This window comes from Cyprinus carpio, chromosome B12 (genome assembly GCF_018340385.1).
Source record: "Cyprinus carpio isolate SPL01 chromosome B12, ASM1834038v1, whole genome shotgun sequence".
NCBI classification, from domain to species: domain Eukaryota; kingdom Metazoa; phylum Chordata; class Actinopteri; order Cypriniformes; family Cyprinidae; genus Cyprinus; species Cyprinus carpio.
Genome location: NC_056608.1, coordinates 6,481,681 through 6,770,038, shown reverse-complemented (window position 1 = coordinate 6,770,038; position 288,358 = coordinate 6,481,681). Strand labels below are relative to the sequence as shown.

Sequence of the window (288,358 nt, the reverse complement as noted above, 5' to 3'; positions counted from 1 at the left end):
AACTGCAGGGGGTCCAGTAAGGATCCAGTGATGTCCTTCAGGTAAGCCAGAACCAGTTTTTCAAATGACTTCATGACGACAGATGTTAGAGCCACAGGTCTGTAGTCGTTAAGTCCTGTAATCTTGGGTTTCTTTGGAATGGGGATGATGGTGGAGCGTTTGAAGCAGGAAGGCACTTCACACAACTCCAGAGATCTGTTGAAGATCTGTGAAAAGATGGGGGCCAGCTGGTCAGCACAGGTTTTCAAACAGGCTGGTGTAACGCCATCTGGGCCTGGTGCTTTTCTTCTTTTGTTCTTCCTGAAGACCTGGCGCACATCATCTTCACAGATTTGAAGAGCAGGAGGTTCGGAGAGGGGTATTGCAGGAGGTGTTAATGGTTGTGTAGAGAGATGGTCAGAATGGGTGTTGGGGGTTTCAAATCTACAATAAAACTCATTCAGGTCGTTAGCAAGTCGTTGATTAGCCTCAGTGCAGGAGGATGGTGTCTTGTAATTAGTGATGGCTCTCAGTCCACTCCACACTGAAGTTGAGTCGTTGGAAGTAAACTGGTCTTCCAACTTTTTAGCGTAGGTCTTTTTAGCCGCTCTAATCTCTTTGTTCAGTGTGTTCCTGGCCTGATTGTACAAGGCTCTGTCCCCATTTCTGTAGGCATCCTCTTTGGCCTGACGAAGATGTCTGTGTTTTGCTGTAAACCATGGCTTATAATTGTTGAATGTTAAATAAGTCCTGGTAGGAATGCATATATCCTCACAAAAACTAATATATGATGTTACGGTCTCTGTGAGTTCATCCAGATCGGTGGTAGTAGCTTCAAAAACACTCCAATCAGTGAGGTCAAAACAAGCTTGTAAATCCTGCTCTGTTTCGTTGGTCCATCTCTTTACAGTCTTTACTACAGGTTTAGCAGATTTAAGTTTCTGTTTGTAGGATGGTATAAGATGAATCAGACAGTGATCAGAATTTCCCAAAGCTGCTCGTGGAACAGAGTGATATGCATCCTTTATTGTGGTGTAGAAGTGATCCAATATATTACTGTCTCTGGTGGGACATGTAACATGCTGTCTGTATTTTGGCAGTTCACGGGAGAGATTGGCTTTATTAAAGTCCCCAAGAATGATTAAAACGGAGTCCGGGTGTTGTTGTTCTGTCTCTGTGATCTGATCAGCGAGTTTCTGTAAAGCGAGGCTTACGTGCGCTTGCGGAGGGATGTAAACGCTCACCAGAATGAACGAGTGAAACTCCTGCAGCGAATAGAACGGCTTGCAGTTAATGAAGAGTGTTTCTAGATCTGAGCAGCACATCTTCTTTAACAAAGTTACATCTGTACACCACCGTTCATTGATGTAAAAGCATGTCCCGTCCCGCCGCCGCGCGATTTCCCCGTTGATTCTGCGTCGCAATCCGCTCTGAACAGCTGAAAGCCCGACAGATGGAGCGCGCTGTCCGGTATGGCGTCATTGAGCCAGGTTTCCGTGAAACACAGAGCAGCAGAGTGTGAGAAATCCTTATTTGTCCGAGAGAGCAGAATGATTTCGTCCGTTTTGATGGGTAGAGAGCGGAGATTTGCCAGATGGATGCTAGGCAACGGCGGAGTTAGACGGAGTCTAACGAGCGCACCAGCTCGCTTCCCCCGTTTGCGCGTCCTGAAGCGTTTGATCAGCGCCGCTGCTCCGCCGACAACAACGTTCAGTAAAACGTCTGAATAATTGAAATCCGGTAAAAGATCTTGTGGTGTGTTCTGCCGAATGTTCAGCAGTTCATCCCTGGTGAAACTGATCATGTTTGATAAACAAAAAAAAAACAGGAAAAAACGAACAAAAACAGTACAAACACTGGAGAGCCAAGCACTGAAGCAGCCGTCTGCGGCGCCATCGAGAGCTATACGAGAAGGATGAGTAGAAAAAATGGTGATGAGGTAAATTAATCTGATGGGTCGAGGCACCCTCTGATGAGTCAAACTGCCGAGAAAGGGCGTCAGCCTTGAGGTTCTTGGAACCGGGTCTAAATGAAATAGAAAAATCAAAGCAATCAAAAAACAATGCCCAGCGGGCCTGACGAGCGTTAAGACGTTTAGCAGAGCGAATGTACTCCAGGTTGCGGTGATCCGTCCAAACAATGAATGGTACACTGGCTCCCTCAAGCCAGTGTCGCCACTCACCTAGCGCCAGACGGATAGCCAAGAGTTCTCGATTACCCACGTCATAGTTGCGCTCCGCAGGCGAAAGACGGTGGGAGTAAAATGTGCAAGGATGAACCTTGTCATTCTGGGAAGAGCGTTGCGACAAGACAGCTCCTATCCCAATTTCGGAGGCATCGACCTCAACAATAAACTGACGTTCTGGATCAGGAGTGATCAGGATGGGCGCAGAGGTATAAAGCCTCTTAAGACGGTCAAACGCATCCTGAGCAGTCTCAGACCAAGCAAATTTGGACTTGGACGAAGTGAGAGTAAGAGGGGCAGCAACCTGGCTAAAGTTACGAATAAAGCGCCGGTAAAAATTCGCAAACCCCAGAAATCGCTGGAGCGCGACTCAAGAATCGGGAACACCCCAATCAAGAACTGCTCGAACCTTGTCAGGGTCCATACTAATCCTCTCCGCTGAAACGACCGAACCGAGAAAAGTAAACCGATTGGGCATGAAAAACGCATTTTTTCAGCCTTGACGAATAGGCGATTCTCTAATAAGCGCTGCAGGACACGGCGAACGTGTTGAACGTGTACCTGGAGAGGGTGAGAAAATTAAGATGTCATCCAAGTAAACGAACATGAAAACGTTTAGCATGTCTCTTAAGACATCATTTACTAACGCTTGAACTACAGCGGGAGCGTTGACCAAACCAAAAGGTAGAACCCGGTATTCAAAGTGACCGACAGGAGTGTTGAACGCGGTCTTCCACTCGTCTCCCTCCTTAATACGCACTAAATGGTAGGCGTTGCGCAAGTCTAACTTTGTAAAAACCCTTGCGCCCTGTAGGATCTCAAAAGCCGACGACATAAGAGGCAAAGGATAACGGTTCTTGACTGTTATGTCGTCCAGCCCTCGATAATCAATACAAGGACGCAAAGAACCATCCTTCTTCTTTACAAAGAAAAACCCAGCGCAGGCGGGAGACGAAGAAGGAGTAATGATCCCCGTGTCGAGAGACTCTGTGAGATATCTTTCCAGAGCCTCTCGTTCGGGCGCCGAAAGAGAGTACAGTCTACCGCGAGGAGGCGTGGTGCCAGGAAGGAGCTCGATAGAGCAGTCATACGGACGGTGAGGCGGTAAGGATACCGCCCGGGAACGACTGAAAACTGCCCGCAGATCATGGTACTCCTCCGGGACACCAGACAAATCATCAGGCTCCTCCTGGAAAAGAGGAACAGAAGACACGGGAGAAACAGCTCCCAGTACTCCTCCGTCTACTGGCGAGCTTTGGCTTTTAAACTGCAGGATGAAGCGAAATGGCCCGCTGTACCACAGTAAAGGCAGAGACGGTTAATAATTCGCCGCTGTCGTTCCTTCGGGGAGATGCGTACGCCCCCCAGCTGCATTGGTACAGCATCAGGCTGGTTCTGAACAGAAGCAGTAGCAGAAGGAAAGTTATCACATGGTGTGAAAAGTGGAGAACGAACTCGACGCCTCTGCTCGAAACACTTGTCAAGGCGGATGGCCAGGTTGATAAGCTGATCGAGCTGAGTTGGCGACCCCCGCGCGTAGATCTCCTCCTTAAGGTCTACATTCAACCTTTCAAGAAAGCGAGCAGTTAGTGCAGGATCATTCCACTCACTTGTAGTAGCCAGAGTCCGGAACTCTATCGCGAAATCTGCTACAGATCTTCTGCCTTGACGTAGCACAGCAAGTAGACGTGATGCCTCGCTGCCGAAGACGGATCTATCAAAGACCTTGATCATCTCATCCTTGAAAAGAGTGTACTTGCTGCAGCATGCAGATTGCGCTTCCCAAACTGACGTACCCCACTCGCGTGCTCGTCCCGTGAGGAGAGAGAGAACATAAGCAATTCGAGCCCGATCCTCTGCATACGTCTGGGGCTGACGGGACAAGACAACTTCACATTGGATGAGAAAAGCTCTGCACTCCGTAGGCCTCACCCGCATAACAGGAGGGATTGTTGACTCGTGGCTCAGAGGGCAGCTGACGGTTGTGAGACATGGCAGATTCCTGATGCAGGTGAAGTAAACGGGCAGATAGATCAGCAACCTGAGCTGAAAGACTCTTAACAGCCTGATGAGCGGCGGCCAACTCCTGCTCATGTTTGCCAAGCATAGCTCCCTGGATCTCGATCGCCGACCGGACAGGCCTCTCATCTGCTGGATCCATGATGTTTGGATTATTCTGTCACGCTGGTAAATGAAGGATCCAAAAGCAGAGATGACAGGAATAACAGTCTTTAATGAAATAATATATAACAAAGGCAGTCCGTCATTAAGGCACACAGAACTGGTAGATAGTAACTTGAAAAAAGGAAAGACTCCTGTCTCGATGAGTAACAGATCAGCACTGCCTTGTAGCAGACTTGAAGCTCAGGATTAGATAACTCAGGCAGGGTGAGAGAACCACAGTGGTTTACATTCAGCAGCAACAGCAGCAGAATACAGCAAATATTTTGGGGCTAGACTGTTCCAGGCAGACAAGACAAGACAAGAATAGGTGAGTACCTCTCAATACAGACAGGATGTAACTGCTGACGAAACGCATGGCATGTAACAATAATCCAACAAAGAATCTACCAGAGCAAACACCAGATAAAGGGTGAACACTTAGGGTAAAGTAGAACCAGGTGTCAAAGCAAATCAGCGCGAGCGCTGATTGCATTGACAAACAGGTGCATGAAGAGAGAGAGGTCAGCAGGACAGAGAAAGAGAAAGTGTAATATAATAATGAGCTAATAAGGTGTGTGTGTGTGTGTGTGTGTGTGTGTGTGTGTGTGTGTAAGTAAGTAAATGAGTGAGAGCGTGCGAGAGAGAAAACGGAAGAAAAAACCTGACTCATGACAATAATCTATGTAAGATAAGCAAACTGTTACAATAAACATCACATTTTGATCTACAATTTTCCTAAACATATTTATTTTTAGTAAACAAACAAGTAAATACAGGATAAATACACAAAGTATGATTCTGTCTCCAAAGACAATGTCTTCGATATAATTTCATGACCAGAATCTGACAACATCAGTAAAAAAAAAATGTAAAAAAAAATTAAAGTTAAATACTGTTAAATACTGTTCACTTTCTTCATGAAGTTTTCCACTAGATCCGTTTGCTGTTTCATGTCAGCCTCATCTTCACGAATGACTTTCTTCATCTTACCAAACCTTTTGAGCTGCTCATTGCAGTGTTTCTAAAAAAGAAAGAGATGTTTTTGTTTACAGGTAAATTCTACACCAGTATAAAAGGGAAAATGTCAGACAATAAAGAATGGGAGGTTATGTAAAGAATCATTTTTGTTAGTTATTTTGGCTACAAATCACATTCTGTCTGCTTTAAATCAGGAAGTGCAGCAAGATTACATTTATTTAAATAAACGTTATTAATAAAAATCTCAGGCAGTGTTGACAGATCTCTGTGTTCAAAATCTTCCAGCTCATGTAGCACATATAAAGTCAAGAAGTTTCTGGTAATTGCGAGCAAAACCATCACATACTTCAACTGCACACAGGTGGTTTGCTGCGGAATTGAGGACATCAATCAGGTTTTTGGACACCATGCGGTTCTCCTCATTAGTCTCCTCCAGGACCACGTGATACCTGCCGGAGAAGTTGAAGTGGATGCTAAGATGCTCACTGTTGTTGAGCAGCTTTGAGTTCCTTCTCAGCTTCCTCGCATCCCTGCATCACGTTCTTTTCCAAACACTTCTTGTGATATGCACTCCAACTATTTCCAACATGTTACAATGTGAACACCATAAATTAAATACTGTTAGAATTCATAATTCTTTGGCATAAATGAGTGGAATTTATTGCGAACTGCTCTGAAACTGTGGGACTGTAGAACATGAAATTGTGCTGCATTTGACTTGCAGCGCTCAAGCAAGAGTGTGATTCCTGTTCCATCCATAAATTGAAAACCATTAATACTTAAAAGATAATTACAAGAGGTCGAATGAAAGTCTTGCGCCTGTTCAACAGTGTCTTCCAAACTCACCTTCACATTCGTGAGTCTGCTGTATTCATCCTCCACATCTACCATCATGTTCTTCAGAGGGTGCTACCAGAGTTAAGACAAGTCGGAGAAAAGAAGAATTAAAGTCCTTAATCGTTACAAAAATGAAGCCTCTTTGATGGACAGCTGTAGCGACGGTACCTGTATCTGTGTCTTGTACTGTGTGATGGTTGTGGTGCTGTAATCTGTTCTGATCTCAAAGTCATGACCGCATGCGTTCTCTGCTGACTGCGGGATGAGCTTCAGCTTACGACACAGTTTATTATAGTCAGCAACCTTCAACTCTGCCTGCAACAAAATTAGAAAAATTCTAATGTTTACATGTGTTAGCCTGCATGTTAACTGACACAAAACAAGCTCTAATCTGATTGGCTGACTTTATGTAACTCCTTAGAATTATTAATAGAAACCAAGCAACTGTCATCAAATCTTTGAAAGACATTCATTCTATTTGATACTGTAAGATCTAGTTCTACTTTGTTTTCTTGAGCCACTAATTTCTTCTGTTATAGTTTCTGCTGGTTTATTTATCATCTTTTTCAGATTTATGTACACAGCAAGTGGTTGGTCACTTTACATCAGATGCATTGTATCTTCCCCTTTTAACCCTTATGCTGCACTGACGATCCTTTACTTAATTTGTTTGTGATCAAAAAAATGACCAGCCTTTTAAAAAACTGCTTCTAAATTTCTCATTATGCTATATTAACAACAAATCTCAGATTTTCCAAAGAAGCCACAGAGAGGAGTTTGAATGAGAGTAAAGTAATGTAAAGTAAGTCACATGACAATAAGGTACTACGTCCGGTTTTCAATCGTACTACACATATTCATAATTTCATACTATATAGAACCTTTTTTTTAATCACTAAGGTCACTAAGGCAGTACTTACACAAATTATGAAAACTATTCAAACAGTATGCGAATTCAGATGGGCTCAGGAATACTTCCAGAAAACATTGTCGGTGAACACAATCCACCGTGCCATTCCCCGTTGCCGGCTAAATCTCTATAGGTCAAAAAAGAAGCCATATCTAAACATGATCCAGAAGCGCAGGTGTTTTCTCTGGGCCAAGACTCATTTAAAATGGACTGTGGCAAAGTGGAAAACTGTTCTGTTGTCAGACGAATCAAAATTTGAAGTTCTTTTTGGAAAACTGGGATGCCATGTCATCCGGACTAAAGTGGACAAGGACAACCCAAGTTGTTATCAGCGCTCAGTTCAGAAGCCTGCATCTCTGATGGTATGGGGTTGCATGAGTGCGTGTGGCATGGGCAGCTTACAAATCTGGAAAGGCACCATCAATGCTGAAAAGTATATCCAAGTTCTAGAACAACATATGCTCCCATCCAGACGTCGTCTCTTTCAGGGAAGACATTGCATTTTCCAACATGACAATGCCAGACCACATACTGCATCAATTACAACATCATGGCTGCGTAGAAGAAGGATCCGGGTACTGAAATGGCCAGCCTGCAGTCCAGATCTTTCACCCATACAAAACATTTGGCACATCATAAAGAGGAAGATGCGACAAAGAAGACCTAAGACAGCTGAGTAACTAGAAGCCTGTATTAGACAAGAATGGGACAACATTCCTATTCCTAAACTTGAGCAACTTGTCTCCTCAGTCCCCAGATGTTTGCAGACTGTTATAAAAAGAAGAGGGGATGCCACACGGTGGTAAATTTAAAATCAACTTATTTTTCCCTTAAAATGATACATTTTCTCAATTTAAACATTTGATGTCATCTATGTTATTCTGAATGAAATATTGAAATTTGAAACTTCCACATCATTGCATTCTGTTTTTATTCACAATCTGTATAGTGTCCCAACATTATTGGAATCGGGTTTGTACCTTTCCTGGACCTTGACACTGTTATTTACTTGGCAGTCTATGGGACAGTCAAAGGCCTCCCGGTTTTCATCCAAAATATCTTAAATTGTGTTCCAAAGACGAACAAAGCTTTTACAGGTTTGGAACAACATGGGGGTAAGTGATTAATGACAAAATTTTAATTTTGGGGTGGAGTATCCCTTTAAATATATTAAAACAGAAAAAAGTCATTTTAAATTGTAACAGTATAACTTCTACTATATTTCCGATCAAATAAATGCAGAATTGGTGAGCACAAGTGACTTTTGGAAACCAAAAATCTCAACCCCAACCTTTTGAATTAGTGTACATTTCTGAACATTTGCTTTGACATCCAGTGTAGAGAGCCTCACACGGTTCCGCCCCGTGTAGACAGTGTGATAAGGATTTGAACGAACCCTTAACCCCAAGTATGAGCAATAGTGAAACTGACACTCTCTGGCCATAATTAGTTAAAAGGTTTCCCTTATATCATAACAATTTTTTATACAGATTATAGATCACATAACCCTGTTAAAGATCTGGAGAAGAGTCACCTTGTCGATGAGCCAGATAAGAGCTCCAAGAGCCTGAAGCCAGGTGTGAGGAGCACCAATGGAGTACATGGAGGTTTTTGAGAGCACAAATGGGTATCTGAAACATAACCATAACCATATCTTTGTGATTAAGAGGATGGTTAATCAAAGCATGTTTGACATCAGACTACTATATTTTAACTGATTCGTACAGCATGTACTAATGCATTAATATTGTTGTGCTTTCTTCTTTCATACTGTCATTACCCCAGATCTTCGAGCATTCTTGGGATCTCCTCCTCCACTTTGGCAGTGGGCATCTGAAAGGATGATTCCAGTAAAGTGTAGATGAATTCGTATATCTTTAAAAACTCTTTTGTGGATGCAGACTGGAGAGACTTCACTGTGATGCTGCCTGGAAAGCCTCGCTCCACCAGGAACAAGATATAACAAGAAAACATACTCATTGTAACCAGGGTTTTGGATCAATTAATTTGAGATTTTTCTTTCTGCTCATGATTACAGGATAGTTTTTTGACTGCCAAATAAAAGATAATTTTCTAACTGAAATTTATATATTTAGAGCTGAAAATAACCAGAGCAATTTATGCTTACTATGTTTAAAAATCCAATTATGGTGAAAGCCCTTTGAAACTCCCATGAACCTTCTATAGCAGTGTTATTTTAATAGCATTAATACACTATTACAATTTTTGTTAATATTTTGAATTAGATTTTATTTTTATATTTTAGTAAAAATTTTAGTTACTTTTTTTTTTTGTCAATATAGTTTTTTTAATTATTTACAGAATTTATCCACCTTATTCTTGTCATAAGAGTGGGAGCGGCCATTTGTCATTTTTATGGGAATCGCTTCCGGTATAATCTGCTTTCAGCTATTTGTCTGCTTCATATTGCAAATTGGTGCGTCTTACCTTATTATTTTAATGTATTATCTTAATTATGAACATTGGTTTGTAGTATAAACAGTTTTACCGTTTACTGCATGTTGTTATTCTTCTCGTTATTTCCCTATAGAGGCTAATGAACTTGAAGTCTTACTTCCGTGTTGAAGAATAAGGTGGATAAGTGCATCCCTGCAATATTCTTAATGAGTGAAGTGAAAGTGACATACAGCCAAGTATGGTGACCCATACTCAGAATTAGTGCTCTGCATTTAACCCATCCAAAATGCACACATACAGCAATGAAAACACATTCATTGCTGTATGCCGGCCCAAGACTGGAACCCACAACCTTAGGGTTAGGAGTCAAACTCTCTAACCCTTAGGCCACGATTTCCCCATAATGCATACATAATATCATACTTCACAAAGCTCTTTGATACACTGTTGGACAAAAGCTTTTTCATGTAGGGGTCTTTGGTCCTTCATCTTTTCTGGGCCCCCGTAAGCCCTAAACATGCTGTTCCTCTGGCCACCTGGCCTGATGCCTCTGTGGTGAGGTACAGAGAAGTGAAGACATACTACATGATTAACTAATTAAGGTTGAAGAAAACGCTGTATGGCATCTTTAAGGATTACAATGCACAATGACAAATCACAAAATCATGATCATGCAACATTTGTTTAACTTTCACTGTCAGACTCACTTTCCAAAAAAGCTTGTCCGTCTCTCAGATGTGGCGGACTGAGGTTTAGGTATGTTCAGCTTGCCAAAGACATTCTCCTTACTGTAATGAAATCAAAGTCGATATTGTAACATAACTCATGCATCCTGTTGAAAGCATTTAAGGCCAACAAAACCACATCAATCTGTACTCAAAAATACCCTCAAGTCATATAACAGAAAAAACAGATGGGTTGTACTTTTGAGGGGTGGAGTTGACCAGACTCGTCCTGCGGTCTGTCACACGCATGGGCATTTCAGTATATCTGCTGCTGGGTCGCCGACTCATTCTGACCTTTATAAACACCCCCTTCACACACAGGAGAGGAAATTACATTATTACTTTATTATATTGATAACATTCAAGATTCAAGAGCGCTTTAACTATTGTCTATTAACGTATATAGCATGAATGTGTAAAAACAAAAGATTCACTAAATACTTGACATTTTTCAACGCAAACCTATACTGTAAATTGTACTATGTGCCTAATGTAATATGTTAGCAATATAAATGTGTAGCTTGTTCACACGTGTGGAAAAAAAGAAATAAACACACACACACGGAGAGAGAGAAATAATAGCCAACAACCATCTAACGTTAGACATACAAATGTTACAAAATACATTAAATTGTGTTAATTGAATAACGAATGGAGTACTTATGTTAGTAACGAAATAAATTTGAATTTTGCACAGAACAATACCTCCGATATAAACTTCAGTTGGAGGACGATTCTCGGGTTATAAAAATTACACTCCAGAAATGTATATCAGCATACCAATTGTATAAGGTTGTTAAGTATACTACAGTGGGATATATATATGTACTTCACTATACTAGTATATTCTTGCGTCGATACTTCGGTTGGATTTCAAAAATATATATATTTTTTTTTGGTTTTCAAAATATTCCGCGAACGGATATATTTCTGATTACGTCAACTCCTCCGTTTGAGCGGCTGAGCGCCGTACCGCCACCTGCTGGTGAGGCTGAGAGCTCAGTATACAATAAACATACTTTTAGGATCTAGTGTCAATTTTGCACCTAACCCAGTGGTCTCACTTTAACTTTTCGCTTTAAAATTACAAACATTCGTCACTATACATAACTAAACCAATAACTGTGTCCACAATATATGTAAAACATATTATTACTCAACATAACATAAATGCACAGATTACAAAAAATGTCTACTAATTATCCAATGACTATAAAAGATCCTTTAACCTCAAAACTGGTCAGACAAAATAAGTCTAAAAAAATATTCAGATGTCAAGTAAGGATTAATAAGTGTATAGCCAAACAATAAATCTGTTTAAATTACATTCAACAGAATGATCAACAGAAAAATTAAAGTTGGAAAGGGCGTCTTAATTTTTAAACCATAACACCTTTGTAGCACTTTGGAGTGTCATGTAAATACAATGGTTAATTTATAATTGCAACCATTCAGCACCATGGTACTACCACAAGATTTTTCATTGTGTATTAATATGATTAAGAGGACGTACAGATTACTTTTTTTATTATTATCATTATCTTCCATTGACAGCTTTGGGTTTTGTAGATAACTGTTGTAAACCTCATTTGATGTCATAGGTTTACTCTCTTACTATCCACAGCAGCAAGGACCAAAAAAACTGTTTGGGCCATCTTGGAATTGATTTTTTAACCGTCTTGTTCAGACTTGTACATTAACATCATAACACAATATAAAACACGATATCTGAGATCATTTATGCTGTTGTACATTTGGTATTATTATAGTTTTTTTTTTTTTTTACAACCTAACATGGTAATTTAACTGCTGTAAATGCAGTGGATATACAGGTACCCCTGCCCACACACGAAATAGGGTACTATTGACCTACTGGCTGTTTTCTGGCACACCTTCATTGACATTGCATTACAACCTAATCAAAAAATGGTCTCAACATCTTCAAGTGACAGAGCCAGAAAAAAAAAAATTAATAATAATCATTCAAACATGAGGTGACAAAAATCTTTTTAATGAAAACTTTCAAGCATGTCACATGTACACTACCTACTACAGCAGATTACACACTTTTGGACTTAAAAATTGTGACAGATTAAGTCTGGTTTTGCACCCCTCACTTTATTCTTTTAATAAAATAAAAAAAAAATAAAAACACGAAAGAAGGGAATATAAAAGATAAATGTTTTGAGCGAAGTTAACAGTTCAAAAGTAGAAATTCTTTAAACATTTTCTTGAAGTAAAAAAGTCTGCATGTCTCAATGCCCCTTTCCTCTGAGTTTAAGAGAACACATCTGGTAAGTGTACACAAACAGTTTTCCCTAAGATAAAAGCAGCTAAAATTACACTGAGAAAAAAACAATTATAGAAAAAGGCATAATGAAATATTACAAACATATAAAACTAAACCTTTTTTAGAGATTACAGAGAATTGAAAATTAAGACCACTCTGTAAGATCAGTGCTTTACTTCCTCCTGGTGCGTCTGACAGGAGCTGCCTCTGTAGGGACGTCTACTTCCTCTACTTTTTTCACACTCCTTCCTTTTCGAGTGGTGGTACCTGTGTGAACACAAAACATTACACTCTCAACAGGTAAATAATAATAATAATAATAATAATAATAATAATAATAATATAGCATGAACACAAACACAAAAAATAAAATCTAATAATTATCACACATTGATGAACATACAACACAGGTCTAAGCTGTATACAGCCAAGGCACTATCAAGCCCATTAGCTTTTGTGGCACCACATTATTGCTTTAATCATCCCCCAACCATGTGAGATCACAGAAGCAAAATATTTAGTACTTTATTTGAAGGCTATTAACAGCAAGACTGATGTGACAAATTCACTAAACGATATGACTACATCTGAAAAGAACATTATCCACAATCCTAAACAAACTACTTTATAGTCCCATGTTGCACAATCAGGTTCGTTGAACACCCACTTCTTACTAAACCCCAATGTAAAGTTCTTGAACCTTTCAGGAATATACAGAGGACAGCATTTACATTATGCTTACCTAAAACAGACTCTTGAGCCTTGGCAGGTGCTGGATCTGGTTCCTGGGCTGTCCTTTTCTGTCCTCTTGCAGCTCTATTACCAGTTTTCTTGGGAGTTGGCTCAGCCTTTTCTAGTTCAGCTTCAGATGTTTTCTCTTTGCTGGAGACCTCTGCTGCAATTTCAGTGCTTTTGGCTACTCTGCCTCTTCTCTTTGGCAAAGGTTCCTTATTTACGGATTCATCCGTTACCTCGATAACCTCATTCCTTTTCCTTTTGAGGGGAGTTGATGTCTTGCTATCAGTGGGCTCTGATTTGGGCGCAGAGGGAGCCACTGCCTTTCCTCGTCTCAATGGCTTGACATGTACCGGAGCTGCTTCTTGAGAGTCTTCAACGGGAGGTTCTTCTTTTTTCGCTTCCCTTCCTCTGCGGCCTCTGGGTGGCAGAACAGCTGATTGATTTGATTCTGTGGAATTTGTCCCAGATGGTACTTTGCCTAATCTTTTGGATGTCTTCAGCTGTGGTTCTTTTACATCTGTAGAAGTTTCAATATCTTTACAGATGACCAAATCCGGACCCCAGTTAACCGTTTTTGAGGGTTTCATTTCATTAGCTTCCTCAACTGCAGCAGATTCTTTGATTGGGTTTTTAGAGGTGTCCTTAGTTGAATCCTTCTGTTTTTTGCCACGGCTTCCTCTTTCCACTTTCTCCAGTGCAACAACTGTTGTATTCTCAACAGCAACAAATTCAGAATCTGCTTTGGTCATGGGATTTTCTTCTTTCTTTGATTCAGGTGCTTTTGCTGTTCTCCTGGTATGTTTAACAGGCTTAACTGGCTCTTCTGGTGAAGCCACATCCTCAGTAACCTCAGACTCTACCTTGGCAACTGCTTTACGTGCACGGCTAGATACCACAGCAACTGGTGGTGCAGGGTCTGCAACAGCACGTCGACCTCTTTTGACAGAAACATCTGCCACCATTTCAGGTTCCTTTGCAATAACGGCCCTTTTTCGACCAGATTTCACAACAGTGGTTTCTGCTTGTTCAACTGGGCTGACAATGTTCTCCTCAACCTCAACTGAAACGGTCACCTTTGACTGCTTTGTCTTCCTATTCCCCCTTACAGATTTTACCACCGTTTCAGTGTGTTCTTCAGTCACAGGTAAATGTGTGCAGGTATCTATAGCAGGTTGGTCAACAACCTCTTCAGCTATTTGTGGTTTCTGCTGTTTAGCCTTTCTTCCTCTGCCAGACTTGACCACAAGTGTTTGAGGCTCCTCTTTGTGGTCAACATCTGCCTCTGACACAGCTTTGGAAACAACAGTGACATCAACATCATCCAAGGGTTGGTCCTTGACAGTTTCTTTTTTACCTTTCCTTCCACGCCCTGACTTTGCTACAGGTGTCAGTGGCTTCTCAGCCACTACAACAGCAGGAGTGCTTGGAATTTCGCTTTCCAAAGCAGGGGTTGGCTCGGTTTTCAAGTGTTCCTTCTTTGCTGGCCTACCCCTCCTAGCTCTAGTTGTAGAGAGGGTTTCAGTACCTAGTGAAGTCTGCAACTTGACATCCTCTGATGCAACAGCATTTTCCTCACAAACAATTTCAGTTGTTTTCTGTTCAAGTTCTTCTGAAGGTTGGCTTTCTATTTTTTCCATCTTCTTTCTTCTCCCTGGTTTCACAACAGGGGCTTGGACCTGTTCTTCATTGGCATCAGGACACTGTGGATCAACAGCATTTGCATCAACAGTGGGCACAACTAAAGCATCATCTTGTTTAGCTTTCCTTCCTTTCCTGGTTTTGGTAACAACAGGCAGGCTGTCTGGTATCTCAGTATTTATGGACTCTACAAGTACTTGGGAAGACTCAGTATTCTTTGCCTCTTCTTCCACAAAGCTGTGCTTGGGAACTCTACCACGGGCTGATTTTCTGACTGGGCTGGCAGCAATTTCTGGAACTTCAAGAAGTTTCTTGCCTCTCCTTCCCCTGGCAGGGCTAGCAGGAATTGGACAACTCATATTTTCCTCTTCAATTAATGACAACACAGCAGGTGCTTTGGCTATTTCATTTTTGGATTTCTGTGCTGCTCTTCCTCGACTGCCACGCTGAATTTTGTTGGCAGGTGGAGACTTGATTTGTTCCTCTTGCTCAGCAGTGGTTGAAATTGGGGTAGCTTCAACTGTTGCGTTGGTATTATCAGATACGCATACAGTTTCTTCAGACTGCTCCTGGGTTTTCTCATCTGCCCCAGAAGGAAAGACATCAATAGCTTCAACTGTAACTGACTCTTCAATCTGGTCAAGGTGTCTTTCAGTCTCAACCTCTTGATCACTCTGATTAGATTCAACTGCTTTAGCTGTGCACTGAAGATCCACCGATTTTACAACTTCAGTCTCCATGGTTTTAACTGGACAGACATTTTCTTTGTCACGTTCCTCATCCAAACCTACAAGTCAAGACAACTTCATTTAGTAATCCAAGTAGTTAACTGTCAAACACCTAAGTACGGTTTCACAAACAGGGCTTAGACTAAGCCAGGATTAAGTATTAGTTCAATTATGGAATTTAAGTAGCTTTTATAAATGTGATTTCGAAAAAAACATTACTGGTGTGCATCTACAGACAAAACAATAACACTGACAAATTTTAAGATGTGGCTTTCAGTTAGAACAGCTCAAACATGCATTTTAGCCCAGGACTAGCTTAAGCCTTGTCTGTGAAACCGAGGGCTAATTTCCCAAATTTTAGGACTAAGAACAACAAAATAGATGGGAACAAATGTGCATTACCCAGATTTAACTCACCTTCAACTGGCATGGATCCAGAGACACTTTCCACGGGTTCTTGTATCTAAAGATTAAAAATACAAGGTTTAATTAAATTTGAAGGAAATAAAAACAACTCCCAATTACTTTTAAAACAAAGTATGAAGTCAACCATTACTGAATGTTTCGTGTGTTAGTAAAGCATCTATCTAAAGAAGCTTTACATATCTACAATGCAAGTAAGCAGCATGACAAAGCTCACATTGTCAGCTACATTATCTACTGAGAAAACATGGTGTGAGTGTTTAACAGGGTAACCTTGCCACTTACCTCAGTAGGCTCAGTCACTCTACTTTCTGTTGTCAGGGAAGAGCTATTCTCTGGTTCAAGTTCTTTAAGCCCAGTTGAATCCTGTGCCAATGCTTCTTTAAGTCGAGGGGTCTTCTTTAGATCACTGATTCCAAACTGACTGCTGACAGGATTTCCTTTTTGATTGGGAGTCTGCATTAACTGCTTCAAACCAGAGACGTCTTCTACAGGTTCTTCTTTCTCTTTGGGAGTCTGCATCAGTCTTTGTACACCAATTTGATCTTCAACTGGTTCTCCTTTGTGTTTAGGGGTCTTCATCAGTTGTTGAACACCAGTAAGGTCCTCTTCAACTTGATTTCTCTTCTGCTTAGGTGTCTTCACCAATCGTTTTGGCCCTAATTGATTCTCCACCATAGCTCCCTTTATTTTAGGTGTTTTCATCAGTTCTTTCACACCAGTCAGGTCTTCATGTGGCTCGGCCTTTTCTTTAGGTGTTCTCATAAGCCTCTGAAGACCAGCTGCGCAGAGTACAGGTTTGCTTTTCTCTTTTGGGGTTTGCATCACTCTTTTCACTCCAACCATGTCTTCTACTGGAGCTCCTCTGTATTTGGGAGTCTTTAGGAGTTCCTTAATGCCTTCTAGACTTTCATCCTGGGAAGGTTTACATTCCTTGGGAGTCTTGAGCAGCTTTCCTCTTAAGTCCTCAATTGGTTCAGCCTTCTGTTTGGGTGTCTTCATGAGTCGCTTGACTCCAGTGAGGCACAAGGATGGTGCTGCTTTCAGTTTTGGGGTTTTGACTACTGCTTCAGGTGCAGCCTCCTCTTCCTCCATTTGTACATCAGAAGGTGTCTCTACATCTGGAATGATGTCATGGCAACTTGCCTCATTTGAGTTCTCAGGGAGCTGAGAAAGACTATCGTCTTCCAACAAACTACCATCCTGGTTGTCCAGAAGAAGTCGTGTCACTGCGTCATTGTTGTAGCAACCACGTTTGGCAGTGGAGACCACACTTAATGGTGACACCATCATTTCACCTGTGTGGGAAATGAAAAACAAGGGCATGAAGGGCACAGTTATATCAAAACAACACACTGTAGATCACTTGTGACATAAATCTGAAACATTTACCTAATTCATCTGGTGTTTTCATCACTGAAATCTCATCCAGAGGAATCTCTGGACATTCATTATTCACAGGAACTCTATTCTTAGACCTGGTGTTGGCAGGTGTTTTGAAAATTTCGGCAACACCTAACATTACACAAAACATATAGAATTTGAACTAACAATTTCATCAAACATTAACTGCATACATTTCAATTCATAAATTCAATACATCTTCAACATTGAACAAACCTGTCAAGTCCTCATCCATTTTCATGTCCTTCTTGAACAGTGCTATATTTGGCACTATTCTAGGTGCAGCACCAACAGACTGGTTAGTCTTCATATGGGCTTTGCCAACAACAATGGTAACTGGAGATGCTGCATGCCCAGTGCTGACATCATCTTTCAGCCTCCGTGCAGGTGTCTGTATAGGTAACCAACAATTAAATGCAATTTGTAATAAAGTCACAAATTAATGATCCATTCACTGAATAAAAACATTAACAGAAATTTGAACAATTAACCAGAACAAAAACCTTTATTTTGAGACTGATAATCTTTTGTATTTTACCTTGTGTTTTGGCACTGCAGTTTTCTTCACTATACTGCTCTTCGTAGTTTTTTTCCTAGTTGTAACTTCCGTTTGAGGTTTGGTCTGACCAAACTTCACAATATCAGCCCAAGAGGTCAACACTTTAAACAAAGGAACAAAAAAATGTAAATAAATACTTAAACTTTAAAATTTAGTATTCTAAACAGAAAAGCACTGACATAACCAGTTTAAATGTTTCACCTTTTAGATTAGCCCGTGATGCTCCACTGCGTCTCGAACGCATGACATCAAATGCACTTTTAATTGCACTTTTGGGTGTTTTTCGTGCAGAAGACTTCATGCTCTTCCTCCTTAAAGGTATCTTTGGCGTTACACATTTCTGGGGCACGTCTTCTACAATGGTTGACTGTGGTTCAGGCTCGTCCCCTTGGTCCTGGACGGGTGATGGAGTACTGATACGAGAGATTGAAAACCGCCCCTGCACCCTAGGTGTCTCAGTTAAAGACATGTCACCCACAGCCTCAATCGCTGACGTTGAAGCTCTCTTAGCAGATGCAGGTGTCCTGGGTGTAGCAGGAGTAGAGGATGGTGTTGGTGCCTTGGTTGAAGCAGATGGTGACTTCTGAGGTTTAGGTGATGGAGTTTTGGCTTTGGTACTTGATGACTTTTTGGCAGGAGATGGAGTTTTAGCCTTGGTACTCGGTGACCTTTTGGCAGGTGATGGAGTTTTAGCCTTGGTACTTGGTGACTTTTTGCCAGGTGATGGAGTCTTCCCTGGAGATGCTGTCCATTTGGGTGAAGCTCTCTTTGGAGAACGTTTTTGAGCCTCTGGAAAGGTTTCTGCAAGTCGAAGAGCCTAAAAAAATAAGGGGAAAAAACTGGATTAAAATCCTTCAAAGTTTCAAAGATTTAATAGTCCTAAAAAAGCTGTTTTATTCCTTACCATAAGACCAATGGTGGATGCTCGTCGTAGGAGAGATTGGGGCTTCTGGCAAACACCCAAACTGCGTCGTGGGGCTGCCCCACGACGAAGGGGGGAATTTGGAGGCAGGCGTTTATCAAATAGCTCTGGGCTTAACTGACCACCAAAGGACACTCGCTTTTTCTTTGATTTTGGAACGGTTACTTCACTGTAAGATTCATTACCATCACATAGCTCATTAACCGAAGTGTCATCTGTAGGACAAAACAAAAGTATGATGAATATGACTTAAATAGGCACATATATTTGCAACATTTTCCTAAATGAAAAATGGTGGATTCAGAATGCAGACACTTCTAATGTGTTACAAATTCATTAATAAGGAGAAAAACAAGCCATCTCACCTTGCTTCTTAGAAGCTGACATGGTAGCCGTAATTTCAGGCAGAGCATCTTGGACTTGAAACCTTTTGCCAGCATTTGCTCTTGGAGATGTTCTTGGTGACATTTTCACTTCAGTGTTTGTATCCTCAGAGCCTGGAGTCTGAGGCTTGACTGAAGGTATTTCAGGTATTACAAGGCTCTGATTCTGTGATCCACCACTTCTCCTTCCTTTTGGGGATTTAGGAGTTTTCTCTTCAGGCTGTGGCTCCAAGACAATCTGCTGGACTACATCACCAGCACTGGACTTCTGAGGTGTTTTCAAGGGTGTTCTCTTCTTCTGGGAGACAGGAGTTATATTTTTCTCCGTCAATGAGGGGGTACCGGGCCCTACAGATGGCATATCGTCAGTGGGTTTTTCTTCCACATTTGCATTCAGTGAGCTCTGAGAAATAGCTGGTCCAGTTGGATCTTCAGAATTGGATTTCGAAGATCTTCGCTTCTTGGAAGATGGGGTTGGGACTGGTATCGGACTACTTTTAACATCTGCAGCAAGAACTTTCTCGTGACCAACCTGAGGTCTTGCAAGAGGTGTTTTTGGTAGCTCAGACTTCCATGGTGATTTTGCAGCAAGGTCCTGTTTGACCATTTGGTACAGCTCACAAAAAGGTGACATACTGTCCTTTTTAAGTTTGCCTTCTTCTGGTTCAGTCTCAACAGTTTGTTCCACAGATGGTGGCAAATTTGACCCATCTTTTAAACAAGTGTCTGTAAATACAGTACACAGGACCATCATTGATATGAAATCGTTTTAAAAACTATAGTAATTATTATTACTATCATTCTACTACTACTAATACAACAGAAACAGAGAATAAAACCTCAACTCTCATGATCACTAACCAAATGAATGCTCTGACTTCCTCTTGTCCACAGGAACAGGTGTGCTTTTTTCTTGCTGCTCTTGCAAAGCCTACAGGAAAAAAAAGAACCAAAATTCAATAAAGAAATAAATAATGAATGAACAAAAAATACCTACCATCTGTCTCGCATAAAGCACACACCTGAACTGCTTTGTCTTTTCCAGGTGTGGACAGCGTCTTCTTCGGTGTCTTAGGAGGTGGGTATTCAAACCTGACATTTTCACAAAAAAACAAACAAAACAAACATAAAACAAATTCTACTTATCAAGGATTATCCAAGAAAGATTTTTTCCAGCATTAAACTAATAGCAATAAACATCTGACTCACCTGAAAGAACGATCAATGATTGTGATGACATCACCATGCTTCAAACGTTCTGATTGATTAAGAGCTTGTCCGTTAATACGTGTGGGGTTCACAGAGCTCAAATTGGTCAAAATGAGTAAACAAAAGAGACAAGTCAATAAATAAATAGCATGTCATGTGTTCGTTTATGGAAAGAAATAGTTTTCAAAAACAAGACAACTTTAAACTTAGTTTAACAAAAATATAATTACCTCCTTGTTCTCATTCAGCTCAATTTTACAATGCTCTTTAGACACTTGTGGCAGCTGAATCCGAATATCACAGTCCAGCTTCCTAAAACAGTAAAAAAAAAAAAAAGAGTCCATATTAAAACTAAGCCCATTTCCCTTACTGGTGAATATGAAACATGTCATGTGGTGCAAGACATCAAAGACATGAATCTCTCTCACATTTACCGGGTCATTGTTGTTCCACTACGCATTAATCAAATATACACCATTACTCACTCAAGTGTACATTATTAATGTTGTTCAATATTTCCTTTTTAAATTATACACTCTAAAACATGCATATCTAATGTCACCATTCACTCTTGTTAATGCATATCAACAGACAAAATGTTTAAACATTGCTTCAGGTTGGCTGAAAGTTGTGTTGTCAAAATGAATATATGATATTAAAAAAAAACTTTCTTCACGTTTTTTGCTGTGTAGTTCCACTGAAAAATGTCATTACACTTTAATTTCTTCTTTTTTTGTATAATATAATATATTTTTTTTATAGACACGTGTGGGATTTATTCTATGTGTGTGTGTGTGTGTTTTTTTTAGTGTATTTTTTTGTTTTTGTATAGTGTTTTTTTGCGTCAAATTTGACATCAATGAAAAGCCCGCCTTGCATCAAGCGAGTAGAACAGCGCATGCCCCAAACATTTACAGTTCTTTGTATCAATTGCAATTAAGAAGATGACCAAATGTTAAACTTTTTAAGCAAGTGCACTTCAATTTTACTTGCAGTTATTGTGTGTATGTGTTATAGTAGTAGTCTGATACTTTTTATTAACTTTACCATGCACCTCACTGTATCTACTTCGCAGGACTTTAAGTAAAAACCTTAACATGTAAGCCATGATTATAAAGAGTGTTACTGACCTTCCGAACAAACAGGACGCTGTGAGGGGAAATTCAGTGCCATCTCCTCCATTTCTCTTGATCACCACGATCTTTCCAAGCAAAGGCATTTCAAAACAACTTACCTTGTTTAGCAAACACAAAAGATAACGAATAAATTAATTAATTAATTAATAATACCTCGTGGCTGGTGTGAATTTTCATCAACGTAAATGCAATATTTTACTGTAATGTTTCATGGAATTCTATCTCAAATATCATCCTTGATGTTAAATACAATATAAAGTTACTATACAATAGAAAGAACATGTCTTAACATTCTGTATTAATGCATAATTTGCGTTCACATTCACAATTGAAGACACGAGATCAGCACATGGCCAAAGGCATTTAAAACACTAACTTACACAACAGTCAAAAAGGTCAGAAATAAATCCACATTTACAACAACAATATTTGTTGAACACACTCACTGAAAATAATGTTACCGATGTGTTTTGTTAATTGTAACGAACTTAACCGTTACGCATCTGTCGATAGCACAATGTGTCAATAATGTTTGAGCAGTTCCTTTGTATCCTTGAAATGAAAATAATCGAGGATTTAATTTTACCTGAGGTTGCGTATATTAAAACGATAAAATATATTCCATCGATGTCAAACCCCGGCTTTTAAAACTAGTTTAATCCAGCATTTAGATTATTGTCGAGGTCGCTCCTGCCGTTACTAACTCAAACTACTACCAAACATCAGCGCGTGTTTCCGTCTTGACTGACGGCATATATCCCTCCGCAAAAAAAAAATCAAAACAACTACTAGTTATTTACACAAATACAATATAGTATCGCATAATAGATGGAGCCAGCTAATTGGAGCCTTGTTCAAAGGTTCATTAAGCGTTTAATGCGTTATAAAAATGAAGGACTACTTTCTTTGTCAATCTGCGGAGGGATATAAGACGGATAACTACCAATGTTTGAAAACCATTCAAAATTCAGCGCGAAGGCTTCTGGTTGGCCAGTAGTAATACTTGCTACTTTAATAGCCAATAGGATTTTGCGTTGACGCAACCCGACAGAAAGGTGGCCAATCAAATCACGTTATATGTGCACTCACTCTTTTAAACTAGATAGGATCCGCCCGCCCTAGACTGATAAGAAGACGGCGGAAGCAGTGAAGCACTGCTATGAGAAACTAGTAAAGCTGTGTTTTGAGCCAAGTTAGTATTTTGACCATACAAAATCACTTAATTAATTGTCCTATTTAAAATGCATTAGTGTATATTATAACGCAATACTTAGGTTGTTTCCCTTTATTTTTTAATTATTGTATAATTTACAGTAACAAATCCAAAATTGTTGTGTAAAGCGGGAGTAAAAGATGTAATACAAATTTAGATTAAATAAATGACTTACCTGTGTACAGTAAAGAGCATAAACATGGATAAATTAATATATAATACATCACATTAATTCAAAATATTATACAGTAAAGGCAAGCGTCAGTATTGATCCTGTTGTACCCAAACCTAGGCTTTTATGGTACTAACAAGGTTAAAGGCTTTTTTCTTTCAATGTAATTACAGTTAGGTTTAGGCTAATAGTTTGTAATTGACTTTGTACCTTATTTTATTTCACTCCAACATTAATTCTTGGGGCTGAACTTAGCAAGTACGTCCTAAAGTTCTCTGTAATGCATAGTCACATAAGATATTTACATTTAATGATCTAATACGGCATCTTCAGATTTGTAAAAAGAAGAAAAAAATCTAACTTGATGTTTCTAACTCCTTTTGCCCCTGTATCTGAAATAAAAAAGAGGCCATGAATGAATACTGATTAAATCTATTATAAGAGGGAATAAATAAATACTACTACAACCATCTATAAAAAAATACTAATGCTGCACTTATTATGCTGGCATTATTCTAAAATAAACTCCAAACAGGGTGATCAGAATCTTACACAATATCTTACACAAACTAAAGGAGTTTATTTTGTGACAATATCCAACTGTCTGTTATCATAATTTATATTTGATCATACACTTAAATTACTGTAATTATTTTAGTGTTAAATTTTTTGATATAGTCATGGAACAAGCAATGGTCTTTTCAAATTGGTCAATAAAGCTCAAAAGTGCAGATGTCAAAATAACAATGTATTGAACACATCAATAAAGCCGAGATGACAGCCGCCTCCTGGGGTACTTTCTAATAGTGGAATCCTGCTAGTTTGAACCATTTTTCTAATAATTTTTTATCTCTCCCGTCCCACTGGATGCAGATGTCCTTCTTGGAAGACACCCAAAGTTCACTTAAGTTCATTGGCGCTATCCACTGGAAAGCACCAAGGACTCACAGTCTGTATTAAGACATCCAATATTAAAACAATCATCACATTGATCAGTCTATTGATTATTACTGTTCTGTCAACCCGTTTAAGATCGATGGATGCTAGGGCTTTTTCTTTATAGCTCCTAAACTATGGGACTCCTTACTAATTGAAATAAGGCAAGCGAAATCATGTTTTAAAAACATTTTTTAAACTAATTTCTTTAGGGTAGCTTTTACTTGATTTTTATATGAATCTTATTTTATTTTGAAGTGTTTTGAATGCATTTCTCCTCTTTTTGCTTATTTTATAATCTTTATATTGAGTGTTTTGTTTATGTAAAGTGCTTTGAGATGTAACATTTAAAGATGCTGTAGAAAATAATTATTTTTATTATTATTATAGAGCTGCTGAATGTCCTTGCCATGCCTGAAATTCCATCTTATATAATTTATTGTTTCTTAGCATTAATTTATGTGCAGTGGCATCGTGGTATTAACTAAAAAACAACATAATTCTGGCTAAACAATGTGTAATGAGACTGATTTTAATTTTTTTAATTAATTTTATTGTTTGTTTCTTTATAATCTTGTCATCATTTGAAAATAACCTTCAAAAATGATCACACTCACTTTTGTACTCCTTGATTATGATAAATTATGAAAGTTTTTTGACAGTCAAAACAGAACAGGTTAAAACTCACAGCAATAGCTATTGATGCTTAAAATTCTTAGACATCAGATCAAACAATACTAGCTAATTAATTTTAAAGAAGCAAGATCAATCTTCACTTATGCTATTTTTTTTTTTAACAGTCACACCATGTTTATTAAAGATGCATCCTTTTGTTCTTTTAGAAACAAGAGAAATAAGTTATTGACAGGTAATGCATGTATTCCCATGAAGAAACCTGAACAGTCTGCAGACACTGTGCAACTGTTCTTATTGAAAAATTAACCAGGATAGTATGTGTATTTAGCACCTCAGTATATCACTGATCTGGAATCAGCATATGCCCTTGTCACATTCATTAGAAAACTGATCCAATATCAACATTATTTCTCTTAAGTCAAAGGGACCCAAGGAAAACAAGGCATTGAAAACAGCATGTAAACAGGGGCTGGGTGCACAATAGGAACTGTTTTCATGCTTTTTTGCACACCAGCACTTTCATTCTTCCATCATAGACCATGCTTCCTCTGCTTTCATGTAGTACTGATTGGCCAGTCTGCCCTTCATGGCCTCCATAGCTGCATCAGCAGCCTCATTGAAAAGATCACCTACAAAATATAAAGACATCATAACTCACACATGCATACAATTCCAATTTAAAATGTTACAACAAATTCAGGATACATTTAGAAAGCAAAACTGCCAATTTTCATGATATGATATTGTAAAGTATCCCTATAGTAACTTGTGTGTGTCATTTCAAGAAAACGACCATACTGTACATCTGCGCTGTTTTAGTTTTTATTTTAAGTTTTTATTATACTAATTATTTTAAAAGTCACTGGACAATGTTATGAGGCATTCATTTTCCATTGCTTTTGCTTTGGTATAATAACAGTTACTGATTTGTGCTGGATAGATAAAGTACAGGGTAAATTCAAAGCATTAAAACATAAGCAACTAAAATTATTCAATAAACCCCACTTATTTTAAAGCATCACTTCGTCTCCTGCTCCCTGCTATTTCACAGCTTCCTCTGTCAACAGCATTCTATAACTAAACTGTAACCCGTAAATTTTCAGGTCTAACAGCCACATTTTCGGTGGAGCCCTGCAGTGTGAACAGAGCCTGACAGCACAACTAGTTTTGGTAATGTCGTACAGTTTGAGAAAGAGACACTGTTTGCTAAATAAGGGTTTGATAAATTACAAAGGCATGGATAGAAACTGTGTCATCTGAAGGTCCAATACTGTCTTCCATTGGAGAGGTTTCCATGAGTTTTGTGGTTTGCGCGAACCTTAAATACCCTGCTGTCACTCAGGTATTAAAGCTGCTGTCAGTTAATTTGGAGGATGAAATTGAGCATCAAATTTTTTTGTTGTGGATGTATAAGACCGTTTTATTTTGGTCACTGTCACTGTTGTTACAGTTCATATATCCTATTGTACATTCATAGATGCTATTGCAAGTGGTGGGGTGAACCAGATATTTCGACACAAATTCTAAAATGATTCTCAAAACTGGTTAAAAACAAACAAACAAAAACTAAAGTCTAGCCAAAAATTGGATTTTACTGACGTTATCATGGACTTTTCAAATAGAAAAACAATGCCGATAAGTTTCTAAAGTAATGTCACTTGAGTTTATTCACACATATGCATTTATTAAAATCTGTATGTATTGACTAATGGCCTAGTGCAGCGCTTCCCAAACCTGTCCTGGAGGACCCCCTGCCCCGCACATTTTGTACATCTCCCTAATCAGACACACCGAATTTAGTTCTTGCAGTATCTACTAACGACCTGATGAGTGGAATCAGGTGTGTTAGATAAGGGAGACATACAAAAAGTGCAGGGCAGGGGGGCCTCCAGGACAGGTTTGGGAAGCACTGGCCTAGTGAATGATATTTTCGTTCGGGCTACTAGGGGTCTACTGTAGCCTAAAATAAGCCCCAAGTATACTTCGTTTTTGTTTGCATATGCTAAAATATGCATACAGAGGAAAACATAGTATACTTCATTTGATGTTGTGCGTGAATGCGGGAGGTCCACATGTGTGCTTTAGAAAACTTTTTCCAATCTAAGCATCTGTTGTTGTTGCAGTCTCTTTAGTTTCGTTTTCTACTTTGGCACAATGGCCCAGGACAGTGTTGCCACCTTGTGGAACAACTGATTAGTGCAAAACAAATTTAATGCTCATGTGCAACCTGCACATACAAAGTAAACAAGTGACGTATACTTTGGGCTTAATGCTGTAGCCCACGGGTCTCTGGTTATCTAAAGGTGTTCCTGAGCATGAGATGCACTCACCTGCTCTTTGAGGGTCTGCATCCAGGCTGTGCCCTCCCTCCTGGTACATCTCAGCCAATCGTGCCAACAGAAGGTAGCGCGGCTCATCCTTTATCCCATCAAACTCTCCCCCCTCGTCGTAGTCTGTCATCTTAAGGGCAGTGTCGTACCAGTGCACGGCGTGTTTCCAGTCCATAACCCTGCATTTTTAAAGTCCAAAATTAAAGTTTCAGCTCAAAATACATCTTGGTCCAAAAAGACAAAAAACTGACCAATGCGTTTCTCACCTATTAGAAGGGAGGTTCAAACCCGTGTCGAATGCTCGTGCTACTAGAATCATACTCGGCCGGTCTCCTGCCTCAGCAGCCTGCAGCAGAAAGTGGAAACCCTTCTTGCTGTTTTCCTCAGATGCCTGACATGAAACAACAAGGACATGACAAAAGAAGATAAGATGGACCACCAAATATAATTAGAAAACACAACAAGATAATAAGGAAAAGAAAGCACCTCTAATTCAATCTCTAGTAGAATGTGATGTGGCAGCTGAAGGTAACATTGGCCGAGGGCAACTATAGCCTCAAGCTCCCCACACATGGCAGCCCTTTCCAAATGGTACATTGCAGAAATCTGGTCCCATGGTGCATCCTTCTCACAGAAGCGCCCACCCTCATGGTAGCGAACCATGGCTAGATGTACTAAAGGAAAAGTTCACACCAAAATGAAAATTTTATCCTTATCTACTTACCCTCATGTCATTCAAAACCCATTTTGTTCATCTTTAAAACTCAAATGAAGAAGCCTGAGAGGTTTCTGTCCCTCTATTGAAAGTCTGCGCAACCATAATTCTGGAGAGCCAAGAGGTCATAAATGCGTTGTAAAACGAATCCAAAAATGAATTGTGTGGTTTAATCCAAGTCTTGTGAAGAGATACAATCACTTTATATGATTAACAGATTTAATTTAGGTTAACTTTCATTAACCCTGACAATGACGAGACACATACATAGAGCACATCAAATATGGTAAAAATGAAAACTTAAATGTACATTATAGCATGTGACAAGCACATTTGAGCTTCCGTGTTAATATAAATCTGTTTATCATATAAAGCAAACATATCTTTTCAGAAGGCTCTGAATAAACTGCTTGATTCATATGGATTAGGTTTACGCCACCTTTGAGATCTTTTTGGATCTTCAAAATTTTGTTTGATTGGAGGGACAGTAATCTCTCAATTTTAAAATATCCCAATTTGTGTTTCGAATATGTCTTATGGGTTTGAAATGACATGAGGGTCAGTAAACAATGACAGTATTTAAATTTTTGGTTGATTTAACCAAGGAATAATGTATGAGAAGATAACGTTATATTGTCAGTTAATTTCAAGAACAGGTTTATAAAACACATGGCACAGTTTCTTACCTTGCCTAGGATGGATTTACCAATTTTCCTTTCGAGAAGCATAGTGTTAAGTCTCTCTACTTCCATTGCCACACAGGAGGGTCTGTGTACGTGGGAGCGAGATGAATGGTAAAAACTCCATTTTTCATCTGTCAGCTGAGAGATACAACAAAAAAAAAAAAGTATATTATTAAGCACCCAGAGCATTAACTGTGGAAAAAATTTACATCATTATTAGCTGTGTTTCCATCACCCTGCACATTTTGAAGTACTGCATCAGAAACGAGAAAATAAAAATAAAAATGCCTTAATTCGCAAAAAAGTTTTTATGCTCGCTTGAGGTGGTTTTTGAGACTTTTATGTGACTTTGTGCTGTGAGATGGCAAAACCAGACTAACCAGTGGATCGATCTCGTCCCACAGCATCTGAAATGTTACGGTCATTCTGAAATCCCTGTCACATCAAAGTATTTCTGTATAATTGTCTTATACGACTGCGTTCCCAAACTGTGAGCATTCGCCCCTGAAAGCAATGACCACATTTACTGTTTCATCTGCTCGCTCTGAGGCACAAGTAATTTATTATATATGAAATTATTAAATTCAGTGGCTTCTCCTACTCTTGATGTATAGTGACAGTTTATCAGGCAGTGACGATTTTGTTCTCTTTTACTTGCTGGATGGAAACGGTGCTAATTTGCAAATATTTTATGCGATATTCCAATTTTGCGCACAAGTTAAATTCACAACTTTGGATGGAAACCCAGCTATTGACTTGTCCCACATTTAAAAGTCAACTACGCTTGTGTCCATAGTTTTTATATGTCCATCCTTTTTTTTTTTTTTTTTTTTTTTGGCCAAGACCAAGCTTTGCATATAGTGAGTATATAGTTTACAATATTGGTCTGTTGTGATTTTAAATACAGTGGATAGCTGATCTGAGAATTGTCTTTGTATTGTCAATGAAAACAGTTTGTCATTTGAAAAACTGTTTTTATATGTAGCCGATCTCTTGTTTTTTTCCTCTTAAATATAAAACATTTCTATGAGAAGCAGTAGAACTAACATCTGTGAGGAAAACCACAAAAGTAAACACTTTAAATATAGCTACACAGAAAAAGCAATGCATGCAGGAAATCACATGAAGGGTTCGCACACATTGTGACTTATGGACTTCCATGGCTTCTCTAGTCACTCATGATTACTAGGAATTTTGAAAGTAATTTATAAAATTTTGAAAGCAATTGCTAGTCAATTACAATTTTTTTTTCTGAGCTCAACTACAGAAATGTCCATGAGTTTTACATGCCATTGAAAATCCCTGACATTAACATGAGAACCCTACATATGGGTTTATGGGAAAGGAGAGCTTGCCACCGGTTAGAGTATGAAAGTGAGATGAGATAAAGGTTAGACATTAGAAGAAGGTTTAGAGGTTTAGATAACAGGTGGATCACAGGAGGGCACCACTCTAAATCAATGATCTATGAGAAGAAAACAGATTAGGAATCAATGGGTGATGGGTGACTATCATGATTAGATACAGGGAGTTCATCAGTAGTTTCGTAGTTACCCGACGAACACTGTCCTCATCCGATTCTGAGTAATGTCTGTTGTAGAAGGGACGTCCCTAAACAATGATGTAAAAACCTACCATCACATATCTTAGGACGCCAAATATTATGACTGCTGCATTTCATGTTGCATTTAAGCATAGCACACAACAACAAGTTTACAATGCACTCTAACAGAAAGGAAACATTGCCGGGGGAGCAACAAAGAAAACAAGCAAGAACAGCTTCTAATTTCAATTTCTTATTTAAATACAACAGTAGTAAATTCTTAATTTAGTTTAAAATGTTCTGTATTTGTTTGGTTTTAAATCTGACACCCTTCAAAGAAATGGGTCCATCATTAAAAACCTTCACTGTTTTTATGCCAGGTACAAATAAGGTTGTGATATAATATAATATACAACAGATTGAATATTAAGAATACAAAGATTTTTAATTTGCATTGTCTAGCCAGCTGATGATCTGTACCTGACTGTGATATTCGACTAAGTCTCCTTCACTGCGTTTCTCACTGGGGCATCCACTGTCTCCTCCATTCTCTGAGTCCTGTGAATGCAAGTACAGTTCACAGTACAAATCAGCATTGCATTGCTGCTAAAATCAACTTAAAATTCAACAAAATATCATTGAATTTAATGTCACCCCTTAATAGTGGATATATATATTTTTCTTCATAAACTGACCTTGTGATCTGCGTTAGCTCGATGTGCCTCATTCATTTCATTCATGAATGACCAGCCTGTAAACACACATAGATAGAAAGACATAGCAGTGGTGACATGAATAAACAAGCTTTACATTTAAGTCATAGATACCATCAACAGTGCATCGTACTCTAGGCAAGAACATAATTGAGCATTAAGGCAAACAAACACTTCCAACCATATTTACTATTCTTTCTATGGGGAAATTTAAATGCGGCTATATTTAGAAGAGCCACACTGCTGCAGACATTCATGTTTAGAGGAACCCTTATTTTTACTGCAATTTTCAGTTATCCATTAGTATCAAAATACAAAAGAATGGTTCTGGTTCTGGATGGTTTTTGCTTTATAAGTGTCAAACAACACACTAAACTATAAAGCATTTTGAAAATACAGAGAACATTCTGTCTAAAAATAGCCAAATGCACTGAATATTTATTTATGTTTTCCCAATGAAAAGAAGTGGCAATTTTAGTAACATCACAACCAGCCAGTCAAAGGTCCACTTAAGTTCTCAGCCAGCTGACAACAAGTGCAAGGAGTTCTTGTACTTTATTGTACAAATATTTATATTTGAAAAAGTGTTGCCAGATGGTTGCAGCATCCTGACAGCCGACAAAAACCATAAAAAATTTCATTCATTGTTTTGTCTGTTTTCTTAAGTAGAGGGCAACTGTAACACATACATATTACAATATACAGAATGTGGAGGAGATTGATAACTGTATTAATACCATTAACTAAATCTTTAGGATTTGAAACCTAAATGTATGAGACCATTGTTGTCAGACTGTATGGCTCACTATAGATGTTTTTTAAAACCAACTTTTTGGCCTTTCAGTCTTTCTCCATTCAAGTAGGTTGTGACTGCATGCTTGTCACCTACATAGAAAATATCTGCCACCGACTTGATGTGTCTTGGCTTAAAGGGGTCATCGGATGCTCTATGCACTTTTACAAGTTGTTTGAACTGAAATGTGTGTTTGCAGTGTGTGTACACAACCACCCTATAATGATAAAAATCCACCCAGTGTTTTTTTTTTTTTTTTAAATCTTGTTAAATCATTTCCCCTTTCTCAAATTGAGCCAATCTCAGATGCCTGTCTGTGTGATGTCACACAGATAGGCCCCTCCCATGATAGTTTGATTGACAGTGGCTACTCAACACAGACTGGACTGGCGTCTTACCTTAGACTCGCCCTGAGTGACTGTCATCAGCCCATCATTGTTTCACCGCCAGAGCAGATGTAGACAAGAATGTCTCCTAAGCGATTTAGGTGTTTTGTTGTTGGATGTAATAATGAACATAGCAGTCGTCATTTACTCCCGATATCTGAGCCACTGAAGACAGTGGATTACATTTGTTTTTGTAGGGAATGCGCCCCGATCTACCTAAATGCGTCTATGTTCGCACTAATCAGTCGTGATCCAGCTTCAGCTACAGAATAAGTGAGTATAAGGTTTTAATGAATCTTTGCAAATCGCCTTTCCTAATAATGTGCTAATTAGCAAGTTTCACGATGAATGCGACTAAAGTAAACAGTCTCTCTGAGAGCAGCTCGGTAGAGAGGGGCGGGGTCAGCAGAGCTCATTTGCATTTAAAGGAAAATGCTACGAGACTGCTTGCTGTTTTTGACAAGGTAAAAAAGGTGTTTTTTACACTACCACTGAGAAATTTTAACTATGTTACAAACTATGTTACAGACTTTTCATTAAGACCCTAAAGAATCATATCAACTTGTGGAAAATAGGCATCCGATGACCCCTTTAAAGGGGATCTGATATCACTCTGCTGGGTCACTCAGGTGCATTCACACATAGTACTGGGTTAGTATAATATTACCCATGGATGATCGGCCTGCAGAGATGCTCATACTATGTGGAGAACAGGGAACCGAATCTGTCTCACTGCTTTCATCAACCGAGGAAGTCTCAGAGAGCCGGGAGAGGAGCACAGGCATGTGGCAGAGAGAGGTCGTCCGGACCCTGGGCGAACCACAATGCTCTTCACATCCACGGAGGACAGTCTGAGCTGACTGCTGCTTAGAAAAAAGAATTTATTTAGAAAACCTGCAGAAATGTATAAAGAGTTGCAACAGTTTGTGAATGCAGTGCCAAGCAGTAATTTTATTCTGTAGGCCTGATCAGGGGTGCGTTTCCCAAAAGCAACTATGGTCGCAAGTTCCATCGTTACCAATAGAGTTTCTGGTTGGCCAACAAAAAATACGTAATCTCTGCAGCACTATAAATATAGCAATGTCCCTATTGAGCAGCTCTGGCCCAAATCTCTTACACTGGCCCCAGGCCATCCTACCATCAAACACTGACTACACTTACATAAGGATTTTTTTTATTATTATTATCCAATACAAACCAGCAGTTTGTTGGTGCAGTCCAATTGTGCAATTTCAGAAGGGGACAGGTCAAATCGAGTGAGGCTCATACTCCTACAGATCTTATTACACAGGTGAGAGTGGAAGAAAAGAGCCATGCCACGCACACCTGAAACACAAACACACAGACAATCATTACAAATTTTCCCCATGCTTACATTAGTCAACCTTAAGACAAATCAAGTTTCTAAGGAGAAAAAGAATGCAGGATGTTGATAAATACCAAGGTTGCCGTCTCCAAAGTCGGTCCCCTTCTCAGTGTGGATCTGAGGGTCTGTGTAAAGGTCCCCAACACCCTGAATGTCCACCACTATCAGCTGGTGTCCAGACCGCTCAAATGTGAAATGACTGAATGCCTAAAGCCACGAAAGCATAATAGCCAATAAATAATCACACATCATTTGACTGCGACAACAGATTGAGATTTGTTATGTCTGTGACAAAACACCTGGGGTGTAAGCCGTATGTTATCGTCCCTCACAAAACCAGAGTTGGAGTTGTACTTTGTGTACTTCCCCTCAATGTAGTGTTCCAGGTGAAACAAAGGGCTCCCAGGGCGACTAGTCATTTCCACAACACACATCTGCATGATGTCAACCTAATAATGATGGGATACATTAAATAAGTACATAATTCATATCTGGGGTGATCGTTCAAACCTAGTTTACACACAAAAGATTGTCAATGTTTTATGAAAAAACAATATCCAACGAAGTAGTACCTGTTTGGGAGGCCTGTGGCGATTGAACTCCTCGCCCCATAATTTAGCCTCCATTTGTAACTTCACATCCTCAAAGTAAACAGTTCTGTCCACGGTCTCCATGTATCTCTTAGCCACGTAGTTTGAGGCCGATTTCCAGTTGTTGCTGTGGGAAAAGTTGGACAACTTCTTCCTGTGAATGAAAGAGAACAAAGCTACAGGTCAAAAAAACATTTTAACACAAGATGAGAGCTGTAAAATTATCACTTGAAAAAAGGAAGACATACCACTAAAGCATATACAAAACAATTGTAATAAAGCATAATAAATATCTTTAATAAAATGTTGATAGGCTGGTTAATGTGGTGAATATGACTTCAAGAGTAAAAGATGTGTCAAGCAGTGTCAGTATTGTCATGCAGTGTGACAAGTAAAACTATTATAATAATTTTCTAATGCTTTTAATATTACAATGTGCAGTTTTGACAACAATTAAACAATTACATGGAATATTTGTACTGTCATATTTTTAATTAACTACAAAAATGTTGAATAAAAACTGGAAAAACTTGACTACATTAACAATAAATGAATAAAAACTGGAAAAATGTGACTACATTGACAAAAAAAATTAAAATACTTGACTAAATTGAAAAAAAATGGTAAAATTTTACTTTTTTTTTTTTACATAAAACTAATACTCATTAGTAAAAGGTTATATTTATCTAGTCTAGGGTATATACTGTATGTTTAAACTGGCTTGACTTACGCTCTGAAGCATTCCCTCATTGCTCCTCTTCCAAATGGCTGTGAAAGAAACAGAATAAAATAAATACATTTAAATATATATGCATAAATAATAATTATGAACACATTTATGTTGTTGTTACTGACACAGAAAACAAGTGTATTATTATGCCAAAATACCTGAGAGGAAACTTTGATAAATATGTCATCTTTTGCCCATTCACCAGTAACCGCATTGTATCTAAAGAGCAAGAACACACGTTTACACGTCAATCACTTTCAGTCTCAGGAAGTACTTATCAAACCATTTCCACAGCAGAAACTAGAAATTAGCCTCAAACTATTTGGCTACATGGAGATGTAAATGTAACACATGTAAACAAGATTTACCCTAATAAATTATTTTCTGCATTGTGAAGAAAAAAAAAATACACAAAAGTGATTATTTGTCTTCATTGGGACAGTTAATAAAGAGTTAATAGAGCAGATACTGCACAATGGGCACAGTCCTGAAAGCAAATGCCCAATATTTACACAACTAAGTGCTGGTTTTTCCCCCGTTACCCAGAACACTGTGTACCATGCAGACCCAGCCCACCAAACACAGTTGTTTAATGGCACACTCAGCTATTGGCTGGAAGTCAAGGGATATTTTAGAGGTGTGAAGTTACAAATGTTTAAAATTAGAGTCTTGAATCGAGGTGTGGATCTCATTTTTGTATCCATTTGATATGATACTTAAAGTGTGTCTTATTTAACATGCAATGACATGTTCTGAAGTCATTCGAGATTGATTTAGAGTTGTGTTATTTGTTTGTGGTGTGGATTTGTTTTAAAATCTCAGGTTTGGTAACAGGAGAACACTAAAGTTCAGTAATCCCATAGATGCTTTTTGCTGGTAGGTTGTAGTGTAGGAAGAGAGTGTAATGTGCACACATCCAAAAACTTTGGGCAGGTCATCGATCATATGAAACCCTTCACAGTCAATAAACAAAAATGGACACGCTGCCACTACTGCCCTTAAAAAATGTCAATTTTTTTTCCCAAAAGAATAGCTTGACCTAGCTTGTAGCTTGGCTGTCTAAAGACTCAAATTAGCCTCTCTAACACTGCTTATGTGTTGCCTCTTGCTGGATTCAAACCTCCACTCCTTGAACAGTAGGTTAACAATTCAAAAGGCCTCACATTCACTCACCTGTAACGAGTGCAGCGCTCTTTCTCGATTTCTTCCAGATGGAACTCAGCCCAAGGATCTGGCATGGCTTTGGCTTTCTCAATAGCATGTTTCCAAGTTGCCTGAGAGAAATTTAAGTTATTTGAAAAACTTTCACATCTTTTTTTTTTACATCTGTTTGTATGGGTTGAAAAACTGAAGATGGAAGATCCACACTATATTTTAGGGTGGTGTGCAAGCACAAAGCAATGTTTGGGAAAAGAAGGAAGGTAATGGAGGAAAAGCAGTATGCTGCAATAACGGTCATGCAAGAATAAAAGGACAAAGAAAAGCTTGAATCAATGCTGAAATCATTCAGTAGACATTAAGTTAGAAATACCATCAGAAAAGGATTATCGAGACACCCTGCTCTCCCTTTAGGAATCAGAACTGGAACAAGAACTGTTATATTCCTTGACTCCCATTCCTGTTGGACAGGTAGGCCTACTCCAACAAGAAGTTGCTGTTCTGTGATCCTGCTAAGCATTTGTCAGGAGCAAACACCAGGCTTGGTAATTTCCTGAACTTTGCTTTGCAAATTCTGAATACAGCTGTAAGAGCTGCGGCAGGCATGACACAATATCTCAAAATAACAAGTAAACATAGATCCTGTGGCCAGGTACATTCAGACAATTACTTATTTCTTTTTGAAAGGTCAGTGAGACAGTGAGTACAAATATACACCAGATGCCACCAAAGTGCGGGCTCCTCTTTACAGGGAACCCCTAAAGTAGGGAAACATTACCCATGTGTCATAAGACATAGCGTGACATAGGTATTCATAAGCTATAGGCATCTTCTAAAGAGTACTCACTTAAATATTAACGACTTTTAATTAAAAAAATAAAATAAAATAAATAAAATATTAAAAATGAAAATGTCTATATTAATAATAGGCATAAACAGTATTTGCATTGGTAGTTTCCTAACTTGTTTTTTTTATTATTGAAGTAAAGTCTTACTATGCTAGGTTACAAAAACACTAAATAGTAGAATATTCTCTGCTGTACATTTTAAAAATATATCTATATATGCAGTAATTGTTTTTTTTTAAAAAAAATAGATATTTAACATGCATTTAGAAATTATAAAGTTAAAATGTAAAAACATTATTGTCTGTACTGCATCAGACACACATTCTCTGAACCCCTAATAGATATTATTTTGACAGTGAGCAAATGCAGAAGGAATGAAAGGGAAAATAAGGTGATGGGAGAAATATGGAAAGAGTGTGTATTCCAGCCTAGATGCCACAATGACAGGGTAAAATGGATTAACAAATTCTGTGAGAGAAAAAAGTAAAGGGGAAGGGTAGAAACTGAAACGTTTCTAAACATACCCGGCCTTTCTCAGTTAAAGAGCCAAACTTGGCAGAGTGCCCATCCTGCTCGGTTTCATTTTTGTTCTATATTGAAGGAATAGACAGACCCACTTTTTTAAGCACAAAAATACTAGTAGAAATGCAACCTGACTTATTTACAGTAAGATTTACAGTACATGAAATTAAGGAAGTCACATCATGAGAGCTTGAGAGAGCTCCATATATGGAAGTGAGTGTGTCACAGAGATGGAGAAAACAGTTTTTGCATACTGTACATTAGTTCACTGCTTCTTTTGGTGAGAAAGCAAAATAAAAGCATTTGTTCACTAGTTCTCTGTGGTACAGGCAGTCTCTTATACCATTACAGAGAGGTCATTGTCTAAGTGGACATGAACAAGTTAAGGACATTCTTGGATTACCACCAAAATAGGATTATGAAATGGATAGTTTCAGTTCTGGATAATGATACAGCATTACAGTCATGCTAAAATACACAATGTATGCATCTATGATGTAAAATGTAGCTACTGTAATAGTGACATTTGTAATAGTATGAAATAGTCTGTGAAACATTGTGCATTAAGCAATGATGAATGTTTCAAACACTGGTATGCCACGTTGTTGTCACATGACTATTTTAATAACAAATGTAATTCAAAAATAAAAAGCTATTACACATTTCTGTCACTTGTGTCAGAGGCATTTAACACTGTTGCATTGTGGCATGCAACTGCTGTATACTGCACCTTTTTGTAAATTTGTAATTCTTTTGTAAAAAAAATTTAAGCAAGTACCATAAAATTCTAAAACTACACACAATAAACATGCCGTGTACTACGGACATAGTACAAATAGTGGTATGCTGGTCCAAAAATAGCCTTTGTTTACATGCTAGGGACTACATTTATCTAGGAAGACGCTACTCAATGTATTTACTTAATACAATAACATTGTAATGAATGTTTGTGTCCTTAAGATTTTTATTATGTAGTAGCAGTTTTATAAAACAAATATGGCACTCGAAGTCGTGCTGTATTCTACACATATGGCTATATTCGAAATCTAGCACAAACTATTGTACCATATAGTTTTCAGTAAAGTGTTGCAACTGCAGATTAACTGGGAAAGACTCACCCTGTATGTGAAAGAGTTTTTGGGCAACGAATTCGAAAGCTGCTGGTTGCAAAGGGCGTTCTTTGGGTAATTAAAGAAGCCTTTGGTTGGGCTAATGGGGTCGTCAGTGATGGGGCAGATACGGAGGTCATCTTCATCATCGTCATCATCGCTTGCATTGGGTTCTTGGAAAGACAGTCCACTCTCAGCACATCCATTCCTAGGTCCATCCCGAGTACTTCCCACAACCTCCTCCATACTAAACATGAGCTCCTCCTCAGCCATGATGTCCCACTGTGTTGTGCACCAAAACTACAAACAAGCACATTACAATACATGTCAAATACTGATACATCAGCAGATTCATTATATTAATAATAAAAAAAAGTTTTTTGATCAAGAACGTTGATCAAATTGTGAAGGTATTCGCTATTAATCGCTAATCCGAGATAAACCTGTTCCTGTTTATTCATGCCACACTGACCCATCAAGCAGTTGTTGTGCCAAATATACTTAAAACATAAGTTTGCAATAACAAAATCATTTCATTTGAATACATTCAAGTGCAACGTCATTCATTTTAAGCTTACATTTACATTTATTTAATGCGATTTGTGCATAATTACTCGAAACAAAAAAGCATAACGTAACAACTCAAAGCTGGAAGCAATACAGACCACAAGAAAGAATAATCAAAAGTGCATGTAACATACCTTTACGTTCGAATGAATAAAGTTGCTAGAATGAAGACATAACGACAACAGTAGACAGATATTCTTCGAATCGCCTTCAAAGCCTTTCTAAAAAGGAAGCCAATTCAACAATGACCTGCGCGTTTGAACGGAAGTTTCAGCTGCGGCTGTGTCTCAAGCACACTGTACAGTGACAGGTTTACTGTGCCTCTGCACAAATGTGTACTACGTGTCCTGGACAGCAAGCGATGTTCCCTCGTGTTGATTCCTCCAACCTCGCATAACTCCAAGGAACACCCTTCTCCATAGCTCAACGTCAAAGCTGCATATTCAGCCCTCTAGTGGGCTTTATCAAAAATACGTTAATGTATCTGAATATATAAAAGTAAACAAATATACATAATATTTAATATAGGTTTGCATAAAGAATAAAACGTCAAATTATATTTAAAGAGATCTATGTGCCATAGTTAATCACGTGGCCTTTTATGGAGAGCACATGATGTTAATCGATCTCAGCGGAACGTTACGAATTCTACTAAGGCAGGGGCATGGCTCATGAATATTAATTTATTCATGCTTACGTTTCTTGTAAATTAATATTTATAAGCCAATCCTTAAAAAGCGCCACATTCCAAAATCAAATCAAATGATCGCACTGGGTGAACGTCACGTTACGTAATTAATATTCATGAGAGGGCCCTTCGCCATAGTAGAATCGCACGTTCTGGGAACGGGGCGGGGCTCCACACTGGTGAGGACTAGCTGCACGTAGCCACTGTGATAAAAACCAGACCTGGGGTATGCTAAATGTTTACATGATGTTGGATTAAGACAGGATATCTTGGTGATCCTGGCTCAATTGATCCCTAATCCGGTTGCACCAAAGCTGGATAGGGGGCAGGAGGATATGTTATGGTATAAATTACCATGGAGATTTATTCTGTGGAGCTAGCCTGCTCCAGACCAGGCTAAATTCCAGGATGTATTTAATCTCATCCCTAATGTCAGTCAGCAGTCGCCACAAATGGAAACCAATAGTTATTTCACTGCTCACTATACATTGTTATCACATATAACTAGACCCACTGTCATTATTTAAACGTTTGTGATCATTAATTTAAATCATTTTGGATAAATAATGATTTTTAGATGATGTTGCTATCATTAGATAATTTACAGTTTCCCATAGACTATAAGGCTATATATATAAAATGATAGAATATTAGGGCCACAGAGGGAAAAAAAGAAAAGTCATAATATTGTAACCAGTTGTTTTAAAGGAGGACAGTTGTTAAAATGACAGATGTGGGGCATTTCGTGAAATTGTACTTCAGTATGGTTTCATAAACTGAGACATGCTGATGTGCCAGAATATGAAGTATCACATTGTCATAACTATCAAAAACTGTAAAAAGAATGTTGCTTTTTCTGCAGAAAGAACCAGCCTCATAAATTTATGACTTTATCCTTTTTCCTCAGTGGGGCCCTAGTACTCTGTCATATAAACAAATACACATTCCATATGAATATAAAAACACAATGTGTAACATTATGTTCCTTTATTGAATAAGTACAAAAAAAAGCAGGTAAACTATCAGCTCCTTTCGAAACTGAAGTCACAGTGACTCTACAAGATGGAAAGCACAGAATCAAAGCATATTATACAAAATGATACATACACATTCAAAAGGTCTGTATATAACACACCCTGCATGTCTGCACACTAAAATAAATGCAGGACAAATCGATACACATCAACTGAACAGACAAATGAATGGATGCAGTAGCCTCCCTGCAGCCTTGTATTACACACAGTATACCGCACAAACATCATAAGAGGCCAAATTCGTAAAAAAACCAACCCAAAAAAACCCTATTTCCTCTGCCACAGCAGGACATTTTTTACCTAAATTGAAAGCACACATACTAACTAAAATAATTCAACACATATTGGTCCCTCAGCAGCCGACCACTGTCGTCATCAGGGAAGATTGCCGGATTGTCCCAGTCCATGGCTGGTGGCACTCTGGGGGCCCTCTCCTTCCTCAGGCAGGCCACATTGTGGAGGACAGCACAAGCCACAGTAATATCACATGCCCTAACAGGGTTGACCCTTAATTTGTGAAGGCAGTGAAAGCGTGCCTTCAGGAGGCCAAAGGTCATTTCAACTCTGGCCCTGGTCCTGGCATGGGCATGGTTGTAGGCCTGATGTGCTTCCTGGGGGTCTGTGAAAGGTGTCAGGAGAAAAGTCTGGCAGCCATACCCCCTGTCTCCCAGCAACACACCAGAGAATTCACCTGTCAACACAAAATCTCATCATTACTACCTCATAAACACAGTGATATTGACACAGCCATGATGGTTATAAATAGGGGTTGTGTGGCTTACCTTGTGATAGGCACTGATAGATTTCAGAGGCCCGAAAGATTCTGGAGTCATGGACTGAGCCAGGCCATTTTGCCACAACATTGCTGATCACACAGTCAGCATTGCAGACCATCTGAAATCATAAGATGAGGAATATTACACCAATCAATGCACATCATTGGCAATGCAGAGTGTTCGTCAATGGACAATATCAAAAAGTTATGTTCACCTGAACATTAATGCTGTGAAAGGATTTCCTATTCACAAAATCGGCCTCATGGGCACCTGAGGGGGCTTTTATCCTTATGTGTGTGCAGTCCACTGCACCAATGACATTGGGGAAACCTGTCACACAAAGTAATGAGTATCCTACTATGTGTTAACAGTTGTTCTGTAATTTGTAGATCCTCTTACCTGCAATCCTATAGAACTCCTCTTTCATGTCACAGAGTCTTCTGTGGCCAGGGAAGGAGATGAAGACATCTGCTAATGCTTTGATAGCCAGACACACACTCCTTATTGTGCGGCAAATTGTGGCCTTGTTCAGCTGTTCTGCATCCCCCACTGAGTACAGGAAGGCTCCACTAGCAAAAAAGCGCAAGGCCACACAAACCATTTGCTCCACACTCAGTGCATGGCTCCGTGCAGTGCGGTGCTTAATCCTGGGACCCAGTAGTCTGCATAGATACCGGATGCCATCTGCAGAAAACCTGTATCTTTCATATAGATGGTCATCAGGGAAGGCCAGTGGGTCCAACCGGTCCCTGAAGACCCTTTCTCGCCTGAAGGCTCTCCTCAGCACAAGTGCTTCTTCATCCACCACATCTCGCAAGAATGGGCATGCCATTGTCAGAGCAGAAAGGAACACACAATTTTGGGCCTTCATATAGGCTAGTGGCCACACCTGTGCTGGGGGAGTGGGAAAAAGAGGCCGGTGCCTTATAACGATGACTTGGTTGTACTGATTGCTGTGAAATAAAAAAAAAATACCTTAGAAAGATGCCTCCCGTCCTGTGTGCTCACAATAAGAGCTCATATGTCATGGCTCACTTGACTTTACGAGAATATACCTAATTTTTATTTTGAGCTGTGTCATCTTCTTGGAGCTGGGGGAGGAAAGAAAAATAATGATTAATACATTTGTGTTACAGTTAGCATACAGTGTACATTGAAGGCATATCTCACCTCCCTCTCAAGTTTTTTTATTTCAAGGTCCAGTTTCCTAATTGTCCTTTTTTTTATTTCGGACTCCAGTGCAAGATTTTCTATCTTTTTCTTCTTGTACTGAATGTCTATGTCTGCCAGTTCTATTTGGCACCGGAGGTGGTTGCCATACAACTTTCTGATAGCTTGTGAGCTCTGTGAACACGATACAATTAGCGCAGCTGGAATTTGGCAGGATGTGGTGTCCTTTTATTAATACGCACTATGTTGCGAGGCTGGTTTTCCCACTGTATAGCATCTGGGTCCTGTAAAAGAAATTAGATTTTTTGATTTTGATGAGGACTCCTCACCATTGTAGAGTAAATAGTACTTTCACAGTCTTAACATGATACCTCATGCCTTCTGGAATCCACAGAGATGGTCTCCTCCTCATCATCGTCTCCATCATGTGCTGTTGCTGCTGCACTGGGGCTTTCACCCTATCACATTTAATCGGATTCATATTGAAGCTAGTAGACAAGACATGCCAGGCCTACAGTATGCCTTTGATGGAGTACTCACTGGATCAGCATTGTCTGGTGCTTGTGCTGGTGGCTCTAACAGGAACACAGTGCTGCCAGACACTGCAAGGCAATAGGTAAACCAAAGTCAGACAGTCCAAATTGATTCAATATGAATGTGGTTGTATTCCATGTAGAGATGGAAGGACATACCTTGAATGAAGCGGGTGGCATCTTGGGAGGAACCTATGCTCGTCTCTTTCCCCCCAGGGATCCCCTCTAAGACGGGCCTGCCTTTATTTAGTTCCAAGGCCATGTCCTCTGCTGGGGTAAGGTCAGCCTTTGGTGACCCACCACCCGTGCCTTGTCTGTGGGTATTCTTTTTCACTGCTAAAACAGTACAGACAATGTGTGAGCAGGCACCTTCTGGGTACAATATATGCTTGTGCTTTGTTAAATATTAGTCAGGGACCATACCATTCTGCAGAATGTTCTTGTATTTGATTTTGACCTGCTGCCATGTCCGTTTTGGCCCGTTCATGTTTAATCTACATCACACGCACACACACATTCTTTATCACAAGAACATTTAATGGAGTCACACTGACAAAAATGACTTGGTATTTTTGTATTGTTTTCAGTAAAAATATAAAAAAAAAAAAAAAAAAACTAAAGATGTATTTTCTTGATTTTCTAAATGACCTAGCAAAATAAGTATAGGTTTAGACCAAAAATATAAACTTCAAGTAAATGTGTGCTTAAAACAAGCAAAAAATTTAAATATCTGTCAATATAATAAGAAAAATTCTCTTGAAATAAGTTTACTTTTTCCATAAACACTTACTTTTAGAAAAGTTTCTCTTGTTTCACTGGCAGAGTTTTTTGCTTATTTTCCTAGGTTATTTTGCTCTAGAAAATATTTAACTTTTTTTTTTAGATATTTTTTTTTGACTGAAAACAAGACAAAAATACTAAGTAAGAAAGACATTTTTGCAGTGCAGTGAGCAACCGACCTTGGGTCCTTTGAAAGGCGCTATATAAATTAAAGTGATCATTATTATAGCTCATCTATGTATTCAAGAAAATTTTATTTATATAGCACTTTTCACAATTGTTTCATTCTGTCAAAGCTGCTTTACATTAATAAAAGCAGGGGAAACACAAAAAAAAACCGGTGGACAGCATAATAAGCAGAGTACAACGGCTAAGATTAAACCGTACTGAGCGTAGTAACGTAAAATAATAATGTAAGGCTTTAATAATAATAATATATCATAGCTTTATACAGTGTGATGGAGTTACGTTACACAATTTCACTCATATATGCAGTGCATTTCAAGAAAAAAAATTTAACCGTTTCATAATTACAGTACAACTGCGTTTTTTGGAGATGTGAATTAAATATTTGATTTGTAATTGTGATGTTTCAGCGGAGCGGTGAGTGTGTAATTGTGCACTACTTACGCATTCAGGCGGTCTGCAATACTTTGCCACGCTTTTTCTCTTTGCTTTATCACTGTGGCGGTGTTGCCTTTCTTCTTAATTATATCTTTTACCTCCTCGTATGCCTCCATGAGGATTTGTGGTTCCGACGGGGAAAAGTACGCGGCTCTAGTTGCCATGGTAAATCAGTTAATCTGTGATCTGTGGCGGGGTCTATTTGAGTGAGCCGTGAGCGCGCACCTATCCAGGATTGGTTTCACCTGGCTTAATGAATCCGTGTCTGCTCATCCTGGCTTGGTCTTTGTGCAACCAATTAAGCCTGGACGCACATGTTTTGGCTTTATTGAGCTCAGCTGAGTCATTTATCCCGGATGTCTTAATTCTACTTTTGTGCAACAGGCCAGCTGCACGTAGCCACTGTGATAAAGACCAGCGAGCGGATGTTTTCGGTATTCAATTTATTGCCAGTGTCAGCGTCATCAAATGTGACGCTTGCAGTTGTTACGAGACGTTTTGTTTCTAAAGAGTCACTTTTATGAAACGTACGACACTCAGCGATTGAGCTTGAGATTGTTAAACGCGAACTCGTTCTGTTTAATAACATTTGTATCAAACAGTTTTTCTTTACTGTCAGTCACTATTTTTGAGGTATGCTTTCTAAATAACGTCTTAAGAATAGAGCGTTAATATGTTAGCTATGTATGCTAATATGTTAGCGCTGTAGCTTCATGGTAGCGTGGCCGAGTGGTCTAAGGCGCTGGATTTAGGCTCCAGTCATTTCGATGGCGTGGGTTCGAATCCCACCGCTGCCAGTATATTTTTTTCGGCTATCCATTTCCCTGAACGCGGAAATCTCACCCAACTGGAACGATGCCTTACATTTTCGGTCTCTGGTGTTTCCATTCAAATTAACGTATTTTCCTAGCCGATAATATAAAGTTAAACCTAGGAAAATGAACGACTGCCTTTTTGCAGTAACTCACCTGTCATATTTCAATGAGTGGGTAAATGACAAAAAGCGACGCGAGGTTAGCTGCATTAAAAAGAGATGAGCAGACATGCAACTCCGAAGTTCGCGGGATTTTGTCCACAAAATGATAAGAGCGCACATTATTTATTTTTTTATATTATCTACACTGAAAAAAAGGTGAAGTTTAATTATTTCAGTCGATCAACCCCCCACCCCTTTTAACGTATTTCTATGGAGACCGGAACAGGAGAGCAACCAAACGGAAGTTAGAATCCATCATGGCGGCGATAATCAGGAACAGCTAAAACAAGCGCGTCATTTGAATATTGTCCCTTGTCCCTGCACATGCTGGAATCGATGGGAATGAAAAGGCAGATAAAGCAGCAAAATGTGATTTGAAGAGTGGAAGTAAGCAAATACATATAAATATTAGCAAGTCAGAAGCTGAGGTGGTGATAAAGGGACAGATCAATAAGATGGCAAAATCAATGGAAGAAAGTAAAGGGAGCTATCTGTTTAAAAATAATCCATTGGTTGTAAAGATAGGAACTGGACGACGAAATAGAAAAGAGGGGAGGGTTATAACAAGAATAAGGAATGGTCACACTGGTCTAAACAGTTCTCTATACATGATTGGAAAGCATAATAATGGAACGTGTGAATATTTTGGAGAGGAAGAAACAGTAGACCATGTTTTATGAGAGAAATTTTAAAGAATGCACTAAGAGAGAATGGAGAGCAAAATATCAGTAATATTCTTAAAAAAAATCTGCAGATGATTGGAGTCTACTTCTAGAGTATTTAGGATCAACAAGAATTTGAGAAATATAAGTTTTTTTTTTGTTTGTTTGAATGTTTTTCTTTAAAGGTTAAAAGGTGTTTTTTTATGTCTATTGACATTTTCGTCAGTGAATGAAATGTGAAAAAAAAATGTTAGGGAGGGACGATTGGGAAGAGAACGAATCTCCTGCGTGGAAGAGGGTAGATGCACACATTTGAACTGCAACATGCACAGCGAAATCCTTATATCCACGTGTTGTATCTCCATTGTGCAGGTATGTTACAGGAAATGTTGTTAATGTGTTTAATGGATTAATTGTTTCATTTGTGTAAAGTTGCGCATTCGCCACTTGGTGGGGATGTTTCTCCTTAAAGGGGTCATATGAGGCTGCTAAAAAGAACATTATTTTGTGTATTTGGTGTAATGCAATGTGTTTATGCGGTTTATGGTTAAAAAACACATTCTTTTCCATATAATGTTGATTTTTTTTTATCTTTTATGTCATGCCTTTTACATTATTGTTTCTCCTTTATGACCCGCCTGTTTTGAAAACGTGGTGTGTGCTCTGATTGGCCAGCTATCCAGTGCGTTGTAATTGGCCGAATGCCTCAAGAATGTGACAGAATGTGACAGAAATGTAATGCCCCTTAACATGATTGGTCACACTGGTCTAAACAGTTCTCTATACATGGGAATGGTCTCTGCTCGTGCACATCTCATCATTGGTTCTCTTTTAGCAGTTCAGTCAATGTAACTGAATAACTCTGAATATTGGTTTATTTCACGTCAGAGGGAGTGTAAGGCACGTTTATAAACCGAATAACTTAAGTAATTTGTGGATTAGTGCGTACTGGAGAAGCGAATAGTTTCAAACGATTCAGTTTGATTTGGTGAACTGATTCGACCGGTTCACTAAGAAGATCCGATTAAATAGAACGATTCATACGTTCATTCATTCAGAGATCACTAGACGAGACAAAACCAATAAAACCCATTACAAACGAGGCATTTGTTGCATCCAGTGGGGATATAATTACTGATTATAATGACTTATACTGTCTTTTTACGCAATGCGTATCGCGCTGAGTAAACAAAAAACCATGTCTGAATTTGTGATCTGAGAAACAACAAAAACAAGCTTACTCTACTGCTCAAAACTTGCGTTTGAATCATCATTGGCAAATTATTTAAATATAAAAAACGTACTTACAGGCTGTGAGCGCCAGACATTCCCAACTTTATAGAAACAGCCTTTGTGCCACAGACACATTGCAGGCTACTGGTTTAGGAAACAGTCCTCATACTCCATAAAATGTGCAGCACACATCTGAATATTTGGGTTGAACTGTTCTGGAACAGTGTTGAAATACAACTTAACCACTGATTTCTAGTCGTGTCCTCTTTTGGAAGGCCAAACAAAGTAGCTTTGCTTTCACAACGAAACACACAGCGACTCCACAACATGGCAGCAACAACAATACTACAGCAAGAATAAAAGCTACACCTTCTTTCTTGGCATGAAAATTTGGACGCCGTTATGCAAAACCTTCCCCATAGTGACATAGAGATGTGGGGTAGGGCTGGGCGATATATCGAACGATATGATCATGCGCATTTAGTCAGTAATCTTGGGCGTGTTTTTGTAAAAGCTTGTACACAGAGAAATGGGGTTGTGGCGTACGTACGCCAGTTCCCACGCAAAGGTTGTGATCTATAAAAAACAAACTTGACGGGAGAATGTGCGCACCTTTAAGCAAACTTTGAGCCGTGCGTACGCACATTCTGGAGACAAAGGGAATTGGCGACACCGTTGGTGAGGTCGTGAACTGAAGTTAGATTGTAGAAAATAAATGTGAGAAGAACGATTATAAGAATGAATGACATTTAATTTTCACTCCATTTCATACGTTATATCCACATTATCATGAAGATTAAATCCAACAGTGTTATTTGTGCCGATTGTTTTAGGCTATATACATCTAGTAAAATCCAAACGTAATTCAAAATGTATTAAAAGTAAAAATAAAATAATAATCAGCGCTGCCTTACAGTCACATTGTCCACAACGGGAGCACAGGAGGACATGGCGCGATACATGTGATAGCCTACAGAATAGCATGAAATACCCTTTTATTAGAGAACTGCAGAACACAGTGTAAAAAGGAAATATTTTCCTTAATGTACATAGCCTATATCATAAAATGTCAAAGTCTGCAAATACAGTCATGAAGCACAATCGCTACTCATCATCGGTCCTAACTATTACGGTGTTCATTACAAAACCGTCAAGAAGCATGTGTTCACTATAACATTTTCGTCTTAAATTTTCGCCCACAAATTAATTAAGTGATTTTGTCAAGGTGTTAACGATCAGTCTATTTGCTAGAAACATATAAATTCTCCGGTGACCCGGGTATGTAATGCTTCATGATGGCACTCCTGGCACTGTTGGAGGATTACGCTAATGGCAGAATAAGGAGAGAACGAGTTTTCAGGGACCATGATGATTTCCTGGCCCATGATGATGACTGGCTAATAAGCCGATTTAGATTCCCTAGAGCTGTGCTCTTGGATCTATGTGCTGAATTGGGTCCAGTATTAGAGAGGGCAACACGCCGGAACCATGCCATCCCAGTCCAAATACAAGTCCTCACCACTCTGGGGTTCTTGGCAACCGGCTGTTTCCAGCGGGAATTGGCAGACAGGTAAATTAATAATATAAAAAAACTATAAGTAATCCTCAAATTTGTCTCTAAGACCTTTTTGTATATGAAATAATTCTATTGGAATCTATCATCTCACCCTATAGGTCTGGTATATCACAGCCGTCCCTGAGTGCCATAATATCTGTCGTTTTAAATGGTATACTTAATATGGTTAGTCGATACATCAGGTTCCCCTACACTGTGCGAGAACAGGCCGAAATTAAAACGCAATTTGCAGCAATGTCTGGTTTCCCAAATGTAATCGGCGCAATTGACTGCACTCATGTTGCTATAAGGGCACCATCTGAAAATGAATTTGCTTATGTTAATAGAAAGCATGTGCATTCTATTAATGTGCAAATCATATGTGACTCCAACATGACCCTCACAAACATTGTGGCACGCTGGCCTGGTTCAACACATGATTCCTTTATCTTGACACATAGCAGTGTAGGGAACAGACTAAATGCAGGCGCAGTACGTGATGGCTGGCTTCTTGGTGAGTTTAACAATATTAAAAAGTAGAAACCGTAACAATTGTTTTTAATATAATTATAACCTGCAGGCGACAGTGGCTACCCCCTGAGACGCTGGCTCCTCACCCCATTTTTAAACCCGCAGAGCGCAGAGGAAACTCATTATAACGAGGTCCACTCTCGTGCCCGCGCAGTTGTGGAGCGTGCCATCGGCATCCTGAAATGCAGATGGGCGTGCTCTGGATGCCTCGGGTGGCAGACTTTTATACCATCCAGCAAAAGTGTGCAAGATTGTCAGGGCGTGTGGTGTTTTGCACAATATAGCACTGAGAAACGGTATTCCTCTCCCTCCTGATCTCCCTCTACCCCAGCATTACGACCCCGAGCCACAGCCCCCTGGCCGACAAGAGGGATATCAACGAGGTGCAAGAATCCGTGAGGATGTCATGCGGCGTTTGTAAAGAAAGACAAAACTCAAGGTTCATGTTTTAACTGCATCTTTTAATGATTGTGCAATTTCTTGCATCACTTCTCTCATCTGCCGTAGCTCATCTCTGCAACCCCGTTGACAGCGTTTATTGTCTCTCGCTGTAACTGCAGGACTGCGTCAGTGAGTACCCGACCACTTTTGGACGTGCCAGACGCAGAAGGGGCACTGCTTTGAGCCGGACGCTGTGCATCTGCATCTGAGAACCCCTCACCCTGAACCTCCTGTTCATTTACAGCTTCAGACTCCGGAAGGACTGGAGGACAAACAATTGGCAACATTTATCCATTTATCACCCCACACACTCAAATGTACAGCGTTAATGATTAAAAATCGGTTTAACCTTGCTCCTCTGTGGTTTCAGTCACGTCAGTGTCTCCCTCCTTTTCCGACACAATACCACACACGCTGACCTCCCCAATTATAGCCGCGATTTTGCTGTCCACTGATGTGAGATCAGCTGTACATGGGCCCCCACCAGTTGCAGCCACGCTCTGGCGGTGGGAGGACAGTTTTCTCTTTGCCTCCACCTTGAATGAATGAGAATCTTTATTTCACATATTTTGCATACTGTAAGCACATGTAAATAAAACTTTTTGAAAATCAATATTGCTATTTATATAGGTATATAGCCTAATAAAAACACAAATGTAATATGTTGGTAAAAAAAAAAAATTTGTATACCTTCAGGTCGGACCATTTTTTCTTTAATTCTGCAACTGTCCGTTCTGTCCCACTGACACAATTGACGGCAGAAGCAATACTTTGCCACTCGCACTGCTTCTTTTTATTAGTGACCCCACTGCTGTGGCCACCAAATAACACAGTTTTCCGAGCCTCCACCTCCCCTACAAGTGTTTCAATCTCAGTATCTGAGAAATTACGTTTTTTTTTTTTCCTCTTTTCTCACCTGTCGCCATTATTAAAATTAGGCTAACAGAAATGCACGTTTTCACTTTCTTGGATTAATTAATTGGCGGGTCGCATGCCAGTTTTCCAGGTATATATGGGATTCCACTCTCATTTACATGCTGATCAGCAATCATGAGGTGATTTGCATTGACTATTTATGGTTAAAAAAATGGGCGTGTACAGGGCGGGATATGAGGCTGGTTCACGTACGCACATCTGCGGGTGATCTGTGATTTATAAAGGGAACATTGCTTACAGGTGTGCGTACGCACGGTTTTATAAATCGGAATATTTTTTGGCGTACGCCATTTTTGGCTTTTGGGCGCACCGTAAACTTTTAGTAAAGATCCTACGCATAGTTTTATAAATGAGACCCCTGGTTCCGTGATTAGTGCTAATTCGCCATCACCTGCTTTCAAATGGAGCGGCACTCAATAGACAGAGCCGTAGATCACTGACAAGCTACGCAATATCGCGTAGCTTGTCAGTGATCATATCGTTAGATATATCGCCCAGCCCTAATGTGGGGGCGTGGTAAAACGAGCCGTTTTAGGGGTGTGTTTGACTCTTATCTTTTATAAAGAATATCTCTTTGGATTTTAGACTTTAGTCTTTGCAACTTTGCAGATCTTCTTTATGCACCAAGAGCTTGTTACACTCCAAAGAGAAAGGAAAAATTTAAATTGCATCATATGACCCCTTTAAAGTTCTATTTTGACCCCTATAGTAGTTTTTTTTTTTTACTTCCATAATATTTTAGGGAGGGGGGCACAACAATACAATTCTGCTTAGGGCACCCATTTGATCAGCAGTGGGCCTGGTTTTAATGAGCATTTATGTAAACACACCCGGTTAGCCTACATCTTAAGTCAGGGGTGTCCAAATTCTGGTCCTAGAGGGCCGCTGTCCTGCAGAGTTCAGCTCCAACCAGTTCCAAAACATCTGTATGGAAGTTTCTAGTATGCCTAAGCCCCTTACACACTGCGATTCCTGCAAATACACGGGTAATGTGTCCCGGCATTTGTACCCGGGTCGCTAGATTTGCACTTTCACACTGCCGGTGATTACCCGAAATAAGTGTGTGCGTTCACACACAACCCGTAAAGGTCCCGTAATGACACGTGATATCAGGGTGTGACGTGTAATGTACGAGTCGAAAACGCTAGGCACATTAACTTTCACTTAAGCTGGTGAACGATCTCAGCTTCAGCGCGGAAAGTGAGGAGCTAACTGATCTCTGCTTAGTTACAGTTTGCACATATCTTTTCATCGCGAACGTTGATCTGCCTTCAAAACACCCGGTAAAAGAGTCGCGCGATAATGCACGTCATCACTACGACACGGCATTAGTTCTGGCTTTTGTTCACACAGCACTCGTTCCGGGACTGAACCCAGCAATGTTACTAGATCCCCGACCCGGGTTCAGTCCCGGAATCAATCCCGGGACGAGTTTGCTTTCACACAGAAGTCGACCCAGCAATGTTCCGGCAATTTGCCAGGTCCGACGTGCAGTGTGAAAGGGGTGCTAGTTAGACCTTGATAAGCTAGTTCAGGTGTGTTTAATTGGGGTTGGAGCTAAACTCACACAGCAAATTTGAAAGTGTTAAATTCACACTCTCAGTGGAAAAAGTTACAATTTTTTCAGTGTTTATATAGGTCCACACCAGAGTTAGACTAACACTTTAGATAGTGTTACTTTAACACTTGCATAGGGCTAAAACACCACTGTAAGTGTTCACCATTAACACTATTATTTCTTCGACCTCTCATTTACACCAAGTTAGTTTTGAAACTACACTAGAGCCCCTTTCACACTGCAATTCCGGAAAATACATGGTTAATGTGTCCCAGCAATTGTGTCCCAGCAATTGTTCCCGGGTCGCTAGATTTTGCCCCTTTCACACTCCCATTGATTTCCCGGAATATCTGCGTGCGTTCACACACAACCCGTAAAGATCCGGTAATGACACATGACATCAGGATGTGACGTGTAATGTACAAGTCGAAAATGCTATGCACGTTAACTTTCCCTTAAGCTGGTGAACGATCTCAACTTCAGCGCAGATAGTGAGGAACTAACTGATCTCTGCTTCATTACAGTTTGCACAAATTTGTTTGTCGCAAACATTGATCTGCCTTCAAAACACCTGGTAAAAGAGTCGCACGATAACGCGTGTCATCACTACGACAGGGCATTGGTTCTGGCTTTTGATCACACAGAGCTCTTTCCGGGACTGAACCCAGCAATGTTACTAGGTCCCCAGCCCGGGATTGAAAATACATGAAGTGTGCATTCAATAACAGCCAACATGTTCTATCAGTGTGAACCTTTATTTTCAACAATGACATCTCTTAGACATAACACTTAAAAGAAAGACAAAAATTCACCATCATATCACCCATAAAGAACTTCAAAATATTGGCTGTTAGACATACCCTAAACTTAAAATATCTTTGTACTTTAAATACATGATGTTCTGAAAAATGATTGTCAAAAGTTTGTCAATGCTTTGCATGCAATTCCTTTACTCTTGGCAACTCACTGGTATGAGCAACATCGATACTGTAGCGGAAAGAAAAAGACATTGACAAGGACCTACTAAAACAACAGGTTGAGCACATAGTGGACTTAAGAGTTTGATAGCACTCAAGGAGCTGGTTCCTTCAGAAGGGATGAGAAGCATATCCGACCACATAGAATAAGGTGATCCTGCCCTTGCCCTTTAAAAGAGAGGGAGAAAAGATAATTACTATGTGCAATGATGAATGCATAAAACCCGGCACTAGTAACTTTTGATGATGAAATGTGCTTTAAAGGGTTAGTTAACCCAAAATTAAAATTCTGATATCATTTACTGACCCTCATGTTGTTCCACACCCGAAAGTCTTTTGTTCATCTTTGAAACACAAGTGAATATACTTTAATGAAAAATGCCAGAGTTACCACTTTGATGCTTAAAAAGTTCTTAAAGAGATTGTAAAACTAATTTATATGAATTGAGCAGTTTAGTCCAATTTTTTGACGAGACTCAGTCGCTTTATATGATGAACAGATGGAAATTAGGCTTTTGTTCATAAACAGCCATCTGCAAACAAACAGTTCCTGTGAAAGCTCAAATGATACTGCATAACACAAGAATGTTGTTCCGCACCCAAAAGTCTTTTGTTCATCTTTGAAACACAAGTGAATATACTTTAATGAAAACTGCCACACAGTTACCACTTTGATGCTTAAAAAGTTCTTAAAGAGATTGTAAAACTAATTTAAATGAATTGAGCAGTTTAGTCCAATTTTTTGATGAGACTCAGTAGCCTTATGATGTACAGTATGTAGAAAATAATCTGTTTTTTTAAACCTTAAACCGCATAAACACATTTCATTACACCAGATACACAAAATAATGTTCTTTTTAGCGACATCATATGACCCCTTTAAAATTCTCCTCTTTGTATATAAATCCCTACATAACCAAGTTCCTGTCTATCTATCTGAACTTCTTCATCTCTATACTCCGTCTATAAGTTTACGATCCTGTGACCAAGCTTTGTTGGTGGTCCCTCACGTTAGGCTTAAGCGTAGCGGGGAATGTGCATTTGTGGTGGCAGGGCCACAACTCTTGAATACCCTACCTTTAGAGATTAGTTGCTGGTATCTGTGGTTAGAATTCATCGTTTCGGGCAGTGGTTCTGAATTCCACTCCTGGCGAAAGTGAAAGTGAAGTGAAAGTGAAGTGACATTCAGCCAAGTATGGTGGCAGTTAATAAGAATTTGTTGTGAGCACACACCCGGAGCAGTGGGCAGCCATTTATGCTGCGGCGCCCGGGGAGCAGTTGGGGGTTCGATGCCTTGCTCAAGGGCACCTAAGTCGTGGTATTGAAGGTGGAGAGAGAACTGTACATGCACTACCTCCACTCACAATTCCGTCCGGCCCCGAGACTAGAACTCACAACCCTTCGATTGTGAGTCCAACCCTCTAACCATTAGGCCACGACTTCCCCCCACAACTCTTGAATACCCTACCTTTAGAGATTAGAATGGTGTGTCTTTTCATTTTTTTACTCAAATCTATCTACCAATCAAGAAAAACAATTCCACTGCGGTTTATTTTATTGTTAGATGTTTAGTTTCCTCTTCATAAATGAAAAGAAAACTGAGGTAATTGTTTTCGGTCCAAATGAGAACTCTGTGTATAAGCCCTGAGCTAGAAAGTTTATCTGTTTTTAGATCCCCACAGGTGGTGTACAGTTTATATTTCTTCCACTTAACACTCTTTTCTGCATTGCTGCCTAATAGAGCAGGTATGGTCATTTAGCCAGTGCTGGATATGTGTCTTATTTTCTAGATCTCAGTGATTTGAGTGGAGCTACCTGGTCCAGAATATCAGCACAAGTTGTATTAAATACTTCCGTCAGCTGTGATGGATCCATTGTGCTAGTTAACACATCTGTAATTTGAGAGAGATATGTGGAAGTATAAATCTCCTCAAATTGCATAACTGTAGAAGAAGTAATAACATGAGTAAAATGCCGGTTCTCTGGGGGAGGAGAGGTAGGATGTGGCTGCAGAGATTCAAATATAACAAAAGTATGATCAGAACATCCAGATTCTAACACCTCAAAATTGCTCACATAAAAAAAAAAACAGAAGTTAATACCAGACCAAGCATATGACCTTTTATATGAGAAGGACCTGTAACTAGCTGTGTCCAATTAAAGGAATCCACCATACACAAAAATTCCTTGACTAAAGGTTGTGTTTTACAGCAAATATGAATATTGAAGTCTCTCAGGATTAACAATGTGTCACAACGAGGTACCAGTGTTGAAAAAAACTCTTGAGAATTCACCAATGAAGTCCTTATTATATTTAGGTCTATAAATAAGTGCACAAAGTATGGGACAAGTTTGATCAATCTTCATTAGTTGCACTTCAAAGGTTGTAAAGGTGCCAACAGGCAAAAGTTTGCAATGATAATGGTTCCTAAACACAGTAACTAAACCACCACCATGGCCAACAGACCTTGGAGTATTATGAAAGGTACAGTCCGCTGGAATTAGTTCTCCTAGAGGGATGACATCCCCAGCCTTATGCCAGGTCTCTGTCAAAAATAAAAAGTCCCTGGAACTAAAAAAGTCATTCAGAATAAAATTTTATTTGAAAGAGATCTTGCATTGAGTAGTGCAAACTTAGCAGGAGAGGAGGCTTAAGTTATTGATGGAGTTGACAAAAGTTTTTATAGATAATTATTCCAGTGAGCAAATGTGGTCGAGGTTAATACCGTCCCTCGCAACCCCTGGCATATTTGCCTGACGACAAGCAGATAACCATAGTGATGGAATAAAGTTATTAAACACATGACTGGTGTGAGAAATCTCATAAATATGACGAGACCCCCGATGGACATTTCCTAGAGAGGTACAGATTTTATAAGTTTCTGCAGACAGACGAGAGGCTGAATTCAGGCCTAACAGTTTCAAAGGCAGTGGTGCCGATGCACAACCAAGTGAACAAGTCATGTGGGATTTTCCCAATAAAAGGCCAGTTCGTTAAAACAGTAAAAAGGAAAAATAGCCAGCACCAACCCATCTACACAACTTGCCTCACACCGCGGATTCCGAATTGCCGCAGAAAAGCAGAAGACGGTGGACGGGACCAGGCAGCCTTTGATTCAAGACTACCAAGCCCCCTCCACCCACTGATCGCTGAAGGACTTGACCGGAGAGAAAGTGTAAGCTAACTCACTGGTAAATCCAGTGGCTCTGATCGGCAGAAAGTCCGGCGGTAAGGCTCACGGGTTGGAGTTGTAGTGAGGTTTCAGCCATTTTGCTGGCTGATGACTATTGGCTTTGCACTGCCCTGTCTCTTTATGGTCAACTGAAGAGAGTGAAAGAATAAGTACTTGTACTGAGGGTTGAGAATCTTGTGGGTGACTAAAGCCCCTTTCACACTGCGATTCCGGCAAATACACGGGTAATGTGTCCTGGCATTTGTACCCGGGTCACTAGATTTTGCACTTTCACACTGCCAGTGATTACCCAGAATATGTGCGTGCGTTCACACACAACCTGTAAAGGTCCCGTAAAGACACGTGATATCAGGGTGTGATGTGTAATGTACGAGTGTAATGTGTTGGGGAATTTGTTTTTGGGTTAATTTGGTGAACGATCTCAGCTTCAGCGCGGAAAGTAAGGAATTAACTGATCTCTGCTTCGTTACAGTTTGCACATATTTTTTCATCATGAACGTTGATCTGCCTTCAAAACACCTGGTAAAAGAGTCACGTGATAGCACGTGCGTCATCACTACGACGCGGCATTTGTTCTGGCTTTTATTCACACAGCTCTCGTTCTGGGACTGAACCCAGCAATGTTACTAGGTCCCCGACCCGGGTTCAATCCCGAAACGTGTTTGCTTTCACACAAAAGTCAACGCGGCAATGTTCCGGCAATTTGCCGGGTCCGACGTGCAGTGTGAAAGGGGCTTAAGAGAGTGTCAGATTTTGCTGTATTTGGCTGAGCAGTAGTTTGGGTTGCTTGCCAGTGTACTAAATTTCACTAATACTGTACATAAAATAAATAACCTTGACCAAATTTCTTGTGGGGAGAAGAATTTATTGAAGGTAGCAGTGATGTTAGCATGTCATCCTTCAAAAGATCAAACTCAAGGTACTGTCTGTGAGACCAGACCTTTATGCCTGGTTACAAATGTGCTACAAACAATACAATGACATCCCATGGAGAGCCAATGATAGTGTAACCTCATGATGACCTGATAAGACCTCTCCCATGGAGAGGTCACGATACATTGACCTAATGCTGACCTAATGGGCTAATTATATGGGCCATTTAGGTCACACGTTTGTAAACGGAGTTTCAGTTGATTGCATCTGAGGAAAAATGTAAGTGCACCTGACTTGCACCTGACTTGCACCTGAATCCCCCACTTGATTATTTTTGATCACAAAACAGACTTTTCAGTAATCATGTATACAGCATGCTAAATACAGACTCCACTACTTAAGATGACAGAATAAGAGTTCATGGTGAGGTTTGCATTATCTTGAATGCCTAAGTCCTTTTTTTTTTTTTTTGATGCTGCGATCTTGTGGAAGTGGCGGATGTCGTTGTGTTCTGTGGATGTTCAAGTCGAAAACGCTAGGCACGTAACTTTCACTTAAGCTGGCAAACGATCTCAGCTTCAGCGTGGATAGTGAGGAGCTAACTAATCTCTGCTTCATTACAGTTTGCACATAGTTTTTTTCATCGCGAACGTTGATCTGCCTTCAAAACACCTGGTAAAAGAGAACTGGCACAGAAGGTGAACTGGCAATTTTCCGGGACCAACGTGCAGTGTGAAAGGGGCTTTAGACTGACCATTTCAGTTACACATACAAATCAATGCTACATTTAAAACAAAACATTTACATTTAAGCTAATTACTTTGTTTCATTTCTAAAAAATGTCCTGAGTGATAAGACTTGTTAAATTCTTCTGCGTCTTAGCTCAGAAGGCTGAATTACTTTGCTTCAAAATTGTCCCAAAATTTACATTAAATCTTTCAACAGAAGGAAAACTAATTTATTATTTCATGGCTTTATAACCATCTTCTTTTAACCAAGTTAGAATATTATTTAAAACTAAAATGGTGGCTACTGAATTAGCACCCAGTCAAGAATTCCTAATACTTCAGTCGCAATGCTATCTATGGCTCCTACAGTCTCTGGACGAATGGACTAAATCAGTGCTTCACAAACCTGTCCTGGAGGACCCCCTGTCCTGCACATTTTGTAGGTCTCCCTAATTAGACACACCCAATTTAGTTCTTGCATTCTCTACTAATGAGCTGATGAGTGGAATCAGGTGCGTTAGATAAGGGAGACATACAAAAGATGCAGGGCAAAATCGTTTTTTACACAATTCCTACAAACAAAAAGAGAAAATGTTATCTGAATTATTAACACCCTGTTTTGTAGTGCAAACAGTCTTACTGTTTACTGCATGTTGTCTTGAACATTCACAGAAAACGGCTTACTTCCACGTTGAAAAATAAGGTGGATAGTGATAAACTAATATTTTTATATTATTATGTTATAAATATTCTTTTTTTTTTTTATTATGTATATATATATTCTGGTATTTTGTTACAGGCGATTTGGTATCTGAGAGGTGACTGAAGGTCTGACCCATGTCAGGAATGCAGTAGCTAACAGTGTTTACTCATTTAGCCCGGCTCCCATAAAATAAATCTGAATCATTATATAATCAAATGTTATATTTTATATAAAGAGAGTTGTTAATTTGAACTTTGTTCCTCTTTATTTTGTTGAACATTGTTCCTGTTTATTTATTCTGTGGTTCTCATAGCTGTATGAGACATGTAAAGACCAACAGTGCCTAGGGCCATAAAGGTCACTAACGCTCCACATTTATCACTAACCCATATGTACGCTTAGCAATTGTAATTCTTCTTATGGTTTATAGCACCATTAGATTATGTTAAACTATGACGGTAAAACATGTGTTCAAGTTTGTATCAGTGCTCTGTGCTCTATATTGTTCTGTTCCAGTAATGATCTGCAGTTCATCCTTGATGGGACAAGATATTGTTTTATCAAATGGTGTATTTGCAGGGGTTGTTTAAGAATATGATAGGCATGTGACCATGCCAAAGGAGCAGTCTCCATGAGAATCAACAGCTGCTCAGATGAGAAGATTAATGACTCACCTACGACCCTTGAAAAGTTTGTATTTGCTTACAAATGAAACTTAGTGTTGCCAAGATACCGTCTTTAAATAATTTATGTGAAGAAAAAAACACCATGTTTGGATGTTGCTAGAATTATCTGTACTGCTAGCCTATCAGAACCTGTAGAACTGACGTAAACTGATCATCCTGAAGGATCTATGGATTCTTTGTAGCAACCTGTGTGTGTACTTGCTTATGCTACATTGTGGGGACCAAATATCCCCATAAGGATAGTAAAACCTGAAATGTTGACATTTAGGGGACCGGTCTACGGTCCCCGCGAGGGAATTTTATTTTTTTAAATGAGGTTTATCTGAAAATGTAATAATGCAAACAGGTTTTCTGTAAAGTTTAGGGTAAGGGTTGGGTAAGGGGATAAAAAATATAGTTTGGTCAGTATAAAAGTATTAGTAGTCTATGGAAAGTCCCCACAATACACAGAAACAAACTTGTCTGTGTGTGTGTGTGTCACTTCAAGAACAACCATACATTTGTGTTGTTTTACATTATTTTATTTATTCATTCATTCAGGAATGATCTAACAATCCATATGACTAAAAGTACTAGTGTTTCTATTCTAAGTTAGTTTAAGGCTGGATCCTCTTAGTCATTTTCTCTGGCCTTTGGAAATGTGGAAATCTCTGTAAACGCTCTGTCAGTTGAACAAACTGCAAATTTGACTCCTGGCCTTTAATGAGCATATTGGTCTCTCTATGGGTTTTAACTGTATTCCTCTACAGTTAATGGTGGAGAATGCACTCAGACATGGGTGAAAAGATACCAGGACCATCCAGTGGCGTACGGGACACCCCCGCGGTGTGTGGGGGCCCCGTCACAGGAAGGCAATTACAAATGTTTTTGCTGTGAAAATGCAAGACCCAACAGTGGGATTTGAAAAAAAATGCAAGGTCTCTTCTTTTAAACTTGTTTTGAGTGCCCATGCTAGAGTGACCTCATGCTAGAGACACTGCAAAATATGTGCGACCCGAGCACAAAGGTAGTGCATGTTCTGTGGAAAAGCACAAGAAAAAACTATTCTAAAACAACAACCGGGAAAATCAATTTTCTCACATTTCACTTGTAATAAACACTGTAATTCTAAGACAACGGTACTGTAATCGAAGTGGATATTTTTACGATTAAAGGTCACATATTTTACACCTTTCTGGAGTTTTATTTTAGGTTTTGATGTCCTTAAGGTTATATATTTTATTTGTTTTTTGAGTTTTATTTTAGGTTTTGATTTTATTTTTACAGATTCTCTCTCAGGAGCAGTGCTAAGAACAGGTCGATTTTTGATTTTTTAATTTATATTTATGATTCTTTTTTCTGTTTTGCGTTTTGTTTTTTGTTTTTCGCACAGGCAAGGCCAGCCAAAGGTAACTAGGGTCATGTACTGTATGCTGTAGCCTGCGTGCTTACAACAGGATGTTTCAGAATGGTAATTAATGATTTTTGTTTTTCAAACAACGAATGAAGTAAAAGCTACATAACTATTGCTTTCCTGCTGATACAGTAAGTTGGCGTTAGCATCATGTTAGCATTGCATAACCATTTACAAACTAATTTTAGATTATGCTGGCTCCATAATGTATCATAAAATGTGTGAGAAGTTTACTTACGGGTTGTGGATTTGAGGCCGGACCCAACAATGTGGGGACTACAGCAAGTTTAATGAGTAGCTTCTTTGAAAAAACGGCATTCAACTGTGCCTGATTGACGAAGCAGTCACTTGTGAAATGTGCAGAACAGATGGTTTAGTTCGAACTAAATTGCTGTGGTATTTCCAAATAAATTAATATTAGCCACTGGTCTCTTATATTAATGTTGTTTGGAAGCCTGTGCAATGATGTAGTTTCCTGAAATCCATCTGAACAGCGGTTTCTCGAAATGTTTCCCTGTTGTTGTTACTCAGCAATGGCATGGACGTGATGTTGTCTGGTGGGAAGGTGGGCAGTGCTTGGGGTGATGACTTAGTAGTTCTGACGCCACATTTTTACAGAAGTCACAACAGCTCGTAAAAAGGCACAGCTACTTTATGCAGGCTGTGTGCACTTGACTATGGATTGACTGTTTTGAAACTTATATGGTAGTTACTTAGCCCCTAGACCTCATTTATCATGAAAAAAGCCAGGAAATTTCAGTTTTGACAATATGGGACCTTTAACATGGCTTGTGCATTAAGACAGTGATATCAAAAGATCAAACTCTGCAGAAGAGCCCAGAATATGAACACAATGCGCAAAGTTTTACATTAAGCATTTACCTCCCACTGTAGGTGCAATTATAGGGTGATACCCCCTTTTTTTTTTACAATTGTGCCCCTGCCCTGGAGGAATTAGTTAAATTACAAACCCAGACTCTCATTGAAATTTAGGAGATTGAAGAGCAGGAGATGATAAAAATCAAGAAAAAGATGGAGATTAAGTTTTATAGTGAACAAGTACAAGTTGGTGTATGCTTACAGACACTGACTTAGGCTATGTTTACACGACATCCCTTGCCTTATTTTAAAGTTTCACATATACATGACAATGTTTTCAAAACGATTTGTGTTTACACATATCCACGAAAATGGCCAAAAGTGCTGTATTACATATGCCAGGCCAGTAGTTGGCGCTGTCACCTTGTTAGTAAACAGTACCTGTAGGGAAGTGATGATTATATGTTGTATATGATGTGTCTCCGCTGTTGGTTGTAATATTGGTGAAGTAAATCCACACTTTGCTGAAGAAGCGTTAGCAAATTCTTGAGCAGCAACAACAGTACCATGAACTCCACCATTGTTGTGTATGTTTGTTCGCGCTTGCCTTTAAAATCAACACGTACTGTGCATGTCTACATACCTAACACGTACAATGCACGACATCACTGTTTTCAAAGATTCCTGTTTTGGGTGTTTACACGGAAATGGATAACGGTGCCATTTTCAAAACTTGCACTTTGAAACCCTGTTTTCAAAAATATGCATTTTCAGTCCCCAAAACGCCGTTGTCATGTAAACGAACAGGCAAAACGTATAAAAAGTTTCCTGTTTTTGGCTGAAAACGTTGTGTAAACGGCCCCTTAAAAAGAAGAGACTTTAACAAGTGAGTTGAACTACTACAGCATAAAATCAGATATAAACAAAGATTTTTATTTTAAAGTACATGTAATTTATGGCAACAAAATGCTTGGCTAGAATCTAAAGTTGATAAAGTTAAAGGTTTATGAAAATGTGTTGTTAACAGTCCTGAGTGCTTCAGAGCTCTCTCTCTCTCATTCAAAAGTCAGCTAAATGCTTTTACCTGAACCTGTGTCATAAGTGATAACACCATTTATAGTAAAGCACAGCACAGCTGAAAACCATAGACACACTAAAGGTGTTTCAAAAATTCTATGTTAGGATTTTATCCATTCACAGCACAAATGGTAATTAATAGTTTTAATTTCTCAAATGCCTCTAAGAGATGAGAGGTTTAAATAATAGTAAATTAAAACTATGGACTATTGTTGAAGAAAGAGAGGTCTGTTGAATTCATGTTACATTCAGTGGTTCTCTTCCTTGCTCTGTGACCAATAGCTTCTTTGTCTCATCTGATACAGGGCCTGATGGCTCCCTCTACAGAGGTAGCAGAACATTACACGGACTGGACAGGTTGTGATATCTAAACTCACGGAGTATAATATCAGTAATGCTATTTTATTGTTTTAAAAGATGTCTAATGGATTTTAGTGATTAAATATTGCTCTGATTACTGGTCCCACTGGCACTGATGGTTCTTGAGGGTACATCTCCTAAGCAATCTGCCTCAAAAATATAAACTCTTCTATGCCTGATCACCAGCAACGGCGTTATATGGATGACTTGTTTCAACTTGATGCAACTATGCCAAGGGAATATGCCATAATTGTTCCTACTGTGGAGAACATACAAAAATCTTAATTTATGACAGGAACATTATGCTGGTTGCCTTAAGGGCAAGAATTGCACAGAAGTATTGGATTCAGCAACTCTGAATCCCTGAATACAGTATGTAAAGCAGAATTGAATTCGTTCTAATCACACCGGTGTGACCCATCGTAAGGGTTAAAAGACTATAAAATGCTACAGTAAAAAACAGTATGCTACAGTTGGTTAACAGTAGGTTTCTGTACAATTAACATTTAAACACCTTTTAAAATTGGAAATAACTGTTTCTTCTTAATTTTTTTCTATCAGTTGTGTACATTAGGGTTTTATCTTGCATTTTCAAATGACTATTTATTGCATTATTTCAATATCATGTTATCATGATGGTGTTTGTGTGAATGGCACTGTGCACCTTCTATATATTAGTGTTTCTCTTCTCAGTTTGTGAAAAATCTGTTTGTCATATGTATGCTTAGCATTTGTAATTCTTTTTAGAGTTAATAGCACTGTTGGTTGCTATGTTAAACTATGACGGTAAAGCATGTGCAGAAGTTTGTATCAGTGCTCTATATTGTTCTGTTCCAATAATGTGCTGCAGTTCAACCTTGAAAGGAAAAGATATTGTTTTATCTAATTGTGTATTTGCAGGGGTTAAGAATATGTGACCATGCCACGGAGCAGTCTCCAGGAGAATCAACTGCTGCTCAGATGAGAAGATTAATGACTCACCTACGACCTTTACAATCGTTGCTTAAGAATGGAATTTTGTGTCTTCAAGATCTAATTTTCTATGGCCTTTGAACGTGTGGAGAACTATGTCTTCATAAATTCTCTGTCAACTGACTGAACTTCAAATTTGACTCTGGTCTTCACTGAGCACATTGGTCTTGCTGGGGTTGGGGTTTAACTGTAATTCCCCTACAATAGTAAAACTGGAGAAAGGCAATATTATGGACAGAGAACCTGCATTTTAGTCAGAAGCAATGGTTTGAAATGAATGAGAATAATTTGTTTCTATCAAACACTGCTTTTCATTACACAAGATGTTAATTGATGGACTGAAGTTGTGTGGAATACTTGTGGATTATTGTGATGTTTTTATCAGCTGTTTGGACTCTCATTCAGACGGCACCCATTCACTGCAGAGGATTCATTGGTGAGCAACTGTTCCGAGGATGAAACAAACTCATCTACAAATTGGATAAGAGTAAGCACATTTTCAGTAAATGTTCTATTTCTTTAAGGTAATACAGGTCCTTCTCAAAAAATTTGCATATTGTGATAAAAGTTCATTATTTTCCATAATGTAATGATAAAATTAAACTTTCATATATTTTAGATTCATTGCACACCAACTGAAATATTTCAGGTCTTTTATTGTTTTAATACTGATGATTTTGGCATACAGCTCATGAAAACCCTAAATTCCTATCTCAAAAAATTAGCATATCATGAAAAGGTTCTCTAAACGAGCTATTAACCTAATCATCTGAATCAACTAATTAACTCTAAACACCTGCAAAAGATTCCTGAGGCTTTTTAAAAACTCCCAGCCTGGTTCATTACTCAAAACCGCAATCATGGGTAAGACTGCCGACCTGACTGCTGTCCAGAAGGCCATCATTGACACCCTCAAGCGAGAGGGTAAGACACAGAAGGAAATTTCTGAACGAATAGGCTGTTCCCAGAGTGCTGTATCAAGGCACCTCAGTGGGAAGTCTGTGGGAAGGAAAAAGTGTGGCAAAAAACGCTGCACAACGAGAAGAGGTGACCGGACCCTGAGGAAGATTGTGGAGAAGGACCGATTCCAGACCTTGGGGGACCTGCGGAAGCAGTGGACTGAGTCTGGAGTAGAAACATCCAGAGCCACCGTGCACAGGCGTGTGCTTTTGAACCAGAAAACAGCGGCAGAAGCGCCTGACCTGGGCTACAGAGAAGCAGCACTGGACTGTTACTCAGTGGTCCAAAGTACTTTTTTCGGATGAAAGCAAATTTTGTATGTCATTCGGAAATCAAGGTGCCAGAGTCTGGAGGAAGACTGGGGAGAAGGAAATGCCAAAATGCCTGAAGTCCAGTGTCAAGTACCCACAGTCAGTGATGGTCTGGGGTGCCATGTCAGCTGCTGGTGTTGGTCCACTGTGTTTTATCAAGGCCAGGGTCAATGCAGCTAGCTATCAGGAGATTTTGGAGCACTTCATGCTTCCATCTGCTGAAAAGCTTTATGGAGATGAAGATTTCGTTTTTCGGCACGACCTGGCACCTGCTCACAGTGCCAAAACCACTGGTAAATGGTTTACTGACCATGGTATTACTGTGCTCAATTGGCCTGCCAACTCTCCTGACCTGAACCCCATAGAGAATCTGTGGGATATTGTGAAGAGAAAGTTGAGAGACGCAAGACCCAACACTCTGGATGAGCTTAAGGCCGCTATCGAAGCATCCTGGGCCTCCATAACACCTCAGCAGTGCCACAGGCTGATTGCCTCCATGCCCCGCCGCATTGAAGCAGTCATTTCTGCAAAAGGATTCCCGACCAAGTATTGAGTGCATAACTGAACATAATTATTTGAAGGTTGACTTTTTTTGTATTAAAAACACTTTTCTTTTATTGGTCGGATGAAATATGCTAATTTTTTGAGATAGGAATTTTGGGTTTTCATGAGCTGTATGCCAAAATCATCAGTATTAAAACAATAAAAGACCTGAAATATTTCAGTTGGTGTGCAATGAATCTAAAATATATGAAAGTTTAATTTTTATCATTACATTATGGAAAATAATGAACTTTTTCACAATATGCTAATTTTTTGAGAAGGACCTGTATGTGGTACAGGTAAAATGTTATAAAATAATTGAAACAAATAATTTTCATGTCTATATATTTATTTATTTGGTGAGTAGCCATGTCATAAGCGGGATATTGTACAGTCCGTCAGTCATTACCGCTAAATAACCCCCCTCAGGGCAATGCAAGGATGATTTATTTAGTGATAATGACTTTATGACTGTACATTATTGCTTATGTAAATCTTTTATTGACCACGATATCATTATAATAACATTTCCACTGCAAAAGGCCCTTTTGTGTCAATAAGTCATCCCTTTGAAGTGTTTGAGGTTTTTTTTTGGTCATCATTTAAACCGCACTGGCATTGAAAAAGTCAAATGTGCAACATAAAAAAATTGTAAAACCAGAGAATTTGTCAGCCAGGCAGACAGACTTTACCCGCAAAAAGAAGTCCAACTATTGTAAAAAATATTGATAAAACAAACAGTACATATGAGGACCCAACCACAGTATTATTGGGTAATTTGTAAGGTTGTCCTCCAACTTGATTGATGTAAAATCCAACTGGAAATATGAGAGCGGCCATGCAGAAGAGGACCACTACAAAAAACAAACAAAATAACACAAAGTTGTTTAAACCACTTAACAAAATGATTTGTGCATATCAAATTTCCTTTATGTAACATACTTCCCATGAAGGCGATCCAGCGGGCATATTTTGTAGCCTCTCTCCTCCAGTGTGAGATCACAAGCAGCCCACATGTGATAGAGAGGGAGATGATGCCTAATATGATGAAGAACAGGGTAGTGATCCATTCTGGAGGAAGGCTTGGGGAGATACATACCCTGGTTCGACCATGGATGGTCTGGCATTGCTTGACTAGACCCACAGTCAGAGCGCCTATGTGCAAAACACAGGATAATGTGTCATGACTATAAACTGAAAAACATTTAGCACCACATAATACAACTAGGGCTAAGATGATAAAAGAGCATACAAGAATGATATAGGATGAGCAAATAATGACAGAATTTTCATTTTTGAATGCTGTGTTCCTTTAATGGTATAGTTCCCTCAAAGTAAAAATTCAGCCATCATTTACCCAACCTCTCATAATTCCAAATGAGTGTGACCCTCTTTTTTTTCTGTGGAACACAGCATTTGAAAAATGTTGGTAACTAAACCATTTCGGTTTCTATTGACTTGAACAGGAACCAAAACTGTTTGGTCACCAAATTTATTAATTTACTAACATTCTTCAAGTTTTTTTTTTGTGTGTGTGTGTGTGTTCTACAGGAATGAAATGAAGGTGACAAAATGACAGAATTTTAATTTTTGGGTGAACTATCCCTTTAAGTACTTTGCAATATCAGTTCTTGCAGTTGCAATTATTTAATAGCATCAACTATGATGCTACACCACCACAAACAGTAAAATACAAAAAAGTATCATGATCAATGTGAATTCCTTCCTGGAACATGGAACTAAGAACTAAGAGTTTTCAAAAATAAAGAGTCTCCTCCTATAATATTCGGGATTCAGCAGATTTTGATCATGTCGAGTTAGAGGCCTTAAAAATGTATGTATCAAATATGATACAGTCGACTTCATATGGGTTAAGCTTTAATTGAGCTACATAAATGATTAGTTTAAATCTAATGTCAGTATCATTCTGTAATGGAAGTCTGCTGGACACCAACTCTTTGTAAAAATGTGAGTAATTTATTGAAAAGCTGCCAAATCCAGTTTTACCGTGGGAAACGCCTTTTAAAGTCACTCCACAGGATATCCTGTTCTCTCCCTTTACACATCTGTAGAGTGAAGCCATAAAGCATAGCTATGATTTTATCGCGTTTATCCACTTGGATCAGAATCTACCACCAGCCTTGTCAGTGCAGTATAGTGCAGCTTTTTTTTTTTTTTTTTTTTTTTAGCTTAAATAAATTGTTTACAACCACTTACTTTAATAAAAAACATAGAATAGAGAAGACTTAGAGGTCTTTTTCAAATAGAAAACAAGCAGTTAGAAATCAAGTAGAGGTCAAGTCTTAAAGGGTCATGTTTATTTTTTTAAATAAAAAAGAAAACAAATAGATAAAATAGAATTAGAATAGAGAGTGCTAGAGTTAGAAGGTCAAATAAAGATGGAAGAGATGTGTTTTTAGCCATTTCTTGAAGATGGCTAAGCACTCAGCTGCTCGGATTGAGTTGGGCAGGTCGCTCCACCAGGTGGGAACGGTTAATGTAAAAGTCTGTGAAAGTGATTTTGTGACTTTTTGGGATGGATGTTTTTATATTTATTGCACAAGCAATGTACTTTTTTGAATATCAGTAGTCCTACATGCACGAGCAAAAATGTGCTATTAATTTTATACAACAGTGCATTGTAACACGGTGTTTTGTTCATTGAATGAATCAGTTTTTGAATGAATAAAGTGAGCCAGTGATTCAACGTCCCATTCAGATGGACACTTTCCCTGCATCCCAATGTGCATACTATCCAGCCTATCTGCCATCATATTGAAAATTACTAATATCACATAGAATTTAGGATGGAAAGTACACAATGCCTTTGGCATGCAGGCTTGCTTAGTTTCTAATTGAATCAGCCATTCTGAATGAATCGTTTGATTTGAACGATTCAATAAATTATTTATCAAAACGGGCTTGCTGCCACCTACTGGTGGTTTTATTGTCATCATTATTTATCCATGACAGGCCTAAACCAGCCAAGGTTTCAGCACAAAAGCACATTTAGCAAAATATTGTGTAATTATATATTGACCAAAATTCCTCCATTTCAGGCCCAAGAAGGGGAAAAAAAAGAGCTTATAAATAATAGTTCATTTAATAAGGCAAATTTTTCACTATATAAAAACCTTTTTAAAAATTAGACAAATTTTGTAATCATTATGTAAAATTAGCTACAGGACCCACATACGCCCACATACATGTTCCTAATATTGTTTTGGGAATCTCCTACAATAGGATTACATGCATGCAATGACAAAAAATGCTTTTGTTTTCTCAAAATATGCATTTAATATCACCTCATTTTCCAGCGATTCTCAAACGATTCATTCAAAGCAATTCTAAGATTCAGTCTTTCTTAAAACCTCATTTACGTAAGCCTACGCTGCTCTGATTGGTCATATGTCCCAGTCTGTTGTGATTGGTCTACCACATACAGCGCCTGTCAGAAACGATATGCCCATTGCCATAGTTAGATATTTTGAATGCTCGATAGAAAATATAAACATATTATTTATCATACTTTTAATTCAGTAGAGCCAGCTATTCCAAATAAACAGGGTACTCAGCCATCTTTCAAGAGAAAGCGTTTAGTGAATCCCGCGTTGAACTCCCCCATATTATTATTATTTTTTTTAACTCCCCGAGATCAGAGAAGCAGTCCTCAGTAAAATGACTTGTTTGTGGGCAGTGTGTAAATGTGTTACCCTGTGACGTGTAGCCATCACGGAAGTGGTTTTCAAATTACTAACGATTCGTTTAGGCTGTAGAGAGTTGATTCTTTATTTTGGGAGAAAATAACTTTATTTATCGTGCACTTTCGAGCTTTTCAACTTTTCTGATCGTTTACATTCACGTCCAGCTACATTACACACTGCATGCAAGGTAATATTGGAAATGGCATAATAGGGGCACTTTAATGCCCAAATTAAAAAAAAATAAAAAATCCTTTAACGTTTAGTGGTGAATATGAGGATCCATAAAAGATCATTTGCAGCAACAACATTCTATTCATATTATTCACACGTTTACATAGAACAATTTTCCAACTAATTAACTGCTGGTAGATCTCATCTCTGTGGAAGGCAATTCCCAACAGACTTCATTAATACAGCAACAAACACACTAAGTTATCAACAACACATTCGCTTAAAAGGGTTCTTCTGTGCATCTCACTAAAGCAAAACATTTAATCACTGGCTTTTATCAGCTAATGCCAGATGCTTTTACATATTTATATGTTCTACCCATAATTGGTTGTGTAGAGAATGGAAAATAATACTGTCCTATTTTTTTTTTTTTTAGTACAATGTGTCCAGCAGGAAATGCTTGTTTAATGCATAAATAAATACATTGCAATCATATGAATTGTTTTGTAATGGACTTCTTGGATTTTAAGCTTGATAGCTCTAAAACATTGCACGTGCAGATACATGTGTGCTCCACCTAAAGAGTTACCATGGTATTTGACTAAACATGAAGTTTCTTACCCTCTTGACCGCCTGTATTGATCCAGTCTGGATTTGCAATACTTGCAATTGCGAAGATATCTGCTGCGAGAAAGAGACATCCTGAAATAATGGTGAGTTTATCCATTTTCATGCCTCAGTCTGTGAACTACATGAGTTTAGGGCTGCTAGATGTTTGGGATTTTATGAGATGGATGCAACTTTCACTCCCTCTGCACCTCATGGAAATGCTCTTCATGCAGTTTTAGAAGACAACATCTGAATGTCAGCTGAGGGATTATGATGCAAACACTAGCAGTATGACATTCAGCACTGAACATCATCCCATTATGAAACACTACCCCTCACGAGCTCCACTAACAACAGCCTGAAAGGCGAGCTCATACTTGAGCACGGCTGTGAGGAAAATCCCAAGTATTCCGATTACATCCGTGTTGGATCTTCCCTCTTGATTTATGGATATCATTGAAAGAGGAAAACGATTCCACAACGCACGAGTCAGTTCTCGCATCAGTATCGGATATTCTGGCAAATGTCGTGCTGTATCGATAACTACAGTTGTCCTTCTAGTCCTGCGTTCTTCCGCGTTTCAGTTTGAACTAATATACCGTAAAACAGCGTCCGCGAGCCTTTCAAAACACAACCCTGCTCGCGAGATGTTTTCCCTTTGTAACGAATAACGGAGAGGGCAGGAGAACATGACGCAGCACGTGACGTCACCAACCGGCCTTTGACAGTTCTGGAAACGTCACTGAACATAATAGTTTCTTCAAAATAGCAGAGATTCTTAATTTGAACAGACACAAAATGTAATAAAGAGAAAACAAAAACTTACAACTAGGTATAAGTAACTGATACTTAATCGACCAACGAAATTAAGAGATTAAAATATTTTAATTTTATACATATTAACACTGTAGTGAAGCAATAAGGATATTAAAGAGCGCAAAACATTTTTTTTAAAACTTAAAAATTGTACTTAAAAATTAAAAAGGTGTTGGCATTTGATAAATTTAAACCAGTTAAAATTTGTGAAGTGCTGTACGTTGTATGAACAATTCTGTCCGTGATCTTAATAATAAATATTATATTACACAAACTTAAACCAACCTCAGCCTTTTGATCAGATCACAATATTTTTTCCTGACATTTTTTTTCCAGTCATTCACGATCAAGATGATCTTTGACATTCTGATGACTTTTTGCACTTCAATATAATATATTTCCAAGTTTTCATGGATGTTTAAAGCCTGTTTATTTCAAAAATAAAAAAGTAAAACACCACTAGTCTGTTACCATTAGTTTATATTCAGATTTCAAAAAGGTCATATTTTTAATTTAATTTCAGTGCAGCCTGATACACTGATGTTATAAAGAAGCTGTAAGAGGATCACAAATCACAACTTGTTTCATAAATGTTTGCAAGATACTTTATTAATTTATACATTTCAGTCTATACATTTCAAATGGACAAATGCAGAGTTCTTCTTTTCAGATTATATATTACAAATATCAAGACCAACTGTTGATGACAACCTTATTATTATTTATTTATTATTTATTTATTTTTGGACAGGAACAATAAAGATATGGTGAACATGTCCTCATTTCATTAAGATGAAAAGAAGAGTTACACACTGTTGAAAGATACAATGTTTGAGAGTACTGATGTGTGCCCATCAGATTTCATCAACAAAAGGTGTGTTGACCAAGTGTCCACTGGAGGCCATAGTCTTTTTGCCAGACATGAATTTCTTTGCAACCTGAAAAACAAATGAGACCAACTTTGTTATACAAAATTGCAATCGAAAATCCTTAAAATGAGATAAACTAACAGATCCACTATTATAGATACCTACTTATTGCTATTTTCAGAATATATTTTTAAAATAGCCTTATAGTACAGTCCACTATAGTAAATAGCACCAATAGTAATACAGGAATTATGCTGTGTGCAAAAAATATTCTTCAGTACACAGATTGTCAAATACCTAGGGTTGAACGTAAGATATGATGTGTAACATTCCTTGAGCCTTTACACTGTGTTACCATTACTCTAAGAAACAGTAGTTGCTTACGTTGACAACATCAGCTGAAGACACAGCATTGATTTTCTGGGTCACAGCCTCGGGGGAATGGTAGGTTCCCTCTGCCAGCACTTGTGAACCAATTGCTTCCATTAAGCCCTCAGAACTCTCAATAGACATCAGGTACTTGGCCGTCAACTGGTTCCTGCTCAAACAAAAAAACAAATCATTAATAATTACATGAAAACATGTAATGAATAGAATATGGTCTCAAGCAAATACACTCACTTAGCTCTGCTGAGGTCATCTGCTGCAAGGTTTCCTTGTGCAATGTCATTCACTTGAACGATTGCTGCTTTGATTACCTGAACACAAAAATGAACACTTTAAGAACACATTCTTAATTTTTGAGACTTAACGAAATGTTGCATGCATATCAAAATCACTGGCTATTTTACACATTTGGTTATCTGATTCATTCAAAAACATGAATTCATCCAGGTATGAAACAAATAACTGGATATGTGTGAGTCACCGAATCATGCATTTCAAAACACTGATGCATTCATGAATGCTCATAGACACTCAACAGTTATTTCTGTTTTTACTTTATTAGGAACTATCTCTGATTGAGCAAAACAGTACATGGTATTATTGTGGTATATTATAATGTTATATTCTTTCTTTGTTTACTGAACTATTGCTTAATTGTGCCTTATTTGTGATTGTGACTCAAGACTTTTAATTTATGATGACAGGAAATGTTTCCTGGGAACCAACGTACAACTCTGGCCTTGATAACACCATGCACAGAATAAATTCAAATTTAAACTAAAGCGAAATATAAATCACACGTACATCTTTGGCAGCGTTAGCCTGGCAGATGGTGTAAACTCCAAACAGACCTGAATCCGTGTAGTTGGTATTGAAGGCAGACACCTGCAACAAAGCAAGCCAGACAGTTACAAAGAGTCCTTCGTTTTAAAGTCTTTTTAAGCTGAAGGTCATATAAGGCGATACTCACATCAAAGGGCAGAGCGGTGACCTTTGAGATGGCCTGACTCAGTGTGCTTGTAGTGTTGGAGCCTCTCTTGACATGAGGTCCTGCTCCAAGCACATGCTGCAGTATACTGAATGCAGTGGCCTCAGCTGATGTTGCACTTGCACCTTCACTCGCCACGACCGCATGAACCAATCCTCCTCCAGACTGATGCCTCAGCTCACCTGGAGAACACAGCCAGAGACTAACATTACACAGCGTTTCGGAAGCAGAGCACTTATCTAGGAGCTTCTGACACTAGTAATGCACTTAGGATATAGAAAGAAACAGATTTTAAGTTTAGCTTGAAACATTTTTAATTATTGCATTATTGCATTATTATTCATTTATTTAGGATCAGACCCATGGCAGATTTTCCAGCAATCGTCCAATGACAATAATATGTTCCAATGAGGTGCCATATAGGAATCGTCTTTATTTTAGAGATGGATAAGTTTTATTCCAAAACATAATCAGCTGGCTACTTAGACAGCAAATTTCAAACATATATTAGCAGGACAGAAACAGAGATTCTAGAGGAGCATTTTATTGCAAAATATATCTGTAGTTGTGTACATGATAATATTGGTTTGTTTGCCCAGAATAGAAAGTCTATAAAGTGAAAAAGCATATATTGCTAAAAGTTAATTTTGTCAGCTTTTAAGACAAATATGACCTACAAACCACAAAAGTTGATTTTGTTTATCAGAATATTGCATTATTTTTCATCAAGATGCTAACATCAAACTCTATTGAAATTAACAGATCTTTGGTCTGTTTTATGAGGAACACTACTTTTGCAGTGTGTTCCTGTAACTTGGATATTACAGCATGGTGCTAGAGGTGTCAAGATTTTAGGTTTGATTCCCAGGTAATGTACAAACTTATAAAATGTACAACTTCAATGTGCTGCAAACTGCTCTGGATAAAAACAACAGCCAAATGAGCAGATCTAATTGATGTGTGTTTGACACTTAGGTGTTGCGGCCCATTTAGCATGATTAAAAACAGTCACTTATAAAGATCCATTTCAGTTCGGATAATGCCTTAAAAGGTATTCTATGTAGACAGCAGACAGTGAGACAGTTCCCTAGGTTCTGCGGTAGAGCAATAGACAAGTTCCTTACATTACTGACAGTAGCGACCTGACAATGAGACTTTCAATGACTATGTAAGGTCAATGTATTGTGTTTTATTGTTCTAGTATTAATGATTCACTCTACCTCCACGGTACACGGCTTTGGAGCCAACAGTGCCTGTTCCACTGCGGATGTTCAGGAATTGCTCCCCAACCTGCTTAAGTACAGCATGATCCACACCTACACAACAGCATAATTAACAAATGACTTATTTAATATCCTTTTTTGGGCCATATTAAATCTTCTTCTTTAATAAGGCAACAATTTCATAACATACCAAGACCAACAAGGGCCATTCTTGAACTTGTGAAGTTGTTCTGAACAAAGGTGTGCATCTGCGTAAAAGGACATAATACAGAGAGCATTAAAATTTAACTTGTATTTGCAATGTGATATATTTGTGAAGGACTGTAACTTACATGTGTGATTTACATGTTGTTTACCATACTATTCTACAGCTCTTTTATAACAATGTGAAACCTTAAAGATGAGTATCCATGTGTTATATATCCATGTGATATAATTCAGACTTAAGTTATGATTTATCTTTGTTTTGTTTATGTTCATGTAGTTACAAATAAAAAGATCAAATCCGATGAAGTGACTTTTAAAGGGGTCATAGACTGAGAAACCAAAATTCCCTTGATTTGTGACAGAGGTCACTGTACTATTAAAATATCCTGTAAGCTTCAGAACTCAAAACTGTGGAAGCCTGTTTCCGCCACTGAATAAAGAAAAAAAAACTTTTCTCAGAATTGCGTGATAAACTCACAGTTGCGAGTTATAAAGTCAGAATTTGCAAGATATAAAATCAGAATTGCGAGAAAACCGTCAGTTTATTTCCACGAGATATAAACTCGCAATTCTGAGAAAAAAAGTAAGAATTGTGAGTTTATATCACACAATTCTGACTTTATTTCTCAGAATTGCAGGTTTATATCTCACAATTATGACTTTATTACTGGTAATTGTGAGTTTATATCACGCAATTACGAGAAAAAAAGTCAGAATTGTGAGATAAAAAGTCACAATTACCTTTTTTATTTTTTTATTCAGTGGCAGAAACAGGCTTCCATACAAAACTTTGTCATTAGCTTGTATTGAAGGCAGTCTGCCAAAACAACAGCTTTTGGAATGTTCTAGTATATGATGTAATAGTGTGGATAAGCACAGCCTTCGCAAAATAAGATCAACATCCCTGCCTGTTTAGCCCCGCCCACCGATTCGCACATGTAGTGTTTACAAGAGAGGCGAACGTGCAGGTCTATGCAGAAACCAAACGATAAAGATGGGTCTGAAGACAAGACGCTGTGCAGTCAAGTCAAAAACAGTCCTTGCATTGCCTTCCTTCTGATCCCAACATTAGGAAAGAGTGAATGAATTTTATTTTTAATGAAGACCCAAACCAATTCAGTAAGAACTACTTGATAAGTAGTAATAATGTAATAAGTTATTTATTTTTTAAACCTAAATCACAGCGGCGTCTATCTTTGAGGAATGAATGTACGCTGTAGGCCAATTATAGAAGTGTATTATTGTTATTGTTAAGTGTATTATATTGTTACTATGATTAGGAAAGCAATGATACCATTTATTTCAGATCCGATACGATCCAGAAAATTCGTAGTATCGGCCGATTCCGATCCGAGCACAGTTGTTTTTTATTTTAAATCAATGTATAATTTCTATATCTCTGTGTGGTGACTTGATCGTCATTCTTTTGTGTGTTAAACACAATCTACTAAATATAGGCAACTTCATTTTAATGAAAAAAAAAGAAAAAATATATAATCATAATCTATGACAAAACTACTATTATGAACAAGGTTAGTGGATAATTTAGCAGGAAAAGTAATTCTAGAAAAATCATGAGTGCACGTATAAAATCTAATCATTTAGTGAAATAACATTATTTACATAAGTGTAGGACTAAATCTGGTAAAATGTTACACATTGCTCTTTGTATTGTTAAAATACATTAATGAAAACAAGTAAATGTATTTATATATAATTATAAAATTAAAAGACATTTCTTTCATATGTTGCTGCCGCCATTACTGTGCTATACATTAGATTATTAATACCCTTTCTTTTTCTGTCCTATCATATACACAACAAGAAACACTATAAATAATCTTTCATTGCGCAAAAGTATTATACAGTAATAAGAAAAGCTCCAATACAGAGCGGCGCACACAGTGTGTAGAAGTTACCGATACTGAGTATCAGATCGATGCATCCCTAACTATGATATGAAATGATGCATAATTTGGACAAGACTCAAATGCTACATGAAAGAATCAAATGAATTTGTACAACAATACAAAAATATCAATGAGCCATATCCATGTTTTCCCTCCAAAACATTGGCTTACCTGTTCTGCGGTGATCTGGCCGAGCATGTAGTCTGGACAGTATAAGGAATTGGACAGGGCATTCTTATAAGCTGCAGCATGCAAATTCTCAATGACACCTGAGGCACAAACAAACAGATGAAGAATGGAAACAAGAAGCACAGACATTATGACCGCTAACCAACCTCCCTCAATCATATGACAAAATTACTGTATTAACAAATAGTTATTTATCAAAATGAACCCACAATTGTGATACCTGGCAATCAAAACAGACCAAGACAAAAGCCATGTCAGCATCTTAGGCTATTTTCATGGCAAAACAATTTTAAAAATACCAGTATAACAAATACAATAAAAACCAGCAAGCAAACAAACATAACATATATTACACAAGATTTTTTACATTAATATACGATAAACATTTTAAAACCTTTTCTGGCAAAATTATACTAAACTCTTTTAGTGAGTTCATGTCATAAAAGAGTTCTATAATATAATACTCTCATATCTATAATAATATTTTAAATTAATACAGTTTGATTCATATCTAAATATTTATTTATTTTTAGGTTTTACATTTAGATAGACATTAAGACATTTTTGAAGATTATTACATTAAGGCTGACTTGTAGAACGTACCCAAAAATAGTTCTGTATTTTTCTATTCACATCCACAATTTTTTGTATGTTCATACAGCAAGTGACTCAAAAGTCAAGTTTTGTACCATTCTAATGAGGCAAAAAAATTCAAATTCAAAATGCAAAAACTTTCAGTCTAAAATGACTGCCAGAGGGTTAAACACTGCGTACCAATCTGTGGAGTCTGCTTGGCAAGTTCCTTATCCAGTTTCACCCTGCCAGTGAGTTCTGACACTTCCCATGACCGAAACTCTGGCGCAGTGGTCACATTGATCAGATACTCCATCACAGTGTCACTGCGAGAAGACAGACAGACAGACAACATATTTGTTTCCAGTAGAAGAAAAGATCATACAGACAAACTAATGTGTTCTACTCACACATGATCTCTCAGGCAGTCTACAGTGTATGCCATGGATTCCCTGGAGCTCGACACACTGCATGTAAAAATATAATATAAACATTTATTCACATAACATAACAGATTTGTGTATAATAATGCACCATATATATATATATAAGCCAGTGGTTCTTAACAGGTTGGTTGCAAATCAAAAGTGGGTGGCAGACCTATTGTGGTTTTGAGCAGCAAAAAGTCAAAAGATAACAGATAAGCGATAAACTGACCTTAAGCTTCCCCCTACAGCCTCAACACCGCGGCAGATCCTAAAGGCAGACGCTCCCTTGGTGGTCTGGAATCAGAAGTATAGAGAAGTGAATGCTGCACAAAAGCAATACAGCGGTCAAACACAGAGTCATGATGGATAAATACCAGACTGGCAGCTTGACGAAGCAAGTGTGAGACGCCGAGGCTGTCGATCGTCTCATATCGACTTCCAGCCCTGACGAGCACACTAATCCGAGAAGCAGGAGAATAGTTTTCCAAGGAAGCAATCACTAACCCGCTAGGCAATTTTGTCACCTTGAAGACACAAAAAAATAACAAAATTAAAAATGAATGATTGTAATTACACCCTCCAGTTTGTACTGGTTACGTATATCATTGTTTTGTTATTTTCCAGTGACTAATGATATAATGCATCAATGCAAAACATTAAAAAAATGTTTTAAATGATATATATATTTATATATCTACAAAATATACCAAAATGTAGAATATATATACAATACAGGTCAAAAGTTTGGAAACATTACTATTTTTAATGTTTTTGAAAGAAGTCTCTTCTGCTCATCAAGCCTGCATTTATTTGATCAAAAATACAGAAAAAAAAACAGTAATATATTGTGAAATATTATTACAACTTAAAATGATAGTTTTCTATTTGAATATACTTTTAAAAAAATATTTATTCCTGTGATGCAAAGCTGAATTTTCAGCATCATTACTCCAGCCTTCAGTGTCACATGTAACATCCAGTCTATCACATGATCATTAAGAAATCATTCTAATATTCTGATTTATTATGAGTGTTGGAAACAGTTCTGCTGTCTAATATATTTGATGAATAAAAGGTTAAAAAGAAATGCATTTATTCCAAAAAAAAAATAATAAATTCTAATAATATATATTCTAATAATTTATTTTCTTTACTATCACTTTTTATCAATTTAACACATCCTTGCTGAATAAAAGTATTGATTTTATTTAAAAAAAGAAAGAAAAACCCCAAATTACTGACCAGTAGTGTATATTGTTATTACAAAATATTTATATTTTAAAAACATAGCTTCTTTTTTTTTTATTTTTACTTTTTATTCATCAAAGTATCCTAAAAAAGTATCACATGTTCTGAAAAAATATTAAGCAGCAGAACTGTTTCCAACTTTGATAATGAATCATCATATTAGAATGATTTCTAAAGGATCACGTGATAATGATCCTAAAAATTCAGCTTTGCATCACAGAAATAAATGATAATTTAAAGGATAATAAATTTAGCAGAAGAAACTTCTTTCAAAAACATAAAAAATAGTAATGTTTCCAAACTTTTGACCTGTACTATATATATATATATATATATATATATAGTATATATATATATATATATACATATATATAATTTGTTTTTTTGTTCTGTATAAATGTATTCTTTTAACAGCTGGAGTATCTCATTTTGTTGTGGAAGTCCCAACTGGGATAAAATAAAAGATTTGCAATTTTCAAAGTTAATTAAATCAACCAAAATCAATTAAATGATTTTTGTTATATGTTGATTTTTTTATTTATTTGAAATGTAATAAGTTGTGTGATATATATTTGTTTATTAATGTTTTGGAATATTTATACACTGACTGCAGGCCACTGAATTTGATGAAATTCTAATCGTATCAAAGCATTTTAATTCAAAGTTCCTCTATAAACACACGATTAATATTAATTTATCTAAATATCAAGTAAATACCTAAATAAGCAACCATACTATTTGTATATAGATTTTAATAATGCATTTAATTTCTTTTATTAAATCTGTTGATATTTATAATGGTGGTAATACTGCTTAAAGAGATTTAATTCACATATGATTTACAATATTTATTCAGTTAATAATTAATTAATTCAAAATGTCACTTAATCCTCACCATGTTTTCATGAACATCCTAATAAACATTCTGTGGTGATTCAAAACAAAAACAAAAACTGCCTTGACAGTATTTAATATAGTTTAATAAAATATATTTGTTAAGAAAATAAAGAAATGAGTTATGATGAATTGTATGTATCATGGCATAAATAAGCATAATTGGTTCAAATAAACAGCAATAATTTAAACAATCACAAAACTGGAAAACCCTCCTCCTGTCATTGCAGTCACCATCCTGTGGGACGTGGTAAAGTTAAACTGAAATTGTAATACATAAACAGTCCCTAATATGAGAGCAGAAACCCTCCCCAGCACCCGCACATACATGAACATCCTGGTACATGTGAGGGACACCTGCCGAGACCTTGACGCCCGGCAGAGGCACAGTCAAGGGCTGGTCCCTTTGAGTGGTCGCATAGAAGCGTCTCTGTGGAGAGAGAGACAAATCATCATCTACTGACCTGCACTTCCTGCGGCAGAAACTTTACTGGCTCCACGGATGCCGCAACATCCCCCTTATGAGCAGCCTGAGCTGCATAAAGCCTCCTCTGAAAATCAGAAAAGACATCACGCCTCTGAAGAAAAAGTGTCCAAAAAGAGCAGCATAAAGAGAGGAAGAGCGAGGCATGGGACGCTACTAAATTATAATCCTATGTTCGACACAAGCAAAAGAGTAAAAGAGAGCACCACAGGCCCTTCCTTTCGTGTGTATTTAGGTTGAAGCCACCATGACACCAAAAATATGTTATAAAACATTCAAAGCTGTAGAAAATCATGGTTTCATTTAACAAAAAGCTAAAAATTAATTTAGAAAACACAAAAGAAATGGATCACACACACAGATATTCCAACATGAACACTGTTCAGTGGTAAAAAATAATAATAATAATAAAAACCGGGAACTCTGACTTATTAATGATGAAATAATGATTTTGCATTTGCACATATATATATACCTAAATTTCCTTTTTAAAGTGCTGTCAAATCACCACGATGATGGTTAACTAGCAAACAACGGCAAGTTATAAAAATTTTATCAAAGAAGACAAGTCAGAAGTTTTCAAACTGGGGTCCAGCGGAGAGCTAGGGGTCCATGGAAATGTTTTGAGAAAAAACAGCATAAACATATTTTAAATAAATAAAAAATGACATTAAAAAAATAAATAAATGAGTAAATAAACTTCAAAACCTTTCAGCTAAGAGTACTATAATAAGTATGAAAAACTTAATTGAAACTAAATATTTCCCAAACAATATTTCGGGTGTATCTCAAAAAATTCGAATATCGTGGAAAAGTTCCTTTTATTTATTTATTTTTACTTTGTAAAACCAAAATTTAATTTTTGAGATGCACCTGTATTTATGGCCATTATTTCACAGCCTTTATACAACACACACACAAACACACACACACACACACACACACACACACACAATATATATATCTATATAATATTATATATATATACACACCACACACACACACACACACACACACACACACTATAACATGGTAGGTTCGCCCGTGCTGTCCGCGCTAAGTCAACTTACTCGTCAATCCTCCCATAAATTTCCCTTTTAAATGTTAGGATAGGTGCTGTGGCATAAAGCTTAATCTTAACTGCATTCAAAACATGGATAAAACGAGGAATGTAATGACATGACATACACAGAGCTGAACTGTCATCTGTATCTCTTTTCTAGTTTTGTTGTATGAGAACAAGTGCAGCATCTGTGCTATCTACAAAACAACACACAGAACCCTGCAGCAGAACCCTTACTAGTCATCTTTAACCCCGTTAGTCAAGTTCTCACCGATAACTGGCTTATTCCCCGGACCCCCCTCATCTTCTCTCTCTCCTTCAGACGGACCGAAGGATGTCCTACCCAGAATCCTTCACTCTCTGCTTCTCTTCGTCGAAACTAAAATGAAGCACAAGTGCGTGCTGCCACGTGGCGACTCGGAGTTTGCGTAGCGTTTACATCCCACGGGGAAATGATTCAAAATTAGTGGTTTAATTATAATTTACACCATTGCATGTAAACACAAAGTGAGCACAGTCTTAAAAGTGCATGAAGACGCCTTTTAAGAAAGTGTAATCTACTAAATGTAATCTACAAATCGTTAAAAATCATTTGACATGACCTAGTTTTTATTTCGTTAATCTGTAGTGCTTGTTTTATGTTTTAGACAGTATTGGCTTTTAATAGGATAATATCACGTTTATTAAAATTCGTTGAATTAATTAATTATTAATCTAACGTTACAAAAACTGACTCGAGATTGGTTAAAACCATTAACGTTAGACACAAGACAGTCTTGCTACGAAATATCGAGATTTTTTTCCCCGAAACCAGTGCTGAATAATATATATTTTATCAAAACGAAACAAAAAAGCGTAATTTAATTTGTTTCCTAACACACTATATTATCTATAATAGTATGCTTTTCCGAATTTAGAACATCAAAATTCCGATTTTTGCAACAAAAACATTTTATTATTTTTAAATAGCCTTCATAATATTTAACATCACATAAGGAATGTCTTTAAGATCAAAAGTAATTATTTTAATAAAGAAAAATACTACCGGAAGTGGGTTGAATGTGAGTGCGCATGCGCAGTGTACCGACGACAAACACGTGTTGCGAGTGGCGGCAGTAGTGAAGAACCCAAAGCTTCGCTGGCTATTGGAGTGATTTCTTTAGTTTGTTTGCTAAACTCTTTACATTTTCTGTTTAGTTAAATAGTACTGTCCTCCGTGAAGCTCTTGCCGAGAGGACCCGTGTGTTTAGAAGTTAGTAACCGGCCAAATCACGACAAACACAATGGTGAGTAACGTATACGCGTGGGACTTCTTACTAGTTTAGGATGTTGCTTCACTACATTCAGCGTGTAGCTATTGTAATTTTGCCTGCCGGAATTATAACACTATTTATACATTGGGTCTTATTTGAAAATGTTTTCAAAGCATTTCATTTGTAGCTGAGATAACCGTGTTATCAAACATAACGTTAAGCAGATAATCAGTCTCGTTTGGTTAACTTAATCATGTGTTTGAGTGTCTTGCTGATAACGCTTTGCTCTTTTGTCTGTCCTCGTTTTCACACAGACTGAAGCCGAAGTGAACCCGAAAGCCTATCCTCTGGCAGACGCCACGCTCTCCAAAACCATCCTGGACCTGGTGCAGCAGGCCTCGAACTACAAACAGCTAAGAAAAGGGGCTAATGAAGGTAAAGTACGTCCGCTTGATGAACGTATGTCCATCAGGAGCACAACAACAATCCTTACCCATTATATCACTACATTATTATGCTAGTCTTCACACAAACTATCAAAAATCCAAGTTATCAGGCACCCGCTTAATAACAAGTGTTGCCCACTAGCGTCAGAAAGTGGAAGTTAAGACGTAATGTTTTTTTTTTATGTGCTATTGATCAGTCATTTATTGTTTTTAATTTTAAGTATCTGTTCATAATATTTTATGACATTTTCAGCCAGCTGTGTGTTGTTACAGTTTCAAAGTAAATGAAAGTTGTGTGTTCCATGTTACCTGCATCAAGATGTCTTGTTTTTTTGTCAGCAAAAGTCCACTGTGTGACGTTAAACATTTTTGCTTTTATGCTAGGTGCATTGTGGGTGTTGAGGTTTACTTGCTGTTTTCTTCTTTTCTCTAGTCATGTAGCACAGATTAAAAGCAGTAGCATTTCTGCTACATAGATGGCCAAATTTATTAAAAACCCAGTGGTATATTACCACTTTAGAACTTGTTGTTTCAAGCTGTGTGAGAATGGGGAACAAAGACAAAACAAAGCTTTAATCACCAAAATAATAACACCTGATTAATATCTACATATAGTAGGGCTGTGCAAAAAATCAAATGCGATTTTTCATGCGCATCTCATCAGTAAAGACGCTCCTGTAATTAGTCGTATATCTCCAGCACGTGCGTTAAGATCAGGGTTGCCAGGTTTTCACAACAAATCCTGCCCAGTTGCTTCTCAAAACTAGTCCAAAACTAGCCCAATCGTGTTTCCAGGAGGTTCCCCGATAAAAATTGCATCGCGGGGTTAAAATGTGTTTTTTGGCAGGGTTGCCTTGGTAAAATTCGCATTTTAGGGGCTAAATATCACGTTATTGGTATTGGGGACATGAAAAACAACCGCAGACTTGGCAACACTGGTTCAGGTGGAGCGGCATTTACTACACAGAGCCATAGCCCACCGACAAGCTACACAAAATCGCTTGCAAAATCGACAAAGAATCGCCTGCGATTTTAAAATTGATTTTGTGTAGATTGTCAGTGAATTACGGCTCTGTGTAGTAAATGCCAACCAGTGTTGCCAAGTCTGCGGTTGTTTTTCATGTTCGCGGGTTGAAGCGACCCCAATACCAATATCGTGATATTTAGCCCCTAAAATGTGAATATTACCAAGGCAACCCTGCAAAAACGTGTATTTTTATCGCCCGGAACGAAACGCGATTGGACTAGTTTTGAGAAACAATTGGGCAGGTTTTGTTTTGAAAACCTGGCAATCCTGATTTGAACGCATGTGCTGGAGATATACTACTAATCACAGGAGCGCCTTTACTGAGGAGATGCGCGTGAAAATCACATTCGATTTTTTTTGCACAGCCCTAACATACAGTAAATGACACTTTTGCCAGCTCTGATTTTTATTGTCTTCCACAGCCACCAAAACTCTTAACCGTGGGATTTCTGAGTTCATTGTGATGGCGGCTGATGCTGAACCTCTGGAGATCATCCTGCACCTGCCGCTGCTGTGTGAGGATAAGAACGTGCCGTATGTGTTCGTGCGCTCTAAACAAGCTCTCGGACGTGCATGTGGAGTGTCAAGACCTGTCATTGCCACATCAGTCACCATCAAGGAGGGATCGCAGCTGAAACCTCAGATTCAGTCTGTGCAGATGGCTATTGAAAGACTCCTAGTTTGAGCTCATACTTTTGTTTTCAGGTTTTATAAATGATGTTTTTGTACAATCCCTAAGGACCCCCCCCCCCCTTTTTTTTGTTAGAATCAAATAATGTTGAGTGTGTTCCTCAGCAATTGACAGCCGAAATAAAGTTCGGTTCAAATCAAATGATGATTTGTGTGGGTTCTTTGTGCTTGATAGATGTACGTACTGCATGCATGAAATTAATGCATTGCCACTTTTCTGTTGTTACCCAATGCAAAGTGAATATAAAACCTCAATAAATACTGTCAGATGTGAACAAATGAAAGCAGATCATGCATTTTAAGTGTTTAGTAAACCATGCAATTTGCTTTAGTGAAAGTATACTAAACAATTTTTTAGTGAAATTTAGAGATTTAATTAAGGTAAGCTTATTCATTTGGGGAAAAAGGGAGAAGGTTTGAAAGTATTGTGCATGAAAAATTGGGTACATAAATTTAAAACTGATATATGTAGTATTTATTTTTCCACGTTAACATCTGAAATGAAGTCAATAAACATGAGACATTTAATCTTACTGACAGTAAGATAATGAGTTCAACAGACATTTTGCAAATGCTTATAGCAGCATAAAAATATATATTCTACACTACATTTACATTGTTTATATATTTTGTTATATATCTTTTACGATAAATGGCAATTGCCAGCCTGTGAGCAACTAATCAAAAAATAAGAGATATAAATAAAAGGTGACGTCACATTTTCTGTTTATTTGTTAATATGTAGATTTGTGCGCCTTTAATAAGACGATGTGTAATCGTCATGCCTACACCATTTAAACCCACAATTCAAAAATATTTGGCTAAGACTTTAAATTTAGGTTAATTTTTTTTAATTAGTTTTGTTTTTTTGCTTTAGTTGAAATGAGATTGGGATGTGCTTTAATTGAATTTATTTTTCTTAGTTCATATTAATTCAAACATTTACTTATGCATTATTAAAATCAAAGGTGTGCTTGTTAACATTTGTTAATGCACTGTGAATTAACGAACTAACAGTGAACAACTGCATTTTCATTAACTAACATTAACAAAGATTAATAAATACTGTAATAAATGTATTGTTCATGTTAGTTAATACATTAACTAATATCAACTAATAGAACCTTATTGTAAAGTTTTACCAATATTTCTATTATTTGTAGTTTTGTATGAAGAGTTTTTATTTAGATACAAAGAGAAGGAAACTGCTCATTTGACTCCAGTGAACCACGTGACTGAGAAACTAAAGTCCACAACAAACAGAGAAGTCTTTGACAGCAAGACCGAGAGACAGACAGGTGTAAAAACTATGAGCGAGTCTCCCGTTTTATTAAACAAACATGAGGTCGAGCGCTTGCTCACTTATGATGATCTGATTCCCAGACTGGAGTCTGTCATGGGAAAGTTTTCAAAACGGGACAGTTCAGAAATAATCCAGCCTGTGAGATCCGTGGTCCCTATACAACAACACAGCGGGTATGAATAAATCCATATCTCGAAATATCTCGATCGCTTACTGACATAGACCTATAGGAATGAACACTTGCTGCATTTTTCAGGTTTTTGGGCGTTATGCCTGCATATTTGGCTGCTGAGGGTATCTTATGCACTAAGATGGTGACTTTCTACCAGCGTGCAGAGGGCTCCAGTTTACCATCAACTCAAGCAACTGTGTTACTCTTTCACCCCGAGCATGGAAATGTGACAGCGGTGAGCCACACAGTTTACCATCATCTCTGTCTGGGATTCACTAAACTGTTATCTGGGTCAATAACGTATAAGAGACTACAGGGAAAAACATCTCTGTGATGTCATTTCCTGTTTATTTTATATTTTTGTTTGGACCACATGACTTTGGTTTGCAAAAGTTTAAAATGTAATTTATTCCTGTGATATTTTAGCATCATCACTCCAATCACATGACCCTTCAGAAATCATTCTAATATTCTGATTTGCTGCTCAAACACATTTTTTATTATTATTATGTTGAAAACAGCTGTTTAATTTTTTTTTTTCAGGCTTCTTCGATGAATAGAAAGTTCAGAAGAACAGCATTTATCTGAAATAGAAATCTTAACATTCTAAATTTGGTTATTATCACTTTTGATCGATTTAAAGCATCCTTGCTAAATAATAATGACAGTGTATAATCTTACAAAAGCTTTTTATTTTAGATAAATGCTGATCTTTGGATCTTTTTTATTCATCAAAGAATCCTGGAAAAAAAGTACTCAGCTGTTTTAAATATTGATAATAATAATAACAATAATAATAAGTGTTTTTTTTAACAGCAAATCAGAATGATTTCTGAAGGATCATGTGATACTAAAAACGCAGTAATGGTGCTGAAAATTTAGCTTTGATCACAGGAATAAATTTCATTTCAATAAATTACAAATTACAATAAATTACACTGATATATAGTCAAATGGAAAGCTTATATTTGAAATAGTAAAATATTACTTCATTTGATTTATTTTGGATCAAATCAATGCAGGCTTGGTGAGCAGAAATGAATTCTTTAAAAAATAGTGTATGTACATATATATATATATATATATATATATATATATATATATATATATATATATATATATATATATATATATATATATATTATGTACATATATTTGATTTAGTTCATTAACTGTTTTTCTAATGTTAGATCATGGATGGGGAGGCCATCACAGCCAAACGAACTGCAGCAGTATCAGCCATATCAGCTAAAGTAGGTTCCTCTCAAACAGACCCCAAATTTGTAATGATGTAGGCTAATATATAAAATCACTTAATCTGAATATGTTTTTCTCTCTCCAGCTGTTCAAACCAGCTCTTTCAGAAGTGTTGTGCATCCTTGGTTCAGGGCAGCAGGCTAGAAGCCACTATGATGTCTTTACAAAGCTCTTCAAGTTCAAAGAGGTAACCAGTATGAAAACAGGAAATACGTCCAAGTCGTACAAAACGTGTTTTTGCATGTGTGTGATCCAATGTTGTATACACTTCAGGTCCGTGTGTGGAGCAGAAGGAAAGAAACGGCTCAACGGTTTGTTAATGATCTCCAAGATCCTGTAACAGTTTGTTCTTCAGTGGGAGGCCGTGATAGGAGCTGATGTAATAGTGACTGCCACAGGTGCAACTCAGCCGATACTCTTTGGCGAGTGGGTCAAACCTGGTGCACACATCGCAGGTCAGCTGGTCCACAGATTTACAAGATTTTGTGAATTATTTAACCAATAAGGTACAAGAGGCTGTGTTATACTTAGAATATAGTCATGACTAAAATATACTGTTCAGATGCAGATACATGAGCATCATTTCAGAGAAACGGCAAAGGCAAAAATAATCCATAATTAGTGATTAATGAAGCACACCTACAGTCCCTTTCAAACCAAGCTGTTTGCTGTTGAACAGCCTCAAGTTAACGTGATAGTTACTACATTGTGTATATATCTACTGTTTTGTGACAGCGGTTGGTGCTTGTCGGCCAGACTGGAGGGAACTGGATGATGTCTTGATGAGAGAGGCTGTGGTGTATGTGGACAGCAGAGAGGGGGCGACCGCAGAGTCAGGAGACATCATTCTGTCTGGAGTATGCATTACTTTCCATCAATACAATATAGCTGATTTCAGTCACCACAGACATACATATAGTACACCCAAATCATTATTTTCCCAGGCTGAAGTATTCGCAGAGCTCGGAGAAGTTCTAAATGGATCCTTTCCTGCTCGGCGTGAGAAGACTACGGTATTCAAGTCACTGGGTAACTTGTTTTTCCACAGCTGTGATCCAAAAATCAAGAACAAGATGTTCTGAAGATAGCATTCTTACCCCTGCTAGAAAATCATAGTAGAGGACTGGGCCTGAAAAAGCTTGATGTTTGCATTTCAGTCCTCTCGGGATATAAAGGAAATATCTATTTATAACTTTTATTATGCAAGCTTCAAAAACCCCTGCTGATCTTCAGCCAGTCATGTGCAAATTGTTCATTATTGGTATCTCCTGATGTTTCTTAGAAAGCACTAATTAGTCCTGGAATGATACATTTGACACTCTCAGTGGAAGCAAAGCTGTTATGACTAGCTGGATATTTTGAATTTTTAAATGCAGGAATGGGGATACAAGATGCTGTCTCAGCCAAACTTGTGCTGGAGAAGTGGAACAGTGAACACTGAAGATCCGAGCAGCACAGCTCCCTCTGCTGATTTCACAAATGTCTTGTCTGCCATGGTAGTGGCGTCTTTACCCTGACTGAATCAATCATTTCTTTTTGAACCTTGCCTTATACACCGAGGCACTGTCATGTTAGAATAAAAAAAGGTTCCTGTCCAAACTTTTGCTATAAAATTGGAAGCAAACAATTCCCTAGAATATCATTATATGCTTAAACATTATGGAAATTACTCGTGGTCAAACCTGTTTATTAAAAGGGGGTGTCCCAATACTTCTGTCCGTAAAGTGCACATGGAAAACGAAGAACAAAGACACGTTTTTATATTTGGTTTCTATTTTCAGATATAAAGGTTAATGCATTGTAGTTTTTGTGGAGGCAATAAAAGCATGAATAAAGCATTTTAAATGTTTTTAAAAAAAGTTACAGATCTGTCAAAATTAAAAATTCCATGTGGCAAATTCCAACCATTTCGTCTTGAACCATGTCTGAAATCCAATTAGAAGTTTAATACTTAATGTCTGTACCTTTACAACAAACCGTTTATACACATATAGCACAGTCTTCAAGGGGATCTTTCAAGAATATGAACCCCGTGCCATAGTGTTGAGGAGTCTACAGTACAGAAACTTCTGACATGCTCAGCTTTGCAATGAAACCCTGGTCTGATACTAGGCACTGGTAGATCTGTAGTCTCAATACAATACTGGGACTGTAAAATGGTTAAAACACTGTCTGACTCCTCCAAAAGCCTGACTAAAATACAGCGAGAGATTAAACAAGAGATCTGCCCTTCTGAATATTCAGATACAGTAGTGAAAATATGCTATATGCTGACAAAACAAAGCTGTTATATGCATTTTAACTAGGTTTGTTTCTTTAAACAGTTACAGTTAAACAAAATAAACTCTCTAGCATGAAAACCGTAAGACAGGAACCAAAAAAAATAGTGTTTACTTAAGCTGTCCTCTTGTAAAATAGTTCCTTCAACATTACTGCAATCTCGGTCTCTTACAAGTATGCATGATTAACACCCGCCACCCTTTAAGAAAAATTAGACCGTTAGTTTGAGCAAATTGAAATCCACCTGGGTTTAACGTTTGGCAATAATTCGTTTTCTACAAAAATGCAGATTGTAAACAAAACATATGGGCTCACAAAGATGGAGAAATACACTGAAAGGAGTATTTAGTTCATCAAGATGAGGGGAGAATAAAGGAGATGATTAGAAGGCAGCAGGAATGTCTTACTGTACGGGAAGGAAAACAACTATGGATGCCACTCCTCATCACTCGGAAGCAAATAATCTGGCATCTTAATGCTAGTTAGTGGCGCAATTCTAAATGCAATGCAAGAGGGAGAAATATCTGTACGGATACACTGTGCAGACTCTTTCTTCTTCCCCCACACACATTTCCCATCATCCCCGCCTCCACTGTTCTCCTCTCAGGTGAGCTCAGATTGTAGCTGGTGCTGTGAGTACAGTCAGTTCAGAGGATTAAACACCTCCTCTTTCCTTTCTTGACTGGGGGCGGACACAGGACCGCACGGATGGCTTCATCGAACACCGTCTTAAGGCCGCGTTGCGTTAAGGCTGAGCATTCCAGGTACTTCACAGCTCCTGTAGTGAATACAAGAGTACTTAAAGTGCATCCACACTTTAAAAAGGCTGGTACACTTACATTGCGTTTCTTGCACTAAACATTCCTTAGTTACAATAGACTTTTGGATGAATTGATGGATGGATGTTTAAACTGATGCATGGAAATAAGTTTGCATTTGGCTGAAAACCAACTGTTCAGCTTCCCATTAAATGTGAATAAGAAATAAAGTTCATTTAAAAATCAATTAAATGTATTTAATAAATCAACACTCACATAAATTAATAACTTTTTAAGGATGTTTTTACTCCAATTCATCGCTGAAATTAAGATGAAATATGAATCTTTAAATGATGGCTATAATTGTTTCCACGACTTTTTAATGCAAAGAGACATTAAAAGGGTAAAAATATACGGTAGAAAATGATGAATATGTAGTATAAGCCATATATTTAACAAAATGCTTCTCTCTAGAGTTGATTTTCTAGCAAACTATCATTAAATGGCTTTGCTGAGGTATTTTTTTTTTTATCCATTATGAGGTCTTTCCACAGTTAAAAGATTGAGTGAGTACTTGGGACATGCAACATTTCAGTAAGTGTTTATGTTGTGCTATAACTAGTAGTAAATAGGCTTAAACTGAACAGCTACCACAATCTGCCACGTCACATTAAAGAGCACCAAAGCTGTTTTTATTGTTTAAATTTCATACTAAAAGAAGAGAATTTTAAAGCTGAGACTTAATATCAAAAGTAAAACAAAGCTTTTTATGATTATTGAATGGCAGTCACTCTACAAATCATGTGTAGTGATGTTTTAGTCACGTTTCAACAGAAAACAGCAAAGACTAAAAGATCATTTTTGGAATTTAAAGCTGCAGTCCCTAAGTTTTGCCTCTTTACTTTTCCTTTGTGCATCGTCACGGCTCCTCAGCGCGGATGAATCTAATGTTTTGATGATTGTCAGTTACCGCACTGGTGTGGATACTATATTTTGGAATCACATTTTCTAGCCTACGTCTTGGAAGAATGAACCAAATAAGAATTTTCACCGAATATTGTAATCTGAACAAGTAACAAGTCTGCCACGTTTGTTCTGACCAACTGAGGAAAAAAGCATTACAATTAATCATGCTACCAATAGTGATTAAATCTAACGATCGGTTAGCTCATATATCAAACTACGGCTGCTTGATTATGGCAAAAATCATAATCATGATCATTTAACACGATTATGAGTGGGCCATATGGCCAAAACTTTATACAAGTGATTTATTTAAAGACTGAACTATATTAAATATATTTTTTCTGTAAATAAGGTTAATATGAGAAATTTCACAATTCTCAATACCACAGCAGAGTATTAGGGTAACTGATATTAGTAACAAACAAAAAAGTCCTCAAAATTATTGAAAACAATTAAACTGTCGGTCATAAAGCAAAGGACAAATGCAATAGAATAATAATATAGAAAAGAGAAAAAAACTGTGCTTTAAGGTTTTTTTAATGTTCATTTATTACATTACCGATGAAGGTTTATGTGAATAATCACTAAGCGCCACATTTTTACATTTTTGTGTGTATTTGACCGTTCAGGCACGCAGCTTGTCCTAAAGATGACTTTACACGTCCGTATTGTGTTCTGTCTCTGAGCGCAGGCACAGAAATCCTCCTGAGGAAGCGCATGTTCTCTTTAGCGCTTTTAAAAACATGAATAAATCTAATGCACATCCCATCTTGCAAAAGTCACGTAACATGATTTTACTGATTTGCATGTGAAATTGGCTTTTATGGAGGAACAAAAGCGCACCACTGGAAAGAGGGCAGAATGGGGCGCAAAAAATTATTTTCTCTCGATTACTGTATTTTCATAATCAGAGGCCAAAATCTAAATTGTTTTAAGATTAATTGCACAGCCCTACATCAAACCATCCAAATTATTATTATTGTTATACTTTGTTCTCAAATTGTTAATGTTAACAACATCAGCACTGCGTGACTACGTATATGTAGTGTGTATTAATGTGTAGATTCAATTTTTGTACAATCTAATCTCTGATTGTCATACCCTTCAAATTTCATATAAAGAAATACTTTTAACCCAAAAAGCTGATTATTCTTCCTTAGAACTGGTTCTCTTTAAAATACAGAATTGTGTAATCCCACATAGGCTATCTAATCAGACGCATTTAAACCTGAAATAGAATTTAATTTCAGCCATTTACATGTGTTTCATAAACGCATAATCCTTTCTAGATTACAATCCGCCATCAAAATGATAAAATTAATTATACCAGCTGCTGTTAGAAAAGGCTATAAACGATCCGCCACCTGCAGCATCCTCACGTGTGATATAGCCTATACCAGTCGGGACAACTTCTTTATGTTTAGAGACGTGACGTAATGATGCGGCGGCATGCTCGAAATTCCCGCGAAAACCTACCAATACCACTCAAATTAGAAAACATTATTATAAGTTTACTGTTATGAATCAGGCTTAGGTAAGGAGATAGTTTTGAGCACTGGCTGGTTATGTACTTGCTCCAAAATTGATTTTGGATAATTTTTAGCCAAAAGAAAGTTACGGAATGCAGCTTTAAGAAACCATTTTGATCATTAATCATTATTTCGTTCATAAAAACGAAGGTAGATTAAAATTGATACCGTCAGCCCATCCTTAGCATACACACACCTGTGTTAAGGGAATAATAAAATGCATTTAAATGCCAGTGTATTAATACTGAAGTGCTGACCTATTTCTTTGGCCATAGCGAGACCTTGAGGGTAGGTGATGGGTGTGAGTTTCTTCTCTTTCAGCTTTTCTATAGTGTCCTTGTCATCTCTCAGATCAAGCTTAGTCCCAACCAGAATTATAGGAGTGTTTGGACAATGATGTCTGACCTCTGGATACCACTGTTAAAAGAAATCAAAACAGACATGTTGAGCTTCATTCTATGCATAGAGAAAACTGGCACACTGTGCACAGTATACATGGGCTACTCTGTACTCGAATACTAATAGCATGTTACTGTGCCATTTCCCAAGCTAACCTATGTTTTACCTGTAGAAAAACACCACAACCTCCTGCACCCAGCAGTGACTAATAGCAAACGCTACTTAATCTTTTGAAATAGACATCACTGGACATTTTGCAGACACAGAAGATTAAAAAGACCTTGCGTCTGTTTTATCACAGCTACATCAACATGCTATTTTAAGGCTTTGAAACCACATTTGCTCAATCAGTCAAGCCAGACAGACTAGCGAAACAGTCACAGTTTTCATTAACTGTGATCATTTCGGAAGTCGCCTACATTGACTTGTTTGTTTATAATGCCATTGATTCGCAATGCCATTCCAGCTTCTGTGGCTATTTTCATGGTGAGAAATATTTATGACAAATATAACGTACATTGACTTAAACCACTAAATACCTGAGTGCTTGCTTACCTTCGCACGGACGTTCTCAAATGAGGCTGGACTCACAAGAGAGAAACAAATCAAGAACACGTCCTATAAGAAACGAGAAAAATAAATAAATAAAATCAGACAAAATCCTCATTTCATGCTTTATTCTTTCAGAACTATTTTGTTATCTGCAAAGCACAGCATTGACTAGGCTGTTGCATTAATGAACTCTAAATTGACTCCACTTGTTTCCCAAGTGAAACAGAGCAACAAAAACACAGTGAGGTTTGTGCCTGAACGACATCGGCAAACAATTGAGCCATTCACTCTCACAGCCTTTGCAAGAGAGACGATGACAACACAGAGCTGCCATTAATGCTCTGAGCAACATATAAGAAATCACTTTAGCCTACCAGGAATCAGCACATGGGCTATTTTTAATCCTTTTACTGTGTTAAGGCGTAGTGCTTATTCCGTTTCCAGAACATAAGTCATCAAACTAGTTTCGAGATCCTTCCTGGTCTCATGACTCATCAAGGCGAAGAGTCAAAACTCCCTCAAATATTATCCAAATGGCACTGAAACTCGAATACATATGTAATTATATAGAAATTACTATGCATCTGTTTTAGCCCTATTATTATGATTGTACCGTCTGAGGGTAGGAGAGCGGTCGAAGCCTGTCGTAATCCTCCTGCCCTGCTGTATCCCACAGTCCCAGGTTCACCGGCTTTCCATCGACCATCACATTAGCAGAATAATTATCAAATCTAAATGAAAGAGAGTATACAGTTCAGAGATAAGATGTGACAAATTAAAATGAACGTGAAATGCAACTTGCTATCTATTGTACTTGCAATATCAGACAGATTCATAAGTTATGCAATGGGACAAATTCGTTTTAGCCGTTGGAAGTGACTACCAGAATGGAGTCAGATAGATGAAAGGAAGGGGTTTAAAAGAAAGAGGGACACATGAAACAAGTGAAAAAAATAGTTGTTTTAGAGGTGAAGCTATTTATTATATTCTGATTAAAGATTTTACTTGGAATAACATGCACAGATGAAACTGGCACAACAAGACCAGGAATGCCGGTTTTTAAAGTAAATGTTGTCAGTTTTGATGTTGACTTTAAAGGGCCAGTTCACAAAAAAAAAAAACTTGTTCCAAACCGGTATGACTTTTTTCCTTCTGCAAATTTTTTTTAATATTTTAACTGCTTCTGTTAATATAATGAAAGTCATGGGGTCCAAAACAACAAAGTTGTTTATAATGTTTAATTAAATAATTAGGAATAATTATTATATAATAGCTAATTGCCACTGTTTCCATTTCTGATTACAATAATGATACAGCAGCTTTGAGTATCTGTGGATACCGATGCCGATCCGATACCAGTAGTTTTTATTTTGATCCGTTTATAATCTCATTAACTTGGCAACTACAAACTGCTTAAATATCATTAATACTTAGTTAAAATATTTTATGTTTGTGTATATACCTGTTTTATACAGTCTATGGTATATACCCATGCATTCAGTTTTAAAGCCTAATACAAATACGTGCAGCTGTCTTGTGTCATTAATGTTGATAAAACTAAATGGAGAGAAAAATCACACTGCCGTTGACTGAAAAACGTAAGTATCTTTACAAAAATTAAAAACACACACAGTGAAGACTATGCAGTGTTTTAATGGCCATTCAGACAAATGACCGTTTAATGCAATACTGTGTTTTAAACTGAGCAAACTGATAAGTCCATAAGCTTGTTCTAGTATGAATATTCGCAATAGTAAATTGTACGCCCTTTGGCTGAACTGGGTTAGAGTAAGGTCTGCTTACACAGTGGGGATGTATTCCCCGGGAAAAGCATTGGTGGTGTAGCTGATCAGAAGGCATGTTTTTCCCACAGCCCTGAAAAAATAACACATCAAATCATTCATATAATACATCCAGTGACACAACTGACCATGTCTTATATAACACACTTGCTTTTCCAACAAAACAGTGATACGTTTCAGTCACAGAAAAGAAGCAGGGCATATACTTGTCTTAAACAAACATAACATTGTATAATCATCATAACAGCCGGTGTTACTCATCTGAATTATAAAAGTGGGTTTGGCTGACTTCTCCATTAATCGCTGCAACACTCCCCATACATTTAGACTGCATTTGTATGACGTAACATGTAAAAGAAACTCAGTGAAGGGTTCGTTTACACGGAAACCACAGAAAAAGGCACTTTTCGGTTTCAGTAACGTCATACAAATATATGGAGATTTAAAGTCTAAAGTAATTAATAAGCTATTTTCGCTGCTGCAAAATGACTAAAGTAGAAAACGCAGATTTAACGAGTGATATGTGTGAAATAAGCACTTTTAAAACATCTGTGAGCTACATATACCGCATAAAAGTTTCTAAAATAAAGGCTCACGAGTTATTTGAACTCAAAACACCACAGAACAAGCTAAGAAAGGGTTGAGACGTGTAAAACCTTATTCCAAAACAGTTACACTGCTGAATAGAGGGTGAACTCACCCGTCCCCGACGACCACACACTTTATGGCCTGCATCTGTGTCCACTTAGCGCGCTATCCCGTTAGCTTTCTGTGAATGAGTCGATGAAAGCTGCTCTGACCGAGATATCCCGTCCTCAGAATTCAGCACGGACACAAGAAGAGCGGAGTCGATAGAAGTTGAAAGGAAGACCGAGATATCCCGTCCTCAGAATTCAGCACTAAACCATTATAATTATAAAAAGTAGAAAAAATGTTTTAAATGAAGTATTTTTAAGATTTAGATTTTTTTTATTGAGCATTCAGAGAATTATATATATATATATATATATATATATATATATATATATATTTAGTCAGAAGAAAACTATGTTTAAAAAATAGAACAGTTTATTGAGCATTCAGAGAATTTTTTTTATTTTTTATTTTTTTGATATGTGGATAAGATTTGAATATGTCTAATTTTATTCAGAGGCATGAACTGAACAACAAATAGGCAATTTGGTGTAGCCTGGCTGTTGTTATTTATTTATGGCAAAAACTAAAATTAAATTCTGAGCTTGTAATGCTAATCAATGAGATCTTTACAACAGTATAGCAGAATACTTACATAAAATGCATATAAATTAGGGCTGTCATCATTACTGCATTACTGTGTGCGAATAAATCAAAATACTTAATGCACTGTAATAATTTAAGGCAAATAATAACACCCCTATTGATTATTCTTTATTTACACATATGCTATTAATTTTTTTTCTTTTTTTTTTTCCAGAATGTTCCGTTATATATATTTTACCATTATATGTACCATTATATATATTTTATTTGTGTGATCAAAATGTTTGCTTTGTAATTCTTGGATGTTGATAGGGATATGTATACAGGAGGGCATTTTTTTTACTTTTTTAAAATGTGCAATGCTGTGGGCCTGCTGTGCTTTTTAGATACATATTTTTCAAAGTGCATATTTTAATACATATATTTATGTGCATATATCAGGGTTTCTGCAGGATTTTTAAGCTCAAATTTAAGACCTTTTTAAGACCTGCACAAATAAAATTAATACCATATGAGTGGGGTAGGGAAATGTCTATAGTACCATATTAAACTGTAAAATCATTGTAAAAAGCATAATTTACAGTTCAGATACAAGTTTTCACAAAAACAAAAAGCTTTATAAAATGATAAACTGTAAAAATAAACTTCACATTTCAGCCTTTAAACCATTTTTAAGTTTAAACAATTATTATCAATAAATTATTATATCAGTTAAATAACAAATTTGGGTGTGTGCGATATTGACAAAAAAAATGATATCTCGATAATTTTCTTGGATTTTATAAATAACGATAATTAGACAATATTTTGCTATAGAGTGTGTTATTGTGCTGATATCTTTTCTCTAATTGTACAGCTGAATCCTGAACTTTTTGATAATCTTCATACTCTGTGTGGTCAGTTCACAGCAGTGATAGAAATTAATCATTTCCAACAAGTTTAATGGCCATTTTTACCTTTAAGCCATTTTTTTCTAAAAGTGTGCACCATCTTTTGAGTCAAATTCTTGCATTTGGGCTGTTACCAAGCAAATTAAATCAGTATCAACAAAATGTATCTTTCCAGTGCAGAGGAAACACAGAAGCAGCATTTAGATGCATTTACACACTGTTTAATGCAGCTCTGAGGGACATTAAATACTTTAACCTGCAGTTACAAATGCATAAATAATGTTTTGATATTTTAAACACAAAACATTGAAAACTGAAGTTTAAAATTGTTTAAAAAATGAAAAGGTACCTTAAATGTGAAAATAAAACTGCCAGTATGTGTCAGCAAGTCACTGTTAATAAGTGAGTCATTGTGATTGAACCGGATCATTCAGGAACGAAACACTGTCGTGTTGCTCAAGACTCAAAACAGCGCTGTGGCTGTGTTTGGGATGATTTTTGTTGGTGAAAAAAACCGTAGTGTCTAAAACGTAGTCTCTTAATATTAACCTCTAGTTTATTGAACTGTTGTATAAAATCACAGGTGTTATAATAAACCACGTGTTATAATGCTGACTTTTATACATTGTCTGCCTCATATCTTCAACTATGTGATCATTCTAAATGCATTTTAATAGACTGATTCATGAAGTGAAAGAACACACTATAAATGTGCACGCACTCACTAGTCCAACCTGCTAGACTCCACGTAATTTTAAACCAAGTTCATTGTTCGTACAGAGTAAAAAAATAATAAAAAAAAGAACATTCCAAAACTGGGAATGGTTACCCATTTTTTCAGCTCCTCTTCCGAATCACACATATAGCCTAGCTCTCTTGTTGCTGTTGGAGGAGGACCTTCTCTCTCTCAAGGCAAGATCAGGTTTAAGACCTCGCATATTTGGCAACCACCGGTGTGTTAATGGGTTCCTCTGCAGCAGAGAGCATCAGTGTTTGTGCTCTCGACTCCTTTTCCAAGTGTCCTTTTTTCATAAAAAACACCCACATCCAGTGATGGCAAATTATTTTCAGAGGAAGTTGTTCAAGGAAGGTTGAAAGCTGCTAAATAAATTTTAAAAACAGCTAAATTTGTTACTAGGTACTTTTGGAAGGAAAAGTTGTGAGTTCCTAAAAGTTCCTAAATTTAGCAACAAAACTGCTATGTTGGCAACACTGTCCGCATCTTGAAAGCTTACAAAAAAAACCCCCCGGCAATTTTGTGATCATCACCCTTCAATCTAATCGTCTACTTTGCTGGATACAGCAAATATGATACAACGAGTGACAAGATAAATGGAGTATGCTTAATCTCACAATAAATGTAAAAATAATTGACAATACTGCCTAATAATGTCTTCAGCCTAACCGCAACCATAAAGACGTACTAACTTCAGGTGCAGGGACCTTCTAAAAGACATTTCATGGTGTATTATTGCATTTTTACTGTAATGTCATACATCATGTGTAATACACTCCAATTTAAACAATTTATTTTGGGTAAACAGTTTCTGCACTGCAGAATAATATCAACAAGAATAAACACATTCAATCCTTCTTTAAAATAATAATAAAAAATTCAAATTTTATTTGAAAAGCCAACCTATGAAGACATGGCAGTTACAAAATCCTCTGCATAAAGATCATGAAAAGCATTTACAAAAATACACAATCCAATGTCACTTATATTAACTTAAATACACAAAAATAAATAGCGATTCTTAAATAGGGCATATTAGCTAGCAAAAAAAAAAAAAAAAAAAAAAAAAAACAAACACACAAAACTTTTTACAACACAGTCTAAAATACATTCTTCACTGGTTTGTTTGTAGTTCAGCAATCGGTCAATGCATTTTTTGCTGGTGACAATCCTGCCAAATAGGGTATAATATTGATAAAATAAAACTACGAAAATTAAGCATAACCCTGATGACTGACAATAGCGGAAACAGTGTGATGCTTCAGAAGAGTGCAAGTGCTGAATCTGGCCCTCATGCCTAAAAGTACATGTACCAGCATGCAATCCTTTATCAGATGTCCTCAGGTCATCTCAGGCCCAACTGTGTAACTCATGGCACATTATTCTCAAGAGCTCAATTCCTTTTTACAGTGCATGAGTGACAGACTGTCAGGAGTTCATAAAGTCTTAACTGCTTGCAAGTTCTTCATCAACAAGCTTCCCGTGAACCCGGAAACGGTACACACAGGTGTATTCAGGATGACCCCAGTTAGACAGCACTTTCATCTCAATGATCTGAAAACCTCTCGGGACCTCCTCTGAGGAAGACGGAGACAGAATCACAAGACTAGGCAATCAGTCAATTATTAGAAATAAATATTTGCTGGTTAGCATGACCTTGTTAACTACTGCTGGTAGATTACAATTACAACTTCCACAACAACAACAACAACAACAACAACAACAACTCACAAGAAGCCATCAGTCAGTTACATCTAGATTTCCATGCAGCTACAGTGCATTAAACAGAAATCACAATACACAGGAAAACTGTGCTTGTGTGATACTTACAGATACAAAGAAGGTCTGAAGAGCATCTCCATCTTCATCATAAATAAACTGTCCGAGCAACTGCCCCTCTTCCTGCTGCTCATCATCAAGGCCCTTTAATACAACAGAAGGAGAAAAAAAAAAATAATAATTTATATTTTATATATATATATATTATATATATATATATATATATATATATATATATATATATAAAACTTTGACCCCATGTTAAATCTTAAATATTAGACACCTGGAAAACTTCGCAATATTAGGACACCTTTATTCCAGTTATGACAAATCTGAATTTTCAGCATCATTACTGAAGGATCATGTGGAACTGAACACTGACATTTGCTCAACTCTACAATATTTTTTTTTCTAGAAACTGCTCTTTGAGGGTGCAATCTTATATTATATAAAAAAAAATCTTGGTAATATATATTCTTTAGTTAAGAAATGTGAAAACCCCAATATGATTTCAGCTCCATGTGTACTCACATATACATTGAACTCTCGTGGGGCACTGCTGATGTTGCCGGTGGGCGACAGGGATTTGGGCATATGATCTAGAGAAAAGGCTGTAGGCACAATCTTCATGGACAACCCAATCACCAAATAACCTTGTGAACCTTTAAATGCCCAGCAGTTCCCTGGATGCACATCTGGCTGGAGGGACAAATGAAGCGAAAGAAAGGAGAGAGACTACCATTAAATTAATGCTTGACTTTAAAAATTGTGAATTGTGAAAGCTATCAAACCTGTATGACTACACGTGGTGACTGGGAGAAGTACCACAGTGGAAGGCCAAACAGACTCAGCAGTGCAGTTTTGGTGTCAAAGGACTCTGAACAACGTGTGCTTATGATGCTGCCTCCTACAGACACAAAGAAACACATTCAAATTCACCACACTACACCGCCCAGGTATCAAATAGCATGCATGTAAACAGCAGGTCTCCCAGTCAGATGGAAAATCAGTTCAAACAAACAGCTACTGTAGTAAAGCTATTTTCCGAAAAGATGCACAGGGTAAAAATTTCACCATTGAGAGACAAAGAGGAAAACAAGCAAAAAAACAAAACATATGCTCAAGTCACATCAGTGAACAAGTCAAGGCCCCAATTTTGGCCAACAAACTACTTCTTAAAAAAAAAAAAAAAAAAAAAAAAAAAGTAGGTCATATGGGTTTTTGAAAAATATCCCTTTTGCAGTTTATAACGTAGCTATCCTTAAATGAAAACAATGTTAAGTTGTTAATCAAAAAAAAAAAAACAAGTGCATAATAAAAGATATTGTCTCTCAAAAGAGAGAGTCGGTTCTGAATCACCTTAACGAGTCGTTATATTTTCGAATCTTTTGCCTGTTACCGGTGTACGTCACTGGGTAACACATTTGCATAATCCCCACCTGCCCGCGAAATACGAACAGAGTCTGACCTATCCAAAAACACTTCTGCTATTAGTGCGTTTACATCATGTTGAGAAGACGCTGTGTTCAAGGATACCACAGAAATACAATTCGAGCCTTTTGTTGTGTGCAGGTCATTTTACCAAGGACTGCTTCTCTAATCGTTGGCTTTCATTTTCTTAATTTGGACTAACAAGCTCTCCGAACCACAATCTGTGAGAAGTACGATTGATACATTGTGTACATTTTCAATTGAGTGCTCAAAAAAAGGTTTTTGTGCTAATGTGATGTATACCTAGTGCAGCTTTAGGTTTCCAGGTAAAGCACGATATTACGATATTACAATGTTTTCTGACCTTAGATGCATTTAAACCTGTTGTAGGGCACTCCAACACAATATTAGGACACTTTAAAATACCATACGACCAGCTCTTTAAATTAATCCACTCGATGATAGAATACACAGTATTTTTTTTTTTTATGGGGCTCATCTAATATCCACACAGTGATGGGTAATAACTGATTACATGTAATCTGGATTACATAATCATAGGGATGTAACAATTCACTTAACTCACGATTCTATTCACAATTTTTTTTAACAAAATAAGATTTAAGAAATTATTTATTAAATGTGTCTTTTTATTATTGCTTGGACAAAATGCTGCACGTTTCTTTGTGAAATTGAATTATAACACTATAATATACTAATATAGCACTTGCATATTATTGCTCTTTTGTTGGTTTTGATTGCTTCCATTGTCCTCATTTGTAAATCGCTTTGGATTAAAAGCGTCTGCTAAATGACAAAATGTATATATAAAAAAAAAAATATATAAAACAAACCTAAATTGAAAATTTTAAAACAAGCCCCAAATGAAATAACAAATAAAATAAATCTCTTTATATAAACAAAATAAGGCTTTGTCCGTGCTCTTACCACTTAAAATTAGAGGCAACCACTGCATTTTAATCATGATCTAAACAAAGATGCAGCATACATGCAACATGAGCAGATTTAATCTAAATTAGATTGTATAATTTCGAAATTTGAAGCAAAAACAGAATGGTTTGACTTCAGTTTTGTGAAGCTATACATAAAAAAAAATATCTGCATGAAACCGAAACAGCAGACAAACTGAACGAGACAGATTCACTCTATGCCAGCAGGTAGCGCTTAAAGCATTTCTTTGGTTTCCACTGTAAACAAAGCAGCGCTGCACTTATGAACTTTAATATGCATTACACAAGATGAAAGATGAAAAGAAAATATACCATCTAAACTTTTCTAAAGACGACAAGTTCCCCTCAGACATACATTCATATAAACTCCTACCCCTAATTTAATCACGATTTGTTAAGCGTCACATATTTGAATTGGTTTTCAACTGGCTAGCGATTAATCATTACAACCTTCATAATCAGATTCCAAAATTAAGTACTTTGTAGTTAAATTATACGACACTTTCAGATATTTTAAGATTTTCTTTTTTATAATCACATGATGACATGTTATCCACGCAACAGAAATAGTTGATAACTAATTGATTCTCCTTAGCTCTTCTTTCATCTTTTAAAATTTCCTTTCTAAAATAACTTACTGCATATATAAATTCAGAAAGTTTTCCAGTTTTGTGGACATTCACACAATATTCATTTGCCCTGAAAATTAACAGGCCACACAGCATTTGACCACTGGATTTACAAAAATCATTTCAATTCATTCAGTTCTAAAAAGTGCTTTTCAAGCACTGCATCAACTACTAATGCACACATTCATTTTTGTTTAAATTATAATTTAGTGGGTTATTTAACCATGTATTAGTGTCTTTGGAAGGTTTTTGTTTTTCCAAACACATTAAATTGCAGAGTTTCATGTTATTTTTTATTAACATGTAAATCAGGGATTCCCAAATGGTCAATTCCAAATTGAAATGCATACAATATCCATATGTATGCAATACTCACACTTAATTTGCTTCTATTTAGAACACTTGATTATCTAATCAGAACAAGAAAATGTTAGTCACAGACCTGGGAAAAGTGCAGCGCCATGTCTAGGACACACCGGACGCGTCACATTCAATTCAAGTGGCTGTTTAAAACAGTTTAATCACCAAACAGGCTAAAGTTTATTTCAAGAATTGACAAAGTGGCATAGATGAGTTTGAAGTTCGATGCTTAAAAAACAGCACAAATGAAAAGAGCTATATTATAGCTCTCTACATAAAGCATACAGACTTTATTAGAGCCAAACAAAGACAAATGTTCCACTGAAAAATGCGCAATACACAATTTTACAGCCTAGGGTGTAGGGGCAGTCCTGGGGAACTGCTAAATCAGCTGATAAATTCAATTCTGCATTCACTGGCTGGCGCAAAGCCAGTGACATACGTTTTTACAACACCGATCATTATAACCAAATCACACACACACACTCAATGCAATGCAATGAGCCATCAGAGGCGTTCACCGTTTTATTCACTGTGCGCACTCACTGACTGAATTCTCCGGCAAGTTCTCTCATCAGAAACAACAAATTGCAGATGTGCGTATGAATGCCAGCAAGATATTCATTTCACAGTGTAAACAGCTTCCGCGAATATACAGGGAGTTTTTGAGAGTGCATGAACTCGCTGCACTGAAGTGAAAATGTTCTTTGCTCTCTTTCAGTACAATGAAAGTGTTGTAATAAGTAACTTACAATATGTTATGTTAACAAAAGTGCGCCCTACCTCCCTCTTTGTATTTTTTTATTTTTTTTTCTCAACATGGTACAAGATTATCCCATTTAATTCAATGTGATTAAAAAAGATAGGTAAAATGTATCTTAAAAGTAATCAACAACTAGAATATTACATAAAATGTATATTGCAGTGGATCATGCTACTAAATACAAGTTGTCATGTACTTTAGAATCAGTAAAAGACTACAATTTATAAGTAATCTACAGAGCACTGTCAACACATATTGCTAGATGGAATGCACGCAATCCCTAATTCATTCCTACAGCTAAACAAACAACTGTAAAAATAAACTAGAGCCACAGAGATAAGACTATTACTATACCTCCAGATTCCAATGCATAGTCCACCAGACCAGTGCGGTCTTCTGAATAGAGCTTCATCGCATTGTTGACAATCAACTGTACATGCTGTGGAGAAAAAAAAAAGAAGAAAAAAAAACACAAAAGTAGCATTATATATCTAAATATAGAGAGTTATTCATTTCTTAATATACTCAAAGACAAGTTCTCAAAAGCTTACTTCCTCAGAGAGGCCTGCCTCCCCTGTGGCTTGTCGTACAGTTTGGGTGATCGTCTCTTTAGAAGGTGACTGTCCTTTCTCTACCTGAAGGGACAGGTTACCCAGAATGCTGCTCTCCAGAGCGCTGAGTGAAGCCTGCAGTTCAGTGGTGCTCACAAAATGATCAGAAAGCCACTGTAGGAGAGATTCAGGAAGCTCCAGTTCTTCTGCTCTGTCACTGCCGTAAAACAGAGACCTGATTTCCTTCTCCACCTGCTCGGATACCTGCAAGAGCAGATCCAGGAGTTATGAGATTTTGTTCAAACAGATAGCGAAAACAATCTGGCTTTTGGAATATACCATTTAGTAGTCAACTCATTTTAAACATTTATATGTAGATGCAAACATCAGGACTGTTGCCACAGGAGAGTGTTTACACATTCCAGTTTTCACCTGGTGGTACATAAGCTTATAAGACAACATTGTATCTGATTAATAACTTCTCATTAATAAGTGAATGTGCAAACATTTCAATGACTGGAATGTTACCATTTCTTTTTGTTTGCCATATTACTGCATATTTATTATTACTTTTTTTTGTTAATAAAATTACATTTTCAAAGTTTTAGAATTTTTTTCTAATTATATTTAGAAATTGATATCTTCCAGGTTAAAAATGATTTAAATGCTTTATAAGGGCTAGATAAGGACGTTAAAATGGCAGGTATGGAAATTAGACACTGCAAAAACTACAGATGATGAACTGAAATGGCACTTACCGAGACTGAAAAGGAGTCCAGCTGCTCACACTTTTCTCTGCATCCCATCAGCCCCTGTACATCATCTCTGATGTGCTCCAAAGTCTGCTCTAGCCGCCTCACCTCTGCCAGCAAATCCTCACTGGAGCTGCTCTCAGCCTCTTCACTGAAGAGGAACAGACATACATTACTACACCAGTTTACTTGTAGTACCTTGAATATTACTTTAATGATTGAGACACAACACTGCTGAGTGTTTAAATCAGATTTAAGAGGATAATGACCTGTGAGGATCAGGGGCGGGCGCCTCAGTCTCAGGAATCTTTCTAAAAGCAGGCTCTTGTTTTCTCTGCAACTCCTAAATTAAACAAGTCAGTCATGCACCTGAATTTGCCCAGATGACTCACTTGATTACTGAATCAGAAGTTGTATCACATTCAAAAATCATGTGAACTCTGGCCCAAAGATAACTCACATCAGTGGTTTAGGGCATTCAACTACATAAACAAAATCTTGCATGCTGATAAAGCATCTTGTGTGTTCCTTGTATAATTTGAGTGTCGCACCTCAGTTTTGCGTGCCAGCGTCTGAAGAAGAGCCTCAGCTTCAGCGAGTCGAGTGTTCTCTGACTGACGCTCTTCTGCATGCTTTTCCTGACGCTGCAGACAGAGACAGAATTGAAGATTGTTCATCAAGATATTACATATATAACTGAAAATAAACATGTCTGTTAAACTGGGAACAATATAAAACAACCTGAGCCCCCAATATTCCTTGGTCTGTATTTTAAATGTGTCACTCATGTTTGCATGTTAATTTCAACACATACAGAATATCTGCCTTACCTCTAACGCATGTTAAAAGTTATCTACATCATGGTCAAATTTAAATGGTTTTAAATGACGAGCATTTACTGATTACCTGCTGTGTGTACTTGGCCTCTTTCTGCACTTCGCCTTTCAGCAGGCTGAATCGCTCCTCCAGCAGGTCTCCAATCCACTTTCCCAGACTCTCTCTGTCTGTGAGTCTCTCTGTGTGGAGCTCGGAGCGCAGTGTGTTATACAGACTGAGCACTTCAGTGTGCTGCTCCTCCTGCCTGAGCAAACCCCCTGTTACTCGATCCCACAGCTGAGACAAGTTGTCCTCTAAACGCATCAACCTCTCCGCCTCTACTGATGACAACGACAGAACTGAGGGCCTCTGTGAAGAGGGAGACATAATAACAGACAGTCAACTTAATATTTTGGTATTGGTAGAAAGAAAGCTAATTCAGCAGGTTACTATACACTAGTAAAATCCTAAAGGTAAATACAACCTGAGTGTGTGTGTCGGGGGGAGTTTGTCTCTCCTCTGAGTCGGCCATGGAGGTGGATGGAGGGGTGACGTAGGAGGCATCTCTCCACACCGTCACATTAGCAGAAGGCAGCATGGCTAACAGTCCGGATGGCCCCCAGTAGCACAAAGCTTTCAGGAAGGGCACAGAAGAAACACATGAGGATGCAGGACCTTATTTCCATTTAGACCAATAAATCACTCATGAACAGCAAAGCTCACCAAGAAACAGAAGGAAAGGTACAAGAAATAGGACTTTCGAGAGCATAGGGAGACACCTGGAAGAGAGGATGAGGACAGGTTAAAATCTGCACGTGACATTATACTTTAACACACTAGCAGTGTTTTGGCTACTGCTCCAATAAAGAAATTAACCAGTTAAGTTTATGGACTGTCTATTTAATGAATGAAGTCAAATTTATTTGTATAGCATATTTCAAAGTTGTAATGTATATAAATAATGCCTTAGTGTAGGGGTGGCAAACGTCGGTCCTGTAGAGCTGCAGCCCTGCAGAGTTTTGCTTCAACCCTAAACACACCTGAACAAGCTAATCAAGGTCTGAACTATTACTAGGAAGCTACAGGCAGGTGAGTTTTAACTAGGGTTAGAGCTGAACTCTTCAGGGCTGCGGCTCTCCAGGACTGGAGTTTGCCACCCCTGCCTTAGCAAGTTTTTGGGCTGGCCGGTACAAAACAATGACAAGTGATCCTACGGATTTTAGATCTAGCTATATTGTATTTATAGTGATGTGTGACCATTCAGTGCGATTAAGAGACTTAAATATTTGTCAGTACTATTCAAAGCAACAGTAAGTGATTCTCAAAAACCATCAATGTCAGATAGAACTAAAAAAAAAGATTAGTAGTCAAAATGAGATCGGGCACATGCCAGAAGAACATACAGTACATCAGAGTTACATAATGGTCCATTTGCTGCAAGTAAGAGTAAACAATTCACAGAAAATATAAAGATAATACAATTTCGTATAAAATGAAAGCTAGCCAGTTATCAGACCTGTTATCAGAGTTTTCCTAAATTGAATTAGTAGTCATTTAATCAATAAAGTTGAGAAACAGGGTAAGGCTATCATGGTGAAGATTTCAGTTGAAATTACTTCCAAGTTAACAATGAATCAAGTGTTAAATAACACTTATATAGCCACACTGGATGTACATTAGACACAGATAGGTACAGAAAGAACTGATTGGAAAAGAGAGCAAAACTCACTTTGCAAAGAAATCAACAAGCCACAAGAAGGTTCCTGAGGTTGTCTTCCCTGGAAACATACAGAGTAAAGCATGAGAAAAGAAAACAAACTAGAGTGTTAATAAGCACATACTCTTTAGAGCACAGAGCAGGGTAAGGGTGTACAGTGAGAGGTCACACACACACAAGAGATTTGCAAAAAGCTGACAAATTGCACATTTTTCATCTTATAGCATTCATCCTGAAAATAACAACAAATCAGGCCTCCTAAAATTCCTAGAGTAGATGAAATACATACAGTGGGGTCTAGAGGTCATGAGGCTACTAGTGAAAACTCTTCCATTCAACACTTTTTTTTTTTTTACTTAAAAAGATAGTCTGAGTGAAAGGGTAATTAAAAAAATGCATTTAATGAATTATTTCTGTTATTTTGTATGCTTTAAAAGGGCTCATGTTATCAAATTGAGTAAGATGGAGGAATCAAATTTTCCTTGACCTTTTGAGAAGAGTTGCACTATGCAAACAAACTGCTAAAACGCCTGGTTCTGAAATAGAGGCTGAAATAAAGGGATTGAGGAGTTTAAAACTCCTTTGGAGATGAACCCAGCAATGCAGTATTTCTCATTTCACATGCAAAGAAGATGTTTACATAAATGTCTTACAAATAAACAGGCCCTATCTGCTGTCATGCCATCTAAGGATCAGACATAGGGTTGCAAAAAAAGCAGTAAAAAAACAATTTGTGCTTCAATGGAAGAAAATCTGACATCAATCTAGACAAGTAAAAAAAAAAAGAAAAAAAAAAAAAAAAAAAAAAAAGAAAAACACTAGGTCAATGTCACTAATTTGTTTACATTTGATTACTGACTTAACTAGTGCAGTATATTGAATCTCTCTTCATCTTACTTCAATGTTTTAATCGTTTAAAATATTCAATATGTGGTGGGTGCTCTTTTGTAATCTCAGGACCCCATTGTAACTGTAAACAAGAGCTCTAACAGGACTATTGGCTGAATGTATTGAATATGCATGAACAAATAGGATGCATGACAAGAAAAGATGCTTATAAGAGTTTATAATAACTACATGTGAAAAGTAAAGAGATTCCCAAATGGAATCCGAGCATAAGAGTCACAGAAAACTGAACAAAGAGAAAAGCCATGCAAGGTTATCTGAAAGCTCCACACCAAGACAAAGCCACACCTGCTGGGGAGAAAACTGCCCTGACCACAACCTGAAAACCATCAATGGAGGGAAGGAGCTCACAGCAGCATTAACTGGCTTGTCAACTATTCCCAAACTATAAGCTTGGAATGACCAAGATTGAGGGTAAGAAAGATGATTATATAACCTGTGGAAACTATGAGCGACCATAAGGTCACTACAGGCTTCTCTTCCTGGGAAGAATGAGTATCCGTTGCAAAATTATGCTTCCTTTTGCAGTCATCACCTGTCAGAATTGGTGTACGGTTGAAAATGACACATTAAACTGAGTGTTAAAGTTCTACTCCCTCAACATTTGTTGTGCTTTTAATCTCGTCATGATAGACAAGCCACCAACACAGACATTTTTAAACATATGCTGTATGCAAAAGTGTGCAAATACTGAGCCTGTACTCTGCGTCTACCAGAGCAATCGTTTATGAATCATTCTGCTATTATTCATCAGGGTAAGGCAACTGTATGCAACTACAATACCTAGTAACTCTACCTAGGCAGCTTCCTTCTTATGGCCGCACTCAAACTAGTCAGTCAGTTTTTTAGATGGCCATTTAATTTGTATTTAAATCTACACTGATATATATACCCTGGGGTGAAAATCCCTAACACTGGCCAATAAATCAATTAGCAATCGTAACTTAATTGAAACCATGTAAGTGGCCATAAATATAGCACTGCTCATGCATAGGCAATTTGATGTATTGATTACAATTATGATTTGTGTTTACAAATGCATTCTCAATGGAAATATGCAATACTACCTAATAGTTTAACCAAAGGAAAGGTATCTAAAAAGGCAGCATGATTAACTGGCACAAACTATATCTGACCAAAAAATACTGTTATTCTGTCAACATTTACGCACCCACATGTCATTCCAACCCTGTGTGCCTTGTTCCTTACAGTATACAATTTTAAATATGAATACCTAATGATTTGTAGTGGAAGAATATCTGAAAGTGAAGTATGTGTACTTACACAGTACGCTGCTGATCTTCGGTCGTTCCTTTTGCAGCACTACCTCTTTAACACTCATACTGCTGTAGTATTTCTCCTTGCCTATGATGAAAAACAGAACAAACAGACAAACATCAGATAAAGCCAAGAGTCCTTTGCAATTCTGTACCAGTCTTCTTCATTCCTCCAATCCCAGCTCTGCATAGACAGACTCCAACAAGAGAGATTTGCATGTAACCAAGGCAGTGCTCACGGTGGGCAGGTGCATTTGTTTATGCACAGTGTAATCATGTTTCGAAGAAACATCTGGAAGGGGAAAAAAAAAGTTGTAAGTTATAGTGGCTGTAGGAGGTCAAAACACCATGAAAGAGACTTAAGTGGCCTATTAAAAAAGTGAGAGGGTGAGAAGGGTTCATCAGAAATTACTGTTAAGGTGTAATGGGATAGCCAAAGAGGAGTTACATTTGCCACTCCTGAGACAGACTTCCACTAAGGGACTAAATTTACAAAGACAGAAAGAAGAGACAGGTGCTCAAATGCAAAACCTAAAAAAAAAAAAAAAAAAAAAAAAAAAAAAAAAAAAAAAAAAAAAAAAAAAAAAAAAAAAAAAAGAGATTGACACACAGGGTCCTCAACCAGAAACAGATCTGCAGCTAAAGCAAGAGAGTTACATTATTTTTTAACTTAACTATAAAGTCAAAAACTATTTACTTAATAACTAAAGTTACTATAAAATTAACTAAACTATTTACCATTAAATTAAATCATGGAAAGTGCTGTATATATTTTGCTTACCAAGTACAGAGGAAGAATGATGATTTTTACGAATGGTCATTTTAGTATCAGTGTGAACACTTGATTGGCCAGCTATCCAGTGCGTTGTGATTGGCCGAATGCCTCAAGCGTGTGACAGAAATGTTATGCCCCTTAACATACTGTGATGCCATGTGTACCGGCACGACAAGACAAGACAGATTATAATGACTTATACTGTCTTTTGATGTGTTACATTGCGTAATCGTTACATTGTGCTGCGTAAACATAAAACCATGTCTGCATTTGTGATCGGAGACAAGCAACAACCTCTACTCTACACCGCTCAAAACTCACATTTGAATCATCAGTGCCAAATCCTTTACATATGAAAACTGTGAGTCAGAAGCGCCAGACTGTCCTTGCAAAGTTGGAATTGCCACACTTTATAGAAACACACTGGCATTGTAGGCTACTCTCACAGGAAACAGTCCTTGTCCTCTGCAAAATATGCTGCACACATCTGAATATTTGGGTTGAACTGTTCTGGAACAGTGTTGTAAATACAACTTAACCACTGATTTTTAGTCGTGTCCTCTTTTGGAAGGCCAAACAAAGTAGCTTCGCTTTCACAATGAAACACACAGTGTCTCCAAAACATGGCGCCGGCGGCAACAACAATACTACAGCGAGAATAAAAGTTACGCCTTCTTTCTTTGTGTAAACATTTAGGTGGCGTTATGCAAATCTTCCCACATCGTGACGCAGATATGTGGGGGCATAGAATGAGCCGTTTTAGGGGGGTGTGGTTGACTTAACTTTTATAAAGAATATCTCTTTGGATTTGAGACTTTAGTCTTTGCAACCTTACAGATCTTCTTTATGCACCAAGAGCTTGTAACACTCCAAAGAGAAATGAAAAATTTAAATCGCATCATCTGATCCCTTTAATATAAGGCCACTGTGATAAAAACCCACTTACTAACCTGGTTTATGAACAGTTATATCCGTTATTGCAACTTCAATTTCAAGCCGACGAAATGCCGGCAAACCAGATATATTTTGTATGATGCCTGCAAGGGTACCAGAAAGGGGCTGTTTACATCAGGGCTCCTTAAGTACATTTGTTTTGAGGGCCAGATTATTCAGCTGGAAATCTGAAGGACGCTAAATATTTTTTAAATAGTTTTCTAGTTTTAAATGAGCCCCAATCCTACCAATTCGCTATTTCTTTAATAACAATTTGCTGCGAACAAATGTGTCGGTCACAAATCAAGAGCCTAGTTAAGAACTAACATTTCTATAAAAGCTACAAGAAAACAGCCTCAAAATTCCTTAAGTTAATGATTTTCTCTTGAAATTTACTTGGAGTGTGACCTCATGAGTGTAACGAGTTCTTTAAGAATAAGCAAATGCCTGTTTCTCGCTGTTTGTACAGTGTGAACAGTAGTTTGGATAATATGTACCGGTAGACATAATATCCAGGCACCAGAGGGTCTGAAAGAAAGCGATACCTCCGTTAGCACAGCCATTGGTTGCTCTCTTCTGCTGCACAGACTGCAGTGTCTTCCTCAACACAGTGGCTGTAGAGCAAGCGATTCCCTTACACACTCGCACACACCACTGCAGCACTGATGACAGCAGGCCTGGAGAGACATGGACTGATATTAAATCAACACATAAGGTGTTGACGATCAAAGATATCTGAAAGTGATAGTGTGGTCAGGAAAGACTGTGAACAGAGACAGAGTGAGTGATGGTGGTTGTGGAGAACATCTTTACCCAGCAGGCTGCTTTGCATGCATGCAGTGTGCAGATCTGTACATGTCTAAATCCTAAAATCCAAGTTCATTTAAACAATTATCCGGGCTAATATTATTAATGTGTGTGTATATTTTTATATATATATATATATATATATATATATATATATATATATATATATATATATATACACATACATATACATACACACATACATACACACACAAAAACACTTTTAAAGCTGCAGAGATCAGACAAGAGTTTCCCCATCCTTGATTTCTACCAAGGTGTAAAATGCATCTTAAAAAGTGAAGAGACTATGGAAAATGTTTCCAGTATTGACACTTGACACTGTAATCGAGAAGCTAATCTGAACGTGGGCTAGTTTCATGCTCTGACAGTGACATGTTAAAAAGAAAGACACCCAAACAGCCATAAACCTTCTAGTGAGGAACCTCACAGCCTGGTGAGGCGAATGACAGACTAACCAAGGCTGATACCTTTGAGCAGAGCCATCTGCATCAGTAGTGTCCATATGTATACTACAAATGCAGCAATTCTCTTTCTGTTATGCAGGCACGTCTCAGACAACATCCCCAGCACACCTGCAGACACAAAGTCAAGCCTGCACTTTCCCTTCAAGCATCCAAAGAACTGAAGGACTTAGAGCCCATTTCTGAAGACCAGGAGAAACCTGACCACATCATGTAAGGTGTTTGACATTACAGGAAAAGGGGAAACAGCAGATTTATAGTGCGTTATCAAACTGTCTCACCTGGCTTGTATTTGCGATTCTTGTCCCTGCAGTACAGCGTAGTGTTTGGATAGGAGGCTGTGCTGGGTGGTGCCTGATGCCCAGTTGTGTCATGAAGGGAACTGTAGTTCTTGGAGGTTGAGTCATTGGGGCGGTCTTTGCAAATATAGCCATTCTGTGCTGTAGAGGTCTGTGTTTTGGCCTCCACTGTGCTGTGGTGTGCAATGATTGTCTGGTCTAAAATAACAATCCAATAAAAGTAAATACAGCCCCAAAATAAAAAAATAAAAAAAAAACAACAACAACAAAAAAACACTTACCCTTAACGTCACAGTCTTCATCCAAACCTAATATAAAAAAAATAAAAAATAAAATACAAATCAATGCTTCAGTTATCCACCAATCTCAGTTCATTTCAACTCAGAGTATCATATCATGGCGATCATGAAGGTCTGCTGGCACTTACCCCAGAAGCTGTCGATTAGGGTGTGTTCCTGTATGGAAGACTCATCTAAGAAAGAGGACAGCAGAGAGGCATTGCTGGGCGCACAGCTGTTCAGCGTGCTGTTATGGGCCTGCAGGATTGACGTTGAGGCAGACCTAGGAGTTTGAACAATCTGTGGTGTCCCTAAAACAGAGTGATGAGCTCTTCTGCTCTTCAGTGTCCTGCAAGACAAAGAGACAGAATAAGAGAAGAGAGAGGATGGAAAACAGAACCAAAACATTGCTGGCTTTATTTTACGGATTTCTCCTTCCATTTAGCTAATACTGTTAATGCATTGAAGCTGTTTTTTGTTGTTGTTGTTTTTAACAAGTGACCGCTGAAATACACTACACAACACTACACTACAAATTTTAAAGAAATGGGTAACCAAACAGCTGTTGGTCCACACTGACTTCCATAGTATTTTTTTCCATACTATGGAAGTCAATGGGGACCAGAAACTGGTTACCCACATTTTTCAAAATATCTTCGGTGTTCAGCAAAACTCAGTTTTAGGGGTTTTTGAAACAACTTTAGGGTGAGTAAATGACAACATTCATTTTCAAGTGAATTATCCCTTTAAGGTAGGGATGGGCGATATCTTATTTGCGATAAACCGGTAAAAATTCTCCCCACGATAAGAATTAGTCTTCCCGCGATAATAATGATAAAATCTAGTTGTTGACATATTTCTGTGTGCGACTGTGTGGAGTGATGTGAAGGAAGGTGAACATGAAATTGAGAAGCTCATTCTACAATCTGGAACAGGTTTGGATAACACTGTACAGTGCGACAAAAATTGGTCTGAGCCTTGAGTAAATGTACTTCAGTAGCACGTGTGCAATACAGTTTTACATGTGTATGAGTCGGTTACAAACCTGTTGTCCAACAAAGATATTATTCATTGACGTTCTTTTTCTCCATATTAACTTCATAACATAGTTGAGTGTTTGAAATAACTTATTTTTGAGATCAGATGTGCTTTCGTATCAGAATAAAGGCAGAACTCATACTATTTTATAGCATTATATACAGTGATAAAGGCTATGTCGATTACCATTGCATTATAAATACACTTTACAAATACCCAAGATTGCTTGAACACAGACCATGTATTTTGTGCAATCACATGTTTATTGTCTTCAGGTTTCCTCAGTAAAGATTTCTTTATCTGCGTTTTATTCAGCTACAGCGATCACTGGATACCTCTGTCCATATTAGTGATTTCCTGGAGCATTACTTCTACTATGCATATGTGGAGTTTCTGTGCAAGGGCGCCCTCCGGCTTCCAGTATGTATTAAACAGTTGTGTGTACTGCTCACAACACCCTTTTTCGGTAAAAATAGGAAATATAATACTTTTCTCTAAAAAAAAACAAACAAAAAAACAACAGGATTCCCTAAATTATCATCATTGATATCGTTATCGCAATAAATATCAGAAATTATGATTCATTTTAAAGCCCATATCACCCATCCCTACTTTAAGGGGGTCCTATTTTTCTTTTTCAACTGTGTAATGCTGCTTTTTGAGTGTAACAAAGATCTGCAAGGTTACAAAGCTCAAAGTCCACTCCAAAGGGAGATATTCTCTTTAACAGAAAACACTTCAAGATCTACAACAAATGGCAAAATTGACACTATTGTTAATATTTACAGCTGAGCAGATGAAACTTGCGGTTCGCCAATCACAACATACTGGGCCAGCTAACCAATCAGATCAGATTTCATATTTTGGAAAGAGGGCCCTTATTAGAACAGGCGCTAAACAGGTCACCTGAGACAGACTGGGAAGAGAGATGTTGCAATAATGTAAAATATTTTAAAAATAATGCAAATTTGGAACAATCAAGCATGAAAACCTATTTTTGCAAACCCCAAAAAACCAAATCTAGACTTCGTAAAAAGACTTAACATGACCCTTTAATAATGCCGGCAAGAGGCCCTCTAATGGACACAAATTAGCTGCATCTGTGCGTGGCTAATTCAGCAGCTGCATTAGATTTCAGTTACTTGTCCACTGGAATCATAAAAAACAGAAGTAATTTAAATTGTAACTTTTCTTTGAGTGTTCTACACTAAGTTAAATTATTTTTGCCTGTTCCTTTATGCCAACATTGAAAGGTCAAACTAAAATTCCTAAAAAGAATAGAAAATGCATTCTGCTTTATAATATGGCACTAATGGTCTAATTATTATATACTTTTTGGTAAATAATCCCCTGCACTCACTGGTCACGGCTGAAGGAGGCGCTGTGGTTTAGAGACGAGTCAAGCAGACTGTCGTCTCCATAGAGACTTGTGTTGGTGTGCAGACGGAGACTGCGTCTGGACATCCTGGGTGACTCGTACACGGGCCCAATCCTGATCTCCCTCTCAAAGTCTTGTGCTGAAGAGGAGTAGCTGGAACTGATGGACACAGACAAAAAGCACTAATTAAAACTAATTAGGATCAGCTACCATAGAAGAGATTAATGGTGCCTTCACATGCTATTGGAAATTTCCTATTTCCCACTTGTGAAGTTGTGATTATATTCAAGTGCTTTGTTGTCAGAAAGAATAAAATGTAGCATCCCATTTGTTGACAATCATATAAACATTTACCGCACTACACATGAAGTTTGCTGACAATTCTGGAATTGCGGTCAAATACATGCTTATTTCACTGCTTATAAAACATACAATATGCTTTGAATGATCGTTCAATATCTAGCCTATAAATACTCTACTTTAAGGCAGCATAACAATTAAACCAAAGGGCTGTTGAATGCTCGATTCTGATTGGCTGACTATGTAAACACAGCTATGCAGTTGCAGGTTTGTCAACTTCATTTGTTACATATCACTTCAGCAAATTTCAAACATCCATTTACACCCTACAACAGTAAGAGACACCAGAAACCAAAATGACCACCCTAAGCAAACAAAAATGACTCACTATATATTAAAAATGACAAATTACCTTACATCAAATGGAAAGCAAGTTTTCTTTTTTTTTTACCACAACTTCAATAAAATAGTTTTGCAATTGTAAAGCTATATTACAAGCCTCTGGCTTGATTAGTTGGGGACACTTATTTTCCAGCGATATTGTCGACTTGATTGCACAGACACTATTTAAACCAGGGGTGCCCAACCCTGCTCTTGGCGATCGACTGTCCTGCAAAGTTCAGCTCCAACCCTAATCAAACACACCTGAAGCAACTAATTAAGGTCTTCAGGATCACTTAAAAATTAAAGGCAGGTGTGTTTGATTAGGGTTGATGCTAAACTTTGCAGGACAGTCGATCGCCAAGAGCAGGGTTGGGCACCCCTGATTTAAACTGAACTGAGCTGGATGATGACGTCACTGAATTCAATGATGAACTGCTTTTAATTGAAAATCGAGTTTTTACTATTTTCCTGTTTAATACTGTAAAGCTGCTTTGCCACAATCTGTATTGTTAAAAGCGCTATATAAATAAATGTGTCTTGACTTTCTAAGTGGCAAGGCAGTAACATTAGGGCTTTTTTTTTTTTTACTATTATAAACAATGCCGCCAAACATTGCTGAGAGATGCACAGACTTCATAAACTTATTTTCTCTCTGACAAACCTGACAAATGTCTAGACATAATAACTAAATGTCTTAATCTGGTAAATCTCTCACATCATTGGATTATTCCTGAGTTTCAAAAAAAGGGGGTTTGTGGGTTGAACTCAAAATTACGAATGTAAATTAAAATCAAAATAAAATAATTACTTGGGGCTGTGCAATTAATCAAAATGGTTTCAATTTCGGCCTCAAATGATTATGAAAATACAATAATCGAGAAAAAGATTGCACCCTATTCCGCCCTTTTTTCAGCAGTGCACTTTCGTCAATTTCACGTGCAGAACATTAAAATCATAATGTGACTTTTGCAAAAAGGGACGTACTTGATTTATTAAAAGTTTTTAAAGTGTGAAAGAGAACTTGTGCTGTTCCTCAGTTGGCTTTCTGTATATGCACTCAGAAACGGAACAGAACACAGACACGTAAAGTCAACTTTTAGCTTAAGGTATGAGCCAAAAATGGTCAATAATGTGTCAAAATGCATCGCTTGATGATTGTTAGGGATGCTCCGATTGATCGGCTACTGATCAAAGTCAGCCGATAATCAGATTGGGATGATTGATCGGCGGTCTCTTAAAAGTCCGATCTCAAAAAACCGATCTCAAGCTGATGACGCTGCCGTGAGAGGTTTGACATGACATGCAGCGGCACCATCTCAGTCTCTGTCTGGCACAGGTGAAATAATTATAATGCTATATTTCTTCATTAAATAACTTGTAAAGTAATTTGAAAACCTTGTGTGAGAAGTAACTTCACAAACAGCGGGAGTAAATCACTGCGCGCTCTCTTTCTCTCTCAAAACACGCAAATGGCTTCAAATCACCACACATGGCGTCTGTCTTTAAGCGAGCTGCACAGGTGTCACAGGAACTGTCACTTGCACAATTGAGGCTTATAAATTTAATTACTTTTTAATTCTTGCCCGTGTTTAACCATTCAGCGCTCGCGCGCTCTCCTGGAGACAGTCCGCTCATGCTCACTCGCAGCGCAAACGCCAGGTTCACATTACTCCGTTTGCAGTGCGTATGCGGTGCGTATTCCCCCCCCCCCCCAACTCATGTTAGCAGAAAGCGTTCACACTGCACACACGGTTGTGGTCCGGCAGCGCGTCTGCAGTAGTTTAGAGATCGTTTCCGCACCAAGTCTATTGATGCGCTTAATTAAAGTTACAGCGCATTGTTTTCAGTAAATATGAACATGGATTGACACGAAAACGTTGTAATTACACCATACATTCATATTATTAAAGTCTACAGTGTTCCACAGTCAACACATATGGCTTTTTGGCTAGGTTTAAAAGGAAAGATCACTTTTAGATAAGGCAATAAGATGCCACTCGGAGGAAGAAAAACAAAGCTCTTAATGAACGGCAGGATTGTTGTAATAAATATTTTTAAAAAGTAAAGTCAGTAGAGCTGACTATTTCTGTCAATGGTAAGTTTTTGATAACGTAAGAAAAGTAGTTTAAATGTTTTGCCACTTGCTAATATATAAATCTACAAGTAAATGCAAAAGTAAAAGCACTGAATAATGTGTTGCTTATATTTATTGTGTTTAAACATGTCTGTTAAAGATTGTATTACTGTACTGTGTAAAAAAAAAAAAAAAAAAAAAATTGCAATGCTGAGAAAGCATTTCCAGTGACAATGTTTGGATTTGAAATCAAAATAATGGATAAATGTTGTGTTTGTGCCCTTGTGGATCAGTAGCAGACTCTTCTGTGAAAGCAGAGTCTGTGCTGCTTCCCCTCTCACAGGAGTCACCTAAGAGGGGAATTGCCCCCATTTTCAAAAATGAAATTTAGGCCCTGAATAAATTTCTAAAATTGCTGATTGGAGTATCACTATATATAGTTACAAATTATAAAAAGAAGCCTTTGAAAAGATTGGTATCGGTGATTGGATCTGCAGATACTGCTTTCTGTGATCAGCGATCTGTGATCGGCCTCATAAATCCTGATCGGAGCACCCTTAGTGATTGTACACATAAACCCTCAACGGTTATGTGATAAAGGAATGTAAACAGTTGGGAATAAAAAAAAATGCATTTAACAGTAAATTGGATACGTGCAGCTCTTAAAGTGATAGCAGCATTCCTGCTGCCAACTGTGTACTCAATATTAATTAAACAAAATGCAAAATCACTCACTGTTCTTGACTGAAGGACTATTGTAGCGTTAATAAAAACAAAGTTAAATTCTTAAAGTGAAGACTATGCCGTTTTATTTTTATATTAGATTATTCAATTTCTGTAGTAGGCTGTTAACTGAATACTTAAGACTTGCATAAAAAAAAAAAAAAAACCGTTTGTTTCACTTGTATATTTTTTGTTCTACTGTATTTGCAACGAATCGTTCTATTTAATCGGATCTTCTTAGTGAACCAGTTCACCAAATGAACCGAATCGTTTGAAATGGTTTGCGTCTCAAGGATGCACTAATCTGTAAATTACTTAAGTTATTCTGTTTATAAACGTGCCTGACACTCCCTCTGATGTGAAATGAACAAATATTCCGAGTTATTCAGTTACTCCTAACAGTACATTAACTGAACTGCTCAAAGAAAACCAATGATGGGATGTGCACGAGCAGAGTAGCTGGACTGAGTCTCGTCCTGCTGGGAGACGGCATCGCATTTTCCATCACAAGCTTGAGGCATTCGGCCAATCACAAAGCACTGGATAGCTGGACAATCAGAGCACACCTCGCTTTTCAGAACAATGAGCTTTGTAAAAATCGACACGTTTCAGAAAGGCGGGGCATAAAGGAGAAACAATAATGTACATTATATGGAAAATAATGTGGTTTTTTTAACCTTAAACCACATAAACGCATTCCATTACACCAAATACACAAAATAATGTTCTTTTTAACAACGTCATATGACGGCATTAATAACATGAATATAGGGATGTTTGCCTTAGAATGGGCCACCATGGGTCAGACAAAAAAAAAAAACAAACAAACAAAAAAAAAACCTCACTAAGCAAAGATAGAGTGGACAGGTGAAAAATTTGGTACATTAAACCTCCACAACAGAGAAAACAAAATCCAATCCCAAACACTCAACTCACAAAAAAAAAAATAAAAATAAAAAATCAAAGCCATCCAGTAAAAATGAACCAATGGCTCTGGTCATTTTCCACTAACTGTGCCCAGCCACCATTTCTAAACTCAAGCCAATGGTTCAAGGACAGTAACAACTGCCATCTCTCTAGGAACAATCCCAGCATTCACGTCTGTGAACTTTGGATCCGTTCTGCTTGCTTGAGGTCTGACAGTGTGACAAAGGACATTCAGACAGCAGCTGCTGAGCAGAACGCATGCTAAACAGTAACCTGACAATGTATAATTAACATCAGCTTACCGCTGTTAAAGTCCCAGCCTTAAATCGATGCCAAGAACAGCACTAGCATTAAAGCTAAGGCTTCCTGCAATACACTTAAACACAGAAATAAAACCCCCCAATAACAGTTGTAATACACACAGCACCGTCCAGCCCCAGCTCTCCAGATCCCATGTGTCGTCACTGGTCATCCCATGGAACAATCACATTACTGCACACTCACGCTCCCATAAGCACAAGGAGCTCTGGAGGGATCAAGCAAGCTTTCTTAATTCGCTCTACTTCCGGTGTACAGCTCCTGTATACGTGACATGTGAGCCACTAAACGTTCCCTGTCCCTCCCTCATTATCCTCAGGATCTCTGTTGCTATCCATTTTAAAGGCACTTCACTGAACTTTGAACATGGGTTGAATTGCATCTGTAAAAGTGCTAACAAAAAAGTAGAAGAAATTCAGCATGATGTCCAGTATTCACCCTGTATTAATCTCTGGTGATCCAATCACATGTGATCAGCTGAGACACATCATGGCTTACACTTTACAATAACACACAGGGGTGAAAAATAATGTTCAGCTGATCTAGGGTCAGCGTGAATGCGTTTTGGGTTAGTTAATGGATGTGTTTTTATGCCTCATTTATACCAAAAATACTTGAATTTCTGAATGTTTATGCAAACTCTTCTGAATTCAGTTTTTTGGTTTGGAACAAATGGCAAGAATGATTGTGAATCTTGACAAGTTGGCAAGAATGCTTTGAAAATTATCTACATTTCTAGAAAATGATCTATGAATGTGCGACACAGTCAATTAGTCTAATAAGCCTATTTGTCTAGAAGAATATCAAAGTGCAGTAACAGCAAAACTACTTGCACTGCATACCAGTGTGCTAATAAAATTTAATTAATAAATGCTAAACACGTTTACTATATCAAGCAGCATAACACTTTTTTATAATCCCATTTATTCTGACTTAAATTATAGCTGCAATTTCCAGATATTATTTAAAAATAGCTTTTAATTTGCAAAAATAAACAAATAAATGTTATAAATAGAATTTTTTTAATTATACATGAACTAGTCAAATTATCTGTGGTGACATTTGACCACTGCTAGAATCAAGCTGACTAATGGCATTTTCTCTTACGTACCATCTGTCTTTACTGATTGTTCATTCCAAACTAAAGATTCAGGATTATAAGGGTCAGTCCTAAAGTACTGATCATTTTGTCCTACTGGTATATATGGCAAGATCTTTTCATGCAAACATACTGCAAGCAATGGAGTAGAAAAACGGCAGTCAGTAAGTGATCACCAATGCTCATTCTTCTTGACCTGTCTGGAGCCAAATTTACAGTGACAAATGGATTGAAACCAATTCAGTCTTACACAAAGAACCACTCATTCTGTTTGAGGGTTCTGGCCAGATCCCACATGACCATGGGGAATTAAAAAAAAATAATAAAATTCTGGTTTCCTCAATTAGAGTGATTTAGAAGAAGTTGGTGACTTTTTTTAGATATACAATCTGGGGGAAGAAAGGGAATTCATGTGATGTCAGAGTACTCATATCTTAGTTCAGAACTAAATGGAACTAAATTAAATAAAATACATATTGGGTACAACCTATAGAGAAATGAATGCAAGTCTGACTATACACATACACCAAACCAAAGTAGTAGTTGGAAGTCTACTTTAATATTCAAATTTATATTTTCTAAGCATAAAATCTGTAATTTGTGCACAGCAGGCATTGAACACTTCAGTCAATTACTTCACATTCTTTTGTAGTCATAACATGATTTTGGCCTGATATGAAGTCATGCTATTTACCTTTTCACACCATAGACCGCAGCAATCTGGCCAAAATACATGATAAATTCTAATATTTTCTGTTTCAACTTTTTAGAGGTGCATAGAAGAGATGTATATAGAGGTCAACATGACAGTGATTAGCCAATGCAAGATTATTTTTTAAAGAATTGCAATGATGCTCTAAGTCCAAGAGGATTTCAGAGCATCCTTCCAATCCAAGAGGCCATTAATTCACTGCTGGCTTTTTTTTTTTTTTTCTTTTTTTTTGCAGAACACATGACTAGCAAAATAAGAGAAAAGGGGACTTGACATATCAGTTTGCCACAGAGGTGGGGAAATTTCAACAACCATAATTTTACGGGGCTAAACAAAATCCCCGGAGTTGTAAAAGGGTGACATTGTGGGTCATGCAGCAGACTTCTGTTGACAAATAACCGGTAGATCCGGGTGTAGGACAGGAAGCATGGAGATCGAGTTTACACTGTTCATCTACATACTACTGACATTGTAATGACACAAATCTGGTTGAGAAAACAACAAACTTATCCTTTGTGTGATGCAATAGGTTTGACAGGACACTTTCACATGAGTGCACTGATTGGCTCTTCTTGGAACAATAACAATCATCATCATCATCATCATATCACAAGATAACAGTAAATGTTGGACTCTCATGCATCAAACTATAGATGACAAACAATGTACTAAATGTAGTCTCAAAACCCAAACAGTATACAAGATAACATTATAATATAATCCATTATCTTATATTCTAATTATAATACTAAATATAAAACTAGACAATGAAAAACTTAGTCCAAATAACTACTAAGGAAAACAATGCTCTTCAAATGAGTGCTACATTAACAGGCTAGAGATCTAACGTCAAAAGGAGTCTTTTTCTAGTAGACGAGATAAGCAATTGCACTTAAACAACAAAAAATTGCTGCCTAATTTTAATAATACCTGCAAAGGCCATAAAAATACGCCCAATCACTCATGTCCCCTGTGTGTTGTTAGCATGAACAAACAGAGAGGAGGGTGTGTATCTCACACAAACTCACTACCAGTGGCTATGAGACTGCAATAAGCATACGGTTTTCACATAATGCAGCGTGGATACGTTTTACATATAAGAGAAATGATACACAACCACGATAAACAATGTACACTTAAAGCAACAGTGCAGTTAATCGACTATAAGTGTGTTGATTTAACGCCTAGGCAGGTTTCATCATAACGCGCTGAATGCGGCATCTTCACTTTATATAGAAAAACACGAGACTCACTCAGACCCTCAAAACATCAGGCTTCAACAAACGAAACATCACCAGTATCACCGTTAAAGCATTATAATCCATATGTGGCCTTCTCTCGTCATCGCATCATCTCATCATCCAGAGAAACAGAGGAGTGTGAACCAATGAGAAAGAGCGTCGGCCTACCGCCGCGAAATACAAACAACTGATATCTACATCTGACAAGACAATATAAGACACAAGATTTCACAGACTGATATTCTAAAGCCTTGTGTTACTGCAGAAACAACTAAATGAAATGCAATTAAACCCCATGATAAACGCCCCATGAAAAAAAAAAAGATCTACTTCGCCTGAATGTTCAGGTAAATATCGCCTCAACAGCACCTGTCGCAACTGACTAGCAAGTTAGCAGTACAAGCAGAAGTTAAAGTCACTTACCTGAGCTTAAACGTCGCGGTTTTACTCTCAGATCAAATACAAACAAATGAACTGCAGTTTAGTAATGAACGTGTGTGCGTTAGTTTGCGTTCGCTTCACAGTAACGTTACAATATTACTCAGCAGCGCTAACGGTGCAGAGCCGTTTCTCTAATCACGCCTCAGGTGGCTATTTAAATATCACGTCACGCACTTGAGCGTGAGAAACGACGTCATATCCGCAGAGTTCTACCTCATTATAAATTAATAATTTATAATAACTTATAAATACTAAAAACGCAATTATTACCTTGTTTTTCTTTTTGACCGAGCGTCAGTGTTATCTATTAATAATAATTAGTTTATTGTAATATATGTGAATTTTTAAAATAGATTTAATTTTAGACAGTTTTATTTGCAACTTTGAAAAATTATTTTTAAAGTGTATTAAAAACAATTAAAACGTTCTTAAATCAATTAAATTTAAATTTAAAGAAGGAGAGCGAGAATGCTTTGGGCAGAACCTAGTTAGTAACTTGTAAATATTATTCATTTATACAAAAAGACATCAATTTAATACCGGTCATGAATTGATTTACCTACACTTTATCATTTATTATTTATATTTATTTAATCTTATTTTAGCTAAATGTTATAGTCATTGTGAGAAAAAATAAGTTTAAAAAAAATAAAAATGCATATTCACATTAACTTATTAATGCAATTTAACTAATAAACTCCCCCTAATGGTTATAAAAACAACAACATATTGAACAAAATAGTTTTATTTTTATTGTTGGTATGAAAATAAAATAATCAACTTTGTGCTTTTAAGTAGGCTAATTTTTTTATCTTTTTTTTATTGCTTGAAAACATACAAAATACCAAATTTTAAAGAATCTACATTTATGAATGAAGTAATTGGCCAAAATTACATTATTAATCAAAAACTTCCAAAACATCACAATTTCGACAAAAGGACAAATATTTTACAGTTTTAAAATCAAAGTCAGGTGTTACATACTTCAGACTCAACCAAGCATAGAGGTCATCCCAGAATTTTTTTTTTGAGAATTTGCATAAATAAAACAAATGTTCCAGTGACTATGTCTGCTTCACAAAAGGTGCATTCATTACAATCAAAATTAAACCTGTGTCTGAGGAACGTAAATCATTTTGAACTGAACTTCTTTTGCCTTTGGTAGAAGTGGAAAAGAGAGAAATCTTGTTCTAATTCGAACCGCTTTATCTTCAGGAAACAAGGAGTCTCTTCTTCACTTGAGAAGGGAAAATCTGTGTATTTACAAATGTTCTTAAAACCTTATTATTACAGCTCTGCTCTGTAAAATGAATACCAGAGATGATTAGATGACCTAATCTTGGTATCACAGGTGAATAACACAATGCACCTTTAATCAGCCGAATCAAACCAGCAGGAACAGCTTTCAACAAAGACACATATAATTCCAGAGTACAAATAATATTGTACTTTTCACAAAAATCATCATAACCAAGGAAATTTCCATCCCTATCCATGATGTGTACAATGGACCAGACACCTTTGTCCATCCAGTCCTGAAAAAACACAGATTTCCCCTTAATAAGGATACACTTATTATTCCACAAAGAACAACTATGTGGCAAAAAGTTGTGTTTGTATATTAATTTCCAACATAATAATACCTGACTATGAAAATATAATTTACACTTTAATTTTGATGGCTCAAAATCACATCTTAAAAGGAAATCAATGCCCCCGAGAGAATCAAATATTTTAGAAGAAAAGCTAAATCAAACCGAATGTTTATTTCTGAGGAAGGCTTGTTCGTTTTTTTAATGGAATATTGAACAAATTGAGATTCAGCATGATTATGAAATGCCATCAGCTCACACTTTTTTAAATTCAATTGCAGACCAGAAGCTTTTGAAAAATGAGACACCAGATTAATGACAACTGGAATCTGCTCTGCATCAACAAGAAACATACAGTATCGTCTGCTAGTTGACTTATCTGACTCCGTTGTTGTTTTGATTGTATTTATTAGCCATTAAAGGTCCCTTTCTCTCAGAGTGCAGAGAAAAAAGGAAACACTCCCAAACTGCTTTGCTCAGAATTACTTAAAAATAATAATAATAATAAATATATATCAATCATAGAAATGTCGGGGAAAATGGCACTCTTGCTTGTATGATATTTCTTAACTATATAAAGAGATTCATTTCTGACTTTGACACACTGTTATATGTGCACTGTGTGTCCCATGGTTATACAAAATGGTATCATAAAAAAAAAACCTTGATAAACATTTGATAACCATTGATAAACCATGTTTGCACCAATTTATCATGGATAAATGTAAACTGAATATGACCTTTTATGATGTTGAAAATAATGACAAAACATCTAACTGAAGTTCCTACTAACAAATAGACAATTTATACAAACATTAACGTCTTTATTTAACAATTTTTTAATCAGTCAGCTTTAAAATGATCAAGAGGTTATAATACAATAAAAAATAAACTAAATTCCACAATTGAAAACACTTCACATGCACAAATGTTTCTAAACATCATATCAAATATCATCCAAAAAGTGCAAATTCATAATTAAATTTAATATTGGTGCAAAAAGTGATTAAATGTAAATACTTAAACAACCACATGAAAAATCACAACAAAATAAACACTGTATTGATCGTGTGTGAACTGAAAATGAACCATTTCTGAAACATAGATCATGCCAACTACATGGATAAAATGACAAAAAGTTGAACTCCTCCTGAACTTAATTGAAGGGTTTGACGATTTTCATGGAAATATAGTTCTGAGAAAACAAACAAAAAAATAAATTAGCATTGTAGACATTACATCTCAAGTGTAACGTCTCAACAGGACTGATAAAGTGTGTCCTTACCGGTAATGAAAACAACAAGATCCCAATGAATAATAGCACTAAGATTAGCACAACCAGGCCAACGAACAGCCACTTAAATCTTCGCCACACTATGAACCTGAACGTCTTGCATGGATTTGAGAACCAAAAGAATGAGGTTTCAGGTCGCCTGAGAAGTTGAAAAGAGAAACAAATCTTGTGATGATCTTCTACTCACACACAGAACAGGAGAAACACAAAGTAAGAAATCAATTACTTGGGAGGATCCAGTTTTGGATTCATATTTGGTTCATCTCTGCCTTTTCCAGCAGGTCTCTCATCCGCTTCCTTCTCATTCACAATCTCCAAAGTCAACTCAACCTTTCCCTGAAACACACATATAAAGTAAATGTCAAATGACATTAACAATCCATTTTACCAAAATATCACACATTTGCAAGTGACAGGTATTTAATGTAGAGAAGGTTTGATTATATCCATTTGATTGAACAATGAATGGTCATACTGTACCATAAAGAAATACATTGTGTTAGCTGTACTTACACCAAGTTCCCTCTTGCCATCTTTATCCATGTAGCATGGCCACCATCCTCTAACTGACTTCTGGTCAAAGAGAGACTTCAATTGGTCTGACTTTAGAGGTGTGGTTCCATCCGGAACCATGCTAAGGCTACATTTATTTGGTGTTTTAGAAGGGTTGATGAGGTGGTGCAGATCAAGTTCAATAGCACCTGTAACATACGTGAGATTAATACACAAACCCCAAAAATATGACGACGCCAAAATGTTCAAGATCTGCATACACACGTCTCACCTAGGTAATCATCCAGAGAGAATTTGTCATTATCCCATATTTGAACAGTCAGCTTGGGTGGGATTCTAAACTCTGATTTGTCAAGGCTCCAGAAGTGTTCCTTTTTAACAGAAAATAATGAATATTTTAATACTTCCAAGTGCTCTTCATAATACATGAAACACAACCAAACTGCATTACCTTTTTAGATACAAGACACAGCTGCTCTGCAGGCAAGTATTCAAATCCAAAGACAAATCTCCAGTTGAAATTGCCATCGCCATCCAAAGATCGGTAATGGACGTCTGTTTTTTGCTTTTCTTCTTCCATACCTGGCATCCAACTAATCAAAAGGCATAAATGCATGAACTACAACACATATTACTTGTAGAACAAATTAAGGCAAGAATCCACGGGTGAACAGTGTAAAAATTTAAATAAACAATCATGTAAATGTGCTGAAATCTATTTAGAATTACAGGTTTTATGAAATGTTATTTAAATATGCAAATTATCTAAATAAACATGGACCAGAAATCTGAACATTGGATAAAGCCAAAAATCCTTAGATATCACTTTTTAATCACTCTATAAATACTGTCAACAGCTAGAAACATTTTTTAGGAATGTTTTTAGGAATAAAATGTTAGGCTACATAAATGAGGCAGATGATACATAAACTCCTCTGTAAAAAAAAAAAAAAAACATAAAAAAAAATAAACTGATGGAGATTAGATTGAAGTTTGGTTTTTGTATTTGGTGTTTGTGTGTGGATTTGTGGGTGGGTGTTTGAGAAACATTTCGAGAAAGTGGCCTACACAATATGTACTGTTATTCAACTCTACAGATGCAAAGAGATTAGGGTTGCCAGGTTTTCACAATAAAACCCACCCAACTGCTACTCAAAACTAGCCCAATCGTGTTTCGAGAAGGGTCCCCCGATAAAAATTGCATTCCAGGGGATAAAATACACGTTTTTTGGCAAGGTTCCCCTGGTAAAATTAGCATTTTAGGGGCTAAATATCACGTTATTGGAGTTGCTTCAACCCACGGACATGAAAAACAACCTGCGGCAACAATGCTGAAGTAGCCCAATTCTGCAGGAAAACCACAAACTTGGCAACACTGAAAGAGATTTAAAAAAAATTGTGTAAAAATAAACATTTAAATACATATTTTGGTTGCTTTCTTGCCACTAGTCTGAAAAAAGACATGTTATGGAAGCAAAAGAACACAAAATCTCAAAATTGACCTGATGGTTTTGCCTTAGACTACAATCTTTTACATACCCCTTAACATAGATGTCACTCATATTTTCGCCAGTAACACTTGTGTCATCCAAAACTACGTCAGTCGTGTTCCAAACAATGACGCGCAGAAAATACCTGATAGAAAGAATGAACATGATCAACACTGCCGATCAACACAAAAGCATAACCAAAAGCACCAATTTCTTCTCACTTCTTTGCTTTGCGTGGAGATATGTCAAAAGGAGGTCCAGCGGGCCCAAGACTTTTTGGGAAAATGTCTACCCACATCTGGAGTTTTCCCTATCAAACAAAGACTAGTCAATAACACAGATAATAAAGCAGTATATTTGAGTTCTGTATAGTATATCACAGGAAGAACTGGCGTGTGAATAGCATCACACCTGTGGGAGAGTTGGCTGGAAGCTACTGTAAAGAGTTCTGGTTTCAACATGCTCCGGAACCAGGCCTTGAGTTCTCAGGACGTGCAGAGCGATCCGTTCACTTGGAGGACCCAGGTGTTCGTGAATTTCCTTGTTTGCTTCTAAAATACATACATATAGGTGTATACTATACAACTTTGAATTCTCCCTTGACAAAGTTTTTAAACAGCTTTTAAAAGTCAAGAAGTTTGACCATTAGACAACAGATTTTAGTAGTTTTATAGGACATATGTGACCCTGGACCACAAAACCAGTCTCAAGTCGCTGGGGTATATTAGTAGCAATAGCCAAAAAAAATATTGTATGGGTCAAAATTATCGATTTTTCTTTTATGCCAAAAATCATTAGGATATTAAGTAAAGATCATGCTCCATGACAATATTTTGTAAATTTCCTACCATAAATGTCAAAAATAATTTTTTTAATTAATAATATGCTTTGCAGTATTTTGATTTTTTTTGCACCCTCAGATTCCAGATTTTCAAATAGTTGCATCTCGGCCAAATATTGTCCGATCCTAACAAACCATACATCAATGGAAAGCTTATTTATTCAGCTTTTAATATGACTGGTTTTGTGGTCCAGGGTCTCATTTACAGTTGCTATAGGACAACTGTCCATCCAATCAATTCAACAAGACACATGAAGACATGAAGATGCGTGAATCAGGTCTTTACCCAGTTTGGAGTATATAGCACAATACAACATGATGTTCAAAAGAACAAAAAGCTCTGAAAATTACCGAAGTCAGAGAGGGAGTACAATCGGCCACCAAGAGATAACGTGTTTCCATTGTCTTCGCTCCTGGGTGGACTCAATCCTTTCCATCGGGCAAGCTGTTCAAGAATCTTAGATGGTTTGAGTTGATCATGCCACTGGTTTGGTCCAGAACTATTCAATGAATAAAACCATGAATCAACTAATGTCTCTGCTGTTGTCTTCAAAGAAAATAAGTTTGCATTATAGTGAATGGGTCTCACATGCAGTATGTCTGGGGTAAACCACAGTAGGAACCAAAACGAGAAAGAAGACGGTTCTCCAAGTCAATCACCGTCTCCCCAACTTTCTCATCACGGCTGAGCAAATCAAAGTCATAGACGGCAATTTTCAAGTCTTTGTCTTGTGGGAGGAAGCATATCAGTTCAAACATTCTGTTGAGAGACAAAAAACTTAGTTCACAACTGTTCTCAACAACTGTCTGAATACAAGATAAACTCAATAAATCTATGGCATTACCTTCCAAACACTGGGTTAAGTGTGTATGGTATATAGTTGTCCCTGTCATCAATAGACTTTTTCCCCAAAGAGATTTTGATATATGGGTCACACTGAAAAAAGAAAAAGGAGCTTTGCTATTTCATTTTACTAAAAAGGAATTCAATGCACTGAAAAACTGAAACCCAAAATTAGTCATGAGGTTTTCTGAAACAGTGAATGAAAGAAAGTAGTACTTTGCTATTGTTGTCTTTGGGTTGCAGGTCGATGGCTTGAGCCACATAGATTCTGACCACACACTCCTGAGAGACACTGTCGGGCAGCTCTCTGAACTGTTGCGGCGGAGGGGGCACCCCTGGGTCATCTGGCAATGGGTACACCTTAAAGGAGCCCTGAAAGCAATTAATTAAACATAAAATCATTTATTTCACACAGAAAAACGTAAGGTGTGACTTAATCAGCATTACATTTATTCTTAAAGTGAATTAATAAGACATCTTGCCTTGAATTCTCCAACTACAGCGGGGTCATCATCGTCACTTTCATTTTTACCACGTTGCAATTTGAAGGTGCTGCAGAAATCAGTAAGACCCATGAACTCTTTTACACTTTCAAGCTCATGGTCATATACCTATGAAAACCAACAGAAGAGAACCTCACAACAAATACTAAACCATAAAACAAATCTTTGTGGATTCAAATTCATCAATATGTAAAATATGCTATAAGTTAAATAAGTGAACGTTCACCCAACAATAAAATGTCATAATTTACTTAAGTACACATTGTTCCAAACAACTGAATATTGTACTGGTCGTTTTCTCCATGCAATAACAAAACAGGACTGAAGCTTTCAAGCTTAAAAAAAATAAATAAAACACCATAACAGAGGTTCTCTCTCTGTGTGTGTGTGTGTGTGTGTGTGTGTGTGCGCGCATGTATGCATGTATGTATATACATAAGAAACAAAGTCATGTGGGTTTGGTACGACTTTTACTTTTTGGGTGAGCAATTCTTTATGTAGTTCTTTATGTATTAGATTTAAGGTATTTATCAACTGAATAATAATTAAATGTGTATATCTGCAATGTTATCATACAGTTTATACAGAATTCACACCTCCAATGTGTCATAACCTTTGTCAAGGTATGGGCGGCATTTCTCACGCTCTCCAACAGAAGCATAAAACTTACTCCACCAATCAACAGACTCTTTCTCCTGTAAAGCAGTGACAAAATGGATAGTTTCATCCTCATGATAGTGCTAAAATATAGATATGATGATAAATTACTTAAAACCAAAGCTTAAGTGGAAGTGTAGAATAATACCACAGAACTCACCTTCTCACGCTGTTGAAACCAGGAAGGGCACACATTGAACACACACAAAACACAAAGAACATTACATTATTAATTAAGAACTGGTAAAAAGGAATATTGTTAGACTTGAAAAATCTCTTAAATCTCATATTTGACAATTTTCAGATTTATTTTTTCAGTATAACAGACCCCAATCATCAGTAAAAGACTTTAAATGATTGATCTAAATGTAAAAAGGAACCTGAAATTTATATTAGCATTTCAATTTCTGAATGCACATTTAACACACATTTTTAAAAAGCCTTAAAACTGTCTACATGATCCTTTTCTCCATGATTAAATGTACACACAAGGGAGGTTACTTTAAATTAATTAAAAGAAAGTTAGTGTGATTCCTCAGAGCAAGTCAGCTGTACAAATCACCATAATGTGAAATGAGTCTTATAATTTTGATTGGATACTCCTCCAATTTAACTCATTTGTAACTACAGAAGGTGAAGATTTACTTAAAAAACAATGTGGGCTACAGACTAGCATTCATTTAGCACCACTTGGAAGTACATTTAATAACAAAATTTAGGCATTTTGATTAAACTGCCTTATTTATATACATACTTGAGTGTGACTAGCAGTGGCCATATTGCCAACAGCAGCTGAGATGCCACACAAATACTGAAATTCACAAAGTTGAAAATAGCAGCAAATTCATACAGATGTGTGTGCCAGTGTCCATTACATAGAGTTCTCTCACAAGTTGAGACACAAGTTCCTAAATCTTCAAAATCAAGCGACTTGGTAGCAGTACCTGGGCTTCTAGAAGATGCTGTCTGCCGTCATCTATGTTTACATGGAGGTCTCTAGGAGATGCTGCCATCAAAGCCGCTGCAGGAAAAGGGAGAATTTAAGAATGCTTATAATAAATATTCTTTCAAATTTGTATTTTGCAAATTCGCTGTACACAAGAATCAACAGAGTTAAGGTGACTATACATGGTTAAATATTTAGGGTCAGATTTATTAAACCGGGCAAATTCCAAAATAGCACGATGGGCGCAACACAGACGCAACATCTCATTTCCATAATGACCAGCACAATCTACTAATTTCAGCACAAATTAGTGTAAGCGTGTTCTTCTGGCATTACAAATAAATTCATATGTGTGGAAAAAATCCCCTCCCTTCCACCACACACTCTGTTCTCTGCGGTGCCTCCTCCTAGCAACAACAAATGCAGGCATTTCAAGCACAAAATAGCTTAAAGTGTTACTCCACCCCAAAATTAAATTTTGTCATTAATCACTTACCCCCATGTTATTCCAAACCCGTAAAAGCTTTGTTCGTCTTCGGAACACAATTTAAGATATTTTGGATGAAAACTGGGAGGCTTGTGACTGTCCCATAGACTGCCAAATAGGTCCAGAAAAGTATGAAAGACATTGTCAGAATAGTCCATCTGCCATCAGTGGTTCAATCTGAATTTTATGAAGCGACGAGAATAGTTTTTGTAAGCGAAGAAAACAAAAACAACCACTTTATTCAGCAATCCGTCTCCTCTGTGTCTCTGTGCATCACCGTAGCGCAATTTTGGAGAACATCCGCTGAATGCAAACTGCGTACGCTATTCTGTGTCAGCCGCGACACCAAAATGGCACTACGGTGATGTGGAGAGACACAGAGGAGACGAATTGTTAAATAAAGTCGTCGTTTTTGTTTTCTTCGCTTACAAAAAGTATTCTCGTCATGTCATAGAATTCAGATTGAACCACTGCAGTCAATGGGACCGTCACAAGCCTCCTGGTTTTCATCCAAAATATCTTAAAATGTGTTTCCGAAGACAAACAAAACTTTTACGGGTTTGGAATGACATGGGGGTAAGTTATAAATGACAAAATTTTCATTTTGGGGTGGAGTAACCCTTTAAGACATACTTTTTTGTGCGTTAAATAATGGCGCAAATACCAGTAACCTGACGAGTGCAAATGTTAGTAAATTGCGTTGCCTGATTCATTTGAATACTCTCCTCCCATAAATTTTGGGTCAAAGGAAAACTCCTACAAATGCATATTCAGTAAGGTGAGGCGCAAAAATAACCGTGTCCACACCTTTTCAGAGCTGATTCATCACTGTGCTTTTTAGTAAATCCTGACAGTACTATTTTAACACCAAAAGATGGTTTGTGCTGGTGGTGCAAGATGTTAGTAAAACTGACCCTTAGAGGGATGTCAAAATTAATAACAAATAAGTAAATAAAAAATAAAAAAATAACAAAAAAAATCACCCACAATCTAGCAATATGAAGTTAACAACATACAAAATATGTAGCACACCTAAGGCTGAAGTTATCTTCAAAACAAAGTCTGAATAGAATTAATTGCCAAAGTTTAATAGTTAAATGTTTACAACAAACTAAAACCAGAATGTTTAGGGAATACCAATACAATGTTGCCTGATACACAAAGACATTGGTTTGCAAAATCATCAGTCAACAACTTTGTAAAAGGGAATGTACCTTTTGAAGACATGGCCACTTCTGCAACTGTGGCATAAGGGTCACATCGAAACTCTTCCAGGGAATTGATGGTGCATTGACCCACCACAGGTTTTCGTCCAAAGGGTCTGTGGTCGATTACTTTCAGCACTATAGGGGGACTATACATCTCTTCTTTGGGTAGAAGCTAAAGACAGAAAACAAGATGCTGAAGACATATAGTCTATGACCTCAGAAAAACATGGCCATATTTAAATATGAATGTCATTGCATATGACAGCAAAATAGCAATGAAGCAGCATTTATTTTAAAGCATGATTGCACCTTTCCTCTACAGGTAGATATGGATGCTCACCACTTTTAATAAGAGGACATTTCCTGCAAAATTAGGGCACTTCTTCATGTTTTTGATAACAGCTGTCTGAACTCTCTCTCCTCCGCACTCCACCACCAGACTGGGTGACGTCACAGGAGCCAGCTGATACGTTTTCATGTTACGTAATCCCCATGCTAGAACCTGCATCCAAAAAAATAAATAAAATAAAATTTAAAAACACTTGAATACTTTAATATAGAGCTTTCCTGCACTACTTTGTTTCACTACACTACATTTATGACTTCCTATTGTAAATTCCTACAGTGTTGTGTGTATCCCATTTCAATAAATTGTCTTTTTGGACTAGACAAAGTTTTAATAGTACATGGTCTCAAAAGATTAGATTAAATTTGGCATGATTTGACCCCTTTAAAATAAGTCCAAACAGTTGAAACTGACCTCTATGGCAGTGAGTTGCACCACAGGTCGCACCCCTTGAGGAACCATATAGAGTTTCTCTCCTCGTTTGGGGGGAATAAGGGGAAGTTCAGTGTCATTTCCCTAGAGTAGGCAACATAAGATTAAACAAGAATAATCACAAAGCAGCCATAAATGTGGTTAAATAGACCTAAATTCCATTAAGAACCACACCTTGGTCTTCAGAAAGAGCTCTGCAGCCACCAGAATCTCCCCAGCAGGAGCATTTTTGTATGTTACAGGCTCCCAGAGGAGTTTAGGAGATGCATCCATGCCTGAAGTCAACTTCACCATAGGTACACATGTACTTCTGCCAAGCATTTCATCTTTACCCTACCAGGATTGACAAAACAAATTATTCATGCTGTAGGGACACTTGCACTTACATGGTAGCTAGTATTTGTCTGGAGTACCAGTAAACTAAAAAAAACTGTTTATATGCTGTATGTTGTTTTTTGTATCATTTTTAATTAGTTCTTCCAAAATTATCTTTTGTGTTGTAACAATTTTAATTTATGATTGAACTATTTCCTTATGTTTAGTAAGGATATAATTTAGTGTTTTTTGTGTTGATTATTTTTGAGTTTATTTTTGTTTTTTAGTTGTTAATAAACAGCACTTATTCTAGTTATATGCATGCAAAAGAACAACAAGTTAATAGTCTGATTTGTTTTTGGTAACACTTCAGTATAGGGACCAATTTTTACTAACCACTTGATCACTGTCAAAGATTTCCATAACCACAATCGGTGGATTCTGAGCAAGAGACTGGGGATCGCCATAGATTTCCACATTTTTAAAAATAAGAGTCTGATCCCATGTCGGGTTCAAGGTACTTCGGATTGTCTCTGTTGTTTGACTGTGATGCAAGAATGACACATGGACGTATGGATCTGCAAATTAAACCAATATGATTTTAGTTATAATAAACTTTTACAGCTAATTAAAATACGTATAGCAGTTTTGATTTCTGATAATACCGGAGAAGCTGTCTTTGTCCAAAGCAGTAAGGCTTCTGGCCTGGTAAACATAGACTCTCAAGTGGTACATGTTGGATTCTGGAAGAAAAAGCAAGTTCAATGTTAATAAAAATGGACATTCCGGAACGAAAAAAGATGTTTCTGAAATTTCTGTCCTTAATTAACTCACGGTCAAATGTGCACGATACTGTCGGTGTGTTGGCTCCAAACTGCTTAACGGAAGTTTCTGTTTTAGTACCTTTTTCATCACTCTTAGATTCCATGTCGACTCCCTGTCAAGCAAATCAGCCATGAAGAGTCATTATATGGCTAACAAAAAAACAGAATAAGTATATAAATTAAAATAAAAATTCAGCAGCTTTGATGCTAACCAGAGCTCCTTCCAGTTTGAAAATAGCCGAGGCTCCAATCCGATCAGCAGGTGTCATCTTCCTCCTCCAGAGGCGCCGACGGAACGTGTCAGATGATCGCTGCTTCCTGTGGAACTTCCAGCCAATGAGTGAGGAGTATTCCCATCCCTCTGCATCTCCTGCATCCTTCTTCTGCATGTCAAACAGTTAGAAAATATGCATTATAAAAGCACAATCTAACATACATTGCTAATTAACTTTGAAAAATCTTTTAAAATGCAGAATATACACTTGCATCAGCAGTTTTGGCACCAGGAATCCTTTTGCGAGGTCGGATCATTCTCCTGCGACGATGAACATGGTACATCTTCTCAGTTGCCACCCAGGATTTGGGCTTATCATCAGGTGGAATTGTGATGCCATATTCCCAACCTAAACTCACAAATACACATCATTTAAAGCTGCAGTGCGTTACTTTTGGCACTCTAGCGGTTAATAAACAGAAATGCATGCGTCTTGCAGAAGAACATTGTAGCCGGAGCTACTTCTCTCTGTTTATGTCTATGATGAATCACGCAGGTACTGGGCTACTTCGCAGCGGTACCTACCCGAACCAGTCTAAAATAGTCAGAATATATACACTTAATATAGGTGTACCATAGTGATTCAGGACAAGCCAAAAACACTGTTTGGAAAAATGGATTCATGGTGTGAAGAAATTCGGTCATACAAGTTAGGAATGAGTAAATTGTAAATTCTATTTAAATTATATATATTTTTAATATTCTTTTAAAAGCAGCTCAATTGTTAAGAACACATGGCAACATTTCTGGCTCACCCTTTTCATCGACAGCTCGGTTTTCATCAAAAGTCCAGTTATCCTCCCACTTCCAGCCAGGTGGGCATTCAATCTCTGTAGGGCCCTGAATCTTTTCTCCATTCTGAAAATAAAGGATAATAATGGAGAATAACAGGATTTTTGAGAGATACTATAAACCATTCTTTCTTGGTTTCACTAAGATCTAGACGTACTAGTGCCGTAGAGGCTGTTTAAACAGAAATCACAAATAAATGAAAGAATCTCTTGATTAGACATCTGATATGAAGCAAAGGCTGGCAGGTGGCTTTTACCACGTCAGTGTAAGGCTCTGCCGCAAGCTTCCATTCTCCTCCTGGTAATCGAGTCTGGTTCTCATAGACCTCATCCACAAACTCAGTGTGTCCTGCATCAGCCTCGGTCAGCAGACTACCCATCCACCCAAGAAAAACACAATTTATTGACTAGACTGTAACTGTTCCTGAAGAAAATATGAGCGGAGGTTGTCAATGCAAAATTTGCCACAGATGCCACCATTATTGAACATGACCAAAACTGCAAATCTTCCTGGTTGACCAGTTTTAAAAGAAATTAGAACATCTCTCCATAAAATGCAAATGTTTTTGTCGGGCTGAACAAACACATGAACAGCTGTTCAATTGAATTAACCCCTCTATCACATTTGGGTCAGTTTTGACATGTAAGCGGCATTTAAAAATTGTAAAAACATTCATTTTAGTACATAAAAAAATGGATTAAGACTCAAAATACACTTCATTTACTTTTTTCAGATTTTTTAAAAACAAATTTAAACAAAATTGTTACACCTTTCACATTCAGGCCAGTTTTGACCCAGAAATGGAAGGTGGGTTTACATTTGAAAATATTATTTTTGGGTTTTTGTTTTTACATCTATTAGCTAGATTTGTATCAAATTACTTTTTTTTCAAAATTACAGCATCTCACACAACTCTAAGCCTGAATTTTGTTGGTAAACTTGAATATGCGCACACAAAGATAATACAAACAGACAGTGACAAACTATATCTAGTGAACTACAACCTAAAGGGGTGTTAAGCAAAAGTTCAAGGAACAAATAGTCTAATTTTGAATAGGAAGAGAGTTTGAAAGTGGTGAAGTCCACATTTCACTCTGCTGCTACCTATTGATAGAGCATTGCACATTCAGGCCGTAAATCACCTTTTTTATCCAAAAAGTAAATGTTTATGCCAGTAAAATGAATATATTTTGTTTTAAAAATTACAGGAGTAATACGTATGTTTTGTTAGGGGAAAAAAAGTAGGTTTCAAAATATTGCACTGTTTTTGAGCAGCATGGGTTACAAAGTCAAAAGAATTTGATTAACATTCATTCAATCCAATGAAATTAATACTGGTAATTATCAGTTTATAAAATCTTATACATTTCATATAATGATATATTAAAATTAAATCTCATAAATACTGAAAAAAATTTTTTTTGTCTTGCGTCACAGTGGTTTTGCTGTAGATCTTAAATTAAATTCTTTTATTTTTAAAATTTTAAATTTTTTAAATTTGTGTAAATGTGTTAATGATGTATAGTATAGATATGTAGACATTCAAAACGTTAATTTTTGCACAATCACTCACAGATACAATGTTTTAGTAAAAAAAAAAAAAAAAAAAAAATTTAATTATGACTGTTTTATAAGCTCATGTTTCTCTAGGTCAAAACTAACCTTGCAATGTAAAAGATGTAAAAAGCCATAGGAGAGTTAAAATGTTCATTGCACTGAATTTTTGGCCTTTAGTATAACATTTAGTGTTGCTAGTTTGTTCAAATGTCTACACATAATTATGATAAATAGCAATAATGATGCTTGGAAATGTGTCAACTATTTCCAAATGTTTGTGTTGAGGGTAGCGAACAACTCACGTTTTCTCTGGATCAACACCCCAGTCACCTTCCCACTCCCAGCCAACCGGGGGCAAAAAATACTCCTGCTTCAGCTTCACTTTGCCTGTGACATCAGAAAACTTGCTACGATTCAGCAGACTGGTGGTGCCCCATTTCCCTAGAACCTGAGACTGGTTCTCGTACTGTGAGAGACAATGGTTTAAAATTAGCTCCTAACTCTAGACTGCTTCTCTCCAGACTTAAAAAACAATATTTACCAATTCTGCAAATACACTGAAAATTCCCTCTGCATAATGATTGAACTTCTTCTCTTCTGTTGCCAGCCCAAGCCACATGTTCACACGTAACTGGACGGGAATTTTCAAACCTTTTTTGTTGTCCATGGGATACTGTTGGGAAACAGGAATCATGGGTTACTTTCCATGAAGCAAAGTTTAAACATGTTTTATGACATATGTTTAAATACCTTCATAAAGACAGTCTGGGTCTTCCCGCAGTATTGACCACATGCCTGCTCACTGTAGGATGAATAGAGCACTTTATGGGCTGGGATGCGAGTGTATGCTACCCTCTTCTCTCCTCTCAACATCCAGATAATCACATCAGGCATGCTGTTCTGAGGCTTTGAGAAAAGATGCTCCGAGATTAATATTGATACAAATGATTTTTAAGTCAGATTATATTAGTCTAATCCAACAAGAATTAGCTCAAATTCTAATCTAGCCCCAGTCTCTGACCATCAAAAAACATAAGCACTGGTAGAAAACCAGCTCCACATAACTTCCTGAGAAGCCAGTCCATTGCTGTTTACTAGGCACCATAAAGGACCAAATGTGTGCTTTACAGGAAGAAGTACTGAATTGCTTTTAGTTTTTCAGGTTTGTGGCATCATAAAAGTGATATCTAAAATAATCAGTACATTTTACTTTTTAGATGATTTCCACAGATTTCCAATAATTTCTTCTGCTTGTAGCCTTATAGTGCTATGCAGTTACTGGAGTATTTTCTTTGAACTGGTCTAATATCGTCATAAGTCTGATCAAGATGGTAATTGTTTCTCATGTGGACGTCTGTAAAAATAAGTTTACATGGCACATCAGTGATAAAATTCATAGATCTGGATGCCGATTTATTCACAGTGGATCCTACGAACCCGGGAACGTGCTGCTCACATGGCTAGATTGTCTGCTGTAAATAACATTTATTTACCAATTATTCTTATTTTCCTATTATTGTGCAAAATGTATTAAAAAAATTACTTTTATGACAGAAGATCAGTGTCCGAAGATCAGTAAGAAGGTTTAAAAGGATTTTAAGTTAAATGTATTCTTATTCAAAGAGTTATTAAAAAAAAAAAAAAAAAAAAAAAAAAAGTATCCCTACTTGTAGCTCCAATCCTACACAGGATAAAAAAGTAAATACCTCCTCAGCGAGTTCCTTGAGTTTGTCCAGCCAGCCTTCAATGACGCTCAAGCTCTTATTAACATCTGTGGCTTCCTCAAACAAGTGTTTTGCTCCCTTCATGATGTTCTCCAAAGCACTATCCCGTGACATCTTTTGCTGAATATCCAGGGCCGTGAGATTGGGCTTCCCCTCCATGTCAGGAATTCTGAAACTGAGACACAGGAGTTCGTATTAGTTAAAACATGCAAGACAAAAATCCTGATGAATGTTGAGCTAAAATGATATTACCTGCTGATATCTTCCATTAACTGATTGATGAGCTTCAGCCAGATTTCTACTAGCCTTGCATCTGTAGCTTTGGACTGTACTGCAGATTGTAACGCACTCAGGTTTGTTTGCTGCGAAAGGAGGAATCGTATTAACAGGTTTGATGCAGAAAGAATAAATTATATTCACACAAGTTGAGAACCACTGGTGGTTTGTGACGTAAACAGAGAGTGCGTACTGCTAGAAACTTAAAAAATTAACTTACCAAACGGTCAGATATATACAGAAGGATGTTCAGTGAGTCTAACCGGTGACTGATATCCTCCCAAAAGGATGTGACGGAAATCACAGGTTTGGTGTCGGCCCAGGGCAGGTAGTAGTAATTATTACCTGGAAGAACCAAACAAAACTTAACACCACAGATCTCAATAGCTTTATTAGACACCAAATACTTTGAAATGTGCATTACCATCAAATACAGCACAGCTGTATTGTGTGGTCGAAGCCAGAGGTTTGCATGTTAGGTCCATCTTGTTGCCATAGTTGCCAATGCTAACTTCAAACTGAATGGGCTCCCCCGGTTCTTGGATCATAGTTGCACTATGAAACACTGCACACAGACAATACTTCCTTCTGCGCTGGTATTTCTATTCAAAGAAAGGAGCACAAAGCGTAAATAAAGGCATCAAGTGGAAAAACTACTTTGTATGGGAACTCAACAAAGAGCCTCACCTGAACAACTAAGAGATCATCGCTTGGTATTTCTTCCACAAACTTGTCAGGCTTCCCATCAAGTTTAGTGGAGAGTTCAACAAGAATTCTACCTCGGTAAGCCGTCCCTTCACCCTGCAAATATATACAAATCTTTCAGCCTACTTGAAATGCATTTTTGCTGCAAACCAATTCTCAATACTTGGGAATGGAAACTTATCAAATTCATCATCTGCACTTGCCTTGCCTAAATTAAGGTCTTCATATGGGTCAGATAAGACCGAGAACTCTCTCGGGCTGCCGTACAGATTTATATAGCAAGGGCCAAAAGTAGGAAGGAAGCCCATCTCAGAACTCCCAGTCTCTACTGTGAAAAACACAATCAATAAAAATGTTTCTAGTGACATGATAGTAGTTGGATAGATGTTAGAGTGAGTTTTGTTAAAGCATCCCAAATGCAGAGCTCCTTAAATTAGTATTTTGATTAGTATTATAAATTATTTGAAGTGATTTGAAATGTGCATGAAATAAAGTTCATTATTAAACTCCTGCTATGATTTCAAAACAATGAAATTGAATGCCAGCACAATATGATTGTACACAAATGAAATATTTTCACAATAACAAGATATACACTACCGGTCAAGTTTAATGTTTTTAAAATAAGTTTCTTATGGTCACACCAAGACAGCATAAGAGACTGCTTTCAAAAACTATTTTTTTTTTTTTTTAATTATTCCAAACTTTTGACCGGTAATGTATGCGACATGCATAATTATCCCATGCCATTTTATTTAGGTGATCAATGTTATTGTGAATTGCCTTATTTCATTTATTTGTTTGCTTGGTGTGGAATATGATGCATAAAATGGCATAAGTGTTCTGTTCTGTTCTTATGCCATTTTATTTTGGTGATCAATGTTATTGTGGTTAAGTAACTGCAAACCCTTGGGTACCAAATTCTTACAGACCAATAACAATGTGTTTAATGAAACTTCAAAGTACTGCATGTTAACCAGTGTTTTTTTTCTATATCGTGTGTTTGGACACAAGGGATTGCAGATCTAGAATCGGTGCAGATATTCAACCTTTATATGTTGAAAACTCATCTCCTGGATGATCCTCTATCACAAAGAAAACAAACAAAAATGTTCTGAGTTTCACATGACCCTGCATTTAAAAAGTAAAAAGATTGACATGAAAATTATTTGCATATACCTTCAATTTCACCACCAGAGGATGCTATTTTGGTCAGATCCAGATACGTGGTGCCTATGACATCATTCCCACTGAGGCGATCCCTGAAAAAGAGGGGGAGTCAGCTTAAATGTTCCAGTGTGTCACAGAATCAGTCCAGCTAGAGGCCGTCTCAGTCTTTCCACTGTTCCCTGAGCAGCTGTAGTCTGGTTTATGGGGAGGAATGCATTGTGGGAGAGGGTGGAACAGCACTGCTATGACTCATACTGCCTGCCTGTGTCCTCCCAGCTCAAAACACTGACCAAACTTTAACTCCCAGCTCACATTCCAAGACTAATAACACAGGGAATTCTCTCAAAACAGATTTCAAAAGTTTATATCCGCTGTGGCAGATCTTACACAACCATACCACTACGCTTTGATGCTCACCAGTCAAAAACAGTCAGCTTGATTTTTTCACACATGGACGGGAACTGTAAAACAAGAGGCACCAATGAGAAACTTCAAAGGACTAACACATTTATAAAGTGCAGAAACAAATCTTTCCCAATCCAGCCAATTACCTTGACCTGTAGATTGAGCTGTTGGTTCCACTCTGGGTTTGCGTTTTTCTCAATGATTTGTGTACAGAGCTAAAAGACATAATTAGTTAAGACAAGAGTCAGAAGCAGTAAGTGTGTATGTCTTGGTGGGCTGTACCTTTTTGCCAGCAAACCAGGCTTCAACAAATGGATCCACTAGATTTTTCTTGTTTTCTTGACCTCCGAATGCCTCTTTTAAAGTCTGGGTGATGGACTCATCCACTAAAAAAAAAACACTTCTGTCACTTTAAAGTGAAGTTAATTTTTTCACAGACTGGGAAAAGAATCTAGAACAACTTAAATACAACATTTCTAGTAAAAGTTACTTAAATAGTTAACCAAAAAATGTGCTAAAAATGTACTCAGCTAAGCAAGTTTGTTTCTTCATTGGAACAGAATGTATTACATTTATTATTACATCACATGCTCACCAATGGATCCTCTGCAGTGAATGGGTGCCGTCAGAATGAGATTCAAAACAGCTGATAAAAACGTCACAAGTAATCCACATGACTCCAGTCTATCAGTTAGCATCTTGTGAAGCGACAAGCTGTATGTCTATAATATGTTTTTAACGTCAAACCACTGCTTTAAGCTAACATACAAGTCATGTAATCATAATATTGGTTTCTCCAGTGAGAAAGCCATCTCTTCTGAACCAGTGGAGAAATATGTAAAGGTCAAGCACTGTTCACAAGTGAAACAGTTGTAAACAAATGTCAGGGGATTTTGATGCAAGAGGACAACCGGGATAGACTTTTTTTTTTTAACTGGAAGTAGTGTTATTATGGATTATGCTTTGGTAATTTGGCCAGAAGTGATGATTTGAATGTCTCAATTGATGAATTTTTTTCTGTCAAAAACACAGCTTTTCACTTCACAATGTACACTGATGGCCTGGAGTCATGTGGATGACTGTGTTGATTTTATCAGCTGTTTGGACTCTCGTTCTGATGGCACCAGAGGATCCATTGGTGAGCAAGTGATGTAATGCAAACATCATTTTACATCTCTCTAAACTCATATACATCTTGGATTGCCCGAGGGCGAGTAACTTTTCAGTAAATGTTCACTTTGGGAGAACTATTCCTTTAACTTAAATATTTTCAACTACATCTGCTAGTTCAGTTATACTGAACAGTTTCTTGACTTATCCTTTTTAAACAAAAACATACAGTATGATTAAAATGGTCATTAACATAAAATACCAGCTGCCTTCTGATATTTTCAGTCATTAGCATTTTTTTTACATAGAAATTTGAGAATCGGGAAAATGATTTGTGTCTCTCAGCACATGAGCGTTAACAGCCAGAGTGACTCGGCAGGGAATAGTTTTGTGTCAGCTTGTTAATTGCAGGGTTGTGGTGTAGTGAAGTGTTGAGGTGTGAGATTTTGTGGAATTGTGATATACACCAAATCATATGACCCCAAAAAGATTGTCTGCTGTGCTGCTCTGGAAAACATATGGATAAGGAACAACTGTAATACTCTGGGGGATGTCCTCAGCCCGAAACACTTTGAGTTTGAGAGTAACCCATCGAAGAGAGACACCAGCGGGCAGCAGCAAGTTACTCTCCACATCATCTTTGTCATTGTCCTGCTGCTTCCTTTCCACCTGCCAAACAGACATTAACCAGTGGGATCGCTTAATACAGTTTGTATAGCATGTTTTTTTAGTTTCAAAATGAATGACTGGCAGAGAGCAGGGTTTTGTTGTTTAAAAAGTATTTTAAGTGTGTGCTATTGCATACATTTTTTAAAAAAAAAATTAAAATTTGTCAATCTATAGTGTAAAGATGTTATGTTCAGGGGACGCACCGGCGGTTCATCACCCGTTCCCAGCACAAACATGCTAACTTTGAGATAACCCTTCGCTCCTGAGCTCGAGTCATCTGGGTCATTCAGGAGAATCCATTTCTTCATAATACAGTGAGCTAGGATGAAAAAAAAAAAAAAAACCTTTTGTGATCAACTACTGATAAAATGTAATGAATATTTTGTGATTAACAGAAAATTACCTGGTTCATCATAGATGTAACCAATATCAAGCTAGAAAACAAAAGCATTCACAAGTTCATTTTGAATTACAGAGTGGGTCTCATACATAAATAAAAAAAAAAAAAAAAAAAAAGATTTGTGGATTTATCTGAATTACCTTGAATTCACCCATGAGACAGTCTGCTCTGAAAGAATTTGAGTTATACACCTGCAGAAAAGAAGAATAGCATCAGCAGCAGCAACTCATTCATTAATCATTACATTAGATTTCTATTTTTCATTAGATATACGATCATTTAAACATGATTAAAAAAAAGCAACAGCTTCTTTCTTACCCGGAAACTTACAACCTCATCAAACAGTTCAGAGGGCAACATGTTGACATTAAAAAAGAATATCTGTAAAGAGGGATACATATAGTATTCAGTGACAAATAATGAATTTTCAAATAATCAGGCATAGAGTATAACATTTCAACAGCAACAGTTCAAGCTAAAATTTAACTTTTTTGTGTTCCCGCATTCTTCAAAATATCTTCCTCTGGGTTCAGCAGAAGAAACAAACACATAAAGGTTTGGAACAACTTGAGGGTAAGTAAATGATGACAGAATTTTCATTTTTGGGTGAACTAGTTCAGAGAATATAAATCAAAAAAATGTCAATTTATTTTTTCACACAAAGCTTTAGTACTGACTTATTGAAATATAGCTTATCAATAGTGTGGAGGACTTTTTAAAATGTTTTTACAGGCTCACTTTAAATAGTTGTAGCATGGAAAAGTGAGGATGAGTGCATAGTGACAGAATCATTTGATCTACTGAACTATGTGGAACTATTCCATTGAATAGTAAAGATGTTCTACCTCATCAAAGTATGGGTTATTTCCTTTCCGGACCCTAGTCCTGTGTGTCTCTCTACACACATGCACTTTGACCACAGGTTTGATGTTATTTCCAGGCAACTGACGTCCCTCAATCACCCGCACACGGATCTTTGACAGAAATGGCATTTTAAAATGACTCATAAGCATAAAGAGTCAGCATTTCAAATAGAAACCTTTATTTAATGACTACAGGACAATCCCGTACCTGAAAGTCTTGAGGTTTATTAGCCAAACTATAGGGTTTTCTGATCCTAGACCAAATTTTCTTGCCGGGCTCACCAGGAGATGTGACTGCGCCATGTCCCTCACCGTCAGTGACATCGCCCTCTTCACCCCCCGCTGATCAAACAAAAAGTAATACATAATGCAGAACATCACGGGTTAGTCAGACATAACCAATATGGCAAACATGCAATTAAAGCCAAAATCTTTTTACAAAATAAGCTTCACAGACCATGAAGTATGTCATCTGTGTAACACTCCTTTGCGAGATCAAATGGAAAAACATTAAAGCACATTTAGCTAAACTGTGTTCACACCATCTTGTTGATCCTGTGGGTTTGTCACAGCACCGGCAGGTGGCTCGTAGCCAATCGTCATGCTGATGGTTGCCTGCAAAAGGATCCAGCAAATTATTTCATAATAATGTCTACATAAATTATTTATTTTATAATAATTTATTAATGAATTTTTCTAATGTGGAGATATTGACAGTGATGCTATCAATACAAAGCTCATCACCAAATTAGGTGATCAGATTTTTTTTTTTTTTTTTTTTTTGATGACAATGTTTCTCAGGTATATATGTGATGACTAAATTAAAATTAAACAGTCAATTAAGCCTGTAAGGTCTGCTGTGCAATAAACAGTATCAATTGCTTTAAATAAAGCTGACAAAATGACTGATGAGTATTTTTACAAACTGGAAAAAGCATTTAATAAAAGAGCATGCAAATGACTTTAATTTTGTGTAAATGAGTTCTGCAAGCGCAGATTACAAGTGTACCTGATTATAACAAAATGTTTCAAAAATAACAAAATATACATTAAATATATTTTCTTTTGTGCGTCTTAAAAAGATAAAAAGAAAAAACACCCACTCCTATACTCTTGCCATTTTCGTCCATTAGAGCCAAGTTTTTCACCGGGAGAGACTTAACTTGGCTACTGGCAAGGTCTTTTAAAGAGACCTTTGCAGAGCCAATCAACCTAAAAAAATAAAATAAAAAAATGCATATAATTAAAACAAAGTTCTGTGGAAAAATCAAGCAGGCTAACTGTACCACGTTTCAGTAAAATATCACAGATCTGTCTCATATAATGTTTCATATGCTGCTGTGTGAACTTTTCATTTGCATTTAAAAACAGTCAGGGAAAAATGTCTGACCCTATTTATTTTCATAATTCATGTTCCTGGTCTTATTGTTAATCATATTAATCAAACTATTATTTAAAAAAAAAAAAAAGCTGCGTTCATGAAACAAGAAACATATTCATAAAACCATTAACTTTTTTAAAAAAGTCTTAAAATTCTGCTGACAATAAAAAATTTAAGGCAAATGTTTAATTCAATGCAAAAAATTACATAAATAGATTTTTATTTTAATAGTTAGGTTAAGGTTAGGAAGGTACTGTCAAAAGATGGAAATAATAAAGTGTACAGACAAATAATTGTTTTTAGAAAATAGAATATAGATCAAATCAGAAAGTTTGGTCTGTGTAAGTGCTACTGAATTAGAGATTTCTGGCTCTGTGGAAAATGCATTTTGAGAAAACAGGTTTTAAAGATATGTATTGTAATAGAAATCTACTGAGGTAAATAGATAAAGTGCAATAAAGTGGTTTGGATGTTTTCTTCACATTGCGTAAAGCCAAACAGCCCAAAATCTCAAAATGTATCAGTGCATGAAAAGCAAATGTTTTGACCTGTAGTGTTCATTTACGCAAGAATTGTTTAATGAAGAATTTACACCTAAATTCATTTTGCCTTGTACCTTGTAGTAATTTACTGTATTTAATTCCATGCAGCATTCATGTTATTGGTTTTCAAAAAAAAAAAGTTACAAATACATTTGCTCTGTTTGTGTTTCTTGACATTTCATTTTAAGAGCTCTTAAATAAGAACTCTTAAAGGGATAGTTCACAAAAAATAAAATAAAATTCTGTCATTTACTCACCCACAAATTCTTCCAAATCTGTATAAATTTGACTTGAAGCCATTGATTGCATACAGAGGTAGAAAGTAATGAATTACATTTACCCGCGTTACTGTAATTGAGTAGCGTTTTTGTGTACTTCTACTTTTCAAGTAATTTTTAAAATCTGTAATTTTACTTTTACTTAAGTATATTTTGTTTGAAGTATTGTACTTCGCTACATTTTAAAATGCATTAATTACTGGCCATATTTATGCTCTATTATGCAGTGTAGCCTAAGCTGTATTTGCCTAGGGAGACCAAACTAGCAGTTTATAAAATCTCGACATCAACCCTTGGCAAGCATGTAGAGGTAAGGTTAAAGGGATACTCCACCCCAAAATGAAAATTTTGTCATGAATCACTTACCCCCATGTCGTTCCAAACCTGTAAAAGCTTTGTTCATCTTCAGAACACAATTTAAGATATTTTGGATTAAAACCGGGAGGCCTGTGACTGTACCATAGACTGCCAAGTAAATAACAGTGTCAAGGTCCATAAAAGGTATGAAAGTCATCGTCAGAATACTCCATCTGCCATCAGACGTGCAATCTGAAGTGACGGGAACAATTTTTGTAAGCATAGAAAACAAAAATAACGACTTTATTCAACAATTCCTTTGTCAACAGTCTCTTCTGTCTCTCTCCACATCACTGTAGGCCAGTGGTCTCCAACCCTGCTCCTGGAGAGCTACCGTCCTACAGATTTCAGCTCCAACCCCAATCAAACACACCTGAACCAGCTAATCAAGGTGTTCAGGGTAACTTGATAATTACAGACAGGTGTGTTGGAGCAGGGTTGGAACTGAAGTCTGCAGGACCGTAGCTCTCCAGGAGCAGGGTTGGAGATCCCTGCCGTAGGCTGTGTATGCTCTTCTGTATCACCCGCGCCACAAGGATGCATTGTTTTCTTTTAAATCGAAGCTAAATACATGCAGAAACAGCGCATCCTTGTGGCCCAGATGATACAGAAGCGCATACGCAGCATACGGTGATATGGAGAGACACAGAGGAGACCGTTGACAAAGGAATTGTTGAAAATTTTTCATTTTGGGGTGGAGTATCCCTTTAATACTTGCATTGTTGCAATGGTGGTTAAAATGCAGCTTTGACAGTTTAGTCATTGTAATTGTTGTTTTAACGATGTGCGATTTGACATTATCAGTATTTTGCCAAAAACCAAACAAAACACTCCCACAGAGTGCCGTGAAGTCTAGTAGTTTAGACTAGTGCATGCACACGCGCATTTAAACTGCGTTCTTTCTCTGCCTGATTCAGTCTGTTAAAATGCATTTAATATGATCACAAAACTGAAGAGATAGGGGCAGAAAATTTATATATTTATATAATTTCATATAGTAAATCAGTATCACACGAAGAGTGGGTTTTTTCTTCCAAAAATCAGCATGATTACATAGATTTTTTTTTTTACAACAGTTCATTAAACAAGAAGTTAATTAAAAGCCTTGCGGTTTAGACACCAAACACAGCCACCATAGCACAGTTTTGTGTCTCTGAGGAATGACGGTGTTTTGTTCCTGAATGAATCAACCGTTTAAATGATTCAGGTCCTCGCAATGACTCACTTATTAACAGTGACTTGCTGACACCTACTGGCGATTTTAATTTCACATTTAATGTATGATTTTAATATTTTTTATAATTTCAAATGAGTACTCAACATTTTATGTCATATATATCAAAACATTATTTTTGCATGTGTGACTGCAAGTTAAATGCATTCATGTCCTGCATTAAACAGTGTGTAAATACATCTAAATGCCACTTCAGATGCAGCTTCTCTGTATTGAAAAGATGAATTTTGTTGATACTGGATTTAATTTGCCTGGTAACAGCCCAAATGTCTTATTATTATAAATAACTGATTCCTTCAGCTGGTTTGAGATTAAAAGGCCTATCCCAGAGGTGACAAACTCAGTTCCTGGAGAGCCACAGCCCTGCAGAGTTAAGTTCCAACCCTGCTCCAACACACCTACCTTGTACTTTTCAAATAAGCCTACATGATTAGATTAGCTGGATCAGATGTGTTTATTTAGGGTTATATCTAAACTGTGGATTACTATGGCCCTCCAGGAACTGAGTTTGACACCCTTGGTCCTATTTTTGCCTCCCTCCCACTGTTAAAATGTAACTAATTTTTACTCTGAGTAAATTAAATGAGCTACTTTTTACTTTTACTTGAGTAGATTTTTAGACTGGTACTTTTACTTGTACTTAAGTAAAATTTAATTCTTGTAATGGTACTTTTACTTGAGTAGAATATTTTCGTACTCTTTCCAGATATTAGCCTTTGAGTTAATTGTTATTTTTTACTGTTTGGTTTGAATTATTTTTTATTTTTTCTTCTTTTTTTTTAAGTAGAAGACAAGAAATTCATAAAGCAACAAGTGAAGGATGAGTAAATGGTGACAATTTTTATTTTTACATTTAGTTATTTTGCAGATGCTTTTATCCAATGCGACTTACAACTGGGGGATACATAAAGCGATTATTCTTAAAGAGGCAAACAGACACAGGAAGTGCTTGTAATACCAAGTTTTAGGCATTGTTCAAATATGTACAAGCTAGAAGGAGAAGGAATAAATAAAGAAGTCAAGTTGCTTTGAAAGAGATGAGTTTTCAGCTGTCGCTTGAAAATTGTCAGGAAATCAGCATTCCGGATAGGGGTGGGAAAATCATTCCACCAGCCAGGAATGGTGAACGAGAAGGTTCTGGAAAGTGAGTTTGAGCCTCTCTGTGATGGTACCACGAGGTGTCACTCACTAGCGTGGACTATCCCTTTAACTTTCAAAGCAAAGGCTTTTTTCAGGAAACCAACTTAAACCAACATTTCCTCTGAGATATTCAAATTACAATGAAGCCAAAGTAGAATGAACGAGAAATCTGATGAAATATTCCTCACAAAAACCTTATCAAAGCAAAAAATTATCAAAGCATCCCATGACAATAAAAACAACATTTGCATTGCGCAAAAGTTTCAAACAAACATGCCAAGGCAAATATATAAAGCAAAGGTAACCACACCTTCCAACATTTCGCCTCATTCCATTTCCTTTATGGAATGTTACTTTTGAGATCCTTAACCTGAGGTGATTCCAAGTATGATTAATATTTACTAACCTCTCGGTAACAGGTATTCTTTAAACATCTCAGCCTCCATGTACTTTAGCACACACACCAATTTATCTCACAGGGAATTAAACTCTAAATGTGCTGTTCGCTACAATTCTGGCCTTACGGGAAGCAGTTGTTGGATTAGATCAGTGACGTGATGATCTTAATTTGCCAGATTCTCAAACAGAATTGATTTGTAATGCAACAAAGCTACTTTTGTTCCAAAATAAATATGCCCACAACATTTTGCCATGTCCCTTGCTGGATCAACATCCAGGGGCTACATTTTTAGACAGTCATGACCTATGTCATTAACTAACTATTTTATTAAAATAAAGACAAAATCAAATAAAATACAAATATTAGATGACGAACCTTGGCAATTTACTAAAATTACTAAATGGAAATAAATAAAATCTAAACTAAACTTGAACTAAAACTGATATTAAAATAAGTTAAACCTAGATAGTAATATAAAAATAAAAAATTACAAATGCTCATAATACAATTAAAATTAAAAATTGAAAATTCTAAAATATTAATAAAAATTATAATAGCATATAAATAATGCCAAAACAATGGCATCTATCAGGTTTGTAAGAGGATAAGGATTATTAGATATATGCTGCTCAAAATTTTGTGATTTCATCCAGAAAGAAATTTGCTAGACCGCCCTTTCAGAGTCCGTAAACGCTAACACAGGAAGGCACTTTAAATCCCACTCATATAGACGAAAATTTAGCAATCTCTGCATTTTTTTTACTCTAATTACCCCATATTAACTACTTACATGCTTTTGTATAACAACATAACTAGTGCACTTTCAACACAGCAACAGCGGTAAACAGTAACAATCAGTATAATGGTGTTTATTAAAGGGTTAGTTCACCCAAAAATGAAAATGGGCTTGTGCTTTACTCACCCTTGAAGCATCCTAAGTGTATATGATTTTCTTCTTTCAGACGAATCCAGTCGGAGTTATATTAAAAATTGTCCTGGTTATTCCATAGTTGCGTGATAAGTGACGAACGCGGAGAGAGAACAAAAAAATGCCGGTCACGAATTAGAAGTACAAACCGAAGATTTGCAAAGAAAATTGTAGGAGGATTTCGATATAAACCAAGAGGAGACTGGTTTTCCTTTGCTAAAGTAAGGAAAGTTTGCTTCCTTTGCTCCTATAAACAAACTCGCGAGACTAGCATATCTCAGAGGGGCGCTCTGTGCATACGTGCTGTGTCATCCGCGAGAACGCCTTCCGCGTACGACAGATACCGGAAGTGTGAGAAAAGTGTTTACACCGTCTAAAATATGGATATTTTTCTTACAAAAACACATGGATTCGCTACAGGAGGCCTTTATTCACCCACTCGGATCCATTTTATTATAGATGTGCACGCTTTATTTGACGACTTGTGGACTGTTCAACTGCAACACCCGCTGACTGCAATGCTAGAGCCTGGAATAACCAGGACAATTTTTTTATAACACCTGAAAGAAGTTCAAGAATGAAGTGATTCATCTGAAAGAAGAAAGTCATACACACCTAGGATGCTTCGAGGGCAAGTAAAACACAGGCTAATTTTCATTTTTGGGTGAATTAACCCTTTAAGAGATAAGAAACTGTCACAGCACAAACTATTTGCTTTTACATCTCATATGTAATAATGGTTCTTTTACTGTAGTAACCAAGGTATAGTTATCAGAAAAATAAAATGGAGTGAGATCCTTAAAAACAATTTTTTACTTGGGTTAAAAGCATCTCAATATCATGCAATATCGTGCAATTTCACAATATCTCAATATCATAGTGCAATTTTGCAGTCTATCAAAACATCACAACCACTGATAATATACTGAATAATAATTGCCAGCAAATGACAACACATTTGCTGGTAGCCATTGACTTCCATAATATGGGGGAAATACCATTGAAGTCAATGGCTACCAGCAACTGTCTGGTTACCAACATTTTTCAAAATATCTTCTCGTGTTCAGCAGAAGAAACTCGTACAGGTTTGGAACAACTTGAGGGTGAGTAAAACATGACAATTTTCATTTCAACTATCTTTTGGGTGAATTATGAACTACCCTTAAGTATAACATCTGACTATATTCTGTTATGGACGTGTTATCGCACATAATGTAACTATTCATATCAGGAATGACTACATTAACTGAATAAAGTATTTAACATAAGTAGTAAGAAGGAGTGATTTTATATGCTTAGAAAAATATCCTTCAGAAACATTTTTTGCAGACCCTAAAACAGCCATGTGACATCAACAAGACAATATGCATCATGTAATTGCATGAATGTAAATTTCAGCAGGAGTTATGTGCCTCTTTGTGTTTGCCATTGGATTTCATTCAATGCTGTTCTCACAGGAAAAAAAATCTGGAATAACTGACATTGCATGAAATTTATGGCCCAACATGGTAATAAAGCCCTCTAAGACCCCTCTGTTTCATCAAATTGATGTCTTTATGCAAGAACTGCTTTTCAGACTCGTGGCATTGTAGAGCAGGTCTGAACACGACTGTGAGGGTGTGTGAGCTGCAGGGTATTACAGTGTCGAACCAAGATTAACATGGTTTACTATTACCCTTAAAATCCATCAAGACAAATGTGAATCAATTAATCAGTCAACAGTGTTGCCAATTTGGGGATTTTGTCACCAAATTTAGCTACTTTCTCATTGTAGCTGCAACTTTTTTTTTTTTTTTTTTTGCAACAATGAGCTATTTTAGCTATACTTACGATTTTTTTATTTTTTTTTTGGACACGATTTTTTGATTTTTTATTTTTGCTCTCAATGATGAAACATGTTTGCTCTCAATCATGCCAATGAGTCTGCACAGTGAACACACCAGTTTTCATTGATTACATGAGGGCACCAACTACTCAACGCATGAACATCTTGTTTTAACCACGGACACAAAAGTTATACCACAATTCATGCACAGTCATGTCAACAAGATACTGAGAGACACAGTGCATCATCGTACCATGTGTGCTGGGATGCAGTATTTTGCACTTACTTTGTAGTAATAGAGTGTGTTGACTGAAATAAGTTTGTATGAATACAGTTTTTGCTTTTGGAGAATCTTAATATCTCTTATCTGTTGTATTTGAGCAGGACAGGGATGCACTTCGGTGACAAAACAAATTCCCAACAAATTCCATAATTTCCAACATGTTTATATATATATATACACACACATATACACACACAGTATATATACTTTCCTTCCTATATATACACTTTACTTTGTTTTCATATTTAGCGACTTTTTGTGAAAAATGGAGACTTTTGAGGGTGGTTCTAGAGATTTTCAGAGGGAGGGGTTTTGCAACACTGTGAGTCAATCAACTAAGGGTATGAACTGATGCTAAACTGTATTGAATTCTGTCTGCATTTAAATAAACTGCAAAAGTCACTTTTGGTAAGAATGCACCTCTTAAATACAAGAGGTCAAACCTTTTAAATCATGCCCTAAACTTCTCTAGTCACACAGCTTGTATTTGATTAGGGAGGGAGCAAAAGTTCAACATCACACTGTTTGTCTTACACTGGTTGTTAATATTGAGTATGTGACTCAAATGAGCATTTGAAAAACACTTACTTGTCTTTGCCAAGAGTTTCGTAGTCTTTCACAATCACATCAATGTAGGAGGAATAATCAAGAGGAACACCTTTTAAATCAAACTCAAGCGCCTAAAGGGGAAAACAGCATTCAACACTTAAACTCTCACAGACGCTGAAGAAATGCGCTATGGAAAAGATTAATAGACCTATGCAAAAAGTCATATGCTCGGTTAATTATAATCTTATTAAATAAACTGTATGTACATTCGCAGTTGGCATACACAGCGAACCTTTTTCCATTCATCTGTAATTAGCGTTCAAGTGTAAAAACTCAACAGACCTCATTCCACACTGGGTTCAAGTCACTGCTAACGTGCTTGGTTTTCTTCTTTTCGTCTAAAATGATTAGAAACCCACCAGATTAACAAAATTAATAGTCGTTGCCGTTAGTCTGCGGTCTAATGGCTAAATAGGAAACACATGACGAGTTCTTACCTTTAAATACCACAGATGCGAAGGGGTCTGGACTGCCCAATTTCTTTTTGGGCAGACCCGCCGCAAACTCGACTGCCACGCGCAACATGACAAAAAAAAATTAAATTTAGTGCACTTCCATAGTGATGTGTGTCTGTATGTGAAACCGTATGGTCACTGCAGTGCCCTCATCCATTTGGGAGAGTTTGTGAAGGGCGTGTACTTCAGAGACACAATGTGGCAGACTGCCTACCTGTTCACTTGTATTTGCGGATGTGATTCTCACAGTATTTGTTTTAAATGTTACATTTAAACAAAACATTTGATTTATCGTTTATTATATTATTTGAGATTACCGGTATTCCTTGCATGCTGAGCCAAATGCACAAAGTCACTGATCACATTTTAAAGTTTAAGAGCTGAGGCACAAGCGCCACCTAGCGGCGCGTCGCGCGAATCACACAGACACGCAGAGTCGAACAAATAAAGGCATGTTGTAAAGGATTTAAGGGTGTAGTCTGTGATGATGCTTTAACTATTGGACATCATTCTTCAGAGAGTGTGAGTTGAGAATCCGCACTCTTTGGGAGCAATGTTGCCTTTGCCAACTAAGTTTCAGAGAAAATTGCTAAAGGAAGGTCTATTTGTTGCTAAAAGTTGCTAAATGACGTTATGATGTCATTGCGTAATCAGAATCAGAATCAGAAAGAGCTTTATTGCCAAGTATGCTTGCGCATACAAAGAATTTGTTTTAGTGACATAAGCTTCCAGTACACAGAGACAACAACACAGTCAAAAAAAAAAAAAAAAAAAACCCTTGCAAATACATAAGTGTATAAACAATCGTGCTATAAAGGATAATGGAATAGGATTGAGTAAGGTGCAGGGATGTACTAGGATGGAGGGGTAACAAATAAATATAAGGATATTGCACATTTTTATTGCTTAAGTGGGGAACATTTAACTGTTCATGAGGTAGATTGCCTGGGGTAAGAAACTGTTCTTGTGCCTGACTGTCCTGGTATTTGCGGCTCTGAAGCACCAGCCAGATGGCAAAAGTTCAAAAGGGGGGTAACTTGGATGTGGCCAATCCAGAGTGATTTTCTGAGCCCTTTTCCTCACTCTGGATGTATACAGTTCTTGAAGGGTGGGCAGGGGAGCACCAATAATCCTTTCAGCAGTCCGAACCCTTCTCTGTAGTCTTCTGATGTCTGATTTTGCATCACGATGCAAAATTCTCACATCAAATCTCAGCAAAAAAAATATTTTATGTATGTTAATTTAGATATGTTTGTAAAATGATATGCGTAATATAATATAAAAATATAAATAAATGTATTTTTAAATACATTTGAACAAATCATTCTTGCTTGGTTGGAACAGTCAGCAGCTACGCTAATTGTCTCTATCTGTTTGTTTCTCTGTTTCTGGTAACTAGGATTTACACAAGCTTCAGTCTGGATCCAGAACACCTGAGAAGAGATGATGCCAACCCTGAAACAACATAAACTACCAAATGTTGCTACAAGTTTGATTTTCACATCTATAGTCATTGCTGTTAAAAGTGTTCGTCATCTGTTTGATTATGTCATTAACTGAATTTTACCGTACATTTCTGCCATATGTACATCAATTTGACATAGTCACCACTGACAAGCTACTACTAAATATATTGTAGAAACTTTATTTTCTGTAAAGCTGCCTTGCAACGATTTGTATCGTGAAAAGCGCTATACAAATAAACTTGAATTGAACTGAATTAATTGTAATAATCCAGTGAGATTTTTGTCTGACAGCAGCCAGTGTCTGGAATGACATGAAGAAACAGAACAAACCGAGACAGACTAAATCTATAATAAAACTGAGACAGACTAAAATAATGTCATAAATAGAGTTTCTTTATCAATTAATTTCTATTAACTAAATTAAATCAACATTTGGTGTTTAAAGCAGTATTTGGGACTTTCACATAGTTTTTCAGGTAGCTTTGCAGGTAGGTCTCTTGAAGCATCTTGGAAACGTTGCCACAGTTCTTCTGGATTTAGTCTGTCTCAGTTTCTTCATGTCATTCCAGACAGACTGGATGATGATCAGATCAGATTTCGGTAGCACTGGCTGTTGTCAGACTCCTTGTGCCAACAAAAGTCTCACTGGATTATTACAATTAATGGCAAAATCAGTGTTTAGAAATCTAAACTGATATTTCGTACCGACACACTACAGCAATACATAAGAAATGACTGGCTTAAAACCATTTTTTAGCTGGTGGAAAAAACTGATCTTTGGATAAAGCATGTAAATACCACAAGCACATTACTTTCTCTTGTCATTGAAAATAAGTTTGTGAAAGTATTACAGTTGTGTTTAGAATAAGAGGCAGGGAAAGAAGAATAAATAACAGTGAATAAAGCTACATTTTTACTTTATTATATTGGGTTTTCAGTCAGGTTGAATTCATTAAATTTGTACAAGACCATTAAATACATTTCCAACAGAGAGAAGAAAACTTTAAGTGCTTTATGTTACAGCACCATATAATATTACAACTGAATTTTATAATGGATGATGCTATGCAGCAGTTTTCTGGCTTCTCTCAATAGCCATTCTCTCCAATCTCTCTGTGTAGAAGCCATTGAAGTCCAACCTATAAAAAGAAATCTCATTATTCATAGCACCTCTGTTGAGCAGACTGAATTTTAATTAGGGTTGCATAAGCTTTTCAAATGTAAGAGATTTCAAAAGCTTGCGCCACACATTTCTATTGTTAATGCTCAGGCCAGGTTAAATCAGTAAGCACAAATACATGCACACAATTTTACTGAAAGGCTCTTTTCACAACTCGCCTGTAGATGATGTTGATCGTGCTGTGTTCACATTCATTGGTGCTGTAAATGCTGAGCTTATCCAAAAGATCCAGCAATAATGTGCTGAAGTTACTGTCAAACTTGCTGATGGTCGCCTCAAACCCAGAGTCAGACTGTAGGGCATCCACATGCTCAGCTAGGAACTGGAATCAAGACAAAGAGATGAGATCAAATATGATTATTATTTATTTAAAATGTTTAATTATAAAGATATAATAATTTGTTTGTGTGTTTTTTTATTTTTTATTATGGTGACCATGATTACACAGCCTTTTTTAAAGTGTCTCTTTAGTTTTGGTATTGTAAAATAATTGATTCAATGCCAATGACTCACTTTAGAGGTCAGTCTTTTTTTCTCGGCCTCTTCTGTCCGCTCAGCCGAGGCTGAAGTGCCGTGCTCGAGAGTCAAACGTTTCATCTCACTGTCTATTCTCATGCTATGGGTGAACCGCTGCAAAACAATCAAAAATATAGCTGCAAGCAGCGATGGCGGGCTCAAGCCATCAGTGCAAACGCCACCCCGGTGGCATCAGGTAAACTGTGCCCAGCGGGCACATGCATTTACAGTAACCCTCTGGCAGTCAGGTTTTAAGGGATACGGCAATTAAAGGGTTAATCCGAACCATCAAGACTTTGAAATCACATACACAGAACAATATTCATTAAGAAAGTGAAATTATATGATTAATAATCTATTTATTTGAACCCTTGCTATTTTCTATTCTAATAAAAGCCTTGGCTATGGAACATCTGTAATAGAGTTGGCTAGCTGGATACAAATAAAGTCATGCCTTTTATTTTGTCCCCTGTTTGCTTTTTCATATTCCTGTCATTAAACCGTTGAGGCCAAACACACAGAAGGTAACTGAAACAATGTGGTTTAAGTGTGATCATAAGGGGTCAAAGCACATTGGTTTGTGTAGATGATGCAGTTACACAATGGACGTATCTCTTTTCAAGTAAATTATTATATGCACAACATGAAAATAGATAACAAATATAGTGTCCCTTCTTCACTTTTTCAGTAATGCGTGATAACTTGAGAAATATGTTGTCAATACTATTAAAATAAGGTAAAAAAGTAATGGTGTTTAGCAGATGATAGTTTTTGCATAATTACTATATTGGGCTTTATTAAAGTTTATGAAAAAAGAATGAATGTATATGCATTTTTTATTTATTTACATAAATGAAACATTTTCAAGTCTTTGAACAGATCTTGAAGTATATGCTGTCCTGTGGCGCCATCGAGTGGACAACATTAGCATTGTGCCCTTCATTTTTGAACAACATTATGAAAGGGGCCAATTTCCAATTGAATGATTATAAATATTTAATGATTAGTTTACTGATAATATACCCACATTAAATTCGAATTTACTGATTCTGTATCTTATTTCATGCTTAATCATGAGTTTAATTTTCAACTTACATTTTTAAGCAGTGTTGAATGATTACTATGTGAGTTGCTAAATTTCTTTTGTTTTTACAATTATAATACATAAACTATATAATGATGAAAAATACAACAGTTATTGTTTTCATAATATTTACTATTGACAATCGTTATTCTGTATTGTAAAGAAGAAGGTTTTTATGACAACAAAAAATGGTCATTACTAAAAATTAAACACTAATTTAATTCATAGTTTTATTTTTCTATAGGTTAAGCACCTTTTCGTAAATATGGCTGTTTCCCAGTTTTTATTTTTTTTTTGTTTGTTTGTTTGTTTGTTTTTTTTTTTTTTTTTTTTGGATTTACATTTAAAAAAATGAGCCTACTTCAAACATTTTAAGCAGCTTGAACAAAACCTGTTAATATTTATTATAGACCACTGTAACTGTCTATTATCTAAAAAAAAAAAACAAATTTATTATGAAAATAAAAGTGTGTACACCAGTTAAACTGGACGATAAAGAAATTGCTAACAATAGTTTAATAGAGCATGTTTTAGGTTTTATAGGTGTTTAGATGCAGAAATTTAATTTAATTAAATATAGATTAATTCTTGTTAGAGCAAAAAAAATAAAAAAAAAAAATAATAATAATAATAATAATAATAATAATAATAATAAATACATGAATACATACAAAAAAAGCAGCCAAGGCGAATGATTTTCTGTTTTTATAGATTAAAATTAAAGGCAGCTGGTAAATGCAGTCACTTTAATATTCAAATCCAGTATCATGATACACTTCAGATTTTATTTCTCAACTGTTTATGTTCACGTGACTGTTTTCGTTTATATTCGCCAAGCTATGATGTATTTTGAAATAACCTTGTTCTTGATTTGTTCGTTCTTGCCAGAATCAGCGTCCTCTGGAGCTCGAGAGATCGATGTTATTCTGCCCTTAGACAGTCTCGCGCTGTCAAATAGTCTTTCAATTTTCACAATCAAACAGCTCACAAATACCTGAATTTAGCTCTTGTTGTGTTCTAATTGGTGGATTGTGTGCATTCGCGGTAATATTATGTTTTAAAAAGCTCTTAAAACTATAAAAATGCTTTTATTGTGAGCTCGTGGTCAGACTGCAGGCGCTGATGCAGGTGATTTCTCTCTGGTCTTTCTCACTGTTCTGGCCAGACATCAATTATTAATGAGATCTGAGCCGGTAATAATAACATATGTTGGTTCAGCTTGCCAGTGTGAATTAAATGTGTATTTATTTGTCCGTTCTCGCCGAAAAACCATCACCGTGTTCTGGAGCGCAGAGCAATCGATGTGATGTTCAGCCCTTAGACAAAGAAAATCTCACAAGCACTCATAAACACTCATTTTCATCTCTATAATATGTTCTTCTAATTGTTTTTTGTTGATTCGCCGCTGTGTTTTAATGTAAAAGGCTGTAGTTTCTGTATGTAGACTTTTTTCCCTTCAAGTATTCAGAAGTGTCGCGCTGTCAGACAGGCTGCAGCAAATATTTCATTTTAACATGTTAACAGCTCACAAACATCTGAATTTAGCTCTTGGTGTGTTCTAATTGGCGGATTGTGTGCAATCGCCGTAATATTTTATTTTTAAAAGGTCTTAAACAAGAATAAACTCGTTTGTTGTGAGCTCGTTGAGACTGCACGCGCTGTTCGGAGCGGTGACATATCTCTCGTCTATCTCTCTGTTCTCTGTCGCCAGACATCAATTATTAATAAGCCCTGACCCGCTAACAGTAATAAGATATGTTGGTTTAGCTTGTCAGTGTGAATTAAATTGATTTATTTAGTTGTATTTTTAACCGATTTAAAAGTGAAACTAAGCGAGACTCCTCCCTCTCAGTCCCGGGAATTGCTCCTGTAGAGGCGCATTTTCTCTCAGACAATGAAAGTCTCAGCACACATACATTCCTCACACAGAGCCAAAAAATCCATATTCAAATCAAAATAGCCGACTTCCTGTTGGTCGTAGCTAATGACTGTAAATTAGAAAGTTGTCCGTCTTAATAAGAACAATATATGTACCGAGTTTGGTGTCTGTAGCTAAAACTAAGCCCCCCACTTTTGACAAAAGGTGGCGCTATAGAGTGCCTCCTCCACGCCCTTTTATGACCTTTTGCCAGTGTCTAGCTATCATTAATTCTGATATGTGTTCTGAGTTTCATGAAATTCTAAGCATGTTATCTGCCTCAAAATCAGAATATATTATACAGAAAAATATTCAAGTTTGATATGTTGCCATGGCAACACTATATTAGATATCAATATCCCCTCAACAGTTTTACATGGGCCGTGTTTTGTCATTATTCTGATGAAGTTTGAAGCAAATTGAGTAAAAATAAGATGCTGAATTCAAAGCATTTTGAAAATGACACACTTCCTGCTGCCCAGTTGGGGGCGCTATAATTTTGAATCCTAATAGTCACATATATGCGATTGGCATCATACAACGAACAAATTGATGAAGTTTAATTAAAATCAGGAAATGTATGTGGATGTTATTAGACACTTCCTGTTTCTCATTTCTCGCCATAATTTCAACGGCTCGCCACAAGCAAACCATTCGAGATATCAAAAATCCCCTGGCAATTTTGCATCCCCAATGTCTTGAGATCATGTTGACCAAGTTTGGTGGCAATCGGGTAAAAAACCTATGACAAGTATATCAAATTCCAGAGCATGCACTTTTTACATAGCTCTAAATAGCTGACTTCCTGTTGGGCGGAGCCTATGACATGCAATACGAAAGTTGTTCGGCACAATGAGATCTATATGTGTACTGAGTTTCATATGAATACGTGCAAGTATGTTTGAATTATACATCAACATTTCTGACTGTGTTCCAGGGGGCGCCGTAGAGCCCCTGTGCCACGCCCGGGTCTCAGCCTCTGCAGCCTCCTAATGGCCACAGATTCTAAGGTGTGTGCAAATTTTCAAGAGTTTTTGAGCATGTTAAGGGCCCCAAAAGCCCCCACAACTTTGACGAAAAATAAGAATACTAAACCGTAAATAGCCAACTTCCTGTTGGGCGGAGCCTATGAAATGCAGTACGAAAGTTGTTTGGCTTGATGAGATCTATATGTGTACCGAGTTTCATACGTCTACGTGCAAGTATGTATGATATATGGCCCTCCATATTCCAGGGGGGGCTGTAGAGCCCCTGTGCCACGCCCGTGTATCAGTCTCTGCCCGGCCCTAATGGCCGCAGGTTCCAATGTGTGTGCCAATTTTCAAGAGTTTTCGAGTATGTTAAGGGCCCCAAAAGCCCCCGAGACGTTGGAAAAAAATAATAATAATAATAATAATAATAATAAAAAATAATCCTAAGGAAAACAATAGGGCTCTCGCCCTCCAGGCTTGAGCCCTAATAAACACTCCAGTATGAGCATGACAGAACAGGAAAGCTTCATTAGGAAATAATAGCAAATTTGTGCATTTCACAACAAAACATCTTCTGCTCACCAAGCCTGCATTTATTTGAGCCAAAATACAGCAAAAGCAGTAATATTGTGAAATATTTTTAGTATTTAAAATAACCGCTTTCTATTTGAATATATTTAAAAATGTAATTTATTCCTATGATCAAAGCTAAATCAGAATATTAGAATGATTTCTGAAGGATCACGTGACTGGAGTAATGATGCTAAAAAAAAATCAGGTAGGAAATCACAGGAATAAATTACAATACATACATGCATCTTGAGCAGCAAATGAACATATTAGAAAGATTTCTGAAGGATCATGTGACACTGAAGACTGGAGCAATGAATGCTGAAAATGTAGCTTTTCCATCGCAGGAATAAATTACATTTTAAAACACATTAAAATAGAACACGGTTTACAATAGTACTGTATTTTTGAGCAAATAAATGCATCCTAAGTGATCATGAGAGAATCGTACCAACCCTATAAAAAGCAGGTTTTTCTCAATAATGTGTGTATTTTTACCTGCATGCAGTTGGTGAACATAATACAGACAGACATGAGCTTGGAGAAGATGCGGAGCAGCTCAGGGTTGGTGAGCATACAGTCCTTCAGACAGTTATCCAGGAAGCTGGTGTGATGACACAACACATCATCAATGTTGGAAGCCTAAAAAAAAGACAATCAGATTAAGAACGAGCTGTAAATTAGTTTAAACTCCATTTGTGCTCATCCAGACCTATCACGATTATTACATAACAGCCTGATGATAACTGTGCTCTTTAAGTTCAAACCAATAATGGATACTGGCATACAAAAAAGGAATTTTAATGGAATTATGTAAGCACTCCAGACATTATACATAAGTACATATAGGTAAAATATATACATATATAAATATGTAAAATATCATAAAATATTTGTTTAGCTTTAAAGGAAATAACATTATATTAATGTTTAGTGTAATGTAAAATAAAAATAAGTTTATATAGGTGTTGTGTATATGTACAAATTGTGAGTAAAAAAGGAATGGAATAATTTACAAATCTCATCAACTTATATTTTATTCACAATAGAATATAGATAACATATCAAATGTTGAAAGTGAGACATTTTGAAATGTCATGCCAAATATTGGCTCATTTTGGATTTCATGAGAGCTACACATTCCAAAAAAGTTGGGACAGGTAGCAATAAGAGGCCAGAAAAGTTAAATGTGCATATAAGGAACTGCTGGAGGACCATTTTGCAACTTATTAGGTCAATTGGTAACATGATTGGGTATAAAAAGAGTCTCTCAGAGTGGCAGTGTCTCTCAGAAGTCAAGATGGGCAGAGGATCACCAATTCCCCCAATGCTGCGGCGAAAAGTAGTGGAGCAATATCAGAAAGGAGTTTCTCAGAGAAAAATTGCAAAGAGTTTGAAGTTATCATCATCTACAGTGCATAATATCATCCAAAGACTCAGAGAATCTGGAACAATCTCTGTTTATAAGGGTCAAGGCCGGAAAACCATACTGGATGCCCGTGATCTTCGGGCCCTTAGACGGCACTGCATCACATACAGGAATGCTACTGTAATGGAAATCACAACATTGGCTCAGGAATACTTCCAGAAAACATTGTTGGTGAACACAATCCACCGTGCCATTCGCCGTTGCCGGCTAAAACTCTATAGGTCAAAAAAGGAGCCATATCTAAACATGATCCAGAAGCGCAGGCATTTTCTCTGGGCCAAGGCTCATTTAAAATGGACTGTGGCAAAGTGGAAAACTGTTCTGTGGTCAGACGAATCAAAATTTGAAGTTCTTTTTCAAAAACTGGGACGCCATGTCATCCGGACTAAAGAGGACAAGGACAACCCAAGTTGTTATCAGCACTCAGTTCAGAAGCCTGCATCTCTGATGGTATGGGGGTTTGCATGAGTGCGTGTGGCATGGGCAGCTTACACATCTGGAGAGGCACCATCAATGCTGAAAGGTATATCCAAGTTCTAGAACAACATATGCTCCCATCCAGACGTCATCTCTTTCAGGGAAGACCTTGCATTTTCCAACATGACAATGCCAGACCACATACTGCATTAATTACAACATCATGGCTGCGTAGAAGAATGATCCGGGTACTGAAATGGCCAGCCTGCAGTCCAGATCTTTCACCCATAGAAAACATTTGGCACATCATAAAGAGGAAGATGCGACAAAGAAGACCTAAGACAGTTGAACAACTAGAAGCCTGCATTAGATGAGAATGGGACAACATTCCTCTTCCTAAACTTGAGCAACTTGTCTCCTCAGTCCCCAGATGTTTGCAGACTGTTATAAAAAGAAGAGGGGATGCCACACAGTGGTAAACATGACCTTGTCCCAACTTTTTTGAGATGTGTTGATGCCATGAAATTTAAAATCAACTTATTCTTCCCTTATAATTATACTTTTTCTCAGTTTAAACCTTTGATGTGTCATCTATGTTGTATTCTGAATAAAATATTGAAATTTGAAACTTCCACATCATTGCATTCTGTTTTTATTCACAATTTGTACAGTGTCCCAACCTTTTTTGGAATCGGCTTTGTAAACATGAATTAATGACAGTAGGTGTGTGTGTAATACATTTATACAGTACCAATAAATTGCAATGATTTATTTATTTATAATTAATGGGCAACCAGAATTTTAGAATCATGACAGTCATATACTGAAGCAATTCAATAATTAAAGTTGAATTAGGAAAATTCACTTATTGACTGGTAAAATCACTGGATACATGTACATGGAAATGTTGTGCTTCTAACAGGTTGTTAACCCCAAAAATCTGACTTAAATCTGATTAAACGTAAACTGTTTGTTTCAAAGTTATGAGCCTTAATTATTAAGAATAAAGCAGATGTTTTATTTCATTGACTTACAGATTTCAGGTTGTTCTCCATTATGTGCCATGTGGGCTCCATAACCTCAAACATCATGTAGTACTGAATGTTCTGCACAAAGTTGAGCATCCGTTGTCTTAATGCAAAGGCAGCAGCAAACCTACAATATACAAGAGCTACTTAAAAGATGTTCACTTGAAGATACACAATCCAAGGTCAAAATACATATTTAGTCTCACCATTTAGCAGAGTGCAGTGAATATTGCTTAGCTTCTTTATTGCTAATCCACACATTACAGAGCAGCCTCTCCACATGCTTGCAGTAGAACATGTGCCTGAAGAGCATCTGGTATCTTGTCAGGGCTTTTCTGTACAACAGAACACTGTGTTAAAGGAGTAGTTCATTTCTGATTGCGTAGTTTAACGGCATTTGAAAGACATTTGGAAATGTGTGACATTTCCGATAACGTGTGTAACGTGCAACATTTCTGATTACACGGTGTCTAATGCACAACACTGATGCAGCGTGTAATGTGCGACATTTCCAATAACGTAATGTGTAACAAGCGACATTACCAAAAACAAAGTGTTTTACATGCAACATTTTCAAAAATGCAGTGTGTAACATGCAACATTTCCAATGACGCAGCGTGTAATGTGTGACATTTCCATTAACGTAATGTGTAACATGTTACATTTCCAATAACAAAGTGTGTAACATGCAACATTTTCAAAAATGCAGTGTGTAACATGCAACATTTCCAATGACGCAGCGTGTAATGTGCGACATTTCCATTAACGTAATGTGTAACACGTTACATTTCCAATAACAAAGTGTGTAACATGCAACATTTTCAATAATGCAGTGTGTAACGTGCAACATTTCCAATGGCATAGTGTGTAACGTGCGACAATTCCAATATATTAGTGTGTAACATGCAACATTTACAATAACAAAGTCTGTAACCTGCAACATTTCCAATAACGTAGTGTGTAACGTGGGACATTTCAAATAATAAAGTCTGTAACGTAAAACATTTCCAATAGCTTAGTGTGTAACATGCGTCATTTCCAATAGCGTAGTGTGTGAAGTGTGACATTTCCAATAACAAAGTCTGTAACGTGTGACATTTCCAGTAGAGCTGTGTGAAACGTGAGACATTTCCAATAGTGTAGTGTGTAACGTGAGATTTCCAATGACAAAGTGTGTAACGTGCAACATTTCCTATAGCATAGCGTGTAACGAGCAACATTTCCAATAGTGTAGTGCATAACATGCATTATTTCCAATAATGGAATGTGCGACAATTCCAATAACGTAGTGTGTTATGTGCGTTAATTCCAATAACGTAGTGTGTTATGTGCGTTATTTTCAATAACGTAATGTGCGAAAATTTCCAATAACGGTGTGTGTTATGTGCGTTATTTTCAATAATGTAATGTGCGACAATTCCAATAACGTAGTGTGTAATGTGCGTTATTTCCAATAATGTAATGTGCGACAATTCCAATAACGTAGTGTTATGTGCGTTATTTCCAATAACGTAATGTGCGACAATTCCAATAACAGAGTGTGTTATGTGCGTTATTTCCAATAATGTAATGTGCGACAATTCCAATAACGTAGTGTGTTATGTGCGTTATTTCCAATAACGTAATGTGCGACAATTCCAATAACGGAGTGTGTTATGTGCGTTATTTCCAATAACGTAATGTGCGACAATTCCAATAACGGAGTGTGTAATGTGACATTTTCAATAACGTAATGTGTGACTATTCCAATAACGTAGTGTGTAATGTGCGCTATTTTCAATAACGTAATGTGCAACAATTCCAATAACGTAGTGTGTAATGTGCGTTTTTCCAATAACATAATGTTTGACATTTCCAATAACGCAGTGTGTAATGTCAGTCATTTTCAATAGCATAGTATATAATGTGCAACATTTCCGATCATACAATGTGTAATGAGCAAATGCATGGATTCCTATTTAAATGATATCTCTCGCTGAAAATTCATCAAACAACACTAAATATAACTGCACCTTTAGTGCATGAAATACAGGGTTGGAACAACATGAATGAAGGTCAAATGATGACAAAACCATTTCTTTAAGAAGCACGGGGCCATAGTTACAATCACAAGCTGCTTGAAATAAAAGCTATACTGTCATACAGAAAACCTGTGTACCGGTTGATTATGAGAGAAAGTGGCCACTTGACGATGTAGTCGAAAGAGAAAGCCTCCAGGCCGCTAAGTGACACCTCTGTGGAATCCGCATTAATGATGGCTTTCTCTTGCTTGGTGTCTATAGCGAGGACACGCAACAGCTGGGTGATAACGTCATGGGGCATCAGGTCAATTTGGAAGAGGATAATACTGTTAAATTATGTATTTTCAGTGATGACCTGTTGCCATTCCTTAAGAAGGCTCTCAACCACTTTCCAAATGATACAACCATTTAGATGGGTGACAGTAGCCATTTTCACACACGAAACGTTAAACTGCTGGATGATATTTCCATTTTCATTTGCCAGTTTAAAAAAAAAAAAAACTGTTTCGTTTCATAAAACATCCATCTTATATATTTATTTAATATTATTAAATAGCAGCCTTTGTGATTTGACATAATTGCGATTTCAGCTTTATTTCACTTAATTGTGCAGTCCTAGCTTCTCGTGTCATGTCATGTCCCTTTATAACACATCCAGGGTGGACAGACAAATTGCTGGAATCTTGTCACATTACGTCTGATTCGGGCATGCTGTAAGTGGAGAATAACTGGTATATCGGCCAGCACAACAAAGACAAAAGTTACTGAGTAAAATTATCTGTCTTTAGGTAAAAGATGAAACTGAACAACAATTTGTTTTTCATTTGGATTTCTACTGCAAAAGCAATTGCTTAACACCTGAAATCTAGACTGTTATGCAGAATTCACAAACATATTCTACATATTACAAACTGCGACTGTTGAAGTAACTGAAGAAGACAATTGACAGATGCGTATTTGACCTTTAAATCATCTTTGAAGGGGTCTGTGTTGGCAGTGCTCATTATTAATGCTTTGTTATACTTCTTCGTTGGGAGTACGCCGTAGCCTTTACGCCGTAGGCTATGCGTCAGTTTTAATTTATACTCTTCTGCGTCGTTGTCCGCGTCGACGTGCAGTACACATGCAAACCGCTAGTCTGCGGTGTCCACGGGCATGTTGCTGGTGTAACCCGCAGTACCATGACAAAAGCCGAAGAAGAAGCGGCTCGGCGGAGAAGCATTATTATAGCCATGACGGCGACAAATAAATATTAAATCAGTATTTAAAACGACAAAAGGAGACAACAACGGAACAAGAGAAGATGGCATTCTTTCAATCTTCACAAGGACTTGTACCACGGCAGATCAACATTGTTTATCGCGGACAACTACTGATGTATAATGCTATGTAGTATTATAAATGATAAGACAATTGTTCTTTGCTTTGTTTTATTTTATATAAGAAGGTGTAACATTAAAATATATTAAAGTGCACATTATAAACACACACCAAACTCAAGTACATACAGAGGAAGGGGTTCTAGCAGACCAATCAGAGTGCTTGCGGTCCGCGTAGAATTGACGCGCTGTTAGATTTTTGGAGAGGTGCACGTCAGGTCACGGCGTTGGCTACGGCGTAGGGTGTGTGTCTATGCGTAGGCTACGGCGTAGGTCCGACGCAGAAGTATAAATCAGCCTTTAGGGCCAGCTCCAGCAGGGCCTCCAGCCGTGGAGGAATGATGTCATCAACCGGCTTCTTCAGTTCTTCCTCCGTCAGGTCCATAAAATGCACAAAAAAGTCTCCTTTATCCATTAAGAAGTAATGTTTGATTGATCTGTTCCACAAAATGTAAGAAATGAGGTGATATTGAGATATTCAGTTCACAATTGCTGAAAATACCAAATAATCTTTAAGATTATATACATTGGGCTTAGGAAACAGATGACACTGTGATGCAGCTACACCAGAATATGTGTGGTTTATGCATGCTGATCAATGTTTATGCGAATAATTGCCTAAATTAAAGAAACAGTTCACCCAAAAATGAAAATTTGCTAAAAATTACTCAACCTTGGGTCATCTTAGATGTGTTTGTTCGGAACAGATCTGGAGAAATTTACATTTACATTTATTTATTTGGCAGATGCTTTTATCCAAAGTGACTTACAATTTAGCATTTGATCCTCTGCAGTGAATGAATGCTGTCAAAACTCTTATAAAACATCACAGTAATCCACAATCAGTTAATGTCTTGTGAAGTGAAAATCTGCATGTTTGTAATAAATCCATTATTAAGGCATTTGTATGTAATAGCAAAGTGATTATATTTAATTTCGTTTTATATTAAGTTAATTTAGAAAAACATTAGGAGCATTTTTTGTTTGTTAAATATAAGTTTTAGGGTTTTTTTTAAGTAACGACCAAGCGGCCAGCAGCAGACAGTGAGCCTATGTTTGATCAATTTAGCCTTCTCAAATCATCACGACTCGCCTAAAATAAAATCTATAGATGTAAAACAGTTCAAGCATATAACAATGTTTAAACGTTAGACCCTGATAAATGTGCGCTATATCCAATAGTTTGTGCGGAGACGCTTCAGGACATGGTGTGGAGTGAGTGATTGCTGTCAAAATTTTTATGTAGATTTGCCGTCATTTTTGCACATAAAGGTAAGAGTAATACATCATTCATAACTGCAAAGGGTCTTTTATTTGTGTGCACTCACGATATCAACAAAACGTTGTGCTTTTATAAAATAAAGAAAACAAACACGATGCGCTTTCTGTGTCTCGTCTTTAACAGGAGTACAAAAATGAACCGAAACTCGGTGAAAACATGCCCCACAGACATGATAAATATATCTATAGAAAGCTTTAAATGATTACTTAACGAAATAAAACAAATCGAAAACAAACACTCTTTCATTATAATCATAATCCGTAAGGATGCACTTCTCTCTAAAGGCGCTTCTAATGAGATGGCGAGTCAGGATCAGCAACTTCATCCTTGCGACACTCAGAAAACACTAGTTTATTAGTAAATAATTCAAATATCTCCTTACTATTTCCCCCTGTCACATTTATGGTAATTACTTTTGCTGGTGTTTTGCGGCAAGCTTGAGCCTATTGCATGTATTTGAATGGAGAACTGTTCAGCTGCGCTGCAGCTGGCTGGACAATAAACACCGTCGAGCCGCTCTTGACAGTCGCGGTAGCAAGGTCTCGTGTTGTTTTCTACCAGTGCGGCAAATTTTTTTTTCATCACTAATTGATGGATGTCTAAAATATAAAAGTAAGGAGAAGTCTAATGACGTGAAAATTATCCCGAAGCCCGGCTTGAAGGGCGTAAAAAAGTTGGGGTCCGTCGGGCTCGGGCTGAAATGCAGGGCTCTATTGTCTGTTGTTGAACCACAAGGAGACTTTCAGAGTCGCAGAGACTTTTTTTTCTCCCTCGAATGGCTGGTCTCACCGGTGCGACCTCTGATTTTTTTTTCGTCGCACCACTGAGAAATTAGGCCACACGTGCGACCAGATTGGATGCACTCTAGAGCCCTGACACCTTTGGTCTGCTGCAGTACTAACAAAAAATCATGATCCTAATCTTTATCCCCAGATGGAAATCTCAGACGGCCAGACTTTTCTGAATCATTAAAGTATTGGTGTCTGAAACATTGTGAGTTTTCAAACGCTTAGTTTAAATATGTGCTACAAATGAAGAGTGCTCATAAACGGCTGTTGAGAAAAAAGTAACCAAACAAGCGGACTGGTAATCAGTATGAATCACTGACTCAACTGGTCAGTTAATTCACTTCGCCACACCTTTGGCTCAGATTACTTACTCATATACCTGACAGCAGATTATGATGTCAGATTCTCAGTGAGTCCAGAATCGTTACCATGTTATGTGTACTTATTGAAAGCAAATAAAATTGTATTATGTGGTACAGACTACGCCACAGGTGTCAAACTCAGTTCCTGGAAGGCCACAGCCCTGCAGAGTTTAGCTTCAACCCTAATTAAACACAGCTAATCAAGTCCTTCAGGCTTATTTGAAAACTACTTGGTTTGTGTGTTGGAGCAGGGCTGGAAATAAACTCCAAGGACTAGGAGTTTGGCACCTCTGCACTACACTATTGGTATTATGTGTTACCAGGTCCTTTTTTACATTTATTTGTTCCTAATAACAAAATCTTTTGGGAAAGCTGACTTTTGATTTCCTGTTCACTAGGGTCTAAATACTTTTAAACAGTGACACATCATTTTCTATAAATGACACTGAAACAGTGTGTATTGTTAAAAACGCTTGACTTGACTGTAGGAAACACTGCCAGAAAATACAATTTCAAACTTTCAAGTTTTACCTCAGGTGTGAAACAAGCTCCTTTTCCTCCATCAGGAAATCAAGCAGAACCTTACTGGCGTAGTAATATGCTTTTTCGATCTGCTCCACATACGCTCTCTCTTTAAGCGTGTAGAGAACCTCTTTGGCATCAGGACAGGTTACGTCACGGCCGCACTCTCGCACAACATTCAGATACTTGCCTGAAATGAGAATGAAGTTAGCACTGGTTGTGAAAATAAAGCATTTAGACACTCTTTCCAGCTGGCATTATAATCATTAGAAATTTTTAATTTTTTTAGCATTGACAGCTGCCTTCAACTAATGCCTAAAATATAATTACATTCGGGGAACTGAGCTAATGTTTCATAAATGAAAATATCTCACCTGTGTTTAATATCTTATCTGCCATTTTTTGAAGGAATGATGGGATCCTGTGCTGAACAATAGTGTATCTCTGATCCCAGTATTTGTCATTATAATCCTCTTGAATCTTCTCTTTTTGCAGCTCATGCTCCTCAACCATGAATTCACTATAAAAAAAAAAAACAGTACTTGATGAAGAGCTTTACACACACCTATATGTGTGTGTGTGTGTGTATATATATATATATATATATATATATATATATATATATATATATATATCTATATATACACACACAGACACACACACACACACACACACACACACACACACACATTTATTAAAATAAAAACTGTTATTTTAAATTGCAATAATATGTATGTGTAATGCATGTAATATGTTAAAGGGTAATTCATACTGAAATGCAAAATATATTATTAACATTTGAAAAAAGCCTAATTTAAAAAGCATTGACAAGAGGTTACCGAATGGCTCACATCCGGGGTCACATTCTACCTGTATGGGTCTTTAATGATGCCCCTATAGATCCACTTCTCAAGTATTTCAAAGTAGGGGACGCTGGCTGCTTTGGTCAGATAGAGGCAGAGCTCTTGAGCCTGGCTGTCTCCAGTGTAATTGAAGGTACGATCATGAAGCAGGCTGAGAGTCGAGCCGCCCATACACTCACCCTTGTCAACAGAAGTGGCTACATGAAAGAGATGAAGGAGAAAGTGCATTAGCATGAGCAAGTCAACAGTGTCGGAGCTATGTGTGGGCAAAGTGAACCCCCCAAAACACGATTTCTACCAAGGCCCCATTTAGAAATACAAATGTTTGCTTTGACGCTGACTCTTTGTCAACAGTAAAACATGCTAGAAACATGTCACCGCATGCCAGCATGTTTGTTAACAGCATGCTAGAAACATGCTAACACCATGATAAATCATACTAGCAGCGTGCTGAGACATAGCCGACGCACAGCATGCTGAATCATACTAGCAACATGCTCAGAAATGTTAGAAACGTATTAGAAACAACATTAAAACATAATTAACTTGTTAAAAACATGCTGCCACCATACTAAAACATGACAGAAACATGTTAACAATTTTGCAACGTTCCAAAACATTTTAGTTTTAGACACAGGTTAGTAAAAAACGTGTTAATAATACATTATATTTGCTAGAATCACATTAAAACATGCTGGAGACATTAGCAACATGCTAACTATGTGACAAAAACATGGTAAAACATGCTAGCAATATTCTATCAAAATCTGAAATCATGCCATCAATGCCTAGCTAGCTATCTAGATGCTTTTAATATTACATCTGCGTAACCATCAGTGAAAATTTAAAATCTTAATTAAACTTTCAGATAAGGCTTTGTAAAGCCGCTTTGCAACTTATAAAGGGAAAGAATAAAGAACCAGCTATCAATGAACATGAAAAAAAAATTTTGACTCAAAGTGTATTTTTGCATGCAAAAACAGTACAAATGAACTCATTACGCCTGTTGACACTTCCAAAATATTAAGTGCTATTTTTTTAACAGTAACCACATGTGTTGAGAGCTTTACCGATGGAGGCCAGGATTTCCATGGTGTGCATGGTGGGCTGTATGTAGAACCAGAGCTTCTGCAGAGAGAGCGTGCCCTGTCTGTGGAGATGCTCCAGCTGTGTCACCAGGATGACATATTCCTTCATCAGAGTCTTTATGGCTGCAGTCAAAGCATGATTCACCTGACCGTACTCAAACGACGACTTCTCCTCTGTGAAGCTGAACACAGAATATGCAAATTAATTGCAAGTAGTTTATATGAGTCTCAGATGATGTGAGCAAGCCACGCAAAATTTGAGCATGAAATATCAATGCTTTTCATAAAAATTATTTAAAGGGGTCACATGACAATGCTAAAAATTAATTTTTTTGGTGTAATGCAATGTATTACACGGTTTAAGGTTCATAATACTATACATTGTTGTTGCTCCTCTCTGCACCGCCTTTCTGAAACACGTCGATTTTTACAAAGCTCATCGTTCTGAAATATGCCGTGTGCTCTGATTGGCCAGCTATCCAGTGCGTTGTGATGGAAATGTTACGCTCTTACCATATTCGAAAACACACAGCGTCTCCACGAATTGGCGGTGACGCCAACAATACTACAGTGAGAGTAAAAGTTATGCCTTCTTTCTTGGTGTAAACATTTGGGCAGTGTTATGCAAATCTTTCAACACAGTGATGTAGATATGTGGGGGCGGGTTTTAATGAAGCGTTTTAGGAAGCGTGGACAAGTCTTAACATTAATAAAGAATATCTATTTGGGTTTGAGACTTTAGTATTTTGCAATTTTATGGATCTTATATATACACGAACAGCTCCTCCAAAAACATAGGAAAACTTGAAATCGAATCATATTAGGGCTGCATGATTAATCGAACGTGATTAATCGCGATTGTCATGCACATTTTGTCAGTAAAGCCGGTTCTGTGATTAGTAGTAAATCTCCATCACCTGCTTTCAGGTGGAGCAGCATTTACTACACAGAGCTGTAGAGTTTTGACAAGCTATGCAAAATCACGTTCATAATCGCAGATGATATAATCGTAGGATTATGAAATCGATGAAATCGTTCGCGATGATGACAGCTGTTCGCGTATCTTCTCAGTGAACTACGGCTCTGTGTAGTAAATGCTGCTCCGTCTGAGAGCATGTGAAAATAGCACATTTAATCAAATGTTTTTACTCCAAACACTCATAACATCAGTCGAGTGTTTGAAATAAATCCTTTTGTGAGATGATGTGGCTTCTTACACAGAATAATAAAGGCACACAATATTTCATTGTATTCTAAGCAGTGATAATGTCTATGTCGATTAGCATTTCATTATAGATATACTTTATTATGATGAAAATTATAATAATAAGAACTCAGACAAACCATATATTGCCATAGTCATGTTTTTATTAGTCACACTGAATCAATGAAAGCAGTTAAATCTTCTGTTTATTCAGCTGCAGGATTTCTTCTTCGGTGCATATTTGGATTTTCAGCGCGAGAGCGCCGTCTGGCCTTTGGATGGAGATTTACTACTGATCTACTGATCTACTACTAGCATGACAATCACAGCTTCTGCCTAATTGCGATTTATTGCCTTCACGATTTAATTTTGATTATTTGCGCAACCCTACATCATATGACCCCTTTTATAAAAGCCCACTGACATTATTAACAAAACTGATTTGATATTGCAGTCAGGGTTTAAATTTAACACCGCCGACCCACCACATGCAGGTGAAAAATCAACCGTGGCAGGTTACACATATCAAATCATTAGCCAATTTGGAAGGTTATGAGTCATAAATTGAATGTCCACTAACCAGGAACCTCCAACATTAGCAAAACAAAAATGTCTTGAAAAGATCAAACACATTGCTTATTTGTATGCATGCACATACACAAGCTAAAAGCTCCACTCATCTTCAGTCCGTTAACCATTAAGCATTTTAACTTGAAAATGTTATCATTATTATGATTGTTTGTTGTTTTTATTAATTATTAAATATTATAAATATTAATATTATTTATATTTAATTTTATTTTTACGGCATCCGCAAACAAGTCATTAAACAAATGTTCAATGATTCAGAATCACATTTAATAATAAATACATTTAAATATAAGATGTGATTTTGATAATCTGGAATATTTCTGAAATTCTGAAAGGTTGGCAACTTAAACATTTTAGAAGTCAAAGTGGCTGGTGAGTGAAAAACTTAATTTCAAACTGTGGTTATGTAAACACGGGACTTATATAAATATTAAAGGTCATATTGTTCACTGACCGTGTGATAGTGGAGTAACAGGATGCCACCGGTAATATCCGGTTGATCAGCTCTTTGATGGACATGTCGAGGGAAGGATCCACTATGAAGGAGCGGCTCTGTCTTCCGAGCACTGGCTGAGCTGTGACGTCTCTCCCATCCACACCAATCAGCACGTACAGCAGGTCCTCCACCAGAGCTTGTTCCTGCACAGCCAGCGGCATTGTACCTGTAATAACACACGTTTAAATCACTATTAAATCAAAACTGACCATGTGTTTTCAGTGTTTATTATAAATTATGTGTCCATGCAAATCTACATAATGCACATGATACATAAAGTATTGGTGTTTTTTCATCACCTCTCATCAAATCGAATAACTTGCTTCACCACTGTAACAATTCCCTACTCATCAGAGGCTGTGATTTTGGAAAGCCATGTCACATACCAATAGCCACCACAGGATCTCCCACAGGGGTGGGGCTAGTGATGAAATCCCCAATCAGCTCAGGCCGGTCATACACCCAGTTTGGAAACACAGGGTTCGGCTGAGTGGGGTTCTTCTTGTTATGTCGGTCTCTCAGCATTTTACGGACGACCTCAGAAGACTGTAATGGGGAAAAAAATCATTGTAAACTCATGCAATATACAGAATTCAGGATCGGCTTACAGAGTCATGTTTATTAATGAATGCAAAAAAATAACAGTGTACACTTTATTCCAAATTACTTTGCAAGTGACATTTTAGTAGGGTTTCAGTAAAATAAACATTCAGATTCCAGATTTTTTTTTTTTTTTTTTTTTTTTTTTCCCAAAGAATTATGTTTGCTTGTTTTTTTCTCTCATATCTTTTTAGATAACTATTATGAATCTCAGACGGGTTTGTTCAATATTATTCCAGGTTTTCTTAGGTAAATGAAAAACCTACTTACAGAGGTTGTTGCACATTATTAGGTAAGTCACAGTTCTCATGCAATATGATGAGGAAGAAAGATCTTGAAAGATGAAAAGTCTTGCGAAAGGCACAGAAGGATCTAAGGATTCTTTGTAGCATCCTGTGTGTGTTGCTTCAAGAAAGCAACCATACATTTGATTTGTGTAGTGTTGTGGTTTTTTTTTACTTTCTTTTCTATTCATTTATTATTCATTAATAATCATTCAATAATTGTATTATTCAATTTATTTAATTTATATACTCATTTTATTGACTATCTGGCATGAAGGCATGATCTAAATGCATTGAAAAAAGTCAAGTTTTTCACACACAAAAAAAATCCTTCTCATTTGTTGATTGTAATATTCTGAAAAAATATCATTTTATCAGATTTAAAAATTAAAAAATGCTTGTTTTAGGTTTTGCATGTGTTTTCCCTCTCGCTTTCAATTACTAAATTAAACAGCGGCATCACTTTTAGTCATCACATTGAGGCAAACAGTGCTGTGCGTAAAGGGAACTATATATTGTAATAACATACCACTCACAACAAGGGTGTTCCCTATATTTAAGTTCCATTTTAAACAGTTGCTTAATGCAAACCAGACCTGTGATCACTTTTGTGCATAATGCATTATCCCTTTGCGAATGGTGTATTTGTAATATACTGTCACAAGTTGTCTTTGTTTGTACTAACTGCATATGGATGTAAATTAGCAATGTTGCTATAAATATTTTTTTTTTTATTTCATACTGATGTTCATAAATGTGCACTGCACCTATTAAATAAACAGACAAACAGATTAATATCACTTTGTTTCCTCATACTACCTGAGGCACATTAGAGCTGGCCGTGACATTTCCCAGCTTTTTCCTCAGTTCCTCCAGTTCTTGCATGGACATTTTGCTGCTGGTTGCAGGAATGCTGTACGACGTGGAGGTGCTGGATGCTGCATTTGCAGACATTTCTGATCTCTCCTTTGCATTCTGCTGCAGGAACTTCAAAGTCTGAAGAATACAAGCAAAAAGAAAAAATGAAGACACTGACAAATGTTTGAGTTTAGGTGGAAATTATGTGAACTTCTTGTGTGGAAATGAATAATGAGTTTAATTAAACCAACCTCTTTATCCTCAGTGAGTTTGGAAAGCAGATACACCAGAGGATCGAGGTTGCGTGCATTCTTTGACTTCAATTCGTCATATTTCCTCAAGAAGTCTTCAGGAGTTTTGGAGTGCTCTGCCATTTTGACCTGCAAGACATGGTACATTAGTCTCCTGCATTCACAATACATGTAATAGAAGATAATTCATGTTCATAATTCATGCTCACCTTAGCACTGTGTGCAGATACTGTAGTGGTCACATAAGCAGTCCTGTTCTTCTGCAGTAAATCAATGTAAACCTCAGCACCATCTCCTCCTCGGACATTAAGAAGCCCGAGAAGTTCATTAACATCATGATGAATCCTGAATTCACTCATGACTTCAGAAGAAATCAGAAGCTGAAATCACAAAGCGCCACCACTGAGAAACGAGAGCAAGCTGCTTGAATGAATAAATACATGAGCACTAGATCTAGATCACTGAATTTACTGACAGATGACCGCCAAAACCATGAATATTTAGTAAACCCTAGTGAAAATAAATTAACGGGGGTTTGTTATTATTTATGTATGTCTATTCATCGGCACATGTTGCATGATAAAATACGTCTTGTTTACCTATAATTATAGAATAAGTTATTTTACCTAGTAGAAGTCTAATTAATCCGTCTGAATAACACCTTCAGCATCTGTTGATCAAACTCTAGGGAAACTGACAACACCACAACAATAGGAAGTCAGAAACTTACTGTACATTTGTAAATGTCCGCCAAAATGCTTATTTTTCAAAATAAAAGTATTTCCTCCAAATTGACTTAATATAAAACTACCTAACTGATACTAATATAAAATATTTTTTGACAAATATATATAGATATAAAGATAAAAATATATACCCGCACAATCAGTATAACACGTATTTTTACCCCTTTTTTTCTTCTTTTTAAACATCTAGTAATCTAAGAGATTTGTTAGAGATTTGCTTTGTCAGTCATATAGGCTACTAACATAACCTAGTGATTATTTGTAAAATGTTTTGATTTAGATTTATTTAATAACAATACTACTTCTACTACTAATAATAATAATAATAACAATAAAAGTAGAATAATAATAATTATTATTATTAAATATTAAGATACTTTAGATACACTGCAGGGGGTAGTTGCATAAATGTAGCATCTAAACTAAGACTGTGTCTTAACAACTAGTCTAACCAATTAGCACTTACCAACAGGCAATGAGTCATATTATTCAGATTTAAATGACACCAATCTGTGTTTTAACAAAAAAAAACAAAAAAAATAAATAAATAAAAAAAAAAAAAAAAAAAAAAAAAAAATATATATATATATATATATATATATATATATATATATATATATATATGACTAACTTGTAAGTCCTGCCATAGTATTCAGATATAGAATTACACATTAACTTATTTACATAATAATAATAATAATAATAATAATAATAATAATAATAATAATAATAATAATAATAATAATAATAATATGACAACAACTAGTATTTGGTTGTTAAAAACAATAAACTAAAAAATATAGCATATAATATTTCCACAATATATTGACATTAAATAAAAGAAACCAAAATACAGCTAAACAATACATTCTAAACATCCTATAGTGTTCGATTTGAACTTCCAATTTTTAGCTCAATTGCCTCAGAGCATCAAGACTGTCACAGTATTGATTCTGGAGACAGTCACCCGTCTGGACAGTTTGAGTTTGCTGTGAATAGAAGCCTGTGGTGATTATCAGGGGATGTGGCTGAAGATGGCACACATCTTCTAGGCATCTTGTCTATTGTCTCTATTAAATGAAAAATGTATACCCATCAAAAACAGATCCAGACAATTTGGCTCTCTGGCCTTCCAAACAACCTCATGCAGTCAGCTCTCAGTTTGCACTCTGGTGTTATTCTAGAGAACGCAGATGTTTCAAGCCGGAAGATTACTCATGTCAGTGATTCTCCTCTAACTCCCAGCATTTGCAGTAGCTCAGCTCAGCACAGCTTGCCAGGATGATAAACACAATGAACGACTCACCACTAAAGGTATTACCTTGTGAAAAAACCAAGTGCCATCTCACCAATCTAATCTGAATATCTTGTGGCGCTTTCAAATGGAACCTTTGATGAATAAAGTGTGAAAGAAGCGGGTGGTGAATGAAAAATAGAGAGGGTGGCATACTCAAGCCACAAATAATCTTGAAACTGTCAGTGGATATTGAAAGAACTAAAGAGCTGCTGTTGGTTTATTTTTTGAGGTCACTAGTTTGGGGAATGAGACCATCTGCAGAGATGAAACCTCATCACTCAAGACTTGAGTAATAACAACTGATACCATTTCAGTTCAAATTACCCTCTTGACTGCAGTATTGTGCTGCTCTTTAGAGTCCTGGTTCAAACAGAATGATACTCCTACACTGCTTGACATATAATTAGGTTTTTGACATTGTGTAGTATAAAATGCATGACATTTTTTACTCTAATTTTGAGGGACAGGTCTGCATGCATGTTCAACCTCAGTATAGTCAGTTAGGCTTTTTATGTCATGGCAAGAATTCTCTTTTTTATCATTCATAATGCATCATACATCATTCATTCCCATTCAAAATGCCTTCACTTTTGTACTGTTTTCACAAAAATGTACATTTTCAAAACTGATCTCAAGAATTGCATTGGCAGCAACTGTTCTAAAACAAAAAAAAACTATGACTGTGTCACTGGACAGTTTTTTTTTTTTATTATTATTATTATTATTATTATTATTATTATTATTATTATTATTTATGATAACTGTAGCCTGTTTGCTGTGACATCTTTAATTTAGCAACAGACATGATTTGAAACCCACATCTTGCATTATTTGCTACTGAATTACAATGTTTTCATTACATATAAAAATGATCTTGTGTTTTTAAATATTGTTTATATGGAAAGGAAATATATACAACTGTACTGAAAGCATGCTATCAGGTTTTTAATCACGAGTGATCAGTTTGGATTCTATACTAAATGTTTTGAAAATGTACACTTTGCATGTAAAAAATAACCAAAGTGAATAAAAAACATAAGATCAGATGGATTAAACAATGAACGAGAGAAGAAATCAAATAAAATGTTTGATAGTAATAGTATTATGAAAGGCAGTTACTATGAATGAAAGATTTATACAGACTGAACACTTATTTTGTGTGTATTAGCCTATACTAAACATGCTAAAATGTTTTTAAAAAGTGCATTTTGGACGATCAGTTGTGACATTGAGTAATACGAGTTTTGAAAATGTACCACTTGCATGTGAAAACTGCATTAAAGCAATTAAAAAACTTTTGAAGGTTAGTTTGAGGTCATACATCTTGTGTAATTTGAATACTTGTGCCACATTAAAAGAGATATTTTGAAGAATGTTGGAAAACAAACAGTTGACTGGTTACCAACATTCTTCAAAATGTCTTCTTTTGTGCTTAACAGAAAGAAAGAAAGAAAGAAAGAAAGAAAGAAAGAAAGAAAGAAAGAAAGAAAGAAAGAAAGAAAGAAAGAAAGAAAGAAAAGAAACCCATACAGGTGAATGATGACAGAATTTTCATTCACTATCATTTTAATGATATGGAGATATGGACAAAAAACTTGTTATATGGTTTCTATGAATACTGGTTTATCATTGTGCTCACCTTGATTAATTCTCTCTCAGTCTGATTGTTATTCATGTAGAACTGAATTATACTACTTCACTAAATCAATGATATGCTTTGTATATTAGGAATGAGATTTGCTTTGTCAAAGAGTTTCCTTCTTATGTTTGCTATAGATTAGATTTAAAATACAACATTTGATTCTGTTCTTGTGTGAAACTGTAATGATGATTTTTTTTTAAACACTCAAATATGGTGGTAAAAAATCTGTTTATTTATTTAATTTTCACATTAGATGCATTTTAGTTGTTAAAACTGTTTAACAACACTTCATATGCAGGTATATGGTCTATGCAACATAGTACAGAACTAACAATACAATATTCATATTACAGACAAGAACATGTTGCAGCTGTATGTGTTATTTCAGAAACACTTTGTCAGTCACTGCACTATATTATGACCCAAGGTACAACAATGTCTTCTAACACTGGCTATACAGACTGTCATGTTCCTCACAAAATTACATTTTAGATCAATTTCTGCAACAGAAATTAATATGAGCCAAGATGTCAGCCTTTCATGTGCAATTTGCCCATTAAATTGTTCGTAGTTCAGGTCAATCACATTTCTGACACTAACATTTAAAATCAAATTGTCACTATCTTGCAATAAACTGCAAATATGATAAAACTTCTCATAATCTAGTGCAGTTAAATTGGTTTTTCTATTTATAGAATTCAAGTGTTTTAATAAAATAAAATAAAAATATTTCTTTAAAAAAATGAGTAATAAGGTTACATTTACATGAAGTATCATTAACTAAAAATAAATATTTACAGCATAAATTTTTTTGTTAATGTTAATTTATGCATATTTTAACGTCATCATGTATATTTTAACAATAATGTATTTATTATGAATAACATAATTTACAATAAACAGTTGTATATATTTATGTTTGTAAATGACCTTTATTAAAAAATGAAATTGCTGCTCATTGTTTTTGTTTTTTTTTTAATGGAAAAAATGTCTTTGGAGCAACTTACAGGTACCTTTTCCATTTTTCTACATTTTTTTTTCTTACAGTGCACAATTAAAATCTTTTCATAAGATTTTACCTTAGTCCCTCACGCTGCTGCAGTGAACGCTGCTTTTAATAACACGAATGTTATTGACAGGAAAATGTAGGAAACTGCATCAAACAAGTTTAAAGAAGTCATTTAGCCAGTGATAAAAACACTATTCATCAAGTATGACAGTTTTATTATTAATAACAGCAGAACACAATAAGACAGCAATTGAAACATCTAGGAAAAATAATCTCTGTGACCATTAAAATGCAATGAGCTTATTGAGTGGGGGACAAACTGCAACGCTGCAGTGCATTTAGATCAGGCATTGCTTTGTGATGCAAGTAAAGTCATATATATGTGGGCTATTTGTTGCGTCAGTGTTGAATATTGTCAAATAAATGTGCTTGCAAGACGGTGACGTTCAAATCACAACATTTGGCTTCCTATCGACCTTACTCAAGCAATGTTCTTCTAGTGTCTGATATGATGAGCAAATCATTATTAGTTTTCTTATTAGTCATGCCGTAGGTTGGAGCTGACATGTCAGCATGATGTGAATGAGTGAGTTAAAACACTTTGACAGCAGGCCTGTTATGTAAGTCTGTTCATCAGTGCTACTTGGTGGATTGGAACACGATGTGTTAGTTTTGAGGTGTGTGAAGAAGAAATTATTTTTCTTCTTTTTCCCCTGTTCAAAAATATTACCAGTTGCAAAGGCAATTAAGGCAAATGTACATTCATTTTTTTTCTTATTCATAATATATAAAATGTAACACATTATAATGACTGTAACGTGGCACCGTGTGGCTTATTGCTTTTATAGACAGTGCCAACAGCGATATGATAAAAGACACAAATGTTCAATAGATAATTATGTTTATTCATAATGAACAATTCTTTTGGCAAAAGATGTAGCTCATTAGCCTCCAACTGGGGCTGTTTATATCAACAGCTTCGAACATGACTAATGCAATCAGATTTTATACATGAAACTATTAATTTTATTATATTTTCATATTTTATAAGTAGCTCTTTAAAATGTGCTGGAAAATCATATCTGCGAAACTGTAAAAAGGCAAAACAAGCAGCATGACCTAATATTGATTCAGCCCTATAAACCATTATTTTAGTCAATAACAAAGCCAGTTCATTTAGATGCCACCACTAAATGCTAAGCATAATTAATCTGAAAATATGTATGAATCAATGTGGATGGATGACATCTGGGGGACTACATGTGCTCATGACAGAAAATGCATTTTCATGGTCTTGTTTATTATGTTTATCTCTACATTTGGTTAGTAATGCAGACAGATGTGACAAAGCGAAAGAGGACGTTTAGTGTGTGTGTGTGTGTGTGTGTGTGTGCGTGAGAGAGAGAGAGAGAGAGAGAGAGAGAGAGAGAGAGAGAGAGAGAGAGAGAGAGAGAGAGAGAGAGAGAGAGAGAGAGAGAGAGTATGTGCATGTATGTGTGTCCATAATTCTTCCTGTGTAGTGTCTGTTTGCCTTTAATGGAGGTGTGGAGCAGTAATACACACTCACACACACACACACACACACACACATTTACTAAATGAGGACATTTCATTTACTTTATTTGTATTTATACAAAGCTAAATATATAGAATTATCTTTCAATATTCTGTGCATATTTAAAAACTATAACTTTTTAAATAAATTATTTTTACATTTATGGAAAAAGTTATTTGATAAATATTTATGAATATATTATCTTATATGTGTGTGTGTGTGTGTGTGTGTGTGTGTGTGTGTGTGTGCATAAGGTATATCCAAGTATCTCTATTGATGATATATCGATATTCCTGATATTCATGAGGGTGGGGGCGTTATGGAGATCCTCAAGAAGCGGATGGTCAGATGAAATGGCACACAGAGAAAACATGAACACCTCGAGCATTTACAGCACATTTGGACGCTTCTTCCCAAACAACTTTTCTCTTTGGGAGCATCTCCAGAAGAACTGGACCACGCGTGATTTGACGCCTTTCTCCATCGACTTTCTGTTCGCGGGTCATGAACCGGACACTATAGTTTTAATGGTGATGTATGTGATATCTTTCGTGACCGGACTGGTGGGGAATATCATGGCTCTGTGGGTCCTGACGCGCCGCAGGAATCGCTTGTCTGGAGCTTCAGCCACCAGGAGACTCCTGGTCAACCTGGCGGTGTGCGACATGATGGTGGTGTGTGTCTGCATGCCGGTTAACTTAGGACATCAGGTGTATAACGCCTGGGTGTTTGGAGACTTTCTGTGTCGAGCTGTGCCGTTCGTTCAGGCGGTGTCAGTCTCTGCGAGCGTTCTGAGTCTGGCGGTGATAAGTCTGAACAGATACTACAGCGTCCACAGTCCTCTGCACGCCAGGTCTTTCTTCACGGCCAGCAGAATGATATGCATGATAGCTGTGGTGTGGGTCGTGTCTTCTGCATTATGTTTGCCGTTATTTTTCATGAACAGAACCAAGACGCTTTCCCTTCTAGACGGGCTGCACACTGTGACCGTGTGCGTGGAAAGCTGGTCTAAAGTCAAACTGCGCCAGGGTTACAACTTTTTACTCTTCTGCGCTTTGTATGGATTCCCGGTGGTCTTTAACTTAATCATTTGCTTCCTGACCGGTTGGAAACTGAGTAGAGGAGGCACTGCATCAATATCAGATCCCAACCAGCTCGCGCTGACCTCTTCGACATCGCGCCTGAAAACGCGCAAGAGGATCGCCAAAATGGTCTTCGCGCTCGTGCTGCTCTTCACTTTCTCTTGGCTGCCACTCTACGCCGTGGACATCTGGATCGATGCCAACATCCCCAGCTCTCCTGACCGAAACGACGAGCTGAGCAACGTTGAGCATCGTTGGATTCTCCAGAGCAGACCCTTTGCGCAATGGCTGGGTCTCACCAACTCGTCCCTCAATCCCCTCTGCTACTGCTTTGTTGGAAACTTGTACAGATCGGCCAAAAGGTTCAGAGAAAGCTACAGAGAGAAGATGTCTTCGGTCTTGAGTCTGACCAATAAATCTTCAATTAGAAATTCCGCGTCTAAAATCCAGCCGCGCAACTCTGGCTCATCCAGGAGGTTTGCTTCGGAAACGAGGAGCGACACTGTTTTCAAGCTGACCAGAAGTAAAAGCGTGTCTTCGACGACCGTGTGTGAGAGTATTTGACCTGTTGAGCATGAGAATGTACAGACAGACTATAAACAAAGACGGAGATGTTAATAGGGTGATGCTTTATAAACAACTTTCATTGATAAGTCATTAGCAAACATCATATGCTGCTTAACAGAGTAGTAGTTCGTGTACATTTCAGTCTAAATATAATTTTTTTTAAGTTTCTTTGTGACACAATAACATGCTTCTATTTTGCATCTATTGATTATTATTTTTTTCTTTTTTATAATTAAATTTTTCATTAAAATATTTCCAGAATAATTTGAATTTGAAGAGTATTTGGCATGTCTCTTTTTTCCAGTGTTGACTTAGACTTATAATGCATAATGTAATATTGTTAATAGATTAAAGATGTTTTAAAAAGTTATTAATCAAAGTTATCATTTAGTATAAATGTAAATTATATATTTATCTTGCCTATTTTGATGGGGGTTTTTTTATTATTATTATTATTATTTTCAGTTAAATAAATGAATACCAGGCTTGTTCTGAAATCATATATGAGTGGAAAATTGTGGTCCGATTTCTGGGGACAAACCCAGAGCGTGTGGCTCAAGTCAAGATTAATGGTATACCGCTGAGAGGCTTTAGCCCTGACGTGTGGTTGTCTGTTATTCTTCCCAATTTTCCCCGGTAGAAATCTGAAGAGCTCTAAATTATAAATATTCCTACTGCTATACATTATGACTGTATCACCGCACCATGTTTACAGTCTTTCTGTAAACTGAAGTTATAAGAAAATTACAAATTAGAGTTATTATAAAAACATAATGCTTTTGTTCCAGTGTTTGCTGTCACTCAAGAAAATTACTTGGTTGGAGATGGATATATTTATTGATGTTTTTGTTTTATTTTTACTGATGTTGATTACAGATGTACACTCTTTCAGTGAATAGTAACCCTGTAATTTTGACAAACACATCTCCACAATTTTCTGTGCAATTAAATGAATTTCACATGAATCCGGACAAATGGCATTCTAAGGTTATCCTCAAGTGCAAAAGATTTTCTGTGATCTGTGCAAGCATGCTATATTTCAGAAACTGCCAGCTTTGCTTCTGAAAATTGACTGTGCATAATTTGCTTAGAAATGAATGCAAGCAAGATACATCAGAGATACATTGCAAATGAGTGCTGGTTATTGTAAATTTGACATAAGTGTCACTTCAGATGCTGATACTATTATAAATACCCAAATAAGCTAATGCTCTGCATTTGACTCATTTTAATGAATATCTAATTTTCAATCAGTAGTGTTACCACCACTTAAGCTTAAAATGCACACACATCGATTACATGATATAATAGTCTCTTAATATGTCTTAATATTCTGTGCTTAAATGTTTAACACAGCATTTGAATAATATGTCATCTCGTTTTTGATAAAACGGTTAAAATTTCAAAGCTCATCTGAAGCACAGCAAAACTAGCTCTATTTTTCCAAATATATTACTCTTTTTTTCTCTTTTTTGAATAGCCCTAATGCATTACCATAATTTACATTTTTTACTGTTTATAGCAGGGAAAATAGAGTGACTAAGGCTATTTTGCTTTAAAAGATCTCAAGAGTGATTACATTTATTTAAACTGAATGTCTAGCACAAATGGGCTCCTGTCAGTCATTGAAAACAAATGAGTGCCTTAATGGATATAGTGCCCCTGTTAATAACCTCAGAGAGCTTGTGCCGTCAACAATTCAATCTTGTTTCAAAACAAAAGGAACGTCGGTGATAAAAAAGCATGTCATTTGATGTGGCTTTAAAAGCGTAATTCAAAGTCTTATATTAAAACAATTACTGCAGCTTAATAATTCACACCTGATGTAGTGAATAAATGACACAATATTTAAGATTTTAGGCTGTTCATGTTCATAGGCAGTCTATGAATGATCCGAAATTCCCTGCAATAACCACAGTCATTGTTATTCAGTGTGGCTGTTCATTTACTGCCTCATTCTGCTTTGTATTTTGAGGATGGAGGAGAAACCTGTGAGCATACTCAATAAATTATAGTTTGGTTTTCATCAGACTTCGGCTGCAGTTACTCTTTCTCTCTCATCTGGACATCTAAAGGTATCCATCTGTGAAACAAGAAATGGGCTTCTTACCTTATATCTCTTCAGTTCAGCCACTGAGTCTAACTGAATGTTTCAGTCCACCCAGTGGCTTCTCTTCAAAGGTCCTTTTTATATTCGATCAGTTTAATTGTGGTTTGTAGGATAGATTCTATATGAAGGTCTTCAAAAACAACATAAAAGGCTTTTGAACCCTTTTTATTTCTTCTGTCATTAATGAATATACCAACCAGCTAAAGGGCAATATAGGGTACAACAACACTAAAGGAATAGTTCCCACAAAAATGAACATTTGCTGCATGGAAATGTATTCACCCTCAGGCCATCCAAGATATAGATGAGTATGTTTCGTCATCACAACAGAAGAATCAGTTGCTCTCCAATGGATCATCAGCAGTGAATGGGTGCCGTCAGAGAGTTCAAAAAGCTGATAAATACATCACAGCATTCCACAAGTAATCCACGAGACTCCAGTGAATCAGGTAATATCTTGTGAAGTGAAAAGCTAAGAAACAAATCCATCAACTTTAAAACACCACATCAAACATATTTGTTTAGAACTCTATTGGACTGTTTATGCTTGTAAACAGCACTTGTTCTGTGCATATTTCTCACCTGATTCAGATGAGACAAAGCAATGTGGATAGAAGACTTACACACACACACACACACACACTTACACTGTTTATGTTAGACAAATTTATAAATGGAGAAAGACACACACACACACACACACACACACACATATACAGAATTTTAAGCAAAAAAATTGTGTGAAGAAAAATAATAAAATAAGTTTGTTTGAAAAAGTCTATTGTGATGGTCAAAAGCAGTATGAAAAAATATGCAAATATATACAACAATATATTTTTTGAGAAATAATGTCCTAATGATTGAGAATTCATGAGAGCATTTTGACTCGTGAGAGGATCTTTTCAATGAGTCCTTTAGCAGCCCAAGATCAAGGGGCTTTTTACTCTAAATAACATCCTTTAACATATTATGTATTGTTGATTTAAAGACCTTACAAAACTGAAAATCATAAACAAGTCTAACGTCTTAAAATATCTATGATATTTTCTGGGATTCTCATCAGCTATGAATCTGCCGCATGTAAAAAACAAAGTAATTAATTGCTAATGACTTATTTTATTGCATGCAGTGACTTGCAGTGAAGGATCAGGACAGTTTTAAAACATAGTGACAGACAGCTGTTTATGAAAATGTGGTGGTGTTTTTTGCTGTCATTTGTTGTCAGCGCTTGTCTGTTTCAATAGCAAAGCTATATTCACAACAGACTGCATTTTGATCTCTCTGTCCCCACACAAGCTTTCCCCATTTTGAAAGTCACAGTGTGTTTCCTCTATTCTATCATTTATTTTCGTTTCCATTTTCTGGATCTATCCAGTATAATTGCACAGCATTATTACAACAATCATAATTGGAAACAGTGTCTAAACATGGCACTTAAGAGTAATCAAGTCAAAAAAGAGGTGCATAGTTAATTTAACCTGAGAGTTGTAATCAACCATAACTGAGCTGGAATCATTTGCAAAGAGCTGCACAGAAGCAGGAGAATGAGGTTTATGACACAAACGAGTAGATTTGCATATAAATGTGAGTTTAATAGTAAAAGTCAGGCACATTATCATAATTGCACATGATTATTTTATGCAATGTTTATTCAATTTTACAGTGATTATGTTATTATGCCTTTGCCTGCTGAATATTTTACAAGTTAGCTTTATTTTTGACCTGAATACTTCACTTCTTTTTTATACTTTAAAAGTTCACAAAGTTTATTTTGCCAAGAAATTAATTCCCAGAAATACTGAGCTCTATTCCCACTGAAATGCTTTTTAATACAAATGAATGATTCTTTCATCAGTGCAATAATTTCTTCCGGGTTCATAATGTGTCAGGTCATCTAAAGAGCCAGCACAATAAAACATTCACTGCCTCCTCTCAGTAGTGACAAGCTGATATGAAACTGTATATATTTCAAATCTGAAATGGAATGACTCAGACTCATGAATTTACTCATCAATGAAGCAGAAACAGATGAATGTTATACAGCACTGCAAACGCTGCAGTCCTGGTCCAGTGTCAGAGACATTTGAATTTGTAATGTGGTTTTTCTGTAGCATACAATATTTTTGGCATCCTGGATTCACAGTCAGTGCAATAGAAGGGTAAAGATGAGTGGGTCACTGATAGGGGCACATTTCATTGGGTTGGTAAATGAAATGATGGGGAGTTTTTGAAATAGAGGGCAAAACTCTTGCTTTGAATTCGTGCTCTTAAGGCATTTTAAGACACAGAAGCAATTTCAGCTGTCAGTCTTACTATATACCCTTGTGAAAAAGATCCACTGTACCATACTTTTGAAAAAGAATACTTATTAAGGAAATAATACGCTTCAACAGAATATTCTAAGTTTGAATTAAAAGTAAGGTTTTCAGACACTTGACTACATATGCATTGCATTAAATGAAATGTGTTAGAATTTAAATGTATATTAAGTGTAATTAGTTTTAGAAATTAGAACTTTAGAGTGCTTTTTTGACCCACTTAAGTAGAACTTTAGTACATCTTTGAGATATAAATATATTAACTCGCAGAATGTCATTTCTAGATGTATGTCATATATGTATGGCATACATATTTGTAATGATGAAACTGCAATTTATTACAGTTAAAATATATCGATATAATTATACAGTTTATAAAAAATATGACTTTAAATGTAATATTGAATAATATTGACTACTACAGTTAAAATTATAATGGTAATTATGGTAATGGGGTGAAGAAAGGCCTCCTGTAGTGAATCCATGTGTTTTTGTAAGAAAAATATCCATATTTCAAACATGTTTTCAGGAGAGGCAACAGAAGTATAGCTTCTCTGGTTTGTAGCCTAAATCCTCAAGACTGCAGCTTTGGAAGTCTTTGCCCATCTGTGGAGAATGTGATGTTCTTTTAATCCCGCTGTCAGGCACACGGGGCCTAGGCCAAACTGGGAAAAGACTCCCAAAATGCTAGTCTCCATAACACACCACATGACAAGCAAATCAGGAAGTATCCTCAAATATATCATCTCGCTGGATGGTTTTTTGGATGAGAAAAGCAAGCCAGAAATGACCATCTGAGGAAGGTAAACAATGTTGATAAAATAATTTAATTTAAAGTTCTGTTACTGGTAGCCTAGCCTATCTGGAGACGTTATTCTCTGCAGTAGTATAAACTACCCATAGTTTCCTAATATCATTAATTTTAGATGCCCTGTCCAAAAAAAAAAAAAAGAAAAAGAAAAAAAGAAAAGAAAAAGAAAAAAACTTTGGGTGACAAGGGAACCATTAAACTGCAAACAACATCAAGCAATTTTAGAAACAAAATAGGTGCAAAAACAATTAATAGACATTATTTAGGGGGGGAAATGTAATATGCAAGACGTCCAGTAGGTGGCGGTATTGCCCTAAATGGTTACTCACATTTCAACAACATATTACAAATCAGCAATAAAAGCCATTGTTTCTGACCCTCAAATAACGCTAAAAACTCTATATTTCAGGATAGCCTGCATGGCTAGAGCATTAGAACGAGTAAATGCTGAGGGGAAACCTGTTTGGTAACTTATTTAAGACTCAGTTCATAAAAACATAGTAGATAAATTCACGAAACAGCAGGACAATTTAAAATGAGCCAGCGAAAGCAAGGAAGATTCAAAATTGTGAAACATGTATGTGTAATGTTTAATAAGAATACATTCTATATTGACATTAATATTTCAAGATGTACTGCAGCAGGTTTACTTGATTATTCATGCATTAAAATTATGTTAAAATGCAGGCCTAAATATCAGGCTTTTGAGGAACGTTTATTTATAGGACTACATCTCTTCATCACATTGCATTGCATTGTTTTGCACCCCACAATTAAAGTTACAGGACTTTGATAATAAAATAAAGCATTCAAATATCCACTTATACAGAGTAACATCTAATATTTAAATGCATTTTATATAAGTAGTCTGCTATAGGCCTGTTTAAAAGACCTCAGTGATTTTTACATTGTAAATCTTAATTTTGCAATCAATTATGCACCAAGTTGAACCAGTTTAGACCTCTGAATAAAATGTAGGTGTCTTTTCCTTCTCAAATAGGCTAGAGCTCCACATTCACACTATATCATATGAGAAATGTAACAATATAAAATGTGACAAAAATATGAAAAAATTATTTTTGTCTACTTTTGTCAGATACATTTTTTTTGTGTATGTCACTTGATAGCTCAAGTAAAATCTGGCTCTTGAAGTAAGACCAGTCGAGAAGCACTGATCTAAAGTGCTAACATACTGGCCGTGAAATAAATACGCACTGCTTTTGTGAGTGGTGTAAAAACAGGCCTGAGAACAAACACTTCCTCTATGACAGTTCTGTAGCTGTGCCACAGAAGATGATCAATACAGTCTGAAATTGTATAAAAGAACCACTGAAAGCCTTAGTGACAGCATCTGAACAGCAGTGCCAACAATAACACCATTGAGATACTACCGTTTTTTTGTTTTATTTTAATTAGCTTTTATTTTTTTATTCTGCAGTTTCATTATAAATATAATTACATTTTTAGTCATTTTGTTGTTGTTATAGTTTTTATTAATTTTTATTTCAGGGGTTTTAGTGCATTAATTTAAAGTAAATGAAAATAAGAAATGCTGCTTTGGCAACTACCTGAAATAAAATATACTTCAGCTTGTGGGAGAACACTTATTACTCACTGTGCCTCTGAAAGGACCTCTTCCATTGGCTGTAATATGATAATATGATTTATATTTTTGACATCAGCAGGATTTGTGCGTATGATGGACTGCCCCTTAAAAATACCATTTGTCTTCTACAGCTTGTTAAACAGACTTGTCTCTGATTGTGTGTAAATTAAGATGACATATTCTACATTTAATGAGTCAGAGAATCACACAAGCAACCATTGTGAACACCAGCTGCAATTTCATGATAATTATTGCAATAGAAAATAAAAAAATAAAAAAATCCAAGCTTCCGGAAAAGAGACTAAAATGGACAATTAATAAAAACATTTTGAAAAAGCATCTATTGACAGTATAATTATAGCGCCTCAAGAATTCATAGCTGAAGCAATGTAACTTTTATGAATATAACAGTGCTAAATCTATATATATAAAAAGTTATTTTTGTAGTTATTATTTATGTATTTATTTTACAGGTGTTTTGCCTGTATTTTGAATTTAACACTGTATTGTGTTGTGTTTTAGAGCTGTCCATAAAGTTAATGGATAGTGTTTTGTTAATGAGCTGCCACTTCTATTATTTTACAAATGTATTTCTTGTAAAGACTCTTTACACTCATCTCCCATTTTAGGGAGCCTATCATTACTTTTCAAGTACAGTGCCACACCAGATTATGTACATTGACATTTTTATTTATCCATGACTGCCTGTTTTGTTGTTATTTGTCTTCTTTCTTCTTGATTTACTGTTGAATGAAACTCTGGCATGGTGTGTGAAACAATAATCTTGCTTTTCAAATCATTCACGGAGTATGATTTTTGACACTGCTCAACCACTGCCCCAATTTGTAATTCTTCCAAGCTATTTTCAGCAAGCTTGAGAAAACAAGCATTCAGAGATATCAGAATATAAATCCTTTAACAGTCTTGCAAACAGCAAAAATTATCAAGCAAGTTTTCAAGAAGAGACAAAATAAACGAACTAAATAAATACATGTACCTTGTGAATTAATGTGCAACGCATGTAAGTTTTATGTCTGAATGAGACACAAGCTTTGTGTGATGTAGCCTATAGTATTGCAGACGTGTCTATAATCTTTCTGTCCTCTAGTGTTTATGATATACAAGTGAAATAGGTTTTTCAACAACTGCCAACTCAGGCAGGATGATCATTTTTCAGTTTATATAACGTGATGATGTATAATATAATTGGAATACTGTATTATTAAAACCGATAATGTCAATATTATACACATAGTTAATGTGTTTAACCTCTGTTAGGGACATTTATTTTGAAAGAAAGAAAGGAAGGAAGGAAGAAAGAGTCACTATAATGTCCAGAAGGATATCTGAGTTTATTTGAGCCTTAATTGTATTGCAGCAGTAAATTCTAGGAATAGCCTATTAACTTTAAGTAGGCCTACTGCAAATTACAGTCCAGTAGCCTATACTGTCCATTATACTATGAGAAGATATGAAATCAACTCTAAAGCCATCATAACTAAATGTTAAACATCGCTACGGTTTAATACGTGACGTGTTTCCTGTAATATCATGAGTCACTGTCGTTACTGGATATGTTGCGGTGTGTCCCGCAGGAGGGTGAGTAGGAAACACCGCTGTGTTCATGCAGGGGCCATCAGAGGGAGATTGATCCGCATTCAAATCTCAGGTCGGGTTTTGTACACTAAAAAGTAAAATTATTTAATCATATAAAGTTCAAAGTATGTACCCTTAAACAAAAATGAAAATTCACCTCAAAGGCCGATAGAAAAACCATTTAAAAACGCTTGTGATTAAATCACGGATGTGATTTGTTCCCCAAAACCAGCGCTGAGAAAAGTAATATCAACCACGTGACAACGTTGTCGAGCGAGGATCTATTTGAGCAGCGGTATGGACAACAAGTTACACCTACATAATAACACTGAGAAACTGTTTATTGAAATAGAATTTAAAAATAAACAGTTAAATTTGTTAGATTACGAGAATAATAATTTTGATCCTTCGTGACGTCTCATAGCTCCGCCCCTTTCAAAACTTTTCTAATAATTCTGTTTCGTTTGTCCTGATAAGTTAAAAATACAACCCATTTGGGCGGACCTCAAGTTTGGCAAAATCTTTTGGCATGTAGTTCGCCAGACATGAACCCTAACGCACAGTAATCATGCCGTGCTCTGCCTTCACAACTCATGTACTTTGTTGTCTTTGTCTTTGGGGTATGTATGATATTCATGTAGAAATATGTATTATTCCTTAATGCATGTAATTATAAAGAATATTTGCTCTGAAAGATTTAACCGGTCGCTTTTGTCTAGTTTGTGAATTTATTTATATTTATTTACATTCCTGCGAATGGGATACTCATGAAATAGTAGGCTATACAGTGTGATGGAGGAACTTTTCTGTTCTTTAGATTAATTTGATAGAAAAAAATGCATTTTTAATATTTGTAACTTTTTATTGTGTCCTTTCAGTTACATTTACTTATTGTTTTTCCTCATTTTAAATGTTGGGAAATGTTTAATATACAAGAATTTTCGTACTTTGGCTGTGTCCCAAGTAGGTTAATTAACTGAAGTATTTAAAAAGTAAATCAGGGAAAGTCTCATTTTGATATTTTTGTGCTGCAGAGATTTTAAAGGTCAGATTTTAAGATTTTTACAACATTTGAGATTTGAGAGTAGAGTAGTTGTTACCAAATCAGTTAGTAGTATAGTATACAGTTACATACAGACACTGTTTAAAGGTAGCCTAATTTGTGGCCAGTAAAGTTTATCCTTAATTAGGACTATGAAACCTATTTAACTTTATAGAATGCTGTTAATGTTTGTGGGTGGTATTGATAGTGCATTTATGAAATATCTAAATATCTTTTGATTCTTTATCAGGATGTGTGGCAGAGAGTATTCATACATTACCTCATGTGGAGCGGTTTGATGTGGTGAGACCTAAAAGACAGAGCGTCAGAAAGGTACCGCCATTTACAACCTGGATCTTACTGTTACAGCAGCAAGATATGCCTGAATTAAACTTTTTTTTATATATTTGTAGTTTTAGGGTTAAAAGCAACCATAGGGTTGTGCTGTTTACGTGTGGATTAACACATCAGTCCTCTGCAGGTACAGTCTGATAAAAGTCCACAAAGCCATGAGACGCATCCTGATAGACTCACATATAAACTATTCTTTGGAGGGAAAAATCATGTGATTCATTTGGAAAAGAACAGGTGAGTGTTGTGTTTGGGTGTATTATATTTCAAAGTCTTATCTTGGAGCTTTCTGTACATTTCATTTTGATGTTTAATAGTCTGAAATACACCATTGTACTCTAAGGTTGCCCTAAATAAATATTTACTGTAATTTAGGCAACTCATTGGACATAATTACACTGAAATATACTATCAAGATGATGGACTGATTGTGAGCAGTAATCCAAATTTAAAGGTAATTTAAATTTTACTGTAATTTATCAATAACTACGATTTAGAACAGCGTACTTGCATATGTCCCATACTATTCCTGCAGGATAGGGCATATCGCATATTGTGTAGTTTTTGCTAGTATTCAGAACATTTAACTCATGTCAGACTGACTGAAGTTCCCTTATATAAGCTGGATATAATATGATCAGTTAAAGGGATACTCCACCTCAAAATGAAAATTTTGTCATTAATCACTTACCCCCATGTTGTTCCAAACACGTAAAAGCTCCGTTCATCTTCGGAACACAATTTAAGATATTTTGGATGAAAACTGGGAGGCCTGTGACTGTCCCATAGACTGTAAATAACAGTGTCAAGGTCCATAAAAGGTATGAAAGTCATCGTCAGAATACTCCATCAGCATCAGACGCGCAATCTGGGTTATATGAAGCGACAGGAACACTGGCGCGGATGATACAGAAGAGCACAGAGGAGACTGTTGACAAAGGAATTGTTGAATAAAGTCGTTATTTTTGTTTTCTTCGCTTAAAAAAAGTGTGCCCATCGCTTCATATAACCCAGATTGCACGTCTGATGGCAGATGGAGTATTCTGACGATGACTTTCATACTTTTATGGACCTTAACACTGTTATTTACTTAAAGGCACTCTATGGGACAGTCACAGGCCTCCCGGTTTTCATCCAAAATTTTTTAATTTTAAATTGTTTTGGGGAGGTGAGCTTTTATTTTTTTGGTTTGGAATGGGGTTGGGTTATTTGTTTTATGATTTTATTTTTGTTTTGGGTTGGTTTTTTAATCAAAGTGTAATTAAATTTTTAAATTTCGTGTCATTTGTAGGACAATTGCTTCTATCATGGCCATATTCAGGATTTGGAAGATTCCTCAGTCAGTGTGGGCATCTGTTCTGGAATCAGGTTTGAAACAATGGCATGGTCCTTTTACATTACAAGATGCTTTTCATTCATTTTCTAATGGAAATGCACAAGTATTAGATTCCATATTTGTAGGAAGGATATTGAGAAGCAGCATTATGTTATCTGTCCATAGAGGTTTTGTTCGAGTGAAAAAGCAAGTATACCTGATTGAGCCCCTGACCAACCACAGTGATGGAGACCATGCACTTTATAAGCATGAACATCTGAGGTGGAAGAGAAGCTCATGTGGCGAACCAAGCACTACCATTTATGACCATGAACAACCAGTGGCTGTCCCCTTAAAGTCCACCAGATGGGTAATAACATTTCCATCGTGATTCTAGCAACTGTTCTGCATATGAAAGAAATTATGCAAAGATTTAAAATCATTGATATATTCTCTTAGAAAACAAAGCGATTTCACACTCCAAGATATGTGGAATTGTTTCTTGTGGTGGATAACACTGAGGTACGAACTTAAGCTTTCACAAACTTGTAGTTATTAGCAGACAACTGTTATTGTTTTTCACTGACTGATGGTTATGCAAATATCTGATGGAACATAATACAATAAGAAAATTAGATTAAAAAAAAAAATGCTAAAGCATTCAATACAGTCTATTTTCTTATATAATATTTTTGACCTTTCTCTTCCTAGTCAGGCAAATACTACTGATCAATACTAAAGCTAAAATGAAAAATTTCTAAAAAAAACAAGATTGCTATGTTTTTCTCTCACAGTACAGAAACTTTGGGTCTAACATGGACATGATCAGAGCCAGGATGCTGGAAGTTGCAAATCATGTTGACAAGGTATATTCATATCATCATATATCTTAATAGAGTTAACCTTACAAATATATTATTTCCTTGTGTGATATGTGAAAATCAGTTAATAAATGTCATAAGGAAATGCAAGAAAGTGAACACTTTATTTTTTGCTCAGTTGTATCGACCCCATAATATCCGGGTTATGCTGGTGGGTCTTGAGGTGTGGACAGAACGCGACCAAATTGTGGTCAGTGTGAGTCCTGATGACACTCTCAGTCGGTTTATTGAGTGGAGAAAGAGCAATCTGCTTAAAAGAGTCAAACATGACAACGCTCAGTTTGTGACGTGAGTATGACCTAGTAACACATTTATTCTGCTGAATGTCTAAGACCATCAATACACTATAGCAGAAATTAGTCCACTTCAATATACCTTACTACACTTTACTTATTTGTTGTCATTAGTTAACTTCATTATGAATTAGCGATGAACAACACTGCTAAAGTATTTATTAAAAATATTTAATAGTAATTTCAACATTTTCTTGTACATTTTTTTATAATCAAGTTGTATCTGTTAACATTAGTAAACTACCCTGAACAGACAATGAACAATATATTTTTAGCAACTAACATTAGCTAAGAATAATATATTTTGTAAAAAAAAAAAAAAAAAAAAAAGATTTCTCATTATTATTTAATGTTAGCTTATGCATTAACTGATGTCAACAAATGCAAGCATATTGTAAAGTGTTAAAAATCTACCTTTATTTTACATTAATACACCAATAATGGATCTTTTATTGTTCTGTTTTATTTATTGATTTTACTTTCCAGTGGAATTGATTTTTTGAATGACACAGTTGGGCTGGCAAACAAATTTGCAATGTGTGCTGAAAGCTCAGCGGGAGTCAATCAGGTATTTATGATCTGCGTTAGTGATGATTTTCTGGTAGCAAATTATCTCCTATATTTGAACAATGAAGATTCTTTCTTGAAAGGCATAGTATAATTGCATAAATGGTTATATGTTGCTATTTTTTAGGATCATAATGAGAACTCACTAGGCCTGGCATCCACAATCGCTCACGAGATGGGTCATAACATGGGAATGTCCCATGATGAAAATCACTGCACCTGTGACTCATCAAATTTCAATTCCATCTGTATCATGACAGAACGTGTAGGGTAAGCAGTATTTGTGAAACGTTACACTGTGTTTTAAATTTTTGCTTTGGTCAGATGTCAGAAGTGTCTTAGATTATATTATGTTCAAGTGCATTTTAAAAAAAAAAATACTTTTAAGGTTTAAAGTACACTACAAGTGCACATTCAATGAAATTATATCACATAGGACAGTATTAACATGACAGTATTAGCATGAAAAATTTGTCCAGTCTTACTTTACTCTGTTTTTGTCTCTGTATATGGTATTTCTTGTTTGTTTTCTATTGTCTTTTTTCGTAAATGTATTGTGTGGTGTCCTTGAGAAAGGCACCTATAAATAAAATGTTTTATTATTAGTAGTAGTAGCAGTTTATAGTGTGCACTGTCAGAAAATGTCATGCTCTGACCTTGTCTATCTAGCACGCTGTTCCCGGAGCTGTTTAGTGACTGTAGTCTGGAACAGCTGAATGGGTTTCTTGACAACGCCAACCCCAGCTGCCTGCTGGACACCCCCAGCTCATCCAGACTCTACAGTGGGTCTGTCTGTGGTAATGCTTTTCTGGACCCTGGAGAGGAGTGTGACTGTGGAACAGTGGAGGTATTGCACACATATCCTGTGTCGGTAGTGACTCAGTTTAGCCCAGCTGATCTAGCTCAAATTATCCTTTTTATGACATCATTAATGCAGTAATGTCTAAGTAATGTCATCTTTGACTCATATCTGATGTCTCATTGATGACTGTGGTTTAATGTTTTGTGTAAGGAATGTGAAAATCCATGCTGTGATCCCATGACCTGCAGGCTCTCTGAAGGCTCACAGTGTGCTCATGGAGACTGCTGTGAGAATTGCCAGGTAAGTGACTCTCATGAAAACCCTTCATGGCCTTCTTTATTTTTTTTTTAAGAAATTTGCACTATGAACATACATTTTAGAAATAGATCAATATTAAAGGAATTGTTCACCCAAAAATTTTAATTCTCTCAATTCAACCTCCTTCAAAGAAGAGGTTTAGCAGAATGTTCATGTTGCTCTTTTCCATATAACAGAAGTGGATGGTAATTTGTAAGGTCAAGCTGCTGAAAGGCAAAAACACTAAAAGCACTATAAAAAGAGACTCATATAGACAGGCTGAATATAAGTTGTAATTCACTAAAAACTTTAGTGTAAGTAAAAGTGGGGGAATAATTAATTATCTTAATTACTTAGTACCTAAAGTCAACATGAAATAGCATTTGCAAGTGATTTTACTTTCCTAATTTGAAGTAGTTCTATTGTGAACCAGAATATTTAATGAGTAATATGTAATGATGGGATAGTCTTCTATCCCAGTTTATTGTCCAGATACAACTAAGTGTAACCAATGAAAGTGTTAAAGAAAACCATTAAAAACAGTCATTGTTATTGCACAATTACTGTTTCTCTGCTCAATTTCAAATTGCTGGAAAACCATGTTTCTTAAAGGCTACATCTGAGTATCACTGGGATTCAAACTAAGGATTTCCTGCTTGTTAGGCGGCCACCCTATCTAAGTTAATTACACAACACCGACATCTAATTTTCCCTCATGGAAAGTGACACGACATGTACATGACAAGTGCACACACACAGCAGTGAGTAGTGAACACACACACACACACGGAGTAGTGGGCAGCCAGTTTTGCTGCTGAGGGTTCAGTGTCTTGCTCAATGGTCTCACCTCAGTTGTGGTATTATTGAAGGTGGAAGAGAGCACTAGTCATTCACTCCCCCCACCTACAATACCTGCTGGTACCTAGACTCAAACCTGCAACCTTAGGGTTACTAGTCCAACTTTCTAACCATTAGGCCATGACAGAATCACTGAAAAGGTAGTAGTTTTAAAATGTCAGACAAGTTTCTTTTACAGGTATTTTTGTGGTGGTGGGAGTTTTCATGACTTTGGTGGGACTCAAACCCACAACATTTGATCTGCCTCATTTTACAGTCTAGAAATCTGCTACCCATTGCACCACAGAACCTACTTTTCTTCCTGACTTTCGTATGTCCAGCATTGTGGCAAAAAAGAGTCTTTCTTGAGTCTCAGCAGAATAAAAGCCAGATTCAGAATGTTGAAGCACTATTATTTCCTAGAGTGGGAGCGCAAAGTCTGATTGGGATTGGAACCAAAGATGTGTAAACCAGACTGGGCTGCTGCCTTTCACTTGTCATGTAGTGTGGGCAGCATAAAAGAGTTTTCAAATGTCACGCAAGCTTCTGTTTCAGGCGTTTTTTGTTTTTAGGGTGGGAGGAGGGTGATGCAAAATGCACTCACGAAATTGCCAGAAGTCACGACTCTGATGGAACTGGTGCACCTCCTTTCCTAGAGTGAGGTACCACTGGGATTTGAACCCAGGATCTGAAAATTAGACTGGACTGCTACTGTTGACCCTCGTGTTTTGGTGGTTGTTGGTCCATCTCATGGAGGAGCATGATAGACATCATAAGTCCCACTGGGATTTGAACCTAGAATCTTATGTTTACAAAACACACACTTGAACCAACTGAGCCATGGCCATGGTAGCCTAAACTTAGCCAAAGCTTCAGACTGACGGCAGAAGATCTGGGAACCTTGGCCCATTTGAATGGCCAAGGACCGATCAAGAGGCTATATGACTGACAAGTAAAGCAACCAGTAATGCTTTGTTTTGTGCTGCATCATGTTTATGGGTGTGGAAATGTCCCCACATAAACAGACTAATGTGTAAAACTCTTGGAAATATGTATTTTAAGTTTATGCCGCAAACATTTCACATACTTTTTAAAATCTAGCATTTAGTTGATCCAGATAAACACTGATTGTCACAGTTGGAAACACAATGGCTTTGTTCTTCAATGAGGGGGTTTGGCACCGTGGCATCTTTGTTTTCAGGTAGAACATTAAAACAAGTTGCCGAAAGTTACAACACTGGAGGGACCTGAACCAGCAATCTTTGCATGGTCTCATTTTGAAGTCATTACTGTGTAGTGTTAGAAGTAACGCTAGATAAGTTTGTGGTTGACACTTTTTTGTTATTTACAGCTTCTATTTTCTCTCTTGCCATGCTAGATAAAAGATGCTGAAAGCTTGTGTCGAGCACCCGAAAATGAGTGTGACATTCCAGAGTACTGCACAGGACTCTCAGAGCACTGCCCAGAGAATGATTTTAAGATGAACGGCATACCTTGCAGCTCTGGCCAGGGTTACTGCTTTAATGGTCAATGCCCCACTCACCTCCAGCACTGCCAAAGACTTTGGGGAACAGGTACGCATGAGTTTATTACCCAAAAGTCCAAAACTTCCCCAAGATCTACAAACATTTTACAAGAGAGAGTAAGTACTTGGTTCAGAAGCACAGTCCGGGTTCATATCTGGGTTGTAGGGTAAGAAGTGCATTAAAATACTATGCACTGCACCACTGCGTCTAAGCTCCATGGCAAAAAAATAAATGCTTTTTAGTTGAGTTATGAACCTTATGAATAGGTACTAAATCTCCAAAAAAGACTCAAAAAGACTCCAAACTTCTGAATTATTGTTCATCGATCATGCTCACTAAATCGTTTAGAGTGCTTATAGACTTGATCACAGAACCAGTGATATTGTCAGAACAAACACCATTGGCGTGCCCAACCGAAATGGTTAATTTAACATTTATTTGCAATTTAATTTAAGTATATAGTTCCGACCAGTTATTCTTTAGGTACTAAAAGAACTGTTAATACAATTAAGCCTCCAAACCGTTAAAGCCCAAAATGAAAAATCATTTGTCATTAACTCATCTTCATGTCGTCTTAAATTGTATGACTTTCTTCTGTGGAACATAAAAAAAGATATTTAGAGAAATGTATCAGTGTTTTTGTGTATACAATGCAAGTAAGTGTTGTCCAAAACTGTTTGGTTGCCAACATTCTTCAAGTTTGGAACAGCTTGATGGTGAGTAGGTGTTGACAGAATTTTCTTTTTTTTTTTGGTTGAAACTGGAATCTGAACCAGTATAATTATATTCCCCATAATTCCCTACAGCCCAAATACTTTACTAAAACACCACTGCTCATTAATTTTCACAAGCTGTATTGACTTTCTCTACCTTGATATTTCAGTGTCCTGCTGTGCATAATGACTCATGTCAACACAGTATTCATATCTGCTTAAATGTTGCGTCTCTGATTATTTCCCTAGGTGCCAAAGTGGCTGCTGATGCATGCTTTTTTCGAAACACATTTGGAAAAAATGATTCTCACTGTGGAAAGACCAAAGGTGGCTACAGAGCCTGTACAAAAGAGTATGCAATTTGTTTCATTTTCTGATTCAAAATAGCTCACAAAAAGACTTTTTCCAGCATCAATATTTGTCATAGCACCTGTTTTTTAAGACTAAAGCTAATACATCAAGCATAGATTACATTTAATTGATTTTTTCGTTATATAGAAACATGTTTTGTGGAAAAATATTTTGCAATGGAGGAAATTACTACCCCGTGACTGGTCAGAAAGCTGTGATAGCTATATTTGGGAGATTTTGCAACTTAGCTGGGGACCAATCTGAAGAGGACGCCCTCAGCATGGTCCCTACTGGCACAAAATGTGGGCCCAATAAGGTAAGCATAGAAGAATGTTATTTAGAGTATGACGGCAGGACTTGTAGGCACAAAAATGAAAACTCTGGTTTATGTTTTAACAGGTTTGCTATGATTATATGTGCCAAGACCTGAATGTTTATGGTAGTAATGATGATTGCTCACTGCAATGCAATGGAAGAGGGGTGAGATCAAATCTCCATTTCACCGAAACCAATAGGAGGATGTCTTATAATTCAAAATATAAAAAGCTTTTGAAAGAATTACAATTGTAAAAAGAAGTAATTTGTAATTTTTGTCTTATTTTTGCAGGTTTGTAATCATAAAAAACAATGCCACTGTAAGCCTGGATGGGCGCCTCCTTATTGTGAAGTCAGATATTCTGAATTGCCATCCGGTAATCTTTTCTGAAAAGCATGTTTAAATGTAGTACCTGTAGTAATGTACCATTCTGACAAATTCTAGTCTTGTTTCTGATTTTTTAGGACAAGCAAAGATAACTGGCATCTCAGTAGCAGTTGCAATCGCTCTACTTGTACTTGCACTATGTGGAGTCTTGCTTTATTGTAAAAGAAGAAAAGCCATCGTCAGCCAAAAGACGTGAGTTGTTTGATTTTGATATGCCTTGTGAAATTTATCATGTCCAGGGTTGTGAATGAACTACAAGTGAACATTTTCCAGCCGGGAATATTTTTATTCGCCATAAAACCATTCTGCATAATTTTTGCAACTTAGAAAAATGGTAAATTATGTTGATAACTATTTTTCAAAAACACTACTTATGCTTTGTGTGTAAACTTTTAATGAAGGAAAATTACTGAGTGTATCTTTTAAAAATGTGCCATGTTGCATAGCAACCACCCTGCTGATTTCTTGTAAATGTCTTGCAAATTTTTTGGTCAGAAGGTGTGGGTAGCTGTGAGTAATGTAATTATAGTAGTCTGTCCGTTCATGTCACTTCTGTCTGCTTATTTACAGAAAAACTCCATCTGCAGGACAATTGAACCTTCTTTTTGATAACAACAGTGCCAAGAAGAACTGCACTGAGATCAGCCAGCCCATATTTATGGGAACCACCGTAACCGCGACCACCATGGGCCCGACCCGTCCTGCTCCACCAGTTAGTAGAACCTTCATTATGATGCAGCCTGTTTATTATCATCTTAAAGCCACAGCTCACCCAAAAATGAAAATTTGATGTTTATCTGCTTACCCCCAGGACATCCAAGATGTAGGTGACTTTGTTTCTTCAGTAGAACACAAATGATGATTTTTAGCTTCAGGCGTTGCAGTCTCTCAGCAGTACAGTGCTTTGGCAATGGTCACAGAATCTATGAGAGAGAAAAAAAACATGCACAGAAAAATCCAAATGAAACCCTGCGGCTTGTGACGATACATTGATGTGTAAAGACACAAAACGATCGGTCTGTGCAAGAAACTGAACAGTATTTATATTGGTTTTTTTTTACCTCTGATTCACACAATGTCCGAACTGTTAGAACTCTTGTGGACGCGCTTCACAGCAGCCTGCATCATCTTCTTCTTCTTGCTTTATGGTGGATAGCAGACTTATAAGTGCATTACCGCCACCTATCTCTCAAATGGCCCATTAACACTTTATCTACAATCTCAATCAGGAGTGTCAATGGTCCACTTGAGAGATGGCGGTAATGCACTTATAAGTCTGCGATCTGCCGTAAAGCAACGAGAAGAAGATGATGCAGGCTGCTGTGAAGCACGTTCACAAGAGTTCTTACAGTTCAGATGTTGCGTGAATCAGAGGTAAAAAAAAACAATATAAATACTATTGAGTTTCTTGCACAGACCAATCGTTTTGTGTCTTTACACATCAATGTATCGTCACGAGCCGCAGGGTCTAATTTGGATTTTTCTGTGCATGTTTTTTTCTCTGTGATAATTGCCATGCATTGTACGGCTGAGAGACTACAACGGCTGAAGCTAAAAATCTTCGTTTGTGGTCTACTGAAGAAACAAAGTCACCTACATCTTGGATGCCCTGGGGTTAAGCAGATAAACATCAAATTTTCATTTTTGGGTGAACTATCCCTTTAAAGTCAAAAACTCTTTTCTCACTGAATGAAATGTAGTTTTTTATCCTATTTGAGACCTGTGAGTGTGAAATAAAATATAAAATACGGTTAGTATCAAATTTATATTGCGTGAACATAGTTTTCTCTTTGTACACATGACTCATACTACAGCTTATTCTGGAATGCCCATCTAGATGAAAAGAGACCTTATTGCCAGCATGTAATGCTTCCTGTCACAGTTTGTACATGTCATTCAGGGCTGGGAAAATCTAAAATGATTCATACAATAATAAAAGACTAGCATGGAAAGACTTTCTGTTTGTTCAAACGTTTTAAGTACTAATTGTTAAAACAAGTTGAATATGGAAATCTAGTTTATCAGTACAGTACTTACACAAACATTACTCTAGTATTGTTCAAAGATTTGAAAGCACACACGTTAAGGCATGCTGTATGCACAACATATCAGCTATAAGAACAGGCCAAAGCTAAGAATAGGGTAAAATACTTGTAGTCCCACCCATAATGTCCTTCCAGGACAGATAATAATTAAATAGTCTTTCCCCATCTCTCTAGAAAAGAATAAAAATACATTTGTACTCTTATTCTGCTTGCAGCCTCCAAAAAAGTCTCCATCACAATTGCAACAGACCATAGTAAAACAGGTAAGATCAACTACTGATAGCAGAAATCCACCTTTTTGTATTTTGTAAAATACTATTTATGATATTTTAAATATTTCAAACAATAATGAAAATTCTGACATTACTCACCCATGTTATTTTAAACCTGTACAACTTTCTGTCTTCTGTTGAACATAATTTTTTTCTGTTGTTTCTGTTGCTCAGCAGTGACCAGGGACTATCAGGCTATATGGCTAAATAATATATTTTCAGATATATTTTTACAAATATTTTCAAATATACAAAAAAATGGCCAAAAATATATTTCTAAAAGAAATTTTCAAATATATTTATATAAACAAATTTGGGTTTGTTTATATATATTCAGTCTAAATATATTTAAAGTTTTAAAAATCTATTTAAAAACAAAATGCATTTTAAGTTTGGAATGTATTTTGAAATATATTTTCTATTTCAAAAAAATATATATTTCCTTAATCCATGCTATATTTATAAATCAATTTTGGCCAGTTTGTGCAATATGGAAATGGATTCTGCCCCAAAACATCCACTATAAAAGTAGTATAAAACATATATAAAAATGAGTACAGTTGTATTAGTGCTAGAGTAAGCTCATTATTAGCATTGCTTGCTAATCAATAGTTATGAACTATAGTTACACTATTTCAATAGTTTCCTAATTGTAAGCTGTGGAAACCAGGGCTGTAATACTTGAGTAATTTTACTTAATTACTTAAATTGTATTGAACAGAATTTGTACTTTACTCAAGTAATATTGAAACTGAAAACTTTTGTCCAATTACATTTCCAAAATAAAGAACATACTACTGTTTAGTCTTTTTATTTAGTCGAAATACAACACAGATGTTTTGCAGGTCCTCTTAGGTCAAGTTCATCCAAACCCATTAGTTGAGTCATCTGTGGCTTCCTGTTCATTAACACTGAATATTATTTTCGCTCATCCCTTAGTTCGTAAAGGCTTGTATTTGTGGTTTGTTACTTGACTAGACCACACCTATTTCAGTAGCATATAGGTATTGGAACAGAGCCGATAACATTTTTAAGTAGATTCATTGTGTTTGTGGACTTGTTAAAACTTTGTAAAATGTCTGTGTAATTATAGGGAATCAAGCCGACTCCACCTCCTGTTCCTCCAGTCAAACCATCTTTAGCAACAGGATCCTGGAGGAGAGATCCAGTTAGTTACTTAAATTTATTCTGACAGAGATTATTTTATCATGCATGCATATAACAGTTTATCTTGAAATGTTTATGTGATGCTTTATATGTGAGCAGCCCAAATGCTTCTGTATCAGTACAGCTGCACTACAAGGAGTCTTACGTTCACTTATTCTTAAACTGTAGACTTTTCCCATTACAGGTCACAGGAGACACAGTCAAGGTTGCGTTGAGACCACCTGCCATTCCAAGAAGATGAGCGGATGTGAAATCATCGTGTGACTCATTGAAACAAATTACAGTCCCTCTGGTTCACTTTTATAGTGTGGGATTGGCTGAAACACAAAGTGCTTTTTAAACAATGCTTTAAATATACACATACACTGTTGTGCTGGGCCTTGAGTAAGAGTTGGTTTTTGTCTGTTAGTGTATGATGTTATATTGTATACGTAAAACATTTGAATGTGTGGCTGGAAAAATAATCAACAGGCCAAAATGCTTTCTACTGTAATTAATTTCATTTAATATTTACATACTATTGTGGTAAAGTGAATGTATTTAATTCTAAATATTTTTTAACGCTTTTTAAATAAAAGTTTTAAAAAAAGCATGTGTAAGGCCTGGCCACGGGGTCTTAGGGCAAAAATGCCACTAAATTGGACAAAAATGCCCCATGCACAAACAAATATTATCTATTACGTCTGTTGCTAACAAAGTGTAAATGAATAGAAAGTGTCTACTGTGCTATTAAATTAAGATTTGCTCATGTTGCACCGTATTTCATTTTAGGAGGTGTTTTATAGTGTTGCGTATTATAACCAATCACGCGATTTTTCAAAGTTGTTAACAACAGTGGTGTAAAACAACACTGGTGATGTCACACCCCTGTATGAAGTCATGAGATTTAGCTTTTGTCTAACACAAGATCTCACTATGAGGAGTGACTCAAATCTTTTTTTTTTCCTTAAATGTTTGATCTGCTTCTACGCAAAGTTTGAAATTTTGAAATTGAAATTCCTATTCATCAGAACCTTAAAAAGACTGTGATTCCACAAAATATGCAGCACAGTTTTCATTATTTCTAATAAATGTTTCTTGAGCAAATCAGCATTCTAGAATGATTTCTGAAGGATCACGTGACACTGAAGACTGGAGTAATGGCTGCTGAAAGTTCGGCTTTGCATCACAGGAATAAATTACATTTAAAATATACTCAAATAGAAAACAGTTATTTTAATTGTAACATTTTGCAATATTACTGTTTTTGTAAAGATAGTTAAAAAAGGAATGGTCGCAAACGGAGTGAAAACAAGACAAAACAGAGGTTAAATGTGCTGCTTCTAAAGACATTTTCGTTTTTGTAAAAAAGAAAAAAGTGATCTTGTTTCCTGTTGTTTTGAAGCAGAGAGGAAACTGTTAAGACATCAGTTTGCAAACAGAACAGTATTTTGTAATCTGTGTAATTTTTAAGATGATTCCTCTTACATGTAATCAGTTATGACATAAATATTTTTTCTTTCTCTGTTGAGTTCTTCTTTTGTTCACTTCTCAATTTTCATGAGCAGTATCCAAGTGCAAATACAGGTGCATCTCAATAAATTAGAATGTCGTGGAAAAGTTCATTTATTTCTGTAATTCAACTCAAATTGTGAAACTTGTGTATTAAATAAAATGCACAGCACAGAAAATAGTAGTTTAAGTCTTTGGTTCTTTTAATTGTGATGATTTTGGCTCACATTTAACAAAAACCCACCAATTCACTATCTCAACAAATTAGAATACTTCATAAGACCAATATAAAAAAAAAAAAAAAAACCTTTTTAGTGAATTGTTGGCCTTCTGGAAAGTATGTTCTTTTACTGTACATGTACAGTACATGTTAAATGTGGGCCAAAATCATCACAATTAAAAGAACCAAAGACTTAAACTACTTCAGTCTGTGTGCATTGAATTTATTTAATACATGAGCTTCACAATTTGAGTTGAATTACAGAAATAAATGAACTTTTCCACAAAATTCTAATTTATTGAGATGCACCTGTATTTAAGACATGCTGTAATAGTTTATTCTTACAAATGACTTTAAAACAATTATTAATGTATAAAGGAACTTATCATAAACGTGTGTAAAGCATTTTTTCATTCAGTGAGTCTTTTATAGTGAATCAGGTACCATATAATTCAGATCCCAGTCCAGTAGTGTGATAAATCTTGAGGCACAATTGGGAAATATTTAACAGGACAGCACTTAAGCCTGTTTAGTTGGATTCAAAGTACTAGAGATCACAAGGTCTGTCCCTTTTCCTGAGCTGCAGTTTTTTGCTGACTGTAGTATGTGCATGTCCTGCTGGAAGCACGATTCTCCCATGCAGTCTAACACAGTCTAACAGACATGTACAGCAGCAGCAGTCTCAAGATTCCCACAAGTCCCCAAGAAGAGGACAAAGGAGAAGGAAAGGTGTACGGCAATGTTTTTGCAGAACTGGAGTCAGTAGACCTGCCCCTAGGAACAACGTTAAGGTAAAGTGACTGTTATGTGTTATGATATAATAGTGATTTTAAAGGATGCTTTAACCTTATGTGTTCTTGCACCACAGTTATATGCAATAAAGCATGACTTCGGCTTGTTATGCAAATAGCAAAAATGATTAAAGAAGAATACAATTCATTAATAATAAAATAAAGAAAATATAATAATATTAAATAAAATTATATACAATTATATTATTAAATAAAATAGTATGATTGTGACGAAAAACATTAGAAAAATAAAACAAAATAAATATTTAAAATGTTTTGTAATTTATTATTTAAATTTTTACAAACTGTATATACTATATAAGTAATTACAAAAATATTTGAACACATTACAAAAATAAAACAATAAATATCTGTATTTAAAAAGATTTTAAACATTTTCTAATTTATTATTTTGATTTTCACAAACTGTGAATATACTTGATAAGTAATTACAAAAAAATGTATGAGTAATAAAAATGATTCAATATGTTAACTGGTAGTGTATATACACAAGAATATGATATTGTATATACATATAAAGTCAAAGTGAAAGTCATGACATTTGCAAAGTATGGTAACCCACACTCGGAATTGGTGCTCTCCATTTAACCCATCCAAGTGCACACACACAGCAGTGAGAAGTGAACACACCGTGAACACACACCCGGAGCAGTGGGCAGCTATATATCCAACACCCAGGGAGCAACTGGGGGTTTGGTGCCTTGCTCAAGGGCACTTCAGCCATGGGTATTGAGGGTGGAAGAGGGCGCTGTTCATTCACTCCCTCCCACCTACAACTCCTGCCAGCACTGAGACTCAAACCTGCGACCTTCTGGTTACAAGTCCAATTCTCTAACCATTAGACCACAGCTGACCCCACATGAATATAAATATGTACATATTTAATAGCCCATATTTTATTTAAAGATATGTCATAATAGCAACACTATAAATTCAAATTGAATGTTTTCATTCAATTAACCTAGCCTATAATATATGTTATGTGTAATAAAATGGAATGACACAGGGAAAAATATTGAACTACGGAAATGTATTTAATACTTCGTACAGAAGCCTTTGTTAGTAATTTGTGTATATATATATATATATATATATATAGTACAGGTCAAAAGTTTGGAAACATTACTATTTTTAATGTTTTTGAAAGAAGTCTCTTCTGCTCATCAAGCCTGCATTTATTTGATCAAAAATACAGAAAAAAACAGTAAATATTGTGAAATATTATTACAACTTAAAATAATAGTTTTCTATTTGAATATACTTTTAAAAAAATAATTTATTCCTGTGATGCAAAGCTGAATTTTCAGCATCATTACTCCAGCCTTCAGTGTCACATGTAACATCCAGTCTATTACATGATCATTTAGAAATCATTCTAATATTCTGATTTATTATGAGTGTTGGAAACAGTTCTGCTGTCTAATATATTTGATGAATAAAAGGTTGAAAAGAACTGCATTTATTAAAAAAAAAAAAAAAATCTAATAATATATATTCTAATAATATATTTTCTTTACTATCACTTTTTATCAATTTAACACATCCTTGCTGAATAAAAGTATTGATTTTATTTAAAAAAAGAAAGAAAAAAAATTACTGACCACAAATTATTGTATAGTAGTGTATATTGTTATTACAAAATATTTATATTTTAAAAACATAGCTTCTTTTTTTTTTTTTTTTTTTTTTTTTTTTACTTTTTATTCATCAAAGTATCCTAAAAAAAGTATCACATGTTCTGAAAAAATATTAAGCAGCAGAAGTTTCCAACTTTGATAATGAATCATCATATTAGAATGATTTCTAAAGGATCATGTGATGATCCTAAAAATTCAGCTTTGCATCACAGAAATAAATGATAATTTAAAGTATAATGCATTTAAAAACAATTATTTTAAATTGTAATAATATTTCACAATATGAATTTTTTTTCTGTATTTTTGATCAAATAAATGCAGGCTTGATGAGAGGAAGAAACTTCTTTCAAAAACATTAAAAATAGTAATGTTTCCAAACTTTTGACCTGTACCGTATATGTATATATATATATATATATATATATATATATATATATATATATATATAGCATAAACTTTACATAAAATTACGTGAGCTTTCGACTGACTAAATTTTACAACTGTTAATATTCATGTTATAATACAAAATAGCCATTCATCAAATGTGTGAGAGAGAAAAGACCCTTGCGTACTTTCCTATGATATTCGACTTATATTATTAGCTCTACACAGTCCGTAGCTCAATGACATAATCTCAAAACAGTGACCTCTATCAAGTCTGGCCTGCAAACCCCGCGAGCTGCCGGTTGCTGCCGCGCCACCTATCGGTGGACCGGAGTTACTGCATCTCTGTCGGCGTTGTCACAAATGAACACTGTGACGATTAGAGCCAACATGGCGGAGAGCGAGAGCTTGGAGACTGTCACCGAACATGAGCGAATATTACAAGAGATCGAGAGCACGGACACCGCGTGCGTGGGGCCGACGCTACGGTGAGAGATGAGCATCATCTGCTCTTATTTACCCTTCAGATGGCAATGTGAGGTTTCTCCTGTCTGATGGACGGAAAGCAGGCCTTTGTTTGCTAAAGATGCCGCTCAGCAGGACTTCATGTCATTGGCAATGCTGATGAATCTATGAAATAAAGTGCTGATCGTGTCGATGTGAATGCGTGGTTTTCCAAATGAATATTATGAATGATCGCTGTACTGACACTGTACACTGATTTCAAACACACAGTCAATAACACAGATCGCTGTTTTCCTGTCATTCATCGTGTACGGCTGGGGGATGTTATGTGTGAATTATGTGTAATAATTTGCTGAGCGTCTTAATAAAATAAGATGTAAACACCTGAGGTCACTGGGCCATCGCTGCATTATGAATATAATGGAGCTGTCGACAGATGGAAAGCTTCGAGCAAAATAGCTTTAGTTTTGCCAAATGGACGTCTCTGTCAGGTTAGACTCTTCTGTATACAGTCCATTTCCTTTTCCAGACGGCTGCGGAAGAATGAAAACTGACCAAATATGAGTGGGTGTGGCGTTAATAAACGAGTCTGGGTTGAGTTGGACATTAATATTCCTCCCTGAGCTCAGGTTTATCTCCTCATGTGATCTGAGTTTGAATTATTTCAGAAGAAGCCACGACGGCGCTCACAATTTGATGATTTCAGCACAGTTGCATTTCATCGTGTATTTCATATTTCTTTAGAAACCATGATTTTATGATGATGCTTGTTATTCCAGTAAAGATTTGCTGTCTTTGGCTTTATGATTTCTGATCAAATCATAATTTCGGTAGAGCTTAACTATTGTCCCATAATAAAGTCTCTGGCTTTATAGTTTCTGATAAAACTTATGATTTTGGTAGCGCTCAGCTGCGTCCCACCAGGAGATCTTTTGCTGTATGATAATAAGTCTTACATTCCATCTCATGACATCTTTCAGCTTCATCTGATAATATTATGATTTTTGTAGCACTCAGTTGTGTCCCATGAGATCTTTGGCTTCATGATTTCAGATAAAATCATGATTTCTGTAGCACTCAGCCAAGTCCTGTGATGAGATCTTTGGCTTTATGATTTCTGTTCAGATGATCAAACCAGGAAATATTTGGCTATATGATTCAGTAGCACTATACTACATACCATCTCATGACATCTTTATGATTTCAGATAAAATTATAATTTTTGTAGCACTCTGTATCCCATAATGAGCTTTTGGCTAAATCATGATTTCTTTAATGCTCAGCGACATCCCGTGATGAGATCTTTGGCTTTGATTTCTGGTCAAATCATGAATCCGGTAGTGTTCAGTTGAGTCCCTTCATGACAACTTTGACCTAATGATTTCTGAGAAAACCATGATTTCATTAGGTCTGAGCTGTTTCCCATAGTGAGATCTTTATTTTTTGATAAAATCATAATCATGTTTCTTATGAAATGATTTCAGAAGCACTCAACTGTGTCATGAGAGCTTTGTCTTTATGGTTTCCAAAAAAAATATTTGGATTTATTGTTTTTTTTGGTTCATGATTTAAAAGTTTTATGATGATTTCATTATTTCTAATGAGGTGTTTTGTTTCAAGTTTTCTGTTATGTTTTTTGTTTAAAAAAAATCATGATTTCAGTAACACTCATTGTGCTTAATGACTTCTGATAAGTAGTTCCCAGCTACATCTGGTCATGACATCTTTGGCTTTATTTTTATTGTATTAGAATTTGTGATTCTGTGAATCATGTCTAAGTAGCGCTCAGCTGCATTTCATTGTAAGCTTTTTGACTTAATTTCACTAGAAATCATGATTTCAGCAGAACTCAACTGACCTTTTGCACTATAAGCTGATTCCTCGTCTAAATCTCAATATAGATGTAAATATTGGAACAAAACTGTTAACTGTCAAAACACTACTAGCCCTAGTCTATAATCTAAGCCTCTAGAATAAATTGAATTGTTGACAAAAAAAAGTTGTTGACATTCCAGTGCATGCAACATGTCCTGCAGCCACACGTTCTGTCATGATGATCGTTACAGATACTGTATGACAGCTGTATTTTCTCATTCCACAGATTTCAGATATGATACTTAGTCCAGGTAACATATGGTGTACACACAGCAGGCTGAGCTGCTTCTTACAGTTGTACCTTGTAAGTTCAAAGGTTTGCAGGGAAAGTGTTTCATCATGCGGTCAGCTTTTTCATTTAGGTTGCACTTATGTGTGTTAATTGGTCAGTATTAATAAATTAATGGACTTGGAATGGATGCAACCTTTGGTGATTTTCCCAGGACACTTTTGATTCAACTGACTGAATCAGAATCATATTAGATTGAAAATAATCCTTCATTATTTTAAATTTCATGACAGTTCACTACAATCAGCTTTCTCTATATTTTGCTGTTACTTTAGCTTTGTTACTTATGAGTTATCTTCAAAGACCTGTAAAAATTTTACTTGCATTTACATGGCCCCATGCACTGTTCTCTGACAAAAACCCAAGTGTAAACCATTTTCTCTTAAAGAAGGTATTTTGATAAACGTGGTGACCAAACATTTGACGGCACCCACTGACTTCCATAGTAATGAATGCGTTTTTCAAATCTCGTTAATTCCTTAAACAGCATTAAGAAAACACTTCACATTTACACGATGAATGCTTTTGATTTCTGCAAAACTCCTGAAATGCACCTTATTTCCTAAGCCTGTTTGCTTCAGTAGATATGTAAACACAGTGGTTGACTCTCATTCAAGCTCATGTTACAGTAGGGTGTAGTTTGGTTTCATTTTCTGCCCTGTGGTGGTTGTTAGATGTATGTAGACTTATAATGATCTGTGTTTTGTGTTTGAGCTGTAAGAGGAGAGGCTTGACTTTTACTCGCTCTGTGTTTCAGTTTCCTTCAGTACCTCCTGGCAGTTGTCTGGAACGTTCTGCTCTTTGGTCTGTTGAATTCAATAACAGGAAGGAGGAAACTCATTGTGAACATGGCCCTGCTTATAGTAGTTCTGTGTGCATATGTGCATATTCGCAGAAAGGATATCCCAGAGGGGTTGGATGTAAATAAGCTAAGCGCATCTTAGTTGGTCTATTCCTTACATACAATACAAGCCTAGTTTTCTGTTTTTAGAGTAGCGTTTGGACCAGTAAGCATCCACCTATCTAGGGTTGTCAAATTAAAACTCAAATTTAGAAAAAGTACGCAAAATTTTACATCCCAATTAGGGCTGGGTGATATACGATATCATAATAAGAATAAGATCACAATAATTTATTTTGATAAAGATGATAAGCTGTGGATTTTTATTCAATATGGTTAAATCTAACAGCCTATCACACTGCAGAAATAAATGTGGCTAATAAGTCTACATGTTTTGTGCCTTTGTATGAATGATTGGCATAGTTTCATCTACTACAGAAACTCAAACACACGTAGTACTTGCAGAGTTTTCTGAGTCTGCTGTCTCACTATATGAGGACACGAACACTTCATCTCTGAGAGTCACTTCACAACCTTTAATCGCTTCATTTAAGAAAAACTAGTCAAAAACACACTGAAATGCAATGATCTTCACGGCAACAGTAAAAAAAAAGTACATCACATGTCATCACAGTCTTGTGAAAAGGGTCCACTGACGTTGTCATGCATTCTGTTTCACAGTGAAAATAATGCTGCATCCCAATTCGCATACTATCTGTAATAAATAGTATTCGAAAATACAATTAGTATGTCCCAAATCATAGTATGATTAAAGAAGTATGCCAAAGATTCCCGGATGGTCTACTACTTCCGGTTAGAATTCGAAGTGCAGATCGATGCGAACTCTAACATCTCATGCTGCATTCAAGTCCTCCTGGGAAGTTCGTACTTATGAGTTGACGAGTCGTAATTACGGCATCGGGTTCGCTCAAGTCAGTTTAGTCGGCACAAGATGGCGGTGTACCTTCTTTTAATAAATTACAAGAAAATACAACAGGGTTTGTTAACTCTGCTTATAGAAAATGAAGAGCAAAGAATTTGCATCAGGTGTGTTTTGCGTTTAATAGTCGGTTCATTTTGGAAGAGTTAGTCAAAAATATGTTTAGATTAAATGATTTTTAATTGTTATGTTGAAATCCTGTCTATCAATTTCAACTAAAAAATTACCTTCAACAACAGACGTTGCATCCATCGATCCACTGATTCTGTCATGTTTCTCATTGACACGCCCCCAACTCAGAAACTCTGAGCTTAAAGAAAATTCAGTTTCCCACTCGTAATTACGACTTTGTGGTGCCGTTCATGTGCGTTTAACTCGTAAATACGATGTATCCGATATGACTTGAACGCACCAAGAGTTCACGGCATGATAGACCCACGACTAGCAGATCAACATGCCTCTTCATTTCTCTCCAATACGGTAGGAATTCAAATTAAACGAAATGTGGATGATGTTAACTGTGATAAGATGATTGGCAGGGCAGTTTAAACAGTTACAGGATGCACGTAACTAAGCAACAGAGCGTCCGTTAAAGAAGCAGCTATGACGAAGAAGTATGTCCCAAAGCTTGCCTACTATTCTTCTACATACTCAAAAGTATCTACTTTTTCTTTACAAAAAGAGTACATACTTTTAGGGCATAGTATAAGTAGGCAAACTGGGACACAGCTTTGGTATAACAAAGAATATGGGTGATGTACACTTTTGTGGCATGTTTGTGGCTGCCAAGTTTCAGCTATAGAAGCATGCAACATCCGGTAGGTGACGCTTGCTCGTGGATATCATTTCAGAGGCAGCCGAGCAAGAGTCTTTGAGTTCAGGGATACCCCATCTCAGTCGGGAACAGTTCAATAATCGTAATGACACCACACTAGAGGATTTTTGGACAAAAAAAAATCGCTTGCGACAAGCCGCGAAACGGGCCACACCCCCTGATCATTTTGGGATGCAAATCGGGCTTAAAATCAGCCTTAAAATTGTCTAGTGTGCAGCCAGCATTACGTCACTTGCCCACCGCGGCCCCGCCCCCACCGTTAACCGTCACAGTTAAGGCGGGCGTACACGTTACAATTTTTGCTGTCGTACGAGCTCGCAGGCGATTTTTTTTTTTTTTTTTTTATGCTCGCATGGTCGCGGCTCGTACCATGTGAGAAGAATTAAGGGCCGATCCGAGAACATTACGAGCACCTCTGGTCCTCCCAGTGATTTTCAAACATGTCAAAAAAAATCGGACGCTGTCGGTTTAAATTTGTGGCGTATGTGCGGTTGAAAGAGATGATTTGGTGATCCATCTGAAGTTGACCAATCAGAAGATGACAAAAACAACATATTTTGCATATAAATAGTATTTTTAGTTTAATTATACAGCTCTATCTGTTATTTGTTATTCCAAACTGTGCCAAAAAATTTTTTGTAAATATGATTTATTCTTAAGCAATATTCTCATCAGTTTTCTATCAGCTGTGGCATAGCAATTTGCATGTATTTTTTTTTTTATATTTTATCCAAGGGCATTTTTTTCCCACTAATCTCATTAATACTTTCATTTCACATTCTTACATTTGATCTATAAATTCAATTATAATAATGTGATTATCTATGCATTATCAAATTAAATTATTTACACTGAAAATACAGCTGCATTAAATAATATTATGAGATTATTTTAAATCTTTTTAAATATACAAACAAGAAATGATGGTGGAAATGATAGTTTTCAATGAAATGAAAATGCCAGTAGGTGCCAGTAGTGTCTCATCTTACTGAGAGTGTGCATGACATAAAACAACATTTATCCATTGAGGAGGAGCCCAAACAGCACTTGATGGCCAAATGATGCTGACATAGGTCAGTGAGTTTGGAGGTTATTCTGTGTGTTGTGTTTGTTTGTGTTTTTTTTGTCTGTATTATAAGGTTTAGTTCCCACTTTAAGTGAATCTTAGTTCCAGTAATAATGGATTAATATGCTGATAAAGACAAGAAAAGATGAGACATGAAACAAGACAGTATGACTGAAATGTTAAAGTGTAAAAATAAATAAAACATGTTTATTATGTGGCATCTAAACAAATAATTTGGCTCCTAGTTTTGTTTCTTATATAGGAGCCAATAGCTCCTTATTTTTTTTTGTCTGAGCCCTGAATTTTAAGCAGTATCATACAACCAAGTTATTTTTAAATCCATGTTTTAATATACAATTCTGTTGTGAAGCAGTAGAACATGGCGCTAGCATAAACTGCATAAAAAAATGTATATCTTGAATGCAATTTAAGTACTTTTATGTCTGGCAAATGCACAAATAAACTGAAAATGAATTAAATGAATTTGTGTTGAAAAGGCACATTTCCCATGATGCTGTACAGAAAGTTCCACCAATTAGAGAGTTGCAGAAAGCAATTTGTGCCAGAAGACCTTGCAGGGAACACTCACTCCCATGAAGCCTTATATGCATGTTTTGCAATAAACTTTTTTCCAATTTTCTCTTTTTCCCCTTTTGGCCCCTTTTGTGGATGTGGAAATATTTATGAATTTTTAAAATTTAGTTTCCCAGCCCTTCTAGCAGTCACTGCAGTTTTATCACAGTGCGGTAAAAATTGCTCAGAACTAGCATCCGCTAGTTGTGCCATTTTAAAGGTTGTCATTCACAGTCTAGACCAGACATTGAGACTGTGTTGCCAATGGCAACCTGGATTTCATCCGAACCTTCTGCTCAGCATCTGAAAGAGAGAGCCAGCTGGCATTTTCACTAGCAGTGAGCCGTCCAAGACTTTGCTACGTTGTTATTATGAATATTTAGATTTTTATGCTGGTTGAGATTGTTTAATATGAATCTCATGCTAATTGCTGTGACTGTTCAGAAGTAGTTTTACAGCAACTTCTGCTTTTGACACACACACACACACACACACAACGGACCTGTGAACAGAGAAAGTACCTGCTTTTGAGTCATGGAGAGACAAACCATTTATCCTGTCTGAATAATTCTTTGAACAAATGTTTAAAGTAAATCTTGGAAATGTATTTTTTCATCATGAATCATAATGAATAAAGCAAGGAAGCAGAACTGTGTTAGGCCAACACTATGTCACCATACAAGCAGTGTGACACTTCGTCCTGCTAATTTAACTTGCATTTTAAAATTGTTGTGCTGTTAAAAACAACCAATGAAAAGCCAGTTTTTACATGCATTGCTAAAAAATTCCTGTGATCTTAGTGTCGCTCTGTTTCATCCTATATTACTGATATTTGCACACATCACAGATATATAATTCAGAAATTATTAATGAATAAATATAATGCATTCCTCTTGTTCATGATACTCTGTCATGCTTTCTCATCGAATGTTTTGGGTTTATTCAATACTTGATGATAACTTTGGTTTTAAGTAGTTTAAAAAAAAATAAAAAAAAAAAAAAAAAACATTTGCACAGCAATTTTGATTCTTGTGCTGGGCAACCACTTCATGTTCAGAGTAAACCACACCAGAGCCACTGATCTATGGCTGCTGGTTTGGTTAAAATATTTGCATATGCATCAGTGATTGAACATGCACTGTTCCCTTGTTGACCACAGGGTGGCGCACTTGGAGAACAATTCATTCATTCATCCAACTGCAGCACATTCTGCACTCCAGTGGTTTTCACTCACATTGTGTAGTATGTAGGTTTCTAGATATGGCTTGGTTTGGGTTCCACCTTCATTGTAAACTGATGTAAAAAGAGTTTGTTTTTTGGCCTGGATATTTTGCACTTGTGAAATGTTTGACTAGACAGATGGGACAGTTTGTAAGTGTGACTTTGATATTTGAAACCATTAAAATATATGGCACACTAAATTGTTGCATGTTATATGTAAAAAAAAATGTGTGTTAATGTAAATGAAGATGAGATGACATTAATTGTCATTGTTTGAAGTAGTTTAATGTGTTCATTTGATGTTTGTTTTATAGATCTGTTTACGATGATCAGCCCAATGCACACAAAAGGTTTATGGAGAAACTTGACGCCAGAATACGCAACCATGACAGAGAGATCGAGAAAATGTGCAACTTCCATCATCAGGGATTCGTGGACGCCATCACAGAGCTGCTGAAGGTCCGAGCAGATGCTGAGAAGCTGATGGTACGTGGAAATGGAATAATAGTATAAAATACAGGATGATATATATAATGAAGAAATTATTCACATTGATTTTGCTCACAATCCAAAATTAAGTGAACATTGCTGTGATTTTGAATCCTGCTGAAAAGCTCTTTATTAATATCTATAGAATCAGTTAAGTGGAATCCACACAAAATGCTTTATTAGTCCTTGACCTTGTGTGCTGTTTATTACTTTATATTTTTTTATAACGGATATAAAGAAAAAAGATAAACTATTATTTATCGTGTTAAATTAGTGAAAAACAATGTGAAAAACTGGCCTTTTTACAAATTATTTACTATGTTTTACATTTTTTCTTTAACCTGTTTGGCCATTTAAGGCTTCTAAAGTATTATTATTGTTATTATTATTAAATAGATTGACGTATGTGATCATTAACATCAGAAGGCTGACATAATTATCTCAATATTGCTTCTACGTAATGCTGTTAACACTGAATGATTACCATCTTAATATATCTTAGTCTTTGTGTGATACATCAAGTTACTGGAAATAATACCATTATGCTACCATGGTATTTATTGCTACATTTTTACTTTTTTTGTCAATGTGGCTAATGGTGGGTATTTTGCTCATTTTCAAAACTGGGGTAGTCAAATACGTGTTTATACAGTATCTTATTTTCTATCTTATTAGACATTCTATCTTATTTTCTGTGACTATTAAGAAGGGCCTGATATACTTCAAGCAATATCAAAAAACAAAAAATTTGTACATTACATTGTACATACATTGGGCCAAAAATAAGTAAATTTAGAGTTCATTTTAATGTAGGTTTGGGTAAGTTAGATGTTTACCTTAAAAGTCCATAGATATCGACATCAGTTCATATAGCTGTAAACACCTTCTCTGACAAACGAGTTCAATGAGACTTTTTTGGTTTGGTCAGGTGACATTCGACATGAATTCCATTGGGTGCAGCTTGTATTCCGTAATTGCATTGGTATTTTAAACTTCTTTTTACCCCTAGCCACGTGTGAAACTCAGCTCCTGGAGAGCCACTGTTTTGCAAAGTTTAGCCCCAACTTCAACACAACCAGCCCTCGTAAAGACTTTGATTAACTGAATCAGATGTGTTTAACTCTTTAGGACATTGGCCCTCCAGGAGCCGAGTTTGACACCCCTGCCATGGTGTCGAGTTTTTCTTCACGATGGTTCAGGCTATGTTTACACGACAACGGTGTAGTCAAAAACAGAAACGTTTTTCCCTTGCGTTTTTAAAAAGTTTCACGTATACACGACAACGTTTTCAAAACGATTCGCGCTTACACATATCCGCGAAAACGGCCAAAAGCGCTGTATTACACATGCCAGGCCAGTAGTTGGCGCTGTCACCTTGTTAGTAAACAGTACCTGACGATTAAATGATGTATATGATTCGTCTCTGCTGTTGGTTGTAATATTGGTGAAGTAAATCCACACTTTGCTGAAGAAGCGTTAGCAAACTCTTGAGCAGCAACAACAGTGCCATGTACTCCACCATTGTTGTGTATGTTTGTTCGCGCTTGCCTTTAAAATCGACACGTACTGTGCTTGTCTACATACCTGAACCGTACTACGCCACGCGCATGACGTAACCGTTTTCAAAGATTTCGGTATTGGGTGTTTTCACGGAAGCGATAATGTTGCCGTTTTCAAAAACTTGCACTTTGGAACCCATTTTCAAAAATATGAGTTTTCAGTCCCCCAAACAGGCAAAACACATAAAAAGTTTCCTGTTTTTATTGATGGAAAACGTTGTCGTTTAAATGGCCCCTCAGTCACTGCGCGTTCATGGGGTTCAGACCTCATGCTGGAATCGCACGCCAATTCTCTTTAGCTCCCTTTCCACTTCCCAGAGTGAAATATGGTGACCAAACGGCACAGGAGTGGTTCCACAATCCTCATAATTAGACCCACATTATATAAAGCATATTCAGATAACAAGAGAGCACATACGGTATCAATGAGGTCACTGGGCCCTCTTTGTTTCGCGAATAAATGAGATTTTTAATAAACTCGAAAATTACGATGACCTAATGAGACTTAATATGTGGGAAAGTCTGCGGCCATGGGGTCCCTGCACCTGGGGCACTATACTGGCGCAGTGGTGTGGAGGTCTTCACATTTGATGTTAATCAGCCACCCAGCGTTTGTGTTCACCCGAAAAAAAAAAAAGAAAAAACGAATGTTTAATTACCAGAAAATGCTATCCGCATTTTACCCCAGACAATGAATGGCACATAGAGCTCATTGAAGTTACCAACAAGGGACCAGTGGTCAATTGGGTCATTGATTTGAATTGTTTGACAGAGCCAGAGGAACAACCAAAGTTCAAAAATCCCAAGTAAAATTGAGAAGTTTGTCACAGAATCTGTTAGAAAGGGCTGTCAGAAGCGATTACCGGCCATAAAAGCTGCCCGCCGACCAAAAGTTCAAGTTCCCGCTGCACATTTAATTTGAATTTGCATGCCTTTGTTCTTGACTCCTCATGAAGTATGATCTGATTACAAGGGTGAGCAGTTACAACAGGGAATCGTGGGCTTATTTGTCTAACAAAAGTGATATTATGTTTTGGGCCAAGTGAGCGACACCAATCGAAGACTTCAAGACGCCGGACGGGAGGTATGGCACAGTCTGGCTTTGTTAGTATGTCTGCCGTTAGATGGGCAGAAGAAAAGAATGTCGATTATGGAACAATAGCGCAGAGAGGACTGTCTCGTTAATTGAGAGGGCTTCACACTCTTTGACCTTCCCTTATGTAAGGTGACGGCCCAAACGGAGGAGGTCATCCGCTGCCGAATTCAACAGAGGAACATGGCTACCACGGTGGAGAAGTTGCAGCTCTGCATTCCCGGTGAGACGCCGCATTTGTGCACAAATATCTCCGTGTGACCTGTAACCTCTACTTTTTGGTGCTTGTTTCCCACAGATTTCTTTTGAAGACTATTAAAAACGATCCAGATACCATAAACGCCAATGTTCTCTGGTTTCTTGTTACAGTAATGAGTCCAGGTCCCCATGTGTTTATATTTTACAGTCTCTCTGACTTAAAACTTGATATGACAGTTCCTAATTGATTGGACAAACAAATGCTTTGTTTTTACAGTGGTTTAATCAAGAAACCTATTGAATGATTCTGTAGATAAATGCAGTTAGGTTGTGGTTTCTTTTGAAAAGAAATAGAAATTTAGGACGTGGTTACAGTTCACTGAATGAAGAAAATGTTTCAGTTTGATTGCTTTTTAATACATGGTCTTTTTTGCTTGAAATCACGCTGTCTTCTGTTAATGTTTCTGCAGTCCTGGAAATGTACAGCAAATTAAAGGAGCAGCTTGAATCGAAAAGGTAACTTTTTACTTATTTGGACTAATGTGAGGTTTTTTCTTTATTCCAAATCAGTCATATTCAACTTGTCTGAACAGACAATGATTTCCATCCACCACATGATAAATATTATATAAAATATAAAATAAATAAATATTATATGTAAGTAATATGTAAGTATTATAAGTAAATGTTATATGAGCTTTTAAGTTGCATCGTAGGTTGAAAGTTTGTACTTTCTGGTCCAAATACAGTATAAAACTATTATTTTAGTGATTTTTTTCAGCGATAAAAATGAAGTAAACACTCAATAAAATATATAAGATATAAATAAATGACAAAAAATGAGTTACACTTAATTAGGCATGTTTAAAGCATGTTTATTCATGTGTCCGTATGTTTAGGAGAAAGGTTCATTTTTAGTTATCGACAAGCCTAACTTTTCCATAAAGAAAAAAAGAACAAATATTCTCATCATCATGTATATCTACAGTATGATAATAACTGAATGTGTGAGCTTGATCAGTGTAGTCAGCAACAGCACAGTTAGTGTAAAATATGAGAAAAATTAAGAGACTATTTACGGTTTGCTGTATTGTTTGTTCGATGTTATGATTCAGAGTTTGTTTGTTTTTTTTTTTTAAATGGGGTGAAAGTCATGCAATAACAGCTGAATATTATATAATTGGTAACTCAAATTTAATTATTTAATAAAATAAATAGACATTAGAATTTTTTATCATTAAAAACGATCTACTTTATATGTATGTATGTAATGGAAAATTGTAAAAAGAAAATTTGTAATAGTTTAAAAATATATAAGAGTGTACACTCTAATATATATATATATATATATACATACATACACACATATATATATATATATGTATATATATATGTATGTATGTATGTGTATATATATATTAAAGAAGTGTTCGGTCATCTCCTAGAATGAAGGGATGGGTGTAAGGTCACGTTGAACTTGAAAATAATGACCCTTCTTTGTCCAATAATGTCTACTTAGTCAGTCATAACACATCATGAATAAATAAACTATTCAAACGCAAAGACAATTGACCTTGTGTGTGCCCTTCTTCACAGCACTGCCCTGTACCAGCAGGCCCATGACAGGCCTCCTCCAAATTGAGGCAATTAGTGCAACGTGTTTTTCCATTAATCTGTGTGTCGCCACTGCGCGCTAATGACTAGGCTGGGACATGGTCTAATCAGACAGGGATTCTTTCACAGTTCACATGTAGCACTCGCTGGGAAGGCCGCCACTTTGGCCTTCCACATGGACGCACGCGCACTTCAGAACGGTGAGGTCAGGGAGCATTCAGAGCCACCGGCTACTGCGGTACAGGTTAATAAGCGTATAAGTACATTGAATATGGAAAGACATTGTTGTGCAAGTTTGGCATACATAGTACCGGATATATTTGGAATAATTAAGTTTTTTTTAATGCTTTCTAATGCTCAAAAAGACTTCATTTGTTTGAACAAAATACAGTAAAACAATATTTTTTTTATTTTTATTACTATCAGCTTTGAAAACAGTTGTGCTGCTATTTTTGTAAAAATGGTGATCATTGGGATTCTTTTTCATGAAAAAAAACACGTTTTTACAGTCACTGTTCATCAATTTAATGCATCCTTGTCAAATAAAAGTATTTATATCTTTATATATTTATTTACTTACTTATTTTAAATCTTACTTACCCCAAAATATTTGCCGAAGACTGGAGTAATGATACTGAAAATTCTATTTGAAGAAGGTTGTTTTTATTTTTATGAATATTCTAATAGAAACCAGTTATTTTTATTTTACTGTATTTTTGATTAAGTAAATGCAGCCTTGGTGAGACTTCTTAATTATTCAAAACTTTTGACTACTAGTGCATCCTGGTTATAAAAAAATAAAAGAAAGTAAGTTTGGATATAAATGGAAAAAAAAACCCTATGCTTTCCCATGACTTGATTGCGGCATGCTTCCATGAATTTGGACACTACACTAATTAATACAAGCAAAATATATAATGAGTTGGGTGTGAAGAGCACAGGAACACAAGCCGTTAATAAACTTCTGTGTTTGTTGTGGTAGTATTGTAGTTATTCAATGCTGATAAACAACCACCTGTGGCCACACAGTTGCTAAGTTGCTAAATCAACCGTAAACACAAAAACTCTGACAGTTATAGTAACATTCTGAGATCAGTAAGTTAAGCTAAATCAACAACATTTAGGTCAACAGAAAATTGACTCGTCTTTTGTTTTCTTTAAAAAAGTTACACTTTTCAACAGAAGTGAATAGGGCATGTATTTGTTGAAATGTCAAGCTTTTAATTTTTATAAAAATGCTTGTGTTAATTCTCCTCTTAAATCTAGTTTGAGCTGTAAAGTTGTTCTTGTCATTTTTACAGTTATTTTAGGGTTTTATGGCAACAGACTTGTGAACAGACTAATCACACTAAAATCATATTAATGCACATATGGTTTACATCTAGTGGCTGTACTATTGAAACAGTGAGTACAGATTGGCTCCGTTTACTTTCATCATGATACAATCTGACAGTGATTCTCTTAGCCAGAGATATGATTTTTACAGATATGCCGCAATACAATTACAATTTGATTAGATTATTATGATGTTATGTGCTTAACACAGTTAAATTTTTATTAACTCACAAATGCAGCACAAACTTTTAACTGAGCTCCCCCAGAATTGTTAATACTATATCCCTACTGGTTGCTATAACTTAATAATAATAATAACAATTATAACTTATCAAATATTTAATGATACCTCTGTGAAATGTTTAAAACAGTCAATGAACATGAGTGTCAAAATAAAGGTGCATCTTAAAAATATAGATATCATTGTTTGTGTGTTCTGTGTTGTCATTGCATCGTATCATTATTCATTTGATCAATGCATCACTCCATATCAGTGTATCATAGTAGCCCTAGTAAGTGCCTCACTGTAACCCAGATTTTTGCTTTTTAAAGAATATTAACACCATCTTAGCCTTTATTGATCATCACATTGCTGTTATCAAATTGATGTTTCAGTGATTTTAGGGGATTTTAGGGAATAGTAAACCGGTGTCTCACATGATTCTTTTCCTTTTCAGATACTACTCTGCATTGAAAACCATGGAGCAGCTAGAAAACATTTATATTCCCAGAGTGAGCCAGTACAGATTCTGCCAAATCATGGCTGAGACGCTTCCTAAACTCCGAGAGGAGATTAAGGAGATCTCCATGTCCGACCTAAAAGACTTTTTGGAGAGTATCAGAAAGCACTCGGATAAAATTGGTGAAACCGCAATGAGACAGGTATTTTATTTTATTTAATTTAATTTAATTTTATTTTATTTTATTAAAATAGGCTGTTGTAAATCTAGGTTTAAAATTCTAGGCTATGGTTGCTTCCTGAGACGGATTCTTATAAGTGACTGATTTGGAGGGCTGTACATAGGTGTCTGCGTATCAGAGCTTGCTGTTTGCATGTTAATGCTGCCTACCTTGTGGAACAGCCTGAGCAAAACCCTGATGCTTTAAAATATTCTATGTAGACACCTGGTTTTGAAATGTAGATAATGTGTACTAAATATTTTTGCACATGTATGTAGATAACTATAGTTGCGGTGAGAGGCTGTTGGCATTATTTTTGATCTTCTCTTCATCACCTTGTTCTCTCAGGCTCAGCAGCACCGTACGTTTAACAGTGAAGTGCAGAAGCAGGTGACGCTGAGCTGTGCCAAACCTCTGTATGGTCTGAACGGCCGAACACCCCTCCATCACAACGGCCTGAGCACAGAGGCAGCAGATGAAGAGGAGATGGATGAGGAGGTACATTCTGAGAATATCATCGAGCCCAAAATAAACATGAGGCACCATACTTTAGCCCTGCTTCATCCTGAAATTATATTTGACAAAGAAAATGAATTTTGAATCATCACATTTATTTATTTTTTATAAATGCAAACATTTTCTTCTGATGCTTGTCAGTAATATTTTTAATGAATATTTAATTAATTACAGTAAAAAGTAAAAATTAGGGCTGGGCAAGTTAATGGGTTATTGTCACATTAACGCATTAATTGATTTACGCTGAAAATTATTTTATTGTGCATTAGCGCATTTTTTTTATTATTATTATTATTATTTTGAAAGCCTGTTGCTCACTGGCTCTGAATTCACATACAGACAAACCATGGGTCATGGGAGAGCTGGGATGTTGAAGCACTGGCTTGGGATGGCCGTCATCACGTGTCTCAACCAATGAGAGCATTTGGGGAGGGCCTAAGACTGCAGCATCACTCCCGATAAAATTATTTACGCTAAGCATCAACATTCACAAGCCACTGTTCGTTGTTATTTTTAACAGAAAAGAATGCAACATGCTTGTAATCACAGCTTCGTTAGTGGGAAATAGGAAGTTTCCTATAGTAGGTGAAGACAGCAGAGAAGCGCTCTCGCTCAGAACAGTGGAGTGCATTGTTTTTTTTTTTGTAACTTTCTTTTTATTTTTTATCTTTTAGGGAAAAAAAAAGAACCACAACATAAAATCACATCTAAACAACAGAACATTCATTTGTTTATCTATACATTCTTACATAAACATACTGATGGAAGTATATCTCAGATGATACAACACAATCCATTGTGTTTATCCATCCTTAAGTTTAATGCGAACGTCATCCTCTCCATATTTTGGACACTGATTACAATGTCCAGCCATTTAGTCTTTGTCGGAGGTTCTAATTGTAGCCACTTTCTTGTTACAGCTTTCTTGCTGGCTGCTAATATCTTTAAAAGGTATTTATCTTTCTTCATCAAATGAGTTGCTAAATTGCACAGATAAATTGTAGAAAAAGAACAATCAATCCCTCACCGAAAATTATATGTATTACTTGTATTACCTCCTGCCAGTATGACTGAATGGCTGGGCAGCTCCAGAATACATGAAAATGATCTGCCAACAGTTCCCCACATTTCCTCCAACACAGACCACTTCCATTCTCGCCAATCTGAATAGATTTTAATGGAGTGCATCGTTTTGTTAACTTTGTGGTTTATTATTTTGAGTCGTTTGGTACGCGGTAACACATGGCCCTCTCACAATATGTTGCTTTACAGATCGATCACTTTTGCCGCTAATAAATGTACACGCAATCATGCTGTACGTATCAGAAGTTCCGCGCTCACATGCATACCGCACCCGAGCCCTACTGACCGCACTCTGGCCCACCTCTGAGCCAGGGACGGCTAAACGAACCGTGCCCAACCGCAGCACAGAGTGATCACATTAGTCAAACGAACTGGGCTTTGGAGGTCAAGTGCGCTCGGGCATGGTTAAGATTGCCTAGTCTTCGACGTGTTGTGCGTTCAGAGATGGTATTCTGCATGTCTTGGTGATGAGACCATTCTCTGTAAACACTAGAGGTGGTTGTGCATGAAAGTCCCAGTAGATCAGCAGTTTTTGAAATACTCAGACCAGCCCGTTTGAACTTCAGCAAGTCGTCTTCACCACATCTAGGTGCCTAAATGCATTGAGTTGCTGCCATTGGCTGATTAGCAATTTGTGTTATCAAGCAATTGAACAGGTGTACCTAATAAAGTGGCCGGTGAGTGTGTTATTATTTATTTTGAAGTTTTTATTTAAATATGTGGTTTGTGAGTTTATTTTTTGTTGTTTATTTTGAAGTTGTAAATAAAACTCTGTGTGTGTATATATATATATATATATACAGAGAGATAGTTTAAAAAGTACTTATTTGCTTATTTTACTTATTTTGCACTTATTATAACAGTATTTTATTAATTACTGTACATATTGTTTTATTAATTAAACTATTGATAATTACTTCTTAATTGATTAATAATTGCTTATACCACAATATAAAAAAATTCTAATAATTGTTCTTGTATAACAAATTATAAAATAATAATATATTTATATGCCTTAAAAATGTTTTGAAGGGATATTTTGTTGAATCTTTATATGTTGTTCAATTCAAAGATCTCTTCTGAAAACATCATAAATTTAGTAGAAGCATCACTGTTTAATCTATTGCCAGTAAAGTCACTTGGGCCAGGAAATGTTTCTTTAACCTTGTCGGTTTTCGTTTTAAGGTCTTGACGGCGCAGGATCTGGTGGATTTTTCGCCAGTCTACCGATGTCTTCACATCTACACTGTTTTGGTAATTCCCAGCATCTCTTTTACTACAAATATGCCGTGCACACAGTGAACAACCAATATATCAACAGCCTGTCTCCATAACATGTTATGAAATTCTGTTTGGGTTCTGCAGTAGAACACAATATGTGTTTTATTGAGAAACATTCCTGTTGATCTGTTTGTAATTGAGTTGACAGTGCGTTTTCATTGAAAGGCTTTTCTCTCAAAGTGGCTCCTCTAACATTAATGGCTTATATAAGCAAAGGGATTTCCAGAGTTATGAGTTATGTCATCAATATTATTTTTGCTTTAAACCAAACGCAAACTGTGGAGAGGTGAGATTGAGTTTGTTAGCGCTCTGTGCCATCGTTCATCTAGTCAGAACTAATCCCAAGTCCTTAAACACGCCAACAAAAGGGTCAGACTGCAGCATCTAATGGGACTGACCGAGCAGTAACCCCCTTTTTGCCGTAAAAACAAAGCAGTGAGAAAAGTTCTTTCGCTTCGGCATTCAGATTGTGCACAAACTGCGGTGCATTCACTGGCCGTAGGATGAGTCGAGGGCTTTCCCCTCAATGGTTCAGTTAATGAGAACACGAGCGCTTTTGACCGCTGTGCTACCCGAGCGCTCCCAGGTGCTGGCAAGGGCCGAGGGCCACTCTTCAGCCACACCAAGAAGAGAGAGGGGACGCAGGTGCTTTGCGTTCAGAGAGATTGTATGTTTCCAGTTCTTTGGAAATACACTTTGCCTAAATTTCAGTCAAACCACATATAAACGTACCTATACATACAATTTCACTTCAGTTTCCAGCTGAAATAAACACTAGATGCAGCAAAACGACAACCACTTTTATTCCTTTTTTCACAAATTACAATAATGAGGCAAATAATTGAAAAAATAAAAGCTTCAACACAATTCCTTGCACAATACTATATTATGACCTCAAAATACTGTTACCATAGTGATTGATGTGTACATTTTTGATATTTGCATTGCATAACCTGCTTCATATGAATGGCTTTTCTGATTTAGTAAACTTGCCCACCTGATACAGCATTGCACTTGCGATGCGGAGTCCTGGAGTATGAATCCCTTGAAACAAACGTCACGAGACACCACAAAAGAGCTTAATAGAAAGCGTCGTTAAACAACAACAACTAGATAAAAAAGTTATTCAAGACAAACTTTGAAGTTAGCTTGAGAAAGCCTGACCAGAATGTTTGAAAAAGTTTTAAAACATTTAAAAGATTTGTTATTGGATTGCTATGCGGTTACTAAGGTACCCGGGGTGGTTGCTATGTATGTGGTTGCTAGGTTACCCGGGGTGGTTGCTAAGTTGTTGCTATGCAGTTGCTAGGGTACTGTGGGTGGTTGCTAGGGTGTTGCTCAACTTAACGAGTGAAATTGAAAATTAATTGCTAAAGTCAATCAGTGATGGAACAGTTTGCGTTAGAAAACATTCCGTGTCTTGGTTGCCTTATCCTGATTAATTGCAAATGCAGTTTGCTCTGGGGTAAAATGAACAGTTGCATGCCGTGCAAGTTGAATGCTCTTGAATTAATTAAATTAAATTTGATATTAATTTGTTTTTTAATGCCACATTCTGTTTCTTTATAGGGAGACAGGGAGACGTTTGAAAACTACTATAGGAAGCAAAGAAAAAAACAAGCAAGACTAGTACTGCAGCCTCAGTCTAACATGGTTAGTATTCATTGCTCTTTGTACAATCCCAACAGTTTGATTTGTTTTAATGTATTTTTTTTTTAATTGAATGTGTTTCACTTCAGCACGAGACAGTGGAGGGCTACAGGAAGTACTTTAATCAGATTGTCGGGTAAGTTAAATCTGGATTTATTTGTATAGTTTTCTCAAGTTGATGAAGTAAACCCAACTCCTCTCATGCTTTGCAGGTTCTTTGTGGTGGAGGATCACATACTACACGCCACACAAGGCCTGGTGACTAGAGCCTTCACAGATGAACTGTGGAACATGGCCCTGTCCAAAATCATCGCAGTGCTCCGCACACACTCCGTGAGTCCCGCACACACACACTTGTCCCAGTCAAGTCCAGCACTGCGGGGGATGCACTAAGGAGTCTCATGCAGAGATTTGAAATCCCCCTCTCTTTCTCTCTCTCCCTTGTGCTCTGGCCCAAGTCTCTTTTTTGTGATTGAAAGTTAGCTAGCAGTGGGAGAGAGCAGGCTTGACCCCTTTGTTTAGGCCGCAGGACTCAGGCTGTGAGCTTCAGCCGCAGGGTATTTGCATAATCCCTCACTGATTTACAACTGACTGGCCCTCCAAACACACTCTCAGCCCCAGCAGTTTAGAATATTCACAGTTAATCTGCTGTTATTGTTGCAATCTGTCCTCATTAGGCCCAACTGACCTCTCCATTAGATCAGATTGAATGGATCGCCGCTGAAAGGGCTCACCAGGAAATGCTTCCAATTATCATTCCAAATGCCTTGTTTTGAAAATAAACTTCACTGAAAGACACGACTAAAGCCCTCTTAGCTCCTGAGCTGCCTGCGCTGAAAAAAAAAATTGGTGTAGGATTTACTTTGAAACCATTTTCATTCAGAAATTCTGGGTAGTTTCACAAATAATTGCAGAGAAATGGCAAGGAGCATATTAAACATGTACTTTTGAATTAGAAAGACTGAAGTAGTAATTTCTTGTAAAATGTACTCCAGTAATCTTACATTTTTTATTTAAAAAAATTAAAATGTTAAAGTGTGAAAGAGTATTTTCTTGTATAGTTTTTTGTGTTGTTGTTATTTTTGTGGAAAAAAATTACAATGTTTAATACCAGACACCAGAAATCTTTAAAAAAAATGTTTTAAAATCTTTGTAATAATTAAAGAACAAAAAGTCATGGTGATTCACTGGTCAAAACACTTGGGAACCTTAAGTGTGTAACTCAAAGTTAAATACATGCTTTCAGGCTGCAATTATACACTCACAAAAGTTTTATTTTTTATTAAACCAACCAAAAAAATGACTAATATGATGATATATGAAAATATGATGTGTTTATCATGAGGCATTCCTGGAATATATTTGTTATCTTAAAACAACCACTATAATATTGCAGTTAGCATGTTATATTTTATCATTTTTAAAAAAGAAATTTAACCTGTAATAACCTAACAATCTTCCTTGTTCATTTGCTTATGTTCAACAAGTTCCAGTTTAATTAGATCTTGTGTAATTATATTATTTAAATAAAAAGTAAATAAATATTACACCTAAATATGAATTATATAAATATAAATTATGAATATAATAAATATTAATAATAGATATATAATGTAAAATAATTATATTTTTAAATAATATCATTATTTAATAATTACATCACACATAACCTTATAAATAATTTAAAGTAATGAAATTTAAATAGTATCCTATGAAAATATTCTACGTTCTTTTATTTGTTTTAGGGGTCATATATCCACGTGTGTGTGTTTGTGTTCTCGTCCAAATGCTTGTCAATGAAGTACATCACGTCCTGAAGTGTGGAGTGACGGCGTGTGTTGCAGCCTGACCAGTGCTTATTTAACCGTGTGATTTACGCACTCACTCCCCACGTCTGAGAGGCAGGCCACTGCGCCCTATCTAAATGTTTAACAAGAGAATCACACTAGTGCAAGGGGCTGTAAATCAAACCTGCAGCTCCTGTACAACCACTCTCACTATCAAACCCCACCAACCTGGAAGAGACTCGTCTGGCTCAAGGTTAAAGGCTCTGGAGATCTTTGTGGGGGCTAAAGCTGCTGCCAGCCTTATGTTAATGTTGATAGCGGTTTCTCATAGCGTAACTCACATCTGCAGTTAACTGTAAATTATTAACTAGTTAAAAACTTATTAATAATTGATTGAGAACGCCATTAAGTTGGCACGTTTCTTTTACCATTCCAGATAAACTTACTATATATATATATATATATATATATATATATATATATATATATATATATATATATATATATATATATATATATACACACATATATATATATATATATATATATATATATACGTATATATATAAGACAAATGTTATATTTATATATTCAATATATTTATGTACAATATAAAATATAAGAAAAATTTAATTAATCGCAATTAATCGTTTGACCGCACTAATGTGTATATATATATATATATATATATATATATATATATACATAATATATATATATATATATATATATATATATATATATATATACACCTCAGACGTATTTAAAGTCCCTCTTTTTGTTTGTATTTTTTTTTACTTATTATTATATTTAAATGATATTTCTAGTATTTATATTAATGTAATTAATATTGAGATGTACTATTATTTATTTACTTTTTATTTAAATAAATGAATTTGACCAAATTGAACGAACCTTTTACTTATTTTTAAAAAGTAAATAAAAAAGAAAGATAATAATGAAAAATCTAATTAACATTAAAATATTATTAAAATATAACCCAATAACTGCATATTATAGTGGTTATAGTATTCTTTATTGTTTTTTTCTTTTTAATTACCTAATAAAGTAAAAAGTGTGTATTAAAAGAGGGTAATAACATAAGTTCATCAAGACATCTTTAATTTGGCGTCTCTTCTTGTTATAGAAGTCGCAAAAAGAGATTTTTTTTAATGATGTAATGAAGTGTGTTGGAGTTTGGACACTTATTATCATAGATGCTCAGCGATTGGATCAGTGCCGTGTGGTTTCATATGGCAGTGCGTGGGCAGGCCAGTGTGCTCAGACATTGACTAATCCTGTCAGTAATCACTCCCCTGTCTGGGTCAATCACTGCTCTCTCCTATTTAAGCTCACGGACAGGCCTCCTCCATCAGCAGCGGGGGAGGGCTGGACAGCCTCATTTAGATGCTAATGTAACCTAAAGACTCATTAAGACACAAGTGTATTTGATCAATGAGTGACTGGCTGTGAGTTACCCATTTAGAGGTAAACGCTAAACCTAAACTGATCTGGTCTGCAGAAATGTGATTCATTGGATCTTGGATCCTGTGTTTGAATGGATTGATAACACAAGGTATTATTGTGCAGTTTTAGGGGTGAATCGAAGGAAAGAATGTCTGGCTCATATTTCAAACCAAAATTAAAAGAATGAAGGAAAATATATTTTGCAATAATATATTTAATTAAGTACAAACGTCATCCAGTTCTCCACACACACAATCATTCAAAAGTTATCAGTTAAAAAATATATATATCTATCTGTTAAATCTAAATCTATATATATATATATATATAATATTTCTTTATGGTAAATGACCTTCACATTTTTTTAAAAGATTCACCCATAAATGCTTTATGTTCTAAACACATTTGTGAAGACTGCTAATGTGAAGATGCACCATTTTGTTGTCATTCTTATCATTATCGTTATTTTTTTTTTAACCCACTAGTCCTACTGCAGTGATCCCGATCTGGTCCTGGAACTGAAGAACCTGATAGTTATATTTGCAGACACTTTACAGGTATTCTCCAACTTTGTTTTGTTTAAAGTATATCTGTCGATTTCACTTGAATTACACTTAGATTTTATTAATATTTATATCGAACATTAATATCAGGATATCTATATGCTGTACATTTTAAAAACTTCAGTTATAATTTCTGCTGCTTACTCACCAAACACTAACTTGACAATAAAACGTGGAACACACAACACTATCATACATTTATTTAACACGCATACTTATTTACATTTCAAATTTGCACATAACATACCTGTACATATAAAATTGTCTACTTTGTATATTGTGTTTTTGCTATTTTGTGCATTGTCTATTTTTTTATATTTGTATAATATTCTTTTTAGTGTGTTTTGTCTTGTCTTGTCACTGTCATTTTGTTGCACTGTGGAGCTTCTGTCACTAAAACAGATTCCTCATGTGTGTAAACATACCTGGCAACGCTCATTCTGATTCTGATTCTGTAATTGCCTTGGTTTTGTAGGGTTATGGCTTCCCTGTCAACAGACTTTTTGACCTTTTGTTTGAGGTTAGAGATCAGTACAATGAAACATTGCTCAAAAAATGGGCCCTGGTGTTCAGGTGAGCTGAACTACAACGGCATTGTTTCTGGTGTCAGTGAATTGATATGGGTAGATTCTGCATTATACAGTGACATCTGTGTTTCCTCTGCTGAAACAGGGATATTTTTGAGCAGGACAACTACAGCCCCATTCCAGTGGAAAATGAAGAGGAGTATAAGGCCGTGGTCAGTCGCTTCCCCTTCCATGATGCAGAGATAGAAAAGGTTGGAATAAATAAGATTTTTATGTTTTATTATGTTCTTTTTCTTTATTTTTAATGTATGAAGTCTCTTATAAAACATTTGATGATTTAAACAAACTGAATTCTGTTTTAATATATTTTAAAATGTAATATATTTCTGTGATGGCAATGCTGAATTTTCAGCAGCCAATAATCCAGTGATTTAGAAATTAAACTAATATGCTGATGGATATTCTAAAAGATTCTTTCCAAGAAAGCCATTTTTATTTTTATTTATATATATATATATATATATATATATATATTTATATATATATATATATATATATACACATATATATACATATATACATACACCAGTATATATTTGGAAAATGGGTTGTGAATATATGTTCTTATCAACTGGACATGAATCACCTTTTATTGTCTTTCTTTTTTTAATCAGCAACAATTTCCAAAGAAGCTGCCCATGTCCCAATCAGTGCCTCAAATCTACTCTCAAGTGAAGGAGTTTATTTATGCCAGCTTGAAGTTCTCCGAGTCACTCCATCGCAGGTGAGCAGAATCCACAACACCCATGAATCTACAGACAGAAGACATTCAGCAATTTTCAGTCTCATTCATCCAGTGTGCTTATTCTTGTTCAGAACAAAATGCAAATATTAATCGAAAATCAACTTTGGATGTAGAATCGTGTTAGCAAATACACAAATCTTCAATCCTTATCTTGCTGGATATGTCTGCTGCTTTTGGCACGGTTAACCACCAGAGTGTTAGCAAATACACAAATCTTCAATCCTTATCTTGCTGGATATGTATGAGTTTTACCTCTGAGATAGGTCCTTCAAGGTATCTTGGAGAGGTGAGGAGTCCAAGTCGCAACGCGGGGGAAGCGCGGTGGTACAGGGCTCAGTTCTTGGACCTCTTCTCTTCTCTGTCTACATGGCATCACTAGGTTCTGAAATTCAGAAACAAGGCTTTTCATATCATTGCTATGCTGATGACACTCAACGCTACCTCTCATTCCATCCTGATGATCTGACTATAGCTGCTCCCATCTCACCATGTCTAACAGACATTTCTTGCTGGATAAAGGACCATCACCTTCAACTCAACCTTGCCAAGACAGAACTGCTTGTAGTACCATCAAACCAATTGTTTCATCACAATTTCACCATCCAGTTAGGCACATCAACCATAACTGCTTCAAAAACAGCCAGAAACCTTGGAGTTATGATTGATGATCAGCTGACTTTCTCAGACCACATTGCTAAAAATGTCGGGTCCTGCAGATTTGCTTTATTAAACTTCAATAAGATCAGGCCCTTTCTTTCGGAACATGCTGCACAACTCCTTGTTCAAGCTCTTGTTCTGTCCAGGCTGGACTATTGCAGTACTCTCTTGGCAGGTCTTCTAGCCAGTTCTATCAAATCTTTATAATTAATCCAGAATGTCAAGCTCTTGTTCTGTCCAGAATGAAACCAAAAAGAATGCACGTCACACCTCTGTTTATCAATTTGCACTGGCTACCTATAGCTGCTGGCATAAAATTCAAGGCATTAATGTTTGCCTACAAAACCACCATTGGCTCTGCACTCCTTTATGTAATGGCACTTTTCCACTGCATGGTACGGCTTGGTATGGTTTACTTTTGGGGGGTTTTCCACTGGGTATGGTACCTGGTACTTTTTTTAGTACCACCTCGGTTGAGGTTCCATGTGAACTGTACCGTTACCAAAACATAATGTGTAAACTCTGCTGATTGGATGGAGATTGGCCAGAGAGAATCGTCACTACGTGTGTCACTGAACTTGCGACACAAACACAAAAGAACCGCTAGATTTAAATCAGCACAGCCAGCGAAGGATTGAACGCAACTGCTTTGAACGAGCACACCTTTTTTTAACTACCAAAAAGTTTCGTTGTCTGTTGCGAAAGTAAAGAAGTTCCTCTCATTGTCAGCAGAAGAGCGGATCCAGCGAGAGCTTGATGGAGTGATGCAGAATGAAAAAGTTTTTTTAGGAGTCATGGCAGTAGATGCGGTGCTACTATAACGACATGTGAATAATCCTGCCCACTATAAAGTGATACTAAACTGCAGTTGAAAATTCAAACTGTGTCGAGCCGAGCCCTGCCGTACCATACTGAGCCGTGCCAAGCTGAGTCGTACCACGCAGTTGAAAAGCGCCATAAATTCATAAATTCATACTATTGTGCCCTCTAGAAGCTTGCGTTCTGCAAGTGAACGTCGCTTTAATATATATATTATATATATATATTTTGTGGCATCCCAAAGAGGCACAAAATCACTTTCACGGACTTTTAAATTAAATGTTCCCTTCTGGTGGAATGACCTGCCCAACTCAGTCCTTAGCCATCTTCAAGAATCTGCTAAAAACATCTCTTCCATCTTTATTTGAACATTTTACTCTAGCAGTCTCTATTCTAATTATATTCTTTAAAAAAAATACCCCTATTAGACTTAGCACTCTATTAATTTACTGATTGCTTGTTATCTTTAAAAAAAAAAAAACACTAACACTAGCTACTATAATCTTTTTATATTCTATCCATCTTGTTGGTTTCTTTTTATTTATTTATTATACAATTCACAGAAGCAAAAAGGCCTCTAATACTAGCTTGCTCTATTCTTTTTCTATTCTATCTGTTTTCTTTTTATTTGTTATATAATTTAAAAAAAAACTGTACTGAATGTACTTCGCTAAAAAAGCTAACTGAGACTTGTTATAGCACTTGCATATCGTTACTCTTTTGTTGATTTTGAATGGTTCCATTGTAAGTCGCTTTGGATAAAAGTGTCTGCTAAGTGACTAAATGTAATGTAGCAAAACAACCAAAAAGAAGGCATCTAGAATCAGAATTTGGCAGGATTTGGCTTGTGAAGCTGTTATTGTTACATGACCTTCTCCATGGGAAGCCCTCATTTACTGTGCTGAACCGTCTTTAAAACCACCACCCTCCCCTCCACCCCTAGCCATCTCTTCTGCCAATATTTATTCTCTTTAAGCTCTGTGGCATTCGGCTGGTCGTTGTGAGGGGTCTGTGTTGTGCTAGTCACTGGCACCCCAAATTCTTTCCCAGAGGGTTAGAAGTGCACATAGCTGGAGGATTTTACCTCTCACTGTCTCTCTGAGGCAAGTAGCCACTGCTCAGCAGCAGAGATTAGTGGTTGACCAGTGGATCACCAATGCTGATATTTGCCTTTTTTTTTAAATATTGTAGTGGCTGCTACATTTTTCTCTTTGCCCAACAAGTTTCAAAAGGAAGACTTGTTTTATTTTGGCAACGCTGAGAACACTATCACCTGAGCTCTCATTCTCCATTTTATTTAGTTTAAATAAAATGGAGTCTTTGTTTAACTGTTTAATGTCTTATAAATTATTAGACAGAACTGTTAAACAAAGAAAGTAAATGAAATTTGAAAAGAATTGTTGCGTTTACTTTTATATTAATAATAATACAAAGTTAAGCAATACAATACTTTCTCATTTGCTGTTCTAATTTAGTAAATATTATGTAAAATAAACCGAAATTTCTTTAAATTGAATAGTCACATATTTTAACTAAATCTAAAAAAAAAAAATCATATTGATACATGTTTTCAAATGATTTCTAATGTAGTAAATATTATGTAAAACTAGTGTTGTCAGCAAAAGCCAAAAACACGGTTTGGAAAATGTATTCATCATGTACCCACTGATTATATAAATTTTGTAAATTTTGAACACAGAAAAGTTACGGACCGCAGCATTAAATTGAATAGTGTGATGTATATATATCAGGTTTATATTGGTCGGCGAAAGTTGCATATGAGTTGACTGTCTTCTCATTGTCCCTTTTCCACCAAAGTGGTGCAGTGCCACTCACCCAGGCATTTCCACAGAATACCAGCCAGACTGCTTTTGCTTTGAGCTGTGAGAAGAGTGTGAGGAGACCCACATGAGGCTGTCAGAGCACTTATGGATTGATCAAACAGTCTCTTCCCCTCCTGTCCCTTCACTAATCAATGCAAACGACTGCAGATTTCACACTCCTCTCTAATGCTTTCTTTGTTAAGCAAGCGATAATGAGCGACCTCTGCACCTCTTCATGGAGCGTTTCCCACCTGATCACTCCCTCCTAATCAACGCCTCACACTGAGGCACACAGTCTCCAACCGCAAAATCAACACGACCAGCAGTGTCCTGTAAACACTCACACCTTACAAGCGTGCTGGGCAGCAGTAGGGCTAGTTGTGGATCCGGTCAGTACTAATTGGTGCAGACAGCAAGCATACTGTGCCTTTACTCACCAATTGTTTTTGTCCATACAATGAAAGTCAATGGGCTCTAATGTTGTTTTGACCATGGCATTCTTTAAAATAAATTATTTTGCATTCTGCAGAAATAAAAACAAGTTGGGGGCATAATGTACAAAAGTAGAGATGTGAATAATTTTTTAAAATATTTCTTAGGGGTGTGGTTTTTTTCAAAACAATGTAGCTTTCCACTAACGAGCGAATTTTTCTAGCAAATAGCAGTGTAGAACGTCAACTACCATAATGCTACGCTGTATTTGAATTTTCTCTCTCTTGCTCAAGTAGTATCATGTTACGTGTCTACTTGGCAAATACATAAATAAATGGACAAAATATTGTTCTAAATTTAAACAACACTTTATGGTTGGCTTAAAAATTAGCATAGAATAGGAAATTGGTGACCTGGTGCCATATACTGTATGTGAACAAAATGCACGTTTTTGCCATTTGCAATGCATATTATGCAACCGTGGCAATATTTCAATCATTAAACAGTGTGACAAAACGTTGAAAAAAACACTTTAAGTGCCTTAATATATTTAAAACCATGATATTAAAGATTAGTAATCAACATATTAATGATGCATAGTTTACACAGGCAAGCAGATGAGGCTGAAATATGAACACAATCCTCTTAATGGTTCAGTGTTTTCCTTATAATTATTTTCGTGGGAAACCATTTAATGTGAAACTTTGCACATTGTGTTTATATTCTGGGTTTATCTTCTTGCCTGTATAAAATATACATCATCAATAAGGTGTTTACTGAATTTTGCCTTTTAATATCTGCATTTTACTACATTACTATTAATGCAATCTGTATAAAAATAACTGTCTGTCAGTGGAGCATAGCTTCGTTTTGCCCTCCAGGTGGGCGTTCCTATAAGGGTGTGACGTCATGTGAAAACTATAAATTGAAATAAATGTAAATTTTTGGTGAAAAATGCCAAAAAATGTAAATTTTATGTCCATCGATGATAGAATTTTTTTTTCTAACAATTTTCTTTAGAAAAGGGAAACCGTTTAATAATCTCACGCAAATATTTTGAGCATCCTGTGTTTTTTTCTTGAAATAGCCTTGATGTCCTCAAAATAACATCCTCTGAAATAACAATTAAATAAAAAAAAAATGCATTGAATTTTATCTATATTAAATTTATCTGAATAAAGTCTGAATAAGTGTTTTAAAATTCAATTTAAATGCTCTTAAAATGAAACGTTTTACTAACTGAACAATCCCTGCAAATAAAAAATGGTTTATCACCATGCATCAAGCATCATGACGATTTTTTTCTTTTGTGGTGGAGACTTTGGACACATTATTTTAAATGTCCTATTCTTGTCAGTATTTTATCTACAAAAAAACTAAAAATCAAGTCAGGAATCTTGGTGTGATTCTTGAGTCAGAACTTAGTTTCAGTAGTCATATCAAAGCAGTAACTAAATCAGCATACTATTATTTTAAAAACATTGCAAGAATTAGATGAATTGTTTTCAGTCAAGACTTGGAGAAACCTGTTCATGCCTTTATCACCAGCAGGGTGGACTATTGTAATGGTCTCCTCACCAACCTTCCCAAGAAGACCATTAGACAACTGCAGCTCATCCAGAACGCTGCTGCCAGAATTCTGACTAGAACCAGAAAATCTGAGCATATCACACCAGTCTTGCCTTGCCTTTCGATAACCTACTGTCAAGGAGTATAAAAATTGACTGTCAAATATGTTGAGTTCACTGTTATGGTGTGCAATATTTCTTAATGATTGCCATTCAAATATATAATAAAATTTAGTTTCACCTGATCAAGAAAAAACGTAGGTTGTTGTGATGAAGACTTTTTTAATAATTTTTTATTCTTTTTTTTGTTGGAGGATGATTATTTTTTATTTGCATGAGCTAACAATCCATGCAAGAGTTAACAATGTGTCCTGTCGCCTATGTGTCCTATTTATATTATGAGACATAATTAAAAAGTAAGTCTTTGTGCAAAGATTTAACATATTTCTTGGTTAACTTGTATTTCAGCTCAACTGAGATTGACGACATGCTCCGTAAATCCACCAACCTGCTGCTGACGAGGACGTTGAGCAGCTGCTTACAAAATCTAATCAAAAAGCCACACATAGGATTAACTGAGGTAACGTTAATGTGACGAATCGCCTCACTCTGTCTGCGAAGCTCAGTTCGAAAATAACGTATGCCTTACTTTCTGTTCTGTTTTTCAGCTAGTTCAAATTATCATCAACACCACCCATTTAGAGTATGCGTGTAAATATCTGGAGGATTTTATCACGAACATCACCAATGTTTCCCCGGAAACGGTTCATACCACAAGACTCTACGGGCTTTCCACCTTCAAGGTAAAAGTCATTCACAGACACGTTCTTTAATTACATATTTCACTCAGTTGATGACTGCCATGGGCTCACTGTGATCAGAGATCAGCCGTCTGGAGCGGTTCCCTCAGAGTAAAGCACAGTACAGGAGCCGCCTCAGGCTTCACGAACTGCATACTGAGCTTGTTTTGATGCTACTGTGTTAAATGTATCAAAACGGAGGTGTTATCAGGTGACCTTTTTTTGAATCATTAAACATGCAGCAGCATGTTAGCATTGCTCAAGTTTGATTACAACGAATTGCATAAGTATTCACCCCCAACCCTTTCCACATTTCGTTTTTTTACAAGGTGAAATTGCATACGATAAGGATTTTTTTTTAACCGTTTAAGGTCCACCACGTTTACCAGTTGATATGCCTAGAAAATATTTTTCAACCTCTTCGAGAATACTTTCTGCACCTTCACATTTTAAATCCCAAACACTTTGGATTTTACACACTGCCAGAAAAACGTGTAAAAAGAACTTAAACGGTGTGCAAAGTAACATAGCACTTTATTTCAGAAAGTATTTTTTCTACTCATTTTGTTGAACATTTGACTATTATATTCATGTGCAAGTTCAGGGTTTTGGTACTTGAAAGTTTCATGGTTCAGTGCACTTTAAAATATACAATGTGTATGTGTATGCTCCTGAAATATATGGTTGTTGGGAGTTTTTTACCATTTAATATGCAAATAATTGCTTGCCATTTGATATTCATGTGAATATTCTTGATTGTAGTGTCAAAAGTAAAACACATTTAAACGAGTTTATTGTTTCAATACTAAAAGCATCCCAGGAATCATTTATTAGTAGGTTGTTCCACTGTAGTGTTTGTACACTTCAGGAAAATTTTGAATGCATGGTTTCTAATTTTTAGGATGCTAGACATGCAGCCGAAGGAGAAATATACACCAAACTCAACCAGAAGATTGATGAATTCATTCAGCTGGCTGATTATGAATGGGGCATGGCAGAGTCGGACGGCAGGGCCAGCGGCTACCTCATGGACCTCATTAACTTCCTGCGTAGCACCTTCCAGGTCTTCACACACCTTCCAGTAAGTTCCATACCATCCTATTCATATGCAGTCTCGCCATGAATTTGTGGCCATTCTTCACACTTGAGTTCATGTAATGTTTGTTATTGCATGTGTGGCATCAATCAGTGTTGCATCTTTAGGTGATTAGATGATCATACCTGGGTGGAAGTTCAACACGTTTTCTAGTTTATGCCCTTCTTTTGACTTTCCACTGTTTGATATTAGGTGTAAATCAATGCATAAGTGCACAGGAATGTCATGTTTGGTGTTATAGGTGTCATTGCACAAACATACGACATCCATTTCCAAAACCAATCAAATCTCTTGTTTATTCCTGCACATAATCAACACAGACAACTCCCAGCCCATCCATTCACTGAGAACGATACAGCTTGCTTGCGTTTCTCTTCAGCTGCTCTGTCCTCTTAAACAAATTACTTTAACCTCCAGTTTAAGTTGGTTATGCTTTGGTTTCTCAACAGTGTAACATCTTTCCTGTAAGTGAATGTATTCCTTGATTTATTTTCTGCCAGGCATGCTTGGTTTTTCTGATTTTCCTTTGTCTGTCCATTTATTATCGCTATACTTTCTTTCCCTTTCCGTGTTTTATTTTCTTGGGGTTTCCGCTCAGAATAACAACAAAGATCATGCTGCGATGTCGGTAAGTAGACCTTCTTCGAACCCTAGAGGAGGAAGAGAAAAATTATGATAATTTAAAAGCAAAAAAAAAAAAAACCTGCATGTTCATGTCAGCTCTGTGGACTTGCTGCCAGCCTTGTTTTGCTTCCCTTTTCATGTGCAATACAGAATGTAATCCAGATCGATTGGCATGCTGCCCCGGATTTGCTTGATTTTGCCCATTATTGTCTGATGCTCATACAAGTATCTGCAGAACATGTGTGCCATTCTTACTTGAGATTCACCAACACTAGTCACAGTATTAAAGGGATAGTTCACCCAAAAATTATGTGGTTCCAAAAACATTTCTTTCTTTCTTTTTTCGGAACACAAAATAAATTCTATTGATGAGTATTTTTGCCCATAAAATGTATGGGGTCCAAACCTTATTGGCTTTGTTTGTATGGACAAAATTCTTTTGGGTGAACTATCTCTTAAATGGTCTCAATAATGAGTGTCTCTCAATTCAGAATGCTGCTTTATTAATTCTGCATAATGACACATTTTAACCTACTATCCTATCAGGACAGCTAGATGTCATTATATGTCAAGTATACTCATGTTACACAAACTCTATGTTAGCACAGCTAACTCGCTTCACACCAATTAATTTAATATATGCTGATTTAGTATAAACATAGGCCAAAAAAAGTTGTATTTGTGATTGAAAGAGATGAAAGCACAAAAAAGGTTTTTAAAACATAACCATTCAGCTCACGTTTTAATGAAACTTGCATGTTTTTTAACACAATGGGATGAGAAAATTGCTAGCCATTTTGTTAATCACTATTTCCAGTTCAGTTTTTATTTCCGCCGTTGTGATGGGTTCGGCCCAAATTCGAATCTCATTGGTCCAATAATCCACTTCATATCAGAGTTATTTTAGTATCATGGAGATACTATTATAAATGTTACTAATATTTTGAATTAGTTTTCATTTTTTATATTTCCCGTTTCTATTTTAATTTAAGTTGAGGTTTTAGTAATTTAGTGTTTTTGACATTTTATTTAGTTTTATCAATCTTTTTCTGCCTAAATAGTTTTTATTCCTTTGGGTTTTAGTTTTCGTTCTACATTAATTAAACGAATTGAAATATAATTTATTCCAGTTAACATTCATTTTACTTCAAGTAACAATTTTTTATGGTTTAAGGTTTTTTTTATTTTTTTATTATGAAATATAATAACCTGTGCCTTGCCTGGTTAGGACTTATATTTGTGGTGCCACATTTACATTTTTAGTGCAAAATAGTTGCATTTTATGAGCATCTTTTTAAGTGTTTATTTTATTATTATTTTATTTATTTTTTTGGTCTAGGAGAGCATCTGAAAGAGTTTTAAATGTGATGAGCCTGCTTTTTTAGTCCTGATTTTCAGAATGTTTTTGTATCTCTAGAAATCTAGAATAATGTCCATGCATTCTGAATTTATTGTCTTTGTGTTTTTTAAATATGATAACAGCATTGGTTGTGGTGCTTGAGTGTTTTATGTTGCTTACACATAAAATAATACAAGTGAAATAGTCTTGTTAATAGTGTGAGGTGTCTAATGGATATCATCACTGATAAGATGATAATAACAGGGGGTTCGTTTTTGTGAAGAGCTTTGTTTTAATTTTTTTGCTTTGGATAGAATAACTAAATGGAACTGTTTATTAATTTCTTTGCTAGTTATCAGCATGTACTGGTGGAGCAGCTGTTGCATGAGTTTTACGTGTGTTTAAGTGTTTGATGTCTGGTATTGCTGGATTTGACTGGTCTTTACAACCCTACTTATTTTGAGCGTGTCGGCTTGCATGAACGACTGCTGTAGATATGAGACTAGATGTTTCCGTGTGTTTGTGTCTGAATTGAAATCCATCAGATGGTGGATTTTCAAGAGATGCAAAACCTTTGTCATCTCCATTTTGTGTCATTACTTCCACTGATTTAGATTTAAGGTGTTAAGGATTGTTTTATGAATTATGGGAATGTATAAACATACACTTCCCCAGGTATCTATGTGCTTGCTTTCATACATTCACTTAAAAGTAGTTCATTTACTCACCCTCATGTTGTTCCAAACCCAAAGTTTTTCTGTCCTCGGTGAAACAGAAAAGAGGAATTTTTAAAGAATAACCAGGCTATTGTCAAACAAAGCTATATTATGATATAACACTAACAGAAGACTTAAACGTAGAGTATGAATCATATGGACCACTTTTTTGTTTTTTAGTTCTTGACAGACCCATTCACATGCACTACGGAAACAAGCACTCAATATATACTACAGTAGGCACATTTCCATTATAGATTTGCACAAAACGTTGGCGATATTTTATAAATGTCGATTAAAAAGTATTGCGAAATGACGGTGTTTCCATTAACCAATGTTATGCAACTAAAACATAACTTTTTCCTCTCGCGATAAGTCATGGCGATGGATTTTGGTGGGATTTTTACAGAAGCAGCGTGGAAAGCCGCTTCAGAAACACGCGTGGCGCTGCTGATATAAACACAAGCATTGACTAGAGTGGCCGCAATCAGGTTCAGTGGCCACTGTAATACGTGTGCAGTGTAAACTGTCTAAGCTTTAATGGCAGGAAAGCCCCTTATACTCGAGAGTAGCCACGTATAAAGTGTTTCTTGGAGGTTATAGTGCATTGAAGAATGATCATATGACTTTTTACATGTGACCTGTAAATGCGGAAAAAAAACGGTTCTTTTGCAGTTTTGCGAAATTTTCCTTTTTCGAATTGCCTGAAAACTGTAAAAACTTTTTTTTTGCCATATATGGGAGTTTTTGTGAAATTGATGCACTTCCATTAGGCATATTTTCGAATCGCAATTTGAATTTGCGCAATTTGAAGAGTAATGGAAACACAGCAAGTAATTTGAATTTTTTTTAATGATTTTTCAGTTTCGGGGGGGAAAAAATTAATTTAATAAAATTTCATAGCAAATTTTGAAATGTAAAAATTGTTTTAAAATTAATCCTATACCAAATATTTTTTCTGGGTGTGTATACTAGTCCCACCAGGATTTTGCTTTTTTTTTCTTTCAGATTTGTGCAGCCTAAAATTTCATAATTTGCTGTGGCTTTTCTCCAAAAATGGCTGCAATATTTGCTTTTTTTGTGTGTTTTTGCAGTGAAAACACCAGTTAAAATGATGCATGTTTGTAATTAGTGTTAGTGACAGTAAGATTAAAATTCTGTAAATATTTTCATGCGTAATTACTGAAACTGTTACGGCTTCCCCATGCACATGATAATGGTCACACCAGCAATGAAATACACATAATTATGTTTTTCTTAACATACAGAATTGTATTAAACACAATAGCTTGCACATTGTCACTGAATCAGTATTTAATCAGTGACCATATTATAAATGTTAAATTGAATAAATTATTTCATGTTTTTACAATTGAACAATTATATTGTATTTGATTTATATCGTCTAAAAAATATTTAAATAGTGCATGTTCAGCAAAATAATGTACTTATTTTAATCTAATCTAGGCTAAAGGTGAAATCAGGCGTTACGGGCGCAATACATATTGATTTATTAGTTAGGACTCTAATTTATGTATTGTTATTAGCTTTTTTTTTTATAAGATAATATAAGAAAAATTTAATGTGGGCTTGGAGCAATATTTTAGGGTGAAACTGCTCAGAGATACTTCTAAATTAGCTATTACTTTATGTTCCCTGAGTGGCACATACCCTGATACTAACTTTGGTTCATACTCTGAATTAATTAAGACTTTGAGATAGAAAAGCACTGATGCCGTGGCGTGTGTAGCTGAGGACACCTGTACTAACGGTTTGTTGGTGTGTTTGTGTGCCGTTCCTCAGGGTAAGGTGGCACAGACGGCGTGCATGTCTGCCTGTAAACACCTGGCCACGTCACTGATGCAGATGCTGCTGGATACTGAGCTCAAACAGATCAGCATGGGAGCCATTCAGCAGTTCAATCTGGATGTCATACAGTGTGAACGTGAGTAGTGTGTTTGATAATTTAATAGTTTCAGTAGTCCACCCAGTAATGAAGCTTTTGTCATTATTTACTCACACTCTTCTTTCACCGAAATTTACAGTTTGTGGTTGCCAAAACATTACTATAATAAGTACTATAGAATTGAACTTAAATTTTAAGGTAAACCATACATATATTTCATTACCTGATATAATATTAATATATCAACCCACTGAAATACAAATCACTAATACACTTAAAAAAAAAAACAAATAGCACAGGAGGTAAAGAAAGCTGAAGTAAATATTAATATATACAAGGTGCACACAGTGTCATACACAAATACAAAACACAATCATGGTAATACATGACACAAAAATAATGCAGTAAACATTAATTTGACAACATAAGATGTAACATAAAACCCTGATGTGGCATAGAACAACTAAGAAGAAGTGGTTATTTCAAGGAAAAACATTAAATGTGAAGTATCCCACAGGGAAATCTGGCAATATCAATTTATGTTTTTTCACTGTAAATTATAAGATGATTTGTTTTTTTTTCACTTCCAAAAACTACTGTAAAATCACATAAAATGTCCCATTAGATTTATTACAAATTTTTACCATATAGAGTAAAATAACCTTTTTATAGTAGCATTTTTACAGTCTTCATTAAAATTATGATTTTTACAGTTTACTCCCTGTACACTATAAAAGTGGTCCATATGCTTTATTCGAACTCTTCTAAAGCCATGCAACAGATTTGTAGCGAAGTCTAAAATAATAGTAATCATTTATTGAATGCATCTTATCTGCCGTAAATCATTAATTAATAAACCAGACCTTTTACAAATTACCTCCATTCTGAAAGTTTGAGCATTACCATAAACCATTTCAAAGCGGAATGTGGCTAATGCACTAACAGACAGACATGTCAGTCTTATGCTCTGTGAAGCGCCGCATGGCAGTAGATGCATTCATGCAGCAGGTATTATTGATATTATCAGCTGTTCTCCGAAGCAGTTATCTGAGTTGCACTCTTTCAAGGAACATTCCAGATTACCCGCACTCCACCTGCTCTTGGAAATCCACACCTGTTCTGATATGAGCTGATATGGAACAGTTTAGAGCAACATTACTCGCTTATCCATTTGAACGTTCATTCATCTTACATGTGCTGCATTTGCATGCATTACCCACCCATATGAGGATATCATTCATAGTTCTACTAAAACTGGAAATGCTGTTTTGAAGCTATATGACAAAACTCTTGTCTGTGGAATACAAAACGGGATGAATTATGAAAACAGACCTGACCATTTATGGAGCTGACCTTAAAATGTTTCTTTCCCAAGTCAAAAGATCCTCAAGTGTCTATGATGTTGTGAAATGCAGAAACTGATCTCATTGAGGTTTCATCTCTGATATCTCCCTGGGGAAGTCCATAAGCCCCTTTGCTTCTGAAGGGCACAATAGAGAGCACAGCGTTCATCAATAATGTTAATATGTGGACAGTTCTTTGGTTCTAGCATCACATCTTCTACTCCTCAGCCATTTAAGGTTTCAGTCACGCTACATCACTGTCAGCAGAAATGAAAGGCTGTGTGTGTGCATGCTCGTATCTGTTGCCTCAGGTCACAGATGTCTAGAGTTTGTGAGGGTTCAACCGCACAGGTACGGCAGGGAATGTCTGACCCTTTTCTAAGGTCTGAATGGTGTTTGTCCCATTAGCGGCAGTTTATCTTACGCTAGTTAATTATGATTAAGTCTTGGAACGCTGTAAGTTAAGTTACAATTATAAATAGCAACTTAAGTCAGAATAGTTTGAAAGTCTGAACCAAGTTTAGTGGTTTAGTTTTAGGACAACTTAAGTGTTAGAAATTTTATTCTCAGAAATATAATAATAATAATAAATAGTAGATCAGTATGTTGGCTTTATCAAGTTTTGGTTCATGTTTCAGGGTAACAAAAATGCTTTCTAAATGTTGTTCAGGGGTTTAATTTGAACGCACACCAACTAATTGTTTTTTAAAATAGTATTTTCCTGTTCCTTTCACAGTGTTTGCCAGTTCAGAGCCCGTGCCAGGATTCCAGGGGGACACACTGCAGTTGGCCTTCATTGACCTCCGACAGGTACAGACCTCTCTGCAGACATGACCGTTCTTGATCCACAGTCGCTGTAAGTGAGCTGAGGGGAAGGGTGGGGAACATACAGCATTAACAGGCACTAATGGATTATCCCAACCTGAACACGCTTACCTTCAGGAGGGGAAATCACTTAGTCGCAGTGGGGTTCATTATGCTATCGGGAGCTCTTTCTTCGTTTGGTCCTGTTTTTTTTTTGTGCTGCTTGGAGTTTGAACTTTTAATCTGGGCCTTAAGGTGTAAAACCCGGGTCATGTCAAGGTTTCTTCTACAAAGGTATGTCATATAAGCAAGCATTATTAGGGTGTGGAGTTAAAAGCACTCAGTATAAAATCCCTTTAGTTTCTAATACCTCTATTTATGTTCAGCAGAAAGCTGAACGTCTCTTCAAATCACACATGCTGCAGTATTCCTTCAGTTTTCAGGATGCTGTCGAAGGGGGAAAAAATTGCATTTCTGTCATAAATGTCCCACCCTCTTGTCCTAATATTAGTTTTCTATTCCATGCAATAAAAAATCGAAGGGGACTGGGACTTTCAAGCTCTTAAAGGGATAGTTCACCCAAAAATGAAAATCCTCATGTCATTTCAAACCTATGACTTTATTTCTTCTGAAGAACACAAAAGAAAGTATTATGGTAACCAATCAGTTTGGTGATCATTGACTTTCACTTTAAAGCATGAAATATCTTCTTAAATATCTTTAAAAGCATCATTAAAGGAGATTTAATTAAATGCCATTAACGTCAGGTTTTCAATGATGATTGATTACAAGATAAGCAAATTTTGATTCCCATTTGGGTCTGTTCCTCACATAATGCTATTTTATGACTTCAGAGGCCTTGGAATATAGTACACAATTTATATACAACAGATTAATGATACTTGTGGGTGCTTTTTTGGATCTTGACACCCTGAGCTCTTATTTACATTCATTATAAGGAGTGGCCACTATATGGACCATTTTCACGTTTCCAAAGTTCTCCGAAGTGGAAGTCATCATAGTTGAGTGAACTTCTGTAGTGGTGAACAGAAAATACAACAAATGTATTTTTTGCATTCCCATTTGCTTCAGTAGCAAAAGACAAAATCAACTATATCATTTATATGGCTTTCCAAACTAGCTAACAAAAAAAAAAACATTATAAAAGTTAAATATAAATATAAGAAATATGTTATAAATGCATGATACGTTTTAAATATGATAAAAAATGTAAATGTTAATAAGATGGATGACATGAGGGTGAGTAAATGATGAGAGAATTTTATTTTGGGGTGTAATTGTGGTTGCAATTTCAATCCACATGCTGAATCACATACACCACCTGTTCATGGAAAAGCTCCGGTCGGGGGGGCTTCTTTCAGCGTGTCACGACTGCGGCCGCTCGCCAAGACCTCTCGATTACCATTAGCATGACGCCGCTTTGATCCTCGCCTGGTTTCTTGGAGGATTTGCTGACAGTTTCTCTCAAGTGCTCTCAGTGAGCTCTGGCTCCAATTCGGGCGGAATGAGCTCGGACAAGGTCAGAGATAAGGAGAGTGGAGTGCTGGCCATCAGAATTTACCTATTCACTCCAGCCCCCCCGTGTAGATAACCTTCCCATCATGCATTATGACGCAGATATACCCTCGAGCTCTTATCGCAGTCTGACACAAAGTTGATACCGGGCTACCGCTTTTTTTTTTCTTTCTTCTTCAAATAGAGAGGTCACAGTCTCCCTGCCAATCACACAGCAGCTAATGGAGCGGCTCTTGTTTACACTGTTGTGTTTTAAACGTTTTAAGTTCGTGTTGTCTGTAAGGTGATACTGTGCAGGGGTGCAGATGCTTGTACTAATACTGGGAAAAATGCACTTGCTTACATCACTTAAAAGAGACTAAAATGTCTGAAGGCACATTTCTGAACACGCCAAGTTTTCCCATGTTCTTCACTTTCACCAGCATCGCGAATAAGTATCTAAAAGTAGCGAAGCTGCTAACTTGACGTTTTTCAGTAGCGTGAGAATAGATCAGTTGTTCACAGTAATACAGCTTTCCCAGTACCTGTCACGTGATCCTTTAGAAATCACTTTAATATGCTGATTTTCAAATATTGAGTATCAGTGTTAAAAACAGTTGTTCTGCTTAATGTTTTTGTGAAAACCATAAAACATTTTTTAAGATTCCTTGACTAGAGCATTCGATTGAACAGCATTTATTTGAAATATAAACATGTTTCTTGCCACTTTTGGTCAATTTAATGCCTCCTTTCTGGAAAAAGTATTACTGTTGAATAGCTGTATATAAACAAGGTGTATTATAGTATGTAGGGTGTATTTAATGTCAATGTAATGCTGTTATCCTAATTGAAATTTAAAACCCCTCACTGTGAACCTTGTCAGATCATGTAGTCTATAGCGGTGAGATCTCTACAAGGTCATGATTAGTGCTCCAGTGACTAGTGCACTTAGACTGGAGGAGAAATGCATTGACTGGGATTATATACTCTTAAATAAAAGCACACAAATAATGTATAGAATAAATAGTGCAGAATCTAAGATATTGCTTTGATATTTTCAGGGTGATCTGAGACTTTAGGATCCCACCATTTATCGAGTATCCATCAAGATCTAATTCATAACACTACTAACTAGTCATTGGATGGTTATTCAGGAAATGCATGACCTTATATCATGTATACACTGAATGACATTTAAATCTATTTTGGATAATTGATTTAGCTGTATCGCCCTGGCCTAAGGTCTGTAAATATTGACATTTACAAGCGCAATCTTGTAGCCCATGATGCTCTGCAGGGTCTTGGTGCGTTTAGCAGCAATATTGTCACAGCCCAGCAGGAGCAGCAAACAGCACTAAATAGCGGTCTGAAAAACAGACCTCTTCAATACGGACCACATAGTAGGTGTGAAGTGCTATTAGCCCCCTGAACCCTCCTCTCCCGGCCCTCCACAATGAACGAGCCTTCCAGGAATTGTCCCTCATTGATTGATATTGATTTGCATATATAGAGGTGAGTGGTCTGGCCCTTCTTCAGCAAATTAAGTTCAATGTGTCCAGAGCCTTGCTTTGAATCAGAGTTGCAAAGTGGCAGGGAGCCTACTGACCAGAGCACCGTGGAGCCAGGATTAGCTCCTCTGTGGGTTATCTGGAGGTCACGGAGGGATTCTCTTCCTTTTGCATTTAAAGTGCTCCCAGCTCCCCAACAAGTGCCCTAGTACTAACCCCAACCATTAGTGTATGACCTCACACACTTCTCTTTGGGAAGCTAACAACTTTCTTTTTTTTTTTTTTTTTCTTTTTTTTTTTTTTGGACCTTGAATATCGTTTGTTTCTTATGATTGGGGTTCTTATTTAGAAAAAGTAAAAATTATCTGGGAATTTTCAGAATAGTGTTATTGTAGTATTATTATATTATAATAATCTGTTATAGTTTTTATTAATATAATATAACTATAGTATTATAAAAAAATATATTAATTCTTATTTAAGTTTTAGTTATTTTATTACATCAAATTTAACTGAAAATGAGAAATGATGCTTTGGCCACTAGCTGAAATAAGTTTTGGGGAAAAATGCATATTTATTTTATTTTAGATCAAATTTATTTTATTTCAATTAATGAAAATGTTTTATGGTTTTAGTTTTAGTGTGCTTTAAGTATAATAATCCTGACCAGGCCTTATTCTCAGCTGTGATATATTTCTTTGGCTTGAATTATGTATGCATTCGCTGTAAAATTATATTTAAGAATCTTTGCAAATTGTATACATTCCTTGCAAATTCTTTTGTTCAAGAAGTGTGGCAGCCGTAATTATTATATTGTGGTGTTCATGTTTTCTTAATGTGCAACTCTGCATAAAAGTGTATGCTAAATCAAAACAAATGGCAATTACATTCATTTTATTATTTTTCAGTGTTACAACCTATTCTGTTGGTTCTGGTTCAAGTTATAAGATTAAAAACGTTAAGTTATAAAGTTCTGGTTTTGTATACTGTGTGTTTTTGTAATTCATTCAGCTTCTAGATCTGTTCATGGTGTGGGATTGGTCCACGTACCTAGCAGACTACGGACAGCCCACCTCAAAGTACCTGCGGGTGAACCCCTCCACTGCGCTAGCACTTTTGGAGAAGTATGTAGTGTTTTTACTCTTTCCTTCAGCTCAGTGAAGAAATGCTAATATCAAACTCCACTGAAATCATTAGAGTGCTTTAAACAGTTACTTTTACAACCATGATGGTTATGAGGTTGCCTTAAAAGGCAGCTGGTGGCTCACTAGTTTCAGAACAGAATCTCAAACATGAGTGAACAAATGATGAAGTGATTTGACAGTGGAGCTCTGATTAGTTTTTAACCTAATATATAATCTTCGTCCTCTTTCTTTTTTCTTACTTACCAATGCCAGAGTCAACAGAGGGTACGTAGATCCAACATGGATTTCTCTACATAGTAATGTGAAATGCTTCATGAATAGTCTCTTACATTCCTACATGTGAAATATCATTTATTTCATCATCATTAATTCATCCCACACTCATTGCAGCATGCATACTGTACAGAGGGGCTTAATAATAATATAATGTAAATAGTTTACATATCATGATACATATGTCATGGATAACTATATCATTACTAATTCATGATTTTTACTGCACTGAAAAATCTCTCTTTGATAATGTATTTAAATGTGTTAAAGGGATACTCCGCCCCAAAATGAAAATTGTCATTAATCACTTACCCCCATATCGTTCCAAACCCATAAAAGCTTTGTTCGTCTTCGGAACACAATTTAAGCTATTTTGGATGAAAACCGGGAGGCCTGTGACTGTCCCATAGACTGCCAAGTAAATAACAGTGTCAAGGTCCATAAAAGGTATGAAAGTCGTCTTCAGAATACTCCATCTGCCATCAGACGTGCAATCTGGGTATGCTCTTCTGTATCTTCCGCACCACAAGTATGCGCTGTTTTCTTTCAAATCAAAGCTAAATACACGTAGAAACAGCGCATCCTTGTGGCGCGGATGACACAGAAGAGCATACGCAGCATACGGTTATATGGAGAGACACAGAGGAGACCGTTGACAAAGGAATTGTTGAATAAAGCCGTTATTTTTATTTCCTTTGCTTACAAAAAGTGTTCCCGTCGCTTCATATAACCAAGATTGCACGTCTGATGGCAAATGGAGTATTCTGAAGATGACTTTCATACCTTTTATGGATCTTGACACTGTTATTTACATGACAGTCTATGGAACAGTCACAGGCCTCCCGGTTTTCATTCAAAATATCTTAAATTGTGTTACGAAGACGAACAAAGCTTTTACGGGTTTGGAACGACATGGGGGTAAGGATGCATATAACATATATATCATAAAAATATGCATTTATACTGGAATTGTTGTAATTTTTACATATGAGTTTAAAAGAGAAGCGTGTTATTTCTGTATCACTAGCATCACCAAAAGGGTTGCAAAATATGTTTTTGGTCCAAAAAAGATAAATATAAAAAAAATATACAGTTAAAATAAACATTAACTTTTTATTTAGCTGAAGTACTAGATAGAAATAAACTAAATAGACTAAAAGTATTAATATTAAAAATTACAAGAAATTTTACCAAAAATTAAGCTAAAATTAAAATCTGATTCAAAATATGAACAAAAACTAATAGTATATGTGTTTTTAAATAACACTAGTTTAAAAATGTAAAACTGTAGTTTTAATTTTTTTTATATTTTTGGTCACTAAATAATTCACGTCGTCGTATTTTTTTGTAGTATTAGTTGACATTAGTATTATTCTAAAATGTGGAAAATGATAATAATAATAGATGTTTTCTGATATTTTCTTCATATATCCGACTGTAATATTATCCCCTCATTTTGCTTTTCCAGAATGAAAGACACAAGTAAAAAGAACAACATCTTCTCCCAGTTCAGGAAGAACGACCGTGACAAGCAGAAATTGATCGAGACGGTGGTGAAGCAGCTGAGAAGTTTGGTGAATGGAATGTCCCAGCATTCCTAGAGTCGTCCGAACACTGGGCTGGGTTTGACAATGTAACTTACAAACTATGTTATACTTCTTGCTTTGGCCCTTTTTTCGAATCCAATAAGGTAACTACTCTCAAAGTACTGTGGTATATTTTGACTGCATCCTCCATGTCTTCTGCCAAAATATTCACCACTGTAGCTTAATAATGTAAATATAGTGCAAAAATAATGAGAAAAAAAGTGAACAGAAGAAGTTATGCAGTAATTTTTTGTAATGTATTTTTAAAGGTTGAGAATTATGTTTTGTACGTTGTGAAAGTGCAATGACTCCTAACACTACACTTGAGAGAGCGGCGGTGTGTATGTGACTGGTGATGCTGATGGTCATATTGCATCCTGTATGAAATTCTCCCTGGTGTAACATGGATGAAGTTTTATTGTAAATATTTTTAAATATATTTAACACTGCTATGGAATCATGCTTCCCATTGGTCTGCCTTGAGGTGAAGTTGACTCAAATTAGGTAACTTATAAATGCTAAACATTTGCATGAGAATGCATCGTTTTTTCTTTTACGTTGGCAGACTTTGTTCCAACTCATGTGCACAAACAGCACTTCTTTATTGAAAAGAATTTAAAATTGTCAGCTGCATTTCACTGAACGATGTACAAATTCACCATGGAATTATATTTACTTTTTTATTTCTCAGGGTGAAATGAAAGCTTTGGGTTCAGATGCGTTAGAATCTCATTTTTAGGTGAAAATAAATAAGCAATAATTGGTCCAGCTACAGACATTGAAAAATCCCAGAATAATATCTTTATCCACATGGTTTTTTGTTTCTTAACATTTATTTTGAGCAGGCATTTTGCACTGAAAATTATTTAAGTTTGCTTTTTAACAAGCAACTGTATGCTTATGTATTTAAAGTATCACTGTATATACCATAATATTTTATTAAAATTGGGGAAAAAATGGAATGTAAAAATAAAACATTTGTCATCTGAGGATATTCCCATATTTCAGTTTTCTGTTGTCTTATGGTTGTAACAACACTAATATTGGTTTCACTTTAAGATAACTCTCATGACTTAAAGACGTGGTTAACAAATCAGTAGTTCCTTACATTCAGATATTACAAGTGTTTGAATGTACATTACCTAATGATCTGTTAGGCATTATGGAATTTGTTAAAATTAATAATTAAAGTTACTGTAAAGTGTCACACAGATATTCAACATTTCAATGAGGCAGACAGAATCACAATATCCAAAAACTGGCATTACCTGGAGTTACACAAACCCAAGTGACTTCAGTTGTTTTCAAGGTCCACCTATTTTTATTTGTGTGCTTAAATAAAATTTCACCACAAAAATACATTTTGATCCATTGTTTTGTTTGTTTTCTAATGTCTTAACAACATTGTTACTCTATAAACAGATAAACTCCTCAGATTAAAATAGAAACAGTTCCCTTCAGATTGTTTCTTTTTTTATTATTATTATTATTTAGAAAATATATACATTTTTAAAATGAAATGAAATTAAGTTGCCCAGCTATATTAAACTATGTTAAACTGGTGAATTATCTTATTCTATTGTTGAGTTTATATTATTTTAATATTAAATATTAATGTTAATTGTTAAATATTCAGTGTAATGGTTTTAATTGTACATTTAATTGTTTTACTGCATTTAAAGTCATGCTTATTTTTGAACAGATGATGGCTGATATTTCTAAACTTCATTTCACCAGTATTCCAGTTGGGATGTTCTCTTGAAGGATATATCGGCAAACAATCCGCTAGGTTCAGTCGGTCATCACTGAATGTGGACAATCTTGATGGAGGTGGTCCGGCAAACTTTTGATCGGTCAAAAGTTTGTGATCAAAATTATTTTTAATGTTTTTTTTTTTACAGGAGTTTCTTATGCTCATCTATCATATATAGTTATAAGCCTGAATATATTATGTCTGAATATATAGAAGTAAATCTGAATATATACTTATAAGTATGAACATATAGAAGAAAATCTGAATATGTACTTATAATTCTGAATATATAGTTATAAGTCTGAAAAGTAAATCTGAATATATAGTTATAAGTCGGAATATATAAATGTAAATCTGAATACATAGTTATAAGCCTGAATATAAATTTTTAAATCTGAATATATAGTTATAAGTCCAAATATATAAATGTAAATCTGAATATATAGTTATAAGTCTGAATATATAAATGTAAGTCTGAATATATAGAAGTAAATCTGAATATATAGTTATATATCTGAATATATAATTAAAGTCTGAATGAATAGAGGTAAATCTGAAGTAAAGCTACAGTTATAAAGTTTGAATATATAAATGTAAATTGTGAATTTTGTCTGTAAATTGTGTCTGTTTTCCTCTTTAAGAAGAACCGTTTTATGTATTCCCCAATTGTAAGTTGCTTTGGATAAAAGCGTCTGCAAAATGAATAAATGTAAATGTATTCTAATTATATAATAGTAAATCACAATCTATGTTTATAAATCTTGAGTATATAAATGCAAATCTGAATATATATAGTCTACATTTCAACATAAATATATTTTTACTGTTAGGCATGTCAGTAGGCAGATGTTCTTGCTTTTTTTAATGAAACCGGTATGCCTATGTATCCTGTACATGTATCAATGCAGATATTGTACTATATTAATTATTTGAAGTATTACTGTCTATCACATGCTGCTGCAATTATCTCTTTTCACTCCAATCACTATTTGTAAACATGTTGTTAGCAATTTCCCTAGCCCTCTCAGCCATTAGTGAGATGCACTTATAATAATTAATATAGTAAAATATTTACATTGATATCTTAGTATGTACAGGTATAATAAAAAGTCTATTGATATGCCTTATAATAAAGATATAGTTATACTGAGATAATATACTGTATATCCATATTTGCATTTATACAGTATATTCAGGATTTATACATATTTTCAGGTTTTATGATATGCATTTATATCAATGATTTACATTTATATATTCAGACTTATAATTATTTATTTACGAATTATAACTATATTCAGATTCACTTCTATATATTCAGACTTACAGCTATATATTCAGATTTACTTCACAATTTACATTTCTATATTCAGGCTTATAACTGTATATTCAGATTTTCTTCTATATATTCAGACTTTTAACTATATATTCAGATTTATTTTTAAATAAATATAAGTAAATATAAAGTACATAAAAGCAAAATTAGCTACCATATTAACTCTTTTCACCTATTAGTGACAATTTTATATATTCTGCTATCTAATCGTTTTGTTTTGTTTGGCAAGGAAAGAGCAGCAAATAAAAGACGGAATGAGGCTCCTGAGGCTGGAGGTTATATAGCTTAAAGTCAGTCTTCAGTCTGACCCTTTAGTGAACTGTTTGGCTGTGCTCTCGTGACCCCCTCCTGCGGTGCTCACGGTTCAAACTGCGTTCGCGGGTCTATATGTCATGTAAACTCATAAATCAAAGACAAATTCACTACCTATAGCTGTGCCACGTGTCACTAATGTCAGTCAGTTTATGCGAGTAAACAACAACAGCAAAGTAGCTCCGGCAAGTTGCGCTGGCTACACGGCATCCAAGGTAAAGATGCGCGGGTTAGGCTAGACCCATATCATTTCTGAAAACGCTGCTGACGATGAATAATTTGATATGATGACAGGGTATATAAAGTAATTTACCCAGAGGGTAGAGGCATTTCTATATATGGTAATCGAAAACGATTCCTTTTCATCATAGGTGCGAATTATGTGGGGACTGGGGGATCTGACGCCCCTAATTATGCTTGGTCCTCAAGTACTTTTTTCCCGTATAATTATATGTAACGTGCATTTTCAAACATAAAAAGTTAGATTACAAGTAAGGGCGCACTAAATAGAGGCTTGCGAACGACTCGCGTTCGCCTGAGGATGAAACAATAACAATACGCTGCATGAGTGCTTCTGTTCCGTTCTGAACTCGACAAAACTGCGTTATTGGTCTCTTTATTAAACATTTAAACGTACATGTTTATCACAAAAGTGCCTCTCAAATGGGTGGCTGAACAGGGCGCAACAAAAGACAATTTGGGTTGCGCGAAAGCCACCCGCCTCCTGAAAACTGCTGACAAATTAATTTAAAAACTCAAACGATTCTTGAAATCATTATAAAGCTTGCAGACTATTTCACGGCCATTTTTAAAACAGCTTCTTCCTTGTAGCCTATATCTAAATATAGGCAGATGATGAGGATGAAACTGATGAAAGCGACGATCTACATCCGAGGCTCCAATTAAAACTCTCTCTCTCGCACACCAGTGAAAGGCTGTTTATCTCTTGACCCAATTAGAACATTACTGTAAGTGGCTTTAATGATGCCCTTGATTTGATTTTTGTGACGGACAGCGCAGTGTGGATAATTACTGCTGCTCAGGCTGCGTATCTCGTTATTTGATGGACAGTGAACTTGGCGAGCTTTGCGCCCAGAGTTCACAGAGATGTCAGGGTCCGCGCTGCAGGGTCACCAGCGGGTCACCAGCGCCCGGGACGAGCACTGAGACCAACACAGCGCTGGATGTTACAGCTCATGCGTGCCATGTATGGTCAGAGATGACTCAGAATATTACTCTTCAAACTCGCTAAATAAACATCGATGTGAGAAATAAATAGCGGAGAGCGTGGATGCATTGCGTTTAGGCAACTCACGTTGGAGTAGTTTTTAGTAATGAAAGCTCTTACTGCATGATTTAGCTAAATAACAATCAATGCAAAGTGAACGGGAAGATTCAATTCAGTTCGTTGTTCAGTTTTATTGTCAGGACTAGTCGTTTTAATCCCAGCCCAGCTAAATCATCACGTTTTTGCATTATGCAACCAACTGCATTCTTTTCCATATATTTGCAAATATATTTATATTTACAATTATTTTTTATAATTATTATTATCATTGTTGTTTGCTTTTAAAGTGTTTTTCTGTTAATAATTTGCAACAGAAAGCTGCAAAAAGTTGTTTAAATATATTGTGGTCATGTTTTCTACAAGACTTAATATATTATTAATAGAGCTTTTAAAAATTGTATGTATATTGCATATGTATTGATATGTTTTATGATTCCCTTGATGACGTAGCCTGTATCACATCTTTCAGAGGGCTTTAAGCAGCTTTATATGTTGAATCTATTTCATTTACAGTTGACAATTCTTTTTGTAAAATATTTAAACAACTTAACAGAAAAAATTGGTCACAAATGTTGCCAGTGGATAAAAAGTACAACTGGGTAATATCACAGTTTACATATTGGATAAATTCAGGGGGAAAAAAACACATATCAATAAAAAAACACTATTTGAAAGCTATAAATAGGAAGAATTTACACAAGCATTCTTCAGTGAAATATCCTTGAACTTCAGGTTGCATTGCTTTTGGCTCAGTTTGAAAGAGTTTATTAGGTTCATCAAAGCATTTCACACACTGCTATGACTTTGACGAGGGAAAACAAGTCTCATAATTGCACAAATTGACAAATAAGGCCAAGTTTGAAGGTTCGCTTGGGGCATTTGGCATGGTTGGGCCATATTGAAGAATAAATATGACAATGGTCGTGTAATGGGTTAACATATGAATGTGTTGCTTACATTGACACATGCCTAAACTCTTCTCAGACGTAGATATGTCACGCGTGAGTTTTCCCCATCCCATCACACAGGATGAAAGGTGAAATGTAGGGCAGACACACATCAAAGAACGAAGAGAGGGAAAAATTTGGAGCCATCCTGTCTCTTTAACTGACTGACTTCCCAGCTTGTTTTTCGTAAAAACAGTAATTCAGACTGTGGGTGTTTGCTCTTCATGTACCGGTAACCTTGCTCTGCTCTGTCACTTCTTAAGCTGACCCGGGTTTGAACCCGCAGCGAGACAATGATCATATTTATGATATTACTGCACACTCTGCTCCACATGAAAACAGGGCATAACAGCGATGGCACGGTTCCAGGTTAAAGTCTAATGTGAGATCAGATCCAGCAACACAGCCCTGGCAACTGTCCTAACTTATTTCATCACTGACCTCAACAACTTAAATATGTCTAGGTCGATATATTGTACACAGTGTTCACAGATTTTCATTATTATGTATATTGATATTGTGATCAGATCCTAACAATAATGACTCAAATCAACTCTATGTATTTTTATAACAAATCATTTATAGGTGTCTATATAAATAGAAACTCAAAATCTATAGAGAGCACAATAAAAATGTAACTAATATAAATAAGAAATATTGTACCTAATTTTTAATATATACATACATATATATATATATATATATATATATATATATATATATATATATATATATATATATATATATATATATATATATATATATACACACACACTTTAAAAGACCTCTGTAATGGTCTTTTAAAGACCCCCACGCCAAAGAAAGACAAAAAGAGGGACATTTAAGGGATTTAAAATGTAAAAGTAGAGCTTCACAGTTAAGCTCCTCAATTTAATCCTCCACGGCATTTCTGATGGCACACAAGCCCTGAGTAATGAGTGTAAACGACGGGTATATTGGCAACAAAAGAGCCTCGGATGCTTCCTTTTGTGTCGGGGGAATTAACACCTTTTCAAAGTGAAATCTCTGGATTGTCTGCCTTCTACAGGAGGTGGTATTAAAATGCGCCTATAACAAATGGTTCAGAGTTTGGAGCAGCTTCTGCCCTGTGGGCGGGGCGAGATGACACCACAATTAAAGATGAACTTTGTGTGAACTAATTTATCTGAGGAAGGTAACAGGAGGAGACCTGCGCGCAATGGATATATAAGGGCGCACAAGCGAGGACGCCCTCAGTTTGTGCGTAAAGACGCGTCTCCTCTCCTCTCCAGAAACTCTTTTGCAATCTTTGCGCGCTTCAGCATGGGGCTGTACACGCTCATAGTCACCTTTCTCTGCACCATCGTGCTCCCTGTTTTGCTCTTTCTCGCCGCGGTTAAGTTGTGGGAGATGTTACTGATTCGCCGGGTCGATCCGAACTGTGGAAGTCCCCTGCCGCCAGGTACCATGGGCTTACCCTTCATTGGAGAAACGCTCCAGCTGATCCTCCAGGTACGCGTGCGCTTTTATTGCCATTTGCACAAGTTCAGCTTAATGTACTTAACTGGTAGCTAAATGCGATGTACTCTGATGTTTTGTTGTGTTAATAACAGATCCATGTGAAGTAAAATTTGTTTTTGGAATCTTTGTGCCAATAATAACGCGTTGTCCTTACACACAGAGAAGGAAGTTCCTCCGGATGAAGCGCCAGAAATACGGATGCATCTACAAAACGCACCTCTTTGGTAACCCGACTGTCAGGGTGATGGGAGCTGATAACGTGAGGCAGATTCTGTTGGGCGAACACAAGCTGGTTTCTGTTCAGTGGCCAGCATCAGTGAGAACTATCCTGGGCTCTGACACGCTCTCCAATGTTCATGGCACTCAACACAAAAACAAGAAAAAGGTAAGGATGCAATTTTTTTGTGTGTGTGTGTGTGTTTTCTATATTAAGTAACATTAATGTTGTGAATTTCTTCCAATATTATAACAATGTTCTCTGAGGAACCTATGCAAGAACTTTGTCAGTTTGCCAGTGGTTCCTCTTGGAAAGCCATTACATTTGAAAGGTTTTGAGGCACTGTTCTTGATGAAACAATGGAATATCTGAGACATCTTCAAAAGTTAGCCTAGAAGTTCTGAGGAACATCAGATGGTTTATTCTCACGTTTACAGTGTCAGTCTTAAACTGTCCAGTAAACCCCAGATTTATTTTTTGCATTGAAATGAAAAAAATGTTTGAGAAGATGCACTTATTTTTTTTTCTTTTTCTATGATGTTCTAATTAGGCCATTATGAGAGCATTCTCAAGAGATGCTCTTGAGCACTACATCCCAGTTATCCAGGAGGAGGTGAAGAGTGCCATTCAAGACTGGCTGCAAAGAGATCCATGTGTGCTGGTTTACCCAGAGATGAAACGACTCATGTTTCGTATAGCCATGAGAATCCTTCTTGGTTTCGAGCCTGAGCAAATCAAGACAGATGAGCAGGAACTGGTGGAAGCATTTGAGGAAATGATTAAAAACTTGTTCTCCCTGCCAATTGATGTTCCCTTCAGTGGCTTGTACAGGGTGAGTTACAGTAGAATGACAGTCTGAAGATGCATTGTCGGTATTGTGAAATAAACTTGAGAAAATAACAACCTGTAATTTGTTTGGCAGGGTCTGAGAGCACGCAATTTCATTCATTCCAAAATTGAGGAGAACATCAGGAAGAAAATTCAAGATGATGACAACGAAAACGAGCAAAAACACAAAGATGCTCTTCAGCTGTTGATTGAGAACAGCAGGAGAAGTGATGAGCCCTTCAGTTTGCAGGTAGCTATTTCTCATTAGACTTATTAGTAAGTGACATCCAGTCAGTGAACAGCAATAATGAAGTGTGTGTTTCCCTCAGGCAATGAAAGAAGCTGCTACTGAGCTTCTGTTTGGAGGTCACGAGACCACCGCCAGCACTGCAACCTCACTAGTGATGTTCTTGGGTCTGAATTCAGAAGTGGTGCAGAAAGTTAGAGAGGAGATTCAGGAGAAGGTATGATCCAAAACGTTCTTCTCAGTTTGATGGCACATTTAAACCAATGTGTGAGCTAATGGACACATTTTTATTCGCAGGTTGAAATGGGCATGTATTCACCTGGAAAGACAATAAGTATGGAGCTGTTGGAACAACTGAAGTACACTGGATGTGTGATTAAAGAAACTCTCAGAATCAACCCTCCTGTGCCTGGAGGCTTCAGAGTGGCACTCAAAACCTTTGAACTGAATGTAAGTTGAACTTTAAGGCTTGATCTTTAATATTATAGACTGCTTCTAAATGTTCTCCCGTGGTGTAAATCATTCTTTAATACCAAATTCTTTCATTTTCCTACAGGGTTATCAGATACCTAAAGGATGGAATGTCATCTACAGCATTTGTGACACACATGACGTTGCTGAGGTGTTTCCTAACAAAGATGAGTTCCAACCAGAGAGGTTCATGAGCAAAGGCCTGGAGGACGGCTCCAGGTTTAACTACATCCCCTTCGGAGGCGGTTCCAGGATGTGTGTGGGCAAAGAATTCGCCAAAGTGTTACTCAAGATCTTTTTAGTTGAGCTAACACAGCAATGCAACTGGATTCTTTCAAATGGACCCCCGACGATGAAAACGGGCCCGACCGTTTACCCAGTGGACAATCTCCCCACCAAGTTCAGTAGTTACGTCAGAAATTAGTCCTGAGCTAACATGAGCTTTGTACATATGTTTTTAGATGAGCTGTGATGTATTGGATATTTTCTATTTTGTTTATATAAAAGATGTGTATATAAGTCTATACAAGAAAGCTAAAACGAGGGCACTACTTTTTCATGGACCACTGTAATTTTACAAAGTGTCTGTGATGTATATTTATAATGTAGTTTTGTTTTATATATATATATATAGCTTTTGTACTGTGTGCAACTTATTTAACTTGCTCTTTATCATATGGGTTTTATTTAATAAAACAAGTTCTTTTCAATTTCAACAGACTTTTCATTACTGATGCTAATAGTAGAATTTTATTCACATGCAAAGCACATGCATATGTAAATTTTAAGACTGAACATTCTGGACAATGTCCCTATCCTTTCTCATGTAAAAAGTGGAATCGGTATGTTTTCTGAAAAGGTCTTCTAGGCAGACAAGAACACTGAGATCTTATTAGCAACTAAAGCATTATGAAATGCAAAGTACCTGGAGCCCTGACATAACTCTATAAAGCCTTCTGGATAATATTTGATATGGAAATTTCTAAGGCCTCCAAATTCTTAACGTGACTAAAACGTTGGCAAAAAAACTTATATCTAATGCATGCTTTCTGTTGTCTTAGTAAAACTGTGAAAGAATCCAGCTTCAAGTCATGGCACACAAACTGATTTTTAGAAAGTAAATATAAAAACAATATATATCATTAGTAATATTTCAAGATGAACATTTTCTGGACCAAAAATCATGTTAAAATGTGAGTATTAAATATAATACATCAGGCTTTTGTGGAATGCTTATTTGTCCGTTTTCAATTATCATTGTATCGCATTGCTTTATATGTTTTAAAAATGACACAATAAAAACTACAGAGCTTTGATCATGAAACTTAACATTTAAAAATCATTTTATTAAGATTACTGGGAGATATAGAGTGGCAACTGATATTTATATGCATTTTATGAAAGTTATCTGCTGTGTATTATAAAGATCTAATTTCTTCATCTTCTGGATAACAAGCTACCAGAACATTTCGGTCATATAAATATCAACAACCACACAAAAGTGCATATTTTTGCAGATAGGAGCTCTGAATAAAAGTGAGGTGTGAGCTCCATATTCTCACTATATACGAGCTTTAAAAGCCTGGTGTATCAAATATGATACTCAACAAAAACATATGCAAACTTTTTATTATTATTATTATGGCATACGATTTAAAAACAAACTGTCTAAAGGTAAAAAAATAAAAATATTTCAGACTTTACAGGGTTATCTTTTGAAACACTTAACATTTTTACTATATGTTTAGAAATATAAGTAAAGACTTACAATTCAGACTTCTTTCCACATGATGTTCCATCATGTAAGTCATTCAAGTGTTACTGTGGGAGGAAGGTTCTGCATCTGTTTATTTTATTTTGTTTTGTTTTATTATACTGGTGCTGTTTCACTGTTTTGAGTAATAATGATTTGTAAAGTACTTGCAGACGACAAATGTTGTCTCGAAAGCACATTTTGTTGCCGTATGGTTGTTCTAACGACCCCCATAGGCGTCCCACATAAGCTGTTGCAAATTTGCACAAATGCATTACCCCCGGTGGGGGCGCGTCTCCCAGCGCACAGGGGTCATGTGGAAGGGACTTGTCCTTGTGTGACACGGCATGAGAGACAGAGAAGGCGGTGAGATGCTGGCAGATGCCTCTCTCGGCCATTTCTCTGCTTTTCTCTGCTGCTGATTTACATGCGTCCCGCCGCAGGCCTGACACCTTTATGTTCATCCACCCTATCGCTGCAGGTCCAGGCCTTGGGAGAGATGCAGCTGAACTTTTCCTCCTATCACCTTGTAAAGAACGTCTGTCCGGCCTATTGTTTGACATCTAGGGGCGACAACAAAACTTTTTATTCCCAGAGCCATTTTTTTCTCTACATTTGCGCGTATATACAGAATTTATAGCAAGCAAATGAAAGAGGCCTGTTTTTATTCACTCCCTTGAACTGAACACAGTGTAAATCAGCGTAATTGCAGGGTGTTTTCCCTCAGACACTGAACTGCTTGTTGTTTAGCGTAAGGGAAGAGGACAAAAGAAGCATTTTCAGCTGAGAAGTTTCTTTTTTTTACATTTTCTGCACAAAATGTAAGCGATGTCTGTACAAAAGTCATAGAACTGTGGCACTGCAGTTGCTAAAAAGTATATTTCAGCAATATTTTCGATACAACTGCACTGATATATCAGATGTGAACAAAATTTGAAGTCAAGCACTATTGTAGAGCTGCTTATAGTTGAAATTAACTTGTTTCATAACTAATGGACTTTGTGATATTGACAGTTACTAAGTTGAACTGAATCAACATTGAACTGACTTGAGTTGAATAGCAACATTATCATCTTGTTGATGAAAATCTGCAAAAATAAACACTGTCATTGTCTTGTTTGTTAATGTAAAGCTGATTTGAAACAATCTGTATTGTACAAATAAGTTTATATGTGTGAATTCATTAGTTAAATAGTTAATATGTGATTTTTTAATATTTATTTTTTTTTTATTTGTTAATTTGTAATGTTTTAATCTATTAACATATTTACTTATACATTTTAATTCAACTTTATTTGGAGTACCACTTGTGCACAATGCAAATTTTTTTTTTATATTAAGCCTAAAATGGGTTTTAATGTCACTGTTTATGAGGACTGTATGATCTTTGCATAATATTGGTCTTCAAACGCAAGATATTTTTTAAGTCCCCAATCAGATATACTTCGGAAGATCTTTAGTTGGACTTCAGTACTACTTCTGCACAATTACAGTGCATTAAGCACAAAATTAGATGTTCCAATTTAGCACACTTTAAGTATACAAGTACAACTGCAGGGTATTTTTATTAAGTACATAAATATGCAAATGTATTTGAAGTATACTTTGAATGAAATAAATCTATTTTTTAAATACATTTTAGTATATTTATTTGACTGAGTAGCACAAGCCGCATGAATTGAGGCTTCGTTCATGTCTGTCACATAACCTGTTTTATACTATAGGTTTATTCAAAAACATGTAATTTCAGCTAAACGTACTCCACAGGGGAAGTGTTAAAGAGGTCTGAACCGAGCTGAGTGATATGGCTCTCCAACACTGAAGTGAAAATGACTTTTTCATTACCATGAGGGTCAATGAGAAGGTTTCTAAAAGCATTTACACGTCTGCTGCCCTCTTGCCCTCCTGCCGAATCATATCAGACTTTTCCAGCTTTCAATCGGATTAACTATTAGCAGCCCATTGCTATTATTTATAATCAAGAGGGGGCTTTTCACGGGTCCCCAGGGTCAGGAAAAGTTCAGTCATTTACAAAAAAAGGCATGACCTCACAAAGACATTAATTTATCCATTTCTCGTGAGCTGGAAGTTTTGCAGGTCTGGTTTACTATTGATGAAGAAAACGAGCTCAGGATTGCATGCATAAGCCACTTGTATAAGAAAAGAGTAAAAGAAGCATGTGATCTCCTTCAGGTATAAAGTACATCATCCAGAAAACATTTACACACATTTTTAGATCATTTGTCAACAGTCTTGCAGTTTGTTCCTTTTTTATTTGTGTAAAAACTAAAACAAGCATCACTATTACTTTTGTTCATACTTGGTTTTTTTTTTTTTAACAGTAAATATTGAACTTAATCAAGTCACATTATTTATGTAATTGTTTATACAATGCAGACTGTTTTAAAGCAGATAAACAGGGAAATAAAAAATGTTGTAAAATACATAAATTATAGAAAAAATTAAATTTCAGCTCTAGTGCAGCTCAACATAAGATAATAATGTCAATATGTAGCTCAGTTTAGTTCAATATTGTTGCAGTTAAGTTTCCTTTGATTAAGTTCAAATAGTTCTCATACAATAGTGTATGTTGGCTAAATATTATAATATTACTATTTTAATATTAAGCCAAAGATGACAGGTAAGTAACCAAAACTCCTTAACTGGAGAAACAATAAAATGTGCAGCTTGAATGCAAATTCAAATATATAAAAGCATCAACAAAATGCATGAATAAATATATATAAATAAATATCTAGTTCACCCAAAAAATTAAATTTACCAAAAAATGTTCTCACCCTCAGGTCAAAAATGTAAAAGAGCAAAGGTTTGAACATTTTAATGATGGATTTGTTTCTGGAGTCATGTGGGTTACTTGTGGATTATTGTAATGTTTTTATCAGCTGTTTGGACTCTCATTCTGATGGCACCCATTCACTGCAGAGGATCCACTGGTGAGCAAATGATGTAATGCTACATTTCTCCAAATTTGTTCTGAAGAAGGAACAAACTCATCTACATCTTGAATGGCCTGAAGGTGAGTAATTTTTAGCTAATTAAAATTTTTTGGTTGAACACGCATGGGACAGTAAGCAACCACCCAGAGCACCCTAGCAACTGCATAGCAACAATATCTCACCCTTTCATCATGGTGACAAGTTATGCCCAGGAAAACCCCATTTACATTTCCTCCATGAAAATATCCAAATCTACTTGGTTATCATCCAATATATTCACAGAAAGTGTGACATCACAGTGAACAAAGAGATGAAATCCTCTCTCTTTGATGAGATTCTGTGCATGAGCTTTTGTCAAACAAGGTATCAGAGTACGAAGCTGTGCTCAAAGCTAATGATGAATGATTTCTCTGTTTGAGCGTGTATACATCCACACCCGACACAGTTCAAGAGGCGGCTTTACTCTGGTCAAGCAGACGTGCCTCAGGTTTCTGACTCGACCAGCAGCGTAAACAGTAAGCATGCACCATTTAGTCCTTAGAAGAACACCAAGCCCATCAGTGCTAGCATCCAACAAGTGAAAACAAATTCCCTAAATCTTCTGGAAAGAAGACCTCATTCCAGTCTAGGCAGCTGAATATCAGGAGCCTATTCGAAGTGAAGATGATTTATTGCTTTTACCTGTGGCTTTCAGGTTAAGCTGCATGACTATAACCATTAGTGAGCTTGTTTTGGCTTTATATGCAGTCGGGGAAACTAGTTTGAAATTGTGACTTTTCAAGACACAAGCTCTTAGTATAAAGTAAAAGGTACTTTGAAAAGGAAGATAGGTGTATTTAAGGGACAATATTTCAGGTTATAACTTTCAGATGACAGTTTGCCATCAATGCAGTATTTATTTGAATTACAGTTGCATTATATATGAACAAATGCTTGTTTATTAAAACGAAATAAAACTTATAAAGCAGTCTAACTTATATAACTTGAAAAACATTGATTAACTGCGGTATTCAGTTAAAATCACATAACAACTATGACGGGACTCAAATGAATCAGTCGATCTTGTGTTGAACTGGTTAATTGAATTGAACAGTCTGATTGAACTGATTCCCTAAAATGATTCAAACTGAACTTATTACATTTGTTGGTAACATTTTACAATAAAGTTCCATTTGTTAACATTAGTTAACTACATTAGTTAACATGAACTAACAATGTCAAAGCATTTATTAATCTAAGTTCATGTTAAATCTTTCAACATTTACTAATGCATTATTAAAATCAAAAGTTGTCTGTTAATAATATCTAATGGATCTGAGCTGTAATTCTTACTGCTAAAATGTTATTTAATGCATTAACAAACTTTAACTAATTGTGAAGTAATGAATGATAGTTTTATCATTACTAAATGCTTATGGAACATTAGAAATTAATTTATCACTCTCTACTTGAGTTTTCTTGTGTAATCCTTAGCAAAAAGGCTTGAAAAATGGTACTATTCAAATGTAATTTATTTTATCAACCAAAAGACGAAAACAGCAATTATGCCAACACTCAATCCACTTGCCTCCCAAGTACATTTGTTTTTGACACAACCTTAAAACACCTCAAGGCATCCAGACAAGACGTAAGACGACCAATTACAGTGCGATCCGCTGAGGTGGGAACTAATGATTGACTTTCTGAGACAACATCTGCTATTATGGCCTTCTGAAGGCAATATCTGACGCGCTTTTAAGACAAGTTCAAACAGTCCTCAGAGTTCATGCCTCAAGCTGCTCATTCTGAGGTTTGCGGCGTACATATAAACCTGAACAAACGTAAATAAGTGATTTAGTTTCTCTTTAAAATGCATCTCAGTTACTCAACCAGCCCTGAAAATACTCATTAAACCTGAAAAGACTCATTTAAAAAAAGTCCTTAAAGATTTGTAGCAAACAAACACAAAACATAAAATACCCAAAAGAGAAAATCTCAAATATGAAGACAGTTTGACTGGAAAAATACTTAATTATCATTTAAATAATACCACAGTAAACAATGTACTGTAATAATCAAATGAATGGCTCACTAATTGGGTTTCAGGGTCCTGAGTAAAGTTTTTATGTGCCTGAGCTCATGGAGCTCTGATGAATAACAGCAATAAATCTTCAGGGATGTTTGAGTTTTGTAGATGTTTAGCCCAGTGCACTTGGCATTCAGTGGCAAATCAAAGGCTGATAACCTGTGAGATGATTGTGAGACCTCAGCAGATCTACTACTGCATCTTAATGCTACACGTCTAAATGTTTGATTTGGACTCCAGCACAAAGCCACATACCACTGAAAGTTCAAAAGTTCAGTGTAGCCATGAACTTTGTCAGGACTCAAGTTGTTCTGCAATCGCAGTATTTTCACCCACGCTCTTTCCCGAATAGCACAGACTTCTGTGGAGGACAGCGATTTAAAGTATTGTGTAAATCATTACACGGGAAACATTCCATTTTATATAAATGCCTATTTGCTGAGTTCTCTGAAAAACAAATCAGGTACATTCTCTGCAATGGGCAACCAAACAAATAGTAGGGAATTAAAAACAATAAATGTGTCATACTGTTTTATCTTCTAGTGTTTTAAGGTTGTGGGTTCGAGTCTTGGGCCGGCAATACCACGACTGAGGTGCCCTTGAGCGAGGCACCAAACCCCCAACTGCTCCCCGGGCGCCGCAGCGTAAATGGCTGCCCACTGCTCCGGGTGTGTATTCATTGTGTGTGTGTGTTCACTGCTGTGTGTGTGCACTTTGGATGGGTTAAATGCAGAGCACGAATTCTGAGTATAGGTCACCATACTTTGCTGTATGTCACGTCACTTTTTTTTTTTTATTACCCTGCACACTTCAGAAGTGGAACAGGTAGGGTTGCTCCAAGGTCACAGGAGCAATAACAAGGCCGAACTTCATCCAGATTAGATGTGGAAACCTCTCCCTTGTCATATAGTTATGAATGAGAGGAGAAATATGTCAATAACAACAATTCAGAGGCTCCTCGTTCAATTCACAGTTATTTCAAATAGGCTAATACTTGTAGTATATATGCTAAGTTATGATCTCGAACAAATCAGTGACCTCAAACGTACGTATGTCTTTTTGCAATTTAGTACATTTAAAGTATATTACTATTAAATGTAACAGTATAGTAAAACTATAAGTGGACTTCGTTTTGATAACATTTTATTTTGAATGTCAAATTTGTATATCACTGTCATCTTGCACTCTTTGCTGAATCTTCTCATTGTGTTTCTTAGCATTGCAGGTTCATTTACACATCATTGTACACATTTACACATCTTGACTTACAAGCAGTAGGTCTGATTCCTCCAGGCCTCAGGAGACTGAGAGCAGACGGAGAGTCTTCAGAGTCTAGTCTGTGTGTCTCTCTGTTTAGTGCCTACTCTGAAGTCACAAACCCTCTGTCAGACAGTTTATTGTGCTGGGGTGAGGCCCCCAAAAAACCATGTCTGTTCATGTATCTCTTAATGACCTGTGTTTCATTCTCAGAGTGCCATTACAAAAGATTTTTTTTTAATGCCATGAAAAACGTATGACAGATTTTTTGGAAATGCCTGTAGATACAAAGACATTAGATAAATATGTTTTTATGCTACTGCTTTTATCTCTGTGTTAAACTGAAAATTAAAATACAAATGTCTGTGTCTGGAGATATTTTAAGTACATAAGAAATAGTGTAATCAATGGATGTGATCGATGGGATCTCATACTTTGATTGCTCTTTTATTGCACTTTCATATCTTGTAACCTCATTAACTTTTTAACTTTGTCTCAGAGGTTCCAGGAAAAGTAAAGATGAGACTTAAGACAATGGAAAGAGCTATCAAATCAATGTCGATCATGTGGCTCAGATCATTTGGTCATGTAAGATCAAGAAGTTATGGGAATTGTTTGTGTCAGAATTTCCAACTTTGGCATCTTGGAAGATCTGCACATTGTGAGATATTATAGACATGTCTCAATTTGCATACATATGCACTTTTGTAGTATAAGTAGTGAAAGTAGTGTACACTCCAGGAAAAAGTGCACTTAAAATATTCGGATGATGCAATTAATTAACCAAAAGAAAAAAGTGTGCAATGTTTTCAAATTCATAAACTATATGTGTAATTATGTCATTTAGGACTCAACTATTATTGAGAACTCTGTAGAAATATAAGAGGCAGGGGATTCTCTGTTTAATCTAATTTTTGTTCTTAACCGAGAAATGAAAGAGAGCTCATAAAACTCTCATTTAGTGAAAAGTGAAACACCTGATGCTGCTGGTTTCTACCTCTTCACTTTGTCATGTCCTCCCCTCCCCCGTCCTCATTCATTTGGCCTGTACATGAACCCTTGCTGACTTTTTACCCTTCACTCCCTACCTGCTAACACACAAGCAGCTGTTTTTCTCTGTTCTCATATGCACCAAAAAGTTAAAACAGCAATAGCTTCTACATCAAGAATCCTATTGTAAAACTGCAACGCACTGGTATTTAACCTAAAAAAGAAAACAATAAAGTTTTGTTAATAACAAGGTTTATTTTATTAACCTTATGAACTTACAATGAAAAATAATTCTAAAGCATTTGTTAATGTTAATGTTGATTATTAAATGTATCTGTTAATATTATTTAACTGAGCTAGACAGCTGTACTGTATTATTAACTAACATTAACAAAGATTCATAAACACTGTAACAAATGAATTGCATATTGTTAATTAGTTTTAATTAATGCATTAGTGTAATGCAAAGTAGTATGATATTTTTGATATTATCCCACTTAGGTAAACATAGATAAATAAACGGCTGTGAAATATTGATTTATGTCACAAGAAAGAAAGTGAAGAGTGATATGAAAACTAGCATAGCCAGGAAATCATTTGCCTCCAACAATACTCAGCTACACACAAAAATATAAATGCCACGACTGACCAATCAAAATCAAGTATCCATAATGTAATTTGCATGAACTGATTCCATTATAAGGAACTGAGTGTTCTGATTTTAGTGCCGGTTAGTTACATGACACTTTTGTTTACTGAGGGTACTTAACGAGGACATTTCTCAAAGTTCACTGATGGCTCTGGCCCGTGATGAGTTTCCTAATCCTGTAAAGAGCGCAATATCGCAGGTAGAGGTATGTGAATCATTTCAGTATGTATAAGAAACAGATAGCGGGGGAGCTTCTTGCAAAAAGCTTCTCGCAAAATGACTCATTTGCTGTTCCCATCAGAAGGACTGTCTATGAACAGCTGCTATGGACTTTGAAAGCAAGTGAGGAAGACTGGCCCAGTTCATTGGGAGGGCAGAGGCGATATAGAGTGGTATGTCTGTGACATTTGTGCGCACACACATATGCTGAAAGAGTTACCTCTGTATCTCCCATTACCTCCTTCACGAGAGGAACGCATTGCAACATTTCACCCTCATCCAACCTGCCATTATCTTCTCGACCCGATACTCTTCGGGTTCATTCCCATGCCAGATCGAGCAAGCAGCGCCATTTATTTTCTACATCCGTCATTGCAAAAAGAAAACACAGTTTGGCACTACTGGGAAGGCTTGAATGGGTTCTAACACCATCTTCTGTCTTAATGATCAAAAACGATGAGTTATTATTTTAAAGCGATGGGGGCTGCTTTGGAAGTGTAACTTATCAGTTGAGGAAACTCTAATGGTGGATAGCTTTACTTGGCTCCTCGGCCACCTAATCCTTCATTCGGCCCATCCGTCAAGAGCCGCCTTTGTCCCTCCGTTTCAGTCCTGTCTTTGAATCAGCAAAGTTCAGTGCTGAGTCTTTCTTTGCACTATCGCTGCCTGGAGAACGTGTGTCAGCAGCTTGAACCAGATTTTAACCTCCATGCATGTTCTGAAAGGCTTCACTTTAACTGCAGTTCTGATTTCGCTGAGGTCAGATTGAGAATAAACAGATATTGGACATTCCACATTTATGAAAAATGCATTGAGTGGGTTAATGCTATCTTTGAAACTGGTTATGGTTATTTTTTTGAGGAATATTTCAAAACATTCTGAAGTGAGAACAATCTTTCTGACATCAATCTAAAATAGCCATAGATTTAAAAATTGTGACAATATAGATAATGTGCTGTTGTTATTTATGACTAGAGATCTTACACCCTAAAATAAATTATAATCACAGTGATTGTTTCATTCAATATTATTCAAAATTTTGTGGTCAGTAAGATTTGCTTTGAAAATGTTTGTTTATTTTATTTTATAATTTTTGTTTATTTTAATTTTTTTAATTAATTTTTGGTAAAAAAGATTTTTTTTATAAAATAATTGCATTTTGGTGAAAGAGACTTCTTTAAGAACATATAAGAATGACTCTAAAACCATACTGTTTACTCATTAATTACACTTTTCCTATACTTTTTATTCTCTTCATAATTTTCTGCAAGTAATTCAACTTTAAAATTTGTATTTATTAGAGTTTATTTATTTATTATAAACTTTATTCCCTTTAAGAAATTTAATTTGAATTTAATTTAAATTTTAACAACCTTTTATGATTGAATAGATATTGCTACAGTTTTGTACATTTAAATATACTCAATAGCAGTTATGTTATTATAATATTTGCATAGGGAATAGCAATTGGTATTTTCTATCCACACAACAGAAAACAAAATGCACAATGAGTATCAGGACACTGACATTTTTAAAATGAGCAGATGTCACCTGTTCATGTTTACTGTGAAGGGGACTGAAGGGGAAGCTCTAAACCCTGTGTAGATGTTGGAGGTAGCAGGAGCGTGGTAGGTGTGGTGGGGAACATTGACATGAGCTCATGCTGAGACAGACAGGGACAGATGAGGGCCACTGGTGCTCACAGCTGGGAATCCAGTCAGGGCCAGAGAGTCTATCAGTGAACTCCACAGCCCTGCTCAGACCCCTCCTGACCTGAACATAACCCCATTGATGCTAATTCTTATTTATTGCCTATTAAAGAGCAATGCTTCATCCTCTCATGCCGAAGCGTGATTTAGCACTCCTCAAGTCCAGTGTCTCACACTTCTTGCTCTTCATCATGTACGGAGCACTTTACAAGCAGGCCACTGGTAACTTCTTGGGCTTTTTAAAAAAAGCAACAGCCTTTTTTTTCACATTTTCTAATGAAAATGTGCTCAACTTGCCTCCATAATGGTTACTGTTCTGAGTTCTCATTTGCTCTGTAGTTACTTACTGGCCTACACTCTCAGAAAGATTTGCAAAAATTGTACCTTTAAAAAAACTAATTAGCCCCAGATTTATATACAAATTAGTACCTTTAATCAGTAATATACCCTTAACCCTTGTGAAACAAAGTGCTGTTAACTGTATTGAATGTACACTTGTAGTGTGCTTCAAATCTTAACTGTACTTGTAGATAATATTATATTAATAAAATATATAGACACTGGATCATACTTAAATAGTGTTTCCTAACACACTTAAGTACACTAGGAATAAACTTCATTTTGTATTAATGCCAAATTAAAAGTTTTGCTTTCAAGTATATTTTAATCATTTTAATATTTTGTCATGCTTCAAAGAAATACGCTTATTTTGAGTACTTAACTGCAGTGTATTTGATATTACATTTAAAGTTAATATATTTGAAATGTACTAAACTGCAACTAAATTATTACAAATGTTTAATTACTAATACACTTTACATACAAGTTTCAGTAGAAAAGACAGTATATTTTATTTTGCCATAAATGCTTGTCAGGTGTATTTGGCAGCACACTTCAAACATATTTCAAAGATAACAGAAAAGCGATTATGAAATTGCATATAAAGATATATTGAAGCCCTACTTAATGGGTCAAAAAAGCACTCTTAAATAATTTCAATTCATATAAATGTAAACTATAATACACATTAATTTAATAATACACATTAATTTTTAAAAGTAAGCTAAAAGGTACTTCTCTTTCACAAGGAAAGATGATATGATCAATAAATGCATATGCATAAAGCATAAGTTTTCCCATTACTTTAAATTCAAATAGTTGAACCAGCTTCAACTTATACAAGATTCAACTCAATATTTTAAGTCAGTTTAATATTAATGAAGCTGAAATGACTTGCACAGCCAAGTCAATTTAAGGCAGCAACTGATTTTTACAGCGTATGAACATTTTAGGTGTAAATAAAATACAAAGATGCTAGTGACAAGCTAAAGGTCCAATTTCTGAGTGAAGTCTAAGGGTGTCATTCTGTGACATTCTGGTTACATGGCTCATGATGTCACTTCAAGACAATGAGATTTTATACTTTATTGCTCCCTAGGCAAAGATCACAATCTCTGCGGTATTATATAGAACAAACTGTCCTTTAATATTTAGGTTTAGGGTTACAATGATTTCCAAACCTCTGCAAATACATATAAAATAGGCTTCTATGCATCTCTTCTCGGGTCCTATTACGTGTTACGGCTACTGCAAAGTCTTGGTTAAATTTACAAAGAGAAATAGCAGGAAAAGTGGGAGAAATGGAGGAATGGCTCCATATGAAAAGAGTGTCGTTTACGGCACTCGGCACAGGGCCGTCTGAAGAGGTACCTGCTAAGTGCCGTCATTAAGCTGGAGTCAAAGTGTCTACAGGACTTGCATTGTGCACCACAGCCCTTGTTTCCTGTCAGACCTGGAGATGTGACTTGTCCTGGGGGCTGGGGGTAGAGACGGGACAGAAGGACACAAAAGAACAAGAGAGGTGACGGTCCGAGTCTAGTCATCCGGTCTGTTTGGCATTAGGTCTCCAGTAGCAAGCTGCACACGTTCATTTAGGGATGTATTATCTCACGTGACACCTCACCTGCTTGTGAAAAGCGGAGACACATTATCAGGACAGGTCCCCGTTTCTTTGAACTGAAGCCCCCCCAGCCCAGTGAGGTCATTTGCATTTTATGCCTGCGTCAACGCAGTCTGATACGTGTCGACGTCGTAATGGTGCTCTGAACGTGGTGTGAGACACCCTCCTCAGATCTTCAGGAGCCTTGGGGACTATTTAGGTGGTGCAATCAAAGACGCTCTCCTCCATAAATCGGCTTTCATACTCAACATTATAGGCCCTGATTTGTCAGAACAAGGAGTGAAAGGAGTCTTGGTCAGGGGTTAACTATAGTCCACCTCGGGGAAGTGCTGAGGCATATACAGCTCACAAGTGTATGTGATTGGATTGCTCTTATGGAGACCGCAGCCCATAGATCATTTCTCCTGCACTGTTTTCTACGTTAAACTGTCACCTCGTTGAACTCTGAATAACAGTGGATCACAGACCAGAAAGTTTTGGTTGTTATATTATTAAGATCTTACCTGACCTCAAGTGAAATGGGCTCTTTGCACATGCATTCATTTTCTATAGCCACGTTCTGATTTGTATGGTCTCTTTGAAGCATTCACCTTAGATAAAAGTTTGTTTATTTGAAATGCATCTTTAAACCCAGGAAACCTGAGTATGATGATTATATAGTTGCGAAAATTAATAAAAATATAATATCAGTAAAATATTTTCATAGATTGTGTTAATATCAAATAAGTATTACTGTATATTTAAATTTAATTATATATTTATTATTGAACTAAATAACAGACTAGGATTATTAACATAATGCAAATAAAGAAAGAAATTCAATTGTCATACTTTCATACTATATATTATTTTAAAATATATATTTAACTACATAAAATACATACAAAATATTTAATCATATTTTTTGCATGCAAATAAATAAAAACATACTTTTATGTACTGTAATACATGCAAATTTATATAAAATATATTATACATTTAATTTAAATTAGCTCTAGAAATATACATTAATAACATTCAATTATTATAGGTTATTATTATAATATGCAAATAATATACTGAATATAATACATCCATGTGTATTTATATAAAATATATATTGTTACATATTTAAACTAATATAATTAATTATTCTCAAAACCTATGAATTTAGTGATAAATGACTGTTGCAATGTTTATTATATTACAATAAATGTGATGTGATTATTGGTTTGGACAGTATGTGACTCATATTGTGTGCTTAATATCTATTAATACATGTATTGTTTGTTATGATTTTGAATGTTGTTTCATTATTGGTTTTTTCGTTATTTTACTTGTACTCATAACAACAGCTTTGACTTTTTCTAAGCAGAGATCTTAGGTAAAGTGTGTCATTTCTGCACTGATAGCAGACAGGTTTCCCAAACACTTCACCAGTCTCCAATTGGTCAACAGATATTCCCACCTCTAACTCAAATCACTGGTGAATGGGTTGCTGCTTAACTTTGCGATGAAACAGAAGTAAAAACTCCTTTATTGTGACATATATGTAGAGATTATTGTTGGATTTTGGGCATGTTATGCAAACTGGGCACTGTATATTTAAAAAAGGACAGAAGACAGTACTTAAAAATGTAAGTACTTACAAAAACATTCCTTTAATTAGTGACATAAGGAAACAGTTCTACACTCAAGAGTATTTTATGGATGAAAATCATAAGATAAACTTGTGGCATAGTGTGCATTAAATTCTCAACAATCCAACAGTTCATTATCTGTTATTTTTACTTTCAGGTTGGCACATGTCTGTCCAGCACCAGTTTGCAAACCAGTTGCTTCAGTACTTCCATTAGCTCCTTCTTTTCACGTGTCCTCCTCCCCCCTCTGCTTGCTGGTGCATTTATCATCCATTTTCACTTTTGTTGAGGCCATGCATCAAATGATCAATCATAGCCGAGTGTTTTCCTTAGCATCGGCCATCTTTCATTGTCACCATCAAAAGACTGTCTCGTCTCCTTTGTGGGAGTGAGAATGAAAGAGAGGGGGTTAAAGGACAGGAGTGCTGGGTCTCATCCTAACACCACACCGTCACCGCGAGAGAAGCCGAGGTGTACCGTCGGTAGCAGGGAAGTATCTCTCCCTGCTCTTGGGTTTTTCACCGGCCTGCCCTCTGATTCACCTTGAGCTGTTGCCGAACCCTCCATCCCTCTCCATCTGTCACCAGCAGAGAAGCTCTGTTTTACTGCGGCTAGAACCACGAACAGCAGATCTGGGTTCAGCCAAGATTCACCAGGAATGCGTTTTAACCACACACACTGCATGTGACCCTCTCACACTTACGAGCTTTTATTTATAGACAGTCAATCAGAGAGAGAGAAAGAGAGTTCAGGGGTTTATAACATTCGCAGTGAGCACTGGAACAGTCCTGCTCTGTGGTAGATCAGTCATGATAACACTTCAGCCGTCCTCTGGAGCTTTTACTGTCTCGCGTTCCAGAAACTACACAAATATGGTCTGCTTCACCCAAACCTTTATTCTTCAGTGTCAAACTGTATTGTCACTGAAAGTTTAGAATAATTTAAATTTTCAAAAAGCCCCTGCAGTAATCCCTTTTTATGGGGAACATTTGGCATATTTCCTATCTTGTTATGGGTTTATGGGAGTGCACAATTTGGGAAGAAAAATCAAACTGTGAAATTTCTGATTTAAATGCAATTAAAAAAGTAATAATAAGGTTTGCTGTTCTTTTGTTGTAGGGCTGCAAAATTTGTTCAAACTTTTGTATTATATATCAGTATGACTGTAAAATAATAATAATAATTAACTGATATATTATGACAAGATGTGTTATTATTACTAAATAAAATAAACATTAAATAAAATTATTAGTATTTTTAGTTAAAAATATTAGTATTGTAATATTTCACTGTAAAATAAAGTACATTTAGAAAAATACAAATTTTATTTTACAATACAACATGAAAATTACAGAACAAATATTTATTGCCATCTTTATTTTGGTTTCATTTCAGTTCAATTAATCGTGCAGATTTTCAAAACTTGAAAAAGTAATAATATCAAAATGTATTATTTAAAATGTGTCCTTGCAGAGTGTTTATTGTTGCATTATTGTGTGTATTATTTACAGCTACTTTTCTATTTGATATTGAATTAATTTTATGAGTAACCACCATATTTAACCATATAAACTTAAAAATGCCCTTAATGATCAATTACAGGCAAATATTGAAAAAATTATTATAGTATATTATAGTATAATAGTTATTCCTCACACTGTTAAACTGCCAGAAATATTAAAAATGTCCCAGATATGGCAACTCATAAGCAAAGAGCTGCAACAGTATGTGCAAGTTTTTATTATTATTATAGGAGTTCAGAGCAAATGAATGACAATGCAAAGTTATATCCATGAGTGGAAAAGTTATTCTAGATGGTAAACGAGTTGCTGAGCTGGAAAGGGCAAGTAGATTTGAAACACTTATCCATAAAATCATATGTCTATAATCTATATATAGAGATCACTGAGGACTGACACAAGTCTGTAGTGAATTATATTTATTAATGCTGTAATTTCTTTTTAAGGTGTAATACACACAACAACAACAACAAAAAACTACCAGACAAGTTAATCACTTAAACTCTGAATATAATGATTTGTTAATAGAATTAATTTTGTTTTTATTTAGGCTATGTTCATGTTATTTATCAGACTTAACTGTTAGACGTCATAATTACAAACGCCCAAGTTTCACAGGTGAAGTTTAAGCAGTTCTCAGTAATGTTTCATCTAATTTTTGTCAAAGTCAAAATTTGATTTTTGACTTAATTCTGGGAGATCTCCTCTGAAACTCAAAAGAACACAAAAGTGAGAATACTAGGATCTTTTTTCTTAGGAGTTTCTCCCAACTGAATTTCATGGCTATGTGAGAGAATTGAGATGTTAAAGAGATTCAATTTGTGGGAATAGTCCTGTCACACTCTAATAATATGAAAGAATGTGAGTCCAAGGATGTATTTTGTGTTGAAGTGACTGCATATTATTTCCAGGAGACCCGTAAATGTTTCTGAGATGGCTTAAATGGGTTATCTTCTCAAAATCAGCTGTTATCTGCAATTGCTTTGTTTTTTACCTTTCAAAGAGAGGCATTTCCCTGACCCAAGTCGAGTCAGTCAAGCGGCAATGGCTGCACCTCAGTGTCAAAGCTAATTGGTAGCTGATCAAAATAAAGGCTTGAATGGGAGTTGTCTCTTCACCCAGAATTACCCTGAACTGTGGGTGAACCCAGTGCTCCCATCAAAGAGTTCACTGGAATTGTCCATGTGCCTGAAATCATCTCACGCCAACCTCAAATTAAACAGGGAAGTGCTGTGTTTCACAACTGCCCATTCAGCAGAGGAGATGAGGAGATGATTGCATGAGCGATTGTAAAATCTGCCTTGATGGTGCCATGATTAACAGCTCTTTAAAGAGAGCATGCTCCAAAAGACAGCTGAGAAGAGAGTCCAACAAAAAGATTGTCTTGACATTGTGGATGAAAAACAGAAGTGCTACTCCACTTGTGTAAACCTTGAGTTCGTTTTGGGATCATTTTTATACAATATTTGAGAAAATATCACTGAGATTACAACCAAAATCAACTCATATTTCATCTTCATCTGCGTAAGATTATGTCATAAATTACAGGCACTTTAAAGGCAGCACCATATGCATCCTAAGTTTTTAAACAAATAATGAGGTGCTGATTTCAGTTGGCTGACTACGAGCCAATAGGAAACTGAAGAGTCATAGATAATAGATCAAAAATTACATTGTAATGAATTTCAGAGGTCTGAACTAGAAAATACTTGTTGAAATTGTTGTGACTGCTTCATTTTTTTTTTTTTTTATAATATATATAGAGACTATGTGTGAGAAAAATATTTTGATATACTTTTTAGTACTGAGTGTTAAAGCAACTGTCACTACTATTGCTCATCGACTCAAATCCCACCTGGTATTAAAATGCACTTTACAATTATTTGATTATAAATGGTCAGTTGTTCCATTATCTTTGAAATATATATCATTATATGATAATCCTGCTGTGGGGACCTCTAAAGTGTACAACTGAAAGAGAATGAGAGAGATAACATTAAAGCTTTTTTACCAGATGGAAACTGAACAGATTTTAAAGCCATCTCATCCCATTGGTGCTTTAAGCAATAGAAAACTGATAACTAAAATCCTAATATGATTTGTTGTCAAATCATTTGGGTAACACTTTAGTATAAGGACCAATTCTCACTATTAACTAGTTGCTTATTAGCATGCATATTACTAACATATTGGCTGTTTACTTATAAAGCACATATTCTGCAAGACCATATTCTACATCCCTAATCCTACCCAATACCTAAACTTTAACATGTACCTAAATAACTATTAATAAGCATCAAATTAGGCAAAAGTCATAGTTAATGGTTTGTTAATAGCGAGAATTGGAACTTAAAATCAAGTGTGACCATCATTTGTTAAGGAAAGGTGTGCTTTTACTTTTTTAAAGAACATCTTATCGGATAACAACTTGTCATAGAGACCTGAAGGTGGGCTCTTTTGAAGCAAACACCTAGAAATGGCTGAAAATACACTAGAAGACACCCAGAACTCCTTAGCAATAGCAACACTGTACCAATCACCCAGAACACCCTAGCGTTGTTCTTTATTTGGTTGCTACATAATACCCATGCTAATGCTCTCATCTGAGCAATTAAAAAATTTTGTTCTTGCACCTGCAGCAGCCGGCAAAACGCCACCTGCCAAATAGGCAACGCATAGAGCCGTTGTCCGGCTGCCTTTCTCTCTGTGCAACTGTCCTGGCAGCTCTCTCTCATGAGCCCCGGCAGATGCTTAGCCAGAGAGATAAGGGCCCAGCGGCGTTTGAGAAGCGCTGACAGGATGCTCCATTACACGGTGTAATTACAACCAGAAGCGGCACCAAGTGTGAAAGCGACTGATAACATCAGGTCAACCAGTGAGCCGGGAGTTCAGCGGGAGGTGGAGGGGAAAGATGCATCCCTGACGTGTTATGTTTCCACGGCCCTCAATTCTGAGAGCACATGCCTGACAACCCACTCTCACGCCTCCCTGTGTGTTCAGCAGCACTACTGACTCTAACTGGGCTGACACACTGAATAGTTGCGTGCAAAAGACTATTCCAATATTAATCCGAATTTGGACATATTCTGATTATGCAAGAATCGTATAAACACACGTACAAACAGGTTGTCACAATTAACCTGTAAAAACAAATAGAAATCAGACAGTTAAGACAGATAAGACCGAAATTACCAATATGTTCAGTGTCCTGATGGTGAATGTTTTTACAAACATTTTAAGAACTTAAACCATCATGGCCTTCCTTTTTTTGTGTTTCATGATCTACGTTTTGCAATTTGTGCCACTGATTTTTCTCAAGTATTTCTAACCACCAAGGCTCATTGGAAATTCATGCCTTTGGTGTCAATCTGTGCATCATGTTGTTCTTTGTATGTATGGTGAGTGGCGCTATAAATGACATACTACCTACACTAAACCTGACACTAAATCTAACCAAAAAAACAAAAGTGAGATAAAAATGCACTTGTGTTTCGCAGGACTTAGCACCTAAGTGCTCTGTGTGATACTTTACCAGGTGAGCTACTTAGCAAGTTTACTTCATCCAAGAAGTTATAGTGTGCAAGGAACTGTACATAATTTGTGTGAAAAGGAATACGTTTTTGGCTTTTTACTGCCTCTATTGTCCATTTCAGCTGGGAACTACTGTGAATTCTATGTTTTTTAGTTAAAGTAATTTTTAACTAAAATTGAAAAGTAATTTTTTTAGTTTTGCAAAAATGTAAGGCACCACATTTTTTCCCCAGTGAGCTTAAGTTGATATCTATAATAAAGCAGCAACAACAAGTGTGCATGTTTTTTCATATTATGCAGATAACTGTGTAGGTCTATAGCAATATTCTGATCGGTGTAGAGCATAATCAGAATATGGGCCTCAGTGGGAACTTGAAAATGTGCTGTGTTCACTATCAGGACATCAGCACTTGCAGTGAATAGATGTGAGAAAACACACCACAGGTGAAGCAGCACAGCATCACAAGGTCG

At 36.4% G+C, this 288,358-nt stretch overlaps 17 protein-coding genes, 2 long non-coding RNA genes and 1 other non-coding gene across 37 annotated transcripts; 8 read left to right on the top strand and 12 right to left on the bottom strand.

Annotated features, from left to right (window-relative positions):
• Nucleotides 1-4,924: 4,924 nt before the first annotated feature.
• LOC109073941 (kinetochore protein NDC80 homolog) lies at nt 4,925-9,181 on the bottom strand. Of its 2 annotated transcripts, XR_006156033.1 has the most exons (4): nt 8,833-9,181; nt 8,587-8,683; nt 5,652-6,457; nt 4,925-5,348 (listed from the first exon to the last, which is right to left on the bottom strand). XR_006156033.1 is itself a non-coding variant. In XM_042735115.1 (3 exons), exons 1-3 carry the CDS (start codon nt 9,030-9,032, stop codon nt 6,266-6,268), a joined length of 489 nt encoding a protein of 162 aa, XP_042591049.1. In that variant the 5' UTR covers nt 9,033-9,181; the 3' UTR covers nt 5,396-6,265. The 2 variants fall into 2 exon arrangements, 1 of the variants encoding a protein (XP_042591049.1); XM_042735115.1 differs by lacking the exon at nt 4,925-5,348 and having other exon boundaries at nt 5,396-6,457.
• A 3,004-nt stretch (nt 9,182-12,185) lies between these two features.
• mki67 (marker of proliferation Ki-67) lies at nt 12,186-22,465 on the bottom strand. The gene is made up of 16 exons (XM_042735109.1): nt 22,212-22,465; nt 21,620-21,723; nt 20,720-20,801; nt 20,490-20,605; nt 20,303-20,372; nt 20,142-20,211; nt 19,263-20,006; nt 18,880-19,112; nt 18,177-18,792; nt 17,955-18,076; nt 17,633-17,807; nt 17,405-17,527; nt 16,298-17,310; nt 16,007-16,052; nt 13,228-15,648; nt 12,186-12,752 (listed from the first exon to the last, which is right to left on the bottom strand). The coding sequence occupies exons 2-16, from the start codon at nt 21,706-21,708 to the stop codon at nt 12,658-12,660; spliced, it is 6,015 nt and encodes a 2,004-aa protein (XP_042591043.1). The 5' UTR covers nt 21,709-21,723; nt 22,212-22,465; the 3' UTR covers nt 12,186-12,657.
• A 2,027-nt stretch (nt 22,466-24,492) lies between these two features.
• eef2k (eukaryotic elongation factor 2 kinase) lies at nt 24,493-39,219 on the bottom strand. 5 transcript variants are annotated; one of them, XM_042735110.1, is made up of 19 exons: nt 38,770-39,217; nt 38,078-38,368; nt 36,962-37,027; nt 35,605-35,705; nt 34,590-34,650; nt 34,432-34,469; nt 33,684-33,855; nt 33,411-33,560; nt 33,186-33,318; nt 32,944-33,071; nt 32,413-32,608; nt 30,549-30,604; nt 30,334-30,411; nt 29,865-29,921; nt 28,314-28,448; nt 27,399-27,587; nt 27,179-27,303; nt 26,913-27,091; nt 24,493-25,211 (listed from the first exon to the last, which is right to left on the bottom strand). In XM_042735110.1, exons 2-19 carry the CDS (start codon nt 38,339-38,341, stop codon nt 25,102-25,104), a joined length of 2,238 nt encoding a protein of 745 aa, XP_042591044.1. In that variant the 5' UTR covers nt 38,342-38,368; nt 38,770-39,217; the 3' UTR covers nt 24,493-25,101. The 5 variants fall into 5 exon arrangements, with proteins under 5 accessions (XP_042591044.1, XP_042591045.1, XP_042591046.1 ...); XM_042735111.1 differs by having other exon boundaries at nt 38,078-38,370; nt 38,773-39,217; XM_042735112.1 differs by lacking the exon at nt 29,865-29,921 and having other exon boundaries at nt 38,770-39,218.
• A 1,053-nt stretch (nt 39,220-40,272) lies between these two features.
• Nucleotides 40,273-42,019, bottom strand: LOC122139160 (putative nuclease HARBI1). Its single transcript, XM_042735107.1, has 4 exons — nt 41,533-42,019; nt 41,348-41,463; nt 41,140-41,251; nt 40,273-41,048 (listed from the first exon to the last, which is right to left on the bottom strand). Exons 1-4 carry the CDS (start codon nt 42,002-42,004, stop codon nt 40,678-40,680), a joined length of 1,071 nt encoding a protein of 356 aa, XP_042591041.1. The 5' UTR covers nt 42,005-42,019; the 3' UTR covers nt 40,273-40,677.
• Nucleotides 42,020-42,024: 5 nt separating this feature from the next.
• LOC122139161 lies at nt 42,025-44,621 on the bottom strand. Of its 2 annotated transcripts, XR_006156032.1 has the most exons (8): nt 44,247-44,621; nt 43,260-43,330; nt 42,996-43,172; nt 42,844-42,905; nt 42,675-42,761; nt 42,304-42,587; nt 42,189-42,224; nt 42,025-42,086 (listed from the first exon to the last, which is right to left on the bottom strand). XR_006156032.1 is itself a non-coding variant. In XM_042735108.1 (6 exons), exons 1-6 carry the CDS (start codon nt 44,402-44,404, stop codon nt 42,495-42,497), a joined length of 648 nt encoding a protein of 215 aa, XP_042591042.1. In that variant the 5' UTR covers nt 44,405-44,621; the 3' UTR covers nt 42,131-42,494. The 2 variants fall into 2 exon arrangements, 1 of the variants encoding a protein (XP_042591042.1); XM_042735108.1 differs by lacking the exon at nt 42,025-42,086 and having other exon boundaries at nt 42,131-42,587.
• Nucleotides 44,622-44,955: 334 nt separating this feature from the next.
• On the top strand, nt 44,956-45,037 carry trnal-uag. The gene has a single exon. It is a non-coding gene; the product is annotated as a tRNA-Leu (tRNA).
• Nucleotides 45,038-49,394: 4,357 nt separating this feature from the next.
• On the top strand, nt 49,395-49,991 carry LOC122139159. Its single transcript, XR_006156030.1, has 2 exons — nt 49,395-49,636; nt 49,758-49,991. It is a non-coding gene; the product is annotated as an uncharacterized LOC122139159 (long non-coding RNA).
• Nucleotides 49,638-50,533, bottom strand: LOC109112207. The gene is made up of 3 exons (XR_006156029.1): nt 50,329-50,533; nt 49,988-50,174; nt 49,638-49,900 (listed from the first exon to the last, which is right to left on the bottom strand). It is a non-coding gene; the product is annotated as an uncharacterized LOC109112207 (long non-coding RNA).
• Nucleotides 50,534-66,064: 15,531 nt separating this feature from the next.
• mosmob (modulator of smoothened b) lies at nt 66,065-70,903 on the bottom strand. The gene is made up of 3 exons (XM_019071291.2): nt 70,225-70,903; nt 66,671-66,883; nt 66,065-66,582 (listed from the first exon to the last, which is right to left on the bottom strand). The coding sequence occupies exons 1-3, from the start codon at nt 70,334-70,336 to the stop codon at nt 66,398-66,400; spliced, it is 510 nt and encodes a 169-aa protein (XP_018926836.1). The 5' UTR covers nt 70,337-70,903; the 3' UTR covers nt 66,065-66,397.
• Nucleotides 70,904-71,610: 707 nt separating this feature from the next.
• Nucleotides 71,611-81,905, bottom strand: LOC109053982 (cytochrome b-c1 complex subunit 2, mitochondrial). 2 transcript variants are annotated; one of them, XM_042735105.1, is made up of 14 exons: nt 81,763-81,905; nt 80,409-80,495; nt 78,177-78,326; nt 78,032-78,096; nt 77,785-77,841; nt 77,576-77,700; nt 76,784-76,881; nt 74,686-74,743; nt 74,493-74,588; nt 73,255-73,454; nt 73,089-73,169; nt 72,519-72,595; nt 72,282-72,435; nt 71,611-71,966 (listed from the first exon to the last, which is right to left on the bottom strand). In XM_042735105.1, exons 1-14 carry the CDS (start codon nt 81,793-81,795, stop codon nt 71,883-71,885), a joined length of 1,365 nt encoding a protein of 454 aa, XP_042591039.1. In that variant the 5' UTR covers nt 81,796-81,905; the 3' UTR covers nt 71,611-71,882. The 2 variants fall into 2 exon arrangements, with proteins under 2 accessions (XP_042591039.1, XP_042591038.1); XM_042735104.1 differs by lacking the exon at nt 80,409-80,495 and adding an exon at nt 80,273-80,374 and having other exon boundaries at nt 81,763-81,885.
• A 641-nt stretch (nt 81,906-82,546) lies between these two features.
• On the top strand, nt 82,547-85,049 carry snu13b (SNU13 homolog, small nuclear ribonucleoprotein b (U4/U6.U5)). Its single transcript, XM_042735106.1, has 3 exons — nt 82,547-82,777; nt 83,059-83,179; nt 84,640-85,049. Exons 1-3 carry the CDS (start codon nt 82,775-82,777, stop codon nt 84,900-84,902), a joined length of 387 nt encoding a protein of 128 aa, XP_042591040.1. The 5' UTR covers nt 82,547-82,774; the 3' UTR covers nt 84,903-85,049.
• A 1,088-nt stretch (nt 85,050-86,137) lies between these two features.
• Nucleotides 86,138-89,539, top strand: crym (crystallin, mu). The gene is given in 9 exon segments (XM_042735102.1): nt 86,138-86,383; nt 86,467-86,617; nt 87,573-87,635; nt 87,725-87,826; nt 87,913-87,995; nt 87,997-88,094; nt 88,375-88,496; nt 88,584-88,668; nt 89,016-89,539. Coding segments are annotated over 9 exon segments (936 nt in total). The 5' UTR covers nt 86,138-86,216; the 3' UTR covers nt 89,081-89,539.
• Nucleotides 89,310-96,796, bottom strand: LOC109053980 (ras-related C3 botulinum toxin substrate 1-like). Its single transcript, XM_042735103.1, has 6 exons — nt 96,626-96,796; nt 95,927-95,998; nt 94,737-94,854; nt 94,127-94,189; nt 93,430-93,589; nt 89,310-90,697 (listed from the first exon to the last, which is right to left on the bottom strand). Exons 1-6 carry the CDS (start codon nt 96,658-96,660, stop codon nt 90,567-90,569), a joined length of 579 nt encoding a protein of 192 aa, XP_042591037.1. The 5' UTR covers nt 96,661-96,796; the 3' UTR covers nt 89,310-90,566.
• A 2,852-nt stretch (nt 96,797-99,648) lies between these two features.
• On the bottom strand, nt 99,649-125,097 carry sun1a (Sad1 and UNC84 domain containing 1a). Of its 5 annotated transcripts, none has more exons than XM_042735098.1 (21): nt 124,934-125,097; nt 116,715-116,891; nt 114,466-114,665; nt 114,320-114,346; nt 114,021-114,236; nt 113,746-113,850; nt 112,996-113,127; nt 110,750-110,830; nt 108,572-108,620; nt 107,566-107,621; nt 107,327-107,475; nt 106,933-107,211; nt 106,578-106,670; nt 106,296-106,369; nt 106,033-106,177; nt 105,275-105,538; nt 105,078-105,162; nt 101,361-101,476; nt 101,101-101,268; nt 100,621-100,713; nt 99,649-100,368 (listed from the first exon to the last, which is right to left on the bottom strand). In XM_042735098.1, the coding sequence occupies exons 2-21, from the start codon at nt 116,816-116,818 to the stop codon at nt 100,237-100,239; spliced, it is 2,568 nt and encodes an 855-aa protein (XP_042591032.1). In that variant the 5' UTR covers nt 116,819-116,891; nt 124,934-125,097; the 3' UTR covers nt 99,649-100,236. The 5 variants fall into 5 exon arrangements, with proteins under 5 accessions (XP_042591032.1, XP_042591034.1, XP_042591031.1 ...); XM_042735100.1 differs by lacking the exon at nt 124,934-125,097 and adding an exon at nt 124,523-124,619; XM_042735097.1 differs by lacking the exon at nt 124,934-125,097 and adding an exon at nt 121,563-121,681.
• A 2,253-nt stretch (nt 125,098-127,350) lies between these two features.
• Nucleotides 127,351-156,738, bottom strand: LOC109106637 (myoferlin-like). 2 transcript variants are annotated; one of them, XM_042735095.1, is made up of 54 exons: nt 156,603-156,738; nt 156,448-156,503; nt 156,145-156,236; nt 148,292-148,400; nt 147,731-147,803; nt 147,397-147,530; nt 147,171-147,299; nt 146,644-146,706; nt 146,466-146,516; nt 146,329-146,359; nt 146,129-146,244; nt 145,799-145,925; nt 144,429-144,532; nt 144,293-144,361; nt 144,159-144,202; nt 143,751-143,833; nt 143,621-143,656; nt 142,775-142,899; nt 142,554-142,667; nt 142,291-142,468; nt 142,087-142,211; nt 141,843-141,952; nt 141,573-141,765; nt 140,617-140,772; nt 140,408-140,539; nt 140,169-140,332; nt 138,566-138,680; nt 138,273-138,375; nt 137,730-137,866; nt 137,456-137,626; nt 137,254-137,356; nt 137,085-137,162; nt 136,816-136,997; nt 136,279-136,437; nt 136,087-136,188; nt 135,667-135,828; nt 135,333-135,498; nt 133,630-133,706; nt 132,846-132,854; nt 132,625-132,723; nt 132,008-132,136; nt 131,742-131,897; nt 131,527-131,618; nt 131,271-131,441; nt 131,033-131,181; nt 130,252-130,391; nt 130,062-130,150; nt 129,890-129,985; nt 128,802-128,943; nt 128,622-128,721; nt 128,351-128,538; nt 128,064-128,173; nt 127,829-127,976; nt 127,351-127,738 (listed from the first exon to the last, which is right to left on the bottom strand). In XM_042735095.1, the coding sequence occupies exons 1-54, from the start codon at nt 156,688-156,690 to the stop codon at nt 127,700-127,702; spliced, it is 6,114 nt and encodes a 2,037-aa protein (XP_042591029.1). In that variant the 5' UTR covers nt 156,691-156,738; the 3' UTR covers nt 127,351-127,699. The 2 variants fall into 2 exon arrangements, with proteins under 2 accessions (XP_042591029.1, XP_042591030.1); XM_042735096.1 differs by lacking the exon at nt 143,621-143,656 and having other exon boundaries at nt 156,603-156,737.
• Nucleotides 156,739-158,986: 2,248 nt separating this feature from the next.
• On the bottom strand, nt 158,987-180,542 carry LOC109051214 (gamma-tubulin complex component 2-like). Of its 3 annotated transcripts, none has more exons than XM_042735094.1 (19): nt 180,519-180,542; nt 179,998-180,168; nt 179,789-179,917; nt 179,499-179,675; nt 178,182-178,341; nt 177,754-177,961; nt 175,487-175,686; nt 174,424-174,613; nt 173,928-174,073; nt 173,563-173,743; nt 170,903-171,036; nt 170,183-170,229; nt 169,358-169,530; nt 167,406-167,534; nt 167,206-167,326; nt 164,824-164,967; nt 159,780-159,896; nt 159,425-159,588; nt 158,987-159,225 (listed from the first exon to the last, which is right to left on the bottom strand). In XM_042735094.1, exons 2-19 carry the CDS (start codon nt 180,145-180,147, stop codon nt 159,150-159,152), a joined length of 2,646 nt encoding a protein of 881 aa, XP_042591028.1. In that variant the 5' UTR covers nt 180,148-180,168; nt 180,519-180,542; the 3' UTR covers nt 158,987-159,149. The 3 variants fall into 3 exon arrangements, with proteins under 3 accessions (XP_042591028.1, XP_042591026.1, XP_042591027.1); XM_042735092.1 differs by having other exon boundaries at nt 180,415-180,538; XM_042735093.1 differs by having other exon boundaries at nt 179,998-180,158; nt 180,415-180,520.
• A 5,819-nt stretch (nt 180,543-186,361) lies between these two features.
• LOC109099861 (QRFP-like peptide receptor) lies at nt 186,362-189,580 on the top strand. The gene has a single exon (XM_019113345.2). The coding sequence runs from the start codon at nt 186,391-186,393 to the stop codon at nt 187,681-187,683; it is 1,293 nt and encodes a 430-aa protein (XP_018968890.2). The 5' UTR covers nt 186,362-186,390; the 3' UTR covers nt 187,684-189,580.
• Nucleotides 189,581-196,555: 6,975 nt separating this feature from the next.
• Nucleotides 196,556-210,375, top strand: LOC109100032 (zinc metalloproteinase-disintegrin-like crotastatin). Its single transcript, XM_042735091.1, has 23 exons — nt 196,556-196,747; nt 197,420-197,502; nt 197,651-197,757; nt 197,896-197,974; nt 198,812-198,888; nt 199,022-199,205; nt 199,295-199,357; nt 199,630-199,701; nt 199,835-200,004; nt 200,496-200,577; nt 200,704-200,846; nt 201,246-201,423; nt 201,589-201,678; nt 203,891-204,086; nt 205,001-205,103; nt 205,250-205,418; nt 205,502-205,582; nt 205,710-205,794; nt 205,883-205,997; nt 206,376-206,517; nt 208,066-208,113; nt 209,216-209,290; nt 209,474-210,375. Exons 1-23 carry the CDS (start codon nt 196,696-196,698, stop codon nt 209,528-209,530), a joined length of 2,451 nt encoding a protein of 816 aa, XP_042591025.1. The 5' UTR covers nt 196,556-196,695; the 3' UTR covers nt 209,531-210,375.
• Nucleotides 210,376-214,124: 3,749 nt separating this feature from the next.
• On the top strand, nt 214,125-260,118 carry LOC109099862 (exocyst complex component 6-like). 4 transcript variants are annotated; one of them, XM_042735087.1, is made up of 24 exons: nt 214,126-214,321; nt 222,253-222,424; nt 225,023-225,070; nt 225,212-225,302; nt 225,748-225,793; nt 228,904-229,108; nt 229,475-229,624; nt 231,911-231,979; nt 233,576-233,659; nt 233,746-233,792; nt 233,869-233,989; nt 237,396-237,467; nt 237,949-238,046; nt 238,146-238,251; nt 238,675-238,784; nt 244,573-244,684; nt 244,773-244,907; nt 245,806-245,985; nt 246,599-246,628; nt 250,483-250,624; nt 252,665-252,738; nt 256,767-256,879; nt 257,153-257,164; nt 258,642-260,118. In XM_042735087.1, exons 1-24 carry the CDS (start codon nt 214,197-214,199, stop codon nt 258,772-258,774), a joined length of 2,475 nt encoding a protein of 824 aa, XP_042591021.1. In that variant the 5' UTR covers nt 214,126-214,196; the 3' UTR covers nt 258,775-260,118. The 4 variants fall into 4 exon arrangements, with proteins under 4 accessions (XP_042591022.1, XP_042591021.1, XP_042591023.1 ...); XM_042735088.1 differs by lacking the exon at nt 257,153-257,164 and having other exon boundaries at nt 214,125-214,321; XM_042735089.1 differs by lacking the exon at nt 246,599-246,628 and having other exon boundaries at nt 214,128-214,321.
• Nucleotides 260,119-265,550: 5,432 nt separating this feature from the next.
• On the top strand, nt 265,551-268,337 carry LOC109095343 (cytochrome P450 26A1). The gene is made up of 7 exons (XM_042735086.1): nt 265,551-265,886; nt 266,056-266,280; nt 266,663-266,944; nt 267,035-267,190; nt 267,270-267,404; nt 267,485-267,637; nt 267,744-268,337. The coding sequence occupies exons 1-7, from the start codon at nt 265,698-265,700 to the stop codon at nt 268,080-268,082; spliced, it is 1,479 nt and encodes a 492-aa protein (XP_042591020.1). The 5' UTR covers nt 265,551-265,697; the 3' UTR covers nt 268,083-268,337.
• The last annotated feature ends 20,021 nt before the right edge of the window (nt 268,338-288,358 follow it).

Excerpts from the sequence above, each read along its gene's own strand:
- LOC109106637 (XM_042735095.1), bottom strand. The coding sequence starts at position 156,690 with ATGTTGCGCGTGGCAGTCGAGTTTGCGGCGGGTCTGCCCAAAAAGAAA. Across the intron at positions 140,540-140,616 it reads CCCAGACTGTCTTTATGAAG|TATCCCATGGACAACAAAAA; the intron begins GTATTTAAACAT and ends GTTTCCCAACAG. Across the intron at positions 138,376-138,565 it reads CAGAGCCTTACACTGACGTG|AATGGAGAAAAGATTCAGGG; the intron begins GTAAAAGCCACC and ends CTTTATTTTCAG.
- LOC109053980 (XM_042735103.1), bottom strand. The coding sequence starts at position 96,660 with ATGCAGGCCATAAAGTGTGTGGTCGTCGGGGACGG. Across the intron at positions 94,190-94,736 it reads CGCTCTCCTACCCTCAGACG|GACGTGTTCTTGATTTGTTT; the intron begins GTACAATCATAA and ends CGTTTCTTATAG. Across the intron at positions 90,698-93,429 it reads CGCTATGGCCAAAGAAATAG|GAGCTGTGAAGTACCTGGAA; the intron begins GTCAGCACTTCA and ends TATTCACTACAG.
- snu13b (XM_042735106.1), top strand. Across the intron at positions 83,180-84,639 it reads AAGAAAAGGGGCTAATGAAG|CCACCAAAACTCTTAACCGT; the intron begins GTAAAGTACGTC and ends TGTCTTCCACAG.
- sun1a (XM_042735097.1), bottom strand. The coding sequence starts at position 121,612 with ATGACCAGTGACGACACATGGGATCTGGAGAGCTGGGGCTGGACGGTG. Across the intron at positions 107,212-107,326 it reads CCCCCGACACACACACTCAG|AGGCCCTCAGTTCTGTCGTT; the intron begins GTTGTATTTACC and ends CCCTCTTCACAG. Across the intron at positions 105,539-106,032 it reads TGGACTCCTTTTCAGTCTCG|GTATCCGAGCAGGTGGAGAA; the intron begins GTAAGTGCCATT and ends CTGCTCTTGCAG.
- LOC122139161 (XM_042735108.1), bottom strand. The coding sequence starts at position 44,404 with ATGGCAACTAGAGCCGCGTACTTTTCCCCGTCGGAACCACAAATCCTC. Across the intron at positions 43,173-43,259 it reads CAAGAACATTCTGCAGAATG|CAGTGAAAAAGAATACCCAC; the intron begins GTATGGTCCCTG and ends GTACTGTTTTAG. Across the intron at positions 42,906-42,995 it reads TGCCACCCGCTTCATTCAAG|TGTCTGGCAGCACTGTGTTC; the intron begins GTATGTCCTTCC and ends ATTGCCTTGCAG.
- LOC122139160 (XM_042735107.1), bottom strand. The coding sequence starts at position 42,004 with ATGAAGGCCCAAAATTGTGTGTTCCTTTCTGCTCTGACAATGGCATGC. Across the intron at positions 41,252-41,347 it reads TTCACAGCATTAATGTTCAG|ATGGTCTGCAATGCTGACTG; the intron begins GTGAACATAACT and ends TTATGATTTCAG. Across the intron at positions 41,049-41,139 it reads CTATCAGTGCCTATCACAAG|GTGAATTCTCTGGTGTGTTG; the intron begins GTAAGCCACACA and ends TTGTGTTGACAG.
- LOC109051214 (XM_042735094.1), bottom strand. The coding sequence starts at position 180,147 with ATGAGTGAATTCAGGATTCATCATGATGTTAATGAACTTCTCGGGCTT. Across the intron at positions 179,676-179,788 it reads AACTCACTGAGGATAAAGAG|ACTTTGAAGTTCCTGCAGCA; the intron begins GTTGGTTTAATT and ends TGTATTCTTCAG. Across the intron at positions 170,230-170,902 it reads GGCCCTGCTGGAGCTGGCCC|TAATAATGAGCACTGCCAAC; the intron begins TAAAGGCTGATT and ends ATAACAAAGCAT.
- LOC109100032 (XM_042735091.1), top strand. The coding sequence starts at position 196,696 with ATGCCGTGCTCTGCCTTCACAACTCATGTACTTTGTTGTCTTTGTCTT. Across the intron at positions 199,358-199,629 it reads TTGTGGTGGATAACACTGAG|TACAGAAACTTTGGGTCTAA; the intron begins GTACGAACTTAA and ends TTTCTCTCACAG. Across the intron at positions 206,518-208,065 it reads CGACCCGTCCTGCTCCACCA|CCTCCAAAAAAGTCTCCATC; the intron begins GTTAGTAGAACC and ends TTCTGCTTGCAG.
- mki67 (XM_042735109.1), bottom strand. The coding sequence starts at position 21,708 with ATGCCTTTGCTTGGAAAGATCGTGGTGATCAAGAGAAATGGAGGAGAT. Across the intron at positions 20,007-20,141 it reads GAAGTCAGAGCATTCATTTG|ACACTTGTTTAAAAGATGGG; the intron begins GTTAGTGATCAT and ends CTGTATTTACAG. Across the intron at positions 17,808-17,954 it reads CTGCAGTGCCAAAACACAAG|ACACCTGCACGGAGGCTGAA; the intron begins GTAAAATACAAA and ends TTACCTATACAG.
- LOC109099862 (XM_042735087.1), top strand. The coding sequence starts at position 214,197 with ATGAACACTGTGACGATTAGAGCCAACATGGCGGAGAGCGAGAGCTTG. Across the intron at positions 238,047-238,145 it reads AAATGGGCCCTGGTGTTCAG|GGATATTTTTGAGCAGGACA; the intron begins GTGAGCTGAACT and ends CTGCTGAAACAG. Across the intron at positions 244,908-245,805 it reads ACGGGCTTTCCACCTTCAAG|GATGCTAGACATGCAGCCGA; the intron begins GTAAAAGTCATT and ends TCTAATTTTTAG.
- LOC109095343 (XM_042735086.1), top strand. The coding sequence starts at position 265,698 with ATGGGGCTGTACACGCTCATAGTCACCTTTCTCTGCACCATCGTGCTC. Across the intron at positions 266,281-266,662 it reads AACACAAAAACAAGAAAAAG|GCCATTATGAGAGCATTCTC; the intron begins GTAAGGATGCAA and ends TGTTCTAATTAG. Across the intron at positions 267,405-267,484 it reads GAGAGGAGATTCAGGAGAAG|GTTGAAATGGGCATGTATTC; the intron begins GTATGATCCAAA and ends TTTTATTCGCAG.
- LOC109053982 (XM_042735104.1), bottom strand. The coding sequence starts at position 81,795 with ATGAGGGGGGTCCGGGGAATAAGCCAGTTATCG. Across the intron at positions 73,170-73,254 it reads TCACCGCTCTGCCCTTTGAT|GTGTCTGCCTTCAATACCAA; the intron begins GTGAGTATCGCC and ends GCTTTGTTGCAG. Across the intron at positions 72,596-73,088 it reads AGGCTAACGCTGCCAAAGAT|GTAATCAAAGCAGCAATCGT; the intron begins GTACGTGTGATT and ends TTTTGTGTTCAG.
- mosmob (XM_019071291.2), bottom strand. The coding sequence starts at position 70,336 with ATGAAAATGGATAAACTCACCATTATTTCAGGATGTCTCTTTCTCGCA. Across the intron at positions 66,884-70,224 it reads CAATACAGGCGGTCAAGAGG|GCGCTCTGACTGTGGGTCTA; the intron begins GTAAGAAACTTC and ends TTTTGCACATAG. Across the intron at positions 66,583-66,670 it reads CTGGATCGCCTTCATGGGAA|TGGTCCTCTTCTGCATGGCC; the intron begins GTATGTTACATA and ends TGTTTTTTGTAG.
- eef2k (XM_042735110.1), bottom strand. The coding sequence starts at position 38,341 with ATGGCTGAGGAGGAGCTCATGTTTAGTATGGAGGAGGTTGTGGGAAGT. Across the intron at positions 33,561-33,683 it reads GCCACAGGCCTCCCAAACAG|GTTGACATCATGCAGATGTG; the intron begins GTACTACTTCGT and ends CATCATTATTAG. Across the intron at positions 27,092-27,178 it reads TTGAACCTCCCTTCTAATAG|GGTTATGGACTGGAAACACG; the intron begins GTGAGAAACGCA and ends TTAAAAATGCAG.
- LOC109073941 (XM_042735115.1), bottom strand. The coding sequence starts at position 9,032 with ATGAGTATGTTTTCTTGTTATATCTTGTTCCTGGTGGAGCGAGGCTTT. Across the intron at positions 8,684-8,832 it reads AGAATGCTCGAAGATCTGGG|ATACCCATTTGTGCTCTCAA; the intron begins GTAATGACAGTA and ends GTTATGTTTCAG. Across the intron at positions 6,458-8,586 it reads TTATCTGGCTCATCGACAAG|GCAGAGTTGAAGGTTGCTGA; the intron begins GTGACTCTTCTC and ends ATTTTGTTGCAG.
- LOC109099861 (XM_019113345.2), top strand. The coding sequence starts at position 186,391 with ATGGCACACAGAGAAAACATGAACACCTCGAGCATTTACAGCACATTT.